This window comes from Ailuropoda melanoleuca, chromosome 11 (assembly GCF_002007445.2).
Source record: "Ailuropoda melanoleuca isolate Jingjing chromosome 11, ASM200744v2, whole genome shotgun sequence".
Lineage (NCBI taxonomy): Eukaryota > Metazoa > Chordata > Mammalia > Carnivora > Ursidae > Ailuropoda > Ailuropoda melanoleuca.
This window is the reverse complement of record NC_048228.1, coordinates 53,135,529-53,408,788: the sequence shown is the minus strand read 5'-3', so window position 1 is coordinate 53,408,788 and position 273,260 is coordinate 53,135,529. Positions and strand designations below refer to the sequence as shown.

At 39.2% G+C, this 273,260-nt stretch overlaps 5 protein-coding genes and 1 long non-coding RNA gene across 15 annotated transcripts; 5 read left to right on the top strand and 1 right to left on the bottom strand.

Moving 5' to 3' along the window:
* The first annotated feature begins 30,303 nt into the window (after positions 1–30,303).
* ALB (albumin) lies at positions 30,304–47,144 on the top strand. Its single transcript, XM_002928492.4, has 15 exons — positions 30,304–30,457; positions 31,358–31,415; positions 32,400–32,532; positions 33,859–34,070; positions 34,652–34,784; positions 35,295–35,392; positions 37,627–37,756; positions 38,870–39,084; positions 40,257–40,389; positions 41,567–41,664; positions 42,769–42,907; positions 43,474–43,697; positions 45,371–45,503; positions 46,112–46,178; positions 46,974–47,144. Exons 1-14 carry the CDS (start codon positions 30,379–30,381, stop codon positions 46,151–46,153), a joined length of 1,827 nt encoding a protein of 608 aa, XP_002928538.1. The 5' UTR covers positions 30,304–30,378; the 3' UTR covers positions 46,154–46,178; positions 46,974–47,144.
* Positions 47,145–61,234: 14,090 nt separating this feature from the next.
* Positions 61,235–81,583, top strand: AFP (alpha fetoprotein). The gene is made up of 15 exons (XM_019809246.2): positions 61,235–61,390; positions 62,250–62,301; positions 63,219–63,351; positions 65,398–65,609; positions 66,741–66,873; positions 67,784–67,881; positions 70,079–70,208; positions 72,148–72,362; positions 73,967–74,099; positions 74,617–74,714; positions 75,297–75,435; positions 77,875–78,098; positions 79,235–79,367; positions 80,833–80,887; positions 81,432–81,583. Exons 1-14 carry the CDS (start codon positions 61,306–61,308, stop codon positions 80,875–80,877), a joined length of 1,830 nt encoding a protein of 609 aa, XP_019664805.2. The 5' UTR covers positions 61,235–61,305; the 3' UTR covers positions 80,878–80,887; positions 81,432–81,583.
* A 7,759-nt stretch (positions 81,584–89,342) lies between these two features.
* On the top strand, positions 89,343–111,648 carry AFM (afamin). Its single transcript, XM_011236370.3, has 15 exons — positions 89,343–89,495; positions 93,242–93,290; positions 93,600–93,732; positions 94,650–94,861; positions 95,677–95,809; positions 96,418–96,515; positions 97,295–97,424; positions 99,942–100,156; positions 103,737–103,869; positions 106,200–106,297; positions 107,310–107,442; positions 108,396–108,619; positions 109,421–109,553; positions 110,771–110,832; positions 111,479–111,648. Exons 1-14 carry the CDS (start codon positions 89,408–89,410, stop codon positions 110,804–110,806), a joined length of 1,815 nt encoding a protein of 604 aa, XP_011234672.1. The 5' UTR covers positions 89,343–89,407; the 3' UTR covers positions 110,807–110,832; positions 111,479–111,648.
* A 7,536-nt stretch (positions 111,649–119,184) lies between these two features.
* LOC100472552 (alpha-fetoprotein) lies at positions 119,185–164,165 on the top strand. 5 transcript variants are annotated; one of them, XR_004628851.1, is made up of 14 exons: positions 119,185–119,293; positions 120,435–120,486; positions 120,627–120,768; positions 122,320–122,531; positions 127,844–127,976; positions 130,811–130,908; positions 131,903–132,032; positions 137,900–138,114; positions 140,227–140,359; positions 141,979–142,076; positions 144,427–144,565; positions 147,279–147,505; positions 160,876–161,018; positions 162,329–164,165. XR_004628851.1 is itself a non-coding variant. In XM_034671733.1 (14 exons), the coding sequence occupies exons 1-14, from the start codon at positions 119,209–119,211 to the stop codon at positions 162,374–162,376; spliced, it is 1,845 nt and encodes a 614-aa protein (XP_034527624.1). In that variant the 5' UTR covers positions 119,185–119,208; the 3' UTR covers positions 162,377–164,165. The 5 variants fall into 5 exon arrangements, 4 of the variants coding, with proteins under 4 accessions (XP_034527624.1, XP_034527626.1, XP_034527625.1 ...); XM_034671733.1 differs by lacking the exon at positions 160,876–161,018 and adding an exon at positions 156,073–156,205; XM_034671735.1 differs by lacking the exon at positions 160,876–161,018 and adding an exon at positions 148,217–148,317.
* A 3,569-nt stretch (positions 164,166–167,734) lies between these two features.
* On the bottom strand, positions 167,735–217,425 carry RASSF6 (Ras association domain family member 6). Of its 6 annotated transcripts, none has more exons than XM_011236368.3 (11): positions 217,292–217,425; positions 204,029–204,127; positions 190,344–190,422; positions 186,093–186,232; positions 180,760–180,857; positions 179,266–179,450; positions 175,927–176,028; positions 175,532–175,583; positions 170,797–170,915; positions 170,595–170,692; positions 167,735–170,492 (listed from the first exon to the last, which is right to left on the bottom strand). In XM_011236368.3, exons 2-11 carry the CDS (start codon positions 204,085–204,087, stop codon positions 170,417–170,419), a joined length of 1,008 nt encoding a protein of 335 aa, XP_011234670.1. In that variant the 5' UTR covers positions 204,088–204,127; positions 217,292–217,425; the 3' UTR covers positions 167,735–170,416. The 6 variants fall into 6 exon arrangements, with proteins under 6 accessions (XP_011234670.1, XP_034527598.1, XP_019664806.1 ...); XM_034671707.1 differs by lacking the exon at positions 217,292–217,425 and adding an exon at positions 216,971–217,023; XM_019809247.2 differs by lacking the exon at positions 217,292–217,425 and adding an exon at positions 212,481–212,604.
* Positions 217,426–256,347: 38,922 nt separating this feature from the next.
* On the top strand, positions 256,348–257,571 carry LOC117804486. The gene is made up of 3 exons (XR_004628976.1): positions 256,348–256,390; positions 256,577–256,654; positions 257,509–257,571. It is a non-coding gene; the product is annotated as an uncharacterized LOC117804486 (long non-coding RNA).
* Positions 257,572–273,260: the final 15,689 nt, after the last annotated feature.

The window sequence follows — 273,260 nt, the reverse complement described above, 5'->3', positions numbered from 1 at the left end:
CATGGAAGTCAGCATAAAAGAGGCAAATCAAATGTCACCAACTGAGTCCTTTCATTGACATGAAACACGTAGCAAAAACTTTCCTACTGGAGGTGAACACTTGGCATGAGATGCAATTTCGGAGCAGTGGTGGAGATGGAAACCACTTGGAATTAAAGAGGAAATGAGTAGTTGTCATACAGCTGTCGATAGCAGGTATTGTGCAGGAGCCATGGCTATGATGTACTTTTCTTTTGGTCGGATCTTACTTCAAGTTGAGCTGAAAATTCCTGTTAAGAACCGAGCACTGTGTGTTGATTCATGTGCCCTGAAGGACTTCCCATTTTGGCACTTGGTCACCTTTAGGGAAGCCTGCCTCTGCTGCTGTACAGGCATCCTGTACTCCCAGGATTCCTTTTCCAGAGCAGGAGTGAGGTTTGCAGAGATCCAGGCTCCCTGAGACTCCCTTTGTTGGTTGTAGCTATATATATATTTTTTTAATTGGGGCAATTAAAAATTATAAATATTTCTAGATTTTTAAACAATCAATTTCTTCTTACTTGTCATGATAAAGGAGAATCTTCCTGAAGTTGTCTTTGCTGTGATGGAATACCAGTCAGTTTAACACAAGAGTTAGAAAATCAACTGTCTACCAAGACCAGGCAGATGTGACGCAAATGTCTGAATTAGGCTAGATGTAAGATTATGGGGATTGGCTATCCAGTAGTAAACTGGATAAGGGGAGCCTCACCCAATGGTGTACAAATTAAAATGCTTTTGAAATACTCTTTATTATAGAGTAAAAAACATGAAAACATATGCATTTAAACAACATGTTTTAATAATGCTTATGTTGGATTGAAGTGTAGAAGGAAGGACTTCCCACTGAATTTCTGCTACTGTGACATTATGGTCTAGTTGTACAATCTGCCCTATACCAAATGACTATACAGATTCGACCTCAGCTTTTTTTGGGGGGAGGGTAAATATTTATTTATTTATTTATTTGAGAGAAAGAGAGAGAGAGCAGGGGGAGAGGGGCAGAGGGAAAGGAAGACAAATACTCAGACTTCCCACTGAGTACCGAAACCAATGTGGGCTGATCCCAGGACCCTGAGATCATGACCTGAGCCAAAATGAAGAGTCTGATGCTTAACTGGCTGAGCCACCCACGTCCCTGGGACTTCAGCTTTTATATTACACCTTTGCTTGTAATTGAGTTACAAGTTTAGGAAACGAAAAAGCAATAAACATAATTCATCGAATTGTCACTATGATTAGCCACAGTGTTACGCTAGGGCTTGGAATAGGTTAATTTTTACATTGTTAATACTTGAATTCATTCTAACCTCTATCTTCTTCCAGCCTAGTCCAAAGCAGTAGAAAAACCTACACAAAAAGTAAAAACAAATGTATTTAAAACTTCAATCAAAGACAAAAATATAAATGAATACCGTTAAAGTTTAACATGGCTGTTTATTTTCTCTTTAGTACTTTTATTCCAAGATGTTGTAATTATAGGCCAATAATGCTATTAATATTCTGAACATTATTGTCAATGGTTATGGGAAATTAATTTCTTTTATTTAATTAAATAATTCAAATTTTATTTGCTATAGAATTAAATGTGGCTTTAGTTTATCAAAGGGTTGTATTTTTCCCTATAAAAATTTGCCTATGATTTTTCATGAAATCCAGTAGAAAAATGGAATTACACTACCAGAAATTTGCTTAGAAACACCTCATATTTGAATAAAGATATTACAAAGCAAAAATAATGAAGTTTTATGATATTTATATCATAGTAAGATATTCTAACATTAATTTTAAATAGGTGTAACTCCAGATCATACAAGATCATTCCCTTGAAGAATAGCAGAAATGTCTTTTCAAATAAAGCGCAGGTGAGAGAAAAGACAGGAAATTTTTTTTTTTTCAGTTTGAGACTATTAGGCTTGGTTTGTACTATTTCATTCAATTTCGTACCAGTGAAATTTTCCATTTGTAGGGGACAACCTCATTAAACAGCATGTGTGTATGTCCAAGGGTTTGTTTAACCTAAAGAGATACAGTATCTACAAGTTTTCCAAACAAAAATGGCCAGTTCAAAGTTCTATGACCAGTGGCATGTAAGCTGAAGCAATCAGTGCAAGACTGGTGATGTTCTGTTAAAATTTCAAAGGTTACCATGCGTGGGCTTTAGAATTTGTTCAGAGAAGCAGTGATAACCTTGACTCTCTTTCAGTGAAAGTACAAATTTATTCATCTGAGACCTATCATCCACAATTTAATCATTAATGTTTACCTCAAGAGGCGGGTAATCATATTCTGCTATGGATTATTTGGTTCTTAGAGCTGGGTGACTATATTTTGTGTTTGCTTTGTCTTGTGCCCTGCCATTTAAAATTTTTTTTTTAGAGTTTAATTTTAATGCAATTTATGCAACTCAATAGAGTCTTTAACAGTCTCTGTGCAAACAATCGGATTAGGCTTGCAACTTAATTGCTGAACTCTTAGTCTTTCTGGTGTTTAGTTTCTTAGTTGCTGAAAGAGAAATAGAACTTGATTTTATTCTATAACCTGGATATCTCACTTTTAAATGAAGAGATCTTTTGCACATTGGTTAACAAAGACTGATCTTTCAATGAAAACATGCCAACAATAATTGGTTTGGGTTAAATTTGCCATCAAAACTCATTTAATAAATGCTTAGTAGCAAGCACATTTAGTTACTCAGTGAGTACCACCTAAAGCTCATTCAGGTTTCCCTTTTCCCAGTTTTAATGTGATAGGTTCTGAATTTTCTTTAAAGTTCCCAAAATGACAAACTTGCCTTTCTACTCTACAATGCATAACCAAACCACAATTATCTTCTGATTTCATCCTTTCACATGACACAAAAATAAATCTTTTTTTTTAAATGTTGCTCTTAAAATATTTCATTTGACGTATATATTTAAAATATGTATTTCTTGGATATTTGGGTAGTAGTTGGTAAATCTTCCTATTGAAGGTATTCAGAATAAGACTCCCAAAACTATTCTGAGGATTTTGAGGCACGTGAACTATTTTGAGCTGAAGGCAATTGAGAGACACTGTGGGTTCAAGAGAAACTTTTTTGTATCTGTTAACTACCTAGAAGACTCTAAACTGGGGATCTTTCTGAGAATAAGAGTTATTACCAGAGAAATTTTATCTGAGAGGCCCATCTCAGAGTTTGGCTGGGCAAACATCTAACTACCAAACATCTCTACTTATTACCCTGTGAATTGCCCTCTTCCCCTTTGAAGGTCCAGGCCCCTATTCCATTCCTTAGTTCAGGATTCATATTTACCTCATTTTATCTCTCTCTCTTTGAACATTTCGTGTATGTGGGGTTCCATACATAGGAAATTAGATTTTATTTTCTCTTGTTAGTCTGTGTCATGGCAGTTTAATTCTGAGATGAGCCAGAAGAATCTTTAATTCTGGAAATTAAATTAAATTAATTCTGGAGGAAAAAATTTTCCTCCCCAACACTATTCTTTTATAGATTATCTATTTTTGGTATTTTAAATGAAAACTAGGATAATGGAAAACTATTAGACCCCAACTAGAAGAACATAGTGTTTTGTCTTGGCTCTATCACCTATTTACATTTTAATTTTAAACAAGTTTGTTCTTCTCTCTGGACTATTCTCATTGTCTCCCAGTGTTTAAAATTTAAAATTATATTTAAAATTATACAAGAAAGTATGTTGCATTGATATATGGCATTATTATAGTCATTATAAGGTACTGGAATAGAAGACTAGTACCTATTTAATTGAACTATGTGGATCATATTTTGAACTAAAAAGAAATACTCATGGTTTAACAATTTCATTTTTATTTGTGAGTATAAAGGCAGTTTTAAAATGTACTGAATTAAATTATATTCAGTTATTCTTTTAAATAAAGACAATATTGAACAGGATAAAATTAAATAAAAATTAATTTGTCTCAGAAAATTCAAAAGTAAAATACTGGAGGTAATATTGATCTCCATTCAATGTATTTATTTTGTCCTAAGAAGAGGGAGCTGAAGAAACTGGTTACTTGTCTAAAAATATTTTTACATGTTTTACATTATTAATTCAACAAACACTTGTTGGGTATCTACCTACTATTTAACAAATATTTATTAAATGTCCAGTATTATACACCCTGGGGTTAGAGTGAAAATCAAGACAGACAAAGTTTCAATTCTCAAGGAGCCTACAGTCAACAGTGAGAGTTGTTTTATAATTAAGAGTGAGGACAGATCCACTGAGGGCCTTTAAAAGGCAGGGTGGAAATTCAGATGAAATTCAGACTGTAATGAGAAGAATGGCCAAGAGCTGAATTCTTCATAAGGACTTTCATTTTCAAAATATAATAGCAAATATCATTATAATGTTGAATGGAATTTCAGGGTTATGATATTTTTATAAGAATAGGATACTTTTAACCACAGTTAGATCAAATTTGTAACATCAGGAGTTTTGAGGTATTTCCTCCCGGAGTTCTGACAACCCACACATAATCAGCCTTGCCCCTTGACCTTGGTTAATATGTAGGGAATCTGGAAGAATTCTCTGCATCTTATATAATCAATTAACCATGTGGATAAAGTCAATGGGCTCTGTAAATTTTAGGCATGTAGCAGAGTGGAGTGGTTGAGAGAACTGATTCCTGAAGCCAAACTGCCTGGATTTGCATCCTGGCCCCTCTACTTACTAGTGTACATGCTTGAACAAGCTAAACTACTTAACCTGATGCTTCAAATTCTTCATCTGTTAAATGGGCATAATAATAGAACCAGTCTCAGTTGTCAGGATTAAATTCATGCATATGTGGAAAGTGCTCAGGACAGAGTCTGGTCTGTCATAGTGCTTCTTAATTATTTCTTCTTAGAAATAATATCTCATTTCCCCCGCTTGATGCTACCCAGCCTTGACTCTTAGGGACCTACTTGTTTTTAGACATGGAAGGAAAAATCTTCACTTTTCAGTAGTTTCAGGGGAATCAAAATTGTGGAAAGAACCTTCTGAATCATCCAGCTCCACCTCTTTGTTTCATAGATGAGGAAATTGTGACTCAAAGAAATGAATTACTTGTCCAACATCGCTTTAAATAAACTCCTGTTAGGCAGGTAAACCCAATATAGCTTTGTTACTGATAGTCATCCTAATCTAGCTGGGATTACAAAATATCCAAATGACTTGAGCCCCTGTGGGTTACAAAAATTCCCAAAGTTGAACTGAGATCTAAGAGCTTCAATTTACCCAAGGCTACAAAAGAGATAAGAAAACATACACAACGCTCAGGTTTCCCCGATATATATTTACCATCCTTCTCTGATTCAAGATGCTTTATTTTGGGCATTTAGATTTTATGTGTGCAGAGAACCTTGTCCATATGCTGTTTCAAAATTTCAGATTTCAAAACCTCCTACTCTGTGGTGCTTCCCCAGGTCAACTCTGACTTTTGCTTTCTGGTAGTCCTAAATTGAGTTACGTGAGCCCTAAATTGAGAACCTTTGTTTAGGGGGAGCAGTGTAAAGCTACGGTTGCTGAAGGCAGATCAGCTAAATGAAATACTTCTACTCTCTTTGATAAAAAAACAGAAAACAAAAACCAAGAGGGATTGGTGAATTATGGAAATCACAGAACACTGAGGATAGAGCAGTAGTGGTCTAAGACATTTTATATAAAGAATTCACTTTGTCAGTGTGTTAATTTATAGCAACATCAAGAAATATCTATGGTAAAAAAAAAAGAGTATCCTCACTGTATTAGATAAAATAGGAAAAGTAACTTTATTGCAATGCTTGTGTCAGCATGAAAACTCTTAAGTGTGAATTAACTAAATTCAATTTGATTCAACTGACCGTATGAGATCTTGCCTGCCATACTGGCTGAGAACCCATGAAGAGAGAGGCAGTAACAGTGGTGTAGTATTAAAGGACAGCTGTTACTCATAAGGAGTATTTCCATAGATGTATTTTTTTCCCTAAAATTTTGATATCTGTTAGTACTTTGTTGGAGTCAGTTGAGTCTCTTGACCCTCAGTCTTACTTTAATGTCATTCTCCGGAGTTCAATACATATCTGTGATGGTAGATCTCTAGAAACTGCAGATTTAACATTCATAGTTTTAACTATTTTCAAGCAACTCCAAATGTCCTTTGTATATACAAGTTTATCATTGCCCCAAGGCATACAATTTAATTAAGGATGTTGGTATGTGGAGTCACTCACTTATTTTCTTATTCACTGAGCAAGGATTTCTTGTGCATTTACTATATCCCAACCAATCACCTAGGAGGTCTAGCCAGCCCCACATATATTTCAATATTGCTTTGTGTGTTTCTAGTTCTCATGGCTTTGTCCAGTGACTCATTAGTGTGATATTAACAAACTCAGAGCTGGGGAGGTAATTTTAAGATCTACTGTACATTATCTCATATATTTCATTCTTTAAAAGGATATTTAATATGGAAGGGTCATTGTGACTAGGTCTGATGAATCCGGTCTGATACACTATTTCTGTTTCTTGATTCTCTAATTATTTGAATGGCATCCCATATCTCTTGGTTTATTTTTTTCCTAGCACCCGTAATAACATCGTTTGTGTTGATTTGAATCAACCTGAATTAAATTGTTAAAATGTCCTAATTCAGCAGCTCTATAATTTCTCTGTTGGTATAGCAAGTTCACTATGAGGCGTGCTTATAAATGTAAAATTTGCTACAATTTATTCTAAAATTTTTTAAAATTATGGGGCTCCTGAGTGACTCAATTGGTTAAGCCTCTGCCTTTTGGTTTGGGCTCTGAACCTGTGTAGGGCTCCACACTGGGTGCAGAGTCGGCTTCAGATTCCCTCTCTTTCCCCTTCTGCTCTTCCTCCTGTGCTCCTCCCTGCTTGCATTCTCTCTCTCTCGCTCGCTCTCAGTCACCCTCAAGTAAATAAATAAATAAAATCTTTAAAATTTTTGAAAATTGAGACCAGAGTGGGGGTAATCAGAAGGGGGAATGAAGCATGAGAGACTATGGACTATGACAAACAAACTGAGGGCTTCAGAGGGGAGGGGGGTGGGGGAATGGGATAGACCGATGATGGGTAGTAAGGAGGGCATGTATTGCATGGTGCACTGGGTGTTATGTGCAACTAATGAATCTTCGAACTTTACATCAGAAACCAGGGATGTACTGTATGGTGACTAACATAATATAATAAAAAAAAAGTTAAAATAAAAAATCGAGACCAGAATATCAGACACTACAATGTTCTATGAATTTGATGTATACTCAAAAATGAGAGGGTATGTGTGATCTCTTGGGTATTAGAATCAGCTGAGCAATTCTGATGACAATGGATAGATTCAAAAAGATTTGTTATTTGAAGCACTGAAGCTTCCCATTTTGCTGGATTTCTCCTAGCAAGTTAAGCCTATTGATTTTAAGCAACAGGGTCATTTAGATTTATATTCTCTGCACTCAACTGAACAGTACAAATAATCCTCTTGGATGGAAGTAAAATGCTAGTTTCAAAAGATGACCTTTAAAATACCATAGTTCTCTAATCTAAGACGTGCATTTGTTTTATTGTTGTAACATTTCTAGAATTTGGAATTCTCAATTGATTTTTGTTTTTAATTTAATTTTTTTTTGACTTGAGTTATTTAGTGCTTTCTTTTTCTCTCCTTTCCTCCCTCCCCAAAGTTACTATTAAATTAAATTATTTTTAAATTATTAAATCTATAACTGGTGTCATATTAAAATGGAAGAATAATGTAAATCAAATGGAATATGAGATGATCAGTTTTTGTTTCATTTTAACTTCATGAAATATATGTAGCTCAAAAGAAAAATTAAGCAGTTGATTTTTATGGATTTTTCAAGTAAGTGGTATTTCATTAGCATTTCCAATTTCCCACAATTTTAACAAATTACAGAATTCTGACAGTTAATCTCATGTCACTATAATCTTTACTTACACACTGGATTTTATGAAAACATGTTAAAAACTTCATGTTGAAAATATTTACTCTTGACCTTATTTATTCAACAATTGTGTGTTGGGAATAAAGCATTTTACTTACATCTTTAGGAATTATGCTAAAGATGTAAGTGCAGGCACTCAGTAAATATTCTGGAAATAATTAACTAAAACAATGAATGCTTACTATATTTCAAATGAGCTAAAGATCTCTCTAAAATCTTAACTAAGAATATATGGTTAAATTCTATAAATATATTTAGTAAAATAAAAACAGAAAGATGTAGCAAATTCAGGCTGTCAGATTGAATCAGAAATCTGACTCTCATTGTTTAAAGATAATAACTAGAAGAAACTTGAAAAATTTTATGTGTAGTCATTGAATATGTGCAAATATATGTAATTTTGTGACTATTCAAAATGTTGATTTGAAGATACTAATGTAATCAAAATGAAGGGGCTTTTGTAAATGGCACTTACATCTGGTTTCTTCTGAAAATGTTTGAATATTATTTATTTTCACCAAATTATATCATTTATAAATAATAGAAAAAATGAATCTGAAGAATTAAGTGATTTTTTCATTATATTCGATATCTTGGTTCTTACATGTGTCATGCATTTGTGAAAACCTTGGAGTTTGCTAAAAATTGGGGGTGATATAGATCAATTTTCAAGGTAAAATTAATTTACTTAAATACATGGGGTGTGTGTGTGTGTCTATGTGTTTGTTTTGTAAATAAAGTAGCTGTGTAAGAATGTAACTTTCCTTAAGTTTTTGTAGGTCAAAGTCATTTCAATTTTGAACCTGCTAAAGTAGAGAAAGTTTCATCTTCATCGATTTAAAATTGCTTAAGACACACCACACAGTTACTTCTGGGTTCTTGCACCCTCCCAAAGCCCTTCCTGGGGTAAAACACAGGGCCACCCCCTCTCAAGACACTAATTTTTTCTTTGCTTTTCCTCTGGTCTTCAAGAAAAAGACTGTCTCTCAGGCAAGCCTTTCTTTCCAACCTCGAGACCATATTCTTGCACTTCCCTCCATGTCTCCTCTCCAGAGCCCGAGAGGTTATTTTTAGTGTCTTCCCACGTCCTTTGCTCCTCCTCACGTATTTCTCCCAATCATTTTGTCTACTTCAGGAATACTTTCAGCTCCTCTAAGAACTTAAATTTTAAAAGGCAACATCAAAAGGAATTCTGTCCATGCTTTAACATCCCTCTTCCAAAGCATTCAGAACAGAGTAGCCTATGTAAGACCCAAAAAAAACCAACAACAAAAAAAAGTCAACATTTTTTGGAAAAAGGAAGAAAATTTACCAGTTCAAATGTTATTCCAATGAATAGGTACTGGTATTTCATTTTGTGGGGACAAGTCATCTCCAGTTTCAATTTCTATTTCTATTTGGCAAATATCCAGTGATTATAGCATCAACCCCAAAGATTTTGGGAGTCCCCATATAAAATAAGGGGAGCCTGAATCATTCTTCATTGTCACATGAGGGCAGAAGGTAAGACTCTTCAGAGAAATGATCTCTCCTGTGATGACTGGGAGAATGATAAAGTAGGACTGTCTAATGGTGACCCATAATTTATTTTAAAAAAATTTAAATAATGCTGAACACCGGAGGAAACTTATGAATAATACACAGTAACTATTATCTCTTGCATTTGTTGCTGCAATGTTGAGTCAGAGAAGTAATTCACTCCAATGTCACAGTCTGTTAGTGGCAGTCATCTTATATCAGGTTTCTGTTAGATGTCTACACTATTCTAAGCACTTAGTGTGTATATAGAAAACAAAACAAAACAAAATAAAATAAAAAGATTTCCTAGTGTTTGTTTTAATTACCCCCCCTTAGGGATTCCAGATTAATTTTGGCTGCTGCTTTTAAATTGAAGTACAGTTGACACACAATGTTATATAAGTTTCAGGTGTACAATACACTAATTCAACAATTCTGTACCTTACTAAATGCTGACCATGATAAGTGTAGTCGTCATGCAATGTTATTACAATATTTTTTACTATATTCCCTATGCAGTGCTTTCATCTCTGTGACATATTTCTTTATAACTGGAAGTTTGTACCTCTTAATCCCCTTTATCTATTTTCCTCATCTCCCTCTCCCAGCTCCCCTCTGGCAACCACCAATTCTCTATATTTAAGAGTCTGGTTTTTGTTTGTTTATCTGGCTGCTTTTAACTGTATCATTCTAACACTTTGAAATGGAAAATGTAAAGGTTCTTTATAAGGAATATGTAGGTTAGCCTTGCAAATATTTCCTAGAGTTACTCTGCACATATCAGTAATGAAGAACAGGAATTATGTGAGTGGACCTGTGTATTTTCTCCTCTTTCTCCCCTTTGCCACCTGAAGTAGATTCTGCTTGCTACACATCTTGGACCCTTCATTCTCATTTGTTTGCTTGGTTTTTTTAGACACCAGAGTATCCACATACACATGTACTTGTGTGCATACAATGTGTAATAATAATAATAGATATAATAATAATAGAATTTATTAGGTTACTTGCTCTGTGCCTGGTACTTTCTAGGCACTTTACATATATTAAATCACTGGATCCTTTCAAACTAATACGTATCCCCAACTTATAGCTGAGGAGACTGAGGCATACAGAAGTTAAGTAACTTGTCCAATGTTAAAAGCTATGGAGTGGCAGAGGCAGGATCATTTCCAGACACTGTGCTTAGTCATTTCCCTATCTGAATATAGAAGTGACAAAGTAAGATCTATGTGTTCTCTTCATAAGACATCATGGGTTGTTTTTTTCTTTTAAAGATTTTATTTATTTATTTGACACAGAGACAGCCAGTGAGAGAGACAGCCAGTGAGAGAGAGACAAGCATGGGGACTGGGAAAGGAAGAAGCAGGCTTCCAGCAGAAGAGCCTGATGTGGGGCTTGATCCCAGAACACCGGGATCACGCCCTGAGCTGAAGGCAGACACTTAACAACTGAGCCACCCAGGCGCACCGACATCATGGGTTTTTGACAGCAGATTAGAGGGAGAAAGAACTTCTACAAGCTAATTTTAATGTCTCTGGAATTGTTTCTCTAATTTGGGTGTACTGTGGCCACCCTTTACAATATTAAAAAAAAAAATTCACTTTGGAAGAGGTAGAGTGGTCTTCCTAGGTAGAGAAAACTAATATTAGAATCCCTGGTTTTACTTACCATATTGTCCCTTACAAACGTCTTTCCACTCATGTTTAAAATGGGCTTAGCAAAACATGTGAGGCATAACGAATATTTCTTAGTGTTTCTGCAAATTAGGTCACTATCATATTTAAGTTAGTGGTTGTTTTATTGCATTTATCATATGTGCTTTTCAGAGCTGTTAGCTGTCACCCATTATAGAATGTTGGGACTCATCTGTTGAATCTCTGCCCATAAGATCTCCCCAACTGTTAATACAAATACTGAACTCAGCATTTCTCCTTCTTCCAAAAGCTAGGCTACCTCCTGAGGGTCATTATTTTGTGTGGACTTTCTGTAATTCATTTGCTCAGAGTATACTTTTCAATGAACATAGTTCACTCTTTGTTGATTAGAGTTGTAAAGTATTTGCTGTCCACCTGAGTTTTGCAAATTATCTGTGGTAAAGGATTAAAGTGTAAACATCAGGTCATTGACCCTCAATGCAACGGATGGTCTGATATTATAGTTTAAAAATCTTTAAATGAATTCATTCTTTAATGCATTGAAGGATTTCTTCAGGATACTTTGTTGTGTGCAAAAAAAATTGGGAAAAAGTTCAGATGTGATTTTAATGCTTAAGGGGTTGACTATTTCTGTATATTAAAATTTTAAGACACCATGAATGAGTAAAAGTGCTTGTATCTCTATTTAGCATTCATTGCCTAATGTTTTGTATTGTAGATTTTGTTTGGCTCATCTTTGTTTTTTAAAATGTAAAATTGTTGGGAGAAATTGCTGTGCATATTCATATTTCTGTGCATTTCATAAAGGCGCCAAATTGATTTTAATACAGTGTATATTCTCAAGAAAGATTTTGAATTAACTATTTGTCCAAATCAAACATAACTATAAATCAATCTCATTTTTTGCATAAGATTATTTTAATCTTAGGAACATAGCATAATAAAAAATAAATAAAAATAAAAAATAAAATAAAATAAATCTTAGGGTCAAGATATACAGGCCTGTTCACCAATTGCATCACTAAATCAGAGAGTGTGATGTGACTAATCAATAATTAATAATTGTTCATGAAGATAACCAAATGAGATGACACAGAGATATCCAGTTGCAATTCAGGAGAACTATAGATAAGTAAACATAGAAATTTATTATCTTTTCTATCAAGGTAAACTTGGTTTTGATCATGTCACATATATGTATAATCAATCAACAATTACTTAGTGAGTTCTCACCGTATGTTTCACCATATATTGAGCTCTGTAGTGCTGTTGGTGATGCAGAAATAAGAGAAGTAGAGTCTTAAGGCCTCTGCTGTCTTCAAGGTTCTTATAAAGTAACAATAGCTCTCCTAACTGCTAGTAACCAGCAACATTACTTTGCATAAGTGTCTGGGTCTTCTTTTCTAGACTGCTACATCACAGACACTCTTGAGTTTTTGTCTTACTCCATAGCCACTAATGAGGGTTCCTCCTCCACCCTGTCAGACAGAACTGAGGGTTCTGTCCTCAGCACCCATCTCTTCTCTGTCCATACTCTTCTCCTGGGTGATCAGATAATCTCACTTAAATCCATGCCTTTGGACACATCTCTGTATTTTTTTTTTCAAAATTTTATCTATAGCTTGGATTTCTCCCTTGAGTTCCAGATTCACATATTGAACAATATGATATTTCTACCCAGATGTCTAACAGATATTTCAAACCTAACAGGGCCAAATGGTGCTATCGATTTCCTTCCTTAAACCTGGTATATCTTCTCCCACCTTCCCATCTCCATCTCTCCCCTAAGCTTTTTCCCTCCCCATAAATGGTTCCAGCATTCTTTCATTTGTTTAGATCAAAATCTAAAATTCATTATCAAGTGCTTCTTTTTCCTCCCACTTCACATCCAACTTGTCAGTAGGAGCTGACAGCTCTATTCCTAAAATATATTAGGAATCTGCCCACTGATCACCATTTCCTCTGCTAGAATCCTTGTCTAAATCACCACCATCTCTCGCCTGGGTTAGTGCCATGGTGTGCTGGTTTCCCCAAGTCCACTATTGCCCACTGTGTTCTAGGACATCCAGACAGAGGTCTCTCTAAAGCTTAAATTAGATTTCACCATGCTGTTGCTTAGAGATTGACCTATGACTTTGTGCAACAGCCAGAATTAAGTTCAGCCTCTTTACTGAGGTCTAGAGTGCCCAACTTCTGCCTCCCTTTGGACCTCATCTCCTACTCTGCTCTTGTTCACTGCACTACAGCCATGCTGGCCTCCTTTCCAGCCCCTCTAGAACCTTCTCTCCTGGTATATGTTTTCCTTTGAACATCCCTTGCCTCCTGCCCTGATCTCACCATGCCTGTGTCTTTTTCATCATTTAGACTCAAGTGAAATGTCACCGCGTAGGCAGGACTTGTCTGATACCCTTTTGTAAAGTTGTAGCCCTTCACTAGCCAGATTCTCTCTCAGTACGTGATTTTATGACCTTCAACTTATCACTGCTTGAAATTAACTTTTTATTCATTTATTTACTTGTTTATCTGTTTTCTTTCCCACTGGAATATAATCTCTTTGAGGTTGAGGAATATGTATGTTTTACTCAATGCTCAGTCTCTAGCACCTAGAATAAAGGCTGCTGGTGGTAGTCCATCAACAAATAGTTGTTGATGGGCTGGCTAACTGGTCTTTATATTCTTACCTTATTTATTTATTTTTTTCAGTGCTGTATTTTTACCTTTAAAACAGAGGGCCTGGAACCAATTATTTCTAAGGACTTCTCCAGTCCCAAGATTTTGCTCTAGTGTCTTAAAATTGGATTGGCCTGAATAATGAGGACAGCAAAATGTCCAGGTTGAACCCATAGTCTTAGACCTGGATCAAGTCACATCTCTGAGTGCGCCGTCCCCAGATCTCTCTCCAGCCCTTGCTATGTGGACTACTGTACAGTCTCTAAACGCCAGACTGCAGTTAGCTGCATGCTGTTTTGTCTTCTTAGTTGAAGTACTCTTGCACATATGTCTATAGGTGTAATTTCATTTGAACAGCTTTTAGTAAGAGACTTTGCTGGTCCCAGCCTATTTTTTCTCATGGTAATAATGAGAATGCTGAAATTCATTGAGTGCCAATATGTGCCGGGCACTGTGTACACTTGACATGCTTTAACTATGTTAATCCTCATAGGAAACCCATGAACTGACATTATCCCCAATATGGAAGAGAGAAAATCAAGGCACAGAGAGTTGAAGTAATTGTGCTCTTAACCAACAGATGACTATACCTATATAGCATCTAGCATAGAGACTAGAAATATATGGGAAATCTAATAGATACTAGATATTCGTTCAAATGATCTGAATGAAAATGAGAAAGAGAGAGAAAAATATGCAGTAGCAGTTCTATGAAGTGCCTGTATATCTCACCCAGAACACTCCTAGATAATTATTGTGAAAAGGATGCTCATTACCATGAGTATCTTGTTTTTTTCTGGTGGCTGCCTTTGCCATGGCTTACATTTGTATTTATCATTCCAGTCCACTCTGCTCTGCTTAATCCAGCATTTTTGTATCTGAGCACCCATCTGTCTTCAAACAAATTCCACAGATGTCTCATCTAACCCAGTCAGCTTGAAAGGCAATCATCAGTACAGCTAAACTGAAAACAAACTCAACCCTAATCTCCTAGAGGACCAGGTCTTTGTGTGGGTTAGAGGACTTTGCTTTTAGAGTTGTGAAAGAGTGTTCTTTCTACGTGTCTTCTGGAAGTGGGAAAGCAGTAACTGAAAAGAATATTGGTTAAGATATTTTTAAAATAAAGGCTTGTATGACTGTTTTAAAAAGAGTAGAATAAAATAATATGAAATAGTGGATTCCAGCTTTAACGTATTGCCAGTTACCTGAAATTTGAAATACTCATGGATATTTTAGTGCTGAAAGCCCAACATGGTAGCCAGCGCCTGTCTTCCTCTCCAGCTTACACTGTCACCTCCACCAACTATCTGTCTTGCTGCTGTAGCCACTGGGATTATAAAAAGGCCTGTGTGACACTTGGAGACCTTACTTTAAAGGAATGAAGAATAAAGCATAAAACAAAATGGATATATCCTCATGCCAGCTTTCTGCTGCTCAGACCCAAGGAAAACATATTTTGGCTGCCAATGCCAAGGGATGTAGCTTTGTGAAAAGAATGAAAGTTTTTAGGGACTATCAGTAGAGAATAACTGCCCTAGTTTTTGAAAGACGTCATAGACTAGCTCTATACCTAGATTAAATCTATATATAGATTAGATCTATACCCTCCTGTCCCAAGACTGCATGAGTTCATAATCTTGCTTTGTTGCTCACTAACTTTTGACCTTGGGCAAGTTACTTAAGCTCAGTTTCTTTACTTTAACCTCAGTTCCCTAATTTGCAAAAGAGAGATAACAGTGCTGCCCTTGTAAGGTTGTTCTGAAGAGTAAACGAGCTAATGCTGAGCACTGCATAGAGACTGGCACACTGTAGGCACTTTATAAATGTGGAATAAATGGCTGTCATTTTCCTTCTTACATATTGAGCAGTGTGCTAGCAGAGTTGATATAGTTTGTTTGTTTAAGTAGGCTCCATGTCCAGCATGGAGCCCAACGTGGGGCTTGAACTCACAATGCTGAGATCAAAACCTGAGCTGAGATCAAGAGTCAGGCTCTTATAACCAACCGAGCCACCCAGGCACCCCAGAGTTGATACAGTTTTAACCTAATATAAAGTAACTTAAGATTTTTTGCTCTTGCATCTTAGCCATGAATAAACACAAAATTTCTATTACTATTATTTACAATATTGACTATAAGCTCATGAATTTTTATTATGCTTTCACGGATATCAAGGAGTTGATGGACACTAAACTGGAAACTGTTCATTCATTCATGCAACAAATAATTGTGGAGCACCTACTACATGCCAGGAGTGTATGTGATTACTTACATCAATCTTAAGTTTGCTAGAGATGGATATTCAATGACCTTCCTTAGTGTTTTACACAATATAACAACTTGGCAAATTTTTACTCATGGGTTTAACAACTATCTACTAAGCGTCTAATACTAAACTGAGATTTTGTTGAGAATACAATGAATTGAAAAACTCCTTCTTCTGATAAAATAATTAACATGTAATAAACCATAAAAATACAAAAGATATGACTAAGAACTTAAAAAAATAGTAGAGATAATCAGAAGAGTGTGAAAAGAATGACTAGCGAGAGAAGGTTCTGAGGTATGTTCTGAAGAGGAGGAGGATTTCTATAAATAGAAAGCAGGGGGTAACCATCATGGTGGGAGACAACCTAGCATGTAGACACTTTGGTCTGGAAGTGAACTTGGTATTCTAGGAAACCATGGGGATGATTTCTTAGTATCTTACACAACCTTCTCACCTATACAGTGTTGTATACTTTGATACTTTGTAGGCTTGCAAAAATGTTATAGTGAATATCACTGACTTAATGGGAAAACAGACATGTGACAGAGAAAGAAAAGATATGCCACAGAGACTGTTTCTTCATTTATTTGTTCATTCATTTCCTCATCCATTCAACAAATATTATTGAACACATATTATTTGCCAGTCATGTGTTATCTACTGGTAATATGCAGTGATGGGGAAAGATAGATCCTCTGCTTTTATGGATATTATAAGCTAGTGGAATTAGATTCTTGAATACTTTGAATACTAGGGAAGGGAGACTGGAATTTATTTAAAATAAACATTATAAGATATTAAGGAGAAGAAAATTTTAGGATTAATCAGAGTCTATGGGCACTTGAGGTATGAACGTTAGTTAAGAGTTTATTATAATAACTCAGGCATGATTTGGTGAGAGCTGGAACCAAAGGTGTCAGTGTCCTGAGATAAGGATAAATGTGAGATTTTGGAGGATGGATCAGAACTATTTAGGGACAAATTGGACATGTGAGGTTATGGAGAAAGAGGTGTTAAAATTATTACAAGGGTATAAAATGAGTGACATGAAGAATTATGGTATAATAAGCCACATGGATAAATCTGGAAAAGAATTAGATTGAGGGTCACGGTGGGAAAATGCCAAATTGATTTTGAATATACTGACATACTGAGCTTATTTGAAGTAGATTTTAAGGGGAGGAAAGGATCTTTACGTGTTTTGACAGTGACCATAGTAAGAAATACATTTTATATGGTGACCTAATATGAATGTATATAGCAAAAATTTCACAGAATTTTTTACTACTACTATATGTAATGCACTCTGATCCATTCTATTCATTTTATTTTACTAAAAAATATTGGCCATGATACTATAAATTTATTTTATGACCTCGTTTGAAAAACTGTTCTAAAGATAGTTGAAAACCAATATCGTATTGTAGTTGATGGATTGCAGAAATTTTTGGCAATAAGGAACAAGCTAATACATATTTTGGATTGTGTATAGGGCATCAGGAAATAAGTGAGAGTTCACAGGGTATAGAAATTCTTCCTAGAGGATCGTGGCTACAAATAGACTCCAACATATGAATAAGTTAGTTAGACATACCACAGTGTGTGGATAACAAATAATATTAGAAATAGTACGCAATATGATCCTTTTTTCCCTATAAAACTATGTTTGAGTTTAAAAAGAAGGGTTTCTGTATTAATGTCTGATTGCACCAGATTTTTCCTGCTAAGTAAAGGAATGATCCTCATCCTCCCCTCCCCATCCTGGTAGACACATTTCATATTTTATATTTCCCAGGAGAATGCTTACAATTTTAAGGTATAGTTAGAATGAACCAAAGAATAACTTATACATGGACTGATTTAAGTTAACGTAGCTGTCAGTTTCGTTTGGCTAATGAAGAAGCAGTAACATCCATGTGGTCAGTGGCCCTGACAGTTTGTCTACAGAGGGGTTGCTTCACAGGGTGGCTGAGTCCTTGGAAAAATTCTGATATTCGAACTCCATATTTGAACTTTGCTTACTCACCTAAACTGAATACAGAAGAATATAAATGTGAATTAGTACTGGCTTTGGACATGGTTGGTATGGATGGAGAGGGCGAAGAAATGTCAGCGTATGGCACATGCTGAGAATTGAGCAACATTCTGGGCAATGGATGTGGCTCCTGGGCCAACAGGATATATCACTGGGCTATTTAAATAGACCTGGTATGCCTACTGGACAGAATGTTTTTAGTTTCTTAAATTGGTCAAGATCCAAGTAAGTCAACTTCTGCTACCCTGTTTACCTTGATTTTCTCTCTCTAACTAAATGAATTCCCAGGTTGAAGTTCAATGAGAATGAAGAGTGTGGGAGGATATACAGTAGGACTATCAGATTACTCAAGTTCTCTTACCATATGGGTGCAGTTGCCTCCTTATTAGTCAAATTAAACGGATGTTCAGTGAAAGTTTTGAACGGCTCCTATAACCAAGGAATGCTTGGATCTAGTGTTAGATATGGTGAGCATAAGACATGGTTTATGCCTTCAAGGACCTTATTATGTTGGGAATGTAGGACATAAATTATAGCATTTCATCTGTATGGAAACATTGATCTAACAACCTTAATGGTTGAATGAGAGAGAGAGAGAGAGAGAAAGAGAGAAGTTTCTGAACAACCAAGTAGAGATTCCAAGGTACAAGCACCAAGTTCAGGCCCCAGTGGTTATTTATAAGGGTAAGTGAACATTCTGTCCTAGTGGGTTAGAACCTACCTGGTAAGATTTGAAGAACCATGGGACCCCTACCTCAGTTTCTTTCCTTCACTTTGTTAGCTCTCTGAGATTCCATCCACTAGGAATTCACTGACAGAACAGCAGTCCCTTCTAAAATGGCTCTATTTCTAGGAAGTTTAGGTGTGGTTTTGTGGAGGAAAGTGTCGAGAATATTGAGAGCATGGGCCTGAGATATGGAGAGGCTCTTAGATTTTGTGGATTTAGTTTCATGTGATTGTTGAACTTTAACACCTACCAGAATTTGCCTGTAAGTTCAGACATGAGAGTTTTGGCATGGAGTGTCCATTAGAGCAGGGACACATGGAACTTGGAGTCAGGGTACCAGTGGGGACTTGGGGTACCTAGAAGAAGAGTAGTGCTGGGGTGAGTCTAAGCCATGTGTTTGAGGTTTGCAGAGGGCTGTGGAATGGGAGAAAGGGATTATCGTGAGCCCCAGTGAGGGGTCAGAAAGGAAGATGAGTGCCATGATGAACTTTTCTTACTTTTCATTTTAGCCTAGGCAATAAGTCTCTGCTCAGTGCCCATCCTCATTTCTTCTGACTACAGACTTCTCCATTTCCCCCAAATATTCAGCTCCAAGTCCTTTATTCTTTTTTTGTTTTGTTTTTGCTTTTTGAGTATAGTTGACACCCAAACCCTTCTTTCTTAACAATCACTCTTTACAGAGAAAATAAACTCACAATCAGTGGAACCCTTCTCACTGGCTTCTAAATGATCACAAGTGATCATTGTCATTGACTCGCAACCCTCTTCCCTTGCACCCCTTCACAACCAAATTTCTTGGAAGAGTTATCTATACTGCAGATTTAATCCTCACCTCCCATTTACTTCTCTAGCCACTCCAATCTGGTTTTTGGTCTCATCATGCTATCAAACACAGCTCTATTTAGGACATTAGTAACCCCCATGCAACAGATTTTTCCCCCCCCAATTCTTGTCTACTGTCCCTGTCAGTAGTATTTGTAACGCTTATTCCACTTTAAACATCCTCTTCCCTTACATTCCCTGGTATAACATTCCTTTGATTTTTTCCCCCTCTTCTTTGGCTACCTGTTCTTTGATCTTTGGTCTTTCTCCATACTCTATAGTGGGCCTCTCCTTGTCTCATATTACCCTCTCCCCAGGCTATCTCAATCCCATACTGCTTGATGACTCACAAATAATATTCCAATCTTAGGCCTCTCCACTGACCTCTAGACTTTACAGGCATCTACTTGACATCTCTTCTTAGATGTCTCAAAGATGTCTGAAATCAAACATGCCTAAATCATACTAATGATCTTTCTACGTAGCTCTCTGGTCTTTGTCCAATGTGCCATAGACCAGTGAGTCATACCATAATCATTGAATTATACAAGGCAGAAAGCTAGAAATCTTTCTGTCGCTTTGATTTTTCTCACAGCTCATTTTCAGTCCATCAAATCCTGCTGATTTTATCTTCTTGGAGTTTTGTTCTGGGAAGAAGGAGCCCCAACCTCTGGCCCATCTCTCCTTTCTACCCACCTCTGGCATCATTCTGTACTATGAAGAGGTCTCAGGTATGTGCATGCGGAAATGCCTTCTCATATGTACCAGCTCTATCCACACCTCCTCCAAACAGTTGTCTCTTGGCCACTTCTTAGGCCTAGGAGTAAATACATCAGTGACATGGTCTGCCCTTGAGAAGGTATAATCATATTAGAGGCCCTCTCAGGCTCTCAGAAAATTTCAGGGCTGTTTAGACAGGAAGCTATAGTGTCTAGGTGCCTGTATCATGGTTCAGGGAAGGAGGAAGACAGGTTTTGGTGGGCACATACCCTTCGTTTTACAGACTCTATGCCCTCTGAGGCAGAGGATAGCCAGAGGAAGTCTTCTAAAACATGGATTTTAGAGAAGAGGATTTCTTGCTTGTGTCCAAGGCCAGTACCATTCCTAAAAATCTCTTCAATCTGTCCACCTGTTTTTGTTTCTACATCATTGATGTAACTCGACATCTCACCATCTTTTGCTAGAACTATTGCATTAGTCCCCTGACTAGTCTTCCTAAATATATGCTTGCCCTCTCTAGTCTCTTCCTTATGCTGCAGCCAAGATAATCTTTCTGAAACATAAATAAAATTATATCATTGAGCTAATAAAATCGTTCAAATTCTTCTCATTGCTTTCAGAATAAAATAAAAATTCTGTAGCTAGGCATCTAATCCCATATCTTATCTCACACAGTGCTTCCCTCCAACTCTGCCTAGTTTCTCAGTTTCTTTCATGTTCTCTCTTGCCTCAAGCATTTGCACATGATGTCCCCTGTGCCTGGAAGGCTATTTTCTTCCCTCATTCTTCATGTCCATTTAAAAAAATTCTCAGTGTAAAGGTTAGATCCCTAGAAAAGCCCTCTCAGACTTCTAGGCGCATAGTATTCTTAAATAAATAGGTCTTGATTCAGGAAAAATTTTTCATCACTAAATATTTTGGTGTTCTACAATTTTGTCAATCATTTTAGATAAACTATTTTTCCCATGGACATTTTGTAACTTTCCATAAGAACAATTTTTTTTGAGTGCTTATAATATTAAAATGGCCAATCTCATCCTTAGCTTTACCTGAAAATCCAAATAATTGCAAATTCTGTTTTCTTTTTCTGCCTGCTAGTCTGCCTTTCTTTTCTTTTTCACTCCTGCAAGAATTTCCATCATCTTCTAAATTGGGGCCTAACTCTTTGCTTTCTGCATTTTGGTCTTTTACATTTAGAAATTGCATGTGTTCATTCCCTCCTTACCTCTCTTAGTCCTATACCTACTCATTCCATTTCCTTGGGAAGACTTACTTCACAAGCAAAAATGAACCCAAAGAATGCACATTTGAAGCTTTACATTCTGTTGAGTTAGAGTTACGTAAGAGGTTAAGAGCCCACACATCTTATTTATGCACGAGATTGCCTTTGTGTGTAGAGCTTCTCTGCTACTGCTTCATCACCCCAGAATAAAGTATCTTGTATCCTACGTGCACAGTGATTTACAGTGTTGCATTATAATTATCTTCCTGTGTCTGTCTCCTTTATTAGACTGTGGGCTCCTTGAAGTCAGCAACTGTCTTATTGATCTTTTGTATCCTCATAACCTAGCAAATACTTGACCTTCAGTGGTCAATACATTTTTAGAATGAATGATAGAGTAGATTGTGCTACTTAAAGTAAGTATAAAACATTATTTTCTGAATTGTGCCCTGTCAGCAAGAACACTAGTGTTCTTAAATAAATAGTGGGTTTGTTGATGCCAGGACAATGTTTGCTTTAGATACCATCTTTCTTGATGTGTCTTTTTTTTGCCAATTTCCCAAGTAATCACAAAGAGAAATTTGGACTCATCAATAACAGTCATTTGCCTTTAAGACATTAAATGGTGTGAGATTACTTTGTATAATTTTAATGAATGAGGGGCGCCTGGGTGGCACAGCGGTTAAGCGTCTGCCTTCGGCTCAGGGCGTGATCCCGGCGTTATGGGATCGAGCCCCACATCGGGCTCCTCTGCTGGGAGCCTGCTTCTTCCTCTCCCACTCCCCCTGCTTGTGTTCCCCCTCTCCCTGGCTGTCTCTATCTCTGATGAATAAATAAATAAAATCTTAAAAAAAAAGTTAATTTTAATGAATGAATACGTATTTAGTGTGAATATACAATTAAAATTAAATTGAAAGAGTAAATGTATGTATTTTGTCTAATAATTTAAGCTATTGATGTTAAATATACTGGATGTCTCATAACTAAATCAGAAGTGTTTTGGAAAGAGAGGGCCATTATCGACATCATATGTCACTGAAATTATTTCTTTATGTTCCTTGAATGTATATGTTTGTTGCAATAAATTATTATTAAATGAACTATATTCATTTAGGCCCCAAATCGCCATGGAACTGTTGAAAAGGAAAAACAAAGCTGGGGGCATCACAATGCTGGATTTCGAGCTGTACTACAAAGCTGTGATCACAAACTTGACCACTCTCACACATCATACACAAAGATAAACTCAATGGAACAGAAGAGAGAACCCAGAAATGGACCCTTGGCTCTTTGGGCAACTAATCTTTGATAAAGCAGGAAAAAAACATCCGGTGGAAAAAACACAGTCTCTTCAATAAATGGTGCTGGGAAATTGGACAGCTACACGCAAAAGAATGAAACTTGACCACTCTCACACATCATACACAAAGATAAACTCCAAATGGATGAAAGACCATTTGATGCGAGACAGGAATCCATCAAAATCCTAGAGGAGAACATAGGCAGCAACCTCTACGACATCGGCCACAGCAAACTTTTTAATGACACATCTCCAAAGGCAAGAGAAACAAAAGATAATGAACTTNAAAGGCAAGAGAAATAAAAGATAAAATGAACTTATGGGACTTTATCAGGATAAAGAGCTTCTGCACAGCCAAGGAAACAGTCAAAAAAACTAAGAGACAGCCCACGGAATGGGAGAATATATTTGCAAAGGACACCACAGATAAAGGACTGGTATCCAAGATCTACAAAGAACTTCTCAAACTCAATACACGAGAAACAAATAAACAAATCATAAAATGGGCAGAAGATATGAACAGACACTTTTCCAATGAAGACATACAAATGGCTAACAGACACATGAAAAAATGTTCAAAATCATTAGCCATCAGGGAAATTCAAATCAAAACCACACTGAGATACCACCTTACGCCAGTTAGAATGGCAAAGATTAAGAAGGCAGGAAACAGCAATTGCTGGAGAGGATGTGGAGAAAGGGGATCCCTCCTACATTGTTGGTGGGAATGCAAGTTGGTACAGCCACTCTGGAAAACAGTGTGGAGGTCCCTTAAAAAGTTAAAAATTGAACTACCCTATGACCCAGCCATTGCACTACTGGGTGTTTACCCCAAAGATACAGACGTAGTAAAGAGAAGGGCCCATATGCACCCCAATGTTCATAGCAGCATTGTCCACAATAGCCAAATCATGGAAGGAGCCGAGATGCCCTTCAACAGATGACTGGATTAAGAAGCTGTGGTCCATATATACAATGGAATATTACTCAGCTATCAGAAAGAACGAGTTCTCAACATTTGCTGCAACATGGACGGCACTGGAGAAGATAATGCTAAGTGAAATAAGTCAAGCAGAGAAAGACAATTATCATATGATTTCTCTCATCTATGGAACATAAGAACTAGGAAGATCGGTAGGGTAAGAAAGGGATAAAGGGAGGGGGGTAATCAGAAGGGGGAATGAAGCGTGACTATGACTCTGGGAAACAAACTGAGGGCCTCAGAGGGGAGGGTGGTGGGGGAATGGAATAGACTGGTGATGGGTAGTAAGGAGGGCACATATTGCATGGTGCACTGGGTGTTATACACAACTAATGAATCATCGAACTTTGCATCAGAAACCAGGGATGTACTGTATGGCGACTACCATAATATAATAAAAAAATTTTTAAAAATAATAAATAAATGAACTATATTTACAGAGAAAAAATTTAGTCCTGTAAATATTGTTCTAATAAAAGAGTTTTGTTATTTTCAGTGTCCATATAATGAAAAACTAATTTTGAAAAATTTAAAATATGCAATAATTATATTTAAAAATCATTTTGAAAACATTTACATTATACAGTTTAATATAATTATGCTACAAATTAATTTTCCTTAAAAAAGAGAACTAGGCCAATTATTTACTTGATATATTTCTTAAGAGTTCCAAGGTTTTTTTTTTTTTGGATCAAATAATACACTTCTTAATGTTAGCCCATACACAGATGCTTGAAAAGTTGATGAGAATTTCAAGACTTAACTTCCAAGGCTCAGCGGGGCAGTGGGCCAGAGAAGTTTTATTAGAGTCTGGCACTTGGAGATTACAAAACATTTAACAAGTTCTAAGCTTTAGAAGATATCAAGAAAAAAAATCATACTTTAATCATACTTTAATGAAAACTTTCTAAGCTTGATCCACTGAAGTTTTTGGTTGTGTTCAGTTTTTGTTAGTTTTTTAAATTAAGTTTCTTATTTTCAGTATAGTTAACATACAGTGTTATGTTAGTTTCAGGTGTACAATACAGTGATTCAACAATTCTATACAATACATAGTGCTTATCAAGATAAGTGTATACTTAATCCCCATCACCTATTTCACCCATCCTCCACCCACCTCCCCTCTGGTACTATCAGTTTGTTCTCTAGAGTCTGTGTCTCAGTTTCTCTCCCTCACTCTCTTTTTTCCCTTTGCTTGTTTGTTTTGTTTCTTAAATCTACATATAAGTCAGACTGTATGGTATTTATGTTTCTCTGATTGGCTTATTTTGCTTAGCGTTATGCTCTCTAGCTCTATCCATGTCATTACAAATGGCAAGATTTCATTCTTTTTTACGGCTGAATAATATTCCATTATACACACACACACATATGTGCACACACACATATATATGTATCACATATTATTTATCCATTCATCTATTGTGTTAGTTTTTTAAATTTGAGTATAGTTGACATGCAATGTTACATTAGTTTCAGGTATGTGATCCACTGAAGTTTTAGCATAGGACTATTTTAGCTACCCAATCTTTGTTGTTTTACAAGAGGTTTTAAAAAGCCCAACTTTGTAACTTTAAATTAACCTCTTTTTAGGTAGTAAGTCTCTTGAATTATGTTTGGAAAAAAATATAAAATATGAGTAGACTAAGCACTTTTAAACTCTCAGTAGTATATTCATTTATTTGATTTCCATCCATAGCTATTATTATGAGAGAAGAATTACTAGGATCAATTTCAATTTATATGTTTATAGATTCTATTGGTTGTTAACTTATATGAAGAATGAATAAGCATGGCTTTCAGACATTACCTATATTTTTCTTGGAATGCAAAAAATGATAAAAAGATATGGGAAAATGTCATTTTACTTGTACAAGGCAAGTTTAAAGGATCTTTTTATTTCTTTTTTTTTTTTTAAAGATTTTATTTATTTATTTGACAGAGATAGAGACAGCCAGCGAGAGAGGGAACACAAGCAGGGGGAGTGGGAGAGGAAGAAGCAGGCTCACAGCAGAGGAGCCTGACGTGGGGCTCGATCCCATAACGCCGGGATCACGCCCTGAGCCGAAGGCAGACGCTTAACCGCTGTGCCACCCAGGCGCCCCTCTTTTTATTTCTTAAAAACGTCAACCTGAACTCGATAGAAAGTAATGCCTGAGGAACCATTGGGCAGGTCAGCAATGAACAAATTCCCAAATCTGGATCCCAATTCCCTAACTTGATATATTCATTCTACCTTCTACCAGTTAGGCCATTTTGTCATTCTGTAAGACCGGGACATTGGAAATATGAAATCAGAGAATGTTCAAGATGAAGAGTTCTTAAAGATAATGTCATCCAACTTGACCCATATGGCATGGAAATCTATATGGATCTGTGTGTGTGAGTTTGGAGCTAGAAATTGACATTGAGCTGAATTAAACTGCGTGGTAAAAAGTTGTGAAGTTTGACGTAAATTCCACAGGCCCATTGTACCATGAGGAAAGGCAGAAAAAGGGATCCTTCTGTCATGGGAGCTTTGGAGAGAGGGACTTAAGAGATGGAGCAAACCAAAGATGGTTATCTAGTGTGGTTTTTAAAATGTAGATATTCTTCCCTTGTCTCCTGTGATATCTCCAGCAAATTCTATACTTTTCATTAATGCAAGCAGGTGTTTTGGGGAACATTGGTTTATGGAGGGAGCTAAGGGTACAATTGATATTTGGATTACATTACAATTTTTTAATTTGCATTAGAAACATCTATGAAAGTCTATACATTTTGGACAACTTATTTTCTTGTTTTTTTTTTAAGATTTTATTTATTTGACAGAGAGAGACAGGCAGCGAGAGAGGAAACACAAGCAGGGGGGGTGGGAGAGGAAGAAGCAGGCTCCCAGCAGAGGAGCCTGATGTGGGGCTCGATCCCCAGAATGCCGGGGTCACACCCTGAGCCGAAGGCAGACGCTTAATGACTGAGCCACCCAGGTGCCCCTGTTTTCTTGTTTTTTAATGGGAAATGTACCTTCACAAGTGAATAAGAAATTAAACTGCTTAAGTGTTTTAACTGGTTAGTTTGATGTTTCATGGTCTTTCACTTGTCTACTCTCCTGTATTCCTTACATAGCAGTACAGGCCCTTCATGATCCAAGGATCTGCATGTGTCCATAGGATAGTAGGAAGAAGGCTAAGAAAAGATTTTCCCGTCTCCAATTTTCTTTCCAAATGGATCCAAATTTCTTGTATTTTGGAGTGACTGTGGGTTAAGCAGTTGTCTCTATAAAGTCTCTGTTAAAATACTGAAGCTGTTATTAGACTTTTTTTTTTTACATTTACATGCATGTTCCACTTTATTTCTAAGAGAAGGTAATTCAGAAGTAGTAATCTATTCCAGAGGGAGACAGCATTAAGGACTGGACTAAGAAGGTGGCCAGCTAGAGGGAAACCTGGTTTGAATGACTTGCTGAGAAGCTTCTGGAATCCAGAAGGTAGTAAAAAGGCATAGGTTTAAGGTTATGATTAAGGTGACAAGGAAGTGAGGGACTAGTCCAAGGAAATTGTTCATATGCTTCAAAACTGTGCCTTTTCTATCCTGTCCAAAAAAAAAGCAAAGCATAGAAGGGAATAAGACTCAGATTTAATTTCCAGTTATATTTATTTTTCAATTGAGCTGTGTTTTCTCTTTTAAATGATCAGTATGTTATTATTCTTTCCATATGAAGTAATTTTCTTAACGACTCTCTCTTTTTAAACTTCTTCCACAAAAATGGGAGAACATTTAAAAGTCATTGGAGCTAGTTTCCTATTTACTTAGAAACTAGATTCTGTAGGCCATATTTATAACTCCTGGTTTAAACATTTACATTTACTCTCATGCCAGAATCCTTTGATGACTAACTAAACATAAGAGTTTAAAAGCTTGAAGAACAGAATATTTAGAAATAACTAACAATTATGTGGTTTTAGTTCTTTCAGTATAGAATGTATGTGCAGAACAAATAGAAGATAAATATAGGAACTCTTACTTTGGGAATCCACAAAATGTAAATGTTCAAGGGTTTCTTATTAATTAAGATGGATTTTAAACATGCAGATAGTGTTAAGAATTAAATATTTTAATTTCTCAACCATCTACTAATCTCTAATAAGGATACAACCATGGAAACATCTTATTGGTGCTGTGAGGAAAAATTCAGGTGTTTTCAATTTTTTCTTTGAAATTATGGGATTGAAAACTATGGGATCTTCATTAAATATAGGAAAATCAATTCTAAGTTTCTAGAACAATGATGAATTTGATTTTTTTTTGGTGTTCTACATTTACCATTGTATTATAATATAGTATTACTGTGCAAAATAGATGGTGAGACTAGTATTATTCTCATTTGTTAAATGAAAGAACTTGCACAAAATATATGTGTGCATGACAAAGGCCTGATTTTGTGAATTAGCAATACAATTATGTCCAATGATAAGAATAGTATGTTTGATCAAGCCTTCCTCAAGATTTGTATAAAGAAAACCTAGTGTTGGACACTGACTTCAAATAAAAGATGCCCACTGTTTCTCAGAAGCCAAAAAATAAAATAAAATAAAATGTAATTTACAAAAGAAGAAATTATTTTTCCTATTTGCAAAGTTAGAAAGTTAGAATAGTATCCTTTTTTCCTCTTCTAACATAGGCTTTCAGACGTAAACAAAATAGTTTTCTCCAACAGGAATAATTCCGCAGACAGACATTCTTATATTTCTGTTCATCTGTAGCATGAAAGACAAGTCGAGCTCCATTATTTAGGATTCCCTTGTGCTACTCAAGAAAACTCCATCTATATCATCTATCTATCATCTATCTATCATCTATCTATCTATCTATCTATCTATCTATCTATCATCTATCTATCATCTATCTATATCACCTATTATCGCCTATCTTCTAGGTACCTATAGTCTCTTCTGTGTTTGATTATTTAATTAACACCCATACCTGAAAGTGACATAAAATAAAGTATGATCATGGAAATTATATTTCTTTTATCATGTGATTGAATAAAAAAGGTAATGCTCTCTTTAGTATTTGTTAGTCTCCGTGCATGCATGTGTCATAGGGCACTTGACAGTTAGTTTTGACTGACTCAGTTATTTAATTAAGTGAAATGACTGGCTTGAAACTAATTATTGTTTTGTAGTATCAGAGAAAGTCAATTTTCCTCCTGGTTGAAATTTGTGGTTCTTTATCTTCAAAGCAAAAGAACAGAGATAGAGTAGCTCTTCATAGGTAGAGATCAGAATCTTGGGTGGAGAGAGTAAGGGAAGCAGTTTGAAAAAAAAATTTTGAAAATAATCTTTGCTTCGCTTTGTTTTCAGACATAATGCTAAATTTATTTTGAAGTAAAAAGTAACATTAAAGAAGAGCATATGGCTTTTTTTAATTTAAAGGGAGAAAGGAAAAAAGTATGAGCAGGGATGGAAAGAATATGATACCTGGTGGAAGTTTAGGATTCTTATAACTTCAAGAGGTATAATCAAGGTTCAACCTGTATATATATATGTGTGTGTGTGTGTGTGTATTTTTTTTAGTAGGCTCCATGCCTAGTGTGGACCCCAGCACGGTGCTTGAACTCACGACCCTGAGATCAAAATCCGAGCTGAGATCAAGGGTTGGACACTTAACCAATTGAGCCACCCAGATGCTCCTATCCTACATATATTTTTATGGCAAAGTTTGGCCTTACTGTCATTGCATCCATTTCCTTCCCCATGTCTCCTTAACTGAAAATTCCACGAGATATGCCCACATTACATCTAAGTACCTACCACAGGACCTGAATCACATGTGGGCCAGAGCTGGGATGGGACCTCTGAACAACCATTTTCGTTGTTTTTATTCCTGTGGCTTTTTCTTAGTTTGCATTTGAGGCAATGTCAGCTTTTTTTAGACGGAACAATTTTAGGAGAGTGAAAAAGACATGGAAGCCCGTGTGTGTGGTGTGTGTGTGCATGCGCATGTGTGAATTTTTCATTACTTATTGACAAAAGTGTACCTGGAATTAACAATAGATACAGTTCAAACCTTAGCTCTTTTAGTAAGTCTTATTTCCAAGCTAAATCATTGGTTTGGTTAGAATTTTGCAAATATTAAAAACTAAAATGTCAAATGGTAAATCACAGATAAAGAACATGGTAATGAATAATAGGGACAAATCAAATCGTTTAAACTCTTATGTAAAATTCGATAAGATGTTTTACATAACTAATGAATTGACAAGGTCTTGTGGAGAAAACAGTTCCAGATGGCAAACATACGCAATGGATTTAGTCAAACAATTTTTTTGGCAAGAATAATATGAATTTTGTAATCAGCCAGGGTCCAATGAAATACAAAGACGAGTCTGGTTAATAATCTACAATTATTGGTTAAAGAAGTATATTAGTGTGAATTTCCCTCTGTTCATCCTACCTTTTCTCTTCTGTCAACCCCACAAGCCTTTGGCAAAATGAAGTGGGTAACTTTCATTTCCCTCCTCTTTCTCTTTAGCTCTGCTTATTCCAGGGGCGTGACTCGTCGAGAAGCACGTAAGAATTCTATTTTCCTATTGTTCAACTTTTACTTTAGTTTCCAAGTAAGAGAAAATTTTAGAAAACCCTGTGTCTTTAAAGAAGTGTTTTCTTTTAGCGTTTATTTCTAGATGGTGATGATATTTTGTATTTGTGATCCCTCAAGAAATTTTTTTTAAAGATTTTATTTATTTGTTTGAAAGAGACAGAGAGAGAGAGACAGAGAGAGAGAGAGCCCCAGCGGGGGGCAGGCAGAGGGAAAAGGAAAAACAGACTCCCCACTGAGCAGCCCAGGACCCTGAGATCATGACTTGAGCTGGTGGCAGAGGCTTAACTGACTGAGCCACCCAGGCGTCCAGGAAGTTATCTTATTAATATATTTCTAACATTCTAGGTGGAAAAAAAAAAGTGAGAATTGTTTAGTAGCTGTAACTTCCTTCTGCACTTGAAGGAACTTAAGCAGAGTGACTTAAACTTCACCGAATATAGTTGATGTTAGAATTCATAGCTCTACATTCCCAAAAGCTATTGCCCCTTGATTTATAAATAAATAAAAACCTATGTTGTTAATCTTATAAATAGAACTTGTATTTATATTTTTTATTTCAGACTGTCCTCTCAGAAGCTGTTAACAGACACCACAAGAGCATTAGATCTTATCCAAGTTAGAATATAAAGCTATAAGTATTTAATGACTTTTCAAATAGTATCATGGTGATTGAATAACTCGTCTGTTTTAATGCAGAAGAAATAGTTCACCATCATCCCAAGATTTTCTGTAGGGATCCAAGGCCAATATTTTGGAGCAAATGAATACCTAAGTCACATGGAGAGAAACATAAAAAGTAACATCATAACTAAGTTGTTTTCTTTAGAATGTAAACAAATCGGTTTTGTTTTTTCTTTTTTCCTCTGCAGAACAGAGTGAGATTGCACATCGGTACAATGATTTGGGAGAAGAACATTTCAGAGGCCTGTAAGTTAAAATCCAGAACAGTCAAATTTAATGTTTCTAATAGTCTTGGTTATTACTCTGAAGTTCTTATATTCCCCTGTCATCAGAGTCTGGTTTCTAGAACCATCCTATCCAACAGAATTTTCTGCATTGATGGAAATATTCTATATCAGTGCGGCTCAATACGGTAGCCACTGGCCACATGTGGTTACTGGCTACCGTATTGAACAGTGTAGTTCTGGAACTCTTCCATAACCTGCATGGTGAGAGAGACTTGAATATATGGTTCCTTTTGCAGCTCACTTACTAAATTCCTTTACCTAGCGAATAGCTCTGTGGTTTCTTGAGAGCATTTTAATACCTTTTAATCTAGTACAAAATGAGAAAACGGTTTACTTTTTAAATGTCAATCTCATGCTACAGCCTGATTAAATGAGAGGTGCGTGTGTGGTTTTTGTTTTTTTGTTATAAATAGTCAGAGGGCCTATATAATGTCCCTAGTCTTAATAATTAGATTTATTCAGAATACATTTCACCTGCCTGCTCTATGTTTGTGCATCTCCTGACACATGCACGCATGTATTTAAAATGTGTTTAAACTCTTTGCCCAAAAAGCCACATATGCCTGGTTAAGCTTCAGATGACAGCGGATGTGAATAGACTTTCTGGCTAATAGTGAGGTGTATAAAATATGGAACATATATAGACATAGTTTGTTGTCCAGCATAGCAAGCTACTTTATGTTAACATTTCACCTTGTTACATTTTTCTTTTTTAAAAAAGATTTTATTTATTTATTTATTTATTTATTTATTTGAGAGAGAGAGAGCACAGTCAGGGGGAGGAGTAGAGGGAGGGAGAAGCAGACTCCCGATGAGCAAGGAGCCCAATGCAGGGCTCGACTCCAGGACCCTGGGATCATGACCTGAGCTGAAGGCAGACGCTTAACCGGCTGAGCCATCCAGATGCCCCAAATCTTACATTTTTCTATGTCCTTTGTTTCAGGGTGCTGGTTGCCTTTTCTCAGTATCTCCAGCAGTGCCCATTTGAAGATCATGCGAAATTAGCAAAGGAAGTGACTGAGTTTGCAAGAGGTTGTGCTGCTGACCAGTCAGGAGCCGACTGTGGCAAATCCCTTGTAAGTACATTCTGATTTTGAGAACTATTTCTTCTTCTTGTAAGTGATCCTAATTATTTCAAAGGAAAAACAATCCCACTTTTGTTTCCTCAATTATTAACTCATAAGCAAGTCTCAAAAGTGGGGATAGCCATTGTTTCTTCTGTGACAGAAATGTTCTAGCTATACCCACATTTTTTAAAAACATTTCTTTATGAAGACTACACACAACAGTTACAGTGTATTTAAATGGAAATTTGTGATTTGGAAAAGTCTCTTTTTAAAATTTGAGGTTTGATTTCTTTTCATGGAAGCTAACAGTGAGAGCACAATTTTCATCTTCCGGAGACACTCATCTGATTTCTGTGTTGATTTTGTTTCTTAGGTAAAATAATAGTACAGTTATATAGGCCTCATTTTAGGGATAGTTACATTTTTACATAGAATAAAAAATCAGGGCATTTATTCATTTTGAAAGATTTTCAACTTTTGGTATTTCTACGTAGGTTTTCAATTCAGGGAGAGGTTTATGTTTCTCTCACCACTCAACCTGTATATGTATACCTTTCCGGGGCAAGGCCAGTCTTTATTTAATACTGAAAACTTTCCCCCTCTTATTTCTTTCTTTCTATGTATCTCTCCATCGAGGTAAAATCAGTACTTTAACTCGATATTTTTAACACAGAATTATGGCTGTAAATATGAATTTTTAAAAATGTATTTTTCAGAAAAAAATATTAATAAATTCTGTCTTCAGCAGTATATTTTCCCTGAAGATCCAATTGCTTTCATAATAAAAATTAATGGGGACAGAAACAATACACTGGAACAAGAGTGTTTTGAGGCAAATGTTTCCAGAATAAAAAAGATCTATATTTTAACATAATAATTAATATACAGTAAATTGTGTTACTCCTCAGTTTTTGGTATCTACTTAAAAGGTGGACCTTTCGGAAAGAAGCAGAGCAAATGAGAAAGTATCTGAATATTTTCTTCCCTAACATGAATTCACCTGCTTGCTACTTAGAGGATTATTTTCCCTTGATTTTTTTTTTTTTTTATCAGCTCTCCTAGCCTGTAGCGTTAGGTAGAAATAGGAGCCCTGTTCATTCCCTCGTGTTGCTCTTCTGTTGTCCTCACCCCAAGTAGTCGGGTGATGGTCAAGTCTTACGAAAATCCCATAGATGGTCAAATCAAGGCAAACGCTCTAAATCTGAGAAAAAAGTGTATGTGTACATGATGTCCTAACCAAGGTTTACCGATGCTTTCAATTTTTTATACTGTTCTTTGGGTACAAAGAAAATAAAATCCCTCCTGGTGACCTGAAGCCTTCTCTCTCCCATCCAGCACACTCTCTTCGGAGACAAACTGTGTACAGTTGCTTCTCTTCGCGAGAAGTACGGCGAGCTGGCTGACTGCTGTGAGAAACAGGAGCCCGAGAGAAATGAGTGCTTCCTGAAGCACAAGGACGATAACCCCGGCTTCCCTCCGCTGGTGACCCCTGAGCCTGATGCCCTGTGCGCCGCCTTTCAGGAAAACGAACAGAGGTTTTTGGGAAAGTAAGTCATCAGATTTTTACACTTAGAAATGAAAAATTATGAAAAAGGTCGAGGCTTATTTTAACCATTACTACAATAAAAAATATTCTCCACATTAAGGCTTAGAAGCTTTTGTTCTAATGACAATTTTCAAAGCAGTAATAATATTTGATACTACAAAATTCTCCATGATGGAAAAAATTGGATCAAAGATCTTTTGGAGTTCATTGAAACAGGACGTGATCCGCATAAACAACAACAAAACAGATTGGCCTGTGTTAAAATATTATGAAGATATGTATTTAGTTATTCTCAGAATTGATTTCATTTTAGTCAAAAACATTGCATCACTGAAGTTTAACTATTTTATACCTATGTGTGTGTATATGTGTATACATATATATATAACTTATACATATGTATGTACATAATTTATATATAGAAGTTCAACCTGTCACTGACTTACAGAATGACAAAGGCAAAGTCCTTGTGTGCAAATTGAGATTGACTGGTAAATTTGATGGGAATGTGGATTACAATTGTTCCCATACCACTGTTTGCTATAGAAAAATGACTACTTATTTTTCTTTTTGAAAATGTAGATACCTGTATGAAGTTGCCAGAAGACATCCTTACTTTTATGGCCCAGAACTGCTTTACTATGCTCAACAATACAAAGGAGTTTTTGCAGAATGCTGCCAAGCTGCTGATAAGGCTGCCTGCCTGACACCCAAGGTATTCCCCAGAGGACTAGCAGGACCAATTCATAGCTAACCACAGACTTGGAGCATCTTAGGCCTAGATTTAGGGAATTCACATCTCTGATACAAACTTCTTTATGTGGTCAAAAAAGCCTTCCTCCCTCTTCTAGGGAGTTCAGTGATGTTTTGAGAGTTGGTGGAGGAGGGGTTGAGATAAATTATATGCAAAATTAAGAAGTCAGCAAAGTTATATTTTCTGGTATACTAATGGACTCTGTTCTACATTTCCTGTCAGCTCCCTTTTCCCTGGCGATGCTGCCATTCTGGTTCTTAATCACCTAGAGTCTTCCGCTAGGACCGGACTGATTTTTGCTCCTCCTGGGCATAGCAAAAATAATTATTTGCCAATAGTGAGCCCTTGGGAATTTAGGTGTAAATTATTTCTTTAAAATTTAATTTGGCACAGTCTCATCTGAACTTAAAAAGGGGTGTTTTGTGTAGAATTTCTTTTTCTAATTTTTCCAAAATCATTTCTTTTTTGCAGATTGATGATCTGAGGGAAAAAGTACTGGTTTCATCTGCCAAAGAAAGGTTCAAGTGTGCCAGCCTCCAGAAATTCGGAGATAGAGCCTTCAAAGCATGGTATTTTAAACTTTGTTTGAATCTTTATAATGATGTAAATGGTTATGGTTCAGTTGACAAAAATGTACATTTCTTTTTATTTTAATTTTTTTTATTATATTATGTTAGTCACCATACAGTACATCCCTGGTTTCTGATGTAAAGTTCGATGATTCATTAGTTGCGTATAACAGCCAGGGCACCATGCAATACGTGCCCTCCTTACTACCCATCATCAGCCTATCCCATTCCCCCATCCTCCTCCCCTCTGAAGCCCTCAGTTTGTTTCTCAGAGTCCATAATCTCTCATGCTTCATTCCCCCTTCTGATTACCCCCCCCTTTCTTTATCCCTTTCTTCCCCTACCGATCTTCCTAGTTCTTATGTTCCATAGATGAGAGAAATCATATGATAATTGTCTTTCTCTGCTTGACTTATTTCACTTAGCATTATCTCCTCCAGTGCCGTCCATGTTGCAGCAAATGNGCAGCAAATGTTGAGAACTTGTTCTTTCTGATAGCTGAGTAATATTCCATTGTATATATGGACCACAATTTCTTAATCCAGTCATCTGTTGAAGGACACCTCGGTTCCTTCCACGATTTGACTATTGTGGACAATGCTGCTAGGAACATTGGGGTGCATATGGCCCTTCTCTTCACTACGTCTGTATCTTTGGGGTAAATACCCAGTAGTGCAATGGCTGGGTCATAGGGTAGCTCAATTTTTAACTTTTTAAGGGACCTCCACACTGTTTTCCAGAGTGTCTGTACCAACTTGCATTCCCACCAACAATGTAGAAGGGATCCCCTTTCTCCACATCCTCTCCAGCAATTGTTGTTTCTTGCCTTGTCAATTTTTACCATTCTAACTGGCGTAAGGTGGTATCTTAGTATGGTTTTGATTTGAATTTCCCTGATGGCTAATGATTTTGAACATTTTTTCATGTGTCTGTTGGCCACAAAAATGTACATTTCTATGGCATTTTATGTGGTGCTTTTGCATGCATTTTCTAGTTGTTTAAAAGGTAGAAATTTAACAGTGGTGAGAATCAGAGCATCAGTGACGATTCCTCATTATTTTTAATCATATTTTTCTAAGCAGTCAAAGAATTTAGAGGGTATCTTTTTTTGTCTAGGACAGGTATTTAAACTCCCACATATTTAGAAAAACTAGGGACCTTATTCTAATGATCCACTCTTTATAGAGCAGTTGTCAGGGCCTTCTACTTAATTTTATCCCCCCAGACAACACCAATTATCTGGAAATGTTTGTCCCTTTATGTTCTGATAATTAAATTTAGCCATCAGGGTTAGTTCTCATTTTCTCATAGCTCTAGCTCTGTTGTTAATCTCTTGGTTTTGTCTGGGTCTCTGTTTTTATATTTCTTAACTGGTTCTAGGAGCATCCTTCAATTTTCTAAGCCAAGAAAAATCCTCTCCCTCATCCCTCACTTGCTAGTCAACAATGAATCAACAGCAACAGGAGATAAAATGAAAATAATACACATCCTGCAAGCTCTCTAGACACCATAGTTAGAGCTATCTTTGCCTGCCATCCCTACCCCCTACACTACCACCAAGATCAACTAGCTAAATCAGTAAACAAAACAACCCCAACATGAAATAATATGCAGTTAAACAGGCTGTTGATTGGTCTGGGGGGAGAAGAAGCTTTAATCCGATTTAGGAGATGCTGATGTGATTTGGAAAAGTATGTGGTTATTAGCCTCTTCCATGTTGTCAGAAAGCTTAGACGTGCTGGATCAATGTCTTGGTTCCAGTTTATAAAATGCTCTCCTATGGATTAACCTAATTTAATCCTCACATCAGTCCTTTAGTTTAGCAAGCTTTTGTGACCGTATAGAGGCCGAGGTTCAGAGAGGCTAAGTAATTTGCCTACTGTCCCACTGCTAATGAGTGATAAAGCCAGATCTAGAAGCCAGGTATGGGCTCCAAACCTGATGATTCTCCACATTTTTTAGAATCTCACTTTGATTTCCACTTTTATGAAGCACTGGACTTCTATCCACCACACACACTCTTACAATGGCTAATTGTGCCCTAAGGAAACATTTTGCCCTCAGGTAACTGTGTGGTTCAGAGCCAGCATTCGAATAAGAACAAATGAATTTCACTGATTATATCTATATGCTATTTTGTCCTGAATTCTCTTGTTTTGAGTAGTATTTTCCTAATGCTTTCACATAAAATACTGCATGTTAATAGTATTTTCATGGGGGAATTTTCTTTTTAGGTCAATAGCTCGCCTGAGCCAGAAATTCCCCAAAGCTGACTTTGCAGAGGTTTCCAAGGTGGTGACAGATCTTACCAAAGTCCACAAGGAATGCTGCCACGGTGACCTGCTTGAATGTGCAGATGACAGGGTAAAGAATCCGCAGTATGCCCTTTAGTAACTTCCACGCTTCAGTTGGTAGGATGAATTTGCTTAGTATTATCCGTGAAGCCAACAGTGAGTTGAGATTGTTTTCTATGCTTAATCTGCTCAAGTCTTTCCCTGCCTTGTGGTATTTTTTTTAACCTGGCTATCCCACTCACTAAATGGTCTGACAAACACATTCATTATTTTGTAACCCTTTCAGTCATGTTGTGAGGACAAAGGCCTACACGGAAGTAGGACAGCTGCTGCAAAGGGAGATTTCTAAGAAGACATTTTTGGGAGGTGGGTGGAGTGGGAGAAGGGCTACTACCTGAAGGGATCTTCGGAAATTATGTAATTTTCCTCCCTTTATATTCTCTCTTAGTTAACCATCTGAGTTAACTATACAAATATTTAGCATGGTATCACTTTTCTCCAAACTTAAAAATATGACCAAATATCGGGGCGCCTGGGTGGCGCAGTCGTTGAGCGTCTGCCTTCGGCTCAGGGCGTGATCTCGGCGTTCCGGGATCGAGTCCCACATCGGGCTCCTCCGCCGGGAGCCTGCTTCTTCCTCTCCCACTCCCCTGCTGTATTCCCTCTCTCGCTGGCTGTCTCTCTGTCACATAAATAAATAAAATCTTAAAAAAAAAATATGACCAAATATCAGCATCTTAGTCTCTCAGAATACTTTCTGGAAAATTTAAGGCAAAGATTTCACGTGTGTAAGTAGGACCCATGACTATGGTCTTGACAAATTTTTCAAAGATCTCTCACATTTTATTTAGTTATTTGGTTTCAAAATGCCTGAGGGGACTCTTTGGAAAAATAGTACTGAGTTTTAATTTAGGAACTTAAATGCCAAAGTCGAAGTATAAAATTAATAGTAACTGAGATGGGCCCCTGTTACTGACCAGTCCTTTGTAATTAAGTGAAAATATTTTAGTAGTTCTGAGGCTTCTATTCTTAGGAACATGGACTGAGGTATTTATCGAAGTCATGATGCTATGTGTATGGTCTTAGAATACAATAAACATATTTTACCAGCATAATAAAGGTCTGGGGAGAAAGTGCAGTGATGTCCATTTACACTGAAAATTTTTTGTCAACTTGCTTATAGGCGGATCTGGCCAAGTATATGTGTGAAAATCAGGATTCAATCTCCAGTAAACTGAAGGAATGCTGTGATAAGCCTGTGTTGGAAAAATCCCAGTGCCTCTCTGAAGTGGAAAAAGATGAGTTGCCTGGTGACCTGCCCCTGTTAGCTGCTGATTTTGTTGAAGATAAGGAGGTTTGCAAAAACTATCAGGAGGCAAAAGATGTGTTCCTTGGCACGTAAGTGGATAAGGAATAATCCTTCTATAGCTTTTATATGGCCTCAGGATTCAAGAAGATAAACTAGGCTTTCCTTTGACATTGTTACAATTTCCATGTTGTCTACAATGTTTCTTTATTCTTCCCTCTCCTAGCTTTTAATTTTGGGGGGAAAATTAATTAGTTTTAAAAAAATTATTATAAGTTAATATATGCTTATGGCAAAAACTCAATCAGTAGAGAAGATAATAGAGAAGAGAAGAAATAAAATTTTCTATCTTCATTACAACCCCATTCATTTTCTCCTTAGGGATATTTCTGGAAATACCTCTAGGAACATTTTGTGTATACATAAATTATATACATATTATTCATTTATTTATTCATTCAAAGAGTATTTCTTGAACTTACTACAATAGATATGTGTGAATATACGTAGTACATTTTATATCTCTGTATTTCTGTGTCTATCTATCTACCTGACATTTATCTATTTACATAAGGAAGTATAAGAGGAAGTATTCAGTCTGCTACCAGGTGCTTTATATTTGGTTGAACAGAGCAGAAGTACAGTAGCATGGCAGGGCAGTATGATTTAGTGACTAAATGATTATATATAGTCAGTAAGTGTGGTGATAAACTTTGCATTTTTATTGTTGGATTATAATAGTGTAATGTGTACTAATACATTTTACACAATTGTGTACCCTTCAAGATTTTGCTCATACAAAGATGAAAAAGAACAATTTATGAATATGTCTCTATTTATCTATCAGAACCCTTTTGAGGTATAGTCCAAATTATAAAAATTATACATAATAATAATAGGTGTCACTCAGCAAACCTTTAATATGTGCCTGACAGTGTGTGCTTTGCATAGATTATGTCATGTATTTCCCACAACCCATTTTATGAGATAAGTACTGTTATTACCCACGTTGGACAGAGAAGGCCACTAAGGCTGTGATGGTTTTAATAAGTTGCTCAAGGTGATATAGTAAACTAAGTGGCTGAGGCAGGATTCGAATGCAAGTAGCTTTAATTCTGGATGGCAACCCCTTAGCCACTAAGCTTCCCTGCATGGGGTCTAGTCAAATTCAGACCTTTGGGATAGGAGTTACTCTTGAGGTGAGGTATGTGATCTTTCTTGCTCATTTGTCCAATGCAATCCATTTTATTTTCATCTGAATTAGGTTTTTGTATGAATACTCAAGAAGGCATCCTGAGTACTCTGTCTCTTTGCTGTTGAGACTTGCCAAGGAATATGAAGCCACTCTAGAGAAGTGCTGTGCCACCGATGACCCTCCCACATGCTATGGCAAAGTGGTAGGTTTCTCAAAGGGCAACAATGTAGTGCTCCGGCTGCGGATCCGTAATAACGAGAAAGGAAAGTAATCCAAGAAGGTGAATTGCTACATAGTGCAATTTAGATTTTTTTTTGACATGGTTTCAATTCAGTGCCCTTAAACATTACAGCTTTAAATGGAATGGTTAATAAGACCTAGAATAGCCTAGAAAAGAAAGATCTGAAGGGAGCACTCTCTAATTTCACAGAATCTTGACCGTGCTTTCTCTCTTTTTTACACTCCTAAGGACAAAACAAGATAAATTGAAATGTTAGTTAAGAGACTTAACTTAGGTATAAAGTTAAGTGGATTCCAAGATTTATCAAATATCAAGAATTAGCATCTTAAGGAAGATTGTGAAATCTATTCATTTAGAATATTTTCCAATATTGGGGAAAAAGTGTAGGAATTGTTTTACAAGACATTAAGTAAGGCGAGGAAACCTTGAGAATTTTTGCCATACTTAACTATGCTTTAAGAGGATTTTTAACATGTTTAAGGTATTTAACACTCCTGGCATATATAGTGGTTTCCAAACTTCAGAATCACAGGAAAGTCATTCTTTCCTCTATCAAGAACCTCCTGTATGCTGGGCACCATACTGGAGCTGATGACCAAGGTAAAATCTCTAATCTCAGGGAGCTCAGAATCCAACTGGAGAAATGGCTTAATAATAATGATACAGTCATAGTCATTATTTATTAAGCTTTTATTATCTGCCAGGCACTGTTTTAATTTCATTAGCTTCAGGTGGTTTGTAGAATAATTCTTGAGGTGAATACCATCTTTATCCCCATTTTCTTTCTTTCTTTTTCTTTTTATCCCTTCTTTTTTGTTAATCCCCATTTTAGTGGTAAGGGTTCTGAAGCTGGGAGATAAGAGGTATAATTACACAATTAGGAAATGGGTCAGATGGTCTGGCTTGAACACTAGCAGTCGCACACTGGAGCCTGAGTAGTCTTAATCTCTTACACTATACACCCTCGCCAAATAAAATAAATAGTTTGGACATATCGCGGTAGCTTTGGCATCAAAGATCTAATTACATGACTTTGGGCAGAAGGGAAGAAGGATCTCATTCTGCCTAGAGCGGTGAAAAAGAACCTGCATGTGGTCCTCAGGTGGAATTCCATCAACACAATTCTTTTATCTTTCAGCTTGATGAATTTAAACCTCTTGTGGAAGAGCCTCAGAATTTAGTGAAAGCAAACTGCGAACTTTTTGAAAAACTTGGAGAGTATGGCTTCCAAAATGCGTAAGTATTTTAGTTTATTAACTGATTTTTTCTTGATCAATTTGTAATTATTTAAGACTTAATATATATACCACCTATCATTGAAATTTTAATCATGAAAATACAGTATATACTTTTAATCTCTCTTCATCAAGAAAGACTAGAGAGGGTGAGATAAGATGGTTAATGGGATGGAGAGTCCTATATTTGAGTGCAGTTTAAAAAAATTGGCCTCTTGAGATTGGAAAGCAAAATAGCAAATCATGGAATGTAGGAACTGAGGATGCCCCTTGAAGCTAAGGAATAGCTTATGGGCAAACAAAATGCAGCAGTGCTTTAAAAGGAGGAAATGGTAGGCTTTGAATAATAGTAGCTCAAGAAATAATATATAAGCTGATGGACTAATGTCCTGATCCACATAGAGCCTTATCTATGGAGGTAAAGACAAGAGACACATCATTCAGTAGATATTTATTGTTTGGTTTACATATGTTAGCACTCTTCTGACTATGGGTGCTAGGGATAACAACAGTGAATCAGATATCTTCTCTTTCCTTGAGTAGATTGCAGTCATACATGACTTTCAGTGGTGATTAGAATTCTTAGTAAGTGGTTATTATGTGCTAGATCCATGCCATGTTGATTGCATACTTTATTTTAATTTAACACTTGCACCATCCCTATGTGTCAGATATGATTTTTCCCACTTTATAGATGAGAAAACTTATACATACCTTTCAAATTTAGCATGGTGCTGATATATATTAAGAGCTCAGTAGGTGACTAACATGCTATAATAAAAATATTATTTAAAAATAATTAAAAAAAGAACTCAGTAGGTTTTATGGAAAGAAAGAAGCAATAAATAAATATATTAATATTACTGAATTATAATAAGTCACTTTTCTAAGATGATACAGCACAGGTGGAAGCAAAGATAAGCTTAACTAGTTACTCAGGACAAGGTCTTCCCCCATACTATTCAATCAACCCGGAAAGAAAGATGATTTTATGGATGGAAAGTCATTTTAACTAATTTTGCCTAAGTGTTCTCTGCTTGACCTACTATGTTAAAGAAAGACAGTTTCTTGCCTGGCTGAAAACACATGACCTATTTTGTTACAGGCTCTTAGTTCGTTACACCAAGAAAGTACCCCAAGTGTCAACTCCAACTCTTGTGGAGGTCTCAAGAAAACTAGGAAAAGTGGGCACCAAGTGTTGTAAGAAACCTGAATCAGAAAGAATGTCCTGTGCTGAAGACTATGTGAGTCTTTTAAGTGTAATAAGTTAATAATGATGACTTTTTGCCTTTAGATATGGACAAAGCTAACTTTCAGAAACGGGGGGAACCAGCATGTATGTGCATGTGTGTGTGTATTCGGTAGTGGCAGCCAGGCCTTGGTCGCCTCTATGATCCTAAATGAGGATTTGTATGATGATAAATGATAAATTCACAAAATTCCATGAGTTTTCAATATTTTATCCTGGCATTTAAAAATTTTCATATTCTTCGGGGTCTTTTAAAAATATGTACCCATACAAGACTGTTTCCTTCCCGCTCCAATACATATCTCAGGACTCATGTCAAATTATTTCAACCAATTATTTTCTCAAGTTAATTATTAAAATGTAGACATAAAGAGAAAATACTTTAAAAAGTCCCTCATTGTCTGGAGTTCTAAGCTGAAGCAAATCTCTTCCTCAAATCAACCTTGGATTCGATATTGCTAGTTAAAAATAGCACTTCTTTTGGTCCACTGGAAAGTAGGAGTTCATGGAAAACTTTTATTATGCTTCTTTTGAGTGTCTGCTCTCCCACCTGTTCTTTAGCTGTCCGTGGTCCTGAACCGGTTGTGCGTGTTGCACGAGAAGACCCCAGTGAGCGAGAGAGTCACCAAATGCTGCACGGAGTCCTTGGTGAACAGACGACCATGCTTTTCTGCTCTGGAAGTCGATGAGACCTATGTTCCCAAAGAATTTAATGCTGAAACATTCACCTTCCATGCAGATTTATGTACACTTCCTGAGGCTGAGAAACAAGTCAAGAAACAATCGTGAGTAGTATTTCATTATTGTAAGTGTTTAGAGTCTTGAGAGTGAGAATTGTAAATTGAAATGTGTCATCTTTTCTGACATAGTGATTATATTCTTTAGAAAATAATATTTAAATATTGGTCTTAGGGAGGCGCCTGGGTGGCACAGCGGTTAAGCCTCTGCATTCGGCTCAGGGCGTGATCCCGACGTTATGGGATCGAGCCCCACATCAGGCTGCTCTGCTATGAGCCTGCTTCTTCCTCTCCCACTCCCCCTGCTTGTGTTCCCTCTCTCGCTGGCTGTCTCTATCTCTGTCAAATAAATAAATAAAAATCTTTTTAAAAAAATAAATAAATATTGGTTTAGGAAGCTGATAAAAATGTCAACAATAAAATGGATAGCTTTTTGTTTTCTTAGCAAAAAAACTCGATATCGGAATCTTGCCTACAAATCATTCAGAATAATCTTGTGGATAAAAGCTACAGTGGAATAATGTCTTAAGACAAGTCCAGTAGAAAAAGATGAACAATTAACTGATGCATTTGTACGAAGAACAAATTAGTTAGTAGAAATCATAGGAGAATTTATTTGTAGGCATGAATGGTTATTTTAAGTTTGTTTTATGGCGAACCACAGGCAAGGCAAATCTTCAACATATAACTTTTGAGAATGCAACTTGGGTAAAAAACATCTAGAAAAATGAGCGCTGAGGCTTTATACCTTATTGCTGTCACAGGGGTTAGAAGTACATGAAATTTAGCACCATAAAGCTATCATCTCGGGGGTTCTAATCATAGCCATAGACTTACGAGTAATATTGCAAAACCCTTCTCTCTCTAGCACTGTTATCTCTGTGGATGTCAATGAAAGAAAACCACCAGCTCCCCTAAGTTTGGGTAGTTTTATTACTTATGGCCTCCCCAGTATTAACTGAAGGGGTAAATTTCACAGACCAAATATAAAGACTCTCAGATTAGAAACTTTTTAAATTATCAGAAAAAATTACTTAAATGGAGTCCAACAAGATAATTACGCTTTTAAGGATCAGGTTTAGTTCTTAAATCACTAGAAAATTCAATTCAATATGGTATAACTCTTTTTTTTTTCTTTTTAATACGGAATAACCTCTAAAATCTGAATAATGTATAAATGCAATGACATATCCTTTCCAGAGACTTACTGAAAAGAGGTCTATTGATTTATTGAGATTTATTGATACTATAGATGTTGAACAATTTACATCAATTATCTCATTCGATCCTTCCACCAACCCTATGAAGGTGGCTTTTATTCTCCTCCTTATGCAAATGAGAATATTAAAGCTTATAGTGGTAAGCCTGGGCCACAGCTCAGAGTTGCCTGGCTCCAAGACTTATAATCTTAAACAATAATACAGCTGCCCTTACCATCTCCATTTTTCCTTTTCCTTTTTTAAAAAAATTGATGTGTAGTTGACACGATGTTACATTAGTTTCAGGTGTACAACAGTGGTTTGACAAGTCTATACGTTACGCTGTGCTCACCACAAGTGTAGCTCCCATCTGTCACCATACAATGCTATTACAGTACCACTGACTATATTCCCTACGCTGTGCCTTTTAATCCCACGGTTTACTCATTCCATTACTTTCTTTATGTAAGTAAACTTATTTCTGATTTTTGTTGTTGTTGTTTCATTTTCATTCAAATGCAGTGCGCTTGTTGAGCTGTTGAAACACAAGCCCAAGGCAACTGAGGAACAACTGAAAACTGTTATGGGGGATTTTGGAGCCTTTGTAGATAAGTGCTGCGCAGCTGAAAACAAAGAGGGCTGCTTTGCCGAGGAGGTACTGGAGTCTCTTCATTGCAATATGGCTAATTTCCTTTCCCGTTGCATTTGATCTGGCCGGGGCTTAGGTGTTTATATATCTGAAGGACACCCTGTACACTCAGGACCAGAATCTTATTCCACATACAATTATCGGACAAAATTATGGCCCTCATTTTTAATCTCCTGCTGCGCGGGAACATATAAGTAAATGTTGGTAGTATTTTTTCTGTTTCCAAAGTTGTGATGTATATGAATATAGATAGAAGTATTTGTAAGGCTCAAGTCTTTGAGCCAAAACATTAATTTATTGACACATGTTCTTGAAAAATGCTGGTTTGTGATTGGGTTGAATCTGAGTTTGATGTTATAGATTAATGGGGGAAGTTTATATTTAATGTCTGAATCATTTAATATTCCCCTATGACTTGAAGGTAATGTTTTTATTCCTTTGGGAACAATGGATGTCAGGAAGCTTCCTTGTAGAGATTCTAGTACTAAACTGGAATTAAAGAATGCGATTCATGTAAAATTAGTTTGTAATCACAAATGGCTGTATAAATGTTAATTTTTATCCCAATAGTGATGCTAATATTTTCTCCAAATCTGTCATTTCTCTGTATTCAGGGCCCAAAACTTGTTGCCACAGCTCAAGCTGCCTTAGTCTAAAAGAATACCATCACAAGCATCTCAGGTAACTATACTTTGAATTTTTATTTTAAAAAAGCAATTTTAATAGGTACTATTAAAATAGCAAAAATTGACCAACCATTTACCAAGAGCCATATAGACCAGTGCCAATCATGTCTAAGATCTTTATATACATTGACTTATATATATACATATATAAAATATGTATGTTATATATAAACATATTTCACCCATTTTGGTTGTAGTATTTTGGGGGAAATTTAAAAAGAGGGTATGGACTCTCTTTTTTAAAACAAATTGTCCAACTATTTTCTAGCATGAATTACCTTCATATTTTCCAAACGACTATGAGGTCTGTCCCCACCAAGAGGTTTTCACTTACTCTTTGCCCACCTGATAATACCTACATATTGTGTGTCCAACTGAGGAAGCAACTTCATATCTCCTGTAAATTTGATCTTTTCAAGATGTGATATGTTTTCATCCTAAATGGCAAGATTTACTTCTGAAAGTTCTAACTTTGAGGAGACACTTGTTTGGCTGGTAATTAATTTAGGTAAGAAGTAGGTGTTAAGCAAGTGACTCTGAGGAGTGATGATGAAAAGCTTGGGACTTTGAAGCCTGAGGAACTGATGACATCAGAGACAAAGAAAGGACTTTACAGTATTATTGGTACCCTACCCAACAGAAGAATTCAGAGTCCAGGACAGGCTGAAGGATTTTCTTTGGTGGAAATTGCAGGAATAACAATCCAAGCAATTCAACATTCATTTGAATAGATTTCAAAAACTCATACCGTTTTATGAACAGTACTTATATTTGTCTTTTTGTCTTTCAGCCTCCCCTGAGAATAAGAGAAAGAAAGAGAAATGAAGACCTAGAGCTTATTCATCTGTTTTTCTTTTCTGTTGGTGTAAAACCAACCCTCTGTCTAAAGAACACAAATTTCTTTAAAACATTTTGCCTCTTTTCTCTGTGCTGTAATTAATAAAAAATGAAAAGAATCTAACATTATTGTCCAGGACTGTTATTTTTCACAGATGTATTGCCATCCTGAAAATTTGTAGGTTTTGTGAATATCCCACTCTTCTCTCTTTTCCCACTTCAGTCTAGTTCTTTAGGGGCTAATTGATTAAAAGAAACATTAATAATCTTCTCAGTTATGGATCATAACCATTCAAAGGAATATTTTAACATTATGATAATTCTGAATAAAAGGATGAAAACTGATATAGGCTTTTCCTTACTACTAGGACTAAGAAATGTGAGGGACAAAGGGGATAGAGAAGATTGTAAGGATGGCTAATTGAACTGGGAAAAAGGAAAAAAAGCCCTGAGCCTTAAAAAAATGTAAGTCAGTTTAGGATGGCCATACATGAACAGTGTAAGAAGTTTAACGAGTTTGGAGAAGCATTGTTGGAGGGGGGAATGAGGAGATCTGGACAAAGGTACAATAGAGAGTGAGCAAGATTATCTAGAACTGAGGGAGTGCAAGAGTTGAAAGGTAAAATGTTCTTGTAAGAACTGAGATGTTACACTCAAAACTGAGCCTTTTGTCCCTGTTTCCAAGGGTAACCACTGATATCAGACAATTATCTATGAATTTACATACCTAAAGTCATTTATAGCCTTATTAATTCATGTACTTTAGAAATTTTTGTAGAATAGGTTTCATATATATCTGCCATCCACAACCTGCTTATATCACTAATGATGATGCTTTAAAGTTTCATTTTAAGTATGATGTTTGCAAAAGATTTTGGTACTAAGTTAAAAAAGCCTCCTTCCATTTCTGGAATGTTGCATCCCACTGCCCCCCAGCCCCTAAACCTACCATTCCCACCCACCACCTACTTTGGCCTCACCAATGACTGTATCAAATACTTTTCCACAGTGGGTGCAATCATCACAAAGTGGGGAGAAGTGGAGATGGTTGGCATTGGCTCGTCAAAGACACTGGAGACAGATCTAGAAAATTTTGGCTAAGATGTTTTCACAGAACTGGGCTCACAGGACCGGGTCTGGGTGCCCTGTCTGGATGGCATTGTCACTCAGCCAGTGAAGGGGGACTCAAAACTTTTGGAGAAAGTTCCAAAACATGGAACTCCCAGAGTTCAGCTTCCCTGCTTCCTTAGGGGTCAGATTCCCCCGGGGAGCTCAGACATTTGAGTCTGAGTGCTCCAGGAGCCCAAGGCCTGCTCTACGGCTGACAGAGTAGCCTGGCAAGCACATTATTCTGGCTGGATGGCTGTTACAGTGTGCTTGTGCTGTACAGTGCAAAAATTTGGGCCACCAGAATGGTGCAGACACACTGGTGTGTGTGTGTGTGTGTGTGTGTGTGTGTGTGTGTGTGTGTGTGAGAAATGCTCTTCTCTTTCTTTCTTATGAGGGAGCACATGATATTCATATGATTTATTGTCTGGGATGTTAGGATTGAGCACTTGGTTAACGTAGTATTTGCCAGGTTTTTCCACTCCAGAGTTACTATTTTTCCCCTTCCATACTCTATTTTTCGAAGCCCGTCACTAAATCTAGCCTTCACTCAACCTGAGGGAGGGAGAGGATGAAGCTCCTGGAAGGGGGGTGTTGACATATATCATTTAGAATTCTTCTGTAGGAAAGATTTGTCACTTCACTCCATTTATTTTTCACTTTATATTAGTATTAATTCATGTATATTCACTTTGTACTTTGGGTTATAATTCAGTGCTACATTATATATTTTGTTGGCCAAATTATTTCAGCTTTGGCCTTTGTGAATTCTTTCAGTCTGGCTTCTGTATCCCTCTGACCCCCATACTTTGTGTTTTGAGCACTTCTTTACTTTCTGGCACATTGAGATGCTCCAAGCTCATCTTGTTATTTTCCCATCCCCAGACCTGGAAACAGCCATTTTTTCAAGGAGCTTTGGTTCTATTGAATAGATAATGGTATTTAAACAATAATCTGAGCACTGGTTGCACTTGTTAATGAGGTCTCACTGCTTCTAGACTTAGGGAAGAGAGCTAAGCAATGTGGGTTTGTGTACTAACCCATGTACACACATACCTGTAATTATTCTGTTCTATCTATCATCTATCTATCTATCTATCTATCTATCTATCTATCTATCTATCTATCATCTATCTATCTATCATCTATCTATCTATCTATCATCTATCATCTACCTATGTACATATGAATTCATACTGATGTCTCTGACTACTCCCAGGACCACAAAGTTTATTCAAGCCTTCCTTTCTTGCATATTTATTACTTCCCTTTTTGATAGTGAGAAATTTGGCTCCCATTACCTACCATACATATACTTATTTGTTCAACCCCAGGATACATACTAAAAAGTTTCAAAATTATTGACCCGTACCTCCATGTGAAACAAATTTACCAACTAGAGTACAGTGTCTATATACTTAATAATTTCCAGTCAAAACCATATTTTTCAAAGTTACTTAGCTCCATTTTTCTCTTACCCTCTTCGGTGAGGTTGTGACTGGTGAGTTTTGAGTGACTCATTCACTTACACCGGACACAAGATGAATTTAGGGTCTGGGAGGTTGACTTACTTTTGGCTTGAGTTGCATGCGTGGGCCCATCCAGCAGCTTTTTCCTGTATGTGTTCCAATAGGATAGCCTCTGTCTACCATATGCAAAGGTGGTAGATGGTGACAGGTGTCCTTTATGTACTCCTTTCCACTGGCACCAAGGGTGGTCACTCCAACCCCTCCACAAACTCCACATCAAGTGTCAGGTAGTCTTCAGGGGTGGATATGTCCATCTGTTCCAAGGGCTTTGGAGACAATTGCTCTGCAATGCCACTGGGCCCTTCCAGTTGATGTCCTCTCTTGCCCCTGTCAATCTGGTTATATTTTGCTCCCCTGCCAAATATCTTACACTCTGCCACACATCCCTTGCAGGAATGGAATCACTCTTCTTGTTTCACCTATCATCCCTGTTGGTGCTGTGTGTGGAAACGAGAAGCGCGGTTAACATTGAAAGAGATTACATTCTAGAGATGCAGTGATTATGATCAAAGAGTTCAATAGGAAATATGGGTGGAAGATGTGCTGATCTACGTTTATGCTAAGAAAGTCATAATGATAAATTTAAGATGACCAGAGACTTGCATTTGTGGTTATCATCAAAGAAGCACAATGGTAGCATTCAAAAGAATCATTGGAAGCCAGGATTCATGGTGACATGATGAATGATGCATCATTGTGAATAATGATGCAACCAGTACTATATTAAATAGATGATAATTGAGAGCTATAGAGGCAAGAAGGGAGATTTATTTGTTTCAATACAAATAGGCTCCAAGGAGCCATCACATCATGAATAATAACAGCATTGCTCCCTTTTTCTTGAGATGGCAGATAGAAAATTAGCCAGGAATGAGATGCATTTGAAAGGAGAAGATAGTACTGACAAAGAGATGGTATCTGGACCCGAATAGGAAGATATCCTGTCCGGACATTAGGAAGAATCTTCATGTGCACTGACTGGACACTAAACAGGCATATAAATATCACTTCTCTCTCTGTTCATTATTGTACATCTTAAGCAATAAATATACATCACAACAGGCTGGTGTTATAAATCCAGAGGACATTGTTAGTATGGACTAAGATGTGAAGAGCGCCACCTGGAGTCGAACATCACGGGCCCAGTTACTTTTATTACTATTGTTAACATTTTAGGGATTTGGCTTCAGAAGGGGTGGCTGACCGTGTGATGAGCACTGTTTTATAAAGGATGTGTGGGCTATGTGGACATTACACGTGGAATCACAGTTTCCATCCTTGCTTCTCACCTGATGACTCTCTTTGCTCCTCTTCCGTCACCTTATAACATGATTATCTTTCCCATTTCTTTTTTCACCTTCTCTTTAAGATTCTAAGCAGTTTGAACTTCATACTATTCCTTAACACACCAGGCTTTTTTATGGATGCTTTTTCCTTCTACCTGGGATGTCTTTCTCTTTCTTCTTTATCTGCTTAATTTAACTCAAAGGTCATCTTCTTTGAGGAAACATCCCTGCATGAAGTTATTCACTTCCTTCCTTGATACCCCTTCACTTTTTGAACTTGAATTATTATAGCATTCACACTTCATTATAATGACGGTAGATTTTATATCCACTTTAAACATACAAAATCTGAGTCCTAGACCTGGAATTTGAACACACATGGTGCTGACTCTTGAGAGCAAGCCCATTTAATGGCATCAGTTAATTAATATATCTCTCTTCAACTAGATAGTGTTTCTCACCTGAAGGGACACGAATTGGAAGTTCATGTGTCTCTCTTGGCACTTAACATAACCTGGTACATAATGTGTATTCAATAAAAATTAGAGGAATAAATTGATTTATGCTAAGGTCTATAAATATGTTAAACTACAGATCACAGAATCTTGGCTTATGATAATTTCTTGAGCTTCCAAAACGGTAAATATAGTAAAATGAATTTTATGCAAATTTGAATCATGCAAGTTTGTGCTTTAAGATATTAATAATATATTTTATTTAAAAATGTGAAATAATGAAGATTACCCCAAATTACAATACCCCAAGAACTGAATGTTTAAAGCTGATCGACCTAGTTATGTTCCATATGATGGTGTCGCTTTTGCATCAGCTTAATTGATCTAAAATTATCCAAAATATCTCTCAGGCGAGTAACTGACCAATAAGTACATGAATACTTGTACGACACCAAAGAAAATGCTTCGGCATTTTGAGATATGACTTTTGGGAAAGGTAGACTCTTTTTTTCTGACTGATAACATTTTATTGTTTATAAAATGTTGCATATGATGGTTTACATATAGATAGATGCATTTTGTCCACTTAATTCATGTGAACCTCATGTCATTTCTTTAGCACTAGACTATTAGCAGTTACCAGGACAACATATGAAAATGAAAGATGCAAATGAACATGCAAATGAAAGATCCTTTTTCCATATTTACTGTTTGTCTTCATGCAGATCTTACTGAGTTCTGTCTATTCAGTTGATACCTGCACCCTAAGGGCTGGTTCCTTAAAGAGCTGGTCTTAAGAATCTCGAGGGAGGAATTGTGTTAAAGACAGTGTCACTGAAAAAGAAGGAGCAGTATCACTGGGGGTGTAGTAAGCCGCAGAGAGAGGAAGTCCCTCCTGTTTGGGTGGGGGAAGGCTCTCACCCACCTCCAGCAAAGTCATTGGTTTGGTGCTGTGAGGAGCCACACAGCCGAGTATCACGAGCATTTCCAGTGATGGAAGGAGACATCAACAAGGCAGAGGAACACGCTGAAGCTTCAGATGTGGCTAGCCCGTGCTTGGCACTTGGGTACAAGGGTAGATAGAGGCCATGAGGGAGCAGCGTGCAGGGTTAGCTCCAGTGGCTATCAAGCAGAATGTGCGCCGAAGTGAAGATGCCTCTGCATTACTGGAAAGACAACCCCTTGATTTCTGTTTTTTAAAATTGTGATAAGAAAAAAAATGTAGATCGCCACCAAAAATATCCAGATATTGGATCCACTGCTTGCTTTTTTCTTTCTTTCTTTCTTTCTTTCTTTCTTTCTTTCTTTCTTTCTTTCTTTCTTTCTCTTTCCTTCTTTCTTTCTTTCTTTCTTTTCTTTCTTTTTTAAAAGATTTTATTTATTTATTTGACAGAGAGAGACAGCCAGCAAGAGAGGTAACACAAGCAGGGGGAGTGGGAGAGGAAGAGGCAGGCTCCCAGCGGGAGTCTGATGTGGGGCCTGATCCCAGAACGCCCGGATCACGCCCTGAGCCTGAGCCAAAGGCAGACGCTTAACGACTGAGCCACCCAGGCGCCCCCACTGCTTTCTTTCAATGCTGAAAGATTGGCTCTTCTATATTCCGAACCGTCTCGGATAAGAGAGCTGGCCTCTCTACCTTTGTGATGGGGTGGACCACAGATTCATTGCTTGAGACAAAAATGACTCAATGCAAGGATGACTGTGAGGTATGGAGGAGGGAATGCAGGTATGCTCTGGCTCATTTTATTACCTTTCTCATGACAGAAATTTCAGGGCCAAGATGCAATTCACTCACAAACTTCTTATCTCCCACATAATACTGGAAGCATACATGTTCTTATTCTTTTTTTTAGAAATGTCAAGAGTAAGCAGCATTGCCCTAAATAAAGAGAAATAAAGAGGACTTGTTTAGAAATACAAAGTCTATGTTCTGGGAAGCAGTGCGATTTGCTTAAGAACAATAGATAATAATTCTAGTTTTTTTATTTCATGTATTTTCCATGAGAAGAATGTATATTTACAGGTGTGTGTGTGTGGGGTGGGGTGTGGGTGTGTTAGCCTGCTCAGGCTGCCACACAAAATACCATAGCGTGGGTGGCTTAAACCAAAATTTATTTTCCTGTAGTTCTGGAAAGTCCAAGATTCAGTTTCCGGTGAGCACTCATTTCCTGGCTTGTGGATGGCTGCCTTTTCGCAATGTCCTCACATGGCAGGAGAGAGGGAGAGAGCAAGCTCTCTTGTGTCTATTCTTTTTTTATTTTTATTTTTTTATTATATTATGTTAGCCACCATACAGTACATCCCCGGTTTCCGATGTAAAGTTCGATGATTCATTAGTTGCGTATAACACCCAGTGCACCATGCAATACGTGCCTTCCTTACTACCCATCACCAGTCTATCCCATTCTCCCACCCCCCTCCCCTCTTGTGTCTATTCTTATAAGCATACTCATCCCGTGATGAATGTCCTACCCTCACGACCTTGTCTAAACCTAATTACCTCCCAAAGGCCCCGTCTCTAAATACCATCACATTGGGGTATAGGGCTTCAACATATGAATTTTGAGAGGGCACATTCAGTCCATAACAGTTACACGAAATTCCTGGATCATGGAGGGGATTCTTCTACATTTCCTATGACAACGAGCCATTTCTCAACCTTGCTAAGGAAAGAGAGTATCCAGCAATTACACTGATGATGATATAAGGCCAAAGACTCCCTTTGCTTATTCTCACAACATGCCATGGCTGCAGCAGCTAGGAAGAGAGGGGTCCTAGTATTTCCTCATCAGAGAAAGTGTATGCCATTGCAAAAAAGTATGTAGAAAGTGCTTTTTCTGTACAAATTATTGTTCTAGGGCTTTTTGGAGCTGGTCTCAAAGTACGATTGTTTCCCTCAAGTAGTTTGTCATCTGTTTGAGTATGTGGCCAGTTCAGCTGTTTCAAGGACCCATGACTAGCCTGGCAGGAGCAGTAGACCCATGTAAGGAGAAATGCTGTTAATGGAACATAGGTTTTTGTGAAATGTATTTCCAATTGACCTTTTACTGACTTTGCTCTATCTCTGCTTGACTCATACTGATGTCTTACTTCACCTTGCTGACCTTGTGACACTGTGACCCTTTCAAGTTGGGCAGGCAGATTGCCAGCATTTTCTGACTGATCCCTCTTACTTTGTTCTTGGTCTAGAAGGGAAGAAAAACATGTTTTCTCCCTGAAAACCAGAGGCAAAATCCCTTAGATGAAGGAATGAAGGAAAATACTTTGATAGCTTCTTGGGGTGTGGGGGCGGTGGGGGAAAGCAAATGTGAAAGGGGGCCTCCTCCTTCGAAAGCATGATTTAGACAGGCTCAAATTAAACAAAGGGAGAGATGATATTCTCTGCCTGAAAACAGTAATAAGAAGGTAAGTAGGAGGCAGAGCTGGATGAGAAAAGATAAGAAAAGAGTGGGGGAGAGAGCACAAGACAAAGAGGAGGCTGGTCAGGGCTCCACAAGAAGTCAGGTTGTGTTGATAGAGTTGAAAAGTCCTTTCATGTTTGATTTCGAGTTCTTTGATACAAACTTGTGTTGGAGGCCCTTTGAAAAAGCGATTGGGGGATCTGCAACATGGGGTTCAGGGCAGAGAAGAGACAGCACGTATAGGAGAGAAGATAAAGCTCAGGGAAAGACAATTGAGCAGCACCAGGGAATAAGAACCAGAGGTGTCAAGGGTAAATGCAAGCAGTCCTCCCCTACTCTTGGATTCTTAGAAAACTGTAGAGGATGATGGCGGTAATTCTGGTTGCTCTCTATAGGTGGGATCAGCATGGGGCTAAATGTAATTAAATCTGAAGGGACAGGAGGACCCAATCGGGTTGGAGGTCTTTGAAGACATTCATCCTATTGGCATGTGGATTATGTCTGCCTCTGCGGAGTTTGTTTTAAGTTACAGGACTTGCAACCAGACTCATCAGCTTTCTCTCAAGACCCTAGGTATTGTTCTCTTCTCAGATCTGTCCCAGGGCCTCTAGACCTTAAACATCAGAGAAAATATAAAGGTCACCATGACAGGGGTATTTGAACCAAATAAATGAGTGAGGGCCGTTAGTGCATAAATCCTGACTGCAACAATCTAATTCAGTGCCATGCATTTCCTACTTACGAAGGTTCTGCTTTTGCCAGACAGTGTGTAGAGAGGAGTCCTTGAATCCAAGAAGTGAACTATCTAGGAAGAATCCCATAAGCTTACAAATATGATATAAGGTCAAAGAAGTCCCATGTGAAAACAATCTAAACGGGATTATAAATTGTCGAAGGTGAGAGGGTTTTTGTGTTTTTTTTAAAGATCTTATTTATTTATTTCAGACAGAGACAGAGTGAGAGAGAGCTCGAGCTACGGGTGGAGGGAGGGGCAGAGGGAGAAGCAGACACCCTGCTGAGCACGGGCTCATCCCAGGGTCCTGGGATCATGACCTGAGCCGAAGGCAGGCACTTAACTGACCACTCAGACACCCCGAGAGGGTTCTTTTCTAGTTAGGGAATAACCAGATATACATTCATGGAAAATTATTCGATACAGACCTTAAAGGATTGAAAAAGTTTTTACAAGCATCAATGAGGAGGGGGAAGTGACATAAAAGACAAAAGATGAAAACCAAACTTTCAAACAACCAGCCACTCAAACCAACAAAGATCAAAATAGATCCCAGAAGAGTAAGTCATCTGGTATTGTCTGAGGGGAAGGCATTTTTCTAGTAGCCACATGTACAGCTTAACAGCTTGAAAGAAGAGTACATCTAATACTTAACACTGATAACAATGGTAATCATGATAATAATCACCATCACTGAAAAAGTGTCTTTAGGTATCAGATACTTTAAACACATTATTTCATCTATATATTAAAAAATTCAGGGGAAATATTATCATTTCATTATAGAGGTAAGAAAATTAAGAATCAGAAATTATCTGCCTAATGTTAATATGACTAATACCTGGCACAGCCAAGATTAGAATTTGTCTGATACCAAAATCCAGTTTACCGTCCTAGGTTGCTTTGGAGCATTTTCATAGATTTATGAAAAAGTAAACAGAATCAGCAATGGAAAAGTGTTTGACCTGAACTGTGTACTTAGGGCTACACTTTGAGCAATGACACATATAGATCAAGGGTTGTTTGCAGTTAGTAGGCAAGCTGCGGTTCAAAGCTCTTTTTTTTTTGTTGCCTCTTAAAATCTGGTGTTCCTCAGGGTACCTCTTTTCACTATGAGCTCTCTTTGTCCTCCAATCACATGGCTACAATGACCCACTACAAGTTGATGATTCCTGAATCTCCATCTCCAGCCTGACCTTGTCCCAAAGGACAAAGACCGCTATTCAACCGCCCATCAACTTCTCCACTTGCAGGTCTTCGAGATACTTCTACATGCAAAACCAAGGTGTTCTGCTTAATAATTACACTAAGTCAACAGGCTAAAACCCTGACTTTTTGAGTAAACTGGCCACTCTGCCTTAAGCTCAATATATCCCAAACTGAACATGTGTTCAGTAAGTAAGTCCCTGTGGTTTTGTCTCACTCATATCACTTGACTCTACCCACAATTGTCATTTTCCATTAGCGCTTCTCTCATCCAAGCTGCTTCCGGACCATTTTATTGCAAAAGCTTCCTAAGTGGTCTTCTTCATAATCATGTTCCCTTTTATAACAACAGGGATGGTTTCAAAACACAAATGTGATTTTTATCAGTTCCCTCTTTAGCCTGCCATTCTCTTAGGGTGTGGTATAAACTTGATTTAAAAGGTCTTTGAGATGCGACCCTGCAAACTGTGCCAGAAATTCCCTTTACAAAGTAAGTTTCCCTATCTTAAAGTTCATGTTTCATTGAAATTACGTTTCTTCCAGTTCCTTAAATATGCCATGCTCCTACCTCTGGGCCTTTGCACTGCTCTCTACATTTGTCGGGGACATTCTTCCCTCTCTTTATTTGCCCCAACTCCACTTTTTTCTACTGGTCTCCACTGAGAGGTTACTTATTCCACGAAGCCTTCCCTAACCCCCCTGAAAAATGTCAGGTGTTCTTCTCACTCCACTTATCACTGTATCCATCACGTCATGTCGTGATTGCTGATATTAACTATCTGTCTGTCCTATTAGATGTAGCTCAGTGAGAGCAGGGATGGCTCCTGTTACTTGTCAAGTAAAATTCCCGTTCATTTGGTGGTTTCTGTTCATCTTCTGCTACGCGTGGCTAGCCTAGCTTTCATCTCCTAAGGAAGAGGCTAACAGAAGGAGTCCGTGCTCTTTACTCCCCATTGAGAGGTTTTGCTGATTATTCCCATCAAAGAACAGTGTCTGGTATGCAGACTTCAACTTCTTGAATGAATACATAAAACTTCCATTTATTAAGTGCTACTCTGTGCAAGACCCTATTCTGAGCCATTTACATTCATTAATTTATTTAATCCTCATTCAGTCATGAAGGAGGTATTATCACTACCCTCATTTTATGGTTGATGAAAATAAAGCTCGGAAGAATGAGATGACCCACTTGAAGGGGTAGGGCAAAACTCCAAACCTGGTGCCTGAGCTCGCTTGTCTATCAGTGATGCCATATTGCCTTTCTGATTCCAGGGCAGGAAATAGCAGAGACCTGCTCTGTCAGGGAGAATATGGAAGGAGACAGATCAAAGGATGGCACAAAACCAGTGCATTACCAGAGAAAAGATTCAAATAGGACCCGGACTGACAGTAAGTTTGTAAGGTCTGGTTTAGTCTTGTCAGCATCCTGATGAGTTGGTGGCTGACAGAATACGTCTCAGCCTGATATGCATGTATGATTTGTAGCTACGTGTCTGTTTATTATATTGAAGTAAGCACGCTTGAGTAAATGCCTCCTACTTGCTAAGCATTTTGCATATGACCCCTCTAATCTTTTGATGAAAGAATGAGATTAGACTGCCCAGACTTACAGTATATATATATATATACATTAGCATAAAGCTTAAAATATGGTCTGTCAAGTCACAAAGATATCAGAGTTTATAGAATCTGAGATTTGCCAAATGCACCCTCTTCCTCTACCTTCGATTCCTGTCTTTGAATAAATACATTCAGCATTCGTTCAGTAAATGTTACTAAGGGTGAACTACGGACCAGGCATTGTGAAAGGCTGTGGGATATTTTGCCCCTGCCTAGCAACACTGTTTATAGTTTGTTCCATAAAATGGTTTCAGTTCTTCATAATTAATGCTGTTGCTTTCATATACTTGAGTAAAGAGCCCTTTTCAGAATAGTAGGAGAGTGGTGACCCACTCATACTCAAGTGCGCAGACAAGGTCAGCCATGCTTCTCACTATGGAGGAAGGAGCAAGGTTTGTTCCTATCAGCGTGTTCCTTAGGAGACAAAAACCTACGGTGGCCACATGTAGCAGAAAATAAACAAAAACTATCAAACAAATGGGAATTTTACTTGACCAGCAATGAAAAAACTTATCCATGTTATGCTAAATCTTTGTATCTCCTGGAAGTGCTAAAAGTTTATGTAAAAAGGCATTGATAAACCTTTGCCTAAATGTTTGCCCTGGTGAGTTGCAGTAAAATGTATTTTTTAAAAGTTTTTTTAAAATTTAAATTCCAGGAAATTAACATAACAGTATAATATTAGTTTCAGGTGTACAATATAGGGATTCAGCACTTTCATACATCACCCCGTGCTCATCACACCAAGTGCGCTCCTTAATCCCCATCACCTATTTCACCCAACCCCCCACCCACCTCTCCTCAGGTGACCATCAGTCTGTTCTCTGTAGTTAAGAGTCAGTTTCTTGGTTTGCCTCTTTCTCTCTTCTTTTCCCTTTGCTTGTTTGTTTTGTTTCTTAAATCCCACATATGAGTAAAATCATATGGTGTTTGTCTTTCTTTGCCTTATGCAATATAATTTATTTCTTAAAGATACATTCAATTTTTTAACTTTATTTTTAAATTATGTAATCAACTTTTCATTGACCAAGTTTTGAAAGAGAGAAAGAGTGAGGAAGAGAAATCCACTTGTAATTCTACCATTTAGAGAAAACCAGTGTTGAAACTTTGTGATCCACTATTCCTGTCTTCTATACTTTTTATTTTTTTCTGGAGCAGGGGGAAGGATAGGCGAATTTAAAAAAAAATGGGATTATTTGATACCTATTCCCCTATTTTTTACTAACTGTCATATATGAGCCTATTTCCATATCATTAAATATTCTTCCATGAAATTACTTTGATGGCTGCATATTACTGTACTCAATGAATGCATCATATTATTTATTTTTGCCTGTAGTTCATTATTATTTTTTTAATTTAACTTTGGAAGAATGAATAATCTGTGAAGTTTTAGAAAATACTACTGCGTAGGTCTCACCTCCAAAGGTTCTGATTTAATTGGTATGGGGTGCAGTGTAGGCAATGGGGATTTTAAAAGTTCCTCCAGACGTAGTGAAGAGAAGGGCCATATGCACCCCAATGTTCGTAGCAGCATTGTCCACAATAGCTAAATTGTAGAAGGAGCCGAGATGCCCTTCAACAGATGACTGGATTAAGAAGTTTTGGTCCATATATACAACGGAATATTACTCAGCTATCAGAAAGAACGAGTTCTCAACATTTGCTGCAACATGGACAGCACTGGAGGAGATAATGTTAAGTGAAATAAGTCAAGCAGAGAAAGACAATTATCATATGGTTTCACTCATTTATGGAACATAAGAAATAGCAGGAAGATCGGTCGGAGAAGGAAGGGAAGAATGAAGGGGGGTAAATAGAAGGGGGAATGAACCATGAGAGACTATGGACTCTGGGAAACAAACTGAGGGCTTCAGAGGGGAGGGAGATGGGGGACTGGGATAGGCTGGGATGGGTATTAAGGAGGGCACATATTGCATGGAGCACTGGGTGTTATACGCAAACAATGAACCATGGAACACTATATCAAAAACTAATGATGTACTGTATGGTGACTAACATAACATAATAAAAAATTATTTAAAAAATAAAAAAAAATAAATTAAAATAAAATAAAATAAAATAAAATAAAATAAAATAAAATAAAATAAAAAAGTTCCTCCAGTGATTTCAATGTGCAGCTAGGATGGAGAGCCCCGACAGACAGGGCAGATAAGAAGGGAACAGCTTCTAGAATCAGGTGGCTTTTGTAAGTGCTCCTTAGTATTAACATAATCATTTTGAGCTGCTGAATGAACAGTGCAACTGATCCACTTCAGTTTGACATACATGCAAAATTATTTTGTAACAAATAAAATTATTATAGGGCTTGATTCATTGGAGTGTGTGCTCAAAGTCTTCTGTTAAGCCATACACAGTATACTAAATACTTAAAAATGGACCTTATTGACCTAAAATCAGGTGAAAGGATTTTTGAGCTAAACAGCGTAATAATCAAGCAATGTATTCTTCAATGAATTCTGAGTTAGTCAAATATGGTGTCCAGTGCCTGGTGTATGATAGGCATTCAATTAATATTTTTTAAATGAATGAATGCATTTAGTTGAATTTCATAGGAAGTCTGGAGTCTTTATCTTTATGGCTCCATTAACATTTTAATTTGAAGGGAATTAATTATTGTGCAATTCAGGAAGAAATATTTCTTCAAGCAGGCTGTAGATTGAGAAGAGTATTTGTTATATTTGCAAAATGGGATGAATTTGCAGGTTTTTCCCCTGCGTCCTTGAACATAAAATGCAAATAATCCCTCTGCTGTTAATTATCGACAAGTTGTCCCATTTGCAACCTAAGGAAATAAAGTAACGGATATCCCCATACACTAACAAAAGATTACTAATTAACAGGCATTGCTTGAGAAGGGTATAAAAGAATTTCAGCATGATTTTCAATATTCTTCCCCCATCATTGCCAACAACAAAATAGCAACCATGAAGTGGGTGGTATCAATTTCTTTAATTTACCTACTAAATTTTTCTGAATCCAGAACAATGCATAGAAATGCATATGGAATAGGTAAGATATTTGGTGTTTTCTTTTTTGTCTTTCTCTATATCAAAGTTCTTAAATTTGCATTTATTCATTTGTCCTGATTTATTTATACTTACTGTTCCACACGGAGGAAAAATATTTAATGGTGAATATCTTTAAATGAATGATAAACTTGTGGCTTTACAAGAGGTTTACAAAATCAAGGCGGTGCTTAACATTATCTATGAATGGCTTATACAGTCCACATTGAATTAATGTTTTGTACATTATTTATTTAATTGGTATATACATATTAACTTTGAAATATATATATCTATATTATATGTCTATCTATCTCTATATATGAGGCTATAATCCTAGTTCCTTCACATATAAAACCCCCTCAGACTGGTAAAATAAGTAACGTCTTTATTCTTCACTTCAGAAAAATGGACCATTATTTGACTAAAGAAGAAACGGTGTGACTGGGATATAAATAGGCAAGCGAACTGTGGTGTAATCATGTTCAAAGGAGGACTGAAATAGTATTTTTAATCCATTGATTTCCAAGCCAATTAGAACACCACAGTAGAGGAGGAAAGCAAACAGTTGGCTTTTAGGGCTAGTTCTGCCATAAATCATTCTCGTTAACTTAGCTATTCCTTAGTCTCCGTGTTTTCGCAAGTACAAAATTAAGGTGTTTGGATAGATGCTCCCTAATGTTTTCTCAGTTGTATGGTTCTAAAATTGAATAGTTCTAACTTAAAAACAAAATTGTATAGTTCTAAATTGTTCTAAAACTGCATAGTTCTAACTCCAACACAAACATTTCTGTGTGACGACAATCATTTTCCTGGTTGTGGTTGAAAACGCCATTTCTCATAGAGTTTATTCTGCTTTTCAGCTTCCATCTTGGATTCTTCCCAATGTTCTGCAGAGATGAATTTGGCTGACCTGTAAGTTTTTCTCATATAAATGTACTTCAAATATGAAGTAATGATAATTTTAGTGAGGTAATTAAATGAAGGCAGATAGCCCTATGAGTTCTGAAAAATACAAAAGCAAATTGAAGACATTCCTTATATTGAATATCAAATTGATATGGAAGAGGTTGAACCGTTGGCCCATGCCTTAGATATTAACCTCTAGATTTCTTGAAATTCCATGGGAAAAACCAAATCAGGTTTTAGAAACTCAAGATTTGTATCAGATCAGTGGTAACCACCACATAAATGTAGGAATTTCCCACATCAATACCAATAGGATATTACAATATTATCTATTCTGAATACTATGTAAATCCTAGTAGCAGATAATAGGAGGTGAAATATTCTAATTTCTGTTATTTGTAGAGAGTGTGTCCTTCTTTTGAGTGCTGACCATCCCACACTCCTGAAGTTTCTAATAAGGAATTTAAAGTAGTATGTTATTGCTACTACTTGCACCCAGAAACCTGTTAAGACAATTTTGGGGTCAATCCATGAGCTTTGTCTTGGATCAGATCTTGTTCACACTGGGAGTAGATACAGGCAGAGGTCTAATGACCAATTCTTCGCTTAAATTTAAAAGGAACTATAGAATACAGATGCCCTCAGTTATGGGTGCACTGCACTGGGTAGGTGACCACAAAAGCAGGAACCACTCTTATGGGAAATCCACTTTGATTTTTTAATAGATATATGTATATTTTGGGGGGAAGGGGGCAAGAAGATTGACATTTCTTTCCAGTTGGCTAAAATCAAATTTAACATAAATTTTTAGCAAAAGTTACCCCCTAAACACAACAGAAAACCAAAACAAACAAAAACCGCACTTGAGAAAAAGCAGCTTGACATGTCTGTTCCTTACGCATTCATCCGTATTTTTGTTTCAGAGCTACCATATTTTTTGCTCAGTTTGTTCAAGAAGCCACTTACAAAGAAGTAAGCAAAATGGTGAAAGATATACTGACTGTAATTGAGAAATCCACTGGCAGTGAGCAGCCTGTAGGGTGTTTAGAAAACCAGGTGAGTGAATAATAATAATTAATAATAATAATAATAAAATCCCACTGTGATATTTGACCAAAGTTAAGCAGGCAGAAGAGCAGACATGGTGGTGGCATGAGAAATACATTTAAATATTTGAAGAGCTGTTGCATGAAAATCAGATTAGCTCTGAATTGCTGAAGAGGGCAGAAGAGAGTGGGTGCCTGTTGTAAAGAGACAATATAAGCCTGGTGACTAAGACCTAAGGTTCTGAAATTCAAGTATCTGGGTGACCATGAACATGTTACTTAACTTCTCTGAGATTTAGATGCCTTATCCATATAAAATAAGGAACAATAGTAGCTTCCATTCCAGGGTTGTCAAAAAAATAGATATAATAATAGTAATAGAAGTTACTTTTTGTTAATCACACAATGTGACAGGCATTATTCTAGGGAGTGTTACATACCTATTCATAATAAAAATATTTTATGACCTAGAACATAGCACTGATGAATCTGTTGGAAGTCCAGCGAGCCAAGAGACCCCAGCTGGGCCCACTGGTACAATATCCGCTTTGCCCTCAAATATCAATTTATTAAATCTTTACAATAATCCTAAAAGATAAATGGTATTCTTCCAGTTGAGGAAGCTGAGGCACAGAGAGGTTAAGTAAGTTTTTTAAGGGAGCCCAGAACAAGGATTTAAACTAGGCCATCAGGCTCCAAAAGTACCCCCCCCAGTGCCTTCATTACCCTCTACACTATAGTGAACGTGAGGAGTAGAGAACACGGGGGCTTGCCAGAATTAGCAAACAAGCAATAACAAAATATGAAGCTAACTTAAATTTGAATTTCAGTCAAACAATGAATAGTTTCTTTTAGTATATCTTAATGAAGAAGATCAATAAATCATAGTTATTATTGTTTAGTTTATCTCAATGGAAAAAAACCCCGAGGAACTTGGTAATGATTAGAGCTATCCAATTATGGAGCAAAAGGCCCAAAGAATCTTCTGTGATGGTGGGATTGATAAACGGCCAAAAGTCGATATATCTCGAATATTGCAGAGGAGATGTCCTTTTAAAGATATAAAATACTTTCCAACTCTGAAATTGATGATTTAATAAAACTCCCTTTTTTGCATCTTTATTTTTGGCTTGTTTGCTAACCTAAAAACATGTATAAATGAAGCAAAAATACATTCCATCTTGCAAATTTATGTCCAGTGAGAGGTTCATGGTAATGTTTAAGTTGATGAGTTATCATTGTAAACTTAAAGGTATGATTTTTATGTGGATTAGAAATTGAAAATCTTACTTAAAATTCTAGGGCTCCCTAAATTTTAGCAGTTATAAAAGCTAAATAAAAATTTCCTGAGAAGAATGAGACATGTATTTCTCAGAGGCATTTTTTAGACTATTGGTATCATTATTTGATTTTGGTAAAATTAAGGCAACAAACCAAAAAAGTGGTTTACATATTTTTTTTTAAAAAAAGCTTATAGACATCATGGAGCCAAACTGCTGATAATATAAAAGGGAAAAATAAAATATTTCAAATATTTTTTGGGGGAAATAATATATTGCTTGGTGTTCTAACTTTTAGGATAAAGTAATTTTGTCTAATAGTCTTGTGTATTTCTCAACATCGGAAACTAAAATTCCATTTCCCAAAAGGCTTGAAAGAAAGGTCTCATCAGGCTGAAATTAAATATATTGGGATTTGTATAGGCAATTGTTTTTTAATCTGTAGTTCTGATTTTGGATATTAGAAAACTTCTCATGTGTTTTACAGAATTTCAAAGTAAACTAAGTTGTCTTTCATTAAAAACAAATCTTTCTTTGGGCACCTGGGTGGCTCAGTCAGCTAAGCATCTGGCTTGGGGTTAGGTCATGATCCCAGAGTCCCAGGATCGAGCCCTATATTGGGCTCCCTGTTCAGTGGGGAGTCGGCTTCTCCCTCTCCCTTGGATCCTTCCCCCAGTCGTGCTCTCTCTCTTTGGTTCACTCTCTCTCTCAAATACATAAATCTAAAAAAACAAAAAACAAACAACAAAGAAAAAACCCCCAAATCTTTCTTATAGCTATCTGCCTTTCTGGAAGAAATTTGCGAGGAGAAGGAAATTTTGGAAAAGTATGGACTTTCTGATTGCTGCAGCCAAAGTGAAGAGGAAAGACACAACTGTTTACTAGGACACAAGAAGGCTGCTCCAGCAACCATCCCACCCTTCCAAGTTCCAGAACCTGTGACCAGTTGTAAAGCATATGAGGAAAACAGGGATATGTTCATGAACAGGTAAAGATCCAATTTAAACGTAGATTAAAACTCCTGGAGGAGAGCAGTATCCAGCAGAATCTAGTATTCCTGCAATTTTAGGAGGTTCTCTAAAACATGGAGAAGTGGCAATCATGTTGCACCTGCTGAGGTCCTGCCCTGGGAAATTAGGTGAGCCATTTTAAGGGAATTTTGTTTCCACAGCATGCTTGATAGATGTGGTACAGGCCACACACCAGACCCACCACGTGTTCCCTTAGTCTCTTGAGATAGACCTTCCCCCCAACCCCCTTGAACCTCTCCATTTTAGCTGGCCCAAGAATATTTTAGTACCACACAAAGCGATTCCTTCTGGAGCCAAATATTTGGTGTTTCATGTTCACCAAATTGTCTGGAAATAAAAAATTTTAGAGCTCCAGGAATGCTTAAGGTACATAAGCATGACTAGCAATTACCAAGCACTTAAGATGTCGTAGGACCCTGTGCTCTTGGCACGTCTGATCGGGTTAATGCTTGTGACCTCCCTTTGAAGTCTCCTGTCCTTTTCCCCTTCATTCTTCTTCTTCCCATTTTGCAGATGAGGAAACTGAAATTTAAAAGATTAAGATAATTCACACTGAGGGCTGAGGGCACAGTGCTAGTATATTCCCAAGCAGGGCCTGAACTCAGGTTCTCTGTAGGGGAATACAATATCTAACTCTCCATCACGTCTGTCTTGCACGCTGCTGTCTTGCACCCCTGAACCAGAGAAATACAGAGCCTGCCCTTAGACCATCTCTGCTATGGAGACTGTCAAGGAGGATGATTCCATGCTATACTAATGAGGAAAAAAGGACTCCACCTTTCTGTCTGACTTAGGGGAGGTCTGGATTTACTGACCCCCCCAAACATGTCTGAGTGTGCTTATTGAAAAGGACACCTTGATAAGAATCATATTCAGCATTTCTGCCTATTTGGTTCTCATGATAAAACATGGTATTGGTGGTCAGATTGTTTCTCGCCCTGGGGATCTGTAGTAAGTAAAATTTTTCTCAGCACGTGGAAAACAATATGACTGTTTCCTGATTCTTTAAACAAATTCCAGAGTCCAGTTCTAGTAGCAGTCTTGTTTTTATATGTTTGCAAATCTTACGGCATCTTTTCATTTCATAGGTACATCTATGAGATAGCAAGAAGGCACCCCTTTCTGTATGCACCCACGATTCTTTCTTTGGCTGCCCACTATGGCAAAATAATTCCACCTTGCTGCAAAGCTGAAAATGCAGTCGAATGCTTCCAAACAAAGGTATTCTATTTGTACAGATATCTGAACCAATACTTTAATCTGGCTGAGACTCATTAAAACCAAAGTTAAAAATGGAAACTTGCTTTGCATGCAGAATACCATGTTCAGAACTGAGCATATTTCAGCAGTCTGATAGTCTTTGGGCTAAAACAGCTGGACTTGCTGTTTTGTATTCATTCCTTGGGCCGATAATTATTATAAGACTAAGGATGTGAGCTTGGGGGGGGATAAAAGAAGACAGGGGTATGGGTGATAAGATATATGAAAGAGAGGAATAGGAGGTGAAAGAAGATGGGGGTAGAAGGGGCAGGAGGAGAAAAGGAGGCACAGAAGGAGAGAGAGAGAAAAAAGAAAACTATGACAAATACATTATGCTTGTTATTTCTTTTGATACTTAGAACAAATTTGAGGTATAAACATCATTATCTAACAAGAGGAAGCTTAGGTTTAGAGAAGTGAGTAGCTTTCTTAGGTTTGGAGAACTAGAGTACATCCACAATTAACCACTTGCCACCAGAAGTCCTACAAGAAAAACTTCCTAAGAACTGTGACTATTCCCAGAATGTCAGGCTGTGACTTTTATTTTTTTTTGTGACAGAGCAAACGTTTAAGAAATTGTCAGGTTTCATTTTGTTTAAAGGTACAGTTGTTTATTCACTATCCCAAGTAAGGAAGTTATAATGGTCTTGTTTTAAGGTATTTTAAATAAATCTGTCTGGCTTCGATGTATACAAACCAACCTAAAAGAAACAAAGAATGAATAAATTTCCATAAAAGTGTATCGCATTTATAATAGTAGTAAAATTTTTTATGGTTTGCTGTTTTACCCGTATGGGTTGTTTTTCTAATTATTAGCACTTGTAAAGGAAAAATACATCCTTTCCTGACACCTTGTTTCTTCTGTATCTAGACAGCATTGATTACAAAAGAATTAAGAGACAGCAGTTTAGTAAATCAACATATATGTGCAGTAATGAAAAATTTTGGACCCCGAACCTTCCGAGCCATGTAAGTTTAAGCTGTATCTAGAGAAGAAGGTGAGATCTGCGCAACTGCCATTTTGCCATTTGAGCTCATTTTTCTCTTGTCACTGTTGTAGAGAACGAAGGGTGCTTGATGAGAGCTAATGCAATTAGGATCATGAAATCTCAGAATTGGAAGGAAGCGAACTGATAGTCTGCTGTTTCACACTCTTTAAAGCCTACTTCATTTACCTCTGTCTCATATTCTATCTTTGTTGCTGGGATAAAGAAGAATACAAAAAAACCCCAAACATTTAATCATTTAGTTCAACCTCTTCATTTTTACATGTGAATACACTGAGACCTGGAGGGATGAAAGCCACACTGCGAGTGAGCAGAGCCCAGTTTTCTAGGTCCTGATAAGGATTTATTTTCCTTACACCTATTTGTCTGCAAGGTCAGTGAATTAACTGTATCCTGACAGTTGAGGCTTTGACATCAAATGTCAGAATCAGAATGACTGAGGGTTGCGGCTGTGCTGCAGGGCCGGGCTGCTGCTAGCCATACAGTGCTCCTGAGCATTTGAGGTCTGGCTGATGTGAATGAGGAACTGTGCTCCAGGTGGAAAAGACATACCAGATTTTATAGACGTCGTATGAAAAAGAGAACGTATGATATCTTCTTAATAGGGTTTTATGTTAATTGCATCTTGAAATAATTTTTTAAAGAATTTTCTAATTCATGTAGAGTTGACACACAATGTTATATTAGTTTCAGGTGCACAATGTAGTGACTCAACTTCTCTGTACCTTATGCTGTGCTCACCCCCAATGTTGCTACCATCCGTCAGCACCACGCTGTTGCGGTATCATTGACTATACTCCCCATGCCGTGCTCTTTACGCCCGTGACTTATTCATTCCCTAAGTGGAAGCCTGTATCTCCCACTCCCCTTCACCCATGTTGCTCACGCTCCTACCCCTTTTCTCTGGCAACCATCAGTTTGCTCTCCGTATTTATAGGCCTGATTCTGTTTTCTGTTTGTCTATTCATTTATTTTTTGGATTTCACATAGGAATGAAATCATATGTTGAAATGGTATTATATTTGATACGTTGGGGTCAAAAATATTAAGATGGATCTTTTTCCTTTTTACCTTTTAATGTGGCTACTAGAACATTTTAAACTACGTAACTGGCTTAAAGTGCTCTTCAACTTTCATGATGAGACATTTCTAGAAGAGGAAAATATCTGAGATGTTATTGAAGAGTATTAAGTACTTGCATTCACAGCTTATTTGTTTGCTTGTTAAATTACACACTGAAACATATTGTACAGAGTGGAGATCTAGGTTAAGGTTTGTAGTCATGGAGTTATTTACAAGACTGAGTGACATTTTTTTCTTGGAATAGGTCAGATGTTGCTTTCACTACCTTCCAACTCTATTAGAAACTTAGATTGATTCATGAATTGCTTTCAGTTTGTCTTACTAACAAAATATAAATTAAAATATTATTATAATGACTATATTTATCATTTGCTATCCATAAGTGATTACACTTAAATGTTATAAATTCATAAAGAAAATCTACCCTTATCAGAAGCAGCGACAACACCAGTTGCTGTAGGGAATAGAGGCTTCATCTAGACATCTCTTAAAATTTAAGGAAACATGTAGAAGTTACAAGACTTTTTCCTTCTTATGTCTCTTTTTTGGCCACACTACGTGGCTTGGCGTGCTGACACATATGGATGTTTACTCTGCTCTACTCTCTGGTCTCACTTCATTGATTTGCACGTATACACCCCTTCCTGTATTCCCACACGTGGTTTTTTTTTCCTCCCAAGTAAAAAATGATTACTATTCTCGTGAAATTTTCTATTTCTTAATTATGTGTCCTTTTAATCTTTTTCCGCCCAGTGCTATGGTGATTCCAAACACCCAGCATCATGGATGAGCAGCGAAAAGATAGATTTCATGCCAATTCACACAATTCACAGGAAAGGTTTTGAAGACAAATAAATCATGTGCAAGTTACTTGTGGGGACAGGTCAATTTAGAGATCCGTTGCCTTGAAAGATTGGGCTGGAATTGACAATACTTAGAATGCTTTCCCTTTTCTTTTGAGACAGCAAGAGCACTTCAGTTCTCTCTCTTGGGAGCAACAACTACACGAATATTCCAAGTATTATTTAATGTTGGTAGATAACCAGGATTGACTTCTATTTCCCCCCTTCCTTTAGAACGGTTACAAAACTGAGTCAAAAGTTTTCCAAAGCTAATTTTACTGAAATTCAGAAACTGGTCCTGGATGTGGCCCATGTCCATGAGGAATGTTGCAGAGGAGACGTGCTGGAGTGTCTGCAAGATGGGGTAAAGAGCCTTGCCTCCTGAGATAAGTCCATTTCCTTTTCTTTCCTTCGCTCTCATTCTAAATGGCAGAAGGCTGTCTGAGTTGGTCACAGGGTAGGGTAACTAGCTGGCTGAGGAGAGGCCCAGACTTCTTGATAGTGAAACTGAAACCATCGTCTGTTGGTCCTGCCTTTCACTTAAGGGATGCTCTCCTCTGGTGAGACCAGTACCCGTTCTTTCTTTCTTCTGAAGGAGATTGTAAACTCCACTTAGGATCTGGGGGGGCGGGTGGGGGGACAGGCTCTTTACTTTGAACAAATTTGTTTTTCCATCCATTTATGATTTCATTTGACAACTATATATTGAATACATTCTGTGTGCTAGATATTGTGAAGGGTACTTGCTATGAAGGCACAAGCTAAGCTCAGGGAATTTAGAGTCTGATAGAGATGAGATGTGTAGGGACTGTCTCCTGTTGACTGTTGTCTCCACAAGCTGACAGCGAGATGCCTGGCACAAGGAAGGGGCTCTATTATAGCTAGCATATAGATATATCTATTATAGGAATACAACAAAATAGCCCAAGACAGAACAAAAATAACACAAGAAACTGTTCTACAAGGTACAAAGCTAACCATGCCAAAGAGAGGTGTGGAGAGATGGCTCTAGGAGAATTAAAAAACAAAACCCAAAACCCCCCAACACAGAATCCTCAAGCATGCCATAGTCACCATTTAAGCAGCGTGGCATTCGTCTATTTTGGGCCAACCTTAGGCTTCTTAGATACCGTACAAGAGGCCTGTCTATCCCCAAATCACTCCCTCCCAGGTCCCTGGTGAGACACCTTCTTTTCCAGGAAGGGTTAAAATCGTTGCTCTTAGATATTCAAATGGCTCAAAAATCTGGACTTGAACATGGTTTCCAAAAGGTGGAATGTGAGGATAAAATGCTTATTTCAGCCAGTCCCTCCACAGTTTGGCTGAAAGAGTCCTGGAAAGCAGCCAGAAGCTGGGGCTGTAGAGGCCTGAGGGGGATGGTCTCTGAGCGCAGAGATCCTGGCGTGAGGAGTAGGGGAAGATTCCCAAACACAGATTTCTGCTTTCATTTATTTTTCCCTTTTAGAAGTTTTTACTTGCATAGTAGGGACCATAATAAGAACTATTTTGTTTTTCTTTGAAGTTAGTTTTCTTTGTTTTAATTGACAGTTTTACTAATTTCTATAGGAACTTAAAAAGTTATTTTTCCATTTTTGGAGCTCATAACCACCCTTTTCCTTTAAAACGGAAAAATTAATTTCAGTATGGTATGTAGATTGATTTTAATGGCAATGCTTTCTAATTGTCCCTATTGAGAATGCATAGAATTTTTAGTCCCCTGACAGCGATGTGTAAACTCGGCTTCGTTCTGCGCATTTAGATGAGTTGCCATTTCATTATCTAGAGCCTGCCCTCTGGAGGTCATAGTGGGTCACTGCAGATCGTTCTGTTAAAACGGAGCAGAAAGTCGGCTCTCCATATTAGGACATCAACAGCAAACGTTGTCCAGTAGCAAATTGCAAAAGTAATAGAAAGATATATGCCAATGTGCATGTCATTTAGTTTGAAGAGTATATTTCTTTCTTGTTTTAAAAATCTTCCTAATACAATAAAACAGGTTTTAGCTGACAACTATGAAAAGAAGAATTGAAAAAACAGGGGTAGGTGAAAAGGAGTGAGGAAAGGCAAACTAGGGAGAAAGCACAAAAATGGGAGACAAGGTAAAATGCCTTCTTTCTAGTCCTCCCTTATTTCTTTGCTTTCCCTCTCACCTCTCCCTTCCTTCCTCCCTTCTCTTCCCTGCTTTCCCTTCTATCCCCCCTCCCATCCTTTTATTCTCCCTCCCTCCTTTCCTAGAACTGGCCCTGAGGTCCTGCATTAAAGAATAAACCTTTAAAACTTATACCTCATTTTTCCTATTACAGGAAAAAATTATGTCCCACATATGTTCTCAACAAGATATTCTGTCAAGCAAAATAGCAGAATGCTGCAAATTGCCCATACTTGAACTTGGTCAATGCATAATTCATGCCGAAAATGATGACAGACCTGAAGGCTTATCTCCAAATCTAAATAGGTTTTTAGGAGAGAGAGATTTCAACCAATTTTCTTCAAGGGAAAAGGATCTTTTCATGGCAAGGTAACATACTCTCTAAATGTATGTTCACATAAGTAAAGATTAGGATGTAGCTGCCAGCTTTGTGTGGCTGAAATGGGGAATGATGGCTATGCTTTTTGAGCTCAGTATGCGAGGGTGATGTTAGAATGTTCTGAGCCAAAATATATTTAAGCAGGTAAGTAGGGAATAAGGAAATGGGATCTATCTTATACTGATGAGACTTTCACTGTGCTGTTATTAGCTGAAGTTATATTTTATTTTGTATCAAGGTCCCTGGAATCAGAAGCCTTGTCATGTCATCTTTGCATGGATTACTCATAGGAAGACCACCACTCAGCTTCCAAATAAGATATAGATATTTTGTGATAAGAAGGGCTCATGGTTAAGAACATGCTTTTCATTGTGCCTGTTTTAAGAACTTTCCCTCAAAGTGTAACACACTGGTAGATAGAAGGGCTTTTATTAGAACAGTTTATTTGCTATTTATTTAATGTATGTTTTATTTTTGCGAGAAAATCGTATGTTGAGACACTTGCAGTATAGTAGTTAATTATATCAATATAATTGATAGGACATGTTCTCATTCTATTTGCCTTTAAGGGAAGCAAGCAGTAAGTTTAATACATTGTCCTTTATTGTACAGTGTGTATCTATGGACAGGATCAGAAGAGGGATTTGTGCAACTCTTAGGATATTATGCCTAATGATCTCCAAAGGTCTTTATAAATTTCATAGTCTGCTTCTAATGTAAGAATGAAAATAATGGCCCAATTTTCTTTTTAATAGTCCCTAAGGATATCACTCTATCGTTGCTTTCAGACTGGACATCCACACATTGTTTGCACTGCTAAATAAAATTCCGCACATAAGAACAAAGTCCAGGTTGAAGAAATCTGCGTTGACAATTTATTGGTGGCAGAACTAAATACGACTTGCTTCTATAACTTGGAAATGCAATTAGTAAATCCTAGAATTATCTTTACACCGACCACCCACACGTCCAACACTAATTGTTTAACGGAAACAGTTCTTCACTCAGGCTCTTCACAGTAGAAATTTTCTCAGCTGAGAATGAACTTCCCCCAGGTCCTTATGTAGCTTCCTTCACCCCGGTTCTGTTCCAAAAGAATGGCCCAAAGAGACATTTCTTAACCAATGCTGTCAATCAGGAGTCACTTTTCCCCTTCTATTGTATCTTCCTTCATTTCTCTTCCCTGATTTATCACCACCTGAATTACGATGACCTATTTCTTGTTTATTCAATCCTGTCTCCCTATAAAGTATGCTTTTGAGAGGTCAGGCATTTTATCTTATACATTATTGAATCCTTACTGCTTAGAGAAATGCTTGCATAGAGTAGACACTGGAAAAACATTTGTTGAATGAATGACTGTAAAGCTTGTAATTGAAAAACCCAGGTGAAGAGTTCAGAAGAAAACAAAATGCCATTTTAGGACAATTGCAGGGATTGTTATTTGTACTAATGGTTTTACCATGCATATAGTTTAAGTCATAATTTGATTTCCAGGTTTATGTATTTGAATTTTAACTTCTGCGTGCCATATAACATGGGAATAAATTGTCTCTTAATTCCAATAACATGATATTTTTCACACATATTTCAGATTTACTTATGAATATTCAAGAAGACATACGAAACTTGCTGTCCCAGTTGTTCTAAGAGTCGCTAAAGGATACCAGGAATTGTTGGAGAAGTGCTCCCAGTCTGAAAACCCTCTTGAATGCCAGGATAAAGGGGTAAATTGCTCTAGCTTTAGGGAGAGTCTGAAAAATTGTATAGAGATTACCCATTAAAAATTCTGTTTGTTTAAAAGCATCTAGCTATTAACTAGTAGCTAGCTAGTTATATCTATTGAGTAGTCATCCAGATATTAAGTATTAATTAACTAGTAGTCAACAACTAGTGGCCTACTTTAGAAGTAAAAATGTTAACCAAAAGCTCCTTGACACACAGAATGTACAGAGTATTCACTGTTGAACAGTTCCAGAGAAGCAGGAATTTGTACGGAAAGAACTGTAATCCTTTATCCAAAGATTGAATTCTGTGTGATTCACAAAGTTTTAATTTCCCCAAAGTCCATTTGCTTTAATTCTCACAATTCATACTTTACTATCTTTAGTATTAAAAAAAACCTCTAAACTGTTTTTGCTAAGATTCATGTCATAATAGAATAATATATTATTGATCAATTTACATACAAAGTTTTGTGTCCAGGAAGAGGAAAAAAGTATGTAATAAGGCTTATATTTTCAGGAAGAAGAATTAGAGCAATACATCCAAGAAAGCCAAGCATTGGCAAAGCGAAGCTGCGGCCTCTTCCAGAAACTAGGAGAATATTACTTACAAAACGCGTATGTTTTTTTTAACAGTATTTTTAGTGGTTAAAAATGATGAACTGGTGAGGGAAATATCAACCTAAATTAGTCACCCAAAACTACTCTACTTTCAGCCCGTATTTCAGATTGGAAATCAGTGTAATTGGATCACCCAGTTTCCCTTGGGAGAATGTGGGCATCCCCATTTCCCTCTTGTAGGGAGGAAAAAGAATGACTTGTAAAAGTCTGATCTTTGGTGCTGGCTTTGGCTTCCCCAAATCGTGCAGATTTTCGCAGAAAAGATACTTACTCTGCTGCAGTCTGTTATCACTGAAACACGGAATAGATCAAAATTAAAATCAGTGAAGCTTTGAGGTTGGGAATAGAAGTCAGCCTACCATCCGGGGCTTGTTTTCCCATTGTAGTATGTCGGTAGGATGGAAGTACAGGGGGTGGGTGTTAGAGTAAGTACCTCTCAAATGGCGGCCCCAGTACCATGTGGATAAAACAATGAGCTGACCTCATGGCCTCTCATACCAAAAGAGAGTCTTTGAGAAGGAGTGAGGAGTCCAAAACCTCACAAATGACTCAGGATTTGGTGAAAAATGCTTCTTCCAGGTTTCTTGTTGCGTACACAAAGAAGGCCCCCCAGCTGACCCCCCCTGAGCTGATGGCCTTCACCAGGAAAATGGCAACCGCAGCAGCCACTTGTTGCCAACTCAGCGAGGACAAACAATTGGCCTGTGGCGAGGGCGCGGTGAGTGTTTTGTTTCGGCCCCGTTTGGCTTGAAATAGCCTCATGATTCCCACTTAGGGGAAATGGTAAAAACCACTGTGGAGATAGCTTGACTAGGCTTGTTCAACTCCTCACGGTTGGAGAGGGCATGAACTCAGCTCTGAGAAGTTGGCTTGTGGCCAGGCTTCCTGTCCTCCTAGAATGGCCGGTGGGAGTGCAGCCGGTGGGGTGTACGCACCACTGTCTGAGCAAGCTTTATGGACGGGAAAGATAGGATAACCAACACGTCATTCAGTTCATGATTTCTTCTTTTGCTCACCAAATACTTTTCTGTTAAAAAAAAAGAAGAAGAAAAAGAAAACCAAGGAGTGATCCTTGCCCTTTACAAACTCCCCTACACCTTGAGGCCCTACATCTCACCAGCCACCTTTCCTAAACCAACATAGAGACCATCACTTCATGCTAATAACAACATAGCAATTCTCCAGGGTCATGCTAAAGACCCACACTGCACTTTTTAAAAAAATGTATGATCTCATTTGACAATTATAATACTCCCTTTTGAAATGCCCCATTACCGTCTTCATTTTATAGAGAGAGGAAATGAGGCTCAAAAAAGTTATGTTAGGACCATGTCTCCCAGGAAGGAAATGGTGGGGCTGATATTTGAACGCATATGCACCGCTTTCCAGAGCCCAAGCTCCAGCACCCAAGGCCATACCTTCTTCAGAATTTCCCTGCTGGTGGCACACAGCTCCGCTGCTGCTGTGCTATTATCCCCCTGCATCTAGTTCACCCACGTGTCTCAGTTACTCTGCTGTGCACCCATGAGCATTGACTTCAGTCTAATGGACACAGTGAAAAAAATATGAATTGAGTTAAAAAAAATGAAAGCTTCACTTCTGAGAGATGAAAATTAGTCATTTTATTTTCAGCCATCCTTATATGTTTGCCTTTTGTAGTATAATCTTTTTATTTTACTAGGGACCTTTTCCCCCCTTTGACAAGGTAAAGACAATAGAACAGGGTAAGTCCTTCTGACTAATAACATGACTTTCTAGTTAGTAATGCTAGTCATCTTTACTTTCTAATGTCACTAGTGTCATACATAAGATTACACGCTGACTTTTCTTTCATTATTTTTTCCCTTAAAATGACAACTGTGAACAAAATTGCACATTTATTTTTGCCCTTTTCCTCTTTTTCCTCTTTCTGATGCTGAGAACTTGTTTGCTAGCTAGTCTTCATGCCTTGGAATTTTCCACCAAAAGTTAAGAGCAAAAGGATTCCTGTGATTCAGCATCGTCTTTGTCATTTATTGAATTCCACACGTTGAGAGGCTGCAGGGAGCCAGGATGTGGTAACAGAAGTGTATGCTCTGGAAGCCTCCTGCCCACGTCGCCATCCCACTTTCAGCACTTGTTAGTAGTGTCACTCTGGAAAGCAAGTTCTATCTCTAGGCTTGAGCTTTTTCATCTGACATTTGGGAATAAGAACTGTGCCACCCACACAGGATGACTGTCTTAAATGAGGTAATCCTGGTAACTCGTTCAGCACTGGCCTGGTCACAGTAGGCACACAAAACATGTTGGCCCTTATTATAAGTTATTGCTGGGTTTTTAAGAAATATCTCTCAAGTGTGGAAGGTAGGAGGATTCTACATTAGGAAAGCCCTAGAAGACACACACACACACACACACACACACACACACATGCACGCACATGCGCACTTTGGCTTTATTCCTTTCCTTTTTTATTTTTAAGATTTATTTATTTAAGGGAGAGAGAGAAAGAGGAAGTGCAGAGGGAGACGGAGAGAGAAATCTCCAGCAGACTCCCCTCTGAGCACAGAGGCTAGGTGGGGTGATCCCGTGACCTGAGATCATGACCTGAGCCAAAATCAGGAGTCAGCTTCTTAACCAATGGAGCCCCCCAGGCCCCCCAGCCTTACCTCTCTTTAGTTAAGGTTATATATTAGCCATATGCATGCATGTGTGCACTTATATACGTATATGAACAGGTAAGGCTTGTGCTATTCTTACCTGCAGAAAGTAATTCCCTGGATCCCAAAAATAAAATGGAAAATTCAGCTAGATATCCATGAAACATTTAAGCCATGAATTGATTTCCCAGGTCAGGGCAGATAATTTCTCCCCCTTTGGAAGTAGGTATGTAAGTGGAAGTGTATTTCCAATAGCTGACACAACTAGCTGAAAGGACTCTCTCCAACATCACCTGTGGAATCCCTGCCACTAAATGGGGAGGTTTATCCCAAGCGAATGGGGAAAAAAGAATCCACAATGTGGCAGCACATGACCCTACACAGGCAGCACATTTTTCTGTAATATTGATTATAAATTACTGAGCATTAAACATTGCAACAATTCTCTGGAAACCCGAATCAGTTTAGTGGCTAATGCTGAATTGCCTTGCTGTCTTTTTCCGCATTCTCCTAACCAGGCTGATCTCATTATTGGACAATTATGCATCAGGCACGAGGAGACTCCTGTCAACCCTGGTGTTGGCCAGTGCTGCACTTCTTCATACGCCAACCGGAGGCCGTGCTTCAGCAGCTTAGTGGTGGATGAAACATACATCCCCTCACCCTTCTCTGCTGACAAGTTCATCTTCCATAAGGATCTGTGCCAAGCTCAGGGTGTCGCACTGCAAACGATGAAGCAACAGTAAGAAAGGGTCATTTGCTAGCACGGAGAAGCCCAACAGCACTAAATAGTAGTTGAGATTTCTACCTTACACACCCAGCAATCTTGGGCTCATTAGGAGAACATTATTGCCCCAAAGCACGGAAAGTGGCTTTTAAAATAGTTTTGTCTCAGCGTCTTCACAGCCTCCTTGGAACATAGGTCTGGAAAAATTCTCAAGGGCAGACAATTTTTTATTTGTAAAAATAGTCTCCATCGTAACTGTTGTCGTGATACGTGTTGGGACTGAGGGAAAGTGAGCAATCTATTTTGGTAGAATTAGGATATGTCTTTGCAGTAAGTTTGGGTACTTCCATTCCAAAACACTGGAAAAACACCATTGAATCTTTTTTCACACTGTTTACTTTTTGAAGAGAATAACCACAATATTTGATTCAACCATGAAGTATGGGTGTTATGAGATGGAAGGCACATTTCAGTTCATTGTGGGAGGCATTCTGTAACGGTGATGGTAATCCAAGTCAATGGAACTTATGTTCTCCAAATTCCCATGCATTTTCATACTCACTTGTTTTGGAAATAGTCTTCCTTCATTTCAGAAAAACTTCTTCCCTTTTCCACTGTCACAATCTGTGTCATGTTCCAAGATACAGTAAGAATGCTGCCTCCTCTGACAAGTCTTCCCTATTCCCCAGTCGACATTAATTCCCACATGAAAGTGTTGCTAAATGAGTAGTGCAGGTGACTGGGGGATCCAATGCTCAGGTAAGTGTGTGATATTTATGGACGACAGGAGTTTGGAAATCTGGGCCTTTGAGAATGGGTAGGATGTAATTTAGAGTAGAGAATTGGAAAGGATTTTCTAGGCAAGTAAGAAAAAGGCTATGTCTTACTACATGTAAGTATGGTGGAATTATAAAATCATATTTTATCTATAATCTGCACAAATCCAGACCAGTGGAACACCTGCTGATTTCTAGACTCAGTCTTTCTGGTGAAGGCATTGGACACAGTATATGTTGTAAGTCTGGTGATGGGTTGATGGAGTTAGGTTTGGGGGCAGAAGATTTTGAGGACTCTAAAATTTCTCCACTAGGAAAGCTTTAGAAAAGTAACTTTGCATAACAGAGTTCTCTTTTATTTTGTTTAATTTATAGATTTCTCATTAACCTTGTGAAGCAAAAGCCACAAATAACAGAAGAACAACTTGAGGCTGTCATTGCAGATTTCTCTGGCCTACTGGAAAAGTGCTGCCAAGGCCAAGAGCAGGAAGCCTGCTTTGAGGAAGAGGTATTTGCAGCTCATTTTCATATTCAAAATCCTTAGGAGAGCATTTTCTATAATGCATAATGAAAATAATATTCCACTAATCTATAACTTGAAAATAATGCCAGAGAGATTTAAATTTATTTAGAAATAGATTGAAGGATTTTATGGTATTTAAGAAATAATCCCAATTTTCTAAGTATTAGGAAGAAGCATAATTTTCAAATATGTTAAGAGAATTAGTAAGTTTGATTTATTTCCTGGTAGAGAAAACTATAAAGTGAATATATAATTAATTGATGATAATTTAGACAGTTTCTGGTCTAAAACTGATCAATTCACCTGAATGGATTGAAAGGATTTAATAGCAAATTAATTATGCAAACAAGATATTGGGGGAATATTTATAAAAAATATTTTTGAACTCCCTTAGGCGCATGCCTTGTTATTCTACCAGAGTAGTAACTAGGAATTATCTTAATCTTATTATTTAGCAATTTTAACTGGATTTGTAATTGGCTACATTTAGTAAGTCCTTAGTTTATGTTACTAAATATATTTGAACATAGCTTCATTATAATTTTATTTATTTATTTATTTTTTAGGTTTTTATTTATTTATTTGAGAGAGAGAGAGGGAGAGAGTGTGTGCGCGCGAGCACACAAGTGGGGGGAGGGGCAGAGGAAGAGGGAGAAGCAGACTGCCTGCTGAGCAGGGAGCCTGATGCAGGACTTGATCCCAGGATGGGATCGTGACTTGAGCCGAAAGCAGACATTTAACCAACTGAGCCACCCGGGGGCCCTGTATCATTATCATTTTAAAAGATATCTTATAATTCTGCCTTTTTGCCAAGTGTACACTTACCAGTATGTGTCTGTGTTTTTAGTAGAAAAGGATGGAACACAGATAACCAATTCAGATAAAACTGATAAAATAGATTCAGAGGGGAGGAGGGTAGGGGAGTGGGATGGCCGGTGATGTGTATTAAGGAGGGCACATATTGCATGGTGCACTGGGTGTTATACGCAAGTAATGAATCATGGAACTTTACATCAAAAACTAGGGATGTACTGTATGGTGACTAACATAACATAATAAAAAATATTATTATATATAAAAAATAGATTTGATGTAAACCATTTCTGATAAATATGATACAAAAGGATAAATGTCCCTTGATGAGAGCAGACATTCATTTAGATGTGAGACATAGTGACTGTACTTTCTCTGCAAACCTTCCAATTCTATGACTGACTTGTGGAGGAAGGTGAGGGGTGTGGTGACGTTTGGCAACAATTTGGAGATTGGCATAAGAACAAACTATCTCTACTGTAGGTATGAGTGATTTTTTTGTTCTTTGACTTCCACTGTCCCAGCTCGTTGGCGTCAGAGATGTACTTGAATTCACCCCTAGATAGTGGAGAGCTAACTGTATAACTGACACAGTCATTCATCTCTTCATCTGACGACTATTGTTTTTAATTTTCAGGGTCCAAAACTGATTGCAAATACTCGTGCTGCTTTGGGAGTTTAAATGACTTCAGGTAACAAAAAATTCAGACAAGAATAAATATAATGATCATTCTCCCAAAATATTGATCCATAGTGAAATATGCCCTAAGACCATTAAACTTTTTTTTAAGATTTTTTTATTTATTAGACATAGAGAGAGAGAGAGCACAAGCAGGGGGAGTGGCAGGCAGAGGGAGAGGGAGAAGCAGGCTTCCAGCTGAGCAGGGAGCTCAATGTGGGACTCGATCCCAGGACCCTGGGATCATGACCGGAGCAGAAGGCAGATGCTTAACCGACTAGCACCCAGGTGCCCCCATTAAATTCTTTTCTTAAAAACTAAATGCAACTCAGCAAAAAGTTTATTTTAAAAACACCGGAACAAAGTTGTGTCCATCATGGCAAATCAGTGACTCAACAACTTCAAAATTCTCTCGGGTTATTTCTACGGTTTCAGAGAATGCCATCAGAAGACCTTCCCTTCTATTTAGTATTTCCCTGATGTAAAATAATAGAACCAGTTACCTTCTGCACCCATTCATTGAATTACTACTTAATATATTTTTGTTCTTATTGCAGGGGGAAGAAAAGAAGACAAAAAAAGTCTTTATGGTTTGGTGTGAATCTTTTCTTTAATTGTAACTGAGATAGCGCTTTCTGTGAATTAATGAAATGATAAAGACTTGAATGTGAGATTTCTCCATCATATAAATAAAGTATTTCCAAATGTTTCCTTTTTCCTAGTCTGCTTATTTATGAAAGTTTATAAATGACCTTTAAAAATAGTTATGTATACCATTGTCTGAAGCAGATTCTGATAAAAAAACATCGGGTCTTGGTTGTTGTAGGAGATTAAAGCCACTCTCAAGGATGGACTTACAACCCTAAAGTCTAGATGCCTTGATGCACTAAAAAGATGTTCAAGTTAAGCACTGTGATGCCAGGGCACTCTGTTCATTAAATGGCCACTTATGTATTCGAACAGATACCCTGGAGATGAAAACATAAATTATTATGCTTTTATGGGATCCATCAAGAATGATACTTCTCAAAATTTAACATCTACTTTTTTCCTCAATCTTGTTCAGTTCTCTATTCACAGAAATTTAAAAATATAAGTGTTTATTGTAGTTGTTCTGATTAAATATTATTAATATATTTAGCAGTTGATTTTTCTTAGTTCACAAGTATTTACCGAGCCCTCACTGGGTATCAGGTCCCATTCTGGGTGCGGTCACTGTCCTCCAGGTGCTCCAGTAGAAAAGGAAGCAACTAATAGCAATGCAACAAGATTGTGGTCACTATAGAGCTGGCAACAAACTGTGGAGCAAATCAATGGGTAGATGAAACCAATTCTTCCTGTGGAAAGCTTCACACTGAAAGAGACAGACTTTTAAGAAGAGCCTTAGAAGATGAGTGGACATTCATCAGTTCACATAACAGAGAAGTCCAATTCATTAAAGAGGAGAACATAGTCTGTGACAAAACATGATGAATGGTTTTAGGGCAGTACTGGGTGGGTAGGAAGGATTTAGGTACAGAAGATGAAGCCAGGGGCGCCTGGGTGGCACAGCGGTTAAGCGCCTGCCTTCGGCTCAGGGCGTGATCCCGGCGTGATGGGATCGAGCCCCACATCAGGCTCCTCTGCTATGAGCCTGCTTCTTCCTCTCACACTCCCCCTGCTTGTGTTCCCTCTCTCACTGGCTGTCTCTATCTCTGTCGAATAAATAAATAAAATCTTTAAAAAAAAAAAAAGAAGATGAAGCCATATATACAATGGAATATTACTCAGCTGTCAGAAAGAACGATTTCTCAACATTTGCAGCAACATGGATGGGACTGGAGGAGATTATGCTAAGTGAAATAAGTCAAGCAGAGAAAGACAATTATCATATGGTTTCACTCATATATGGAACATGAGAGATAGGAGGATCGGTGGGAGAGGGAGGGGAGGAATGAAGGGGGGGTAAACAGAAGGGGGGAATGAACCACGAGAGACTGTGGACTCTGGGAAACAAACTGAGGGCTTCAGAGGGGAGGGGGGTGGGAGATTGGGATAGGCCGGTGATGGGTATTAAGGAGGGCACATATTGCATGGTGCATTGGATGTTATACGCAAGTAATGAATCATGGAACATTGCATCAAGAACTGGGGATGTACTGTATGGTGACTAATATAACAAAATAAATATTATTAAAAAAATAAAAATAAAAATAAATTAAAAAAAAAGAAGATGAAGCAAGATACATAAACTGTAGGATTGAGAAGATTCTCATGAGTTTTATTCCAAAGGGTTTGGACAATATCTTATAAGTAACAGGGGACAAAAGTGATATCCAAGCAGAGAAGAGTCACCATGGTTAGTTTTTAGGAAGATAACTCATGAGACATGGAGGATGGGGAGTATGTGTGGTGGGAAAGCAGGGGGGCAAGGTCAGCAAGTAGTGCAAAAAAGACTAGCCTATCAGTAGGGAGGCTGTTTATCGTATTAGCTCTGAATAGAAATCTAAAAAATTACATTCATGCTTTGGCCTCTGCTCCAGGAGAAAACAATTGCTCCAGAGCTCAACAAAACGAGCTTTCAGTCCTTTACATTCTTTCTTTCAATTCTGTTGTAACATCTGTGGACCTTGTCTGATTTCGGTGTAGTTCTAAAAGGTATTAACTCAGAGATCACAATAAGACAAAGTTGAACTCAACATAAAAGTTTTAAAGAGGAAAAATATTTTTTTATTATTAAGGAGAAAGTTCAATGAAGATAAAATTGCTAGGAAAATTTATGAGCCAAATGACATTTCACTGACATATATAAAGAAAAAAAATGATTGGAAACACAAGGACAAAGTGTCACAAATACAAGAGGAAATTGGAAATTTTAGAGCATTTCTACTTCTTTGGAAAAACAAGTTGGGCAAACCATAAAGTAGAAATGTGCATAGTCAAGGTTACGATGACTTCCATGCTGCAAAACGCAGTGGTCAGTTCTCAGTCCTTAGCTTACCTGGTTTCTCTCAGCACAATGTGACACATTTGATCACTCCTTTCTCCTTAAAACATTTACCTATTTGTCATCTGCATTTTCTTCTGATCTGATTGGCTGTGTCTCCTTGGTCTTCACTGCATTTTCTGCAACTCTTTCACCTCTAAATGTTGGGGTGTCCCAGAGAAACTCTCCTGAATCTAAACTCGCTCCCTAGGCGACCTCATCTAGGCTTAGTGCATTAGTACCATCTAGATGTTGACAACACATATTAATATCTCCACCCTGGATTTCTTCCTTTCTTTCCAGGCTCATGTGTCACTTTCTCCCTGACTTCTTCATGTTGATAATGCGGAGACAACTCAAGCATAACACATTCCAAACTGGACTCCAAAGTTGTGTCTCCCTCTGTCTTGTCCATCCTTTTTTTTGCTCAAGCCAGAAACCTTAGAGTCATTGAGGGTTTCTTTTTCCATACCGCCCCTACATTCAACCTAGGAGCAAAGCCTGTTGGCTCTACCTTCAGAGTATATCCAGAATTTCACTCTTTCTCCATACCCTTAGTACAAGCCACAATAATATCACACATGGATTCTTGCAATATTTTCCTAATCTGTATTCTCTCAAGTACCCTTGACCCACCCCCAGCTCTGGTCTCAACATAGTAATTGACATGATCCTTTATACCTAAGTACATTATATCACTTTTCCACTTAAAACCTCTAATGGCTTCCCATCTCGCTCAGAGTGAAATGTGAAGTCTGTGCACTGACCCTACGTGATGATACCTTTCTGTCCTCTTCTCTTTCCCCTTTTCCACTGGGTCTTTTTGCTCAGGCAAAATGGCCTGCTTCTTTGCTGTTCTTCAAGTTAACAATTTATTTCCTGCCCAGAGTTTTGTTCTTGTGATTCTTCTCGCTTGGAAAACTGTCCTCAGATATGTGGGGCTCACTCCATCACCTCTTCAGGCTTCATCTCATTATCATCTGCTGGATGATGTCTTCCTTGACTGACCTATTTTGTACCCCTGTAGCTACCTTCCACACCATTTATCACCATCTGACATACACTAGATTTTACTTGTTTATTTTCTGTCTATCCTCACTAGTGTAAGCCCCTGAGGAGAGGGACTTTTGTCTGTTTTGTTCACTTCTGTTATCCTTGGCATACAGAAGAGTGTTTGGAACATAATAAACATTCTATAAATATTTGTTGGATATGTGGGTGAATCTCAGATGCCATGTGCTGTATTTTTTTAAATAATATGGTAAACTAGAGGGGTTGCTAGGTCCATCTTCTAAAGGTCACACCAGGAAGAAGGAGAAACATAGAACTGAGACAGTATTATAAAAACATGAGAAACCACCGAGGAAGTTAAAGACTCTTAAGAGCTGGTGTGTGTAGCCTCTAGGGCAGTTGGCTTTAGAGAGGGTGGATAGGTGAGGGCAGGAGGGGGGATAGATTTTATTTATTTGTTTATTTATTTATTTATTCTTCACTTTTTATTTACATTCCAGTTAGTTAACATACAGTGTAATATTAGTTTCAAGTGTAGAATTTAGTGATTGAACACTTCCATACAACACTCTCACACAACACATCTCATCACAACAAGTGTGCTCCTAATCCCTTCACCTATTTCACCCATCCCCCACCCACCTCCCCCACCCACCACCGGTTTGTTCTCTAGAGTTAAGACTCTTTCTCGGGGTGCCTGGGTGGCTCAGTCGTTAAGCATCTGCCTTCAGCTCAGGGTGTGATCCCAGAATCCTGGGATTGAGCCCCACGTTGTGCTCCTCCGCTGGGAGCCTGCTTCTTCCTCTCCCACTCCCCCTGCTTGTGTTGCCTCTCTCGCTGGCTGTCTTTCTGTCAAATAAATAAATAAATAAAATCTTAAAAAAAATAGACTCTTTCTCTCTTTTTCCCCTCCATGTTTATTTGTTTCTTAAATTCCACATATGAGTGAAACTATATGGTATTTGTCTTTCTCTGACTGACTTATTTCACTTAGTATTATACTCTTTAGTTCTATCCACATCATGGCAGATGGCAAGATTTCATTCTTTTTTATGGTTGAGTAATATTTCATTATATACATACTATATATATATATATATACATATATATATATATATATATACAAGATAGGACTAAACTGTTGGGATGACAGTTGAAAACTGTCATTAAAAAAAAAGGAGCAAATTTTTAAAAAGTAAGTTGAAGAAAGGAAATGATAAAGATCAAAACAGAGATCAACAAAATAGAAAACACACAAAATAGATAAAAATAAATGAAACCTCATGCTGGTTCTTTGAGAAGATCAATAATATTGATAAACTTCTCACCAGATTTATCAGGGGAGGAAAAAGAGAACAGACAAATTATCAATATCAGGAATGAGAGAGGAGACATCGTCTTAGAAATTAAAATGATAAGGGCTAGTTTGAAAAATATTTTGCCAACAAATTCAACAACTCAGAAGAAATGCACAAATGCCATTAACTACCAAACTATCAAAGCTCAGTCAAGAAAAACTAGATAATCTGATCATTGCAGTATCTGTTAAAGCAGTGGAAACGTAGTTAAGGTCATTCCCACAAAGAAAACTTCAGGCTTCGCTGGTGAATTCTACTAAACATCTCAGGAAGAAATAATACTAATTCTACACAGACACTTCCAGAAAATTAAGAGAAGAGAATACCTTCCAATTCGGTCCATGAGGCCAGCATTACCCTGACACCCTTTTTCTGCCATATGAGGATACCAGCAGAAGTCAGCAGTGTGCAGCCTGCAAGAGGCTCTCTCTCCTCAGAACCCCACCCCACTGGTGCCCTGTTGCAGACCCCAGACTCCAAAACTGTGAGAAATAAAACTCCGTTGTTCATAAGCCACCCAGTTTATGGTATTTCGTTATAATAGTCCGAACTGACATAGACTAAATTCCTTCTCCCCTAGTCTCCCTTTTCCCCTTTCTCATACAGACAACAGCTTTTCTTAACTTTTAATCGTTCTGTTCTTTATTTTTAATATCTAAGCAAGTATGTATATAAATATATTCCTATGACACCATTTTATCTTTATTACATGAGACATTACATAGTCCTTAAATTGTTCTATACCTTGCCTTTTTCACTTAAAAACATAATCTCGGTGATCACTCCATATGATCCATAAGTTTTTTTCTTCAGTGCTTTTAAACAATTTCATAGAACTTCTTTGTCTGGAGTAGTTTATTAACTGACCTTCTATTGATGGGCATTTGAATTATTTCCAATCTTCTGCTATTACAAACAGTGCCACGATGAATGACCTAGTGCTTTGGTCATTTAGAAATACTGGCAGTGTATTTTTAGGATAGGTACCGACTAGAAAATTCACTGGCTCAGGGGACAAATGCTAGCATTTTTAGATACCGCCGCATTCTCCTCCATAGATCTTTGCCACCATTTTGCATTCCCACCAGAAATGGATGACAGGAACTATTTCCCCACAGTTTTATCCTCACAGAATGTTGTCAAATTTTTGGAGTTTTGCCAATCATATGGGTAAGCCATGCTGCTGTGGTGTTGTTTAGATGTGCATTTCTCTTATTAGGAGAATCTTTTTTTATGTTTGGAACCCATTAGTTTTTTTCTTCTTGTGTACTATTTGCTCAGATCATTTTACTATTTTCCTATCAGGTTGTTAGTCTACTTTTGCCCCTCAAATTTCCAGAGCTCTTTGTATGGTACAGATCACAGCTATCTTTTGTTGGGTTTTCCTCTGTTTTTGACTTTGCCGACAGTATTTTTCCAAGTAAAGTCTTTAAATTTCTTTTTATGGAGTTGCACTGATTCCTGTTTGTGGATTTTGCATCATAGTTAGAAAAAATGTTCCCACTTTACTTGTGTTTCTTCTAGTACTTTGATATTTGCTTGTTATTCCTTTTTACACTTGGATGTCTGATCTGTTTGGAATTATCCTAGTGTATGGGTAGCTATTTAAAACTGTTGTATCTTTCTCTTGCTTGATTGCCCATAACAGACTTTGCCTTCTCGCTCTGTCTCTCTCTCCAGTCTCTTCTCTCTCTCTCTCTTACTTTTGGTATAATAGGTCTGTTCACATTACCGCTTTCTACACATAACATAAACAATTTTAGATTCTACTCTTTCTCCAAATATTATGGAGCAAATATTTGCCCTGTTGCTAATATTCTTTATATTCATTGGTTATAAAGACCAATAGTAACCCACAGAGAGACTATACCACTGTCGAGTGTATGCTATGCTGTTACGAGCTGTGATGTTCATTACTAATCACATTTATTAGCTGGCATTCTTCTGTAGAGAAGAGCTTTTCCTTTCCCTACTTTTGTTTTAATTTTGGATGGGTATAGATCCAAAGACTCGTTTTCAAAAACATAACGGGTTATAATGCATTCCTGTCATTATTTATAATGTCAAATCGTCCCGTTGGCTTTTACCTTTTTTGCATACGACCCCACCAAGTTTTGAGTACTTCCTTAGTTTCTGACACCGTGTTCTCAGCTCATCTTCTATTTTTCATGTCTCAGCTCTGGAATTATTCATTTCTTTAAGAAGCTCAGGATCCAGGGGCGCCTGGGTGGCTCAGTCGTTAAGCGTCTGCCTTCGGCTCAGGGCGTGATCCCAGAATGCTGGGATCGAGCCCCACATCAGGCTCCTCTGCTGCGAGCCTGCTTCTTCCTCTCCCACTCCCCCTGCTTGTGTTCCCTCTCTCGCTGGCTGTCTCTCTCTGTGTCAAATAAATAAAATCTAAAAAAAAAAAAAGAAGCTCAGGATCCTATTAGTAGAGAAGAGTGTTTAGAACCCAAAATGTGAACACAAAATATTCTCCTCACTGCTTGGTTGCTATTGTTTTCAGGCCCTTTTAGTGGGCATAACTAAAAATAGACTTCCAGCTTATCGTGTACTTACAAATATTTCCATATTTAAGATCATGTTCTTACTGTAGATTCCCAGAGTTTGAGTGATTGGCTCAAATAATATGAATATTTTCAAGATTATTGATCCTTATTATAAACTGGTTTTCTAAAAGCTTTGATTATATGAGACTTGTTTTACTATACGTTTTCCAGAATTGGACATCTTAATTATTTTCTTTTTTCTAATTCTGTCAGGTATATAAAAAATTCAAATTTTATACTTTTAAAAATTTAACTTCCTTTGATTTGACTTCTAATGAAACTTAGCATCTTTCTAGTGTTTCCTTTTTGGTGAGTTATTTATTCTAGTCCCTTTTCCTTTAGCATTTGCAATGTTTTAAGATTTTTTTTTTTTCGGTTGTCTATTTGATTAGGTATTGTGCATACTTAACCTGTGGACTTTTTTTTCTAACTCAATAGATTTTTCCAGTAAAACACAGAGATAATTTTTTTCCTAGTTAATAATTAGCAAAAAAATCTGCAACGTGATCAAATAAAAATCAAACGTGAGGTATATGAGAAATAGGTTAAACAGGTTACTTTTTTACTAATAGTGTCAAAGAATAATATAAAAACTTGATCTTGCTCAGTTACATTACTTTCTTTTGTGAATGTGATTTCTTAAAAAAAAAATGAAACAGTTAAAACTTACAGGTTTTGTTATTTTCCTGTTCTTTGTGCCTGAATCCCTAACCCTGCCCACACAGCCTCAAGATGTAGGTAAGAAATTTACTTGTATATTAGCTAAGGAATGACTAGGTTGGGATAATTTCTCATTTTTTAGCCTTGTTTTATTTTCATCTAATTTTTCACTTTTCCCCCCCTCTCATGAGTTGATGTATACTGGTCACATATCCAGAACTAACCTTTCCAGATTTTGTATTCAATGGTCATGTTACCCAATCTATAGACAGAGATAATAGTTATCACACCCAGCAAATGCTCGCCAGCTTTATGGCAGTATAGAAAGTGTTGCTGGGATATATAATTCGGATTTGAAAATATCAATATTTCTTGCAAATGTATATAGTGTATGGTAACAGTGGAACGTGAGATATGGGTTGGGATTTTTCTATAATCTTTGGTTGTCCAAAGTATGTCCCAGCGAGGTGGTAAACACCTTTAGGGTATGTAGGACCCTGCTTCTTCCAACTGCACAGTCTATAAATATCCTTACATTTGTACATACTAATAAATCTGGCCAAGGCAGTGTCAGCCTGGGGGAAGAGGTGACTTATATATATTTTCTTCCCAAAGGGGAACATTTTGAACTTCGTTTGTTTAGAGGAGTTGTTTTTTTGTAATCGTTCTAGCATGGATGAAGCACTTCTTTGTAACTTGCACAAAAGTCCTGTAAGCATTGCAGTGGCTCTGAAGATGTGGATTGACTCCAACTTAATTCCATACTCCCCACAGTGCCTGCTAGTGAGACCTGTCACAGGGTTTGAAGAATGGCCATTTTTGAATTCTTCTTTGCCCCTTGTAACGACTTCTTCAAAAATCCTGTTGATTTTTGTCTCTTCAATATATTTTGCATCTGTGCTTTCCTTTAATTTTCCATTACTCCTAACAAAATTCATGTCTTGCTGATCTCTCAATAGAACAATTGCAAAAGTCACCTAATGGGCTTCTTGCTTTTTTTCTATCCATCCATTCATTCTCCCACCCAGCAATTTGACAAATAGTTCTTTTCACCTTCCCTTTGCCAGGCACTGTGTCTATTTCTAATTCCCTGCGTATTAGATATACCCCTACCTGCCCAGTGTTTCTTAGCATATAGAAATAATCATATTAGGTGATACCTCATTGTGGTTTTGATTTGTTTCCATGATGATTAATGATGTTGAGCATCTTTTCATGAGTCTATTGGCCATTTGTATGCCTTCTTTGGAAAAATGTCTATTCAGATTTTCTGCCCATTTTTTTTACTTGGATTGCTTGGGGGGTTTTTGGTACTGAGTTGTATAAGCTCTTTACATATTTTGGATATTAACTCCTTACCGAATATATCATTTGCAAATATCTTCTCCCATTCAGTAGGTTGCCTTTTAATCTTGTTGATGGTTTACTTCTCTTTGTAAAAGCTTTTTATTTTGACATAGTCTCAATAGTTTATTTTTGCTTTTGCTTCCCTTGCCTTAGGAGACATAGCTAGAAAAATGTTGCTAAGCCTGATGTCAAAGAGATTACTGCCTGTGTTTTCTTTTAGGGATTTTATAGTTTCAGGTCTCACATTTAGGTCTTTAACCCATTTGAGTTTATTTTTGTGTATGGTGTCAGAAAGTGGTCCAGTTTCATTCTTTTGCATGTAGCCGTCTGGTTTTCGCAACACTGTTTATTGAAGAGACTGTCTTTTCCTTATCGCATATTATTGCCTTCTCTGTCACATTATATGTGACCATATAAACGTGGGTTTATTTTTGGGCTTTCAATTCTGTTCCATTGATCTATATGTCTATTTTTGTCCCAGTACCATACTATTTTGATTGCCACAACTTTGTAGCATATCTTAAAATCTGGGATCGTGGTAAGTCCAGTTGTTCTTCTTTCTCAAGATTGTTTTGGCTATTCAAGGTTTTTCGTGGTTGCATATAAATTAGACAAGAAATAATAAGTGTTGGAGACAATGTGGGAAAAAATGAACACTAGTACACTATCAGTGGGAATGTAAATTGGTGCAGACACTGTGGAAAACAGTATGGAGTTTCCTCAAAAAATTAAAAATACCACATGATCCAGCAATTCCACTACTGGGTATTTATCCAAAGAAAATGAAAACACTAATTTGAAGAGATATATGTACCCCTATGTTTTTATTGCAGCATTATTTGCAATAATCAAAATATAAAAGAAACCCAAGTGTCCATCAATAGATGAATGGATAAAGAAGATGTGGTATATATACACAATGGAGTATTACTCAGCCATAAAAAAATGAGATCTTTGCCATTCATTATAACATGGATGGACCTTGAGGTTATTATGCTATGTGAAATTAGTCAGACTGAGAAAGACAAATACCGTATGATTTCACTTTTATATAGAATCTAAAATACAAAACAAACAAACAAAAACCCTGACTCTTAAATACAGAGAACAAACTGGTGATTGCCAAAGGGAAGGTGGGTGAAGGAATGGGTGAAATAAATAAATGGGATTAAGAGGTACAAACTTCCAGTCATAAAATAAATAAATAAGTCGTGGAGATGAAAAGCACGACTTAGGAATATAGTCAATGATATTGTAATAATGTTGTATGGGTGACAGACAGTGACTCTATTGTGATGAGCATTGAGTAATATATAGAATTGTCAAATCAATATGTTGTACACCAAAAACTAACATAACACTGTATGTCAATTATATTTCAATTTAAAAAAGAAAAAATCATATTGTTATTCTATATAAACATTTTCAATGGCTTTTCATAACTTCTGTTTGAAACCCAAGCCCCTATGCAAGACCCCCAAAATGTGGATCCAAGTCCTTTCTATCCTAGTTTCCATTCTTCGTTATGACCCACTCTCTCATGAAAGTGGATTAATTGACTTTCTCCAGATACTTCCCAAGATTTCTTACCTTTGTGATTTCACTCACATTATTCTCTCCACACAGAGAGATGAGCCTCCTAATTTCTCTGCTAGCTGAAATCTTGTACATTTTTCAGACTCAACTCATATGCCACTCTTGCTATAATCTTTTCCTGGTTTCTCACCCAGGGATCATAAAGCATTCCTGTCATAGACTTGCCCATATTACTTTAGCATGTCAGGTACATTCTCAGTTGGATTATAGTCATGTTCATAAGTCACTTGAACTATGAGAGTGCTTAGAAACCTGAGGTCCAGGGGAGATGTCTTAATTATCATTGATTGCCTCATATTGTCCAGCACAATAACTTGCAAAAGTAAGGACTCCATGAAAGTAGTCTATGCAGACAAATGTAAGTGTGTTCTGATTAATATAAGCTCCTTGGGAGAGAATCAATGATTTGATCTCTAGACTCGTACAGAGATCAACTAAATATCTGTTTCTGCTAGCATTAAAAATTATACTGACTACAAGCACACCGTGGCATCTCTTGTTGGGCCCTGTAGTAGCATTACATCTTATATCAGTTAATCTTCATTCCTAGTCATACATGATAAATACTTGGCATGAAAATGGTGCTTGGATTTGACATTTGTGTCTGGGGAACCATCAATGCCAATCTGAAGTCTGGTCAGTTTGATATTAATTCAAGTCAATTCAATTTAATGAATATCTCTTGAGTACATAGTAAGCTGTGATTAAAATCTCAAATTTGGTTTATAAGGCTTTTCTCCTCTTGTTAAGTATACCAAATTACTTTCTACAATTAGTTTTCTATTTTATACTTTGTAAATGTAGATGTCATGTGTGGTTATTTAGTGGTAAAACGTTAAAATACCAGGACACATAGTAACCTATATATCTTTGCTTTTCAGATGATGTCAATATCACCCAGAAATTTATAGAGGAGAATGTTGGATATATGTGAGTTTTCTCTAAACTATTTTTGACGATGATGGTGTTTACATGATCTTCTCTGATATATTCGAGAAATGTTAATGTTTCTCAAAAGTAATTCAGTTAAATAGAAGCTGTATTTAAAAAGCAAATACAATATTATTCATAAAATTCAGATGAGGCAATTGAATTGTCAAGAAATTGTAAAATTTATAGCCCTCACACTTTGATAATTTCCTGGGAGTAGTCAGCAAGTGAATGTTTCTCTGAGTTTTTGTTGGACAGAAGTGGAAATTCTACAGGTGATCATTGTGTACTCTGTGTGGACTGTTGCAGCACCATCATCGTATTTGCTCAATATATTCAGGAGGCCTCCTTTGAAGAAGTGGAGGTGTTGGTAAAAGCCATGACAGAATACAGAGATAAATGCTTGGGTGACGTGACACTCCCAGTGTGCTCCAAATTAGCTGTAAGTAAATTGTTTGCATTTCTTAAACAAATAAGCTTATTTGTTAAACAGAGAATTTTTGGCTTGAAATATAAAAAAAGAGATGCTCTATGCCCCCTCGTTTTTTATTTCGCCTGACTTTGGAATTTAGGATAAGGTACTTTCCTTGGAGAGATGCAATTCTGTATTACAGCGCACAGGAGGAATTGGCTAGGAGATTGCAGTCCATGCCATATGTATACAGGCAGGGAGGCAGCCAATAGTCTGACAACGTGCACAGAAGTAAAGAAGTACCCTCTGTAGCTGCCTCTCTCAATATATGCTCTAATGTCACACCCCTTTTTCTGGGCCTCTGCCAAATAGAGTCACCATTTGTATTTTATTTATTTATTTTTTAAAAAGATTTTATTTATTTATTTATTTGAGAGAGGGAGAGAGAGAAGGAGAGCAAGAGGAAGTAGAGAGAGAAGCAGACGCTCTGCTGAGCAGGGAACCCAACACAGGGCTGGATCCCGGGACTCCCAGATCATGATCTGATCCGAAGGCAGATGCTTAATGGACTGAGTCACCCAGGCGCCCCACCATCTGCATTTCTAGAAGACTATTACTAAACACTATGCTAGTACTTTACCAACACATTCACTCTCTGACCCTATCACCTTGAGAGAAAAGGAAAAAAAGCTGTTATATAAGGGAAGTGTAAGTAGAAAAGAAGGTGTAAGAGGTTAAAGGGCCCCAGGATAGGGTAGAAAAAGTTCCCCAAATTGTGGGATGGTTGTCACAGGTGTGGGTAACAATGGTTTGTTGGTAATACTGGAAAAACTGGAATATCTTTCCTGAAGGGTGACACTCATCACTCATCGTATTCATTGTGTCATCTCAGAAGACTGAAAAATTTACAATGAATAAAAGGTGTCTTTTACTTTTCTGTTGTCCAGACTGATGTTTTATTGGAAAATATATGTGCTCTGGAGGGACTGCCACAAAAGCATAATTTTTCACACTGCTGCAGTAAGGTCGACTTGGAGAGAAAACTTTGTTTCTTGCATAATAAGAAAACTGATGTAGGATTTCTGCCTCCTCTTCCTACCCTGGATCCTGAAGAGAAATGCCAGACTTATAAAAATAACAGAGAATCTTTTCTAAACAAGTAAGTTTTCTTTTAGTAGAAGAATTACCTAGTTGAAGAATTATTCTTAGGCTGAGTCCAATATCTATTCCGAAGGAACATAGCTAGTATCATTGATGGATTAATTCATTCGTCATGTATTGTGGGTCACGTCCTGTGTTCAGCATTGAGGATATAAGTATGAATAAGATATGAAATCTACTTTCAAGATCATTTCAATAAAGATACATATTTTCTAATGTGGTAAGCCCTAGAATGGAGGGTTTGCATGGGGCCAAACTGCTACTGGAGGGAATAATCTAGTTTTCCCAAAGGGAAGGTGTAGGTTTTACTGAGGGTAAACATTAAATCAAGGGATATTTACCAAAAATCTGTTTGCAATAGTGCAGTAACTGCAGAAGCAGAGACTTTTTCTGGAAAGCTGGTGTGCTCATTGAAACTTAAATTACAGGTGGATTTGAACATAAGTAAATAAAATTCCTGGGTCTCAGATGGAGTGTGCACAGGTAGCTGTTCTTCGGATATGGAAGAGAGAGCTGCTGACCACCTGGCCACAGCCATAGTTCAGTGTTCAGGATGAAAACCGTAATCATTACTCTGATTTGGGAGTTGGCAAATTAATTGATAAAACTTTTATTAGAGAGTGGATAATGCTGCCTTGTATTGAAGGCTTCCATGATGGGAAGTCCTTCCTCTTTCAGTTTTACAACTCGATCTTGCCTTTTCCTATCTTTCCTTTCCCTTCCCCTTTCTTCCCATCCCTTGTCTACCATTTCTTAAAATTTCTTTCCTGTTTTTAACCCCTTTCCCTCCTTCTCTCTTTTTTTCTTTTATAGTTATATCTATGAAATTTCCAGAAGGAACCCCTTTGTTTTTGCCCCTACACTTCTAACTGTTGCTGCTCGTTTTGAAGAGATGACTAAAACATGTTGTGAGGAACAAGACAAAGCTAACTGCTTTCGGACAAAGGTGAGTATTACATTTATTACATTGAAATGATAGGGAGTCACCCTAAATGGCAGATCCTTGCCTAAAGTTAAATTATAGCAAAGGGTTGTTTACCATTTATCAGCCATTTTCTTGCCACTTTCACTGTTTTTTTTTTTTCAACGCTTTGACAAACCTGCTGCTGATCTAAATTTCTTACTACTTGAGACTCTTGAAAAACAGTTGCCTATTTCCAGGGTCTTTCTTCTAGTATTGTCTTCCTGGTAAATTGGAAGAAAGCCTTAGTGAGTGAATATCTAGGGTAAAGATGGCATTTATCTTTTATTCTGGACAAACCCTCTTTTGGCTGCCCATAAAATTTAATCATCCCATTAGAGATGGACAAGCTCATAGCACACTGTACCATTTACCTTCCCACCAAGCATAATTCAGTGATCAGGAAGACTGGCCTAACTTTTATAATGTGCCACAAATACATGTTTCTTTTGACATATAAACTTATTAGGATAAAAATCCCATAGATTTTCTGTTTCCGAGCAAATTTTGGAGAATTTGGTTGAGATGTAGTTAAGAAATGGGAGAATAGTGGGATTTTGCTCTTGCTTCAATAATTTTTTTTTCTCCTTCAGGCAGAACCTGTCATACAATATTTAAAAGCATCATCTTCTTTTCAAAAAAATGTCTGTGGGGCACTTATGAAATTTGGACTGCAAGTCTTAGAATCAATGTGAGTTTTAATATAAATCTTGTCTTTGCTGATATTTTCACCTCTGTGTCCCATCTTTGTTAAATTGTTGATGACTTTTTATTTCTATTTTTCTCCAGGGGTGTTGAGGTGGTTCTCAGTCCACATGGATAGCTCAGAACCAGGACATTAGGGCAGAACAAGAGAAGAAACCTGGGAGGTGGGGAGACCCTAGAGAGAAAGAGGGTTACTTCTGAGATATTCTTTGGTTAGTTGGGAATCTGAATTGGTCTGGGAGTTCCCAACAAGGGTTTTAAAATTCCAATGCTTTAGATGGGATGTAGTCATTCATCTTTGACTTTAATGACTAGGAGACAACTTTATAAGGATAAATTTTATCTCCAGTGCTCATCCTGACCAATTAGTAATGGTGCTATTGCAACATCTTGAGAAAAATTCCGAGATCTCAAATAGATCAGCAGGGAAGAGTTCTGGGATGGATTATCTATCCCTGCCATGGGTTCACAGCAGGAAGCTGTGGTCCTGACAAAATATGTTTTGCTATAAAAATTATGGAAGCAAGCATGTATCTCAGGCCTTTTTATCCTGCTCCTGGTCCAGGACTCAGAATGTCAGCCTAAGAGTTGCTGAGTGACCGTGTGAGCTGTGCCACATATACACAGCTCCTTGGTAAAGATATCTGTGAATAAAACAAGGGTTCCAATTCTTATTGCAGCTATTTACACTGATTCAGCAAAGAAGTCCCCCTTGTCTTACCTGCCGTTCAAGTTGTTTTAATGGTTTATCAATTCTTTTTCCAGAAATGTGGCTATACTTAGTCAAAAATTTCCCAAGATTGAATTTAAGGAACTTACCTCGCTCCTAAAAGATGTTTCTTCCAAGTACGATGGATGCTGTGAAGGGGATGCTGTGCAGTGCATCCGTGACAGGGTAAATATTCTCTAAAACCAAGTAAAAATAATGATTTGGGGAAGCCATTTTTTTTTATTCTGAAGTTGCCCTGATAATGTGGCTATTTTGCCACATGAAATAAAAATGTTAATAAGGGGCGCCTAGGTACTGAATCAATTAAGCAGCTGATTCTTGGTTTTGGCTCAGGTCATGATCTCAGGGCCCTGGGATGGAGCCCCGCATCAGGCTCTGCACTCGTCCAAAAGTCAGCTTGAGGATTCTCTTTCCCTCTCCCTTTGCCCCTCCCCCCCATCGCACGTGCACACGTGCTCTCTTTCAGATAAACAAATACATCTTAAAAAAAAGAACGTTAATAAATTATTAAATAATAACATAAAATAAATAAAAGAAAAAAATAAAATGTTAACAAATAAGTTCAAATAAAACTTTCAGATTTTTTTACACATGGGATTGCTGTTAGATTACTCAACAGATTCTATTTTACACAGCTAAAGTCCTTGACATGAAACTTTAAGAATTTAGAATCATTTAAGGCAGATTGAAGTTTTCTTTAATATTGCACATCTTCTTTTAGAGATATTAGAAATTAAAGAGTAAAGCTCAGAGAATGATTTTTACCATTACATTTTTAAGAACTGCTTTCTCTGAGTTTCCTCCAGCTATTTAGGAGAAGTCTTGTCAAACAAGTGGAGATGTTAATTTAAAGTAACTCTTATGTTATTCTTTAAAGTGATTTTCTAAGGGCATATACTGGTAAATAAATTATTGACTTAGTTTAAGTTGTTCATGCACACAAAAGTAACACAATTTTATTAAAAATATCTCACCTTCTGGGGAGCTTGGGTGGCTCAGTCAGTTAAGTAAACAACTCTTGATTTCGGCTCAGGCCGTGATCTCAGGGTCCTGGGATCCAGCCCTGCCCCAGGCTCCCCACTCAGCAGGGAGTCTGCTTGTCTCCCTCTCCCTCTGACTCTCCCTTGCTCTCTACCTCCCTCTCTTTTTCTGTCTCTGCTAAATAAATAAATAAATAAATAAATCTTTAAACAAAAAGAAAAAAAAATCCTGCCTTCTTAGTTGAAATGAGGCTTTTTCTTAGTGACTTTTAATTAGTTTTACTGTTTTAAATTCACAGTGAAACTGTATGTTAATTAACTTGAATTTTAGAATATGAAGATATATACATTTTATTTCAAGCAGTGTACAACAGATGTCCCCAAGAATTATTTTGTCCCTAGTCGGACTCCAATTAAAAGCAATCTTACTATTTTTCTATTGTTTGGTTATGGATATGTGGGTTTTTATTATATTACATATTATATACTGAATTAGAATGTAATTGAGGATTTTTGTGTGAAGTTTGGAGCTGAAACTAAGATATTATGTTACGTCCTTAGTATCTCTTTTTTTAATGTCTTCATGGAGAAATAAGAGAAATTAAATTGTAGATTATTCAAAACATAAGTGAATTCCAGACATTAAAGAGATGTGTTGCCCAGAACAGTGATGGCCTTCAGTGAAATGAGTATCTGTTCGCAAGGATTGGCTTCCTGGTTCTATCTGGTTGGTTGCGAACACGGTGCTAACAACCCCTATCCCATTTGTCACTTCAATCCAGAGTTTTATTCCATTCTTCACCTTCAGTGTTCACCAGAAGAGGAGGAACAGCTTGGGCAAAGTCAGAGAGGCCTGGAATAGCTTGGTATTTTCTGAAACTCATGTACACATGAAAGTGGAAGAGAAAGGAGGAAGAACATGCAGGTTCATACTGGGGAGTCTGGAAAAGAGACTAGGGGGCAGATCAGCTTTTAAAAAATTATCCAACTAATGCGTAAATAAGAGAACTTCACCTTCTCCCTTATTCCCACCATTTCACATGGAGGTCAGAACTGGGATGAAGAATAGAGAGAGGGGATACAGGAAGGGTTTTGTTTTGTATATTATTTGACAATTTGAACATCTTCAAATTAATGACCATAGGAAATGATAACAGTGAGTAGGATAGCTTCTTATGTTTGAGAAGTAGTTATCTGGTAGTTGCTCTAGTAGTTCATCTGGTTATCATTTTGTCATTCACTTATCAAATACTTATTGACTTTCTACTGTGTGCTTGGCCATATAGTTTCAGGGCACAAGAGAAGACATCTAGGATTATAGATATTCTAGTCACATGTCTTTGGTGGCCTTCATTGAAGGGGAAAGAAACAGCACTTAGAATTTAAAATGCCAATATATCAAGAGAATAGGAGTGAAGTATTTAAAAGATTAATATTTGACAATAAAATGGGAACTTATAAGAGAGTTTGTTTTCATAATCATATCATTTAAAATCCTGAGAAATAAAATTTACTTCATGTGAAAACCTCAAGTGTTTTACATTAAGACAAAATTTAAATATTATGATCAAGTTATCTGACGAAGCAATTCCAGATGTGAGGCTCATGTTTGGCTTTGTACGCAACCATTTCGTTATGAAGGAAAATCCAGCCCTGAAGAAATGACGAAAATAAAGTAATTTTTCATTCTTCTGTCATACAGAGCAAAGTTATGAGCCATATTTGTTCCAAACAAGATTCCATCTCCAGCAAAATCAAAGAGTGCTGTGAAAAGAAAATGCCAGAGCGTGGCGAGTGCATCGTTTCCTCAACTAAAGATGATAGACCAAAGGAGTTAGCTCTAAGAGAAGTGAAATTTACTGAAAGCGAAAATGTGTGTGAAGAACGAGATGCTAATCAAACGATCTTCATGGCTGAGTAACATAAGTCTATACTGAAATTTATAAGGCAAACAGAAACTTAAGATTTGACCTATTTTGGCTAATTTGGGTGGAAGGAATGGGAACGATTTAAATCATTGGGTATCACATAATTTTAAAAAAATCATGGTATTTTCGCCTGATTTTAAGAAGATGCAATTGTGTGATTATAGGGATGGCTAACATTTATTGAGTACTTGATATGTGCCAGACAATGGGCTCAATACTTCATGTAGATTATCTGTTTTAGTTCTCACAACAGTCATGTAAAACCAATACGATTTCCCGATTTTTTCAGATAAGTAAATGGAACTACAGAGCAGCTAAATCACTTGTCAAAGGTTCACAGCTAAAAGCTGGCAGAGTAAGGATTTGACCAGAGGAGGTCTGGTCTGGGAAGCTGTGGGTTGAACTGCCATGCTATGCCACTCCACAGCTATTCAAGGGAATCTAGTGAACTTGGAGCCAAAGGGACTAGATTTGAGTCCTGGTTGGGTCAATAGAACAAGTTAACCTCTCTGGGTTTCACATCATCATATATAAAATTCATATAAGAATATTCATTCATTCCAAGTTTACTGGTAATGAAACATAATCTAGGCACTATCCTAGGTTAGACAGAGCTTTTATCCACAGTAAGCTTTCATCAACACGGAATGCCATGTGGGAAGAGACAGACTTATAAATAAATGAGTTCACAACATATTCTTTTATTTCTGAGAGCACTATATAATCCATAACGTAAAGACAGAGGAGGAAGTGGCCAATTGTACCTGGGAAACCTGGAAAGGCTTGATAGGGAAGAGGTACTTAAAGACATTTTGGTAATCTAGACAGAAGGGGTAGATCATGGATAGAAGTATAAAACCACCTGGTGTATTTGTGGCTTTGTGTAGGGTATTTGCAGTGAGAGAGGAGGGTAGTAAGAAGTATATCCGGTCAGATCACACAGGCAAGTTAAGCAACGAGATGCCACTAAAGGGCTTTCACTGAAGAATAAGGAAGGACAAAATCACTTTTGTTTTTTAGAAACTTCATCTGGAATGAATCCCAGTTTGGGGCTTAGGTGGTTGGGTAAGTAGTTTTCAGATTCAATGAGACGGGAAGTATGGGTTGAAGGTTCTGTGGGAAAGAGAATATGTTTGGATCTGATCACACTGACTTTGAGGCACACGTGAAGCAATCATTGGGAAGGTCAAGAGACTTTTTTTTTTTTTAACTTGAGTATGGTTGACATGCAATGTTACATTAGTTTCAGGTGTACAACACAGCGATTTGACAAGTTTATACATTATTCTCTATGCTGTGCCTTTTATTCTTGTGACTTATTCTTTCCATAACTGGGAGCCTGTAGCTCCCACTCCCCTTCACTTATTTTGCCCATCCTCCCACTCTGGCAGCCATCAGTTTGTTCTATGTATTTACAGGTTTAATTCTGCTTTTTGTTTATTCATTTGTTTGTAGTCTTTTTTTTTTAAGATTCCACTTATGAGTGGAATTGTACGGTATTTGTCTTTGCCAGTCTGGCTTATTTCATTTGGCGTAATACCCTCCAGGTCCATCCATGTGGTCTCGAGTACCATGAGACAATTTTGTATGTGAACTTGGAGCTCTGGAAGACACAGAGTATTGAAAACTTACCATATTTTAAGTGCTTCTCATCTACTAACCAATTTATTTTTCAAAACAACCCTCTAAGGTTAGGATACTTTACTATCCTCACTTTACAGGTAAGGAGACTGAAGCACAGAAGTTAAGTAACTTGCTCTCAAGTCACACACGTGGTAGAGCCAGGATTCAAACGTGAGCTGTCTGGCTCCTGACTCTTGCTCTTAGAACCAAACCACTGTGTTCTATTGCTTTTCATGGGTTGTGGGTATTAACTCAATCTGAACAAAATGTTAGAGGTAATGTGATTCACTTCTACCTGACACATGTGCTCACCAAATGGAAGCAATTCTTATCATCATCAGCATCATCATATTACAACATAGTGTTTGAGGAGAAATCACAGAGCAACAGTGAGCACGCTGAGCCAGAAACAGAGTTTTACGGTGCAGTGTTTCTGGATGTAAACATTTGACACAAGACCTCAATGGCTCTTCCAGGCTAGGGTAGGCTTCTAAGAATTTTTGTTTGCAGCCTTTTGGTAGGGTGTTTTTTTAGCTGTGATTTTATTCTTGTAGAAAGATCCGTGATTTACATCAGATATTAAGAAGAGCCCTTGAGTCTCTGAAGGGTAAATGCTGCTGCGTTAGGGCCTGGGAATATATCCTACAAACAAGACTGAGAAGGCAGGTGGAGAAGCAGAAGAGACGATGTCAGAAAAACCAAGATTAATCAGGAGAATCAAAGGCTGCAAACCAAAAAGGGGTGCAGAGTTCCCTGGAATTGAGAAACTTTTGTGAGGTGTTGCTTTTGCCAAACATGGAAGGCCATTTTAACTTATTTTAAATGGATAAAGTTGTTAAGAAAGATTTTATTTATTTATTTGAGAGAGAGAGAGAGCACAAGGGGGGAGAGGCAGAGGGAGAGAAAGAAGCAGACTCCCCGCTGAGCAGGGAGCCCGACATGGGGCTCCATCCCAGGACCCTGGGACCATGACCTGAGCCAAAGGCAATTGCTCAACAGACTGAGCTACCCAGGCACCCTGATAAGATTTTTTTATGAAGAAGATTGTAAAGAGCGCAGCCGGGGTGCTTAGAACAGACACGCCTCTCCTGCGAAGAGAGTCAACTTGGTTTAGAAAAGAATGAAGTAGGCATTCTACCAGACCTGGGTTTATGTTACACTTCCATTAATAGTGAGGTGCATCCCCGGTCTGAGACTTCTTTTCTTCAGCTGTAAAATAGTACTGACCTTGAGGACTAAGGGAAGTTAAACGGGAAAAGTGTTTCCGGAGCTAGGAAGCACTTCTTTATTTCTTTTGCCCAGAGCTCAAGCCAGTGCTAGCACCTACTAAGGGCTTAATAAGTGTTAGCCTTTTTCTTCTCGCTTTCCCATTTCTTCCCAAATCACACTGCCTGCACCCCTGGCGCTTCTCACTGAGGCCATGGAAACCACTGCCAATGACTTAGAGCTCCAGGGGTGGTGACTCCCATGTTTGACAAGTGACGGGATAAAGTCACGGGCAGAACTGCTTCCCAGTCTCTCACCAAGGCGGCCCTGGAGTGGGGAGTAGCCACATCTCCACCATCTCAAGTTGGAGGTTTGAATGCAGTTTCCAACAGAATTAGACTCAATATGTATCTTCTGAAGTATCGCTAGCACGAGACACTATTTCTGAGGTTTTATGCATCAAATCATCCTAATAATTAACTTGGGATAACTCTAATCATTCTATCCTCTCCAGTAAAAGCACTGTTGATTTAAAGCATACTACCAAAGAGAACCTTTGTAAAATGATGCCCTGTAGTCGAAATATCCTCGGAAATCAGTCCCTGAGCAAACCGGAGGAGGACGTTAGCATTTGAAAGCAGACTCAGTGTCACAAGATCTGACTAGCTTAAGAGATAGCAGGATTTGATATTTTGTTCTTTCTGTAAGGTCTAATATATGAAACATTTTACACATCACAGGTTTCTTTATGAACACTCAAGGAGACATCCAGAACTGTCTATACCAGAGCTTTTAAGAATTGCTGGAGTGTATGAAGATCTTCTGAAAGAGTGTTGCCACACAGAAAATCCTCCAGACTGTTACCGCCGCGCGGTAGGTCCCACTGTTCTGGGCTCACAGAACTAGACAAAACAAAGCCTAACAACAAATCCTTCATACCTGACCTCAAAATTTTACTCTGGACTAGGGGGTAAGAAATGTGATTGACCCATCTGATTGTACTTAAATTCCGTGTGGGCAGAACTGATCACTGGGAAGACTGATACCATGTTAGGTTTCTGCACAATGTTTGAACTACTAATTCTGTGTGTTGATGCAAAAAAATCTTCCCATTCAATATTTCACATTTAGATCTTTATTTATGTACTCTGCATTTTATTGAGCCATATAGGATTTTTTATGATTATAAAAATAATCAATGATTATCAAAGATGATAAGGAAAGTACCAAAAGTTACAAAGATAAAATAAAAACTTCGATAATGTCACTGAGAAATAGCTATAATTAACATTTTCTTTCATCTTTTCTATGCATATATGCATATGAGTGTTTAAAAATAAGATTGGAATAATACTTTCTTAAATTTTTGGATCTATTTTTTTTAAGATTTTATTTATTCATTTTAGAGAGAGACACACACACAAAGAGCAGGGGGAGGGGCAGAGGCAGAGGGAGAGAAAGGATCCTCAAGCAGACCCCCCACTGAGCTGGGAACCTGACGTGGGGCTCCATTCCACGAGCCGAGATCGTGACCTAAGCTGAAATTCAGAGTCAGCTGCTTAACTGATTGAGCTACTCAGGTGCCCCTGGATCTATTTTTAAGTTACTATCATAGAAAACTTTTTATGTCATTAAACAGATTTCCAAATGTACTTTATTTTAAATGATGGAATCTCATCATCATGATGTATTTAACTGTTCTACTGTGTGTCGGACATTGTGAACATTTAGTTAGGTTTTTAATTTTATAAGTGACTCTGAAGTGAGTATCTCATTCCATTCATCTCTATTAATATTTATGACTATTTTCCTAAGATGGGTTATCTGTAGGGAAATTATTAGGCAAAGTATATAGACTTTAAAAAAAACCAAAAACACTCGATCCAAAATGCCCAAGTTACTTTCTAGAAAGCTTTATCAGCATACAGTCTTACAACAGTGATTGAAAATATTCACTTCACCCCACCTTCACCATGATTGCACAAGGAAATTAACTGCTAGATTTATATGTAAAAAAAAGTGGCTGTGTTTTAAGCACTTATTTGATTTTTAGGTGAAGGTAGCTTTTTCCCATGTGATTTTAACTATTGTAGTTATAAATTTCTTGTGAATAAGTTGTTCATGACCATTATCCATTTTCCTGTTGAAATTAATGTGTTTTAGTGTCAATTCATGTGCATTCCTTATGTATTAGAGAAATTAATTATTTGACATTTCTGATTTGTTTCTCCTTCATTTGATATGTGCTTCTTTTACTTTATTTATTTATGGATTGGAATATTTAATAATGTTAAAAATATCCATAGCACCTAAGGCAATCTACAATCAATGCAATCCCTATCAAAGTCCCAATAGCATTTTTTACAGAAATAGTAACAATCCTAACATTCATATGGAAAGACAAAGACCTTGAATACCAATTCTTTCGCTTTATTGAAAACATTGCTTGCACTTGCCATAAAAATCAGTTTACACCCATTCATATTTGAGCAATGGAGTAAGAGGACTTGACTTTCAGTCTAGTTCTGCCACTGTCCCTAAAAGGAGTCTGTTCCTGACCCTTAAATGAATCATAGTGCTAGAAAATTCTTTTTCATATGGAGCCACAGTGTGCCCCACAGCACCCATTCACTGGTATGTAGTTTTCTCTCTGGTGGCCACTCAGTAGATATCCAATTTCATGCTGAGGAGATAGAGCTTGTCAAATATTTGAAGACAATTATTGGAGTTTTAAAGTTCCAAATCTAAATGATGAAAAAGAAGACACAAAATAAGGACAAATATGATTAAAAAGTTCTGTGGCAATTCTGACTAGCTGGGTCATTCTAGGCAAGTCACTTTACTTCATAAGGCTGATTTCCTTTATGTAAAAATGAAAGACTACTCTGGCCACTTGAAAGTGATAATCAAATATGATCATTGTCAACAGAAGATTTGAATTATACTTTGTAAAGCTGGAGAGCTCTAAAAAATATACAAGATGATGAAAAATTAGGAATTTCAAACTTTGGTAAAAGCCATATCTAGATTTATAGCTGAAAAGATTTAACTTCTTACACACTCATATAAAAAACCTACTCTCAATATGGGGTAATGATTGTTTGAAAATACTATACAAATAAAAGCTATTTAACAAGTTGACATGAAGCTTATAATTAAATTTTAGATAAAATGTTCATAAATATGATTGTTCTTATTTTTAGGAAAACAAATTCAATGAAACAACTGAGAAAAGCCTCAAGACAGTTCAACGAGAATGTGAACATTTCCAGAACTTGGGGAAAGATGACTTGAAACACTAGTAAGTTACTTACACAAGTTGGTTAACACTTGTGACCAGGATAAGATAAAAAGTGCCACAAAGTGTCAACAATTCAGCTCAGTCTTTCAGTTATGGCAAATCCATGAACTGGGAAAGAATAAAAACACAAAGGTCAAGAATGTGCATTAAGCTATCATATTAAGCCTTTATTAGGAATGAGGCTAGAAATGAAAGAAATACTGGATTATAGAAAATTGATTCTCTAATGCTTTAAGTTTTCACTTGGTTTTGTCAATCCCAAGCCAGAATCTCTGGATTCTGTCCCATTTGCGAAGGCAGGGGATAGAGCAAACTTCAGGTTGTTGGAATTTCCCAAGGAAAAGATGGTTTGCCCAGATTTTGAACCCATCTTACTGAGTTTATAGAAGTAATTCTGGATTTGTTTAACATTTTAATATTTATTTTTTAGTACTTTTGTGAGCATTCATGAGTAATAGACAGTTTATTCTGGATTCTCTTAATTAATTACCAGGCTAATATAGTGTGTGTTTAAACCAGACATCTTTAAATCAAAACACAGTTTAAAAGATATGATTTCACTGTTTCTGCAATCGGCTGTTAACTGAGAACCCAAAATCAGCCTGTTAAAGATATTAGTTTATTTCATCTCAGATTATTCTTTTCCAATGTAGCTATTAATTAAATTCTCCCTTTAAGATATTTATTAATTATGCAAGGGATTTCAAGCAGGATTTTATGTACTAGCCAAGGTATTTGCTGCTGTGGAGCTCCTATATTCCCAGGCAAATCTGAGAATTTCTGAGATTACCATGAAATTAGGAGGAAGCCAAAAATGCAGAATCTAGGAGGCAGGGTGTGGGAAAATAGGGCGTGAAGAGACAGTTCTCTACCATTTTATGAGAAAGCCGAGGTTCACGTTGTCTTTTCCTTGGTTGTCCCTAGCCTTGAAGAGTTAGGGTTTCAAGTAGCTAGACAAGGTAAAATGGGTATCTGTTTTTGTTTAGAACCAAACAGACAAATGTTCTTTCAGCTACCTTATCAAACTCACAAAGATAGCCCCCCAGCTCTCCACCGAAGAACTGACCTTTCTTGGCAAGGAAATGGTGACAGCCTTGACCACGTGCTGCACACTGAGTGAAGAGTTCGCCTGCGTTGATAATTTGGTGAGCATGGCCCACGTGCCTAACTATTCCTTAAAAAAAAAAAAAGGCATCTGCTGTACTCATTGAGCTGTAGCAGTTAGGCAGTTATATACCTTTCGTCATTGTTTTCAACATTGTTAAGCAAGGAACGTCAAAGTTTTGAGGGGGGGCTCACTGCATCACAATCCTAAGAAGCAAAGGAGAATGTCTTAAATATTTTCTTGGGGTTCTCCAAATCATCTTTCTTACTTCTTTTTTTTTTTGAGAGTGAGAGAAAGAGAGCGAGCTGCGGGAGGAGCAGAAGGAGAGGGAGAAGCAGACTGCGTGTGGAGTCTGATCCAGGGCTTGATCTCACACCCCCGAGCTCATCACCTGAGCCGAAATCAAGAGTCGGACACTCGACCGACTGAGCCACCTCTTACTTCTTATTAAGAGCCCCTCTTACTTCTTATTCCTAATTTGTTATTTGAAAATTGTTGGGGCAAATGGCAGGAATAATGATACTGTTTCAGAATGATATAAGAAACTTTGTAATTTTAAGTAATGTTACAAATTCAGTCTTGTCCCCCAGGCCAGTAAGAGAATTGATGCTTCAGGCGGAATCACAACTTGGATGTATCTCTTGAGGGCTGGGGTGGAGATTATCCTGGAGGACACTCTAGGAAGGGAATAAATCAAAGGGCCACAGTGTTTGGCTGCCACTTTGAGTTGCCTGTTTTGCAGGTCTCTGCTTACAATTACAGATTTGTATATATGCTAACAAGAAATTAACCTATAGGCATTTGAATTGCAATGGATGAAATTTTGTTATAAGGCAAGCTTCTGCTTTGCCTCGTATGAAGGATCATGTTTACAAGTGCATGGGTTTTTCTGAGTACAGTTAGCAGTCATTTTAGAACAATCTGTTTCTCTAACCATATTTCAAAACCCTGAGTTTTAAAGTCATATCTGAATTCCAACTTTCATTGGGACAGATGGATTTAGTTCTTGGAGAGTTATGTGGAATAAATGAAAATCGGAACATCAACCCTGATGTGGACCACTGTTGTAAAACCAACTTTGCCTTCAGAAGGCCCTGCTTTGAGGGCTTGGAAGCTGATAAAACATATGTGCCTCCATCTACATCTCAAGATTTATTCACTTTTCACACAGACTTATGTCAGGCTCATAATGAGGAGCTCCAAAGAAAGAAAGACAGGTATAAACATTCTCTTCCATTCATCTTTTTTCTTCAGCCTGAAGGCACATAATTAATGAGAAGGTGTGTTGTAATGCATATGTGATCTTGGTGTTCTAATCCTGTTCCTTCCATCAAATTGTCCAGTCTCTCCAATCCAGAAAAACAGCGGGACCTACTTATTGCTGTTGCTTATAAGTCAAAACCTAGCTAGTCTTTTCCTTTGCTAGGCATGGAGGGTCCAGTACACTGATTTGGAAAGGGGACTTAGGGCAGCCAGCAAAAACTCTCACGGGCAGGTTCATAATGAACTGGACTTTCTTGAGGGAATGTCATAGATATTTGTCCTGAGAATCTTGCTTAATGTTTGAAAAAATGAGAGGTCTAAAAGGGACAAGAATTTTATCTTCTCAGGCAACATATAAATATTAAAGAATAACACTTTTTGTGGGGATTGAGGTACTGTCTGTATCAAGTGGAGTGGAAACAGCATTCAGCTACTGAGAAAAAGGGAATAGAGGTTGTTTTGAAAATGAATTTTCTAGAAAGACCAAAAGGAATCACATAATCTACAATTCTGTGCATAAGGAAGACCTAATATATGTTCACATTTTTTATATCATTTTTGTTTATGATTACATAACCCTCTGAAGAATGTTACCATGAAATCCATCCCACAAGTTGAACACGAATATTTTAACTTTTTGTACTTCCCCCAATCAAGTGCCCCCAAGGTATGTGATATTGTGCCAAGTGTTTTGGAGAAGAGAAGTTTAAGAAAGAAGTCTTTAATTAATTCTATTTGGCACCTCTGAGTCACAGGTTTCTTGTCAATCTGGTGAAGAGAAAGCCTGAACTTACAGACGAGGCCCTGCGGTCACTGCTTACGGACTTCACGAACGTGGTGGTGAAGTGTTGCAAAGCCGAGGGGCCTGAAGCCTGCTTTAATGAAGAGGTAGCTCTATTTCTTCTCCACTGAAACTCAGCTGGTGTTCCTGGTCACATACAAGACAACAGAACTCCCAATAGGACCCTGCTTCCTCCCTGCAATATCTCTGAGGCCTCTGAGAACACCGTGAGCCTGAGGTCTCAAGTTGAAGGACCCCGGCACTATCTCCTTGGTAACAACAGGGTGTAAGAAAAAGGTGTCAGGAGAACCCAGGTTCTAATTCCTGTCATCTTGGTCATTCAACTTCAACTGAACATTACTTCACCATCTGTAAATGAGAATGGCGATAATTATCCTTGAATTATACCATTGGTCCATACTGTCCTGTTTTGAATCCCTCATTAGTTTAATAAAACGAGTAGCCAGACTGATTTGCAAAGGAAATCATAATCAGCTCCAAAGGGAGGGGAGCAGGAAGGGTATTAGTCTGTGAAGTCTCTCAGGGGGTGGCTGTCTCACCTTCATGGGTCTTGTCACAGCATCCTTCAGGTGTGCATGCATGTGTGTGAAGGGAGGAGTTGTCTGGGGGTGTGTGTAGTGAGGGGGGAGGAAGAGGAGATGTGCTCCCTGAGTGTTCTCACTCCAGTGACTGGAGTCTCTCGCCAGCTTGTGGTGGTCCAGGATTCCCAGGTACGTGTGAAGGCCAGCCCCAATGGATGGCTGCTTGGAAGTAGCTCTTCACTGATTTCCAATTCCTTTCTCACCATTTCTTTCCCAGCAACTCCCACTCTACCCCAGACTCACAATTCACGTGCACACACAAACTAGTGCCGCTCATATCCTTCCCACCTGGTCACAGACACGCACGCTCACACATAGTCTTCATTCTGGTTGACAGCCCTCTGCTTTTTCTAAGGGAGGGCTTAGTCTGTGGGAATTTGTGTGTGTGTGTGTGGTTCAAATTATTAGCTTTTACGACATATGTTTAATGTAATTCGAGGTTATTAATCAATATCTAGCATTTGTTTGATACATGTTTAATGTAATTCGAGGTTATTAATCAGTATCTAGCATTTACCTGAGTGAGGCCATGGAAAGGGAGGGATGAGGTCACTGGCAGTTCATAAAAAGCACTTGAAGAAAGGGTGTTCATTGTCTCCCTGTACAAGATGGGACTGCTTTAATTTTTCTTCCCCAAATTCAAGGCAACATGCATCTCCAAATTTAAATAATCATGTCTTAAATTTTTCTATGTGTTTTTCTTTCTTTTTCTTCCCTCTCAGGGTCCCAAATTGGCAGCCAAAAGCCAGGCTGCTTAAGAAATACAAAGTAAAACCCACCAAAGGTAATCCCTGCTCTCTGCGCCGAATGCCAAATGTCCATGTAGCTTATGTGGCCACCCAGGATTTTCCCTTCTGGTGCTTCGGTGTCTGCTTCTGGTTCATCCCACATGCCTCGTACCCCACAGGCCCATCTTGGTCCTCTCACGTCTCTCGGTCTGTACCACGCTGGGCGGCAGTATTTGTGGTAGCGCTTCTCTCACAGCTTTCTGGGGAGCCAAAAGGTACCCAGTCCTTCTTCTCCGCTACTGCACTCAACTGTCTGGACCCGAATGGAGAGGCAATTGAAATCTGTGAATATTGACAGGGAGAGGGGGGTGGAGGATGGGCAGACAGGCCTCAGTAAACCTGCCCTAAGAGTCTGGACACAACAGCATGTTCATAAATGAAAAACAGTTTGTTTGTGATTTCACAAAGCTCTGTAAAGGATGCTCTGTCCTCTGCAGTTTAGGTAAGACTCATACACAAACTCTAGGAACAAACTGATGTTCAGCGTTGGGGAAGAGAGGCCTGACCGCCACAGGGAGTGGGTTTGCATCTATAAGAAACACAACATCCTTACCACAGTTTTCTATATACATGACTTCCCATCACCCAAGTTACACGATTTCACATTCTTGTGTTGCATAAGATCCTATTTTTTCTTCCCAGGTTGTGGGGGGAAGAGAGGAACACCGACTTACCCACTTCCTATCTGTCCTGTGGTGGATTTTGTTTTCTGAGAAGGCGGCAGTGAAAAGATTCTTCTGTAACCTTTCCCTGAAATCATGTTATTGTAGCGAGCAATAAACAAGATCATAAAGTTATTTCTCAAAGACTGATGTCATGTGTCAACTTGATGACCAAATTAACCAATCAGGATGCATTCATTCCATTGGCATCGTCAGGTCCTTGGCAAATGCACGCTGTTCCAGGGAAGGCGGGGCTCTGAGGCAGCAATGGTGTGGGCAGAATCCTCACAGATGCTTGTCCTTGCTGCTACTGGAAAGGACATGCCGAGCTGAGGGAAGACAGCCCTCCAGTTGCTGCTGCTCCTAACATTACTCGCGGCCCCTGAATGTTTTCAACGTGTGAAACATCGTCCGAAGTACTTTTCGTGCATTATCTCATGGAACCCTACCCTATGAAGTAGATGCCTTCTCTTTAAAAGATTTATTTATTTATTTGTATTTGAGAGAGACAGAGTGTGTGTGAGCACAAGTGGGAGGAGTAGGGAGAGGGGGAGAAAGAGAATCTTCAAGCAGCCTCCACCCCGAGCACAGAGCCCAGAGCCCAGTGTGGGGCTTGATTCCATGACCCTGAGATCAGGGCCTGAGTCAAAACCAAGAGTCAGGTGCTTAACTGACTGCACCACCCAGGCGCCTTGAAGTGGATATCATTTTAATTCCCATTTTACAAACAGGGAACTTGAGTCTTGGGGAGATAAACCGATCTGTTCATTGTAATCGGCAGAACCAAGGTTAGCTTTTGAGTCCTCTAATCCCAGAACAATATTCTTGACCTCTGTACACCCTGTCTCCTAGGTGTGGCCATGTTGGATGACTTATAAAATCTGTCATTCATAGAGAGGGAGGAGCACCCAAGGCATCAGGGACAATGGCTCTTGTCTCTTACTATTCCAAGCTGTAACTGTTAATGTTGAAGATGTAAGTGCTTGTCGGGCATGTCTAAGCAGGGGGTTGGGGGATGGCTGGGAAGCCAGGAAATGAAGATTGGTCATGTGCTCATGGCCTGATTATCCTGTTTTTTAAACTTTTAAAGTTTTTGGTGTTTTAGTGTCTGAAATGGAAGATGATGACCATTTAAGAGGCAATACTTGAGAATAGTCACAGAGTTCTTTTGACATAGCATTTACTGTGTAGTCTTTGGGATTTTCATTTATTTCATCAACAAATATTTTAGACTCCTACTGCGTGTCAGACATTATGCATACAAACATGAGCCAGTTAGAGATGGCTCCCCATGGCAAGGGAGAAGGATAGTAAGCAAGCAATCACATATGATGTCAGGGATAGAAAAAGTCCCCTGCTGTGGGAGCACATTGAACAGGCACTCAATCTAAGCTAAGGTGTAGGCGGAGTAGTAGGGAGAAGCATCCAATTCCTACTGCCATTAACTTGCTGTACGGCCTCAAACAAGTTCCCTACAGTCCAAGACCTCCATTTCTTTGTATAACGTGGGAGAATGATCTCCATATCACAAAGGCTTTAGAGAAATGTATTAAATTACTATATAAAGTAGCCAATACCATGGCCAGCAGATAATAGATGTTTATTTTATGAAGTTATTTTGTCCTTTTGTTATTTTTCAAACACTTCCATTTACTAATGAGAAGAAGAGGAAGAAAGTTTTACTTAGATAATGGATTCTAAGTTTAGCAAACAGAAGTGAATCAGAGCCCAGTTAGCTAATTCAATTTGGTACCTAGTAGTGGATTCTGCTACGTGTCCAAAACTGTGCTAAACACAGCAGATATGAAACCAGAGACCCAGGAACCCGCTGGGTTAAAATTAAAGCAGTCCCATATTGTACAGGGAGGCAATGAACACGTTTTTTAAAAAAAGATTTTATTTATTTACTTGAGATAGAGCAAGAGACAGAGAGAGAGAACACAGAGGGAAAGGGAGAAGTAGACTCCCCGCTGAGCAGGGAGCCTAATGCAGGGCTCGATCCCAATACCCTGGGATCGCGACCTGAGCTGAAGGCAGACGCTTAACCGACTGAGCCACCCAGGCACCCAACACCCTTTCTTCAAGTGCATTTTGTGAACTGCCAGTGACTTCATCTTTCCCATTCCATGGCCTCAATGTTCACACTCACTCAGGGAAATGCTAGATATTGATTAACAGCCTCTAATCACTAGACTCTATAATCACAGAGGAACTTGCCATACAACCCTCTACTGATGTGCCAGAGAACATACTAATAAAAAACGTAACCAGTGTGGTGGAGGGAGAGGAGGGAGAGGAATAGTTTCTTCGAAAGATATATTTTGCCTAGAGAAGAGAGGATTTGGAATGAGGGCACATCATGCATACTCTGTATTGCTCAGACAGAACTCAAACCAATGACTAGAACATGCCAGAATTCAGGGCATGAAAAATTCTCTAGTACTAGCAATGATTCTAAGTGGGGTAGGCTTCATGGTACAATAATCAGTGCCAAGACTGCATGTGCATAAGCAATCCCCAGCCAGGTTTTCTGTGGGATCCACGGATCCAGTCCTGGTCTTTCTAAGGTTCCTTCAACCTCTGTTTCTATGACTCAGATAAGAATTAGGTTTGTGGTGAAATAATATTTATTAAAAATCATCACTGCATCTTGTACACCTTCCATTTTTTATCTTAAAAGTCAGTGTAAAGATCTCACTCTCTTAGGGAAAAAATTCTGTGCTCTTTTGAGTCTTACCAGAAAACTCATCCCCTTGCCTTTGTTTAACTAATCCTCACTACTTGTTTTTCCTCTGGTCTGAAATTCCACCTTTAGTCACTGATGAAGGACTTAACATCATTTTATATTTTCAAGAATCTCTTACTCTGAGATGAGAGTTCCAACAGGATGAAAGTTTTGTCCATTCTTTTTTTACAAAAAAGGGGAATTAGTTTAGCACATGTGCAATGATTGCTTTTTTTTTTTTAAGTGTCAGCTCCAATCAATTAATAGTGGCTGCCTTGTGGCATTGAGCGGTGAATGATTCTAAGGCTGAGTCAAGGTTCATAGAGAAAGAGGGCAATGATTACTCAGTAGTGTCTGCAGTGGGTGACAGTCTGGCAGCTCTCAACCAAAGTCTTAGCCATCCCTAGAGTAATAGGTCCAATTCTAATTGTTCCGGGAGTCTCAGAGTAAGATCTCAAGAGCACAGCTCTAAGAACACACAACAGAAGAGGGGCCAAGCATTATCACTGCTTAGAGTACCCTGCAAAGGATGATGAAAACCTGCCAAAGATAATTTTTCCTTTGCTGACCCTCATTTTCCATCACACATCATCCATATTCTTTATCATTAGCTGATGTGTCCCAAACCTAAATAAGAACAGAATTGTCATTATTTTTCAGGCAGCTATATCTTTCATATGTGTGTGTATGTGTGTATGTACATTTTTTTTTTGCCTAGGAAACCAGAAATAAGAATATATGGGTAGCACAACCAAGCGATGGGCTGACAATCTTAGATATTATCTGGTCCAAATCCTCCATATATAAATAAGGAAACTCAGGACGGGAATTATTAAAGTAGTAACCAGTGATCTCCCATTTCCAAAACTTTTGGATTTCACATTTCTCTTAAACTTTTTATTTAATCAGTAAATACCTGTTTCCTCCCCTAGCCCCCCAAACTGGGTGTTAGGCAAAGGTGACAATAGCTCAGGAATGTTGACACCTCAGTTTTCATTACTAGCTCTTGGGTGGTGTGGGCTCCAAAGTCAGACAGACCTGAATTTCTACCTGTGAGTCCCTGAGCAAATCCTATGGTCCTGAGTCTGTTGTTATCGATCATTTTTTTACATTAAGTTTTTTATTTTAATTCCAGTATTATTAACATAGAGTGTCACATTAGTTTCAGTTATGCAATATAGCGATTCAGCAATTCTATACATTACTCTGTGCTCATAATGATAACTGTACTCTGAATCCCCATCACCTATTTCACCCATCCCCCCACACACCTCCCCTCTGGTAACTATCTGTTCTCTAGAGTCTGTTTCTTGATTTGTCTCTCTCTCTCTCTTTTTTCCTTTGCTTGTTTGTTTTGTTTCTTAAATTCCATATGAGTGAAATTATACAGTATTTGTATTTCTCTGACTTATTTTGCTCAGGATTGTACTCTCTAACTCCATCCATGTGGCAAAATTTCATTCTTTTTTATGGCTGAATAATATTCTATTGTACATTTATGCCATTTCTTCTTTATCCATTCATCTGTTGATCGACGTTCAGGCTGCTTCCAAAATTGGCTATTGTAAACAATGCTGCAATAGACAGAGGGATGCATTTATCCCTTTGAATTAGTATTTTTGTATTTTTGGGTAAATATACAGTTGTGTGACTACTGGATCATGGTGTAGTTCTATTTTTAATTTTTTGAGGAGCCTCCATACTGTTGTCTACAGTGGTTGTACCAGTTTGCATTCTCACCAACAAGGTATGAGAGTTTGCTTTTTTTCATATCCTTGCCAATACCTGTTGTTTTCTGTGTTTTTATTTTAGCCATTCTGACAGGTGCAAAGTGAAATCTCATTGTAGTTTTGATTTGCATTTCCCTGATGATGTGTGATATTGAGCATTTTCATGTGTCTGTTGGCCATTGGGATGTCTTCTTTAGAGAAATGTCTGTTTCTGTCTTCTGCCCATTTTTTAATTGGACTATTTGGTTTTTTGGCTGTTGAGTTGTATCAATTCTTCATATATTTTGGACACTAACCCTTTATCAGATACGTCACTTGAAAATATCTTCTCCCATTCACTAGGTTTCCTTTTAGTTCTGATTACTTCCTTCACTGTGCAGAAGCTTTTTATTTTGATGTAGTCCCAATAGTTTATTTTTGCTTTTATTTCCCTCGCTTCAGGAGACATATCTAGAAAAACGTTGCTATGGTCAATGTCAGAGAAATTACTGCCTGTGCTCTCTTCTAGGATTTTTTATGGTTTCAGGTCTCACGATTAGGTCTTTAATACATTTTGAGTTTATTTTTGTGTATGGCGTAAGAAAATGGTCTAGTTTCATTCTTCTGCATGTGGCTGTCCAGTTTTCCCAACACCATTTATTGAAGAGATTGTCTTTTCCCATTGCATATTCTTTCCTCCTTTGTAGAAGATTAATTGACCACGTAATTGTGGATTTATTTCTGGGTTTTATTATGTTCCATTGATCTATGGGTCTATTTTTGTGCCAGTATCATTCTGTTTTGATTCTTACAGCTTCATAATATAACTTGAAGTCTGGAATTCTGATACCTCCAGTTTTGTTTTTCTTTTTCAAGATTGCTTTGGCTATTTGGGGTCTTTTGTGTCTCCATACAAATTTTAGGATTGTTTGCTCTACTTCTGTGAAAAATGCTGTTTAGTAGGAATTGCATTTAATGTGTAGATTGCTTTGGGTAGTATAGACATTTTAACAATATTTGCTCTTCCAATCCATGAGCATGGAATGTCTTTCCATTTCTTTGTGTCATCTTCAATTTGTTTCATCAATGTCTCATAGTTCTCAGAGTATGGGTCTTTCACCTCTTTGGTTAAATTTACTCTAGGTATTTTATTATTTTTGGTGCAATTATAAGTGGGGTTGTTTTCTTAATTTCTCTTTCTGCTGCTTCATTATTAGTGTATAGAAATGCAATAGATTTCTGTACATTGATTTTGTATCCTGTGACTTTACTGAATTCATTTGTTAGTTCTATAGTTTTTTGGTGGAGTCTTCAGGGTATTCTATATACTGTGGCATGTCATCTAGAAATAGTGAAAATTTAACTTCTTCCTTACCAATTTGGATGCTTTTATTTCTTTTTGTTGTGGCATCAGAGGTGGGGTCTTTTTATGGCAGTCACGTTGTAACCAACATGAATCACCAGATCCCAAAGTAGAAGTAAGCCTTTAAAGATGTTATCACCAGTCCTTACTCAAACCAAGATATCACAAGAATGTTAAGGCCACAAGCTCCCTGGTCAATTTTAGATAAAAGACTGTCAGTGGAGGTCCATGTTGGCAACCCTGTGGGGACCCCTCCCACTCCTGAGAGCTTTTCCTGTATTTTTGTTTAATAAAACTCTATTGCTTTCTCACTCTCCTTTGTCAATGAGATTCATTCTTCAATTCTGTGAGACAAGAACCTAGCTCTCCTGCTTCAAATAGCTATTAACTCTTCTTTAAATGTCTGGTAGAATTTGCCTGTAAAGCCATCTGGCTCTGGACTTCTGTTTGTTGGGAGTTTTTGGTTACTGATTTCATTGCTGGTAATAGGTCTGCTCAGATGTTCCCTTTCTTCCCATTTCCAACATGGCAGGGCAATCCAAGTACTTCAGGTAGGCATATTTTCTGAAGTCCCAGACTTCTGCAACAAACAAGACTCCCAAGTGTCTCTTATTGAGGATGCCATGGTCAGCATACTGGAATCAGCCTTTGCAAGGCTTCCGGATACCTCTGTTCTGCCAGTAATCAAGGCTCTCAGGTGCCTCTTAGTGAAGGATATTCCTGCAGCCCAACAAGTCATGTACTTGCAAAGCAGTCCAGCCTCCTCCACCTGTACCCTATAGACTGTCTACGTGGTGTGTTCCCAAGCTTCCCCAGAACTTGAGGCTCCCAGGTGCTGTTTTTGGTTGGCTTCTCAGTCCTCTGGGCAGGCTCTGATCTGGCAGGGCAAATGCAATTCCTCTGGATCTGCCTCAGATCTAAGCCTCAAGGGCTGCATGTACTCAGAAGTGATTTCTGGTTGTCTGTCCTGGGTCATTGAAAAAGTTCGTTCCTTCAATTGCTAGAAAAAAAGGCCCAATTTCATTGCCAACTCCCATTTCTCGTAGAGCAACTTCAGCACTGGATGCACTTCATCTGCACACTTGCATCCTGATGTCTTCACTGGTCTAGCAACTCCTCGTCCTTCTCGTGTCTGCCTTCGAGTTTCATGATGCTCTCAATCTCATACAGCTCCTGGGCCAAGAGGCTGCCCATGCACTTCTCTTGGTTCGCCTCGCCAGTGCTGTCAGCAGCCTTATGGCCTTTAGACAGACTGCATGATGTGTTCCTGGCCTTTTCCAGAACTCAAGTCTTCCAGGTGTTGTTTTTAGGTGGCTGCCTCGTATGTTGGGCAGGCCTATATGATCCTGAGTCTGACTATCTTATTCAAGAAATAAGAGTATTGTTGTCTAAATATAGTCATATGAAGTCACAATAAACACTCAATAAATTAGGTCCCATTTCCTTGGGTTTGGTCCCAAGGCCTATGCTCCCCCATTCTCCAGGGACTTGAAAATGTGCCCAGCACTGGAACCAGGCCTTTAACCATTTATCTGAATCTGTGGTAGTACATGTTTACCTTCCCTCCTGCCCCCTTCAGAACTTTGTCCGTGTCAACAGGTATTCCCAGGAAATTAGATATTTACCAAAGGTGCTTATTGATTACTGCAAGGTCTACATGGTATAACCTTGAAAAAACAAGTAGGTTGACATGACTCACTTTAAAATCCAGTATTCATTAATGAATGCCATCCATTAACAATATTTCTCCATTGTCATGAATTTCTTCAATATTATCAGGGTCTTACTGGCTTAGAAAAAATATTCACCAGGAAAAGGTTAATTATTAATAGTAATTACTGGAAAAGAATATAAAAGGATTCTTCAGTTCTTTCAGACGATAGAGCACCTTCTTTTAAGGTTCATCTGGAACAATGAAGACTCTTAGACCCATATGTTTTCTTGTTTTCTTCAGCTACGTTCAATGTCAAACTCTTCAGAGAAGTTTACTAGCTGCAGGTAGGGATCCTATTTACAATCTATACATCCCATGTGCCAGGAGATAAGGCATAATGACTACTAAAAATATACTAAAATATAAGGAAAGGTTTATCTTCCTCAGTGCTCATCACTGTCAACAGAGTCATTGGAAATTGCTAGAAATTAATTTGTGGAAGGGATGCAGAGAGAGAGCTAATATATAGAGGCAACACACACAGGAAGATCTTGTTTTAGCCTTACTTCCACTCTAGGTGAGGGAACAATACTTTTCAAACTTGTGTTTGATAATGGCTGAATGATTTTGGATAAAGCAACTGTGTTTATAATAGCAGGAATAATATTATGAGCTACATTCTTCGGTACCTATTCTATGCAACGTGCTGTGCTCGGCACCACACACGGATGTTTCCATTTAATCCTAACAACTATCGAATGTGGTCGAGTTTATTTATGTTTTCTAGGTAGAGAAACAGAAACTTTGAGAGCTTAAGCTATTTTTCCAAGGCCACACTCAGTATCAGAGCTAGAAATTGAACTCAGACTAAGTGACTCCAAAGCCTTTCCCCGTAATAGAGACGATAATGGTTTCTTTATCTGCCCAGCTCTTTAGAAGCTGTTAGTATAAGAAGATATTGTTTTCAATAGAGAATGTGTGTGTGTGTGTGTGTGTGTGTGTGTGTGTGTGTGTGGTGAGTGGTGGTGATAAGAAAGATAAAGTTGATGAGTAAATCCAGAATGGGTGAGATATTGCCTTTGCCAAATGAAGTCTGGCAAAGTGCTAATGTTTATACGTTTGCTCCCAATGTTAAACTTTAATTTTCTTAGTATTCCTTGGATATACTAGTAACTTCTAATATAAAGAGTTAAATAACCAAATCATGTTAATTAATTCAGCTGTGTCAACACAAGTACATGCAACTTTAGCATGGGCTAATGACAGATTTCAAGTACACAATATATTTGAAGAGAAATAAGTCATTCACAGAATGCAGTTTAAACTCAAGTGAAGACGTAGTCTGGTAATTCATTTTAATTTTGATGGTAACTAAAATAGATCTGGTAATTTATAAGTGAATAAACATGGATTTCAGGATTATAAAGGGAGATTTCAATTTTGAAAATATCCTCTTATGCAAACAAAATCTTATTTTTTTTTCAGCCTTGCGCCACATTAATAGCCCGAATTATCTGCAGGAGAACTTAAGGGACATGTGAGTTTTGTTACCACTATTCTCTTCTCTGAAATATGAAATCACAATCATTTTGGAAGGGGGACAGGAGTAGTGATCTAACAATGATGGAGGAAGAGTTTGATTTTATCTTTAACACTCTTATAAGTGTTATGTTTCAGCACCAGCATTATGGTTGCTCAGTTTCTTCAGAAACTAACTTATGAAGAAGTACAAACCATAGTTGAAGAGTTGGTAGATCTCGCAGAGAAGTGCAAGATCCTCAAGGCACATGAGTCACCGTCAGAATGCTCTCACCAATTGGTAGGTGGATCATGTTTTGCCCTTCTCTCTCTTTTTTTAAACTAAAATTCCAATCAGAGGTGTTGTTATGAAGTGGAATGTTGAAGAAGTAGATGGGGGATTTTAAGGCAGCAATATGTATATCAATCAATACTCAAAATATAATCTTTGTAGGTTTATATGCCTACAGTTCTTCATTGCATCTCTGGGAGATCAGACTCAGGGAACCAAATGCTCAAGACAATGAATTATAACCTAGAATGACAATTTGTTCATTTCAGTTGGTTGCTCTGCCTCTCCCACTGGAAAACTATTATCTGACATCCTTGTATAAAGGTTCCTGGGAAATCAAAGTACTAATTTAAAGAAGTTTCTATGAGTATATGAAAAAGAAGAAAAAAGTGAATATTATCATGGGCTTTTTTCCTAGTTAGTAGAAAATCTTGGGGATCACTACTCTCTTATGAAGTGTGTCTATCTTATTATGAGCAAATTCTTGATGAACACTAACATATTTGTACAATCCACATATTTTTTGGATAATGTATCTCATCCCAAACATTTTAAACTACAGATCAATAGTTTTCTTCTTTATTGGTAAGTTGTTCTTTTTGTTCCATCTTCTCGGGGCTAAAACCTACCTATCTCTTAATAGACTCTTAGTAGACATAGAAAAACCATCAGTCTAATTAGAAACACTTTTATTTTATTTTATTTTTTTAAGGATCTATTTTTTTGAGAGAGAGAGATGTGGGGAAGGGGCAAAGGTAGAGAGAGACAGAGAATCCTCTAGCAGATTCCCTGCTCAGCATGGAGTCCCATGTGGGGCTTGATCCCAGGACCCTGAGATCATGACCTGAGCCAAAATCCAGTCAGCTGCTTAACTGACTGAGCCACCCAGGCATCCCTAGAAACACATTTGGAATGAAGTGCTTCTTCTGCTAGTGACTTGTCTTACTTATTTAATAGTGATTCCTTCTTATCTCTACTTCAAAAGACGGCCTTTTTTCTGCCTTTATTCCCTAAATCTAGACATGTATGTTTGAGGTTTACAGCATCCCACTCATTTACTGCCACTCAAAGGTATTTGAAAACTAGCTGTATTATTACATTTTCATTTGAACATTTGACACTGAATACACACTGCCTTGGAGTTCAATTCTTAAAATAACTTTCCATGGAAACCAAACTAATAACAATTAGGAAGCAAGGAAAGCAAACTCCATTTATTTCTTGGTGGATAGTTATAAAAAAAAATACCTTGATTTCGTTAGGCTCTGGAATTTGGCTTATGTTTAATACCTCTTAATGACTGTATGAAAATAAATTTGAAATCACAATTATTTTGGAAAGAAGAGAATGGTAAATTCCATTTGGTCCATGTCCAGCATGTGGGAATTTAGACTTAAAAACCTAAAAAAACTTTAGCTCAAAGGAGCTATGTCCAAGGATTATTAAATACAGAGTGTAAGATCATATGCTCAGTGGCCTTTTTCTTGATAATAATTCTTCAACTTTCCTAAGAATGTAGATCACACATGCTTCCCCTTTAAATTATTATTCCTCCTACAGATGACTACCTTCCTAGAGCACATTTGTGATAACCAAGGAAAGGCTGGCAAACAGGAGTTTTCTGACTGTTGCAATATAAATAACAAAGCAAGACTCAAGTGCTTCCTATTACACAAAAAAGGTGATGCAGATTACAGTGATGTATTCCAAATTCCGAATCCTGAGCGGATCTGTGAGATGGACAAAGAGAATCAAGTGCCAGCGAAGGAGAGGTAAGACATTTCTCCTTGCCATACTCTCTGAAGAAGAGTGTTTTCCAATTTTGAAGACAGATCTTTTTTATATGTATGGGACTCTGAGAACACAATTTTATTACATGAATTAAGGTAAAAATTTGAGCTGCAATATATATTTTTCTCCCTCAGAATGACAATTACAGTCTCAGTGAACCTGACAGGGCATGGAAATGTCTGTGTGTAGAAACATTAAAAATGACTAGGACAAAATTTTTTTAAAAAAAATATTTACAAAATGACTAAGACAATGTAAAGGACCCATCTCCTTAATGGTTAGATTAGTCAGACCAATAGCAAATGATGTGGAAAGGTACAGCAAGTAGGCAGAGCATAATAGACAGAGTATTGGGGACAGAAAGCAGGTAATAGCTCCGATAAGGGCCTGGCATTTGGAAGATTCATCAAGGGATAACATAAAGGGTATCTGATAGGCATGGAGAGAGCCTGTCATTGGGAACCTTGGAATAAGTGACAATTGCAGATTAGACAGAGACGAATTTTCTGCTCATTAACTTTGATTCTATAATTCCCATCTGGAGTAGATAGCATTATAGAAAATGAGTAGACAAGCTTCTATTTTGCTTTCCTAGTGAGCATAGAGGTCTATCTGTAAAGGAGTGCGAGCAAGTGGCTTGGGTTTAAGGCAGGAAACCATGTCTAGAGAGGTAGAAATGGTAAGAGAAACAAAACGCTTCAATTCTCAAGGAATGCAATTCTAGCCATCTTATCAAGACAGGCTTAGACATGGGAATCAGGTAAAGAGATCTGTTGCTGGTTCTAGAGGGCAAGGAGCATGGCAGTGATTTGATTTCAGATTTTACACATGAAATTTTAAACCAGAGGTGAATAAACAGGGTGACTTGATGTTGAATAATGTAAACTCTTTTAATTCACCCATGTGGAGGCAGAATTGCCCCCAGACATTATTGAACCTTCATGAAGAAATTAATTGGCCCTAGCCACTTAGGTATAAAGGACTGGGGTACCTGGTGGCTCAGTCAGTTAAGTGTCCAACTCTTGGTTTCAACTCATGATCTCAGGGTCTCAATATCCAGCCCTGCAGGGCTCTGCAGTCAGGGTGGGGTCTGCTTAAGACTCTCTGCCCCTCCCCTTTGTGCGTGTGTGCATGTGTGTGTGCGTGCGTGTGCGTATGCATGTATGCACGTGCATGCATGCTCCCCCCCTCAAATATATAAATAAATCTTTAGAAAAAAAAAAGGAAAAGAAAGGACAAAGGACGGGATTGGACAGGTTCCAACTTGTCTGACATTAGGGGCAACCAAATGGGAACCAAAGTAGGACTCAGATACTCTTTACTATAGTGCTTCCACTCTAAGGGAGAATTATAAAATCAGGTTTTGGTTGAACCCTCTGAGATTACAAAAATCTAACCAATACTCAGGCAGCGAATCTAATCTCTTCTTGAATATTAACAATGAAGTCCATATTAAGGAGTTATTTTAAATGCTAATCTTAACTGATATGCAGACACCTATAGATATTCAAGGAAAAATAATTTTCTAATTACTTGTCTCATAATTATAAGGCAACAACTTCATTTAATTCTCAACCAAGGAAACAATAGCACATTTAGAGCTGGGGTAAGAAATCAGCTCTTTAAGACTTTTCGGAAGATAGCATAGGCTACAAATACACAAAACCATAATTACTGTACCTTTGGATTATCTGAGGAATTTTCAATAGCAATTTTAATTATTGTAAGCTTCTATTGTATGTCTGACTGTAGAACCCAACTTCCAATCAAACGTGACCCTGTGTTACCTTACAGTTGAGACATTCCATTTTTTAAATGGTTCTAATTATTAGAAAGCTTTTCCTTATACTAAGTTAAACTTTGTCTTTGGAGATTTGAAATTAGATTTGCTCATATTGAATATCTTCTAAGGGAACTGTTACTGTAGCACAAAAATAAACTCTTAATGCAGCACACACAATAAAGAGCAAGGTATTGAATGGCTTTGGTGAAATTTCATATTGGCCAAGAATTTTGCCTTATGTTGGGAGGCAGGTTGTTGAAAATATCAGTTCTGCTGTTCTGTTCTGTTTCTACAAGTTGGGCTTAAGAAACTCTGCTGATAGGGGCACCTGGGTAGCACAGCGGTTAAGCATCTGCCTTCGGCTCAGGGCGTGATCCCGGCGTTCTGGGATCAAGCCCCACATCAGGCTCCTGCTATGAGCCTGCTTCTTCCTCTCCCACTCCCCCTGCTTTGTGTTCCCTCTCTCGCTGGCTGTCTCTATCTCTGTCGAATAAATAAATAAAATCTTTAAAAAAAAAAAAAAGGAAAGAAACTCTGCTGATAGAAGCCTATTGATGAAAATTCCAGGGGTTTGGGACCTCTTGGTGAGAATGAAGAGGGGTTTTTCTGGGGAGCACAGACCTACTTTTCTAAGTCTTGCTAATGAATATTGTTTAGTTCTATTATTTGGCCTATTTTTCTCTTTCCATGGTTTATGGATGATTTTTTCCTTTATAGGTTTTTAAAAAGCAAAAGTAACAACCCCAGGATAAGCCAACTTTAGTGTGGTAGCAAATAATCTCTAATTTTCAGCAGCTCAATATAACAAAAGGTTTGTTTGTTTGTTTGTTTCACTCATGCTATCTGTCCAATGTAGATTGGAAGGAGGTCTGCTTATCACGGTCACTTAGGGACCTAGGTTGACAAAGACACCATCTCAACACTTGCTTCTTTGATTACCATGGCAGGGAAGGGGATGATAGTAAATCGTGTATTGCTTCTTAACCTGGTTTAGAAGCAGCACTCATTATTTCTTCTCACACATCATTAACCAGCAAGTCACATTGTCATACCTCACCTCAGAGGGGGTGGGAATGTGCAATCCTACCATTTCCCTGAAAGGAGGGGAGCTGGAAATCTTTGGTAAACAACTCTAATGGCCACCACCTCTGTCATCCACCCACAAGAAAAGATTTTGTACTTTTAACCGAAAGGAAACGTTACCACGGGATTGCTACACACCAGTTGCTAGATAAGGCCTCTGTTGATGTTTGGTTAGTGCTTCAGGGCTCCTGCAAATCTCCAGTCTTTCGTTATGGCACCATTATTCCCTATTGGGTCACAGAGCAGCAAGAAATACTCTTCTGATGAAGTCACATATGGATATAGTCCCTGACCCCAGAAACTCTAGCCACCTTCTTGGGTGGGATTTTGTCTTTTAGGCTCTGTAGTACTCAGGGATTTCTATTGAAATATTTTAAGCATTTCCTTGGCTATTTGTCATGAGATATAATTGCTTTTTCAATTGTTCCAGGGAAGGCAGGGGTAGCAATTTTTCTTTGGACTTCAGTGTTTTCTGCAGCTGTATCTTTCTCTGGGATCCCAAAAGGACTAGGAGTTAGATCCCAAAGGAGCAGGCATATAGATTTACGTATTATCCAAGGAACTGGGGGTGGGAACAAGTTAAAACATGAACCGAGTCCCTATTCTATCTATTGCTTCCTCCATTATCCTTTCAATGTTGAAAACCCGGTTTTCTGGTATCACCATTTTTCTGGTGATTTCAGCCTGCTTTACAGATATTACAACTTAAACTTGTATTAGGGATAGTAGTATAATAATCAGGATGCACTAAGCTATGCTGTGGTCACAAGGAAATCCTAAATTTATAAATAAATCCTAAAGTACTAAATATTGGCTGAATTCAGTAAAGATTATTTTTTCATATCACAGTCTAAATTGGGTAGTTCTCTTTGGTGACTCTCGAAGAGTCTGGCTCCTGGTTGAATCTTGGGCAGATTTTTTTTTCAGGCCTGACAATAGGTAATTACAGGTGACAGGCCTCAGGGGGGCAAGCTGCCCTTCCCACACCAGACTGGGGCAGAACACATTTCAATCTCTGAGGGAGCTGTAGTCAAGGGCTCCCCCCTCCCCACCCCCAGACTGGCCGTGCTTTTGTGCACAGCTTCATTCCTGGCCCTGGGACCTCTGTGATGACTTCCTCGTTGGGGTGATGGAGGGAGAAACTTGGACAGACCTCTGTGCACTTTGGCTCAGCACTCAGGGCTTTCCCACTCCCGGCCCTTTCCCCTCCCCGTCCCCCTGCCCTAGGGTCCTTCAAACCGAAAGGGCCTTTTGTTTGGGAATCCCACAGGAGAAAGCCCTTCCCAAGTCTGTGGTGTTCTACCAGATCCTCAACTGGTGCAGGACCTTGGGGGGAAGTGGACAGGGGGAGAGGAGGAGGAGTCGACACTTCTGCAGTTTAACCTCTTGCTCATACTTTCCCAGTTGGTGATTAAAGTCTTGAGTGTTACTTTCATTTGGTTTTAGTTGGCTACTCTGACACTTGGCAGTTCATCTCTCTCTAAGTCAGCTCTGGTCCTGACAATTCTCCTCCAAGGGGTAACTCGGGAATGCAAGATGTTTCCATCTCTATATTATCTGAAGCGTGTGCTTCCAAGGTCACTGTGAAACAGAAAGAGAGAGAGCAGGGAACTGTGCTGAGACATTAACAGCCACGCCTCAGAGCGTTGTGGAAGCACATTCATTCACATTTCATCATCTGTAACTCAGTTACATGTTCTCAGCCTAACTGCAAGGGAGTCTGGAAAAGGAGTCTCCCTACGCACACGGGGAAAGAAAATGGATTTGTGTGAGCATTGAGCCAGTTTTTGCCTGTAACGTCATCTTGTTGAGTATTTTTGCATGTGTGTCTGTGGGGTCTTTTGAGCAAGCTTTGCAAAAATACGAGGAGATATGTATTAAAAGTGAAAGGCAGACCTAATGTCCAGGCTTTACTAGTGTGAGGAATGAATGAACTAGAGAGAGAAATAAAGACAGGAGACTTAGTAACAGACCAAAATATTGAAGGGCACGTCTTGGAGGACAATGGCATTAACCTTCCTAGTCTAGAAAGAACTTCTGGATGATCTTGAGAGTCTCCTCCGCCCTCACTCATAGATTCTTAATTTAATCCTCCTGCACCTGTTGTGCAAGCCTGCATTTACAACTCAGTTTGGACTACTGGACTTTCTTTCTTACATAAAAATAAAAGTTTTAGTAACTTTTTCTTTCCCCACCAGCCTGGAAGTTACAGTTGGTCACTTCACGGGCATTCAGTGAATGTCTGACTAATTTCACAGTGATCCGTCCAGAGTGACATGAGCATGTGATGTGTTTACGTACTGTGCTACCGCATCTCTTTCACCATGAAATTCTAGAAGCTCAGGTCAACAAAACTAGATGAAGAAACAGTGTTGGCACATGTCCTTGAATTCTGAATTACACAACTTCGTATTTGCCCAATTACAGGTACATTTATGAAACATCTCGAAAGTATCCATTCTTGTATGGACCCACTATTCTGACCATGTCTGCTTGTTATGAAACCACTATTCGGTCATGTTGCCAAGAAGAAAATAAAACTGAATGCTTCCAGATAAAGGTAAACTCTTCGTACGTCAACTGTTATTTAGAACCTTGCTCTGCAAAGTGTGGACTGTGGATCAGCTCATATGCATAGGCTGGCAGCTCACTGGAAATGCAGAATCTGAAGCCCTTCTCCAGACCTACTAAATAAGACTTCATGGTGATGAGAGACTGGGGCGATTCACATTGTTATCACAATGTGAAAAGTGTGATTTAGCCTAGACATTACTTCATCATAAATATTTAATATGCAAGTTACTATTGTTGAGTATCAAAACACCCCAAAATTTATTGACTTAAGACAACAACAATTATTTTGTTATCTCTCATGATTTCTGTGGGTCAGGAGTTCAGGAAAGGCTCATGATCTTTCTTGTGGTTGCTGTCAGACAATGGCTGGATCTAGGACTCTGGGGGGCTGAAGTACCTGGGGGCTAGTTCAACACCGCTTTCTTCTCACAGAATCTCAGGGCCTTTCCACGTGGTCTCTCTGCCTTGGCTAGTTTGGGAGTCCTCACAGCCTGGTAGCCTCAGGGCAGCTGGATTGCTTCCATATGGCCCAAGTCTTCAAGAATGCGTATTCTAGTGGATAGGGCAGAAGTTGTATGGCCTTTTTATGAGCTAGCCTCAGAAGTTACTTCTGTCTTACACTATTGGTTGAAACACCATGAAACCTCACCGGTTTGAAGGGGATAGTATATATACTGTACCTCTTGATGGGGAGATTGTCAAAGTCTCATCGTAAGAAGAGCACAGAATAGAAGCTATCGCTGCAGCCATCTTTGGAAATACAAACTACCACCTTAACTGTAACCATGTGGCCTTTTCTCTTTCTTTGAATAGATGTAAATCAGTGATTAGTTCTATGATAAAAGTACTTTCCATGCATGCTCACTACAGGTTTTAAATATCAACATAAAATGACCATCTTTGCTAGAGAGAGCACCAGATGGATTTTTCAAAGATTGTACTGAAATGAGTAGTAGTTTGATAATCATGCTGATGAATTCCTCAAGACTAAATGCAGTGCCACTTTATTCTTACTGTTTTCTTTGATCTTCTCAGTGCAAATCTATCTCATATTCTTCAAAACCCCTATTTTCCTATTCCTCTAAGCCTATTTTTCCTTCGAGCTCATCATCTACCTTGTGTAGGAAATTAAATAATGTATGTAAAGAATTTCTGACATATGCTCAAGTACTCAATAATTATAGCTATCATCATTAAAGATATTATCATTATCATATATAACTTAAATATATATATATATGTATATATATATCTATTACCCCCCTCTTCATTTGTCCCCTAGTGACTCCTTCAGAAGTCAATTCTGAATTCCTAAGCAGGACAGTCTTTTTTTTTTTTTTCCTTTTAGGCTTATATTAATTAAAAATGGAAAAACAAATGATCATGCAGACTTATATCTCATTACTTCACATTTCTAAAGAATGAACTTTTTTGTGGGGGTTAAGCTTTTTTTTTAAAGCAACTTGTGCTTACTCTTTTAAGTTACAACGTTTTCTTAATTTTGACCCTTCTCAGTGGAGAATTTTCTTAATGTATAACATGCCCCTATAAAGTTAGCCAAGAGTTCTTCCCTCTTCTATTCCACTTTATGATCTTTACAGTATTGCTGCCTCTAGGATGTCTATTCCTAATAGTTCTTCATCCTTCCTCAGAGAAAAGGACATGACCAAGTGTGTAAAAATTGTGTCTCTGATCAGAGAATGTGGTTTATGAGTTAAGTCTTAAGAGACTCTTGAAGAAGTAGACAAGCTTGTTTGTACTAGATTTTTAATGAGTGTACTACAACAAAATAAGGATTAAAGTAATAATCATATTTACAATTAATTATAAAATATAGCTATATTTAACAATAATTACTAAATTAAGTTATAAATATTGTGCTAGTTTTGTGGTTTGACTGTTGCCTTTGTATATATTTTTTGACTTGTTCTTAAAAATAGCACTGTATGGTACAGTTAGCCAAAATAAAAATAATCTATGGTCACTATAATGTTTTAAGTGAAAAAATAGAGTTGTTCTGAAATTTTAAAATATTACTAATACTCCCAGTACACAGAGATACCAATTTTAGTATATTTCCTTTTATTCATTTTTCCATTCACAGATTTTATTTTTACATTGTTGTGATCACACTGCATATCTAGTTTTGATTTGAGATTTAAACATACCTGCTTTTTATTAGAAGTATACATTTTGTCAAAAATAATGTGCCATTATTTACTTTACCATCACTCTGCTGTTGAGACATTTTGTTTGTCTCCAAAATGTTGCCATCGTAACAAAACATGCATGTTCTTCTTTTTGCATAATTATGTTTTTTTTTATGTAGAAGAATTTATTTGCAATTGTTTCCAAAGTAAAAATCCTGGGTTAAAAACTATGAACATATTGGGGGTGGGAGACTTCTTTAATGTATACTGCAAAACTGGAGCATGTATTTTAGATAAGCAGTAGGAGACATATGCAAGATGACAGAGCTAGTAACTTGAATAAAAACAAAATACAACTGTAAGACATTATTGAAACTTATTCTTGTGGCTCTCTGGACTTTTGTTTGCTCACTTTCATGTCTTCTTTTTATTCCCTATGTTTGAGGTTCTAGAACAGGTGATCTCTGGGAAGTGAGATGCTATTTTATAAAACCAACCAACCAACCAACCACATTGTGCTTTTGCATTTGGTCTCTTTTAAATGACAATAAGGACTTCCTAATTTTGAGGAGATAAACAACTTTTGCTTTTCTTTCTTGTTTACTAATGACAAGAATGACTTTTTCTGTTATGACCACATTTCTTTGATGAGTTGTTTTTCTAATTACAGCTAGAACCCATCAGAAAATACATTAGAGAAATATCTTTGAGGCATCACCATTTATGTGAAATTGGGATTAAATTCAACCACAAAGTAGCAAAAGCAGTGTAAGTTACTGAATGAGATATATGAACTCTGTTGCTGTTGGATTGCCGCATTTGATCAAACTCATTTGAAAAATCATTTTTCTTTCACTTAATAACGTCTCTCAGTGCAAACCTGGATCCTTTCTCTACACGTATGCTACTTGCCTGTTCAATAGGGCACATGGAGCTGGGCTTGAAACCACACAATCCACTGTCTCCTGCCTCAGTTTCTTCCATCTGCTCAGATCCCTTGGTCTCTGCCTTTGCGCACAAAAGATTCTGTACATGATCTTAATTGTTCTGCATAATAAAAGCTGGCAGACAAAATGTATTCTTTTCTCTGGGAAAACAGGAAAGATTTTGGTTCCAGTGTCATGCAGAACAGAAAAATCTAGTGTTGTTTTCTGGGTGGGGATGGAAGAGTGTGGGGTGAGGAGAATTGGATGTTACTCATTGTGCCTTTTTCCCGGCCCAGATTGTAATTCTGTCCAAGTTTACCTGTGAAGTGATGTGTCCTTCTTTATATCACTTTCTTCCCCAATTTGCAACAACACTGGGCTGCATGGAAGCTTAGTTCTCCTTATAAGGAGGCCCATTTTCCCTACTGCCAGAGAAATTTGGGGGATGTTGCTCAGTTGTCAATGGGGAGAGGCAAGGGAGACCCAAGACTCTTAGAATTGTTGCCTTTATGATGAAGAATTTTACTTGGAAAGTCAGGTCAGATAAATTTCCAAATTACCCATCTAAGCAACTCAGCTTCTTTAAGTGATCATTTCAATGATGAAAATGACTATATTTTGCATGATTATGAATTGAATGGTATTTGTTTTGTGATTTAGATCTTTGTGTGACTCTGAGTGCTATGATTGAAGAAATAGAAGGCATTTAAAATATGCTGTCTTCCTCCTACTTTTGCAAATGTGTTTATTATTTTGGTTACTCAATGAACTAGAACTAATTTTAGAAAGGATTGAATTCAAAATATGGTTTAAAATGTACTTATTTTTCTTTTCAGGGAATTGGTTCTGCTGACTAAAAAACAACCGAAAGCTAACTTTTCTGAAATTGCCAGGCTGGCCGTGGATATTAAAAATCTGCATCAGACGTGTTGTGAAGGAGATGTAGTCGCATGCGTACTTGGCAGGGTGAGAGCCTCTCCTTTCTTAAAACTCACTTCAGCCTTGAAAAAAACTTGCAATTCTTTTTTTTTATGATTTTATTTATTTGACAGAGAGAGAGAGAGAGAGAGAGAGGGAAGCACAAGCAGGGGGAGGGGAGGAGGAAGAAGCAGACTCCCACTGAGCAGGGAGACCCACATGGGGCTCAATCCCGGGACCCTGGGATCATGACCTGAGGCAAAGGCAGATGCTTAACCAACTGAGCCACCCAAAGCGCCCCAAAAGTTTCAATTCTTAAAGAAAGGTGACCATGGTACGTAATGAATCTAAAATAAAGTTATGAGCATTTCTCAATCTTACCAGAATTACCAGAATGTCTCCCCTCTTGTCTTGTCCCAGCTCAGGCAATGATTTGATTTGTTTCTTTCTCCCTCCCACACTTCTTTCCTCCCTCCTCTCCTCCTTCCCTTCCTTTCTTCCTTACTTATCCTTTCTTCACTTTATTCTGTTTTTCTTTAATTTTTAGAGATGACCTCTAATTGCCTTCCAAATAGGGTTTATATTTCACTCACCTTTGAATCCCAAGCAAGTCCCAGAATTGCAACCTAGAGCTCCAGGCCACATCAGCCTGGAGGAAAAGAGAGACATCAAGACAAAGAGGTGGGCTTGCGGTTTGGGGACATGGACACCATGGAATTCACCTGCCCCTCATCCAAGTGTAAAGTCTCTAAATCCCAGAGAAGGAAAAATTGTAACTGTCAAAAACCCAACGAGGCCTTAGTAAATCACAGGTTACAAGTCATGTTCCTACTCATTCTGCAAGTTAGAAAATTAAAGAATTTTCATCATGATAAATAAAACCCAGGAACAAAGAAGGACTAGTATCATCATTTCATAGGGATGTCCATGACTCCTATGGACAGGTGTCTCCACCTTCAACTATTTCAGTCCTATTCCATGAAAGATTAACGGATATAAGTAACTACGGTGTTAAAATAGAAAGTCATCGCATAGACACTCAATAGCACCCCTCGGATTCTACGTCCTCAACTATTTACTTTGCTAGAACAGAGTTGGGGTCTGACCACAGCTTTTCTTTGGTACCTATTGTGGTTGTGAAGTCAGCGCCATATTCAGCCCGACTGCTGGGAAGGGTGACCACAGGCACTGCCCCTTTCATCCTGGAGATACACAGTATAATGTCATTCTTGAGCTTCTGTCTGTATGGCAGGAATCCCAACGAGTGCTAGAAGAAAGACTCCCCTGCTTACTTAGAAGGAGTCCTGGATTTTCAGGACAGACTATTAGAATGTATTTGTGTGAAGATTAGGTGAACTTGGGGGAAGAGTAAAGAGAAAGTGGGGACCAGACAGACTCAATCGTAATTAAAACAAAACAAAATCTCCAATATCCTTTAACACATAAACAATACCCATGCCAAAATAACAACTCCATTTATAGTTCTACACCATGTCAGGAATGCCAGAACAATTGTTAATGATTTCATCATATTGGCTAGTATTCACAAACAATATAAAATAACTATAAATGGTTCTAGCATTCCTGTCTTGGTCCAGACTTTCATGGAAACAGGTTTAAAGTTATTCACTTGAGAAAGGTATTGTCTGTGTTTTAAGAGATTTTTCATTCTTATTTTAGAGGTTAGTTTTTTTAAAAAAGAATTTATTTATTTATTTGAGAGAGAGCGTGCACATGAACAGGGTGGAGGGGGGCCGGAATCTCAAGCAAACTGTGCTGAGCACAGAACCCGACAAGGGGTTTTATCTCAGGACCCTGAGATCATGAACTAAGCCCAAATCAAGAGTCTGACACTAAACCGACTGAGCCACCCAGGCGCCCCGAGGTTGTTTTGCTTTTAATTGGGATGGATTCTTAACATTAGTAAATGTTCTTTTGTTTTCTTAGGATCATCCTTTGATTTCCATTTAACTTATTCATTGGTGAATCATATTAAAAGATTTCTTAATTTTTAATCATCTTTACATTGCTACATTCATCTCATTTTGCTTTATTTCTGGATTTTATATATGCATAATTTTCAAATTTTTGCATTTGTGTTTACATGAAATTGATCTGGAACTTTCAGGTTTTGGTATTCAGTTATGCTACCTCCCCAAAATTGCACTGTTCTTCCTTTCAAAATCTCTGAAATAATGTAACAGTATTGAGCATGACCCGTTTTGCGAAGATTAGAAAGAGCTTGTCCGTGAAACTGGAGCAGAGATTGAGACAGAAACCCATGAGACAGCTTTTCTATTTCTTTTGCTATAGATTTATTTTGACAAATTTCAGTCTATCCTCGCTATTTATTAATTCAGTGTTTGTGAATTCACCTATTTGCCAACAGTTATCTGTCACCCCCAAGTCAATACTCACAGCACTTTGGTGGTAGTCCGCAGGCTTGTTGGGCACGCTCAGAGCAGTGGAGAATTTGAGTTGCCTGATGCCCGTAGTCCTGCTGGGAGGAAATACATCAAGGTTCTGCCTTCTTACTGTAAATAAATGTCCTTTCTGCAGTCTAGTGCCACATTTTCCACATTTTTGTGTTTTTTTGTTGGGGAGTTAGCTGTTTGAAATGGCCCCCAAGCATAGTGTTGAAGTGCTGTCTGCCTTCCCCCAGGGCTGATGCATCAGTATTCGCAAATTCGGTGAATTTATAACTATTGTGACCATTCAGCATCACCTGCACCATTTTTGGGTCAGGTTTTAGAACACACATTTTTTATTTATTTATTTATTTATTTATTTATTTATTTATTTTTAAAGATTTTATTTATTTATTCGACAGAGATAGAGACAGCCAGAGAGAGAGGGAACACAAGCAGGGGGAGTGGGAGAGGAAGAAGCAGGCTCATCGCAGAGAAGCCTGATGTGGGGCTCGATCCCATAACGCCGGGATCACGCCCTGAGCCGAAGGCAGACGCTTTAACCGCTGTGCCACCCAGGCGCCCCTAGAACACACATTTTTAAAAAATAAAGTCTCCTTTATCAGCATTTTCTCATTTAGTATTGAGTTCTACATAATAATGTTATTTGGTAATTAAAAACATCAAGTATGTATAGTTCCTTTTCTCCATGTATTTGCGTTTTCTCCTTTATTTAATTAGCTTTGCAAAGGTCCTGTTTAATGCATTGGTCTTCTCCAAGGCAAAGGTCTCGGGCTTATTTATTAACTCTACTAAGTTTCTGCTTTTAATTTTATTAGTTCCCTCAGATTTGTTTAGCTGTTGTTTTAATGTTATAAACATAATTATTTAGTGGACATCCATGAATTTGATACTGAACGCAAGAACTACAACACTCCCAGTCATTTGTGTTGTAATTGTAAATTTCCATAATTGTTAGTGCTTTTTGTTTAGCTGTTTTTATTTCAGTTGTTTGGGTTGGCTTCTTAATTTTTTTGTACTTTTTCTTTTTCAATAACATTGTTAACAAGAATGATTTCAGTTGAACTATCATGTCTCTGATACACTGTATTCCACTGTTAATTTATTCATTAACACTTTTTTTTAATTCCAGTATTGTTAACATAGTGTTATGTTAGATTCAGGTGTTCAGTGTAGCGCTTCAACAATTCTATGCATTACTCAGTGCTCATCACGATAAGTGCACCTTTTCTACTGTTTATTTTTTATATTGATTTAATTCTCTCTTTGTTAGAGTATTTCTCCTAATGCTTTTAGGAATTGTGTATGGATTATATACCTTTGAATTGTATGTCCTAAAAGTTTTTTACACGTATCAGTGCTTATATCATTCCATGATGCTTTACAACATCACACCAACTCAAAAAACACATAATCTTTATAATAGATGTTAATTTTTAGTATTAAGATACAAATTAATAGGGCTTATCAGTCTATTATATCACTCAATCAACATAACTCAATTTTACGTTGTAGGGTTCTCTCTCTTTCTTTGACTTCAAGGCACTATTAGACCAACATTCTGGGGTTTGTGTAATAATTGGTATGGTATAAACTCTTAAAAAATGATTTCTTTGTGCCAGCCACTAATTCCAAACATTTTATTTTTATTCAACAAACACTTTTACAGTACTTAACCTGGGCCAGGCTCCTTTCTTTGTTCCTAATAATTATTAATCCGTTTAGTTCCTACAACCTTAGGAAGTATTACTTCAACCCCATGTTATAGATGAGGAAAATTGAGGCATCAAGAGGCAAAGTAGCTTGCCTAGGTCACGAAGTTGGGAAGTAGCAAAGTCCAGATTAGAACTCAGGAAGTTTGACTTCAGAGCCAAAGCTGTCAATCATTGCACTGATTTATTTTTCCAGGGGTGACTGCAAAGGTGTGTCTAGAAGATGATAGGTGGTGGGAGAAGTTTTTCATCTACTTGGAATGTCTGTATTCTCACAATTTCTTTCATCAATTTTCTTCCCCTCTTCTGCTACCCTTTAAAAATTGGTATTCCCAATAGATCTGTTCTTTTTAAATTTTTTTTTATTTTATACATATAGTCCAAGATGGCTGTCCCCCGGTTTCAGGAGAAGAATTCAGTGGTTCATCACTTACGTACAACACCCAGTGCTCATCACAAGTGCCGTCCTTAGTCCCCATCACCCTTCTAGCCTATCCTCCACCTACCACCCCTCCAGCAGCCCTCAGTTTGTTCTCTATCACAAAGAGTTTGTTTTATGGTTTGCCTTTCTTATTTTTCCCCTATGTTCATCTGTTTCATTTCTTAAATTCCACGTGAGTGAAATCATATGGTACTTATATTTCTCTGACTGACTTATTTCACTTAGCATCATACACTCTAGCTCCATCCACGTCATTGCAAATGGCAAGATTTCATTCTTTTGATGGCTGAGTAATATTCCATTGTATATGTATCTACCACCTCTTCTTCATCCATTCATCAGTCAGTGGACACTGGGCTCTTCCACTGCTTGATGCTGGTAAATATTACTGCTGTGAGCATGCGTCCCTTTGAATTACTATTTTTGTATTTGGGCCAATACCTAGTGGTGCACTTGCTGGATTGTAGGGTAGTTCTATTTTTAACTTTTTGAGGAACTTCCACACTGTTTTCCAGAGTAAGCCCCATCATTTCTCAACTACATTTTCTCAATAACTCCTAAAGATCCTACATATCATTTCCCCAAATATGTCATATTCTTTCACTTCCAGGATTTTTTATATATAAAGATGAATAATTTTGGAATGTTCTTCCTCTTTGTTAGTTTCCAAGTAACTTTTATTTGTCCTTCAGGACTCAAATTGTTTAAGATCTTCCCTCTGCTCTCCACCCAATCTGTATTGCCAATCTTTTTTCTTCCAAAGCATCACATATGCACGTCTCCTACAACTTCTGTTACACTGCATTAAGCTTGTTGCTCAATTATTTGACTTTCTAATTAGATTGTGAGTTTCTTAAGTGTAGAGATTAACTTACTCATACACACACATGCATAATTATTTGTGTATGTGTGTGTAAGTAAATACATTAAATATGTAAGCATAATAGTAATATAACAATATACGTGGTAAATGACAGAGACAAAATGTTTCCTAAATTGGAATCCTAAAACAATAACAACAATAGCAAGACAATAAAACTCTTCTTTGTATCTTGTGGGGCCAACCGTGGAAACAGTACTATAGTCTATCTCCCCTTAAGTTCCTTAAGAGATGTTAAAAGAGCTTGTGACATTTGAATGAGGTCAAATAGAGAAGCCTTCTTTATTAGAACAAGTCACTATACATGATCTTTTTGGTCTCTCACTCAGTTTGCCAAGGATAAAGCAATGGAAGATACCAACTTTTTCTCTGGTTTTCTAGTAACAACAATAAAAATAAATAAGTTCAGAATAAAGTCATCAAAAATAACTGCTCCTTTTGATGTTTTATAGAGCCAGATTATGAACTACACCTGTTCCAAACATTCGATCCTCTCCAGCAAAATCAGTCCGTGCTGTGCACTGCCGGTACCGTTCCGAGGGGAATGCATTATCATCTCAGAAAATGACGATAAGCCTGATCTTTCATTCATGCCACTCGGCAGGTTTACAGAAGACCGATCTGTATGCAAACAATTCTCCAATGAGCCAGATGATCTCCTGCAAGAGTAATACAGATTTTTGTAAAATCTTCATAACGGAATATTGTATTTATGGATTTGGGGGGAAGGTTGTAGGTTTGGATGATGACAGAGGCTAGCCCATGATGTAGATGAGTGACTTAAATTGTTCAAGAGGAGATGCTTGGTGGAGTCTGAAGTGGCAGCTACTTATACAACTCCAGTCACTTGTTAGCATATGAGAATGCAGGCTTTGGGTGATTGGGTCTACAGCATTTTTATTTTATTTTGTTTTATTTTACTTTATTTTTCATTTAAGTTCAATTAATTCACATATAGTGTATTATTAATTTCAGAGTTAGAGTTCAATGATTTATCAGTCTTATATAATACTCAGTGCTCATCATGTCATGTTGCCCTCCTTAACGTCCATCACCCAGTTACCCCATCCCTCCCACCCTTCTCCCCTCCAGCAATCCCCAGTTTATTTCCTACGATTAAGAGTCTCTTATGGTTTGTGTCTCTCTCTGATTTTGTCTTGTTTTATTTTTTCCCTCCCTGTCTCTATGATCCTCTGTTTTGTTTCTTAAATTCAACATATGAGTGAGATCATATGATAATTGTCTTTCTCTGATTGACTTATTTCGCTTAGCATAATACCCTCTTGTTCCATCCACATCGTTGCAAATGGCAAGTAATATTCCAGTGTGTGTGTATGTATGTGTGTGTGTGTATGCACACCCCCTCTTCTTTATCTATTCATCTGTCGATGGACACCTGGGCTCTTTCCACAGTTTGGCTACTGTGGACATTGCTGCTATAAACATTGGGGTGCAGGTGCCCCTTTGGATCACTACATTTATATCTTTGGGATAAATACCTAGTAGTGCAATTGCTGGTTTGTAAGGTCTACTGCATTTTGAAAGAAGCTGAAAGTCACTTGATTTTTAAGTGTTGACAACTAATACAGAATTTTTAAAAACACAGTGAAGGTCAAGTGTTTGCAAACTTTGCTCTAAAGTACTCATTCCTAAGTAAGGGCTTCAGATTGGTATACCTGGTAAACTCTTCCATTCTAATTAATTAAATACCTACTACCAAAGCCATGGTGTGGCATTTAAAGATTAGAGAGATGGAATATTAACATCTCTAGTGTCCATTTAGAAATGCATATTAATTTGTGCAAGACAAACTGATTTCAATATGTAATATTACAGCAATACCGCTGTGTGATTGAAGTATTTCCAAAGTCACTTTGTGAAGCATTATTTGGAGCAATTAAACCAACAAAGCATAAGAATTTGAGTTTTCTTCAAAGCACTCTGTAGGAGGATTTGAGCTATATTTCCAAAATTACATTTGATATGGCTTATAAAAGTAAATGTCACTGCTTGAGCCCACTCATTCCTAAACTTGCATTTGGTACTAGAACAGTCGATAGGCACAACTTCGTAGTGGATATCACATTAAGCTGTGAGTTGGGAGACCAGAGTTCCAACACTAGCTTTGTCATGCATAAACTTTGGAATGTAGGTCAAGCCACTTAATTTCCTTAGGCTCTTGCATTCGAGCTACTAACTCAGGTGGTTGGATAAGATCACTTCAAAGGTGCCTCCTGCGACTCTGTGATTCCTTTGTAAACATTCTAGGGTCCAAATTTCTCTTTCTTGTGACCCAGAAGAATGTGTAGATTATGGTCAGACTACTCAAACTTGAAAGCTTATCTGGAAAAGAGGGGAAGATGATGATTTTAATACCTAGCTAGCACTTCCTATCACAAAAATTCTAATACTTATAAAATTGATCCTCAAAGATGTTTGAGAAAAATGTGCTCTCATCCAATCACTGGAAATTAATTTCTCATAAAAGTAAGTTAGTGACCCTGAACCAGAAACTCTCAGCTAATCAGATTGTTTTAGTTTCAAGTTCTGAATCTGACGCCACTCCTGTGTGACTTTGGAAAAATCTCGTCATTTTATTGATTGTTTCCTTATCTCAAAATGTAGTCAATTAAACCTCCCTGCCATCCACCCAAGGTTTCCAAATGCCTAGAATCAGTGAAAATATTGAAAAAATTTCATAATCATAATTAGGTTTTGAAAGAAAACATGTCTTCTGAATTTTACTGTTTACTTTCTAATACATTTCATATGGATACAGGTTTCTTTATGAATATTCAAGAAGACATTCAGAATTGGCAGTTCCTGTGATTTTAAGAGTGGATACTGTATATCAAAATTTATTGGCAAAATGCTGTAAATTAGAAAATCCTCTGGAATGCTATAGCAATGGGGTAAATGCCTTTTTATTTTCTAACTTGTTACTCATAAGTAATTACCAACCTAGGAAAAATTCTGGTGCTGTTGGTGGTGCCGTATTTTATAAAAGGATTGTGCATCTTCTTACTAATTCCCAACACTGCACAACAAATATAATTTTCATCTAAACCAAAGGCCACATCATCATACAGTAGTGGCTCTCTGTGTGAGTCGCTGTCTTATAGATTCTGTGCTTCATGAAACCTTCTCTGTGCAATCTACTCTTTTGATGAGTGTCTACTGGGCTCCGTAGCAGATGGCATGAAAGCACAGCATATTAAGGTTTGAGAACGTTGGCTACTTCCTTTAAGCAGTCCTGGAAGCTGTCCCTGTTTCAGGCCAGAAATCATCTCTGTTTGCAGGCAGCAGCTCTGTTTGTGCACCTGACATGAAAAAAGCAGGTGACCTTACATATGTGACCAGATGATCACTTATCCATGCATTGCCAGGAGCCAGGTGGTTCTGGCTTCTGTTATTCTAAGCAATTGCTTCCATATTGACAGAGGGCGGGGTACTGGTAGAGGATTGACGGATCTCTTGCCCTGTCTGGGCTCAAGCAAGTACATCTACCACCTTTCAGTTCCCAGAGAGAAGGATCAATGAAGGTAATTTATTCCCCTGAGGGTGAGCACCCTTTCGAAGCATCCCCAGTAGACCTCCACAATAATCACTGTGACAACAGCACCTTACAGGAGCATGGATGGTTAGAGTTCACAAAGCAATTCTACAACCAGTGTCCTATTGGATCCTCACACCAGCCCAGTAACATAGGTAATGCCAGAATTAGTAATTGCATTTTATAGATGAGAGTTTTGAGTTGTAGAAGGTTTAAAAGACTTGCCCAACATCACACAGGCAGTACGGGCAAGGCTAAGGGTTCAATCCAGGCAAACAGTTTGCAAATCTGGTAAAATTTTCACTCTAACAAACACTGCTCAGTAAGACCAGTACGCTGGGTCGGATTAGTTGAGATGATAACCTGTCCTTCTACTGAAGAACTAAGCCTGCAAGGTCACTTGTATTTTCCTGCTGGAATTTTATGTACACAGTTGAAGAACTCTTTGAACTAGCAGCTAGTTCTGAGAATTCCATTTGATTCTCTTCAATGTGTATTTGTGGAGTGCTTTACTATATTAAAGGCTGCTACATGTTTTTATTAAACTGTGACTTCTTAATACATATCTATATTTCATGCCTATATCTGTATATCTGTATTTGTGCTGTTTATGTAAAAAGACTGTATTATTAAATACAACCAGCACACTCTGACCAATCAAACTGAGATCTGTAAACTACCTTTAAAGAGCTCTTAGGCTTCATGAATGACTTGCCTTATGCTTGTAAAATACACCGGATCCACAAGCGAGTTTATATCGCCAGAAACTAAATATCAATCTTGTTAGACCACTTCTTTTCTCCATAAAGTACGTGGCCCTTCCTGTTTTACCAGAACGTGTTTTTCGAGATTTGCAAGCTCACTAAGTAAATAAAGTCCTGGGTTTAGGAAAACAGTTACATTAAACTGTCAGGGTTTTGCAATCTTACCTCAAGATATTTTGTTACAGTGATAACACTGATTATCTCTATTTTCCAGCAAGAGATGTTCCGAAGAGTGATTCGTGAAAGCCATGAGCGTGTAAAACATCACTGTGATTTACATGAGAAATTAGGAAATGCTAACTTCCATGACAGGTAAGCTTCCACGATATTGTCCAGATTTATGCTTGTTAGTGAGTTTGTGTTAACTCCTGACACTGAGAGCCACTAAAAGTCTACACCCAACCTTGAAATCTCAAAGGCCAAGGAAAAAATGAGTTCAAAATTAACCTTGCTCTCTTTGTCTTGATAATGCAGATGTCCACATAGCCTTAGATGTTTCCACGTGGCTTTCCAGGCCAGTTTCCAGATTCCAGCCAATGTCCAGAGGTTAGGGAAACAAGCAGGCCCTGGCTGCTTTCCTGCAGTCTCTTTGGGGTCTTCTCCCTTCCACCTGGGCATTTAGTTTGGGGCTTTGCCTGCAGCTGTAGGGTCCCTTTGTCAGTTTCAAGTCTGGTCATATAGTAAATTTAGTATTTTCACCATGGAAGGTAGAGATGAATAGATACCTTAGCTATTTGCCAGAGAGAATACATAAATCTCTGTGTGCAGAGACTGATATGTCAAAGACCACTCTATCAAAAACCAAAGGCCAATTTTTAGTCATCTTTAGGGTTTTACTGTAATAGTCTATTTAGAAGTAGAGTATTGAGGAAAAAAATCAGTTTGATATAGTGTTCCATAAATTCAGCTTGAAATTGACGTCCAGTTTTAAGACCCTACTTATATCACATTTGCTACTATCTGATTAGTCAAAGTAAGTCATATGGCCAAGCTGAGTCAAGGGGTAGAGAAATAGATTCAACCTCTTGATTGGAGCATCTGCAAAATATTGTGTCCATTTAGAAATATATATATATCATACCACGTGACTTGATTTGGCTAATAAAATATGAAAACTTTGGGGGCAGAAGTTTAACAACAAATGTGTGCTTTCCTATTTTCTCCTTTCCTTCTTACACAATAGCCAGATACATTTGAGAAGGTAGCTGATTTATCTGCCTTGGTTCCAGAATGATCAAGGTAAGCAGAACCACCATGCCAAATTGTACTGGACATATGGCTTGAATAAGAAATAAGCCTTTGTGGTTTGAAGCCATGCAACAAAGTTGCATTTTTTGTTATTGTTACAAACCTAGTCTATCCAAACAAATACAAAAATTGTGCAGGAATTAAAGTGATATTTTAAGGGAATAAATAAACAAATTAATTAATTGATGTCCAGAATAATGGATCCAGAAAAAATTATTCTTTCAGAAGGAATATTTGGCTTATTACTTCTACATTGTGTTCATTTGCTAATGTCTAGTTTAAGGATTAGATCTGTGGTTCTCAAAATTTAGAGTACATCAAAATTACCTGAAGGACTTGTTAAAACACAGCCCCATCCCCATTTCTCAATCCATACGTCTGAGATGAGGCCTGATAATTTGCATTTCCAACAAGTCCCCAGCGCTGGGGATACTACTGGTCCACTAGTCATACACTGAGAACCACTGGATTAGGTTGCCTGCTCTTTGGATGTTACAGCTAAATTCTTTCCCCAACTCCATTGTAATATAAATGCAATGATTGATTCTGACTTTTTGTTGTCTTCAAATCCAGGTCAGTAGAATCTTTCTCCTTAAAACCTTCCTCATATCCCCCTATTCCCACTACCACTCTCCTACTTCAGGCTGTCACTGTCTCTCTTCTTGAATGGCCTTCAACTTCTTCCTTCACAATGCTTCTTGACCACCTTCATTCATTCTTTATATGGCAACTGTAATTATCCTAAAAACAATGCAAATCTGATCCTGTAACTAAGCTTTGTTCCTCTCTCTCTCTCCAATCCCCAATTACCCCCCTGCAAAACCCCACGAAACAAAGCCACAATCACATTCAATGGCTCCTCTCCCACTTTCACTCCCTTCACCTGGCTCATTTTTTGTTATTGTTAGATCTCAGCCCACATGCCACTACCTCCGGGAGGTATGCCTGACCTCGCTGGGATGGGATTAGCTGCCATTCTCTGTGCACCCACAGCACTCTGAATTCCTGTCACTACATCAAGTGTACCTGCTATCTCACCCATTAGGGTGTGAGCCCCGTGAAAATAGGGCCTGTTTGCTGATTGTTGCTGTGCCCCTATTCCTACACACTGTAGACAGCCAACACAAGCTTTAATGGCCTATGTATGCATTTATTTCAGAAGCTGATTTTACTAAGACTGATTTTGCAACCATCCCCATTAGCTCTCATAGTATCCTTTGTAAGTACTACCCCCCCTNAATTCCAGGAAATTGAGTAAGTTATTGGGCCTTTGGAACAAGGACTAAAAAGAATTAAACCCTATTTAATGCTTTGTTCAATCTAAGCTAGAGATTGTGAAATATTGAGGAAACTCCAGAATTCTTCCTTTTAGCACATGGTCATTGCCAGGAGTAAGAGGAAATTATTCTTTCAGGCTCATAATCCTTTATACTAAGAAAGCTCCCCAACTATCTGCTCAAGAGTTGGTTACGTTCACGAAGAACATGGCAGCCGCTGCCACCAAATGCTGCCCACTGAGAGATGAGCAACAGTTTGCCTGCATGGAGGACTCAGTAAGTACATCTGTGACTTTATGTTTGCGTGTTCTTGAAGTCCTAATCTCCAGCCTCCAGCAATCGATCTCATGTTTGTGGACACATCATGAACTGTCCATGGAGCTTAATATTTCTGTCTCCAGGAGAACTTCTTCTAGGTCAGCTCATGCCAATTGTCTTGATTAATGGCAGAGATAAGATTGTTACTTCCCTAACGGTGGCGGCGATGTCAGATTCAACAAGTCTTTACTTGGATCATACCCCAGGGTCTAATTCTTGGATTTTCAAGCCAACAAAAATGACTTTGTCAACAACTTCAAAGATAATGCTGATTTTAGATTAAGTCATCCTAATCAAATGTATAGGAAAAAAAAAAACCCAAAAACAGTCTTCCTCCCATGTTTCTCCTTTATTCTTACAATGACTACCACACTCACAACACCTCTGACACCAGATGTTTTTCTGCGCAACAAGAAATTCTGTGACACCAGCTGGGTGTCCTACAGTTTAACTCATGCTGACACTATCTATCTGGAGATAGTGTCAGATCCCCCAGGTTAAGGGCTCAGTCCTACAAGACTGCCCCCTTCCCACTTCAGATAACAATTGCAAGTCCAGGTTGTCTCCTATGATTCTGACTGACCAGCTATAAATCTAAGGTTCCCATGATCTCCTCCTCAGTTTGATTAATTCATTAGAGCAGCTCATAGAACTCAGAAGAGCACTTACTTAAGTTTACCAGAGAAGTAAAACATTTGATAAAGGAGCTAGGTGAATGAAGAGATACATAGGGTGAGGTCTGGGAGCATCCTGAGTGTAGAAGCTTCTATTCCTGTGGAATTGGATGTGTCAGCCTCTTAGTATGTGGATGGGTTCACCCACCTGGGAGCTCTCCAACCCCCATACTATTGGGATTTTAAAAAGCTTCCTTATGTACATATGATCAATTATTAACTCATTTCCAGCCCATCTCCTCTCTCTGGAGAATGGGAGGCAGGTGGGGCTGAAAATTCCAAGCTTCCAATCATGGCTTGGTCTTCAGCCCCCACTCAGGAGCCCACCCGGAGTCACCTCATTAGAACAAAAGATGCTCCTAGCTCTTTTATCAGTTAGGAATTTACAAGGGTTTCCAAAGACCTTTTGTCAGGAGCTGGGGTCAAAATCAACTTCATTTTCTATTATCTCACATCAAACTCACAAGTGTTAATTTTATTAGACAGAATACCACCAGTGTGTTCATTTGCAATGAGAAATGTTTTTCCAGTGGCAGCAGTAATTGGGCCTAATAACTAGACTACACTTTTTCCTGAATCAAAATATTTAGGGATGGTCTTAAGGGATATTTCTTCCACGCTATCCCGAAGAATGAGAGATTATGTCTTCCTCACAATGGAGAGGGAGAAGTCCCTCGGGGGACTTGTATGCTCATGTCTCCAAGATGTAGTCTCCAGGTCTCTCTCAAGTGGTATTTTTTTTAACACTACTGAATTCTTATTTGGTGACAGCTTTCTCTGCCCAATGTTCTTGATAGAACATCTCCTTTATGCTAAATTGGTCTTTCTTCTGATAAAACAGAATTTTTTTCATAGCAGATATAAAAATTTTATTATCTAGCCCTGTCTAACTTTTATTTTATTACAAATTTTTATTATCTAGTCATGTCTTCCTTGGGGAACTCTTTCAATTAGACATATGTGTTTCTAAAGCCTTATTTTTAGGTGATCTCTTTGGTTACATTTAAAATGGATAAACTCACACATCAGGGCGCCTGGGTGGCTCAGTCAGTTAATTGGCTGCTTTTGGCTCAGGTCATGATCCCAGCGTCCTGGGATCGAGCGCCACGTCGGCTCCCCGCTCAGCAGAGAGTCTGCGTCTCCCTCTCCCTCTGCCTGCTGCTCTGCCTACTTGTGCTCTCTCTCTAACTCTCTGTCCAATAAATAAATAAAATCTTTAAAAAGATAAAATTAAAATGGATTAACTCATACATGAAATGTTGATGCTTACTGACTTCAAGTACTTCATTCCCAAATACATATATGATTGGGAATTTGAAGAGTCATGCTTGGAAAGGCATACAGACAGACTTGTAGACAGCATCAGGCTAAGAATCAGACATACAAGGAGCAAGGCAAGGTGACAGTTCTAGAAGAAGACAAGGAAATGAAGGAGATAACTGAAATAGGATCCAAGGATTTCTTTCATCATTCATTCATTCATTCATTCATTCATTCATTCAATATTCATAGAGCATCTACCATATGCCAAGTTCTGTGGTGGTTACAGTTGTCCAGTTATAAAAAAAAAATAAAGAAACAAATTGGATTTGAGCTTCTTAAGTAAGAACTCCACTCACCAATTATACATCTGAGTGAAATTAGCAGTGCTGTTGACTTGAGGCTTGATTTTAATTTAAAAGAGCATAAGAAACTCCTATCTTAAGTCAACACTGGTCTACAAACTGGACTGAGAAGGAACCTGGAGGTGGAGTCCAAGTGAACTCAACTTGAGGATGAGGGGAAGAGGAAGGACAAGTCTGGGAACCAGGCTGCATCTGACACACCTGCTTTTTCCCCAATGGTGAAATCCAGGCCGAGCTAGCAGAAACCAGAATTTGAGATATTTATGAGTCTTATTTTCTATGAAGTTAAAAAATACACACACACACACACACACACACACACACACACGACCAAAACCTTATCGCTCTTATTTTAATTCTCTTCTGGGAAAGGCAAAACTAATTCTTGGAGCTTTATGCAGAAGACATGAGGCAGAGCCTATCAATGCTGGTGTGGGCCACTGCTGTGATGACTCATATGCCTTCAGGAAGCCATGCTTTGATGATCTGCAAGTGGATGGAACTTACATTTCTCCGCCTTTATCCTGTGACCAAGTCATCAACCTTAAAGAGAACTTGTGCAAAGCACAGGAGGAGGAATTCCAAACTGAAAAACAAAAGTAAGAATCTTTGTTTAATTTGTTCTTTAATTTGTTCTGCCCTCAAGGGAGCAGGTATAGAGAACTGTAAAGTGGGCTCAGATGTAAATATTGCATAACGAATGGATCAGCTGAATGTTATGTTAGAGGTCAAGTAGAATTGAGAATATTCTGCAGTTTTGCAATGCAGCTATCATGGTTGCTACCCCAATTAGATCAGTTAATGAGATTGAAGTCTATTGATCAGAAAATATTGACAGAGAAGTACATTAATGTATTTTTCCCAAAATGGGAAGTTTGGAACATTTGTACGTGTGTGTGTGTGTGTGTGTGTGATATATATGTATGTAACGCATATGACAATGTTTATTAATTAGAAAATTTTATAAATATGAGTTATTACTTTGCAAAGTGCTGTTCTGATTTGGTTGCTGTTTCCAATACTAAAGCCTATTGGTCAGAAATGTTGCCAGTAGAGTACCATGTCTATACATTCGAGCAGAGCTTCCCAACATGTGTTCTGTGTAAAAAGGGCTTCTGGCTGAAGTCAGCAGTGGAGTCTGTGGGTTGACTGGATGAGTCTGTTGACCTGGACCAGCCTCAGCCATTCGCAGCTGGGCTTACTCAAGAGCGTATGGTCAGCTGCTAAGTCAGCTGGAAGCTGGGTGGCCAAGGCTGGCCTTGGCTAGGACGGCTTGTCTCCACTGCATGTGGTCTTCCATCCTCCGGCAGGTTAACCTTGGCTTCTTCACATAGTAGCTGGGAGAAGGTGGACGTGTGGAGGCCTCTCGAGGCCCAGATTTGGAACCATGCAATGCCACTGCTGCTATAAGGTAGGTCATAGGGCCAGCCCGGATTAAAGTAGGGTAAGGAAATAGACTTCATTTCTTGATAGGAAGAGTTGGAACATCACATTGTAAAGGACATGAGTACAGAGAAAGACGGACAATTGGTCCGTTTTTGTAATCAATCTACCACCTGTGGATCATTAATGCAGTTGTTGAAACTACAGAAAATGATAAATGTCAAGATAATGGTGGAAAGAGAGGTGATACACTGGGTCTGAAGTCATCAAAAATGAGGGGGCATGACCAGAGTTTCTATATGGGGCAGGAATAAGTAGGGGTGAGGGGTGTTAGAGCTTGATAATGTGTTACTTCAAAGGAGCTATGGCTTTTCCAAGAGCATGAAGAAGAGCTATGTTGGAAGTAAAAGAGACCTAGATACTAAGTTAGGTGGAGTTCAAGCAAAAACAGCCAGCCTCCTCTTGCAAGGTCCCGGGGGAAGCTGTGTCCTCTGGGGAGCCTCCTGTTTCTGTACAGAGCCAGACAGAGAAGTTCAGAAGAGAAGCTGTGGCTAGAGGGATGTTTTCTTGAGAAAGCCTCAAGTTACAAAGACAGAGGACCAGGAGAGCAGGAGATGGGTCAGATTAGGGGTGTAGAAGGCTCAGCATGATGACAGGTGACCTGGGAGACTCGGATTTCTGACTGTGACGGAGGCTGAGGTGACCGAGACATCACGGCTTGGCTTTGGAAGTAGTGCATCAGCACCCCGAACTTCAGAGCAGCCGATTTGCCCTCTGCCCCTGAGAGCACAAGGTGATTGAGATCTCACAGGTGGTTGGCAATTCTCCCACTCCTGCACAGACGGGTTGTCATGTCTTAGAAAAGAGCCTGCTTGTTTGCTGTAGACAAAGAATTGCCTTTCTTAGCGACCGGCATCAGTCATCCATCGCTTCACCCCCATCCCGCTCCTGAGCCTGCAGCCAAGATATCCCATGGTCTAGGCATTTTCCCGCAGAATGAATTCTGCTTCTGGTGAGTGTGCTGTTAGCGGTCCCATTTGGAGATGACCAAAGGCGACTGTTCTAGGAAAAGCCAAAGGGTGAAATTGTGGTTTCCTTGAATCGGCAGCACACATTGAAAGCACTCCAAGCCCCCGACGGTGGGGCAGTTCCCTTCTAGCGCCCCTGCTCCTGTCCTCGGGAGAAAGCAAGGAAGCCCAGTGCTCATTGTTCCTTCTCCCCCCAGATCATTAGAAGCGGTAGTTTACTGCATTTCTAATTCATGTATTTACTCTAAGACGTGCACTTGCAGGGTCTAAATATTCCGAGTCCAGCACTATCATCTTGCCAAGTGAGGCAGAGTCCAGAATGACACATCCTCGGGCAGCAAGCACAGGCTGTTGCTTGCTCGGTTTTATCCCCCCTTGCAATTCTTGAGCCCGCTGACCCTTGGAATCCTTTCTGCAGTTCCCAAGGCGAGCCGATCCCAAACTAGACTTTAACACTGCCCAGTAAACAGCCGAAGACCATTGGAACATTGAGTTAGCCAGTCTGTTCGCTCAGGCTGGATGGGAGAATGTGGGAGAACGTGGGAGAACTGGGGCTCTCTCTCCTAGCGTGCGGTTTGCCTTCCCTCGAGGAAGTTCTCTGGGCACAGACAGGCGCTGCGTTATGTGGGGCTTCTCTCCAAATCCTTACCACAAATTGATGAGGCAGATAACATTACATGCCATCCTAATTGTACGGAGACTGACCCTCAGAAGGCAAGAAGCCTTGGTATGCGATTATGCAATGGGGAAATAGGTCGTTGAGCTGGAAAATTCACCCGAGCTATCTGGCTCAAAGCACATATGCTTTAACTACCAACATATAGCTTTTAGTGTGCCCTAATCAAAGGGTTATAATACCGGTTATAATTTTTAAAACACTGAGCTCTTGGGGTGCCTGGGTAGCTCTGTTGGTTTAGCGTCCCACTCTTGACTTCAGCTCAGGTCACGATTTCAGGGTTGTGAGTTTGAGCCCCTGGTCGGCCTCTGCACTGGGCATGGAGCCAGCTTAAGATTCTCTCTCTCCCTCTTTCTCTGCCCCTCCCCTCCTACCCACACACACACTCTCTCTCTCCCTCTCGAAATAAAATTAAAATAAATAAAATAAAATAAAATAAAATAAAATAAATAAAATAAAACAAAACACTCAGCACTTAGATAAGGGCTAGATAATAAAAAGTATGAAGTATTAGGAATCATCCCTGTTCTAGTGAATTCACTGTGTTCTCTGTATGGAGAGAACAATAGCATAGAAACAGTTAATGTAGAGATTTCTGGAATATTCTGGAAGAATCTATATTGGGAGTCAAGGGTCAAATTGGAAAAAATCCCCTCTTACTTCCTGGGATATTGGCAAGTGCTTGCTACGGCTTTTATCCGTTTATAATTCGGGCTGACTATCACAGCATAAATGCAAAAACAAGCAAACACAAAAGCCAGTGAAGGGGCTTCTGGAAGGGAAGGAAAAATTGAGCAAGTAGAAGAGAAGGTAGAAGTTGAGATCGTGTAGTAAAATAGAGACAATTAAAGGGAAACAGAAGTTCAAAGTAAAAAAAAAACTTTAAAGTCCAATTAAAAATATTGAGTTGAAATGTGAAGATTTAAGATAGTATATAAAGACTAGAATGTACTGTAAATGAAATGGTGGGTAAATTTAACGGAAATAAAAGATTAATATCATAGAAGTGAAAAACCGAAAACAAGTTGATGGCACTGAATTAAAAAGAGGATTTAAGATTTAAAAAGGTAAATTAAAAATTTTAAGCTAAAAATGAGAATTAAGGGAACTATTTTTAAATAACAGCAGTCAGGTGGGAGGGGAGGGAGATCAGGTGGGAGAGGGAGAAAGTGGGCAGGGAAGGTAAATCACCTGCAAGCAGATCACAAGTATTTGACAGTTGGGGGGTGGGGGGAGTCAAGCTTCTAAGTGGCACAGAGTCCCCAGCTGTAGAAATGACCGCCTTTATGTCTGGAGTTCCAAGAAAGAATAACATGACCTCCTGATATCCCTGCTCTGAATCTCATTCCCAGACCTTCTGTCTTCTCCTAATGAGAGACTTTTTTCCTCTTGCCTATTCTAGTACAATTTGGATGTTTCTCCTGGTTTATTTATTTTTTTAAAATGATTTTTTATTATATTATGTTAGTCACCATACAGTACATCCCCGGATTCCGATGTAAAGTTCGATGCTTCATTAGTTGCGTATAACACCCAGTGCACCATGCAATACGTGCCCTCCTTACTACCCATCACCGGTCTAATAAACAGCTGGCTGATGTTCTGGAAACCCAGCAGTCATGCTCGTCTTCCCCCTACTGGTCCCTCTGGGGAAGTGCATTTGGAAACCAGCCCACCGGGCAGGGGAGAGGAAAGCCCAGTGGTTCAGTGTGACTGAGGCCTAAGTGAGAGAAGGGAGAGAAGCTTTTGGGTTGATAACTACAGGGTTTGGGAGGGGCCAAGCCATGAAGGCACTTGGATCCCACAGCTTGTAAGTGAGAGAAGAGGAGGGTATAGACAAAGGAGCTTTCCTGCCTCTCACATTAGGATTCTCTATTACTGTGGAATCTACGGCTCAGATCGTCAGGGAAATTGTAAAAAGGCTCATCAATCATTTGCTGAATGAATAAATGAATACGTAGGAGAAGAGTTATGACGATGTACTATTTATTGTGAAAATCAGTGAAGAAAGAGACCATGGTTGGAAGCAACCGATAATTTGAAATGGAAGCAAAATGTGCTATTATTATTATTATAATTATTCATCATTATTATTATCTTTGCCGTTATTTATTGCCTGAAGTATGCCAGTTACTGTACTCAGCCCTTTAATATGTTATTTTTGGTCCTTACAAAAGCCTTTCAATGTAGGTCTTCAAATTTTCTTTTTATAGATAAAGGTCAGGAGGTTAAGTATCTCGCTCACCATCACACTACCTAGTTGAACCAAAGTAAGTTTGACTTCGAAGTCTGTGCCCTTTTTATGACATTAGAAGGAAACAGAAGTCCAGATTTTACATGAACTAGTAGTAAACTCTGTCCCCTTCCTATGCCAGCTCCTGCCCTTTCAGCGCTGAATCCCCTAAGCCAGACCAGAGAAGCCCCAACTGCATGTTTGGAGATGGGGTATTTCCACAGTGTGGGTATCCATGACAAGTAGTTTCTATTACTTGGGACTTCAGCAAGCCTATGCTTTCATGGATTGGTGAGTGAATTTCACCATCGTGAATTTCACCAGTGAATTTCAGCATCATGAGCAATATTGTTTTTGTAGGAAAATACATTCTTATACAAATTCTACCAAATTCCAATAGGAAATGGCCTGTATTTCTCACTTTAACTAATTAATTTCTTAAAAACTGATAATTATTCAAAGGTAGTGGAAACTGGTTTGATGATATATCTAACCATACAGACTTAAATTATATAGAGACACTTAAAAACAACTACAGCATTTTCTTTCAAGCAGGATCAAGTTTAGGTCTAATTAGAAGATTGACTCTGTACAGAACCATCAGAGAGAAAAAAATAATGTTTATACTATTCTATTTCTTTATAAAATATTGATTTCTGTTACTATTAAAGTAATGCATAATCAGTGCAGAAAACTTAGGAAATACAGAAGAGAGAAGAAAATCATAACACTTTTATTCCAACACGGCAGACGTGCCCAGTATAAAGACATGAATACGATAAGAATATATAATGTCACATATGCATATAAGCACACGCCCCCACAATTGCCCTTTGTCCATCAATCTATGGTTCTAATATTTAATAATACAAGTTTTGCACAATCTTGCGACTAGCTGCTTATACAAAATTTCGGTTCCTGCAATTATCCCTAGAGTCCTCAGGGGAGAGCTTAGGAAGCTCCCTTTACCCTCAGGAATTCTCCAAGCATGCTCTCCCTGGCACCGCTCCTGGGCCCCTGGGAACAGTCACGCCTTCCAGGTGCTGCTGTCTCCTGCTCAGCTGCAAACCGGATCCCTTGAAATGACAAAGCTACTTTCTGTTTTGTCATGAAAAGAAAATCACCCCTTCCCTCTGACCCTTAGGATTATATACTTACGGCGGGTACCAGGGCAGTGCTGTGTGAAGTCGGCAGGACTTCAGTGGAAGTTCCCTTACGGCACTTTTTCAAAGAGGAATCCTGATGCCATGTAACTCAGAAATGAGTCTAATGAAAGCTCAGTTGGGGAACCACAAAATCATTTCCACCTTCCATGGCCCAAGCCTTTCTTACTGGGTGGAAGTCTGTGAGGCTGACTTCCGGTCTCACGAGGAGTTCTCCCAAGTGGTTCTCAATCCTCTTACCTTCGGGGAGGGAGGCTGACCTCCCTGGTTTGCTGTATATGACCAGAACTGTAATATTCCCAGGGGGTCTGAAATCACGGTTATTAATGCAAAATGGAGCTGACATAGAGCCTTATTAAAAAGGTAACGGACAGTATTACATGGGATAATATTTGTAAATTCTCAGCACATTGCCTGGATCATAGTAAATGTCAGTACACTCAAAAGATGTTGGCTGTTGCCATTATTTTTTGATATAGCTTTAAAAAATTATAATGTATGCATTTTGGTCACTAATTAGTTTTCAAAAGCACATTTTAATAGTACTGTAATATTCCACCATCTGGGTACCATAAGGAATTTAACCATTTCTTATTGCTGGACGTGAAAATTGTTTTCAATTTCTAACCAGTATACATTGTGACAATGAGCATTTTTGTACATAATTCTTTGTTCCCATATCTGATTTTCCCCCTAGATTCCTAGGACTTAGAATTAGAGGCAAACATGGAGGCAGTTAAAATCTCTTAGTCTCTCTCAGCTCTGTCTGGCAGCCTAGGGGCAACAATTATGTGTTCCTCAAACCAGCCTCCTTTTTGAGGTAGTTTCTGGAAAGAAATCATTAGTGGGATGCCTGGGTGGCTCAGTTGGTTAAGTGTCTGCCTTCAGATTTGGTCATGATCCAAGGGTACTGGATCAAGTCCCAGATGAGGGTCCTTACTCAGCGGGGAATCTGCTTCTCCCTCTGCCTGCTGCTCCCCCTGTTTGTGTGCTCTCTCTTTCTGACAAATAAATAAAATCTTAAAAAAAAAAAGTCATTAGCTCGTGCTTTGCTAATACTTTTGGTCACGCTGTCGTTTTAAGTTTGTCTATCCTCAAGGCGGAGTGTGGGTGTGAGGGTTGGGGGCTGTGGGTGAGGGTGGAGTTGAAATGGCAAGTTCAAGGAAGCATGTCCCTTGGGCTACCATGTTAAGCTGGATGTATTGTCCTATTATTTAATGGGATTGGTATGCGATGGACATCTGGGTGTGGCTATTTTTGTAGGTCCTGAGGGCACTGCTTGATTGAGCTAGGCCTGAGAGCTGCAGAGGGCCAAGTTTGCTTTAGCCATGTCCCCCACTTTGCTCCTGGTGCCTGCCTTCCCTGCGGGTGACCGTGCTCACTGCTGCACACTGCTTGAGCTGGTGCCCCCTATACCCTGGGGACGTTGCTGTTGGTCACTGCTGGGCAGCAAAAGGTAGAGGCATCTTAGTCCAGGAGTCAAATGAGTCAGCGTGTGGCTTGGGCCAGCCGCCCACAGTGAGACAGCTGGGAGAAGAGGAGGGCGTGTCTGGGGCAGAGCGTGAAACTGACCCCAGTACATACCTCCTCCCTCACTGGCTGGTCCCTCTTTTCCACCTTCTCCAGCTGATGGCCACTGGACACAAATTGTGCCTGCCACCTGCCATGTGGACAGCCCACCCCAGGCAAACGGGGGTTTGGAGTTTTCTATCTTGTGATAGGATATATTTATAACATCATACTCCTATGATATCCTCCATTTTGTCTCTCTGTGGGCAATGCCTAAAATATTTACTATCTGGAATCGTTTACTGGACGTGTGGTTTAAATTGTCATAGAAATAGCTACTCAGTGCTTTGAGATATTTTCTTTTATACCCATTCAAGGCACAAATAATGTCACTGGCTATTATCAGTGTGAACTTGAAAATGAAGAATAAGCAAAGGTTTTTGGTTAAATAGTAAAATACCGATTAATGTGCATTTTCCCTACCCCTCATGCCTTATTTTCTCTGTGGTTAAATCTGTCTTGGTCTAAAACAGTAAAAAAGAGGGAGAGAGGGAAAAGATAACACTGGAAGATTTGGAATACTATTTTATTAAGTAGAGAGATAGAAACCAGGTTACACTTTTGAAGATTCGAAGAGGTTGAAACTACAGATGTGGGGGAAACTCTTTGGTGAAGGAAATTGGGGATGATTATCAAGCCATGTTAGAAATTAGTTTATTGGTTTATCATTAATAACATATGAAAGACCCTCAACTTACAAGGTTGTTACACTTGCAATATTTATTTGAAAGTTGTTCAGAATAAATGTTCCTCACAAAATATTATAGGAAAAACTATTTAATTTACTATCATCTATTTACCATCCAATGCAGTGAAAAGAGAAAACAAAAATCTTTACCCTAGTAATAATTATATAAAATAATTAAATTTAATGTATGAATTTTGTAAAATAGATGTCCTGGAAGAAAAGTCTGTTGGATAAAACATGAAGATGGAGATCAGCAATGTGAAATCTGTGAACACATCACAGCATTTTCAGGGCTTCTAAGCGTCAAAGTGGGGGTGACAAAGAGGTGTGGATGGTGTCCGACTTTAAAACAGTAAGACAGGTGTGCAAGCTGGTCTTCTAGAACTCAGGGTGTACTGGTATTTTTGCCACTCCTGTCTGATTCAGGGTCCTCAGCAACCTTGTGAAGCAGAAACCACAGGCAACAGAGATGCAGTTCCAATCAGTGATGGCGGAGTTCGCCCACCTGGTGAAGAAGTGCTGCCAAGCAGAGACAAGTGACATGTGTTTCCGGGAAGAGGTATCCCTGTTTCCTTGTCTGTGCTCTCAGTGCGCTTAGGATGTACTGAAGTTAAACAAAAAATACTTTCTCCATTCCAATTGTGAGTGAATGAGGAGAAAGTCACAGTCTATGAATTGGTGTAATCGATTGCATTCAGGTTTAGGATATGTTAATATTTACGTTTATTTGAGGAAACTAGCAGGATGAGACATGGATAGAGATGAATACCAGAGTCATGACACCGGATGGAGTAGAGATGTTTAGGAATTGGGGGTGCAAGGAGGAAGGGGGGACTGAAGACTTTGGTAACTGTAGAGAAATGGTGTCCTTGGAATGTTGTGAAATTTTAAAGAAATAACAATTTAAAAACCTGTGTGGGCAAACTGTAGTTTTGTTCTAGAAATTTCTACGCGCACAGTCAGAAATAGTCACCAATTGTAGTTGGGGGCTTAACTAAGGAGCCAATGCAAAGGATTTCATTTTCTCAGTGGTCAGAAGATCGTTAGAAGAGGGGTTGAAGAATGGAGAGGAAAGAACGATGACAGAAAAGAGTATCTGTGCACACCCACCAAACTGACTCCCAGCAGACTGTTTTCTATAATTCATCTAATCGCATGTAGTTAACAAGTAAATGATTTTCATTTTAAGTCGTGGGACTTAAATTTCTAAGAATATCATGGTAGGATGTGGCACAGAAAATTCACATAAATTCATGGAGGGGACCCAGGACAAACGGTTGTCCCAGGGACATGACTTGAGGAGCAGAAACTCAGATATAGTAGATTATAGTATCTGAGTAGAGGGATGCAAAAATGCAGGTAAAATAAATACATAAGTAAAGCAGCCTTTATAGTGCAAACAGGCTGGGAATGGTTTGGACCAGGATTCAGTTTAGCAGTGACCCAGGGAAATGCTTTCATAGGTAACAATTTTCATGAATTCTTAATTACCTTCAGTGGCTCTTTCCTACCTATTCAGCTAAACTGTGCATGTGTTTATGTTAAAAATCATATATCTATGGTCTAGTCAAGGGCAGGCAAACTACAGCCCTTGAGCTAATGGACTCCGCTTCCTGTTTCTAGAAATAGGGTTGTATTGACACACAGTCGTGCCCATCTATTTACATATTGTCTAAGGCTGCTTTCTGTCTACAACGGCTGAATTAAGAAATTGCAGACTGAGTAGTTGTGACAGAGACTGTATGAACTGCAACTCCCTAAATATTGACTATCAGGCTGTTCACAGAAAAATTTTACTGACTCCCAGACTCGCTGATACACAAAATCAAAGTAATCACCTATGTTAGAGTCTATTTATTTATTTATTTTAAGGCCTTTTTGCTTTTTGTAAAGCATTCAGAAAACATGTTTCCACCTGACTAACAACCCCATAGCCACACAGATCAACACTTTGAAGAAGGAGGGCCTTGCCTGTGAACTCCCAAGGGAATTTTCTTGAAGTATTCTCGCTCCTGCGTAAAAATACCACTTGCTTAAACTATTATTGGTGAATAGCACGACAGGAAGATTTCTGCGTGCTTTTCCCCACACTTTTTGCCTAACAGCAATCTTTAACTCAATGGTTGGAAAGCCCAATTTTTTTCCCTTCTCTCCTCTCCCCTCTCTACTTTCTTTTAGGATTTCTCCCCCAAATTAAGGGAGAAAAAAGAAGCTATCTGAAGAATATATCATGTTAATTAAAATTTGCCAGAATTACTTCTTCGGATAAAAATGCTTGTTATCTGTAATTATGCATTATCTCTAAAGTTTGGTCAAATTTACCCTTGTCTGATTATTCTCGGGCTGTGATTCTGAAATATTAGGGTGCATCAGAATCAATTCCAGAGCTTACTAAAGCAAAATCAGCCTTTTATACCCACTGGGCATCTGATTGAGTAGTTCTGGGGTGGGGTCTGATAAATTGCATTTCTAACAAGTTCCCAGGTGCTGCTGACGCAGCTGATTTGGGGACCGCTTTAAGAATCACTTTGCTAGGGTGCAAGTGACTAATTATACACTGTTCCCCATCCCCTACCCATATTTCCTATGCCCAACTCTCAGTGAGAAGCTGGAACCAAGGACAATAGCAGAAATAATGAAACAATTGGAAAGTAACATATTTGTGAAGAAAAGTGAAAGAATTTAGGGATATTAAATATAACGATAAGACTGGAATATTTTAAAAAATAACCTTATAGTTTATGAACAGCCTTAGCAAAAAATGTGGGAATAGATGAGCGAACTATTTTAGAATCTTATCATCAAGAAATCGTGTCTTTGTACTTCTATGTTTATCAAAGGAGTCTAGGTTTGACTATTAGTGCAAAGGAATAATCCCTAGATACTCCAGGAACCCCCATGAACCAAGACCCCAGAACTGAAGAGACTCAGCCAACTGGCAGTTCGTGCATGTTCCAAGTTAGCTAGAAAAGACGAACCGCTCCAAGGACCTACAGGCATTTTCTTTGTTTTCTTTTCTGAGATTTTAATAGTTGATTATGTGAGCCTGTTTTGCCTGTTAAAAGAGGAAGTGGGCAGGTTTGAAGACTGCCTTTCTAACTATGGCTATTGGGAGGATAAAGCATTTTAAACAAGATGGAAGACATATTTTAAGAAGAGAAATTCTAAGGAGAAAAAGGGTGGACCAAAGTCAATGTTGGAATGTTGGCAAGAGTACAACTGAAATATATAAAAGGAAAGAAAATAAGACACTCAGCTATACAGTGTGAATTTGGATCACCCAAAGAAAAGGCGTCTCACATTTCATGAAATCATAACATGAATTGTAGACATCAGCAGGTTCAAGGAGAAAATTCGACTCACAGAAATTCTCTCTGCCAGGTCAGTGGGGAAGGATAATTATAGCCTGAGAGATTTCTCTATCAACCAACAGAATATACTATAGGAGAAAGTAAACATGAATTAGTGGAAAGGTGGGCAGGTTGAAACAATGCTTTGAAAATAATACATGAAATTTAACAATGGAAGTAAAACAAGGTTCTACTGTTAGACGTGACTTAACACAGGTTCATGTGGAAAGATCTGCCAGTTAAGTAGTCTGTACTTAACAACTTGATGGGTCTACTATCAGAGCTCCCGCAATCTTGGATGTGTTTCCGAAGGAGAAACAAAGCCAGGTAAAGCAACGTGATCATCCCAACCTATGTGCATCAGGTCATTCCCGGTTACTACGTTCAGTTTCTTATAATACATTACACACGTTTTGAAAATTATGTAGGTGATACATGAACACAGTAAAAGTTCAAGCAGAAGAGCCGGGTGCATTTCCCATTCCCAAAGGGTAACCAATTTTAAGTTTCACTTTTAGCTCCAGTGATTACCATCATCGCTTTAACAGTTTCTTAAAATATTAACATCACATGATGATTATAGTGTACTTATGCTAACTTCAAGAACCCTATCCATAGACACTTTCTTAATTTATTTAAAAGTATTTTTAATTCTTTTATTGGTTATATTTTATTTCTTGGCCCTTTAACACCACTTGGCATCTAATGATTCTCCAGAGCATAGTTAACGCGTCTGAACTTCCTTTGACTTGCTTGCCAGCTCTTCTTTTTTAAGCTATAAAAACCATTACTTCTACAGTGTTTGGGTTTATTTATCTGCATAGTAAATATAAGATTCATATGCTTTGTTCATAAGTGGATGCTAAAACCTGGAAACCATTAAATGGTATATTTAATTGTGTGTTTACTTGGAACATTATTCATATCAGTACCACGAATGGATTGACCAACGGAATGACTTACCCTGTTAAAAGGTGTAGAGATTAAACGAAATCTCTTTTCTTACCTACTAAGCTGCAGAAAATCATGCCACTTGTATTTAGTTTTGCATGTTTGGACTATGATTCCCCAGTATATCCTCCTGTTCTGGGGAGTTACTAATTGTCTTTCTTTTTCTATGTTGGCAAATAAAGCACTTACTTTCATCATACCACTAAAATGTTTCAGGTTCTTAATAATACAGTTTTTTTAAGCGAATAGTCTGTTTTCTTAAAAGTATATATCAAAAAGTGGTCTGACTTAATCTTTCAATTGGATCTAGTTATTTCTAGGAGATTTGTGGCTGTCCACATGGGGTTTCATTTTACTATAATCCTGGGTAAATTAGACTATTTCTAAAATCTAAAATACTATTTTATGTTTTTTTTTCTTGGATTATTTTATGCTTTGATGGGCTACCCTCCTAACATAGATGTGCATATGTATGTATGTATGTATGTATGTATGTATTATTTCAGAATGAGCACCTGGGAGATAACCTTTCTAGGTCCTTGCATTTTAAAATACTATTTTGTCTATGTATTTGCACAGTATTTTTGCTGATATGTCAATGGGGGTTCTTTAGGTGTAAATAATAGGATCAAACTCTTGCTAAGATTAGTTTATTGAAAGGATAGTGGTGGCTATAGGAATCTTCAGGAAGTTTGAAAACAGGCTGGGCAGCAGACAAGAACCAAAAGCAACTCAGAAATCAGTGACTTTCTGGTCTTTTACTGCTGTGACATATCATTTAATTATTCTGAGATCCTATTTTGTACTTCGAAATATTGGTCAATATCATACTGATGACTTCCTTCTTTTTTCTCAGCAGTTCATCAATATCTCTTATGTTGATTTTTTTCTTTTGAGCATTGATAAGGCTTTCTTCTTTTTTAAATAGTATTTTTACCACGATTGCACTGGGATTTTGAGATGAGAGACGATACATTTTAAAAAGACACTGGCGAATTGTTATGTCCAGAGAGTATTTAGAGCGAAAAAAGGATTGAGAAGCATGTCACAGGGATATGGAGAAATTGACTGGTAATGTTTATTCTAAAGTCTCAGGTTGGGTGACATGATAGCGGTCTACCAACATGTCTAGGATTATAGGAAATCAGAGTGACTCATTTGGTGTCAGTGTAAGGAAAATGTTTCCTCTTTCATTTCTCTGCTCTCTGCATTCCATCATATGAGTCCATAGTTTATAAAGTCTTCCTTGGACTTGGCCTCAAGATGTCGAGTTATCACCCCTTATTTCATGAAGGACATTTCTCATGATTATGGTAGTTTCTCTGATGCCTTTCTTCTACCTTACTTTTCCCAGAAACGTCCCCCCTGCCTCCACATTTGTTATCATTACAAATTAGAAATTTACTGAACAACTGTGAAATAAAGTCGGGAAGGACAGATATGGAGAAATATGACTTTCCCCACTCTTGTTAGGTTCAGAGCCAATGAAGAAGATTAAATATGAGGGTCTTGAGGTTAAGCTTATGGGAAAATTTCCCATGAAGATGGATTTAAAAAGTCATGGGTTACCAAAGAAACAAGGATCCCTTAAACTGGGGAGCTCTTTTTAAAAACAAACTTAAATAGATTCCAGTCTCTAGATGATTTTGGTGTGGTCTGTTTGAGGGTCAGAAGAAGGACTAAATTAATAAACTTCTAACCATGTCCCACAGGCTGCTAGGAGCTCTTAGGAGTGCAAGTCATCTATCAGCTAGGGGGTGTGTGTGTGTGTATGTGAGTGCTAAGCTTAGCAATGGAGTGCTAGGGGTCCCATTCCCACTTCGCTAAAAACAAGTTAACTTTTATCAATCTCTCTGGGCTTCCACAAATGACTTTTATTTGAATAAAGCCTGTACAGGTAAAAATTTGGTAAAACTGCTGAACTTAGCATAGAGGTCAATACCAGTATATATGAAAGCAGTAGAGACACTGATCAGTGTTAGTGATTTTGTTCGTCTTGAGTTCTTATACCTGATTATATAATGATTTAACATGGGATTAGCCTAGAGCAATTTTAAAATGCAATGAGACACTGATGTTCATTGTCTATCTTTACCCTATAGCAAGAGTGCCATATTTTTGTGAGGAAAAAGCAAGTTTCTGTTTATTCCAAAACTGGGGTCCTGAGAGTGAGAGAGGCATTGTAGTTAGCTCAGTCCTTAAGCTCAGACACTAGGCCGTGAGAAATTCTAAGACCTTGAGCCAGGGGCACATTAGAGCCCCTCTCGAGCATATAACAGGTAAGTCTTAAAGATTTTCTATTTGGGGATCATAGACTTCCAGATGTTTTGTTTTGTTTCTCTTTTTCTTACAGATGTACTAATTTGCTTTTTTTTTTCTAGGGGTCCAAACTGATTGAAAAGTGCCAGTCTCTCTTGGGAAGCAAATGATTCCAGAAAATGTCAACATAGAGTCTTTGCTGAGATCTGCCTTTTATTTTTCATGACTAATGAAACCCATGTCTAATGTTCAAAATACAAATCAACAACATCATTTTACAGCCACTTTATGAGTGGCTCAAGGGTCCTCGCCAGGCTATACTAAATCTCCCCTTTTCTACTTAGCAGAGAAATCTACTTATCGTAACCCCAATACAACAAGTTTACATTCTTCCTTTCTCCCAGAAGCTTTCAGCTTCTCAGAAGCAGGACCAGAAATATGAAATCAAGGGGCCTTTCAACACTTCAGGTAGATGCAATGAGCTGCCACATCTCGCTGGGAACAGGCTGCTGGGTTTCCAGAGTGAAAAAGACCCAAGTGTAGCTTTGAAGTTTCTGTCTATCCCACTGCTGAAAATGATTATTGATGCACTGAATGGAATGTGCTTTATATTGAGTTACCTTTATAACTGCCTTGACTTTTTTTTTTTTTTTGGAAGAAGTGTGGAACTGGGAAGGTGCTTGGAACCACTATTCATTCATCCAATAGATTTTTAGTGGGTGTCTGCCGTGTACGAGGCATGGTTCTAGGAGCTTGTGACACATCAGAGGCCAAACAGAACAGAACAAAATCCTTATCTTCATAAAGTTAACCTTCCAGTGGAGCTTGGTGAAAACATGTCTTTCCTTCTTTTTGTCTCTTTCTCTCACCATCAGTTAGACTTGAACTAATCAGGACTTTGCCTCGTGCCTATGGCATTGAACACATTATGAAATCAAGAAAATATTTAACATCCTGTTTGCCAAGAGTCTTTGAGTTACTAGCAAAGCTCCAAAAGGTCAGGACTGAGGTGAGCAGTAGGTCCCGTGGGCCGTACATTGTCTCCTACGTGCCAGATAAGTCTGCTTTTGCAATAGCCGGTGTCCTAAGACACATAGTTAGACTTAACTTCCGGCTTGTAGTTGTCGCTGGCATGAGAAGTAACAGCTGGCATGTGCTATGTGCCAGATATTCTTGTAAGTTTTTACCTGGAAAAACTCAATCGATCCTCATCATGATCTAATGATGATCTAATTATTAACCTTCCCAGTCTACAGACCAAGACATTGTGCACAGAGAGGTTAAGTAACTTGCTCAAGTATTCTCAGGTGGCTTGGAACCAGGATTTGAATCTAGATCATTCATCTCCAGAAACTGGGCTCTTCACTAGTGCATTAGTGCTCCTTTGTCATGTCAAGGAACATCATTATCTGAAAACTCAACGCCAGAGAAATCTTCCTGAAGCACTCATTGCAAATGGTGGCAGTTTTCTCTTCACAGTATTGAGAAGACAATGGCTAATTCCTTCTGTGAACAGTTAACTAAATATCTAGTGCTGTCTCTGTTAACCATTGTCTCTGCAACTTAAAGCCTTAGCCTTGGAAGAATTCCTCACATGTTCATTCAATTTCTCATTCTCTCCTATCCATCTCATTCTCTCTCTCATCTCTCTTTTCCCTGATATAGATTTGTGAATTCCTTTTTGTATGTGTGCTCTCTTCTTTAAATTTTTTAATTGACCTCTAACCCCCTTTACCCATTTTTCCCATCCCTCCACCTTTAACCTTTACCCTATATATGTGATGCTGACATTGGAACCCAATGGGGGCCCTAATGTTTATTAACTCAAGCTTTCAGTGATGATTTGTAATAGTAGTCTTCTCCCCAGAAATCTTGGCATATATGACATAATGAACTTATCATTTGGACTTACTATTATTTTTCCAGATAATTTAGTGTATAATAAAAACTAAGCAGTAATATTTTAGTGCTTATGAAATAAATAAGCTTACTTTGATTATAGAAAAAATTTTTTAAAGATTTTATTTATTTATGTGACAAAGAGACAGCCAACGAGAGGGAACACAGCAGGGGAGTGGGAGAGAAGAAGCAGGCTCCCAGCGGAGGAGCCCAATGTGGGACTCGATCCCGGAACGCCAGGATCACTCCCTGAGCCAAAGGCAGACACTTAACGACTGCGCTACCCAGGCACCCCTGATTATAGAAAAAATTTAATCCTCATTATAGTGTACTTTATTTTATTTATTTATTTTATTTGAGAGAGAGAGAGAGCATGTGCACACACAAGTGGGAAGAGGGACAGGGAGAGAGGGAATGGGACAAGCTGATTCCCTGCTGAGGGTGAATCTTGACACAGAGCTTGATCCCAGGACTCTGAGATCATGACCTGAGCCAAAGTCAGACACTTAACTGACTGAGGAGGCCCAGGTTCCCCCATTTCACTTGACTTTAAATAGTTTTTCCTCATTCCAGTGATTTCAACATGTTCATATACATTAGCAAACTAGATCCAAAGAAACGTTTAAGTTATTACGTGTTCCATACACTACTAGGTGCAATAGAGCATAATATGAATATACTAAAACCAGATAACTAATGAATTTATACAAGAGACAAACCAATAAAGAATTATAACAAAGGGCAGATTTCAAACTTTCCAGATTTCAAGCTTCCAGGAGCAGGGCTAACTGATAATGTGATGCACCGGAGTCCAAGATCACACATTGTCACGGAGACCAGGAAAAGTCGTGGAAGGAGTGACTCTGGCCAAGGACTAGAAACGCCAGGGTTTGAAAAGAGATGTGGTGGGCTGTGAGGTGTTTCGGGGAGTAGTGAGTGATTCAGTTTGGCTGGTTTTAAGACAAAAATTAAGTAGTTGTGGGCAGTAAGGCCTAGTGGAGGATAAGGATACATGGTGGGCGGGGGCATACTGTAGTTTAATTACAACAACAGCTAAGATTTATCACACTTGTTACATGTGAAGTGCCAGCCTTTGCATGAGTTATTCCTGTAACTCCCACAACTGTCCACAGAAGTAGATTGTCAACTGTCCACTGCCAGATCCAGGGAGTGTAGTTGAGAGTGAGCTCATAGATTAGAGTGGTTAAGACGGCGGATTCTGGAGCATGATTCCAATCCTACCTCCATGGGTGGCTTTCTTCTTCTTCTATAAATCTGGGTTGAAAGGGTCATATCTTTGTGGGACTATAATAAACACTAAATCAGTTAGCATATGTAAGCTGAAAACACTGCCTGGCAAATGGCAAGTGCTCCTAGTGTGAGTAATCTGAAATTGCTGCTTTTGTAGGTTTAAACTTGACAATTTCAAATGGCTCCATCTAATAAGTATTAGCTATTCTTATTTAGAAGACAGACTGGTGATGGGTAGTAAGGAGGGCACATATTGCATGGTGCACTGGGTGTTATACGCAACTAATGAATCATGGAACTTTACATCAAAAACCAGGGATGTACTGTATGGTGACTAACGTAATATAATAAAAAAAATTATTATTAAGAAAAATAGAAGACAAACAGATGCCATTGAGGGTTTTGTCCTGATTGCATCCCATTCCTTCCCTTTCACATGTAGATATAGCGACATAACAGTTACACCTGCCATCTTTTCCACCTCATCAACTGCCTTGAAAATGGACTTCTTTCTCCTTCAGTTCCGGAAACCGACATTAATGGCCCTAAACAAAATTCCATAGCAACACTGCCTAACTATTTCATATAGCCAAGAGATAATAAAATATACCATCAAATTAGGGGAAACCATTCTGAAAAGATTCTATATTTCTTTTACTACTGGGTCAGATTTGTGAAAAGGAGGCATACATACAGAAGATTTTTAGAAAAAAATATTTCCTAGAACTCATTCACTCATTCTTTTACTCACTGATTCACTAAGTCATTAAGTCTTTTATTCAATTGATTTTTATCAAGCACTTCCTATACACCAGATGCAGCATTAAGTACAGTGAAGTATACAAAGATGAATATAACAGGTCCTCTACCATCGGTAAGTATAACATTACCTGGGATTGAATCTGAACTAATACGTAACTAGTAGTGAAATATGTGACCCACCTAGAACAAGGATAAAGAGTTTTATGACAAAAATTTATATCCCATATTATGCAAAAATGCTTCCGAACAAATTTTTGTCTCAGGAATTATATTGGTTATCTATTGCTGTGTAACAAATTACCTTAAAATTTAGCAGCAACAGACATTTCTTTTCTCATAGGTTTTCTGAGGATCAAGAATCCAGCAGTGGGCTAGCTGGGTTTTCTGGCTCACGGTCTCTCATGAGGTTGTAGTCATTCGGTTAGCCAGGGCTATGTCATCTGAAGGCTTGACTGGAGCCAGCACAAGGCCCACTCATCTGGCTGGGGATGGGAGGCCTCAGTTGTTGCTGACTTTGGCAAAGTTCTCCATTCCCATCATGCAGGCCTTTCTCTAGGGCTGCTCCCAACATGGCAGTTGGCTTTCCCCAGGGCCTATGATCCACGAGAATGAGCAAGGAGGACTCCGCATGTTATATGACCTAGCCCCAGAGTCACAAACTGTCACATCTGCTTTCCTCTATTCATTAGGATTGAGTCACTAGGCCCAGTCCATTTGCAAGGTGGGGAGTATTAGGTCCTACTCTTGAAAGGAGGAATATCAAAGGCTTTATGAATTTATTTAAAACTACCAAAGAAGTGAAGTTAATATCTTATTAAATAGATGTTTTTGCATCTAGAACTCCGTGCTTTCTTGTACTTGCTACTTTTTGTTAGTAACTTTCCTTTTTTTTTAAAAAAAAGGTTTTACTTATTTATTTTAGAGAGAGAGATCGTGAAAGGGGGAGGAGTGGAGGAGGATGAAGGAGGGGGAAAGAATCTCAAGTGGACTCTGCACTGAGTGCAGAGCCCGATGTGGGGCTCCATCTCACAACGTTGAGATCATGACCTGAGCAGAAACCAAGAGTTGGACACTTAAGTGACTGAGCCACCCAGGCATCCCTGTTGATAACTTTCTAATCGTAACTTTTCTATTCCTAATTTAAAAAGTAGCACATGTTTATTATAGAATATTTAATAATCATGAAAAAATAAGAAATAATTCACCCATAATTCTATAACCCAGATATAACCACATTTAATGTGTTTTTGGTTTGTGTGTAGGGACAAATATTAGTGTAAACACACACACACATAAACATATTTTATGAATAAGAGATATCTTGAATATTTGTATGTATAGTCTTACTTAGATATGTAAGAAGAATTTTCTTCTTTAATAAAAGTTTATTTGGAATCATAATTCTAATATTTGCATACCACTCTATGGGTAATTTTTTTCCCCTTCTTTAATCATTTTCTTTCTATTTTTGATCCTTTAGGCTATTTACTTCCTTTTATGACAATAGCAATATAATAAGCAATAATCCTTGAATAATGTCTCTGTATGCCTGGTTATTTCACGATAAGATCCTATAAGTTGAATTATAGGATGAACTGACTACCAAACTGCTTTCAAGAAGTTATAGCCATTTGTATTTCTACCACTAGTTGGAGTGGTTATCTCATTGTCATTTTTTGAGTATTTAATATCATTTCTTAATCTTTGCTAATAGACCCAAAAGTGCATTTTGCTTTTCTTTACCTTGTGTTTTGTTGACATGTCAGTTATTTTATTGACTCTGGGCTCCACATTCATTCATAGCTGTTGGTTCTGTGAAAATGGACGTGGACCCTTTAAATGTGTTTCTTTTGCATTTTGCGTGATGACGGGCTTCGTCAATAGAGGGCGCTGAAGAAACACTGAAGGAGGAAGTTTGGGCTTTCCTGATTCTAGGGGCCGACTGGCAAGGCTTCTGGGAGGTGGAACTTTGTCCTCCACTGCTTTGCCCGGAGTGCTTTCTCCAGGATAGTTGCCTGTAGGGTGCAGCTTTCTTTCCCATTTGTGTCCCCGGCCCCTTCTCCAGCTTTTGATTTGGTGTGTGGTGGCATAACCTGAAGCTGAGCCCAGGTCAATGACCTAGCACGAATCACAGCTCTCTGCTCCACCTCCTCCATTCAGGGCTTGCTCACAGAGAGATTCCCCCCCACCCCGGGGGTGGCCATCTAGGAAGCCCCTGGCCCAGCCTCTGTCCCACACAGCTTCGGAGATGCTGCAGCCCAAATCATGCACGGAATTGCCCTGGGTTCCTGCAAAGGAAGCCCTTTTAGCTCCTAGTCCAGGCACACCTGCAGGAGTACCCCTGATTCTTTGTGCCCCCTAACTTCCCACAGACCTCCAGACACGACACTATGAGACCTGGGCCTTGGGCCTGCAGAGAATCCCCCAAGGCCCTCTGCACACTTGCCCACTTACCCCAGCTGCTCCGCACCCCAAAGGGCTGTTCTCCTTTGTCCTACGACTGTGGTGCTAGCAAGCAGCAAACTTCTCCTCTACCATAGGCTGCAACCACAGCCTTTCTGGTGAGTTCCGAACCCCTGATTCCAAACCTTCCCTTTTTGGGGTCCTCTTCCTCAGTCTTAGGGTACCCTTTGGAGCTCTCTTTCTTTCTATTCTCCTATCACCACAGCTTAATTCTTTATATTAAACTTCTCCTGCTTAAATTACTGTGTTTCTATCTCCTTACTGGCCACAAACTAATACAGTTGATCTCCATTAAGATACAAGTCCCTCCTCACACACACTTAGTAGCTATTTGTATTTCCTTCCCTGTGATTTTATTTTTTATGTGGTTCCTTTTTTTTTTTCTTTCCACGTCTTGGTATTTTTCTTACACATCTTGTAGACTTTCAATATATTAATGCTTAATCTTCTGTCATTTATGGCAGGCACTTGACACTATTTCAAATTTTTTTATAAGTATACTGAATTTTAACTATTTCATTTGCCCCATTTTGGCAAGATGAGACCATTTTCTTATTAACTGATAGCTGGAAAGATAATGAATCAAGCCTCTGCTTTCCTCAAGAAAAGATTTCTTAAGACTTAAAGGTCATAGTACATTTTTGCTTTCATCCAGTTTAGGTTTCGATTTTGGTGACACTAAGAAGTAACACCTTTGTCTTGACAATGGTTTCGCATTTTATTTTGATAATGAATCTTCCACCTTGGGCGTATTACACACAACCTTTCTCCCTTAGTACATGTAATGTACCCAAACAATTTAATACAATGCTTATGAGGAATGCAAATGGACGTAGTTTAGAGAATGGAATAGTGTTGCATAGAACTCCATTCTAATACAGAGTTCATAAATAAAATCATAGATGATACTTGTGGCATTCTCAGTGTTTGTTTTCAAATTGGTTCTAGCAGACTGTTAAGTACCTTGAGGGCTGTCTCGTGGAATGGGTTGTCTTGGGGAAAAAGGGCAGAACTCCAGATTCCTTGCCTACCTTCAGCTGCAAGTTTTGCATTATCCATTGTTTTCATTCGGCAATGAATGGTTACTGTGGGCCAAATCTTATCCAGCTGATTAAATATATTGAGCCTCTGTGGTATACTTGTTTAGAAAAACAAAGAAAACTAGTTCAACTGACTTTAAAAATGCTTAAGAATATTTTTGAAAGTCATGAGTAGAACAGAGGGGGGAATAAACGGCTGAGGTTGAGAAAATTGCAATTTGGATTTCTTAACAGAGCCCATAATCTTTTCCATCCCAAAGGACAGATAGCTCTGATGTTACAAATAGCCAAAAGCCCCCGACCATCTAGAGACCATCCTGGATTTCGTAAAGCTGTTAGAGTTTTCAAGGAGCTGTGAAACACTGTCCCCCTCCGATTCCTCGATAGGGTGCTTCTTCTTTATTTCAAGAGCTGGAAACTTTTACTTCTGAGAATCAGTTGATGTTACTCTAGTTCTCTTGACAGTTTGAGCTAAAAAAAGTTCAAGTTACACAACGTCTGAAGACACCGTTTAGATTCGAGTTCATTGAGTGTTTTACTATTAAAGTATTTGGAATACACAGTATCCAAGCTTGTTTCAGTTACTGAAACTAAATTGAAGCCGCTTTCAGTGCAACTGTGAACCCTAGTTAACCTCATCACTTCAAAGAGAGACAAGCTTTTTCAACATTCAATTTCCTACAGATTCAAGTTCATATATATTTGTATGAATGCAAGGGTCGAAGGCATGCATTCATCAAATGGTAATATCCCTCTGATTCTGTTGAAGTGTTTCAGCAATTGCAGCCCGTACTGCTAAACCGTTGTCTCCGTTTTTACTACGCGTTTACTTTGAAGGCATTTCAGTATAATAGCCTTTTCTGTACGGAATCTGAAAATGAGAAGGAGAAAAAGAGCCATTCAAAATTGAACACATTTTGTGCACTGGGCCTATTAAAGGAATAGGCACCCGGCATGCATGCTCCTGACTTACTTGGCTATTGTTCTTTGGATCTCTCTCTTCTCTTCTTCATTTAATCTTTGAAGGATGGATTCCAGGAGAGAAAAATGAAAGTTAATGTACTGAGCCACCTAGAAAGGGAAAAAACAAAATGAAACAAAAAAGAAAGCAGATTCTGTGAGAGGTGCTGAGTCAGGAGGAAGCAAAGACAGAGTCGGGGTGACAGTATCCATACATCACTGCTAATTTCTTCCGCATCTTTATCCATGAGGAAAATGCGAGCATTCTCTTTGGAGGGTCCCTGCAGGAGCCTATGCAGCAGCGGGACATCTGTCTTCTTCAGCCGTCTCTGCTCTGCAAATGAAAACAAGAATCAATGATAGGCAGGAGTCCGTCCTAGAGAGAGAGAAGAAAGATACGCCGTCCATTCATTTTCTTTCTTTAGCTCACACTGGAAGAAGACCTAAAAAGAACATACAACAGGAAGCACTCATTCAAATGAGTAAATTAAAATTAAAACCTTCAAAGAAAAAGACTACAAAAGGACTCCTTTCTCTTGCTATCTCTTCAACTTGACTCGTATCTCAGATAATTCAGCCTTGCCTCTGGTTCGGATGTTCGGACAAATCTCCAGTTCTGTATATGCTTTTATCAAGCCACACACCCACAAAATTCTTTATAAGTTTTCACTCATTCATTCATTCATTCATTCACTCATTCATTCATTCAACAAATGTTTACTGATTCCTTCCTAGTTCAGTTACTGCATTTCCATCTTCCCAGTTGTTCAGGTCCAAAATTTTGTAATCATCTTCCATGATCCCCTTGTTTCTCATCCCAATCCAACCCTTGGATCATCCTTAAAAATATATTCATAATGTTTTTTACATCACAGGTATTTTTATTATTTCATTCATCTGAAGGTTTCATCCATTCAGCCATAATAATGAGATGCAAAAGAAAATAACTTCCAAAATGTTATATTCCCAGAACTTCAAATTTCCAAAAGTTATAAATACTCCCACCCACCAAAGCACTTCCAGCTTTCTGTCAAAATAGTTTCACATCCGTGGTTTCATTTTTATCAAAGTGAAACATGAACAGAACACAGTGCCCTTACATTCATCTCTTTTCCTCCTTCCTCAAATATTTTTTGAGCTCCTACTATGTTTCAGGCATTGTTTTCTGTGCGGGGCACTTTATAAAACAAAGCAGAGTAAAATCATTTCCATCATGGACCTTACATCCTAGTGGAGGACACAGAGGTTAAGGGAGATAAACCAACAAAACACATCATGTATTAGTGATACATATGCAGAAGAAAAATAAAGCAAGGAAAGGGGTAGAAAGAATATGTATGTGCAGATAGGTGTGTACAGGGGACACTTATGTAATTATTGATAGGGTGGCTGAGAAAGGCCTCACTGAAGACATAACATTTGAATAAAGACAGAAGGAGATGAGGTATGGAACCATGGAGCTATTTGGAGGGAGTGTGTCCCAAACAGAGTAAGTAAGTAAGTCAGGCACCCTGCAGGTCAGTGCATGCTGAATACTATCAAAGAGCAGCAAGGGACCAGGGTGCCAAATATGAAGATGAGGGAAGCGTTATTCAAAGTTGAAGAGAACGTGTAGTGGGACCAGCATAAAACTCTGGCTTTATTATGGGAAGAGAGACCACTGGAGGATTTGAGAAGTGATGTGACATGGTCTGACTTACATTGTTAAAGGACAGTCTGTCTGCTATGTTGAAATAGACTGAAAGGGGAAAAGGGTAGACCAGTCAGTCCTTTCTACATTGCCATTTATGAAATCAATTACCTTGGGCTCTTAACAGTCCTAAGAATCAGAACTGTTCTCATCCCCTGGGTGGGACTTGGAGAGAATCTAGAGCACAATTAAAGTAATATTATTCATTCTTGTTTCCACAGAGTCAGAGTTCGTTGCTTTAATTCTGCCACATTTCTGAAGTGAGGGAGAAGCCTGATAATTTAGCTCATCTTATTAACCCACTAGAATCCTCTTCTGACTGCTACATCTTATAATAACTTGGTTTTGCATCGTCAGTTTGTTGTGTTCTTAATATTACAGAGCAAAGTTTCTTGCTTCATGAATTTGTTTCTGGGATAATCATTAGAAATACATATTCCCAGACTGTTCCTGAATCTGGATGGCTTGTATTTTTAGTGAACTTCGCAGGTAATTCTGAAATGCACTAGAATTTGAAAAACACTGTTTTGGATCATGGGCTTAGCTGATACAAGGTGTTAAAATGCACCTGTCTGTATTTTCCAGATTAATACCTAAGCAGTGCTAAAAGTTCCATTCTTGGGGCGCCTGGGTGGCTCAGTCGTTAAGTGTCTGCCTTCGGCTCAGCGCGTGATCCCGGCATTCTGGGATCGAGCCCCACATCAGGCTCCTCCTCTGGGAGCCTGCTTCTCCCTCGCCCACTCCCCCTGCTTGTGTTCCCTCTCTCGCTGGCTGTCTCTCTGTCAAATAAATAAATAAAATCTTAAAAAAAAAATAAAGTTTCCATTCTTTTCTCTGTTTCGGATCCCTAAACAGTGCTAGTTAGGATTATCTTCTGTTCTGGATTTTGTGTACAAGAATTTTTGACACCAAAAATAAAATAAAACAAGATCTTTACAGATAAAATTTTAAAGAACTACATTTTTGCAGTGAAAATAGACATTTTTTTTTTCTGATTATAAAAATAACTCCTGCTGCCAGGGAGGGAAAAGAGGGTGAGAGAGGTACAAATTTTCAGTTATTAGAAGAATAAATTTTGAGGATCTAATATCCACTCTGGTGACTAGAGTTAATAATATGGTATTGTATGTTTGAAAGTTGTTGAGAGTAGTATTCTCACACTCACACACACACATGCACACACACGCACGCACACACGAAAAGCTTTAACTATGTGATGTGATGGATGTGTTAATTATCTCAATCTTGGTAATCATCCCATAATATAAATGTATATCAAATCATCACATTATACACTTTAAATGTATACAATTACATGTGTCAATTATTCCCAATTATTCCTCAATAAAGTCTTAAAAAACACACATGCTATTGTAAATTGAAACTACGGAGACAAGTGTCAGGCAGAAAGTAAAAATCACCTGGAATCCCAGAACTCTGAGACAAACAGCCTCACCTTCCATGTGGACATCCTTTAGTATACATCTTTACGCACACACACAAACACACAATACATAAAGGTGGTCATGTGAAACTTGTTATTTTTATGATAGCCATGTTTTAAAAAATGTTTTACTTTTTTTTTTTTTTTTTTTTTTTTTTTGCTTCTGTGTTCCTCCTTCTTCCATCCTCTTCTCTGCATCACCCTAAGCCCCTAGCTGGGTAATCAATGTTCATGATTTGATATTTATCATTTCATACCTTTCTCCCTGATCATATGAACTTATGCACCACATATTTAAATGAGATTTGTAATTCTTTTACAGAAATGGGATCATATTATACACATTTTTGGGAATGTTGCATTTTTCATGTAATCGATATTATGGAGTTCCCTCCATTTAACTGGTATACTTCTAACACTCTCCGTTTAATGGCTGCTTAATAACCATTTATTCAATCATTTTCCCATGATAGGTGACTTGTCTTTAATTTTTTGTCATTATAAATAGCCTTGCACATGAATCTATAGGTACTAGTCCTTTTACTTTTGTGGAGTGGATTCTCACCAGTGGCATTGCCGGGTTAAAGGATATGTACCCTGTAAATGTTAATAATGTTAGAATGAGTTCCAAAAAAGTAAAGACGGTCTTATTTTCACCAGAATTGCATGAAAATATCCTTTTACCCTTCAATACACCAGACATAGGTAGAATCCTTCTGAAACACTTTGCCAATCTGCTAAAAGTTGAGATATTATTGCATTGCGGGTTCTATTCTCATTGAATCGTCTTTTTTGTTATGGTTTTGCAAGAATTCTGATATCATAGGTATTAATCTTTTATGTGATAGTTTTCATAATCTACTAGTTGTATCTTTTGCATTTTTATATAGTCTGTTTCTGCTTTTTATTTTATACCTTTTAGTTTTTCCCTAAACGAGTAGAATACAAACAGATACGTACACACACCTTTAGAATTTTTAAAATTTATATTTTATTTCTTATATTTTAAGCTTTCCATTTGTAAGGGCTTTAATTTTGTTATTTTTAAAGACCCAACTTTCATTTTCTTACAGTTGTTCTGGCATCAAAACATATTATTTTATTCTGTTCAATTTCCAGCTCAAACATTCTGACACTTAAACTGTAACTGGAGATATTTCTACAATTTTACATACAAGATTTTCAGTTTCAGGGTTTTCAAAAATTGCATTTCAGTATTGCCTTAGCTTTTTCTCTAATGTCTCTTTCATCCCTGCTCTCAGCACTCCATGTGTAGCCTCTTCCCAATGTCCTGCTGCCAACCTTTTTCTCCCAACCACCGAGTTGTGCATAACTTCCTCTACTGAGAGAGAGAAACACTCCTACAGAGTGGCAGGAACTGTGCTAAGAGAGTGGTAATAACAAGAGAAATGGCATGCATTATGACTCCAGTAAGAGCCGGAATGAGAAAGGAAAGCCAAAAAGTAAGAGGTATAGAAATCAAGGACTTCAAAGCATAACAATTCTTGGGAACTTTCCAAAGACTACCCCCCTCCCTGCCAACTCCGGGCTCTGACTTCCATTCAGGTAATTTAATATCTGGCCAACAAGCAAACTCTTTTATATTATAAGCTCTTCTAAAATACCTTATTCTTAAGTCATCTTCTTCTAAAATTGTGAAATACGAATAACCTTGTAAAACACCCTCCCTCTTATCCTCCTTTCTCCCTTCCTTCTTTTTCTTCCACAGAATGAGGTTTAACTGCTCCTCTGCCTTCCCAAGGGACAGAAAACGACAACATCCCGGAATCCTATAAAGAAGAGAGATCAAGCTTACCTCCTGTTGCAAAAATAATGTAGAGTGCAAAATCTTGGGCACTATTTTCAATCTGTCAAAGGAAAACAAAAAAAATGAACATGAATTCTTTCATATTTGATCAATTGTTCATTGTCAGATGGTTTCTAAGCCAACCAGATCCAAATTATCTACCTGTTTCCTCACTTTCATTTTGCACTTTTAGACATGAAAAGTTCTCTGCTCCCTAGGAATAACGTAATTTCTCAAGGCTCAATTATGAAAAGGTGTGAGATACACAAGAAAGAATTCTTCAGAACTGAACAGCTTAATTCAGATTTAGATGTTCATAGATCTTTTCCAGAAGAGTGCATTTAGGTATCTACAGTTAAATCACATACAAGAGAGTTATAGCTCAGCTTCACGACAAAGATCACCTTAAATTTTTGGAGAAGTTGCTCTATTACATCTTCAGTCCTCATATTACTGTTTATTCTGACCTTAGTTTCTGATCCAAAGGCTGGAGTGAAAATCGATGTCTGGGAAGAGAACAAAGTTCTTAAAATTATATGAGATTAACAAGAATCAATATGTTGAACCTGGCCTTATTATGCACAAAGAAAAAAATTCCAGATCACCAGTTTAAAAACTTTATTGTCTTGTAGTGAAGAGAAGGGCCATATGCACCCCAATGTTCATAGAAGCAATGTCCACAATAGCTAAATCGTGGAAGGAGCTGAGATGCCCTTCAACAGATGACTGGATTAAGAAGCTGTGGTCCATATATACAATGGAATATTACTCAGCCATCAGAAAGAACGAATTCTCAACATTTGCTGCAACATGGACGGCACTGGAGGAGATAATGCTAAGTGAAATAAGTCAAGCAGAGAAAGACAATTATCATATGATTTCTCTCATCTATGGAACATAAGAACTAGGATGATCGGTAGGGGAAGAAAGGGATAAAGAAAAGGGGGGTAATCAGAAGGGGGAATGAAACATGAGAGACTATGGACTATGAGAAACAAACTGAAGACTTCANATTGTCTTGTGCTTGCTTTCTTCATTGTTGTTGGGATATTATGTTCCCTTTTAAGCAGCTTTACATCGTTTCTGGAGTAAGTTAGGTAAAACATCATTTGAGGATGTTCGAAACATTTTCACTGGAGAATCATACCATTCTTCCATGTGCCTCAAGTTTTCAAAATAAATTAAGTACAGCTAAATACAAATAAAAAGCAATATGAATAGTGTCCCAAGACTCTAGAAATGAGGTGGGTTCAGCAGACATGGTGCATCTGTGTGAATCGAAATATGGATATAGAAATAAGTTTTCAAAGTAGGTATATAGAGGATGCCTGGCTTAAACTCTTGCTAAGCACGAGAAAATTCCATGTTTGTGCACATTGGGAGGGATGGATGAGTCCCTCTGTGACACATATGACCAGGGCTGATAAGTTCTATGACTGGAGACCCAAATGCTCATCTGGCACTAAGGGAAGGGTTAGTAACATATGTGATTTGATTTTGTTTATATGAAGAATCTTTATGGAATTTGGCAACAGCAATAGACATAGTGTCTTCTAACTCCAACTTCATCAATCCACTTAATATTAAGGCCTAGAGAGGCCTCCTTACGGTTTCATCTATGAAATAAGAGAGCAGGACTAGATGATCTCCAAGAGCCCTTCCAAAGTGCCAACATACAATGAATTTGGAATCATGTTTTTCAGAGGTTTAGATTAATTTTGTTGGCCAACACACACAATAGAAGAAAATCATTTATTCTTATTGCAAGGATAGAAATATATCACAGGTCGGGGCGCCTGGGTGGCACAGCGGTTAAGCGTCTGCCTTCGGCTCAGGGCGTGATCCCGACGTTATTGGATCGAGCCCCACATCAGGCTCCTCTGCTATGAGCCTGCTTCTTCCTCTCCTACTCCCCCTGCTTGTGTTCCCTCTCTCACTGGCTGTCTCTATTTCTGTCAAATAAATAAATAAAATCTTTTTAAAAAAAAAAGAAATATATCACAGGTCAAGTCAGTAGTCTTAACTTACGTACAAATATCATAATCTAAGCCTCGGATATAGGTGTTGTTCACGTCCTGACAATACTGGTGTTCTCATGGGGTTTCGTGGCATAAAAACACGTCTTACGACTATATCAACTTAAACTCCTAGCTGCGTCTCACAGCACATCCGTTGATAGAGGGCTTGGGGTTTGTGGGTTTGTTTTGTTTTCTGGTAGCTATTAAGTTGCAGTGAATGGCATCTGTAGGACATATGTGTAGATCCAGCTTGATCTCTTTTAGCCAACAACAATAAGGCTAATGTAAATTGGGTTCTTCCTTTGTGCCAGACACCGTGCTGAGTGCTCGGCTCCCCTCATTCCGCGTAGTCCCTTCAACCTTGCAAAGTAGGAAGGATGAAGGAATGACAGCTAAGAGATGGAGGTCTTTTTGAACTTTGCTCAGCAAGAATTGGAAATCAGGCTGTCAAGCTGCAGCACCCAAACGTTCAGCCACTATACGGTGCTGCCGCTCAGTGTCAATGTCATTCTCAGCATGGTGGCCCATCTGGAAGCCGCTCAATTGGAACAGGGTGGTTTTCACAGCCTTCTTAACACAAATCACCCCCACAAGATGATGACGCAGCCTAATCATGAGGCACAGAAACCAGGGCAGTTGGTAGTTGCACGTCTGTGGGGACTGTCAATATTACTTTATGGCTAAGAGGCAATTCTGGAGCCAAGAAAATGTCTAATTTGAACAAAGAATTCACAAGGGATGTTTCTCCCCCCAAGCCTCCAAAGGCATGCTGGGGCTGTGTTCCCGAGGGGAGGAGAAGGGATTAGGCAGAAAGCCCTCCAGGAGAAAAGCTTCAGATGAATGACTTAACATTTTGTATGAAAGGGCTTAGAATGGTACCTGGCACAGAGTAAGTGCTTTTAAGTCTTTATTAAATGAATGAGTGAATAATTGCTCAAGTACATGACATGAAAAATTTGAGTTCTAGGGAAAAAATGATGTATTTCCTACCTTCAGCAAAGTGAAATGTCTTACAAAAGCTGTGGAAAGGAACACATAAATTTAACACATTAAGTGAAAAATCAGAATACAAATTATGTAAAGTACAACTATGCTTGCATTTAAAAAACTATGTATATATGTACAAGGCCTGGAAGGGAACATGGAGAAATAAGAAATTTGATTTATTGGAAAAATAGGTCTGTGGCTGGTTTTATTTCTTTATTTAAATGTTAGTGTTCAGATGTACTTTGAACCAATCTCTACTGTAGCACTTACAGTATTCTAATGCCATTTGTTGATGTATTGGCTTCTTTGCCTGAGACCTGAGCTCCATCATGGCAGAGCCATCAACTGAGTCACCTCAGATTCCCGGTGCTTGGCACAGAGCCAGCCCCTCAGATAGGGTTCACCCATCACGTTGGTTAATACTTGGGTTCTGGACTGGATTCAAGTTCAGAGCTGCTACTTACAAGCAGTGTGACCTAAGACAAATTACTCAACCTCTGTGAACCTCAATGAAATACATGTAAGGGAAGGAAAATAATGGTACCTATTCCATAGGATTGTTTTAGTGATTAATGAGATAATTCATCAAAATCCAATTTCAAACAGAGAGAGGACCTGATAAATATTAGAAACACTACTACTAGTTTATTATGACTATTTTAATGGTAAGTTGAATTGAGTGGCATTGTTAGAAAAACAGACATTATTTTCAATGACATGAATGGAATTATAACTCACTTCATGGTTATAGAAGTGCCCGTTAATGGAGGCCCTGTGCTTCTGTCTCTCTTTTCTGTCCATCAAAGGAAGATTCATTCTTTTTCTCACCAGCGTTGCTTCACTCATGGTTCGATAGAGCAATGGGGATTTTGGCTCTTCTTCTGCATAAGGCTTCAGAGTGCTACTATGATAAGATAAATAATCTGGGAAGAATAAAGATTATAAGGCCATATCATTTAGTCGGCTACCTCTTTGGGTGGATTTGTATATGCAGTTGATAAGAAAATGTGTAGCTAAGCAGTGAACTATAGTGTTCTCAAACAGTAGGAAAGAGTGTTCCATTTTACCTTGGGATTTAAAAAAATTTCCTACCGTAAATAGCATATCATCCAATAGACAAGAGATAGTTCCTCTTCCTCTAACACTGGTCCTTAGATACTGATAGATTTTTATGGTATCTTTGATGCCAAGAAATTGGGATTCCCCTCGGTTTAGAGGAGTGCTTTCAAAGGGCTAACAGGAAGGACCCTTATATAAAAGATGCCAAGAGCCAGTAGACAGATAAGGGAATCTTAGAAGGAGCATCATGTTTCTTATTAAATATGGGCTGTTATGGAGACGGCAGAAAGGACTGCATTGAGAAATGCCTGGAAAATATAAAAAACATTGGAAGTTGTTGGTAGATTCATGAAGATCATGTCGGCAGGATACTCTTTTCAGTCTGAAGTCAGCTTCATAATAGGACCACCCCAGAAATGTGAACCCTGCTCCCAGCCTCAGTCATCAGCTCCTCCCTCCTTGGATCTCCATATATTATATGAAAACCAAATCTAGGTAAGATACACGATATCAGGTGACACTTAGCAGAGTCTCGGTGAGTGAAAGCTCCTAATATTACTACTATCACATCATCATTATGGCTCCTCAGGTCACATGTCATAAGAGCTGCCATTGACCACTGGTTTGTCAAGTTCGATATGAACTCACCTGACGTTCAAGTTGATTTCTCTTTTTAAAATAAATGCTTGAAATGACTCTATCAAATATAGTGAGGCCAGTATATCTGCCTCATCCTGGGAAGTGGTGTTATGTTAAATATCTATTAACTACCTATGACGTTCAACTTCTAAATAGATATAGAAGCCAGTCTGAGGGGATTGGTCTAACATAAAAAGCTACTGAGTATTATGAATGATCCTAATTCTTGGGGGAAAATACTGAAGAATTTTATGTATACAAATTTATTCAAACCGTTAGCTTTCCCTAATCTAGTAAATCTAAGTGACTTGATGTAATTTTAAAAATCATTATAGTTTTATGTAGTAAAGTAAGGTTCTTAAGCATTTATGAGCACTGTAGGGACTTAAGCTAGTATGATCCTAAGAGATTTTTTTTAATATGAGAGCTTTATTAAATAGTGGTGTGTAAAACGTTAAATTTCAGAGAAACATTTAGGATTCATGCTTTACATTAAAAAAGAAGTCTCGCCATTAGTAAGAGTTTGATACTTACCTTTTTGGGAATTTGTTACTTCCGAAGCTGGAATCTGGCTCCTGTCCAGATCGCTAATATGGTAAAGATCATCAAACTCCCCCCAACGTGTCATTCCCCTGAAAAGTAATAAATCTTGTAAATGACATCAATTCTGTTCATAATAAGGCTCATGATGGTTTTCAGATTTATAGTATTAATATGGTGCTGAGGGCCTCCTTGGGTAGGCATATCCTAAACTAGAACAGTTTTATGATATTATTAAAATTATATTTATACCAGAATGGTCAGCATGTGCTTTAAATACTTTCTGTACTGATTTTAAGCAAATCTGATACAATAATTCAGTTATACCCTGAAAGGCAAGGTTGTATAGATTCTATAAATTGTGTATGCAAATGGAATTAATAGAAACCAACATAATCCATTGTTCCACAGATATCTCACAATGCTCTTAGGAAAGTCTAGATGTAAAAGTGTTCTTTCTGCCAATATGCTTTGAGTTCCTATAGTATTCAGAGCATTTTTAGGTAAAGTGGCTGTCAGTAAGATGGGGTGCCCATCTTTAAGGCTCTTTACTACTATGAATGCAATTTACAAAGGAGGAAAGTGTATGAGAAACTTCTCTTCTAAAACATTATGACTTATATCTAGGATACTAACAATTTTCGGTGCATTCTAGTGATTAGAAAACATAAAACTGGGCAACTACTTATTTTTACCAGCAGGGCCGAGAGTCACCTTTACTTTATTTCTCTGGTCTTAGACAAGTTACTCATCTTCCCTGTGCCTTCGTGTCCTTACCTATAAAATGATGATAATAGGAGGAGGTAGGATAGGGTTAATTTAGGTCAAATTCTTCAAACAGTGCCCGGTATACATAGTAAGCACACAGAATGGGTTAAAAGTTATCAAAACCCTCATCTTCATTATCAGCCTCCTCCTCATCACTTGTACCCATTTCGTGGGAGTCCAGGAACCATTAGGGGTCCAAGAAATTCCTGGGTCTCTCTAGGTTAGTGGATACTATCATTGCTGGGACTGGTCCTATTCTTACTAACAATCTCTTCTGTAATGTCTGTTTTCCTTATGACCAAAACCCGTAAGTGGTGGCATATACTCTTTTCAAATGTGACATTTGTAGCACTAATTCTATCCAAGTGTCACTGGCGGCAACAATAACAAAAAATGCTTTTTCAGACTAGTGGTGGTGAACATGACAAACACGATTTTTTCCCCTTAATCTTTGCATCCGTTTGATGTATTTTACAACCTTTATATCATTTGAGCCTCATTCTAGTCTTATGATGTCAATAAGGTAATCCTAATGTATTTGTTAGTTAATTTTTCCGTAAGGTCTACTATCCAGAATATAGCCAGTTAAATGTCAGAATAGTTCAAGAACTATGGGTAATAACGAACTCAAAGGAGACCTATTCGGGTCCTGACTCAGAATCAAGTTATTCTTAAACTAGATAAAATTACCCGTCTTCCCCAATCTATCAGGGATTCATTATCATGAGGAGGCAGATGTTATTATCACAGGAGTGTTAGCCATGGGGAAGGCCCAATACCAATGAAAAGCAGAAACGAAAGTGAGAAGGCAACCATCATGATGCTATTTCATGTGGGGGAAGACGAGAATGCCACGAGGGCCCCACCGGTGGTATTCTACAAATCCTTGGTAATCTTGGCAGACTTGACACTTGTCCTCACTTTCTTACTGTTAATGGGGTCACACAAATACAGGGGGCAAACATGGCCCTTTTTCCTCCCTGCCCATTTTGTAGAAAGCACCAGGGGTTTTTGTTTGTTTGTTTTAAAGATTTTATTTATTTATTTATTTGACAGAAAGAGAGAGGGAGAGAAAGAAACAGAACAGGAGCAGGGGGAGGAGGCAGAGGGGGAGGGAGAAGCAGACCCCCCGCTGAGCAGGGAGCCCAACGTGAGACTCAATCCCAGGATGCTGGGATCGTGACCTGAGCTGGAGGCAGACCCTTAAGGCATTGAGCCACTGAGGCGCCGAGACGCCCCACTTCTGAAAGCATCAGTTTTGAGCTTTGGATTGTGTCATTCGAAGAGTCACCCACATACAGTTGTTGCACATGACTACACTGAGCGCAGTTACCCAGAGTAGCTGAAAGGAAACTGGATAGAACTGTATGCAATGTCAAATTGTCGAACGTGCCCAAGCATGGGACTGTTGGCACGGCTCTGACCTCGCTTCAGGATGTGTACCGTTGGTAAATTTAAACTGTGGGGAAGGTTTCTGGTGAGTTGCAAAATAAAAAGGAGGTAGTAATTTGATAGACAAATGGAATGTGGTCATTTTTCTACCTGTGCTGTAAGGACAAAACCGCACTATTAATGTTATTCAAACGTACACCTGTCCAGCTTCTGTTCTTCATGTCATTCTGTCATGATTCGTAAAAACGTGCCAAAGCTGATTTTACAAAGATTAAAAACAGAACTGAAAACTGGTGCAAGCAAACGTAGCCTCAGTAAGGCTGGGGGCGGTTTTCGAAAAAAATTTTGAAAGATTTTCGAAACACAATACTTGGACCAGATAGGAAAGGTCAAAGTACTGCCCATAGGATTGTTTCCGTAAAGGACCACAAGTGGTCACAGTTCAAACAAACTGATTAGTATTTAAGCTTCTACCACTCCCTTCGAGCTGACTCAGTGTGACTCACTTCGAAGATAATTAAAACAAATTAGCATGACAAACTGATGATGCTCTCCACGGGCGAACCGGAAGACCAGACTGCGGCCCGTCCTGCTGCTGAGGACACTGCTTTCCCGTCCTTTACTCCATGTCCAGCCACAGCAGATCCCACGCCTGGGACCCGGTGGGAGCAGAGGGAGAAGTTCTGCACACAGGAACCCAGGACGAGAAAGGGGACTTGAGAACTGAGAGTGAGGGAATCATCCCTTTCTTCATATGGTTTCCTTCAAGGCTCAGAATTTAAGCAAACGCCACCTGAAGGCCGGCAGCCAGAGTGACCGTGTCTAGGACTGGCCTGAAACGAATAATAGGATGTCAGGTGGCCATGTGCCCCGCTAGGGAACCAGAGGCCAAGGAACGGCCATCCCAAATCATGCTGCTGAGGGTCCAGCTGGTTCCCACAAAGATTCGTGGCTAACTGACCACAACTGAATCTAATCTTGGTCTTGAGTGTGAGAGGGGTGGCATCTCTTCCTGGTCATACTAACCTCCAGAAGGATTGGATACACCACAAGTGGGCCCTTCACTTTGAATGTTCTCATAAGCTTCATTGGTGTGGTAAATTAAAGGGCAAGCCAAGTTCTCTAGGGAATTCTTTCTCAGCTCGAAACTAAAGGAGGTCGTTCGTGCTTAGTTCACAGCACTGTTCTTTCTGATAACACTGAAAAATGCAGTTAGTGTCGACGGAAGGCACATCAGGAGAATAATAATTTTTAACCTGCTACCGTGTATGGAGAGGTGTCAGTATTACTTTGTCCACCTGGTCTCTTGAAACTTATGCCCAAATTGAGGATTTTTAGGAACAAGTGTTTTGAATTTTAATTTGAAAATTTAAAAATACCTTGGGGTAGCTATTTAAAAAAAGGCTTCATGTGATAATACAAGTACCTCACTGAATCTCCTTGACATCTTCCCTTAATGTTCCATACTTATTAAGTTTTCATGACTCAAATAATGAAAATGCATCAAAAGCAGCCAGCTGCTCGGAGAATTTTGCAATGAGTTTTTAGGCAATATGAATAATGATAGCTAATTTTGCCAAATTCATATCTTGCACGGTTATTTCTAAAAGCAGAGCCCAGGGGTAATTTCTCCTACAGGATCCTCCTAGTCGTTTAGAATCATCAGCCCTGTCAGTCACCTGGTCTCTGAAGGTGAGGGATGCAAAGCTTCATCAGGCTGCCTAAGTCTGTGGTCTCCCTTCTGCTCTTCTGCAAACACTGAACCTTTCGCCCATTGGCAACCCTTAGCCTGGGTGGGAGACCAATCAGAAGTGGTAGATGGAGACAGTTTTCACAACAGAGCAGAGGTTGATTTCACTACCGGGCTTGTGGGCTTTATTCAAAGACTCTATTTTGAGTCTCTTCCTCGTGCCAGGCACACTGGCGAGCACCACGATAACAGATGAATAAGACATGCTCCATACCCAGAAGAAGCTCGCAGGCCAGAGCGAGAGCTGGTGCATAAAAATACAATTAATGATAGATTTTGAAAGTGACCTAGAAAAATTGTCAGTGCACCTCGTACAGACGGAAGGGTCAGAAAAGGCTTTCTGGTGAATGTGTTACCTTGTTACCTGACCAGACTCTGAAAAGACTGAGAGAAGGGAGTTGGGCAAATAGATGTTGAAAAGCAGGGAGACTTTCCAGGAGGCAGGAAAGTAAGCAGCTGCTGCATGGTACGTGTAGGGGATGACAAACTGTTCAGACCCCCTGGAGCATCATGTTTGAGCAAACTGGCCTGTTGTACATCAGAGCGGGGTGTCTGTGTTTTTTCCAAAGCAAAAGTGAGGCTTCCCTCAAGGTGATACTTGGGTTCTCCTTGCTTATGGCTGAAGACCAGATTGAGGACAAGGTCCTGGCTCTCTCATCATCCTCTCTTCCTAAAACTCCAGCCCATCCAGTTACAGATGTTAATAGATGGCAGGATGGGTAAGGAGAAGGCTTGGTACCTCCACATATACACACTAGGAAGATGAGTGGGAAAGTTCAGGATTAGAAAGGACGGAAAGTAGGGAAGAAGGAAGAAAAAAGAAAAAAAATTACATGTATGATTCCTTCTGGGAATATTTATTTTTCTAAAAACTGCAAAGGATAACGAAAAAAAGCAGCCCAACTTTTGTATTCAGGGTACGGTTGCATAAACCCACACAGAGAACAGTCTTGTGCGGTTACCAAGCTTCAAGGGCACTTTACTGTGCCCTGTTGAACAGGATCAGGACAATCAGGTGGCACATAATTAAAGTTCCCTTCCAGAAAGCACCAAGAGCCCTCTGTTCCAAGGAGAGGAGAAATTTACATTTTATCCCCCGTTTCCATGACCAGGCCAAGGCTAATGGAATCTTGCCTTTATATTTTCTCCTCCTAACAAAGGAATTCAGTCTTCCAGGAGAGAAGCAACACAGCAGAGAGGTAGACCTGAGGTCTACTACATGGTATTTGGAGATTTTGCACAAATTACCCAACCTCTCAGAACCCCAGGTTCTGAATACCTACTTCACAGAGTTGCTGGGGATCAGATGAGATCCTGTTATGGGCATTCGAGCTCCCATCTTTCAGAGTCCACACAATAAAAATAAGTAAATATGAGGTTGATTTTTTAAGGAGGTAACACATGAAAGACAGCTTACCTTTTGGAAAAGACATCTGGTGACTTCACCTTAGTAAAAGAAGGGATTTGCTTCTCATCTTGGATTTTCAGTTGGATAGGCCTTTTTACTCCCCAGGAAATGTCCAACATTCCTTCAACAATTAGTTCTCCATCTTCTGTCTGGGGAAGAAACCAATCATCTCAAACATGGTTTTTGTAATATTTACAGAAGGCAAATCTTTTAACTGAAAATACAGAACTCAAGTCTGTAAGACATCTTAATAGATAAAAATAAATTCCCCAGTGAGGTTGTTTGGCTTTTCAATTTATCCTCAAAATACTTCATTTTCAGAAACAGCTGTAACTAGTCAAGTAAGTCGTAATGGTAATGACATGCCCACAAGAGGGCATAGTATGTTAAAATGCTTTCTGAACTCCACAATTCTTCAATGAACTGGAAGTTTAATTAATTTTGTTGTCTTCAAAATAAAGCAGAACTAAACACTATACTAAACTAGAAATCAGAAGAGCAGCTCTTCAGAGACTTAGTGGCTGCTTCCTCATTTCTGAACAGGAAATTTTAACTCACAAAATTATTATGCAGAATGAATGAAAGAGGTAAGAAAGCAGTGTTAAATGTATAACAGAAATTATTTATTTGAAAAAAGTCAAGAGCATTTGACTAATTTTTAAGTTGGAAATATAACAAAAGGAGGAAATTCCATGCCAACACGGACCGTGAACACTGAATTATTCTGTGCATGTAGATATTAATACCAAAGTATATTTCCATAGAACTTATTTTGTAATCAATTTTTTTCTCTTGTCTATATAAAAGCCTTTCTGTTATTAAAGTAACGTGTTGTCATTATAGAAATTTCAAAAAAAATATAGAAAATAGGAAGAGTCCTATTCCAACCCTCTAATAACAACTATAACATCCAGTAACTACTATTCTTATGAAAAATCAATTATTAGAAAATGTAAGCAACTCAATTTTTATTTGAGAGGGTAATGAAAACTCCGGACTCTGGAATCAGACAGACCTGTGTTTGAACCCTGGCTCTGCCACCTCCCCGCTGTGTGACCTTGGATGAGAGCTGAGCCCATTTAAACCTGCTGCTTCTGAAGAATGGACGTCATAATAACCCCTAATTCATAAGACCCGACATTTAATAAGTGCTCAATAAATAGTATTGCTTATTATTTCTTTGGCTGATAAACTTACTTTTGAGTCACTCCTGAAACAAAGTCATGCTCTTTCTCCCACTTTTGAGTTCAGGGGTTTGGAGTACTGAGAGATCAGGTTACCAATCATTTTTTTTTTTAACACCCAACCAAGCATAATTTGACCTCTGAAGTGGCACTACGTGATGCAGGTCCTACATTTTACTTATTGATGTATAGCATCCTTCTTCGTTTAATTATACTCCAATTAATCCCTGACAGAAAAATCAATCAATCAATCAATCACAGAATAACTACTCTTCTGAGATTATTAAATTCTTTTTTTAAAAAAGATTTTATTTATTTATTTGACAGAGATAGAGACAGCCAGCGAGAGAGAGAACACAAGCAGGGGGAGTGGGAGAGGAAGAAGCAGGCTCACAGCGGAGGAGCCTGATGTGGGGCTTGATCCCAGAACTCTGGGATCACGCCCTGAGCAGAAGGCAGACGCTTAACTGCTGTGCCACCCAGGTGTCCCGAGATTATTAAACTCTTGCTTTCAAAAAGAAACACCCCAAACTACTATCAGACAATGCTAGGTTTTCTCATGTAAGGAATATCAGAATATTTTTTTAATTTCACAAAGCATTTCTTTCGAGATTAACTAAATAAGTTATCACAGAGGGCTTGGGTACACTTATTTAATCTCGTCTGAATCCGTAGGCCTCTTCTAGATCTACCCCCTATTTTTGGTGAGCTCAAGGATCCCCATATGCCATCTCTAAACTAAACACTTCCGACTTTATATTTCCAGCCCAAACCTTCCCCCTGAACTCCAGCCTTCCAGTTGCCTACCTGACATCCAATTTAATATCTTCCTAATTAACTCAGGATCTTTCTCCCATGAATGTTTTTTTCTCCAAGTTGTTCCCCTTTTGGCAAATAGCACCCTTAGCCTTCCAGTTGCTCAGGCCAGGAATTTTAATCTTTCTTTTGAACTCAACATCCAATGCATCAGCAAATCCTATTAGCTCCACCTTAAACATATATCCCTAATGTGACCACACTCACTGTGTCCACTACCATGATCCCGGCCCACCCCACCGTCATTGTTTGCCTGGAATATTGCAAGAGTTTTCTTTCCCATTCTTTTCTTGCCCTTTGCTATACTCCCCATTGCTAGAGAGATCCTTTTAAAATGAATCCTTTTAGATAATGTCCCCGTTTACACAAAACTCCCTTTGGCTTTCCATCTCCTTCCAAGCACGTACGAAGGTTTTCACAATGCTCTACAAGACCCACACTCGCTGGTGCTGTCCTTTCACAGTTACGTCTCTAGCTGCGTTGTCTGCTCATGCCCCATTCTCTTCAGGTCCCCGCTCTACCCGCTCCCCTGATCTACTTCAATTACCCTAGCCGGGCTCTGGCCTCTTACTCTGGCTGCCGCCTCTGTCCGGAATGTGTGTCCCACGGACTTCTGCAAAGTTGGCTTCTTCACATCCTTTAGAGTCTTCGGTCAAATGCTCCTCTTCCCCCACCCCACTTAGATCCCTAAGCCCTCTTCCCTGCCTCGCTGCTGTCCACAGCCTTTATTACCATTTGGATATATTGTATATTTTGTTTCTTATCTGTCTACTGTAATGTAAGCAGCATAAAGGCAGGACATTCTGTCCAGTTTCTTCACTGCTCTATCTGCAGCTTCTAGACCATGGCACGTGGTAGACAATCAATATTTGCTTAATTAACCAGAGATTAAGAAAGCTACATATTTGTAGCTTTGAACAGTGTCTATTATGGTAACCAAGGATATTTAGAAAATTCTGAATTCTAACTTTATTGACCAGTGAATAAAGATGAAAGATTAAGTTACTTCATGTAATTTTTGAAAATTAAATGACTTTTGTATTATAAATTGAACACTGTTCATAGAACTGCAAAGAACATGTCTCAAATTATATGTTCATAATGTCAAAATTCAAACATTTTCCTAAAGGAAATAAATATCAGCATCATGAATTTTGTAGAAACTTAGAGTAAAATATAAACAATCATTTTTTTAAGTTTTGACCTGTTCTTACATTTTCTTTAATTATCTTTACAATTACATATAGTGGAGATCAAAGACATAAGACATTATTGAAATAATTTAAAATTATGCCATTTCTGTGTAAAGAGATTAGTTATCTCCTTCTTCTATCTATTATATTTGGGAAGGTAACTGAAATATTCAATCGAACTAAATCATTTAACTTCTCTAGTAAAGGCCAGAGTGGTTTGTAAGTTTCCTTCTGTCCCAATGGCAGTTTTAAGCCAAATCACAGTGGCCTGAAGTCAATGCTCGACCATCGAATTTGAAGATTTAAATCAGAGGTAGAAAAGTCTAAGGTTTCCTGGGACCAGGAAGATATTGAAAAGAGGTGAAGTGAGCTCCATTAGAATATAAGACTGAGTAGAGAGACATGCAGAGAATGAAGCATTCAAAGGAGAAGAAGAAGAAAAGAAAAATCTAAGGCCAGTTTGTACAACAGCTTACCATTTGCACTCCTAAAAATGCTTTCTAGCTTCAGGACTTTTCTGAATTGTTTCTTTCACATTTTAAAATTTGTTATTATAACATAGTACACATCCATTGGAATCTAACTGATTCATTTTAACAACCAAATCAAACTATGTTACAGCCTATGTCTTATTTATTTGAGCAAACCCCCATCAGTATAGACTTAAGATAGCTTCAAATTTTCTCCATTACAAATGATGTCACCATGGGATGACACCACTTTCTCTATACATTCTGGTACATTTGTCACAAAGTATTATGATAGATTTTTGCTATGCAAAAGATATTTATTTATACACTGTTTTAAAATAGAAAGTAAATAGGTCATTATAATTATTTTTAAATGTTTTCCTATCTCCAAAATTGCTTAAAAAGTCACATGTTCCAGGACTGGAATCTTGTGATATAGTCTAAAAATAAAAATCATGATCGCGTCAAAGATTCACCTGTTCTTCCAGACCACTTGTGCTGCTAGACTAGGGACTCCAACTCATCCTGATTCCTCTATACTTTTATGGAATTTCTTTCTGTGAATCAAACTGTGTTGTATTTCTTTGATGGGCTTACCTGTCCGTATAAAATATGCAGATTTTTCTGGTTCCCATAAAAAATGTTATAGGTCTTCAATAAAGAATTAAGTTGTTCCCTAAAAAAAAGTTACATTTGGTTACAATCAGGCTCTTTAACAGTAAGAGGCAATAATAGTGCATTCAGTTCATACAGGTATGAGATAGAAATGGTGACAGGAGACAGCCACAAAATAGAGACCTGGTTTCACATTTCTTTTTGGTTTTGCAACATTTACTCAGCCTAAATTAAGTGCCTAGTATGTGCCTGACATCGTGATTCCTACCCAGGGTATAGTAACAGTTCGGAAATGGTCACTGCTCCCGAGTTACTTATCCTTTGTGGCAGGTGGGCTCTGGCAGTGGGAATATTGGTTCCTGCCCTTCCTCTCTCCTTCCCCTGCATCCCCCAGCCTAAGATCCTTACCCTCCCTAATTAACCTACTGGTCCAGGCCATCTTCTCTCACCTGGATTACTGGGACAGTCTCCTAAAAGCCTCCTGCATCTGCAGTCTGTTGTAACAGAAGGTATTATTTTAATGCAAATTTGATCATCTCTCTCTTTGGCTCAGAACTTTATTCAGGATAAAAGCCAACATCCTTCCAATGACTTAAAAGGCCAGATATGATCTGGTCTTCTGTTTCCCTTTGATCTCATTTCCTATTATTCTTTCTTTCACTCACTACAGTCTAGCCACTGGCCTCCTTACTGTTCCTTGAATATGTCAGGAACATTCTCACCTCAGAGCCTCTGCACTTGCTGATCCCCCTATTCAGAATGACCTCCCCTCTTACCCCTCACCCAGTGTCACACTGTTTACACATTTTCTTTAACTCTTTACTCAGAATTCACCTTGTCAAGGAGCCCTTCCTGACCACTCAATCTAAAGGTTTGCCTTCTTCCAACATTCATACCCTGCTTTCTTACCTCTGCCCCTTCGTCACCTCTAACCTTGCGTATATTTTACTTACTTGTCTTATATTCGGTCTCTCTCACCAGACCATAGCTCCACGAGAATAGAAGAGCTTGTATGTTCTGTTTGCGCTATATTCCATGTGCCTGGAACAGTGTTTGGCACATAGTAAGAACTTTATGAACACCCATTGAATAAAACTATCAAAGAAATTCTTATTCCTAAAAAATGAAACATACCAAATAAAGGGGGGAAAACTTTTTTATATAAGCAGTTTAATGGGGGGAAATCTCATATTAAATCTCCAAGTCTATCATTTGTTTAAATTCTTTTGATCCTCAATATCTGTCTCCCTCCCATAAGAATACTGGCTCTACGAGGGCAGGAATTTTGCTCTGTTTTATTCATTATTGTCTTCCCAGTGCTAGAGCAGACACTTGTTCATAGTAAGCTCTTAATCAATAAATACTTATTGAATACTGAATGACAGAATTCATGCATATTGATTTCTATGTGTGAGATCATGGAAATGTACTCCTTCTATCTGGCATTGTAATTTTATTTATTTATTTATTTATTTTTTAAAGATTTTATTTATTTATTTGACAGAGATAGAGACAGCCAGCGAGAGAGGGAACACAAGCAGGGGGAGTGGGAGAGGAAGAAGCAGGCTCATAGCGGAGGAGCCTGATGTGGGGCTCGATCCCATAACGCCGGGATCACGCCCTGAGCTGAAGGCAGACGCTTAACCGCTGTGCCACCCAGGCGCCCCTGGCATTGTAATTTTAATGTGCACTCTTCCAAGGTTCTATACACTTCACACAAGCACCACATTAAAAAATTTTTCAGAATGCCTCCATGTTATGGTTCCATTTCCAACTGAGTTACTTCAGAATTTCAGGGTTAATGAATATTTCTGTTCTAAATATCATTGCACACACAAGGGACTTGCTCCCTTAGAGTCATTACTGTGGGATATTTCCTAAAAATGATTGTACTGGTAAGGAGCATGAACACTTTTATAGCTCTCATTATTGAGTACCAAGGCAGCATATAGAAATTTCTGGTTCACTTGGGATGCAACTCCTGAAATGCTGAGCTGTGAGAGTTGTTATTAAGGCAAATGAATTTTTATATAATCTTATTCCCTCAGCTTCCTTTTCTGATAAAACTGCACAATAAGATATGGTACAAGTATCCTTCAAAGTATTTACTTCAGGACCATGTATAATTAGAAGATATTCTCTGGGATCAAGCCATTTAGAAAATGTTTCTGTACCTGAACAGAACCTGACTAAATCTTCTTCCACAGAAATAAGTCCCCACATGACCCAGGGAGTCAGCAGACTGTGGTCCTGGGCTGTGTGTGTTTATTAATGAAGTTTTATTATAATGTAGCCACACAAATTTGTTTGCTTATTGTCTGTGGCTGCGTTCCTGCTGTAAGTGCAGAGCTGAGTAGTTGTGACAGAGACCACATGACCCACAAAGCCTAAAATATGTATTATCTGGCCCTTTACAGAGAAAGTCAGCCAACCCCTTCCAATTATAATGCGCGGTAGTGAATACCACAGAAGCTGTTCATATTTTTCTTACCACAGGCAGGATCGCTCTGCCTGAATATTAATGGCACTTTGAAGGATTCCAGAGTGTGGAAGAGTAGCAGAGCTCAGTAAGATGAAGTGTTGGGATAAAGTGAGGAATTAGGGGGAAAAAGATCACAAATTACATAAGCAACTATAGCAAAGGTGAATACGTTGCAAATATGAAAACATGATTACGTTTTAATTGTATATACCTTACCAGAGGAACTTCTGGAGATGATTTTTTTGTGTATCGGATGAAACAACGGGTCTGCTATAACACTGCTAATAAAACCTAGCCTGCAACATGTTAGTCTGACTTGTTGGCACTGGAGGCACAAGGACGTGAAGAGTGATTGTCAAGTTGATCATCCGTGTCTGCCTGTGTCCTCTAATAGCAAATGGCTGTTCACTCATGTATTCATCAGCCACCGTGCGAGCCCAGTCAAGAAGTTTCAGTCATACTCTGAGGTTGGGTTAGAGCTTCAAGCATAGACGCTGCCTACAGTGAACTCTGGATGGGGGGAATTAGACACGAAGAGTGTGAGGAGCTTACCAGGCAAAGAGAACGTTCACAAGGACATGGAGCTGTTTCTATAGTTTTTGTGGAGAAAGCTCAGCATGTCGGGATCTAAAAGTGGAACATGCAAATGGGGACTGGTGAGCAATGAGCCGGGAAACGAGTAGGAACCTCGTGAGCCATTTTAAGAAGCTTAAAATTCTACCCTGCAGGCAGGGTGCAGCTACTGAACGTTCTAGGCAAAAGAAAGACTTGATGATCAAGGCTACTAGGGAGCGAACAGGGGACAGATTTCAGAACAAGATGGAAGCAGAGAGACGGGTGTGGCTATGGCAACAGTACCAGGGTGCAGAAGTGGAGCCAGGCTGTGTTCCATGGAAGGAGCTCAAGTGTCCAACACGTACGGAAGGGAATGAGGTCTAGATGGGCCCCAAAATAAGTATGGGGATTCCATGATTTAGGACATCCGAAGGTAATCACAAAAGCCTTGTCTAGGCGGTCCCTAGTCAGGAAAGGGGGCGGCGATTTAATATACACGCTTCCCTGTCGATGGTGATTGTAACAGATTTTTTGGATCCCCTTAAATGTTACATATGGACCTTCTTCCCCTCATGAAAGGAAACAAGCATCTGTGCACCTTTCCTTCTCAGCCACCAAAAAGTTCCCCACCTAGCCTCAGTCAGACTGCTAAGTAACGCTTCAGCCGCCCAAACAGAGCTATAAAATGGGTGATAAGAAATGGATTTCACATCCAATCTTCTCAGTTTACAAATGTGTGATGTCTAGAAGCCACAGGGATGCCCAAGAAATAGACATAAGGTTCAAACAGCTTATACATTTCATGTTTGATACATAAGGAATTGATTTTCTGATAGCTTGGTTTTTTGGAACATGAAATACTGCATCGTAATATATAACAAGGTTTTAAAAAAAGCATCAAACTGTATATAATATGGATAGTGTTTTAAAGATTTATTTATTTAGTTAGTTGAGAGAGAGAGCAAGTGCACGCACAAGCAGGGCAGAGGGGCAGAGGGAAAGGGAGAAACAGACTCCCCGCTGAGTAGGGAGCCCAATGTGGGACTTAATCCCAGGACCCTGAGATCATGACCGGAGCCAAAAGCAGCCGATTAACTGACTGAGCCACCCAGGTACCCTGATACGGGAAGCGTTGTAAGAAAACTGAAGAATGGCAAACTTCCATATAAACTGGACTTCTAACTAAACAAAGGGATAGAAGAATAAGCTTCTCAAGACCGAAGCTGGCACTGCACACTGGAACTGCAGAGATCGGATCCTGATAGAGGCTGATGGACACCCAGAATTATTCACAGCAGCTCATGAAGAATGCTAACCACAAGAGACTTCCCATGGGAAAGACAGGTACAGGGCAGGGATGCGGGAGAGGGCTGGGGCTCCTGTTCCTTTAAGGCTCCCAGCTTGGTTTTATGAGCAATAGTGGATCCAGAATTCGCTGTAAAATGCTTAGGTGTACTTTGTACTTTGTGGCCTGAATTGCAGCTGCTCGGCAGATGGGAATTACCCACACGCTGACGTCTGCCATGAATAATGGACTTAGCAAGAAATGAGTTCCTCAATCTTATCATGCTATTTAGCTGGCCGGAAGAAACAATTTTTATTTGATCTTATAAGACTGTAATATTCATGGCCATGGGACAGCATGATGGATGGGACCGAGTTATGCCTTGCATCCATTGATAGAATGGATGTCAAATATTAGTTGTAAGAAGAGTTCCCACTCTTGTTTTAGTAACGATATACAGTGTAATGAAGTGGATATCCGATCCCTTTCCTGGAAACCAGACCCCCTGTCCCACTCTTGGCTTAGTGATTCTTACTATTTGGAACCAATAAAGGCAAATCAGAAATACTGTTGAGGCTGCCACGTGACACGAAAGAAACCAGAGAAAAATACAACCCAGCTTAGCCACGGAGGGCATATCTGGCCACGGCTGTGCTTCCTGAGTTTATGTGACTTCCGCCTTGTGGAGACTTGCTGAAACATGCCCGGGCTCAGATGAGGCAGCCGCTGAACCGCACTGGGACAGTGGCATGACAAACAACCCCCTGCCATGCATATTGCCCGTGTTTCCGAGCAGGAGCCTGAAACCTCTGAAAGAGTATCTTCAAAGAGATGAAAAAATTGAGGCAGAATAAAAATGTTAATTTGCTGTCTTATACGTTTAGTTCCCCCTCCCCCCAACACACATGGATTTTGTTCCTCATGTTTAATTTTAGCTATGAGATCAACAATTTCGTGTGAGGTTAAAAAAACTGAATGTAAAGCTGACTATGTTTTTAATAAAATAACTATGAATGAAGCATGTCAAGGTGGCCCAGCTGGGACCACGTGCTGGGAATCAAGACGGTGATCTATTTTATGGGTTGTAGTTCTGTCTACTTCCCAAACTTTATATGATACGTGCAGAAAGCCATTATAATGTTGTCATAGTTTTACTTTCATAAACACATAATAGAAACTCCTGTGTGTCTTTGGAAAGGTGGAACCGGGAACTAAGACAACAGAAAAGAGTAAGTAGAGCTTTATCACAGAGCCATTTGCCAAGACTAAGCATCATTTCATGTTACTGACGTCTGCGTGATGTCTGCAAACAATAGCAGAATTCTCTTAACTGACTTTATCCTTCATTACTGTCAACTTGAATCCTGGAATTAAAATGGCAAACTTCTGCAGCTGCTCTCCTACCAGCCGCTCCAGCTCTGGGTCTTTTTGCCTTTGGCCTCTCCTCCTGGCTCACAGGAAGAAAGAAGACTGCCTTTCAACCTTTGCGTAGAGACCTTCCTCAGCGGGCAAAGTAGGTTATTCACATTTCCATTGCAAATGAAGGGGTTGGGCTCCACAGTCTGAAAACAGGGAAGTCTGGAAGAGGAGGGCTATCGGATGGCTGCAAAAACGCACACCCTCAATGATCCGGAAGCCCCAAATATGTCTACCTCTCCCGACTTCCTTTGAAGGGGCTGCCCTTTTCAAAAAGGAAGGGTTTCTACCATTTCTAGTAATTCTGCTGAAGTATCAGTAATTATTGCTGGTGGTCGGGATGAGGGTGCCTGTGATTCGTTTGCTTTGTTCTTCCAAACAGTCTGTCCTGAGATCCAACTCCCTCTTCAGCGCTGCCAGCCCATAATAAAAAGGGCCTGGGAGTTGCACGAACCGCACTATAAATCCACTCAATAAGGGAGTATAACCAGATTGCCTCTCCTCCATCATAAGCACCTCTCAGCTGCTTTCGGCCGTTTCGGACTTCTGTGTTTTCTGCGTATAAATCTTTTCCTGGTGACCCCTGTCAAAACTGACCCAGAGCCCTAAGTGGATTGAAGTGTCAGCTTCTCTCAGGTCCTCAACCCCAAGAACTCAGGTAAGAGCAAAAGGATGAAAGACTCAGGAATAATTCTGTAGTATTACAAAGAAAGTTGAAGTGATGGCTAGCTGGTGGATACAAAACAGAGAAAAACACCCGAAGTGGCTTCTTGATGATGAACTCTACCATTGAAGAGAGGGACGTTAGCCACACAGAATAATGTCAGTAGATGCGGATAAGACCTAAAAGAGGGGGCGGAAAGGGAGAGGCAAAGGAGTGTATCATTCATCAAAACGCCAGCGCTTCTAAACAAAACTGGCCTGCGCTCTAGATCTGACATTGGATTTTTTTTTTTAAGATTTTATGTGTTCTTTTGAGAGAGAGACAGAGAAAGTACAGGCAGGGGGAGAGGCAGAGGGAGAAGGGGGAGCACCCCGCTGAGCAGGGAGCTTGATGCGGTGCTCATCCCAGGACCCTGGGATCATGACCTGAGCGGAAGGCAGACGCTTAACCGACTGAGCCACCCAGGCACCCCTGACACGGTGATTTTTAAGAGAATCCCTTTCTAAGGGTAAATCTCAGTATTTGATATTTTAACAGACAGCGTGTTTTCCTCAGATAAGGGAAGATACTTATCTATTCTCTTTTCCTTTAGGGTTGGGCTTTAAAAGATTTTTATGAAAAAGCTTTAAAAAAAATTCACAACCTATAGTTCCAGTTGGCGGCTACAATGAGCTGCTCCCAGATCAGACCCTGCTTCTGTTATATAAGCAGCTGAATTCCTAGGGGCGGCCCGAGCAATTGGTGGACAGGAAAGAAAGAAGGAAGGAAGTCTGTGCTCTGTAACCGTCTTCTCTGGCCTGACACACAGGGACATACGGTCTCTGGTTCACGGCCCTCATATTATTCACAAATCAGCACCGGTTTTTATATTTCTATTCCAATTCAAAGTAAGGACTTGAAACCACAAACACTTGATGAAATAGTCCCTTTTCTTGTTGCAGCTGAGTGTTTTGGAGAGAACAGTTACCCATGTGTGAATAGTGTTAGGGCTGTGAACAGGAGACCCTATTTACCTGTTTCCTTGCTTTTTCATTTCCAGAGCCTGCCCACATTCCTTGGCTCTGGCCCCCTTTCCATCTCAAAGCCCGCAATGACCATTCTCAGCAGCCTTGCTCTGACACAGGCTCTCCTCACAGAGCTCTCCTCCTCTCCCGTATTTTAACACCCTTGGGATTACATCAGGCCTCTCTAGATAATCTCTCTGTTTTAAGGTCAGTTGATTAGTAATCTTAATTCCCCTTTGCCACGCAATATAAAATATTCGCAGGTTCGGAGGTTTGGGATGTAACCATTTCTGGGAAGCTGTTATTATGTCTGTCACAAGATTTCAGAGTGACTCCTACCCCAGTATTGTCTGAACACCTGGGAGGCATCTTGTTAGAAATTAAAATCTGCATTTTAACCAAGATAACCACGAAATCTGCCATGTACATTAAAGAGGAGCCCTGGTGTCATCACTTTGCCCCTCGATATGGAACAGTATTTAAGAGTAGCTCATGGCAAAACACTAAGGTCCCGATTTAGTGCTCCGAGGTTGGCTATTTCCATACTCAGGCATGATCAGGGAAATTTGAGGGGTTACTATGTAACAGACAATGTAACAGAGGCTGGGGGTCCTGCAGGGTATCCAGCCAATGAGGCCCCTGCAGTGATGGGACCTCCTTTCTGTAGGAGGAAGACAGAAGAAAACAAAAGAGCAAAATCAGAAATAGGCTAATTCAACGTGGGGATAAGTGCTCAGAGAACACAATCATGTGACACAGTGCGTGGTGGAGGACATGTCAGAAGGGGCCTTCAGGAGGACTGACATATTCAGCTGAAAGCACAAGCATGGGAGGGAGCCAGCCATGTGAAGAGTCAAGGAGAGGGTCCCAAGCAAGAGATGCATTGCCCTGAATACAAGACTAAGCTTGGCATGTTTGGAGGAGACAAAGAAGGGAAGAGTGGTTAAAGATGAGGTTCTAAGGGACCTCCAGGCCAGATCCCGTTGGACCTTAGAGCCCTCTCATGGTAAGGAACCCTGGAGGTGTCAAGCAGGAGGATGCCTCACACTGTGAAGGGCCCTCCTGGCTGTGCTGGCTGCCAGGGGGCAGTGGCTATGGGGACAGGGCATGGAAGCAGGCCTCCCCATGAGGAGGCCGCCGCAGCTCCCCAGGCAAAAGATAATGGTGGCTTGGCCTGGAAGGGGCGGCGGGCTTGGCCTCTGGAGGGGGAGCCAGCTGGACTTGCTGCGGGGCTGGGTGTGGAGAAGAGGGAGTGGAGCGCCTGGCTTGGTACCTAGCTTATACGGCGATCTTGCTTCTCATTCTCCCATGTGTTAAACTTTCATTTCAGGTTTTTCGAATCCAAGCCTCATATACTTTTCAAACCAGTTGACGAGTAAACACAAGTGTGCCACGTGACTCTGGTCTTTATTGCAGCGGATGCAGGCTGCCTGTAAAATAACACCCTTTGTGTACGACCAGCTGGAGGCTTCTGTGGTTGTTGAGGGTGGCTACCTGTCTCCTCAGGCCGAGGCCTGTTCCCTCGGGATGGGGGAATGAGCTGTCTATGCTGTTAATTCATCAGCAGCCTCCTGGACCCCTGGGGTTGTTACCAGAGTGTCTGAAATGCAGCAGGTGGTCAGCGGTCCTCGGGGCCATGTCCCTGAGCAGAAGCTAAAGACCAGAGCTCTCCTGGTACACGGGCTCTCGCCTCACTCTTCTGTGACGCTGCCATGACTCTCACCACTGAGTCTCCTTACATTTGAAACAATATCTATTAAGTGACCCCCTTGATGCTCTTCCGGGCATCCACCATACGCTCCACGCTCTGCACAGCATGGAGAACACACCATAGCATCTGCTTTCCTGCCGTACTTTCAAGAGGTGCCTTCCCCTGTGTCCTGTCCCTCACCCACACTAGGGACCTTTCACTGGCCGGAACGCTGAGCTCCCTCTGGCTGTAAGGATTTCAGGCACTCTCCCCACGTCAGGAATGCTCTCCCGCTCACTCCCGTAAACTTGTGATCCCCCTCCTCATTCAGATCTCAGGGAACGCGCCCCGCTTAGGCTAGGTCTGTATTCCCTAAAGGGTCCCCCTTTCCTTCTGCACACTTAGCTCAGTTTGTTATCAGGCCTTTAGACCTGTGGTTCTCAAAGAGTGATTCCCAGACCAGTAGCTCCTACTACACCAGCTGGGAACTTAGACACGGGAATGCTCACTCCAACCCAGATCTACTGAGTCACAATCTGGGAATGGGGCCCTGCAATCTTTCGTGTAACCAGCCCTCCCGGTGATTCTGGTGAAGGCTCAAATTGGAGATCCATCGGTAGCCTCAGGCGGCTCTTGTCTGTTTTTGCTCAAAATTCCATACTCGTCTCTAGCACAACTTCTGGCTCATGGAATGTTCTCAGTAATTGTTTCAGGAAGAAAACATAGAAAATTAAAGCCTGACATATTTTTAGAGAAGAAAAAAAATCTTCCACCAGTGTCACCAGTTGACATAGCCAGAAATTCAAGTAAATTCCATGGGTTAATATATTTCTTATCTCTGAGTTTTGATTTTGTCAAATATTTTTGTGTATCTTTGATGGATAGATTATTTTTTTTAGCTGATCAAAGTGATAAAATAGATAGATGTGGAATAAGTAAATTTTATTGGGAATAACAGTCATATTGGTGTGCTTCATAACTGTCAATGCTCCTTGAAAAATATCTGATATAAAGAAAGTTAATAAATGACCTTTTTCTCAAGAAGTATCTGGGGGGACATTATTGACCATTTTTTGACATAGTAACTAACATGATAGCCAATTTTCATAATGAAAATTCCTGTTGTTTTCATTATGTCTTCAAACCTAATAATGGAAATGTTAAAATAAATGTTTAAAAACAATCCTCACATAGAAAAAAAGTTCTCATGTTTAAAGGAGATGGTCCCAAACATGTCTTGAACTTTTTATCCCTGATTTATTTTAATATCCTGACTCCTTAAAAAAAAAATTGGTCAGGGAGGGCTCCCTTATCCTTTGTTAAAGACAGTCCAGCGGCCTTCAGGAGAGCGGTGCCCTCTTCCTGAGCCTACCTGCAGAGCACACTGGGGCACGCAACGTTTGCTCCGTTCCTCTGAGAGGGAGGAGACCCTGGCCATGGAAACTGGGCAAACATTGCCCTCTGGCTCCACTGGCCAGGTAGGAGCAGCCTCTGGAACACTGGCTCTTTGTGCTGAATTTGTGCTCAGAGGTGCAGGTGGCTGATTCTTTTGTTTCAGCAAACGGTGGCTGGCCAACATGCTTGGAAAAAGACACTGTTTGGAATAATGCACTTTCGGCTAAACTTTATTACATCATGCTAATTAAAGTTATTTACTGAGGACGGGAATGGTCACATGCCTCATGGGTTGCTGCTGGAAGAGCTGCAGGCTGGGAGGGTCGGTATTAGGTTCCCAAGTAGGAGAAAAAGTTAGCATTCTGAGAAAGAAATCCGATCTGCATTCTCAACCGGATTTGAAGTACCCGGTTGGCATTTACTCTCTTTTAAAGTGCCCTGATTTCAGCCTAGGACCTGAAATGAGAGTACTTTGAAAGCAACCGGATGGAACCATGTTTTTAAACCCAGCTCACTTAGAATATTTACCATGTGTCACACTAGAGCAGTGATGACTCCAGGCAATGAAAAAGCAACTGGAAACTTAGTCATCTGAGCGTGAAGCTTACTTCTGCCAACACCCTTTACCCAGGGAAATTTCTAAACTCTGGAAATTCTCATTCAGCAGTAAGACATAAATGTTACATTGCTGCTGTGCTATTAATATTATGACCGCTTATTTTATTGATCATATGTAGCTCTCATGAAATTTGCTGAAGCCAAAATTTTCATTCAGCATATTCTATTTTCCTACTAATTTCCATTATTTTCATGTATTTCTGTGCAAAGAAATAAAAATCCCTTTATAAGTTTGTGATTTCTTTCTTTTTTTTTTTTAAAAAAAAGATGTTATTTATTTGACAGAGAGAGAGAGAAACAGCCAGCGAGAGAGGGAACACAGTCAGGGGGAGTGGGAGAGGGAGAGGCAGGCTCACAGTGGAGGAGTCTGATGTGGGGCTCGATCCCAGGACCCTGGGATCACGCCCTGAGCTGAAGGCAGACGTTTAACGACTGAGCCACCCAGGCACCCCAAGTTTGTGATTTCTGTCTTGCTCACCTAGTGTGGAGTGGGAGCTAAATGACCGACTCCTTGTCCAGCGAGTGAATGAGTGGAGGTGTTCGGCAGATTTGTGACATGTTGGATGTCACAGGGGGTCAGTGGTATTCTTATCATTTCTACAACTGTTGTTTTTACAGATTTCCCAGGGGTTTTGTTTTAATCTCAGGTGGTCAGAAGTTCTCAAACGTTAATCCTTTCCTCTTCTGAGCAGCAGTTCTTAGACTTGAGTGTGCATCAGCATGACCTGATTAACCTTCTCGTGGAGCCTGGGACCGGCATTGTTAACAAATTGTCTGATTGAGGGGTGGCGGCAGCCCATGGACCACATTTGGAGAAATGCTATCCTCAAGTCTGGTGTTTGTATAAATGTTACAGTATTTTATTTTACTACCTGGAGCTCCAATTAATATGTGGATACTGAAAGGAGCTGAAAGGGGCTCTGGGTTACAGAAGGTAAATGATCAGTCCTCAATTTGGTCAATTCAAAATATGACACAAAATAAGGGTCCCTAGAATCTCAGACCACCCCCCCCAAATGTGGTTTCATTGTCTCTTCTGTCAAAATATATGAAGAATCCGACCTTTTTCTTTAATCTCCATTACTGCCCCCTTGGCCTAAGGCACCATCATCTCAACCCTGAAGTATCAGCTCCTTCATAATTTCTCTGCTTCCAATCCTGTCCCCTCTTCAGCCTGCTCCTAACATGACAGCCAGACTGACCCGGTCACTCTTGTGCTCAGTATCCCTCAATGGCTTCTCCTGTCATAAGTGGGCAAGCTGGAATCTCACAATGGCCTGTGAGATCCTGCACGCTCTGGCCCATGATGTCAAGAACGTCAGCTTCTGCTGTCCTTCCTGCTTCGTTTCCCCACACTGGCTTCCTCCATTCTTAGAGGCATGCACCTGCCTCAGGGCTGTGTCCCCATTGTCCCCTTTGCTCCCAGCCAGCTACCTGCACATCCTACTGGCTCACCTCCTCCAGGCTCTTCTTCTAATGCTACCTCCCCGCTGAGGCCTTCCTTGGCCACCCAGGAGGACATCATGACTCCCTGCGGTCCACTCCTAGCACCCATGACTCCTTTTCTGCTTTATTTTTATCCTTCATACCTTTCGGCATTGAATTATATATATTCTTACTCATTTATTTACACAATCACTGTATCCCCCTTGTAGGAGGCAACTCCATGAGGCTAAGGGTTTTGTTGGGCTCATTGCTGAATGCTCAGGGTCCAGAAGAACCTGCGTGCACAGGGAGCAGTTAATAAGTCCTTGAGGAATGAATAGATGAATCCACTGTTTTCTACTTCACATCTTCCTCCCACCTCTTATATGTCATGTGTACCCTTTTTGGACCCTAGTTGGTCTCTCTGCTTAACTATGGCCCAATCCAGCATCACTTACATCCATTTCCCTCTACCGTTTGTTTGGCTTTGTTCCTTTTCTCGGTGAAACGTGGGTCCTGTTCCAGGACCCCTTGGTTTCTTTTTTCTTACTATGTTGTCTTTCTCCTCATCTGCTTCAGCTCCAGCTCAGCCAATTCGGTCCTCAGCTTTACTCTTAGAGCTTTCAAGTCCCTGCTCTGTTGTTCCCCAACCAATATAAGATGCTATTTGCTGTGTGCAAGAAAACAACTGTGAATGTCTGTATGTTGTGTAAGCTAACATCAAGGGGACACAGAGAAAATGAAGTGTGTCCTGAGGATTAAGGCAGGGAGAGAAGAGGACAGGAAAACCTGTTTGGGGCCCCCGGACTAATTCTTTGGATATATCATTTATGAGGAGCCTTAGGTCCTTTACTTGTGGCTTTTCCTGAGAATTCTGCGAACTACAAAAATAGAAATTTAGCATTTACTGAAATTAGGCCACTATTTAGGACATATGAGTGATTGTTCCATGAGAGGTTATGGGTTAGCAGTCTTCAGGACCATATTTATTCAAATTCCTATTAAATGTCTCCACTGTTGATTCTTAATATTGATCTTTGGGTCATACGTCACATTCAGAATGACACGGTGCTGGGGCAGAATCCACAAATGACTGCAGAGCAGCAGTGCACGTAATACAGGCATGTAATTACCTGGTAATGAACATCCTCTCATTGACGAAGATCCACGAAGAGAGCTGGTGAGCCATCATAGTCCTTGTTTCCCCTTTTTTGAGGTCATCTGAAGATACCCTAAGACATCAGAATAGTATTAATGGTCTATTCCTGTGATGCATTCAGAAATGAGTTTCTGACTTCAATTAAATGCTTTGTCATGTCCCTAGTGTGTAAAAGTATTTCAGGCAAATTTTTAAGTAGTGTTTCATACACGGCCATGAGGGTTGGGTTGGGGAGGGAAGAAAACAGAAAGATTTTTTTTTCCATGTGCCATGGATCTTATACTCTGTATGCCACTTTACAAATGTTACCTTATTTAATCCTCAGACCATCCTAGTAAAGTGTGGGTATTCTTACCTGTATTTCAGACTAGTAGTGGGACAGATTATTTGAAGCGAAGTCTGAACGTCTTCAAGACCTCAACTCTTTTTCTTTTCACCAACATTGTTTTTACATTTCAGAAAGGTTACACAGATTAAAATCTTTGATTTCCTATCAGTTGGTCTGTTCTAAGATTCTTTTCAAAGACTTTTTCTATATCTAAGGGAATCAACATTGAGGATAAGTGAGATGCCCTCCAAAATGTTCAATGGTAAGAAACTAAGCTCAGAGTTCAGAGTTGTAACTACAACTTGCTTTGAGTGAGTTTCCAAATGGCAGCCTCTAAACCTCCTTTTCATAATTGTTCACAAAGTGACTTGTTTGAGAACAAGTAATAATGTGTTCTTTTCTCTGCTCTTGCCCCCGCTGCCCCCATATAAGTTTTCAGATGTTTAGGTGTTTTCCTCTGTTTTTCTTATTCAATATGTGCTTTTGAGAAAAATCCATTTTATCTCTCATATTTCCCGTTAAAAATTGAAAATTATATTCTTCATGTAATTTAAGGAAAATAAGTAGTAAAAGAAGAGGAACATATAATTTAATTAAAACAATCTCTAAAGAAAAATGGGCAGAAAGAGGGCATATGAAAAAATACTAGATGAACCAGAAATATATAACTTGACATACGGTCTTCCCCTTGGTAATGAATTTGAGAGGCTGACAGCTATGCAATGGAGAGATACGGAGAGAGAAAGGCAGACAGGATACAGTGATATTTCTAAGAAAGTACGATACAAACCACAATGCTGGCCCATGATAAATGCAAATGATTTGCAAATGTGTGAGTGAAACCCTGGATCAAAATTGTGCCGAAAATCACTTTCCAGTTGGTGGCCGTATTACTTCTGGTAATGAATGTACCCAATATGGCTAAAGTTGGCATAACTCCTGTTAGAAATCCTATTTCTGAATTTTTAGTATTTGATTTGTGATACACTCTAAGGATTTTTTTTTTTCATTTTTCAATTTATCCACAGCTCTGATACCCCTGGGTTTTAGTGATGCAGAGTTATCTTCTTGTCCTGTCTTTCTATAAATGCACAGATGTGCTAGGGATGTTTGAAAGTGCTGTTGCTTGGTGAGTAGCTTTCTTTTTATTTAGAAGTATAAAAAGGGGGGGGAAAAAAAGAAACTGCGTGAGGAACTTTGCCTGGCTGGAATAATATTTCTGAAGTTGGTTTTATAGTTTACAGTAAAATTTCCAGAAATTTATGAAAAAAATTTTAGACGTCTTGCTGCTATCATATCTTTAAAGAAAATTTCCAGGGACGTGTGAAAAAATTTTTCAGTCAGTTTTAAACTTCTGCTTCCTTAGCAGCTCAGTGTTACTTTCTTTAAGAAGCTATTAAATTCCCAAAGGCTTCTGGAATCCCAAACAAAAAGACATTTTATAATCATGGGAATGTGTTTGGCAACGTGGGAATACAAGATAGCTAAAGCAGAGAAGAAATCCTGGGGCAATGTTTGGAGATGTGCAGAAAAGAGGAAAATGTACTATGTAAACTGAAAAACTCTAGAATCACTGTCTCAAGGCAAGGAAGGATTGGCCAATTTGCTCAGTCTGTTTTTGCAGTATTTCTAGAACGAGTTCTCCTATAGGATTCTGTGCAAGGGAAGACATTTCTTCTACTACAGCCACTCAACCCAAATTGGCTGAACCCTGCCCCAGTCCTGCAAACACAATTTTAAGTTTCCAGGCGGCTAAAATCAAGCTCTGACTCGCAAGTGTTGATTAAGCGTGACGTAACATCCTTCAAGTCTCCTTCAGGCTCTGGAAACCGTGGTCAGACATGAATAATATCCTCCTTTATGTCTTCATCTAAATGGTATTAGGGTGTGACCAGAGATTTTAAGTATAATATTTTCTAGTCATTCCATTTTGCTGAAATTGAATATTTAATTATTATTGCTTCAAGCCTATAGAATCACAGGGGATATAGCCAGGATAAAAAGTTAGGCTAGAGGGAAAAATTCAATTTTATATTTAAAAAAAGAGAGAGAGGGACTTCCTCCTTTTACTTCCAAATCAGCTTGGTTTGATTGGAGTAAGGTGTTTAGAAGGCATTTCAAGTCCTCTTTCTCCAGGAGAATAGCAATCCCCCCACCCGATGCCCAAAGGAAGGAAAAAGGAAGAAGACATGGAAGCTATTTTCACAAAATCACTGATATTTGCAATTATAAAATCTACTTGAAAGCTGTGAGCACATCTGACCCGGCAGATTGTAATAGTCTCTAAGCTGAGTGCTTGACTAATTTCCCTTTATGCTTTTAGCATTCCGACCATCACATCATCTTCTCATACCTTCCTAGAATCTCATTCTTAGCAAATACAGTCAAAGTCTCCCAGCCTACATTCAGGTTTTCTGCAACTCCACCAACACCTACTTTTCCAACCTGAAAATTGCAGCTTTTCTCAAATACCAGGCCTACTAGTCTAATGGATCTCAAACCACTGAGTCTCTTCTCACCAGTTAGTTACCTCACATGAGAGGGCCCTTGTCAACAGAGGCTGAGCTCTAGATTTCTGCTTCTTCCTCACCTCTGCTCAAGTGGGACCTTATCAAGTCCGCCCATAGCCTTATCTGCACCTGGTGTGCAGCTATTTTCTGCTTTCCACCTTGTATTGCTCTTGATGCATATCTCACTTCTTTTTCTACTCCTATCTTCTTGCTCGAAGACGGGTACTCCTCTAGTTGGGCAGATATCCCCTTTGATAGCTCATCATTGGAAGGGGTCTCACCGAGAACGCACGCTGGAAGGGACAGAAGCTTAGCCAACCAGGCAGATTAACTCTGTGTAGGTCGGAAGTTACATGGGTATTTTAGGCTGCCTCGGGACAAAAATGTAGCATGTTCCACAAGTCCAACCAATGCCAGTTACTCATTCATAGGATTGGGTCTGGGCTGTTTGGTTCTACAGCCTTTGCTCTTCCTTCTGAAACCTGAGTTTTGCCCCTAGACATTGTCATTCTAATCACCCACAAAAAAAGGTTATTGTTGCCCCCTCCTGAGAATCTCCCAGTGGTGACCTCATTGTCCTTCTCCCGGATCCCAATTATTTACCATCTATCTTTTTAATTTGTCCCTCCCTGCAACTCCCCTCCTACATTCCAGTGGCCTATATCTTGCCAAATGGTTCATTTTCTCTCCTCATTTTCCTGGCCTCTTAGCAGCATTTGACAAGATTGTTTCCTGCTTTTGAAACCCTTCCTTTCTTAAGGCTTTTGAGACAAAGCAGTAACCACAACAACCTTGCCTTGTTTTTTTGTTTTGTTTTGTTTTTACTGTTTCACAGGTCTCAACATTTTAGTTTCCTCTGGAATCTTCTGTATAATCATAGAATGCTGGCTCGTTCTACTAGTCCGTCCTCAGCCATGTCCACTTCTGTGTTTGCACTTTCTGCCAGGTGATTGAATCTGTCTCTAAGCCAACCACTCAGCTGAGCTCCAGCCGTGTGTCACTGTCTACACAGTCTCTACTTGGACGTCTAGCAGGCATCTCCCTATCAATCAACATGGTCAAGACAGGGCCACAGACTTTCTTCTGTCTCCAGAATTCCCTCCTCCACAATTCTTTCCCATCTACTCAATTAGACACCATAACTAAGACTCAGTTTTATTTTTTCTTCTTTCATTATAACCAGATTCCAATCCAAAAGTAAATTCTACTGATTGTACCTCCAATATATACCTGAACCTCAAAAGCTTCTATTTCCAATGTTCCTGCCCTGAGTCAAACCATCGTCTTCCTCCTGGCTTTCTGCATTAGCCTCATGACTAGTTTCCCAGCATCCACACTGCGACTAGTACTCTACTGTCCACACAGCATCTACGGTGATGATTTTAAAGACTGACAGACATCATCATCCCATGATTAAAAACTTGCTACGATTTCCAAGAATGAACTAGAATAAAATATAGCCTCCTTATGATGACCCACAAAATCCTATCAATCTCTTGAGTATTCATTCCCTTATTTTCCCCATTGATTACATTTCATCTATGTTGGACTTTTTGCTGGTTTTCAGTCACTCCTTAAGCTCATTCCCATTTTAGGGATTTATACTTGTTGCTCCTTTTACTTGGATCACCCTGCCCTTAGCCTTTCACATCTGTTTCCCATCATGCTGCTCTCAGGCCAAGTATCTCTTCTCTCAGAGGCTTTCCTTTAGCAAGTCTGTTAGCCACATGATTTCCATTGAGGTACATAACAGCGTCTGAAAGGATCTTATCTATTCACATGTCTGTCCTCCCCAAGCACAAAATGAACTTCTTTGGATCAGGGATTTTTATTTACCTGTGTTCATCCAGCTCTTAGAATTTTGCCTGGAACATGGAAGGAATTAATATTTTTTGAGTGGTTGACTAAATGTAAAGTTGCAGATGTGGCCCGAAGGATTTATTGTTAGTCATAAAATTTTCTTGACTTCATAGTTAACATGATAGTTTTGCTGAGACTTGAAGTTGGGTATATATGGAACTGAAGAATCACCAATGGAAAGTTCTCACAATCACAAAGTGACACTGGCAGTGACGGGCTGAAGAACCATTGCAGGAGCTTCCTTGTTAGTTCCCTATTTGTATTTATAAGAAAATAGCTCAGGTATCATTAAAGATCCTAAGCCATTGCTGTGGAATTATATTGTCAAACCTGTGAGCTATGCCGAAGCAAGTCAGCATCCTTTCCTGATTAAAACCCTTCAGAGTGTAGGAATAGAGGGTACATTTCTCAATCTCATAAACCATCTATGAAAAGCCTACTGCAAATATTATTCTCAATGGGGAAAAGCTGGAAGCCTTTCCCTTAAGATCAGGAACACGACAAGGATGCCCACTCTCGCCACTATTATTCAACATAGTACTAGAAGTCCTTGCAACAGCAATCAGAAGACAAAAAGGGATCAAAGGTATCCAAATCGGCAAAGAAGAAGTCAAACTGTCTCTCTTTGCAGATGACATGATACTCTATATGGAAAACCCAAAGGAATCCACTCCCAAACTATTAGAAGTTATAGAACAATTCAGTAAGGTGGCAGGATACAAAATCAATGCCCAGAAATCAGTTGCATTTCTATACACGAATAACGAGACTGAAGAAAGAGAAATTAGGGAATCCATCCCATTTACAATAACACCAAAAACCATACGTTACCTTGGAATTAACTTAACCAGAGACGTAAAGGACCTATATCCTAGAAACTATAGATCACTTTTGAAAGATATTGAGGAAGACATAAAAAGATGGAAAAATATTCCATGCTCATGGATTGGAAGAATTAACATAGTTAAAATGTCCATACTACCCAGAGCAATCTACACTTTCAATGCTATCCCGATCAAAATACCGAGGACATTTTTCAAAGAACTGGAACAAATAGTCCTTAAATTTGTATGGAACCAGAAAAGGCCCCGAATCTCCAAGGAACTGTTGAAAAGGAAAAACAAAGCTGGGGGCATCACAATGCCGGATTTCGAGCTGTACTACAAAGCTGTGATCACAAAGACAGCATGGTACTGGCACAAAAACAGACACATCGACCAATGGAACAGAATAGAGAACCCAGAAATGGACCCTCGGCTCTTTGGGCAACTAATCTTTGATAAAGCAGGAAAAAACATCCGGTGGAAAAAAGACAGTCTCTTCAATAAATGGTGCTGGGAAAATTGGACAGCTACATGCAAAAGAATGAAACTTGACCACTCTCTCACACCATACACAAAAATAAACTCCAAATGGATGAAAGACCTCAATGTGAGACAGGAATCCATCAAAATTCTAGAGGAGAACATAGGCAACAACTTCTATGACATCGGCCAGAGCAACCTTTTTCACGACACATCTCCAAAGGCAAGAGAAATAAAAGATAAAATGAACTTATGGGACTTTATCAGGATAAAGAGCTTCTGCACAGCCAAGGAAACAGTCAAAAAAACTAAGAGACAGCCCACGGAATGGGAGAATATATTTGCAAAGGACACCACAGATAAAGGACTGGTATCCAAGATCTACAAAGAACTTCTCAAACTCAATACACGAGAAACAAATAAACAAATCATAAAATGGGCAGAAGATATGAACAGACACTTTTCCAATGAAGACATACAAATGGCTAACAGACACATGAAAAAATGTTCAAAATCATTAGCCATCAGGGAAATTCAAATCAAAACCACACTGAGATACCACCTTACGCCAGTTAGAATGGCAAAGATAGACAAGGCAAGAAACAACAATTGTTGGAGAGGATGTGGAGAAAGGGGATCCCTCCTACATTGTTGGTGGGAATGCAAGTTGGTACAGCCACTCTGGAAAACAGTGTGGAGGTCCCTTAAAAAGTTAAAAATTGAGCTACCCTATGACCCAGCCATTGCACTACTGGGTGTTTACCCCAAAGATACAGACGTAGTGAAGAGAAGGGCCATATGCACCCCAATGTTCATAGCAGCATTGTCCACAATAGCTAAATCGTGGAAGGAGCCGAGATGCCCTTCAACAGATGACTGGATTAAGAAGCTGTGGTCCATATATACAATGGAATATTACTCAGCTATCAGAAAGAACAAATTCTCAACATTTGCTGCAACATGGACGGCACTGGAAGAGATAATGCTAAGTGAAATAAGTCAAGCAGAGAAAGACAATTATCATATGGCTTCTCTCATCTATGGAACATAAGAGCTAGGAAGATTAGTAGGGGAAGAAAGGGATAAAGAAAGGGGGGTAATCAGAAGGGGGAATGAAACACGAGAGACTATGGACTATGAGAAGCAAACTGAAGACTTCAGAGGGGAGGGGGTGGGGGTGGGGGAATGGGATAGACCGGTGATGGGTAGTAAGGAGGGCACGTATTGCATGGTGCACTGGTGTTATACGTAACTAATGAAGCATCGAACTTTGCATCGGAATCCGGGGATGTACTGTATGGTGACTAACATAATATAATAATAAAATAAAATAAAAAAGAAACCAAAAAAAAAAAAGAAGATTTCAGGTGTGATTAAAGGATTTCAGAAGCCCTTACATTATTCTCTGACCTTAGGAAGGAAGACAGTTAAATGGAATTTATGGAAGAAAATAAAAAAGGGATAAAATTCTTGTTCATCGGCATTATATGCTAATTGAATAGGAAATAATATTGACCATACAAACAGTCCAAATATCTGAAAGATAAAAATGTAATTTGGTCAAGGTCTCATTTTATTATTGATTGCCAAGGTGAGAAATAGATCTGTGAATTCAAACAGTTTCTCCTCTCGCATTAACCATGATTCATAGCAATTTAAAACCTGGTAGGACCTTTTGAATATCTTCTAAATTATAGAGATCTGGTAGATCAAAGGGTCAGAGCTAGTTTCCTCAAAAGGCTTAAGAGAAGGACAACAGAGGTCATGATTAGCAGAAATGTGGATTTATGAAAAAAGGAAAAATGATAATTCTAGAAGCCTAGAGGTCTTATGTTGGACATTCACAATTCGTTTGGTAGAACATAATAAACTGTGGCTTGAGGAGGAAGGTAGTTGTTACAAATCCATGTATTTAACTGGAAGGGTGAATCATACAAGCTCTCTGGTCCTGAGGCCAGAATTTATTGGCTTAGACTGTGTATGAAATAAGATTATTACTCAATAAGTTCGGTTATTTACTTTTTCATTTTGTCCAGATAGAATGGAGCCCATGAGATAGGAAATTAGACAGGTCAGCAATCAAGTCCTGGAGAAATAAACAGTCCTGGAAGTACTACGTAGGCCTCGGTGGTTCAATAGGGAAGGGCAGAGACTAGGGAAGTAGACTGGGTCTAAGCAGGCAAACGAGATCGGGAGCCTGAGAAGGCAGGATCAGACAGCACCAGCTCGCAGGCCACACTGAGACCTGAATGCAGCAGAGAACATCGGGTTTGGCCTCCCCCTGCTCTGTATCTGGCCTAGACGAGGGCTTGCCTGGGCTGGCCAGTTACCAGAGAATTGGAGGTGAATCCCAGACCCAATGGACTTAAATGGGCCAGTCACTTACAGTACCTTCCTGTGCCCTCTCATGGATTAAATAGTTACCTGTTTAAGAGAGAAAACTTGGTTCAAGAGAGGAAATTGGTGGGGCTCCTGGGTGGCACAGCGGTTAAGCGTCTGCCTTCGGCTCAGGGCGTGATCCTGGCGTTATCGGATCGAGCCCCACATCGGGCTCCTCTGTTGTGAGCCTGCTTCTTCCTCTCCCACTCTCCCTGTTCCCTCTCTTGCTGGCTGTCTCTATCTCTGTCAAATAAAAAAATAAAATCTTAAAAAAAAAAAAAGAGAGGAAACTTGGTTCACTCCTTTCTGCAATCAACAAAGATTTCATGAGCTCCTTCTCTGGACCTGCTCCTGGGCTAGCCCCAGAAATGTAACTTCTCTCTGTACTTGCAGCCCCTTATTCCTGGGGCCACTGGGTACATGAGGTGTCAAACAGTCATAATTTTACCACAAACTGGAAGAATACAGGTGCTAACGTCTCAAGATTCCCCGGCCAAAGAGAATGTCTCCTGCTTTGGAAGTTTCACAGTGAAATATCTGCAGCTTTCTCATGACTGGCTGATTTCTCTCTCTGACTATATTCTACTTTACTTAATTTAACTGTTCCTTTAAAACAGGATTATTGCTTATTTCATTTTTGTCCCTCCTAGAGTGAGCATATATATATATATATATATATGCAAGTATATAGGTAAAAACATATATAAAAGAATGAATATATTTGATATATAAGGAGGTATACTAAAATATTAACCATAAAATTGTGAGCCATGAAATTATGAGTGATAATTATTTTCTTTTTGGTTTCATATGTTCTTTCTAAATCATACACAATGAGCATATCTTACCTAACACACGCCATAAAGGTTACTAAAAAAATAAAGACTGGAAAGTAACACATTGGAATAGCAAATGTGTATTTAAATTATGAAGTAAGATTATATTCAGGGCTGTACACATGGAGGGTTTTTTTAAATATTGTTTTGGCCTAAAGAAGCAATGGAAAGTTACAAATATGTATTCAACTCCAAAATAAGGATGTTTCCTCTAAGCTCTGACCAGGATCCTTGAAGCTGAGAAGAGCAGATCTATATACAATTATATGACTTCAAGGAAATGAGAAAAAAAATCTATAATTCTATCCATTATCCAATTCTTAGTAAAACAGGAAAAGAATCCGGAGAAGGTGGTTTCTGGGAAACCCCTGGCTCCACGTTTTTCTAAAGAATTTGCCTCTTTCGCAAAGATGGTAAAAGTGGGAAGCTGGCATATAAAATCTACCACTTTATTAAGTGATATGTGTTGCAATTAGGAAACGCTTGTTTTGAGATGCAAATAAAAATGTCTTACAGTGCTTGACTTTAAGACAGAACTGAACAGGATATGGCTCAAACACCCAGACTTCTGTGTGAACATGTCATTTCCATTAGTCCCAGTGGAACCCCATGTGAAATGTCACCATTTACTATTCTAGCGCGTACTGACAGGGCACTAATAACGTGGCTGGATTCTCCCCAGAACGTCCTCAGGGGATGGGGCTGTAGCAGAAGCACGGGAGCTTTAAGCTACCTCAGGACTCAAGGCATCTTGCCACCACTCAGTGTGGGAGGGAGCTGCTCAGTCCACCAAAGGCATCTTCTGGAACTGCTGGTGTGGTGCAACGCAAGGAGTCTCTGCTTCCTCTAGCTTCCAAGAGGAAATTCTCAGCTTGGCTTCCCAGGGACTGTGAATCATTCTTCTTGTTCATGTGTTGGCTGCAGAGTGAGCACTTTCTGCTCTTGAGCCCCATTTACTAGGCTCTGGGATGATGACGGAGGATTGGTCCTTCGGTCATCTCAGCGACTAAGATTACACAATGGTCATCACTTAAAAAGGAGACACCCTCACGTTCAACTACTGAAAGCAGTAGCATTAGTCCGCTACTTGAAATGAGGTTATGAAGTGATGAAATCACTGTATCTGGTAGCTTTGAAAGACACAGATGGATTTCTGCAACGAAACCTAACCCTCTCTAACACTAGACTTCAGGGAAAATAGAGAATATTCAGATGTTCTTTCTCAGAGGTTGTATTTTTGATTGACCCACATTTGAAAATTTTTTTAAAAATCTAAACTTTAAAAAAAATTTTAATTCCAGTATAGTTAATATATGGTATAATATTGGTTTCAGGTATACGATATAGTGATTGAACATTTCCATACAACACCCCACGCTCATCACAGCAAGTGCGCTCCTTAATCCCTATCACCTAGTTAACCCATCCCCCACCCACTTCCCCTCTGGTAACCATCAGTTTGTTCTCTATAGGTAAGAGTCTGTTTCTTGGCTTGCCTCTCTCTTTCTCTCTTTTTATCCCTCCTTTGTTTGTTTTGTTGCTTAAATTCCACACATGAGTGAAATCATATGATATTTGTCTTTCTCTGATTTATTTTACTTAGCATAATACTTTCTAGCTCCATCCGTGTCATTGCAAATGGCAAGATAAAAATCAAACTTTTATAGGAAGTCCGTGTATCTCTAATAACCCTAAAATCCCTGTCTTCAATGAAACTGTACAAGTAAATTGATGGTTAGCATTAGATTTCTACTTCAATGAAAAATATAGGATGCTTCTTATTTTAGGAAGTTAAAAGTTAAAACAAGTATCAAATATAAAACTTTGAATTACATGTTAAAAAAACGTTACATATGTGTTACACTATTTCCAATATAATTTGGAAAGTTAATTTTTTCTTAATCATTGCTGGTTCTCTCTCTCTCTCTCTCCATGGACCAAAATGTTTAATAGTTTATTGTAAAATGTTATGCATATTACAAAGAGTAGAGAAATATACGTATGCTAAAATAGAGCATTTATTTAACCACATTTGTGGTTAGATAAATTAATCTCAAATTAATCTCAAATATGGTCAAGTAGATTTATCTCAATTGGGGCTACTGTCTGTTGTGTAGACATACACCATTAAGAAATATTAAATAACTTGATTTAAGAAGTTCCAACCATATCTAGTCAGAATAAACGAAAATTTTCTCTTTGAAAAACAATTAGTGACTACTGATACTATAATTTATTCTAATGGATTAGATTATTTTATAAGTTTTTAGCTATAAAGACTAAACACAATCAAACCCCATAGGATAATAACATAGTAAAGTTCAGTTTGGTTGGCTTTAGAATTCTATCCACAATTCTCTAGTCAATATCCAATTATAGATACATTGGAGAATTTCACGTCTGTAGTTTGAAACAAGAATCAATTAAAACAATGATGATATTAAGCTAGGATCAACTGCAAACCATTTAAATATATATTAATGAAATGAAAAGATAAAATGTTGTCAATAAAAATACTTTGCTGGTCACAACTTCTAAGTTTATCCTCTTCAAAGTTATCAACATTAATAGAACTAACAGCAACAATAACGAAAGTACCCTTTAAATAAAGTTTCATAAAGTAAGGTCACTTTCCTATAATTTAAGTTCGGAGGTAAAGACCAACAAAACACAGGTATGGTTCTTGTATGTTTCTTGTCCATAAACAGAAATGAGAGTCTGTAACACTTCAACACAACCAAAACAATATAAGATCATGGACTACCTGGTCTATTTTATCAAAGTTGTTCAAGGGCAATCTGTCTTATAAAACTATATGTCATGTGTTTCACAATATGGGGTTGTGTGTCACTCTCTTACTACAAAATTATATTTTCTGGTTAGAAATAACAGGTTAATATGAATGTGACTTTTCCAAAGTAAAAGTGATTGAGTAACAATTTTGCATTTGTCACTTTATGTACTCTGTTCGAAAAGTTGCAAGAAGCCAGATAATTTCACTGCCATTCATAGAGGTAATGTTTTGCCCACTTGCCATCTGCTCACATCCTAGACCCGCTTTCCGGAAAGCAGTCTACCTTTACCACCTTCACACGGTCTGATCTCCGAAGCTTAGCTCACCCTCCTTGATCTGGCCCTTTTGGCGGAGCTGCTTATTTCTTAATGCTAACTGGAGGTACCACTTATAGAATGCTTGCTAAGTGTTTAATTCCCATCAAAGCCCCATTGGCATATCTTATTATGCCAACTGAGGCTTGCTTAGGTCAAGTAACTTGCTAAAGGACACACTAGTAAGTGGCAAAGCCGGATTTAAACTTAACGACACTCCTGCTTCAAGACTGGTATCCTTAACTCACGGACTCCCATTTAATTATTCATAGTCATTCATTGTTTGGTGAAGTCTTAAATTATATCAGAAATCCTTTCAATTTTTAGGGGGATATGTCTCTGTAGCTTTGTGGAAATAAATAAAAGTTTAGCATAACCGTCGCTTAAAAGAACTTTCAAGTCTGCTGATCCAAGAGAAAGGAGGGTGTCAGGCCAAGAGAAAGGAGGGTGTCAGGCAGGAGCTAGCATCTTGGTGAGGGTCAGTGCAATTTCAGATAAAGTGGTTATTGAGCCACTTCCTTTGAGGAAAGGGAGAAGGGCTTCGGTGGCCACACTTACCTCCACGCCCCACCCCCCACCCCACAGGTTTACCTTGGTCGGGAATGGGTATTCTGAAAACCATCAAAAGGCAAAGCGATGTCCCGGTTTCTGGCTGTTCTGATGCACGCACACATTCAGCTTGGCCGCCCATGAATTCTGCTTTCTAATAACTTGTCCTCAACCTGACCTCAGGGGGTGGGTTAATGGGGTTCTTTTTCCTACCCCCATTTTTCACCTGTTATTCACACTGTGGCCAGGAGAGAAGCCTTTGTACCTGAGTTGCTGGGCTGAACTTGCTCCGGAGAGTCTGTTCCCCCCTCTCAGTCATAGATTCACAAATTCCTACTGTCAGGAATGGCAGGGCTCACTCACCTGTCGCGGAGGTCGGAGCCAAGTGCGGAGGAGGGGCGGCTCGAGGCGCGCAGCCGGCTGGGGCTCTGCGCCCGGCAGTGCCCCTCAGCGCGATCATCCAGCCCAAGGAGCTGTTAATTATTACCCCTATTCGCCAGAGCAGGGAAGTGTTAGAAACCTGAGCCACTCCCTGTGCCTCAGTGCATGTTGGGAGTGTTTACTTTCTTTCTTAGGAGCAGCTGATAGGAACACTCCTTTGCTCTCTGACACACATCTTGAGATGTGAATTGACATTACCCGCTGAATTGGACGGACTCTAAAACTGACCTCGACACTCTATCCAGAGGACGGATGAGTAGTCCATAAGAAATGACACCACCTAGGAATGAATGCCACTATTCACCTTTCTTGTAAAATGAGCTCTTTGAATTAGAAATGTCTTACTTTCTTTTCTTTGTCCTGATGCAGCCTCCTTTCCCAGCCAGCGCCTTTCCCCCCAGACCACTGGTTCTCACACCTCAGGGCACCCCAGACCCCCTGTGTAACTTGCTAAACCTACATGCCTCTGGGTCTCAGCATCCGAAACACTCTGATCCAGTAGGTGTGGGGTAGGCTGCAGGCACCTGTAATTTTTTATAAGCTCCAAAGAAGAATCCGGTAGACATCAAAGTTTGAAAACTATTGTAATGAAGTACAAAAGAGGCATTAGATAACAATTCAGTCGTTAAGCCAGTCGTTAAGCAACTGAGTTGAATTTGAGGACTTTGCTTTTCCTCAATACCTCCAGTTTCAAAAAGAGCCCCAAAGATTTAAAGACCCTCAAATGACAGATGCTGTGAGAATACAAAGTGCTTTGGTTTGCATGCGCACACACACACACACACACACACACACACATACACACACACTTTTTAGTATCATTGTTAATTTATCTGTTTCCCATGTAAAGCAACTACTGGTAATTTTTAAAAAGTAAGTTATTTTTACAAGCGTAAACCTTGGAGCCCTCAAAAGAAATTCAATATAATTTCAACAATGCGTACAGTAGGCAGAATTGATCTCTGGTGTCTTTTGAGTTCAAATGTCAAAGTCAATAGACTGATCATTATTATAAATTGGCAGGTTACCTGTTTGATAAATATGGTGTTTTAAGGATTCCGTATGTTCACGAGGTCAGACAGTTTATTTAACTTGTGTGTGAAGGTCAGGAGTGACCGGCTTTATCATGTTGGAAGGTTATTTTAATGAGCTGGGCATAATCAAGCCACTGGCTTATTAGACTGCCGTCAAAGTTTCTACCACCTCATACATGAGCATACACTGTAACTGGGGATTCCTTGTGGGTGTTCACTTGATTAGTTGGCGCCAGGACCCCCTGCTGTGTGGACTGACCTTTGAATGATGACTAACAGGACCTGCAGTGTCTGTGGCCTCCAGGTTCCAGAACTTCTTTGTCTAAGTTTAGCTTTGCCTCCACTGTCTCCACTCTGTGGGGATCATTTGCTTGTTATCAGTATCAGGGCAATTTTGTTTTGCATTTTTTATCACAAGCATCCTTGAAGTCTTTATTCTGACTTCTGCTGCCCAGTTAGTTACCTTTAGTAAAAAGCTCAGTGACTCCTTTTATTTTTGAGTACTAACCCTTTTATAAATATATGATTTTTTGTTTTGTAATATGAAAAAAAAACATAATTATGCCTGTGCAATGTGGAAAGTTTGAAAAACACAGACATGCAGAAGAAAAATTCACCTACAATCCCAACCCTCAAATCAAGTTACTATAAACAATTTGGGGAATGCCTTCATTGACATAGTTTCTCTATGGGTATTTACCATAATGCTCTTACCTTTGCCTTGATGTTTTATAACTTGCTTTTAGCACATAAAACATATTATGAACACTTGACCATATGTCAATTTTTTTCCCTGTAACGTGATTTTAACTAGCCACACTGTATTATATCATATAAAGTATTATTTAATCAGTTTCCTATTGTGAGAAATTTGTATTTGTAAATGAGACTTCAGAAAATGTTTATATATAGCTGCACACAACCATGAGAATGTCTTTTAGATACAGTTCAAAAAATGAAATTGCCAACGGAAGGGCTATGTGCATTTGTAAAGAATTTCTCTTGAAAAGATGTCAATTTTATACTCCTCAGATAACTCCTGGATTCTTCTTCTTTTTTTATTTACCAGCTTGAAAGGTAAAAAAAAAAAATCATATCCGATTTTAAGTGTGGATATTATTGACTACCATGTCTCACTATGTCCATTCTCCACCTGTAACCAGCATAATCTAGACAAAAATCAGGTCATAATACCACCTCTGATTTCCTTTGCTGGTTGCCCCCAAATCTGGGATAAAGTCTAAACCTGAACTCCTTGCCATGGCCTCAGAGGGCCCCATAGCCCAGTTCTTCCCTATCTCTTGGGCTTGATTGATTCTCGTCTTCCGTGCTCCTGACTCTATACCTTTTGCTCTGGCTTGATTTTTTTTTTTTTTTAAGAGAGAGACAAATTGGGGGTGGGGGGGCAGGCAGAGGGAGAGAGAAAAAATCTCAAGAAGACTCCAAGCTGAGTGCAGAACCCAATGCAGGGCTTGATCCCAGGACCTGGAGATCGTGACCTGAGCTGAAATCAAGAGTCCATTGATCATCTGACTAACCCACTCAGGTGCCCCTCTGGTTGGATTTTTTTGTTCCTGGAACAGACCAAGCTGCTTCCTGCCTCATTTCCTTTGTTCTTGTTATTGTCCTGCCAAGAAAGCTCTGCTGACATCACAGCTGGTTTCTTTTCATTTTTCTGGTTTTTCTTAAATATAAACACCTCAGAGAGGCCTTCCATGGCCATCCTATCCAAATAAGGCCTCCAATCTTTCTCTAACACAGTCCCCTTTTCTATTGTCTTCACGGCAATTATCGCTATCTGAATGCATTTCACCATCTCATGTATTATTGAATGTGCATTTATTGTTTTGGGTGACTTTATTTTACATCTCCTCTCATTAAACCATTAGCACTAAGGAAACAGGAACCTTAATTTCTAGGTTCACCGATCTGTCTTCTGTGCCTAGGATAGTGCTAGGCCCACGTCAGAGGTTTAAGAAACATTGGTTCAAGAATAAATAATGGTGGCTTCATACATATGTGATGAGTAAATAAATACAAATCTACTTTTGTCCTGCCTTGAAGTGACACTTTTATCAAGGACAAAGGGCATATATATTTTTTAACATGATTCTAGAATTTATATTTTGTTCCATTGACCTATGTAGCTATACAGGCATCAGTTTCCTAGTATTAGTAGGTTTATAGTACAGCTTGATGTCTGGCAGTACAATTTGATCAACATTTTTTTCCAAAATTTTCTTGATTATTCTAGCCTTATAATATTATAAATAGCTTCTCACTGTAGAATGATAATGATTTAGTTTATATTTAGTAATTTCACCATTAGCCATTGTCGTTGAGAATTTCTCCTAGGCCAGAAGGCTTAGCACATATTAGCAACTAACTTCAGGTCTAGGGGAGAAAGACTCCTAAAAGGAGATAGTTTTCTTGGTTAATGCCTTCCGTTAGGGTATTCTAGTGAGTGCTATGTTGACTGCAGGAATGGCTCTGTTTTGTTCATGCCTCCCTGTATTGTTTGGAAGGACTTTCCGTACACTGGTGCTGGGTTTGGACATCTGACTTGTTTTAGTCAATGGGTCAGTTCCAAGTGACAAGAGCAGAGGCTTGAAAATCAACTGGGCCCCGAGGCTTCCCCTTTGCTGCTCTTCAAGCCCAGAACCACCATATGAACAAGGCTGGGCTAGCCTGTGGGATGATGAGAGACCCTTGGCCCAGTTGCTCCATTACCTTAGCTGACTGCCTAAAGGCAGAGGCACTAAAAGCATCTGCAGTTGACTGAAGACCCACAAATGAGTCCAGCTGAGAACAGCAGAAACACTGTCTCGCTGAGCCCAGCCCACATTGCCAACCCACAGAACTATGAGCTCTATCCATGGTGGTTGTGTTAAGCCACTAAGTTTTGAGGTGGCGTGTTTCAGAGCACAAGCTAAAGAATACATCTAGCTTTTGTAAGACACACACAAACGTGCATGCACACCAATATCTCATTAATTGGAAATCGAAAGAAATATTGGATTACAGTGTGTTTCTACCATAATTCTGCTGCAGGGATATGGTGACCCATAGCAATAGAACAGAAAAGAAGGAGACAAAAAGGGATGCCTGGGTGGCTCAGTCACTTAAGCATCTGCCTTGGGCTTAGGTCATGATCGGGGAGTCCCAGGATCGAGCTCCACATGGAATCAAGGCCCACATCAGGCTCCCTGCTGCCAGGGAGTCTGCTTCTCTATCTCCTTCTGCCCCTCCCTCTGCTTGTGCTCTGTCTCTCTCTCAAATAAATAAATAAAATCTTTAAAAAAAAAAAAAGGAAACAAAAAGAGAAAAGAGGTATGGGTTATCATTATATTAGGTCATTTCCACAGACCACTAAATCACCCCTGAAAAATATTTAGAGATGATTGTAACTTGAGGAAAATACATGGAGAACAAGAAATTGCCTGATTCTAACACTGTGACCCAAATTGCTATCAGTCTGTTGCGTGGGCGTACACCTCATTTTGTATCTGACGCTGTACTTGAGCTTGGCACTAAGTGAAGTAAAAGCGGAAGTAGGGTAACTCTAAACATTGAGGGGACTCCCAACAAAAACCTAACTGGATTGCCTTATTAAGGAAGCCAGCCATTCATAATGATGCAACACGATAAGTTACTTTTCCAACATGTGAAGGTTAAAATAAATATACTTTACAATTGGGAATTTTTACTTTCAAGATCTTAGTAAATTACAAGAAGTATAACATTAATTCTCTGAGAAAAATCCTGACATTGATCTGGAATTTGAAGTGTAGACCATCATTTCCTGTTTAGATTTAGAAACGTAATTTATTTCCTATGAAAACAAAGCCTTTAGGACTTCTTCTTAAAAAGCTAAAATTTTCCTCTGTTGAGAAAAATAAGATAAGGGAGGAGAAATTCCCTTTTAAAATTCCTCCAGGGCTCCTGGGTGGCTCAGTCGGTTAAGCATCTGCCCAGGTCATGAACCCTGAATCGGGGTCCCTACTCAGCAGGGAGTCTGCTTCTCCCTCTGCCTGACGCCCCCCCTGCTTGTGCTCTCTCGCTCTGTCAAATAAATAAATAAGTAAATAAAATCTTGAAAAAAATAAATAAAAGTCCTCCAAAACTTTCATTAAAGCAATGCTTGTATTGATGCATAGGTCATTTAAAAACTTTGACATAGTTGACGAGTTTGGAAAAGGTTCACCTTCTGTCGTTACATTGTAGGGCTGAAGGCTAACGATTTGTCCTAATGATGGGACAAAAGCCACGCAACTCCTTTTACAACTTGAACAATGAAAAACAATACTGAGAAGTGATAAAAATAATTTTTATTTCTAAACATGTTTCCTCTCTAGGAGAAAGTTTCTTATCTTAAATATAGACTGTTTTTCAACACTGTAACGGCCAATGGAGAGAATTCAACTTACTCGGTCATTGAAAAATTTCCGTGTTCCAGGCAGAGGTAGGCATGGCCACATAAAGGTGCATGAGACAGTCTCTGCCCTCAAGGAGCTAAATATTCAACATGGGCATGGACTCCAGCCAGTCTTCTCCGTCACAGGACAGAGGAGACTTAAAAGCACACATGCTTTCAAACTTTAGCGACAGAAGGAATCCCAGGGTATAATGGTGTTTTGATAGATTTCAAGAGGTGGGAGCCTCAACATGTTTATTTGCTTTTTAACAAATAAATATACTCTTCAAATGAATGGAGAATCCTTTTATGAAGGATATGGATGTGAATGAAATAAGTAATAATCGTTCTCCCACCCCAAATATTACCACCTTTTAATACTGTAATTACGTACCAAACATAAAGAAATCCAACAGAATGTGACAATGATTACTTTTTTCTAAATATGGCCAATTTGCCATATTAGCCAATTTGTTGGCCAAATTAGCTAGCAGCATGTTAGCCAATTTGATTTTTATACCATTCTATTTCTTCATTCGTTCTCCTCCAACATATACACACACCCACTTCACACTCCACAAGTTTTGGAAAAAGATGGCTAAAATAATAGCAATAGTAATAATAACAATAACAACAACATGCAAAAAATTTTGTTCTAAGTGAAAATAGCTTATAAGCAATTAACGTCCAATATTCTTAAATCTCAATACAAGCAGTTGAATAATGCTGAAAGTGAAGTCATGGGGCGCCTGGCTGGTCAGTCAGTGGAGCGTCGGACTTTTGATTTCAGCTCAGGTCATGATCCCAGGGTCCTGAGATCAAGCCCCGCACTAGGCTCAATGCTTCGCAGGATTCTCCTTCTCCCTCTCTCCCTGCCCCTCCCTCCACTCACTCTATCTCCCCCCTTCCCTCTCTTCCTCCCTCCCTCTCTCGCTCTCAAATAAATAAATAAATAAATAACTTTAAAAAAAAAAGAAATTCAAGTCATAGCCTGGACATTCTTAATGGAGTATTGTGATAGTGACCATATTTCTCAAGAAAACTGGGATATTTGGTCTGATTTCTGAACAGAACACATGAATTTAGGAATTTTCTAGGAAATCATGGACATATAAATATTAAACAAATAACAGAATTCTCATTAATGCAGACTGTAAGTGATGTGTTCTTGACCCTTGTCTGTATTATTGCTAATGGACCACAGTTTTGACAGCTCCCATCATTTCACATTTATTCAAACCATCCTGTTGCTTACATCACACATTTGGGTCAGTAGTCATCTGTGGGTGTAACTAAGCATGTGTGAATGGTTTGTTGGGTTTTTTTTTTTTCAAGTTTCTCATTCAAAATTTCTCATACTTAATGGCAGACTTAAAATGTTATAAGCTGTTAACTGTTGTTTTTCTTAGAAGTATCACGATTGTTTTCTATCCCACCGTTAAGAACTCCAGCTACATACAAGTCATATACTCTAGGCATAGGTGCTTGTGTAGTTTCAGAAAACAGGAGATAATTGGGATTGTGTTGGTTACACCCACAACATGCAGCTCCTGGTGTACATCCTGTTTGCACTAAGGGATCCCTCCTGGGCAAACTCTTGTGACATTAAGTAGATCACAACATATTTGCTGAGCAAAGTTAAACACTTGAGTAATGTAATTATGTATCTTCTGGGTAGTGTCCGTTTTAGAATAAGAAGGAGGAAATATTAAAATACTCCTCTTTCTAACTATATATATGTACGATGTCAGTTTTTGTCAATATCATATCAGATTAAAGGCAGAAACAGATATGAGAACAGGTGATTTCTATTGAGCTGGATATTAAAGAGATTTGCAAACCGCAAAACAATGACATTCTCTTCAGCACATTTTTTGCTTTGGAAAATATAACTATTTTTCATAAAATGTAATTAACATATAGTGAATTTATATTTTTAATAAATTAATAGGTAAATTAAAATTTTTTGTTTTAATTTCTAACATTCATGCATATAATCTCCATAAGCAAATTAATTTCTAACATTGATACATATAATCTACATAAGCAAAATTCTTTGCGATTATCAATACTTTTGAAAAATGTAAAGAGGGTCTAGTAACTGAAAAAACTGAGAATTGCTGGTTGAGAGCAAAGAGACAGTGGGACCTAGAATATTAAATTTTGGGAGTAATCAGCATTTAGCTGGTGAATTATACATGCATGTGGATGAAACTGGCCAGAAGAAGTTTCTAAAGGGAAAAGATATGCCTCACAGTGGAATGCTGAGATTTAGTTTTGTAACCTGTCCAGTGTACCTCATCTACAAACGTGATTTCATGATTGGTTTGTAAAGCACTTGGCATAAAGAAGGCACTCAATAACTGATACTTAATTTTTATTTTTCTATCTTTTTAAATCGTTTATCTTTCTTAATTCTAATATAGAATTAATTTTTTTGACATATCCAGATGACTAGTCAAGTACTCTTAGTTTCCTTTATGTAGGAACAAGTGGAGAGGGGAAGCAAGTAGGGAGAGAAAGTTTGAGACAATGAAGGGACAGGAAAGTGTAGCTTGTCACCTGCCCTTTCAGTATTCATATGTAGCCCCTGCCATTGAGGGGACTAGCTTTATTACTTCTTTTAACTTGGGTTCAAATGTTCTAGCCATTTTTCAGGGTGGCAGAAAGAACACAAAGACATTGGGATCAGGGGTGATTTGAATTCTGGTTCTGCTCCATGCTGGAAGTATGACCTTGGGAAGTTACTCTGCCTTTTGGAGGCCTACTTTCCTACTCTATGCAGTGAGAACCTTGATAGAGACCTTAGATGGGAAACCTATTGCACAAGGGCATGTAAGCGAAGAGTGGTGTGCCTGGCGCATAATAGTTGCTTAATAATGGCAACCATATTGCTCTTTGCTGAGGTATGAACAGGAGAGGGCAATAATCTCTAAAGCAAGAAACTGACACTTCTGAGACTGAAGTTATAAGTTATAACTCACTGGTGGAACTAATGGAAAGATGAAAGTAGATTGTGAATAGTGAAAAAAAAATTCAGAAAAAAAACACATAGTTTGAAGTTTTGTTTTTCCATTGCAACTCCAGTATCCATTTTAATCCTTTCCTGAAGGATGGACATGCATACATATCTACATCCGTATTGTCTAAATCATCCGTATCTCTATCGCATTTATCTGTCTACCCATCTGAGTGACAAACACGGACTGATTAGCACTGAAATTCAGTGTGGGATGGAAGAGTGGTGGAGACTGAAACCACAGATGTCTAGATATACGGATGGACAGATAACTACGTTGGAAGACAGGTCGATAGGTCTCCACAAAGTCAAAGCTTGAAAGATTTTGCCATGTCATTTATACGAAGGCTTACCTTTTGCAATTGTGATTGTCTTGTTGTCTGCCAGGAGGCTCCATTTTCTTGGTATCTCTATGCAGGTTATTAATTTAAGGCTTATTTATTTTCCTAAAGTGCCATGAATATGTGGGAGGCGGCACGGCGCAATACAGTTCAGGCTTTGGAGCCAGGCAGAGCTTGGTTTGACTCTTAGCCCTGCTAATGTGGGCAAATTAATGAATGCAACCTGTATTATTGAGTGCCTGCCATGTCCCTGGTATTGCACTAATTTCTTATGATATGATAATGAGCAAAGACACTACCATCCCCGCTTTTATGGACCTCAGAGGATCAGGTGGGAACAGACATTATTTTAAAATGATGCTAATGAATATAGATGATTGGGCACTAAGATAAATTCTAAACTGCATACAAGTTAGAGGGTGGGGGAAATAGCATATAATCAGAAGTAACAGCGTCTGCAAAAGACTTTTGGCAAAAAGGAGCAAGGAAAATTAAGAGAAAAATTCAGTGTAGCTGGAGTGAAGAGAGCCAGAGGAGGAATCAGAAGCTCTAGTTGCTTTGTCTGTAAACTGGGGATAATAAGGTTATCTTATGGATTAGTGAGCATATGACACTGCCCAACCAATAGTGGCTATTCTATTAAGTGGTGACTACAGTTATAATTACATAATTGCTGTGGAGATGAAGACATTTCTTCAATCATGTAACGTTAGATCAAACCTTCTCCAACATTTTAGTTGTGCTCACCCTTTACAACTGACCACTGGCAGACAAATGTATCCCTGTCCTTACAATGCCCAGAAGACTTCCAGTTTAGGGAGGAAGTGTGGTGTTTTCTTTTGGTCTTGGACTATGTAGATGCCTGTCAATAAAAGAAGGAATGTCAGAAAGCCATTGTGGAAAGGAAGGAGGAAGGAGTCAAAGAAACTCAGTGTTCTAAATCTTTTTTTTCCTAGACATGCCTTGAAATGTGACATTCCATTCTCCTAATCTGTCATTTTCCTATCCTACAGGCAAAGGTTCCAACCTCCCAACGTGTTCCTGCAAGCAAAGATCTGAACAAGGAAGCTACTGCAGAGAAAGCTCTTTTAGTGGTATCAGGGGAATTGAATTGAATTGCAAAATTAGGTAGTCTCAAGGATACAGAGCCTTTTAAAATTCTTTTTAAGTTTTTATTCAAATTTCAGTTAGTTAACATACAGTATTAGTTTCAGGTGTACAATATAGTGATTTAACACTTCCATACAACACCCAGTGCTCATCACAAGTGCTCTCCTTAATCCCCATCACCTATTTCACCCATCCCTCCACCCACCCCTTCTCTGGCAACCATCAGTTTGTTCTCTAGAGTTAAGAGTCTGTTTCTTGGTTTACCTCTCTTTCTCTTTTTTCCCCTATGATCATCTGTTTTATTTCTTAAATTCCACATATGAGTGAAGTCATATGGTATTTGTCTTTCTCTGACTGACTTATCTTGCTTAGCATAATACTCTCTAGCTCCATCCACATCATTGAAAATGGCAAGCTTTTATTCTTTATGATGGCTAATATTCCACTGTGTATATACCACATCTTCTTTATCCATTCATCAGTTGGTGGACACTTGGGCTGTTTCCATAATTTGGGTATTGTAGATAATGCTGCTATAAACATTGGAATGCATGTATCCCTTTGAATTCGTATTTTTGTATTCTTTGGGTGAATACCTAATAGTGCAATTGCTGGATCAAAGAGTAGAAATGGATAAATTCCTAGAAACATGTACTACCAAAACTGAAACAGGAAGAAACAGAAAACTTGAACAGGCTGATAACCAGCAAAGAAATTGAATTGGTAATCAAACAACTCCCAATAGAGGCACCTGGGTGGCTCAGTTGATTAAACGTCTAACTTTTGGTTGGTTTTGGCTCAGGTCATGATCTCAGGGTCGTGAGATCGAGACCTAAGTGGGGCCCCATGCTCAGCACAGAGTTGGTTTGAGATTCTCTGCCTCTCCTTCTGCTCCTTCCCCACCCTGGCTAATGCTCTTTGTCTCTCTCTAAAATAAATAAATAAATAAATAAATAAATAAATAAATAAAGTCTTAAAGCAAAAACAGAAACAAAAACCTCCTAACAAACAAAGTCCAGGGCCAGATGGCTTCACAGGCAAATTTTACCAAGCATTTAAAGAGTTAATATCTATTCTCCTCACACTATTCCCAAAAGTGGAAAAGGAAAGAAAACTTCCAAGTTCATTCTATGAGGCCAACATTACCGTAACACCAAAAATAGATAAAGACACCACTAAATAAGAGAACTGCAGGCCAATATCCCGGACGAACATGGGTGCAAAAATTCTCAATACAATCCTAGAAGGCCAAATCCAACTACGCATTTTAAAAAATCATTCACCACAATCAAGTGGGATTTATTCCTGGGTTGTAAGGGTGGTTCAATATTTGTGAATCAATCAACATGATACATCACATCAATAAAAGAAAGGATAAGAACCATATGATCATTTCAATAGATGCAAAAAAAAAGCATTTGACAAAGTACAACATCCATTCATGATAAAAACCCTCAACAGAATAGGTTTAGAGGGAACACACCTCAACATAATAAGGGTCATATATGAAAAACCCACAGCAAATATCAACCTCAATGGGGAAACCTGAGAGCTTCTTCCCTAAGGTCAGGAACATGACAGGGATGTCCACTCTCACCACTGTTGTTCAACACGGTACTGGAAGTCTTAACCTCAGCAACCAGACAACAATAAGAAATAAAAAGATCCAAATTGGCAAGGAAGAAGTCAAACTTCCACTCTTTGCAGACGACATGGTACTTTACATAGAAAAACCCGGAAGACATCACCCCAAAATTGCTAGAGGTGAGGTGCCTTCTAAATGGACCCCAGGGAGTGAGCCCCTGCAGTCCAGGGATTGTAGCACTAACGGCCTGGATCCAAACCCCTCTCCACTCCTGATGCCTCCGTGTCTTAGCCTCCCCATCCCTAGAAAAGGACTAATGATGAAAATAGTAGTACGTGTCTCAGGGGATTGTTGTGAGGATAAAATGAGTAAACAGTGAGAATGTGCAAACACCTCAGCACCTCCTTTCAGAACTCCACATCAGCTGTCATCAGAAGCAGTCGGTTGGCTTTTTAAGCTTCGGGCTCCCATTGGTACAGTTCCTAGAACCTGAAACTAAAGGCTCACATTTCCATTGTGGTTTTCTAGCCAGAGGGTTCCCTGGTTCCTGTCTATCTTTCACTTTGAATGAAGTTTTGTTGCCATTATTTTATAAAGTTGGGGAACTTGAGGCCGCAGGAACCCATGACATTGAGCTCCTGATGTTGAAACTATAGTTCCCAGACACAAATCACCAGTTTCTTCTTTGTCCACATTAGTACAGTTGACCCTTGAACAGCATGGGTTTGAACTGCGTGGGTCCATTTACACGTGGGTCTCTTCCAATAAATACGGTGTAGTACTAGAAATGTATTTTCTCAACTCTGGACTCCAGGAAACAAACTGAGGGTTACAGAAGGGAGGGGGTGGGGGGATTGGGTAACCGGGTGATGGGTATTGAGGAGGGCATGTGTTGCCACGAGCACTGGGTGTTATATTGTGACTAATGAATCGTTGAACTCTACATCAAAAACTAATGATGTACTATATGTTGGCTAACAGAACATAAAAAAAAAAAAAGCATAGATCTGGAAAAAAAGGAATGTATTTTCTCTTCCTTATGATTTTCTTGATAACATTTTCTTTTCTCTAGCTTACTTTACTATAAGAATACAGTGTGTAATACATATAACTTAAGCAATGTGTAAGCTGACTGTTTACTTTATTGGTAATTAAGTTTTGGGGAGTTAAAAGTGACAGGAGGATTCTCAAACAAGCGGGGGTTGGTGTCTCTAACCCCCACATTGTTCAAAGGTCAACTGTATCTGACCTATTTGTGGCTCATTACATTGCAAATTTGGACACATTTTCTTTGCTGCGACTAAAGAGTTGCCATAGCCCTGTCTTTGGTCCAACAATGTGACTTAACCCAGAAACACTGTAAAAGGAGATGTGGATGCTCACAAGGGGGTGAAATGCAGCTCAACATGGGGTAAATGGTAAGCCCCATATTTCGCTGCCATTTGTTCTCTAACTAAATGACACCAGAACTTAGCCCCAGCAAAATCCCTTCTCTGTAGGGCTTCTAGATCACCCCCAGGGATTTTAGCCCCACTGTCCTATATTCTTGTCCTTGATGCCCACCTGCAACCATTCTAAGCCACACCACTTTCCCTGCTGCTGGGTTCTGCTGGGACCGAGGCTGATGTCCAAGCCTGAGTGTTTGGTCTTGAGTCTTCCAAAACTGTCACTTCTGCAGGGGTCACCGTGCTGCGTGCATCTATGGGGAGAGGATTCCTGCTCCCCTCAGTCACCCTGACACTGGCCAAATCGTTCTGTTCAGGTCCAGGCCTCCGAGGATCCTTCCTGTGAAGGCAGGCCCCCTCAGCTTCCACGAGCAGCCTTTTCACAGGCTCAGTTGTGAATCTAAGGAACAAAGAAGAGACTTCTGGTTTCTTGTCTGGCATGTAAAGAGCTTGGAAGTCACCACTCTGCTAAACAAAAAATAAAAACCTGAAAGGACCAAAAATTCCTAAATCCATAAGGGAGGGAGATCTCAGGCCAACAGCTCCCCCCAAAACGGGAGAAACCTACAGAGAATCACAACTTATCGGAAGAGAAACCCAAGGGCAGAAACCTCTGGGGGAACCAGTGCAGGGCTAAGAAAAACCTGAAGGAAGTTGCTGAATTGCTGGAGGCTCGTGTGGACGAGACTGAGAGTTAAAAACTCTAGGGGGACCCAGTCATTTTTGGTGGTGGTGGGGGCACTTTGGTGAGTTTTCCCTCTAGGAACTCTACCAGGTCCTCAAAGTGAACACCAGAGAACAATCCTCTCACACTTCTGGTGTGGGGGTGGGGAGTAGGGGTGGGAGGTGGGAAGTGGTTCCATTCTGGAATATCCCGAGGCACTCTGTTCTGCTTAACTAGGCCTGCCCTCAGGAGAACTAGTCCACTAGAACCTAACTGACCTAAAGGAAGGGAAAACCCAACTTCAGCCTTCTGTAGCTTTCCAGGAGGGGAAGGAGAATAGCCCACTACAGACCCCTCTAGTCATCCTGTCCCTCCCGAGGGGGAGGGAAACCTGAGAAGCTTGTGTAAAATTCACTGTCCAGAGGCACAAGCTCCCTGAAAGACTGAGAGAGAACACTTCCCCCTCCTCCCCACCTCACCACCACATTTACCAAAGTCTTATTCACCTCAGTTCCTTTTAGTCAGCACACAATGCTCGGTTACCAAGAAAAAACTAAGACATACTAGGAGGAAAAACAAAGAATTTGAAGAGACTGCACAAGCATCAGAACCACAGTTGGAAATGGCAGGAATACTGGAATTATCAGCCCAGGAATTCTGCAAATATCAGACCAGAAATGATCAGACCAGTGATTCGTACGCTCCCTGATATGTACTATGAGGACCTGGTACAGTCCCCGGAGGTAAAACTCACATACCCAATATGCCAAGTAGACAACACGCTGGAACAGGTGGCCCAGGTAAGCAGAGAGATGGGAACTGTGAGAAAGAATAAAAAAGAAATGCTAGAGATCAAACACACTGTCAGAAAAATGAACAAAGCCTTTGACGGGCTCATAGGTAAACTGTACATGGCTGAGGAAAGAACCTCTGAGCTTGTGGATATGTTAGCAGAAATATCTAAACCTGAAAAGCAAACAGAGGGGCGCCGGGGTGGCTCAGTCGGTTAAGCGTCTGCCTTCAGCTCAGGTCATGATTCCAGAGTCCTGGGATCGAGCCCCTCATCAGGCTCCCTGCTCAGCAGGAGCCTGCTTCTCCCTTTGCCTCTGCTTGTCTCTCTCCCTGATTGTTCTCTCTCTGCGTGTCAAATAAATAAAATCTTTAAAAAAAATTGCAGATTAATGTATTCATCCATCCATCCATTCTTCATTAGCATCTTTTCAGATGTATTTCAAAGTAAATTATAGAAATCAGTTTGTTTTGCCTCTAAACACCTTTGTATGCATGTCGTTAATGTTATTAGCTAGAGTTCAAGTATGTATATGAGCAAACAATGTTTCTTTTCTTTTCTTTTCTTTTGACGTAATTTACATACAGTGAAATGCACAAATCTTACATATTCCATGAGATGAGTTGGGATGAATGCATATACCAATGCAACCCCACCCTTTATCAGGAAACAGAAGTTAGCATCACACCAGAAAGTTGCCTTCCCCATTGATTCCTGCAGGGGTCACTCTTCAGAGGCAACTACTCTTGATTTTTCCCCATACACATTAGTTTTGCCTGTTCATGTAGATGGAATCATACAGTGTGTATTTTTTGTGTTCAACTTCTTTTATCTATTATCATTTCTATGAGCTTCATTCAGATGGTTGCTATTGTCAGAAGTATATTCCTTTTTATGACTAATATTCCACTACTTATACCACAGCTTGTTTATCTAGTTGCCTATTGCTGGACATCTGAACTTTTTCCAGTTTTTAACTCTCATGAATAAAGTGGCCCTGAACAACCTTGTATAAGTTATAAGCTGGTTTTATAAAACTGTTCTTTTCTGCCTCAGGACAACTATTGTCTATATATATGGCTGACTTCTAAAGTTATACGTCCAGCCTAAATCTGCCCCCCACTCCAGACTCTTAAATCCAACTGCCAACTCAACCTCTCCTCTTGGATTTCCAATAGACATCTCAAACCTAATGTCTGAAAGCAAACCCCAGCTGAGCATCCACCCCAACTGCAATTTTTCCGTCCCAGTAAGTGGTAAAATCTCTCCTTCCAGTTATTCAGACCAGAAAACACAGACAGCCCCAACCCCTCTCCCTTTCCCATCATCCAACTCATAGGCAAATCCTATTGCTACCCTCAGAATATATCTAGAATGCTCCAATTATTAGCACCTCTCCTTACCATCTGGTCGGAGGCATCATGGTTTCACACATGAATTTTGGAAAACCCAGTAAGGGGTCTCTTGCTTCCGTTTTGCTACTCCCACACAGCCTATTCTTAGCATCATGCCCAAAGTGGTCCTTTTGGGGCACGTCTTTTCGATCCCGCCATTCGCGATGCTTTAAAAAGCTCAAACGGCTCCTTGTTTCACTCAGAGGAAAAGTCCTGCCAATGGCTCCCAAGGCTCTGTGCAGTCTGGCTCTTTATTTCACAACTGGCCACTCTCCTGTCCTCTCTCTACACCACCCAGTTTTTTCTAGTGACATTGGCTTCCTGGTGGTCACTCAGTGTGTTTGCAATTGCTCTTCTCTCTACCTGTCATACATCTCCCCAGATGCAACAGCGCAGCGTATCTCGAGCTTATGCTGAATTGTCACTGTCCGTGGATTTGAACATTTCAGGTCAATACCATATCTGGGGGGAAACTTTGAGCCTAATAGACAATATTCTCTGGTAGAGAATTTTTGAAGGACTATTTCCCCTGAATCTTAACAAAGCCAAGTCCTTTTCACATTGTTTAGTTGCGTGGAAGCCATTGACAAAATGGTGACAACGTCTTTCTTTTTTTGCTGCTTCAAGGTGACATCAGAATAAACACGCACTGACGTGTGTACAGGTGTTTTTAATAATTATTTAAGGGTCTGCGAGATTTTCCAGGAGGGAAAATCTTTTTACTAAAGAGCCTGTTTGATTCATGAAGGAGAGGCCCAACCTTGCAGCCACCGCACACCCAAAGCCATGGACCCTAGGGCATCAGGACAGTGACTCCAGTTGTCCAGGTTCCGCAGCCCCTGGGACACTGGTTCTCAGACTTCACTGAGCCTCAGAATCACCCAGGGACCACCGTGCCCCAGACCCAGAGCTTCCCACTGGGTAAGTCCTTGGTGAAATCCGAGAACTTGAATTTCTAACAAGTTCCCCAGGGGGTGCTGTGTGGCTGGCTCAGGGATCAGACTTTGAAATAGAGCTTCAAGGGCTGTTTGCTGCTTGTCCTTTCCCTGGCTGGGTGTCAACGCCTCCTCTGTCCTTGCTGCCGGACCCTGTGCCCAGGTCCGGGCTGCCCGGCCTTCATATTGAGGGCCGCTGCTGTGGCTGAGGGACCAGAAGTGATGGATGGAAATTAGCTCAGTCTCACTCTTGCCCGCTGAGCTTTGCTTCTCCAACTATGAGGACTGACATTTCCTAGCCCTTGCAAGTGGTGATGACTCCATAGGCATACCAGTACCGAAGAATTGATTAAGTTTATTAGTTCCTCAGATGAAGAAAGGGAGAAAACCAAGACTAGGAGTAGATTCAACCAGTGGTTCTGAAACTTTAATATACACGCAGGATGCTTACTAAAAGATTCCCTACTAATGCCACCTCACAGATGTGCTGGTGTATTGGGTCGAAGGTAGTTTAAGAAATAACATTTAAATGCACATCTAGGTGATTCAGTGATGGGTAATCAGGGGACCCCCTTTCAGACATATGTAATTAAATAATTTCCCCAAGTTCACCCAGATTATAGTATACATGGAGTAGAGCCATGTCTGGTTCATTGCAATATGCTCTTGAATGCCTGCTCTCACAAGCAGTGTTCTAGGCTCTGAGGCGGTAAGGGTTCACAAGATTGACTGAATCACCCATGCACTTTCAACTACAACACGCCATCTCTTCCTCACTGAGTCTGATTAAGAATTCTTGAGATGAATTATGCTTTGTTGTGTTTCAATTTCAGCCACTGATACTAAGGAAAATGACAATTAGGGGAATCAGTTATAGGCATCAATTAAAAAATATAATAGCAAATCGCATTTTGTTTATGGCAATCCAATTAAATGCCGTGCAAATCCACACCGTATGACACAACTTCGCTTAACGCAATTCAGTGTAATACCATACAGTGCAATACGACAAAAACCAACGCGATGTCTCAGCCTGCAGTGCGGTGAGGTTAGCCGCAACCTCACTCTGGGCTTGGGCTGCGCTGCCCTCTAGTGGCAGAAATGGAAATGCTTTCTCTTGGAGGCTACAGCAGCACTTCTCCATTGAGTAACTGTCAAAGAACATCCCTTTAGAAAGGAAATCAGCTGAGGTCCAGCTGACTGCTTTATTCCACAGCAGAGGTCATGCATGGATTCAGAAACTACCTGAGTTGCCATCTGAGCTAACTAATCATGCTGTTTATGCAACAGGCTGTTTTCAACACATTCTGTTGATTCGCAATGAATAAAGGAAAAACAATCATGAGCCTTTTCTCCAGCCGGCAGAGAGTAGACCAGAGTGGCAAATACAGGAGGGTGAGAAACCTTAAGAAGAAGAAACATAAGAGAAATATAAAAATAGAATATGTAATAGAATATAATAGATAGAGAAAAATCTGTATTCTCTAACATAAAGCCATCTTTTCTCCATGGTTGGAGGGGCCCTGTCCTATGCTTGGAGACAGCAAGGAGAATGTTAGTGATTAAAATTCCTTATTTCACAAAATGTACATGCATAATTACAGTTCATTCAGTTCATATTTATTGAGCCACCGCCATGCTTTAGGCTCAGATGAAACACACACATGCACACACACACACACAAAGTCATTTCAACTGCATAGTAAAGTCCTTTTCCTCCTTTGCATGTTTGCTGAGAATAATGGCAGGTTTCCTGGTGCTGGGCCCTGGGTTAAGCTAGTTTCATGACACATCTCCAAAGGCAAGAGAAACAAAAGATAAAATGAACTTGTGGGACTTCATCAAAATAAAAAGCTTCCACACAGCCAAGGAAACAGTCAAAAAAACTAAGAGGCAGCCCACGGAATGGGAGAATATATTTGCAAATAACACTACAGATAAGACTGGTATCCAAGATCTACAAAGAACTTCTCAAACTCAATACACAAGAAACAAATAAATCAAAAAATGGGCAGAAGATATGAACAGACACTTTTCCAATGAAGACATACAAATGGCTAACAGACACATGAAGAAATGTTCAACATCATTAGCCATCAGGGAAATTCAAATCAAAACCACACTGAGATACCACCTTATACCAGTTAGAATGGCAAAAATTGACAAGGCAAGAAACAACAAATGTTGGAGAGGATGTGGAGAAAGGGGAACTCTCTTACACTGTTGGCAGGAATGTAAGTTGTTGGTACAGCCACTTTGGAAAACATTGTGGAGGTCCCTCAAAAAGTTAAAAATAGAGCTACCCTATGACCCATTGCACTACTGGGTGTTTACCCCAAAGATACAGACATAGTGAAGAGAAGGGCCATTTGCACCCCAATGTTCATAGCAGCATTGTCCACAATAGCCAAATCATGGAAGGAGCCGAGATGCCCTTCAACAGATGACTGGATTAAGAAGCTGTGGTCCATATATACAATGGAATATTACTCAGCTATCAGAAAGAACGAATTCTCAACATTTGCTGCAACATGGACGGCACTGGAGGAGATAATGCTAAGTGAAATAAATCAAGCAGAGAAAGACAATTATCATATGATTTCTCTCATCTATGGAACATAAGAACTCGGAAGATCGGTAGGGGAAGAAAGGGATAAAGAAGAGGGGGTAATCAGAAGGGGGAATGAAGCATAAGAGACTACGGACTATGAGAAACAAACTGAGGGCCTCAGAGGGGAGGGGGGTGGGGGAATGGGATAGACTTGATGGGTAGTAAGGAGGGCACGTATTGCATGGTGCACTGGGTGTTATACGCAACTAATGAATCATCGAACTTTACATCGGAAACCGGGGATGTACTGTATGGTGACTAACAAAATAAAAAAACATTAAAAAAAAAAAAGTATTAACTTCCAACCAAAAAAAAAAAAAAAAAAAAGCTAGTGGAGCTCGCAGTCATGGGCTGACTCATTCTTCTCCTTTGAGGGAAGGGTGTCCTCTGATTGGACATGAAATTATGTGCGACCCCATACCCATGGATCAAGCTCAGATGACGCACTTAGGTGACTCTTGGCACTCTTTTGCCCTGTTTTGATGGTAGACAAGTGTAGCAATCCTGGCTTGAGAAGGTCACAGGGATCAGGGTTTTAGGCTCTTCACGGACGAGTTTCGGGATCGTGTCACCCGAAGCCTCAAGGTCAAGCAGAGTTGCTAGCTGAAGAGAAGGGAAATCTACAAGGGGTAATGGACAAGGGAGACAATATCAGTTGCAATTCCAAGATCATTTGCAGTGCAGGAAATACAGTTCTTCCCACTTAATTTCCTCTCCCACATTTCTCCCAGGAAGAGAGTTCCTGGAAGAGCCTCTTCTTGTGGGTACGTGAAGTCGATCTTGGTAGACGGCAGCGGGCATGAGCTACGCCCCCAGATTCTCCTTCATTGCCCCGGCTACTAGAGCACCTCGAGCGAAGTGAAGCTTCTTCACCATTTGCCTCAGCTGTGGATTCACCTCACCCAAGGTCACCCCTTTCTGGGCCCTGCCCACATCCAATGACTGCTAACGTGGAAGTATAAAAACCCGTGTGACTCAAAGCTGGACCGCTCTGATGCACCATGGCAGCTCTGGGGGTGATCATTTAAGTTACAGCTTAATAGACAATCTAAAAGATTTAAATGCAAATTTATTTAGAGTTTCTGTTATTGTTTGAAATTAGGATAGGATGCTATTAAATTTTAATTACTACAAATAATTTGATGATAATGTCTTAAGTTAGTAATTCTTTTAAAAAATATGTTTCTGAAAAGCAAAAATGAACTTTTGGGTCTTCATCAAGATAAAAGGCTTCTGCACAGCAAAGGAAACAGTCAACAAAACAAAGAGGCAACCCAAGGAATGACAGAAGATATTTGCAAATGACATTACAGTTAAAAGGCTGGTATCCAAGATCTATAAAGGACTTCTCAACCTCAATACCCAAGAAACAGATAATCAAATAAAAAAATGGGCAGAAGATACGAACACTTTTCCAATGAAGACATACAAATGGCTAACAGACACATGAAAAAATGTTCAACATCATTAGCCATCAGGGAAATTCAAATCAAAACCACACTGAGATACCACCTTACACCAGTTAGAATGGATAAAATTGACAAGGCAAGAAACAACAATTGTTGGAGAGGATGTGGAGAAAGGGGAACTCTCTTACACTGTTGGTGAGAATGTAAGTTGTTGGTACAGCCACTTTGGAAAACATTGTGGGGGTCCCTCAAAAAGTTAAAAATAGAGCTACCCTATGACCCAGCCATTGCACTACTGGGTGTTTACCCCAAAGATACAGACATAGTGAAGAGAAGGGCCATTGGGGCCAACATTGCACCCCAATGTTCATAGCAGCATTGTCCACAATAGCCAAAGCGTGGAAGGAACCAGGGATGTACTGTATGGTGACTAACATAATATAATAAAAAAAATTAAACATTTTATTTTTATTTATTTTTTATTTTTAATTATGATATGTTAGTTATCATTCAATACATCATTAGTTTTTGATGTAATGTTCCATGATTCATTGTTTGCATATAATACCCAGTGCTCCATGCAGTACGTGCCCTCCTTAATACCCATCACCGGGCTAGCCCATCCCTCCACCCCCCTCCCTTCTAAAACCCTCAGTTTGTTTCCCAGAGTCCATAGTCTCTCATGGTTCATTTTCCCCTCTGTTTACCCCCCCTTCATTTTTCCCTTCCTTCTACCGATCTCCCTGCTATTCCTTATGTTTCACAAATGAGTGAAACCATATGATAATTGTCTTTCTCTGCTTGACTTATTTCACTTAGTATTATCTCCTCCAGTCCCATTCATGTTAATGCAAATGTTGGGTAATCGTTCTTTCTGATGGCTGAGTAATATTCCATTGTATATATGGACCACATCTTCTTTATCCATTCATCTGTTGAAGGGCATCTTGGCTCCTTCCACAATTTAGCTATTGTGGACAATGCTGCTATGAACATTGGGGTGGGCAAAGGTTGATGTACCTTAATCTAGGCGTCCAGGTTAACTTCTTTAATTTACATAATATTTTCTTTCCTGATTGCCTTAACTTTCAGTACACTTTTCTTCAGACAAGTAATATGTTAACAGCAGTTTTGTTAAACGTTTGGCAGTCTGCTTTCTCCCCAAATATTTTAATATATATGTGTGTGTGTGCATATAAATGCACATATATATTATTTATATATTTCTCCCTTTAAACAATTTTATCATAGAACAGCTTATGGAGAGATGACAATCAGGTCTGTGTCTGGCTGGCGTACTTCTTGTCATTTGCTTGTAGGGCATGTTGAAATTTTGAGGTTTCCTCCTAACTTGAGCAGAACGGATCCAACTACAAGCAGGTCTGGACTTAGACCAGTGAGGCACAGACAGGAAACATGCAGAGAGGTAAATAGGACAGAGGTTGGAGAGGGGTCTGTTTTGCATGTAAGGGCTGTGGTCGGGTATTAGATCCAAAGTAGGGAAGTCAAATTTTGCAGCTGTCAGTAAGTGAGGTAGGTGGAGAGGTGGAGAGACTGAGTCATGCTCCATGCATGTAATTCTTTGAATTCCTAAGGAAAAACTTCATGGCGGAAATGGTTTTGAATAAAGTGAGAAACAATCAGCTTGGTCATGTTTTATTTCTCAACAGCATTTCCTGTTCTTCGACTAAAAGCCACTTATGACTGGTAACATGTCCTCCAAATTCTCAGAAAACGAGGCTTGTTTTCCTTGAGTTTGACATAAATTGTGTTTCACACAGTTACACAAGTCGGTGAATAGTGATATGATTGGCTCGGTATGAATGCCTTTATTCTTACGAACCTATCATGATGAAGTTCAAGTTACAAAATCGAGATGAGCTGCATAACAATGTTCTGATCACTGCTTTGGTCTGGAGACAATTCTAGATCTTGTATCTTCAGGGAGATGTCTACAGTGAAGCCCTTCCTAAAACTATAGTGTGTAGAAAGTAAATCCCTCACTTAAAGTTATCCGATGCACCAAAGTATACAGTATCGGTATTTATATATCAGTTAAAAGCTTTCAGTGGCAGAACACCTGACTCAGGGCGGGGGAATGGGATAGGCTGGTGATGGGTAGTAAGGAGGGCACGTATTGCATGGTGCACTGGGTGTTATATGCAACTAATGAATCATCGAACTTTACATCAAAAAAAATAAAAATAAAAATAAAAAATTTAAAAAAAATTTAAACTGCATATAAAAAAAAAAGAACACCTGAGTCAGTGAGACTTAATAATGCGGATTTAGTAGCTCATGTAACTGAAAACCAAAGGATGATGCAGCATCAGATATGTTTTAATCAAGATCTTGGCACTCTCTCTTCATTCTGGCTCTGTTATTAGCCAGCATGTGACCCCACTGTCACAAAGATGCCGACCAGCAGCAACTGCTTCCTTGCCCATTTCCAGGGTAGAAGGTGGCACTTCTCCCAATATGACATGCTATTTCCAGTTCTTCATGCAGCTCGAACCAAGGTACATTGACCATTGTTGTAAGGGATATGAGAATATGCCAACAGACCATTAGCGGGAGCTAGAAGTGAATAGTCCACTTAAACATCATAGTTAATGCATGATTACTATATGGTTGCAACACGTATTTCCTTAGAGGAAATAAGAGATCTGTTGGGTAGGGGGAGGAAAGAGAACAGATGCTGGTCTGTCCGGTCTATCCAGGACTTTCCATTTTAAACCTTACCCAGTAGGAAGCGATATCCCATTTTACCTATAGGTGGCAGTGTTGGGCTAAAAAAACATGGGCTCTGGACTTCGGTTGCAACTGTTCAATTCTTAGGCCCACCAATCACAAGCAGCAGGGTTTTATGCAAGTCATCTAAACTCGGCTCGCCTCAGCACCTTCATTTGCAAGATGTAATCGGTAGAATCGTTCTTGTAGAGCTGGTATGAGAATTCAGTGCGATGATGGCCATACAGCACTTAGCATAGTGCTTGTCGATTTCTCAGTACAGGGGACAATATATTTGCATGTAAAATAGCCATTTGATGGACTTTTTAAGACAGCACTTCTATCTGCTTAGACATCCCCGTGCTGCCCAATGTATTTTGGAAGTGTCTCTTCCCATCCCAGGTCATTTTTGTCTGTTACTGAATTCATTTTAGGCAGACTCAGTTCTTTGACCCTGACACCAGAGAGTGCCCTGATACTGAAGTGGTACAATGGGCATGAATGTCCAAAAAGAAGCCCCACCAGGTGTTCCTGATGGGGGAGTTTCCTTCACAGGCTAAATAGCATTCTTGTGTGGTTGAGAACAGGGTACTGGTATCATCTTACTGGGCCTCTATAGTTTCTTGTTAGGGAAATGATCGCACCAGGGCCCGCTAAACCCATCCAGGGCAATAATGTTCTGATTAGTCCTTCCTTCCTTCCTTTAGCTCAAATAATTAGAAAGCTCAATATCCTCACATGGCAGTAATGAAGTGATTTTCTTTTGGCCTGCAACTCTTATTCCATTTTGATTGAAGCTAAGAGGTAAGGTGGGGGACGGTGGAGAGCAGGAAGAAACAGGTGAAGTAACCCTAGTTATTTGTTTTAAAACTCACCCAAGTGAGGGACGAAATCAGAGCTTGAACTATACTCCTTTGGGAAATCTGTGTAAACTTTGTAATGTATAAAGTAGGTGAATTAGGAATGATTGCATCGAATAACTCTGCTTTTCAAAATGGTTTATCTTGTGTATTTTCAGAAGTGGTAAACTTGGTGAATCTGAAATACGGTTTGTGTTCATACGAAAGCAATTGGATCGAGGGAAAGAATATCAGCTTTGGAGACAGAAGGATCTGTCCTCATGTCCTGACAGCACTGTTTATCAGATGCCTGACCTTGGAAAGTGCCTTAATATCTCTGAGCCTCAGTTTTCAAATCTGTGAGAGAGGGACAATAATACCTTCTTTGTAGAGTTTATGGGATGACTAGGGGAATAGACATCATTGTCCAGAACAGTGTACGACAGATAAGAACACCAAAAGTATTCTTCTCAATAAAGATTCATTGAACGGGTACAGCTGTAGGGAAGGTCTATTCCATGACGTAGCGCAGCACGGCACTCAGAGCTCCCTGATTCCTTGTTGCTGTCCTACATCTGATCACAAAACATTCTCCTGTCACAGGATCTCATGCCTTTCGGACTAATGTGGAGAAACGAACACACTCCCTAGCATCACCGAGGAGGACAAATAAGCTGGAAATGCCACCAAAAGCTCACTGAATCACTGGAGAACTTTAAGAAGTCTCAGAGCACCAACTGTGCCCAGAACAACTAAATCAGAAGTTCTGAGGGTTGGACCTAGCCGGCAGTGTTTTCTAAAGCTCTGCGGAAAATTCCAAGTGCAGCCAAGGTGGAGAATCATTGCTCTAAGCCATCACTGTCCACCTGTAAGGTGCGTACAAATCACCTGGACAGCTTATTAGCTCCCAGGTTCTGATCTTCTAGGTCTGGATGGGGCCTGAGCACCTGCATTTCCAACATGCTCTTGGGTGTTGCCAATGCTAGTCATTCCTGGACCACACTTTGGGTGGAAGGCTCTAAGATCCTTATTTCCCTCTCTCTCCCTGCCACTGCCCAGTTCTGGGGCGGGGGGGTTAATTTAAAAAAAATTTTTTTTCTAAGGTTTTATTTTATTTATGAGAGAGTGCCTGTGTGCATGAGCGGGGGTGGGGGCAGAGGGAGAAGCAGACTCCCTGCTGAGTCAGGACCCTGGGATCATGAGCTGAGCCAAAGGCACACCTTAACCCATTGAGCCGCCCAGGCGCTCTGATAAAAAGCCTTTTATAAAAGATACTTTCTCTGTCCCAGGAATTGCTTCTTTCTCTTTCAGTTTTATGGAGATACAATTGACATGCAGCACTCCGTAAACTTCAGGTGTTCAGCATAGCGACTTCACACACATACATTGCAAATTGATTACCACAATGTTTAGCTAATGGCACCTCATATAATTATAAATTCTTTTTTCTTGGAGGAGAACTTTTAGGATTTGCTCTCCTAGCACTTTCAAATATATCACACAGCAGTGTTAACTATAATCATCATATTGTGCATTACATCCCAGGTCATATTTATCTTATAACTGGAAGTTTGTACCTTTTGACCACCTTTACTCAATTCTTCTATCCTCTGCCCCCTGCCTCTGGTAACCACAGAGCTATTCTCTTTTTCTATGAGTTTGATTTTTGGGGGTTCCCCATAATAAATGATATTATGCAGTATTTGTCTTTCTCTGTCTGGCTTATTTCACTCAGCATAATGCCCTCAAAGTCCATCCATGTCATTGCAGATGGCAGTATTTCATTCTTTTTTATGGCTGAATAATATTCCATTATATATATATACATATATATGTATTCATAATCATATACACACACTTTATTCATTTGCATAAATAACTGTCTATTACACACACACGTATACACACACCTCCCACGTTTTCTTTAGCCATTCATCCATTGGTAGACACTTAGGTTGTTTCCATATCTTGGCTATTGTAAATCATGCCGCAGTGAGCATGGGGGTGCAAATCTCTTTTCGAATTAGTGTTTTTGTTTCCTTCAAATAAAGAAGTAGAATTGATGGATCCTATGGTAGTTCTATTTTAAATTTTAACTCTGTGGTTTTTGCCACAGTGGCTGTACCAAATTACTTTCCCACCAGCAGTGCAGGAGGGTTCCCTCTTCTCCACATCCTCACCAACACTTGTTATCTCCAGCCTTTTTGATATAGCCATTCTGATGGGCATGAGGTGATGTCTCACTGCGGTTTTGATTTGCACTTCTCCCAGGAATTGTTTCTTCTCCTGAGGTCACGGTCGTCTTTATCATGACAGTAGAATGTTATTCTTTCTCCAGGAGTGTTTGAAATTGCTCTTGCCTTCTTAAGTCAATGTTGACTTGCGAGAGACATATGCCTCTGTTTTCAGTACAAGATGACTCATAATTTTATTGGAAAAAAAAGAAGTTGTTAAAGTATTTGACCTAATGTGGACATCTTCAGAAATTTATTTGATTGTTCTGGGAAGTTTTTAAAGAAGATAATTTGTACACAACTAAAAATCAAGAAGGCTGATTCAGGCAATGTTTGTTTAGATTGAAAACTATCAAAAGTTGTTGATACTTCTGAAATTGGATTTGAATTACTAAAGCAGTTTTAAACCAAACTGTCTTGTTCTGAATCATTTAGCTAAACTTCATCCTCAGAATGCTATGATCTGCTCTACAGCTGACCTTGACTTAGGGCAAAGGAAGAAGAAACTCCTCAACAAATCTGGCGCTTGCCCAGTATATGCTACTGGGCATATGCTGGTGGGATATCCACAATGAGATGGCCATTGCGTACCAGGGAAAGAAGCAGGATAGTTAATATTCACTTCTTCCTTTCTTAGTTTTTTACTTCTTTAGCCTGACAAAGAGGACCAAGCCAATGGCTTTTGAACCAGATATATCTGTGTTTGAAATCACGTCCTTCCTCTTTGTTATCTTTGAGCCTGGGCAATGTACTTTGTTCATTTGCATAATTGTTTGTTATGATTTCACATAACAGAAAGTCATGAAATGGTTGGTTTTAAGAATGGCTCAGCAGATTGACCATGTTATCTTGTGATCCTATCACACTGATGATGTCTTTTATCATGGCTACAGGATGGGGGTGGTATCTCCAAGCATCATCCTTGCACAGGACAATGTCCTTAGTAGAAAGAGAGCATATCTATCATATGCTTCTATTTTATTAGAGAAGAAAGTCCTTTCCAGGAGACTTTCTAGTATATTGTTCTATCATCCAACTGGCCAGAAATAGGTCACAGGTCAACCCCTAAACCAATCACTAGTAAAGGAAAATGCAATTGTCCTGATGGATTTAGGTCAGTTGTAATTCATCCCTGGGGATGGCGGTGGTGGGGGGAGCAGAATTCACATTGTCACATTGTGGAGAGCACATAGTCAAATCAGGATTTTCTCAGCGGGAGAGAAGGGACTAGGCTATTGGATTGACAACTTTTAGTCTCTATCACACTACTGATAAATGCTCTTCCCTGTTTAAACTATCTCTAAATTAGGCACTTAGACATTGGCCCATGGGGGAATGTCAACAGGCTCGTTACCCCTAAATTGGTTTATTTCTTTGTAAGAGAATGTCTTACATAATGTTTGCATTATGTAAATTCTGTTTCTAGTAAGAAGAGTGATTCTTATTTTGTTACCTTTTAAAAAAGATTTATTTTTTTTGACAGAGAGAGAGCGCGCGCGCGCATGTGCGCGCGCACAAGCAGGGGGGAGGGGCAGAGGGAGAAGCAGGCTCCCCGCTGAGCAGAGAGCCCAACGTGGAGCTAGATCACAGGACCCTGAGATCAAGACCTGAGCCAAAGGCAGATTCTTCACCGACTGAGCCACTCAGGCGCCCCTCCACCGTCAAAAACTCTAAAAAAGGTTTTACCTAGCAGTTGGAAACAGGTTGACCTTTGCTCCCCTGCTCAAAATCTAAGAGTAAGAAGATAAACTATTTATTTATAACTAACACACTATGATAGCATCAAATTAAGTCTCCCTCGAAGAGGAAAGAAGACAAATTTTGTTCCCCTTTTATTAATACATCATGGGCATTACTGCTTCCACTGATACTGCATTACATGCTTGGCACCGAATGTGGCCATGTCTTATTTATCTTTGTGTTCCAAAAAACTGACACATTTCCTGGCTCATGGGAGATTTTAAATAAATGTTGTGCTGAAAATAATCTCAAAATACATGATTTCACGCAAGTTATTTGGCAAAGCTATAACACAAGTTTCTTGTCTTGGCATTAACTAATACTTTTAATTTTCCTATTACAGTACTTGAGGCAGCTTGGCAAATCACCAAAAGATGTTAGCATTGTCAGCTAGCTCGTGAATTGTCGCTGCTTGCTGGATACGCAGGAGATATGGGGCTAAGTTGTTTTGCAGCACATTGTCCTCCGTCCCAGAGTCTATAGCTGACGGATATCAGTAGTGGGGGCAGTTGGCTCTTTGCAACCTCCACCTCCTGAACGCTGAGGTCTGAATCAGGGCAAGGGCATGAGGGTGCGGGATTCAGCCTAACTTGTTTGACTGGTTTTTATGAGTCGATGGATTAACTTTGACAGCCGATTCATTTCTCAGTTTGATAAAGACGGAACCTATGTGTAATATGAAAAATTTCTTAGGGTTCCTGGCTGGTTCGGTCAGTAGAGCATGCGATCCTTGATCTCAGGGTTGTGAGTTTGAGCCCCATACTGGGTATAGAGATTACTTAAAAAAATAAAAATCTTTCTTGAAAATTAAGTACAGATATCTGAGGAAAGTCTGAGGGAAATGCGAACCAAGAGCAGCTGCCAATAAAGACCTTAGAACATGATTTTCTGGAGGACGTAGACTATGACTTCTCTATCCTCAGTTCCTTCCGTCACTTGTGTGACACTTCACATTCTGTAGGGGAAATCTTCAGGGGAATTCATACATGACACAAACCCTTCTTCTGTCCGGAAACATAAGCCCAGCAGGCCAGAGGGGCACGTGTGTCCATTGGCACCTCTAGGCGGTCAACCTGACCTAGCGTCTCTCGGTAGGAGGCAGTCCTGTGAATCTGGCCTTTGCGGCAGGCCCTGGCTCAACCAATCAGTTTGTGCTTTTCCAGTCGCTTTCACTCTGGGTAGTTCTTGCAGTCTTTTCTGAATGGAAGGCTGGAGCGTGACCTTCCTCACTTAAGGCTCCTATGACTAGGAGTTGTCTTGCGCTTGAAGCTGACACCTGGGAATCACATTGAGTCAGAGTATGCGGGTGAAGAGCCCAGACTCTGAAGCCATATTTTCTGAGTTTCAATCCTAGGGGCGCCTGGGTGGCACAGCGGTTAAGCGTCTGCCTTCGGCTCAGGGCGTGATCCCGGCGTGATGGGATCGAGCCCCACATCAGGCTCCTCCGCTGGAAGACTGCTTCTTCCTCTCCCACTACCCCTGCTTGTGTTCCCTCTCTCGCTGGCTGTCTCTATCTCTGTCAAATAAATAAATAAAATCTTAAAAAAAAAATCTAAAAAAAATAAAATAAAAATAAATCCTGGCTCTGCCACTTGCAAGCTATGTGACCTCAGGTGAATTGCTGAACTCTCTTGGCCTCTTTGGCTTTCTTTCCTCACTTTTATTACAGGGCGCTCATGAAGATTAAATGAGAACATTGTTCTGCTACAGAGAAAACATTATGTAAGTAAGTAAGATTATCATCATTTCTGTCCATTCCCAACTCAGACACACATACAGCAGCATGAGCGATTTGCATGGGGCCCGTACACTGGTGGCATCAATTTAGAAAGTTGCTTGGCTGCAGAAAATTGGTGCCAAAAGAATCTGTATAGTGACTAGATTATAATCACCATTTTGTATCCGTATTTTTTTTTAATTTTCTTAAATATCTTTCTTCTAATTTCTTTATTTTCAAGTTGAAACTTAAAATTTTCAAGGGCTAGGGCTTTCTTTGTTAATTTCTTTATATGCCAATGTAGAAATGCTACATACATGTCAAACGAACAAAAAATGTACTATTTTCAATATTAAAAAAAAAAATCTGTTGAAAAGCGAGCCCTTCACAATACCAAAGCAAATAACTAGTTCAGTCACAAGGCTCTTAGGCTCAGAGGAGTTAAATTCTAGGGTTGATTTCATTTTTTGTGCAATAATCTGACGACATAATCTTTCTCACATAATCTCTCCACTCAACATCCGTAAGGCTTTCGGATGCCTAGACCTCATCATTGCCCTTCATCTTGAGGAGAATTGAACACTAGGATTGCTAATGCTTTAACTGAAGACAGAGGTTGTGGTATTGAAGACCAATCCCTATTTAGAGATTAGGAAGACTCAGGAACAGGTCATGTGCAGTTAGGACATTTTTGAACCAGAGAAATATCCCGTTGGCATTCTTCAAGTAACACAAGAGTTTCTGATGATTGGAAACCATCCCGTGGTGGGCAAAATATTGTGAAACATGGCAGTGCATCCTGGTCTAAAAGATAACATTTTGTTCAATTCTGTGAACAAGGAAAAACTGCATCTACATTACAGCTTCCTGTATGACTTCTAATGACTTAGAACAGATTATCTCAGCAGGGCAATGGGTTTGGCCCAGGTGGCCACACCCTGCAGCAGGCCATTAAATGGACTGGCGCTGGAAATGGACTCCTTGGGATCAGATCAAAGCACTTACCTTGTGTGTGACCTCGGGCTAGTTCCTTGGCCACTCCCAGGATCTATTTTCTTATCCAGAGAATTGATATAAAAATTAAGCCGGAATCATTAGTTTACTGTGAGCATCAAATTTAAGAAAGTTTACAAAGTGCTTAGCCCAGAAAATGTATGTAAGAGCTCAGTACATTTTAGTTACTTTTTAGTATCCTTTGAAGATACTTCCCACCTTAACCCTGCATTAGTGAACAACATAAGGACGAAAAGAAGTTCTTCCTGTTCAGTACCAAGTCCTGCTCTCTTCAGGGAACTCTAATTTGTGTTTCATTAAATCATTAAATGATTTTAGGGGCGCCTGGGTGGCACAGCGGTTAAGCGTCTGCCTTCGGCTCAGGGCGTGATCCCGGCGTTATGGGATCGAGCCCCACATCAGGCTCCTCCGCTATGAGCCTGCTTCTTCCTCTCCCACTCCCCCCGCTTGTGTTCCCTCTCTCGCTGGCTGTCTCTATCTCTATCGAATAAATAAATAAAATCTTTAAAAAAAATCATTAAATAATTTTAATATTAGTAAGACCAGAGGTCCTGGAATTGGATACTCATCCTGTTTCTGTCAGAATCTGTCAGATTGAGACCAGGTGCACCTGTTTCCATCCAGCGAGGCTGCCTTCTTCCACTGCTTTTTTGGTTAGGCCAAGGAGCTATTGAGAAAACTGTCAACACAGGAAAGCAGGTTCTTGGAAGGAGGAAGTGACTTGCCTGAGGCCAAGTTTCTGAAGAACCCCTCCTACTGTCTTCATAATAGCCAACTCGAAGGAGCCTCTGCTATGCGCTGGCTCTGAGTGAAGCACTTCACATGAATTATCTTGCTTAATCTTCGTCATGACTTTTTGGAATGGTACTTTCATTGCCTCACTTCATATAGGAAACTGAAGTAAAGAGAGGTATGCCATCTGTTCAAAGCCAGGCTGTGCTCTGAACACTCTACAATGTCAGATATAGGGACTTCGTGTCTGAACATTGTTGTCCCTATGAGTCTTGTAGACAGTATATATTTTCTGGAAGGGGAGAGATTAGCTTCTGTTGAACATTTCCCTTTTCCTTATTTCTGGATGATCATTTCCTTTTATGAACTCACCAGGTGAACTTTTCAGAGTCACCTACCTACAGAAACTCTGGCTGACCCCAGCGGGCAGCCAGCCGGGCTTAGTCCACTGTAAGTTTATTTTTTCATTTTTGGAAACCACGGAGAAGTTACAACTCATGCCCTGCACTTTAATTAGTGATCTTATGTCCTGGATTTTGATAGGCCTATCCTGGAAGATCATCCACCAGGCAAAGCTAAAGACCACACACACACACGTACGCACGCACGCACACACACGCACGCGCACACACGCACGCGCACGTGCACACACATGCGCGCACACGCACACACACGCACACACACGCACACCTGTCATAAAGTTGAGATTCATGTGAAAGAATTTCTATTTTTGGGAAATATGGAACAAACCTTGGGAAATATGGAACAAACCTCTTTGTGATTTGTTGTATCCCGATAGAGAAAGGATGTGAAGAGAGCCGGGGATTCTATCCTCTACCATCCTCTGATGTTTCTTCGTGTTTGCTGGGGTGTTAGTGGTAGTTAGGCACAAAAGTGTGCTGTACTTTAGTAAGTTTGTGAAAGTTAGTATAATACTAAATTAAACAGTTCTTTTCAGAGACTTTATTTGATGATGTTTGCAGTAAATTGCCATGAATTAAGGTACCAAATGACTCTATTACCATTTTTATGGAGAATCTTCTTGGATTGCTTTCCTGTGGAACACGTTTTGAGGATCCCTGGTAAAAATGGTGAAGTGCGTAGGCTCAAGTCAAATCCAAGCCCCACCACTGAGGGGCTGTGTGACTGAATCAGTGATTTAGATTCTCTGCGCCTACTCTGTTCTTCATCAGGAAAATTAATCTAATAATGGTACCTACCTCACAAGGTTTTATAACTATGGTTTTGCTGAGCATTCAATAAACGTAAACTGTTATCTTTGAAAAAAGTCAGTTCAGTTTTGAATTTTTGTGTTAGTTTCCTTACCTTCTTATTTCCTCTTTCATGGTCATCTGCTGACCTGGGGGTGGAGGGGTGGGGGCCAAAAACCAAAAGCGAAAACCCAAAACTTGATCATTGCCTGTGGTAGGCCATGCCCAAGTGCATTGCTGACCTCTTGATGCAGCTAAAAATAACCCTGAGCCATGTAAACTTTAAGGGCAGTAGGAAGTTCCTTATATCGTAACTGGGGTCCATGCATGACTTTCCAGCACACAAAAAGCTTGTGTTATAAGTCTATAATTCTGAGTTCTCATGACTTGGGGTTTGGTTCCTTAGGGCTGACATTTTCTTCCATGTGAAGGTCCTGTGGCAGGGCTGTCCCTGCAGGTAAACAACCGAAGACCTCCTTCTCAGTTGCTCTGAGAACCCTGTAAGCCAAAACCCAGACGCTTCAGTTTTGGGCCATCCACTTGGCACCTGGCCAGTTTGGGAAACAAAAGACAATCAAATGATGTCAAAGTGTTGGTAAAAAAAAAAAAAGGCGTTAAAATCTGAGGCCCATGGGATGATGAGGTGAACAGGGAATTGTAAATTGATAATACCATCTCTTTTTCATTCCTGTGGTCACCACTGTGGAATTTGTGGGGTGGGTGAGAACCTGCTCCTTTCTCTGAAGGAATGTCGGACTCTGGACAGACAAAAGGATTCCCCTTCAAAATTACCTGCCTTCCAAATCATCTTCACAGCTTCAAACTCATTTTTTCCAGGTTAGTCCAAGCAACATCCCCTGTGTTACAACCAAGTTAACAAGCAACAGTAACAGTAACCATGGGAGTGAAGTGAGGGCAAGGCGGTGTTTCTACTGTATAAGAAAGGGGATCTTTTGTTAGGTAGCAAAGAGAGCCTGACCATTCTCGCTTCCTGATCTTTGAGGAGAGGTGAAGGGGTGGGAAGGCCCCCAAGCCCCCTCTCTGGGAGATGTGAATCTTAGTGTTGGTGGGATTTAAGCAACGTACATGATGCCAGACTTCAACCAAAATTAAGGACTTTGGAATTGATTATTTATTGGGGGTGAGGGAAAGTAGTTAAAGATAACTGTTTCTAACTGACATGTTGGGTGGATTCTAATGTCATCAAAGGAGAAACGGTGTTTTTGGGGAGGAAATAATGAAGTCAGATTCAGACAATTGTACTTAGGTTTTTGGCTGTCAATTCCCCAAAAGGCTACAGAAAAACTTGTTGATCAAGCAGTGCTACATTTTTAGAATGTTACACAGATTTGTGATATCTCAAAATGTTAAGGTAGGGACCTTATAACATTTCAGGGCCTTGGCTAGGGAATTTTAAGATGGGTCTTGCAAGGAGGAGGGTGGTAGGGATCAGTGGGCACACTGAGGCAAAAGTCTTGAAGCAAGTCTTGATAAATAAGCTGTCTAAAGGGCACACAGTCTTAGCTTTCAGGAAAGAGTATTTCCTGGATCGAGAAGCTAAGTCGTTTGCTTGACACCAGCATTATTTAACATGGGGTTGCAGTAAGTACGTGCAATCCCACCATCATTTAATTCAGGGACAGGGAATTCTCAAATTCTTCTTGGGACATTCAAACAGACAAGTCCAACAGGCTGTCTAGAAACTGGGGGTGGACTGGGGGTGGAAATGGAAATAATGAATGGCTTTGAGTCATCCGAATCAAACATACCTTTTCCTTTTCAAAATTTTATTTATTTATTTATCAGAGAGAGAGAGTGCGTGCGTTGGAGTGAGCACGCAAGCAGGGGGAGTGGCAGGCAGAGGGAAAAGCAGGCTCCCTGCTCAGGGAGCCCGATGCGGGGCTCCGTCCCAGGACCCTGGGATCATGACTTGAGCCGAAGGCAGACGCTTAACTGACTGAACCACCCAGGGGTCCCATCAAACATACTTTTTTTTCCTTCTTTTTATAGATTTTATTTATTTATTTGTCAGAAAGAAAGAGGGACAGAGAGCACAAGCAGGGGGAGCAGCAGGCAGAAGGAGAAGCAAACTCCCCGCTGAGCAAGGAGCCCCATGTGGGACTCGATCCCAGGACTCCGGGATCATGACCCAAACCGAAGGCAGGTGCTTAACCAACTGAGCCACCCAGGTGTCCCTTGAACATACTTTCTGATACAAAGCAGGAACTCAATAAAATATCACATAAAACCTCCTTCAAGGATGTTCTCTACCCAGTTTCAGTCAAGGTGCTAAAACTTTTTTTTTTAAACAAAATTCACATTTTATTTAGGTTGAAATAAACTATACAAAATTGATTTTCTTCACCAAAAATAACAGCAATATTTTCTGTATTATTCCTAGATAAACCACAAAACACTTATTTTTGTCGGTTTTCCAGGTTTTGTTTATAAATCAAGACAAGGCAGTAGATATAGTCATGGAAAAAGACAGAGGAAAACAGACAAATCAGTTGTCAGTATCCATGGCCTCTGATCCTGTCTTGACCATGAACAGAGGTGTTCAACATATACCTGCTGAAAAGCTTATGAAGATGAAGGCTCAGCAAAGGAATGTAAACAGCAACAACCCAATGTGGAACAGCAATGGCAGGCTCTCCCACTCAAACTTACACTGTAACTTGTTCCTTTAAGTTCATTGGATAAAGACAAAATCTCTACTGCAATCCTTGCTAGCAAGCTCACTGTTTCTCTGTCTGGTAACTCCCTTAACTGTCTGTTACAGATGTTTAACATACTAACACTCCTACCATTCAAAGGTCACGCTTGAGCTTCATTGTAACATTTTATAAAATGTATTCCTTCCTCCCACACCTCTTCAAAATCTTTATCATCTAAGAACTAATAACTCAATACCCGACAATTGGACCCAGTGATAATAAATGTTATGTCTAAAATGACTTAACTAGAACAACAAGTGCCATTAGCAGAGATTCCATAGAAGTGTAATATGGCACTTTCAATGCTATCTTCTGGAAGAACAGGTATGTCTCCAAAGCATGAGAATTTTTTTTTTAAAGATTTTATTTATTTATTCGATAGAGATAGAGACAGCCAGCGAGAGAGGGAACACAAGCGGGGGGAGTGGGAGAGGAAGAAGCAGGCTCATAGCAGAAGAGCCTGACGTGGGGCTCGATCCCATAACGCCGGGACCACGCCCCGAGCCGTAGGCAGACGCTTAACCACTGTGCCACCCAGGCGCCCCCAAAGCATGAGAATTTAAAAGGGGCCATTGCTAAAACTTTTAAATGCTCTCAAAACGTTAGTGACTTGCCATCCAAAACCAAATGGTAAAGAGAAAGTAAACATCTCCTTCTTCCTCTTTCTTTATTCTCTTTAGGATCTGTCAAGCTAAGAAATAACACTGCACTTTTTTTTTTTTTTTTTTTTTTTTTTTTTTTTTGTCCCCCCNGGCCTCCAGCAAAAACTGAGAAAGAGAAGATTGCCTAAGTGATTGCTAGAGGGGAGCCTGGGTGGCTCAGTCGGTTAAGCGGCTGCCTTTGGCTCAGGTCATGATCCCAGAGTCCTGGGGATGGAGCCCCACATTGGGCTCCCTGCTCAGCAGGGAGTCTGTTCCTACCTCTGCCCCCCTGCTCATGCTCTCTCTCACTCTCTATCTCAAATAAATAAAATCCCTTAAAAAATAAAAATGAATAAATCATTGCTAGGTTTTTGTTTTTGTTTTAGTGTTTTTAAAGTTCAAAGAATTCCTGAGTCTGACCACTTAAGCCAAATCAACCAAACCAAGGCTGGGAATATTTTTTAAAAGGTGTGGGGGAGATGCAGGTTACCTTAGGTAGCACCTACATCCCATCAGGGTCCTGTCTTTAAACTCCAGTCACTGCTTTGCTATGAGAACAAGTGAGTGTGTAAATATTTCCTCTAGGAAAATTACAGCTTTATGTTCATATCTAGAACATAAGCAACAAATGAGCTTTCACATTGCCCCCGATCTGTTAATTCCTCTCCTGAGAGGAAGCCATCATCAAGCCTTTGGAAGAGCTAAAACAGGGAAAACCAGATGATAGAAAATGGCCTTGACAATTACTTTCTCCACCTGCTCAGTGGTCTGACTTGTTCTGAAGGATGATCAAATGTATTGAGTGCATTTAATTAATGCAATCCACAAATGTCTGTTAGGCACCTACACTAACCAGGCATTGTTACAGGTGCCAGGATTTAGCAATGGGTACATGGAAGTCTCCAGTCTCATGGAGCTTAACAATCTAGTCATGGACACAAGTAAAGCATAGAAACAAATGAATATATTTACATGAAAACATATGCCAGGGGGTTATCAGGGCTATGAAAAAAATATAATATGTGAGTGGATAGAGATTGATAGGGGAATGGCATTTCAAATGAGGAGAAGGGAGGCCTTCTGGATAGTGGCACACTTAAGCTGACACTTGAAGGAGGTGAGAGAGTGAGTTAGGCATATATGTGTGGGAAGAGCAGCAAGTGCAGGCCCTTCAGCCATTCTGTGTGTATGAATAACCTGGTAACACAACTTGCTCTCATTTCCACCTATGCGGTAGAATCTGGTAGCAGTACTGTTGGACTAGCCATGATTGGTAGAGAGGGCAGCAACACAGATTAATCCCACCCAGGTACTAGATGGAAACCTGCGTGGGATTAAAAAGGAAAAAGGCAAGAGATTTTGAATTGATATAAGTATGTATATCAAAGCATGCTCATGTGCAAACATCGTGTACACTGAGAAACTGGTGTTTCTCCCACTCACCTCATGGCTGGGAACTTTCTGTGCCAGCCCAGATTTCAGACTCTCAGACTGGAACATGCTCTCTGGGCTCTGACCATGTCACTGGCTGCAGCGTCCCCATAGGTGCATGTTCTCCATTTTTTTTTTTCTTTCAGTTGCTCCCACCTTGGTGCAAAGAATCTCCCTCTATGGACCAGCTCTGTGGCTCCAAGCTTCCTTCACATCCAAACATTTAAGGATAGTGAGGATTTGATTAATGTAAATCTCTTCACTCCAAGATCACCACTGGGAAAGTTTAGGTTATTGCCAGACAGTGTCCTTTCTCACCATTCCCCCTACCCGCCCCCCCCCCAAAAGAGCTCAATGTATCTTCTCCAACAATGAGGGAAACCAGTTCCTACTTGTGGAGAAAAAAAAAACCCTACGAAGTACAAGTCCTCAGTAATGAGAAACATAACTGCCATGGTGTTGTCCAAGGTCAAGCTAAAGCTTTTTATTCAAATTAGAAATTAGAAAATTAGGGGCGCCTGGGTGGCACAGCGGTTAAGCGTCTGCCTTCGGCTCAGGGCGTGATCCCGGTGTTATGGGATCGAGCCCCACATCAGGCTCCTCCGCTATGAGCCTGCTTCTTCCTCTCCCACTCCCCCTGCTGTGTTCCCTCTCTCGCTGGCTGTCTCTATCTCTGTTGAATAAATAAATAAAATCTTAAAAAAAAAAAAAAGAAATTAGAAAATTAGAACCTCAGTAAATATTGATTGAATTGAACTGGAAACACCTTATTTGGAAAACTTGTGACAGATTTGCTGTTCTTTGTGTTGAAATCATCCTTGGCAGGTGACATTTTTAATAAGTATTCCCAATAAAAACAGTTTCTTTAGGGATGATTTTGTTAATGGAGATTCTCTTTAATAATACAACATCTTCATTCTCTCCTGATAGCTCAGTGCGGATATAAACTTAATCATTGATTACCTAAGGAAAGCTTTACTGCAATGACTTTTTAACTTATTTTTATTTTTTGTAGAGTTTAATGAAACCTACAAGATCTTCATGTTTATTTTACATTCTGGAATATGGGGTCCTGAGAAATCATATAGGGGTAGAAATGAGGTTCCTGATTCTGAGGTTGGGATTTTTTTTTTCCATGACAACATTCTGTTTTTCACTGTTTCCCATTATTGGTTCATATTGCGGAAGCATCTTCCCTTTTCTCAAGCAGCAAGAATAGAGAGAAAATACACTGCAAGAAAACCTGGAATCCTGTAAGTAACAGGTAAGTTCTTACTGGGCCTGTGGGTCATAATTTAGCAAAAGTGACAGATCGCCCAGCACTTAGGTGTGTCTTGGTCACAGATATATATATAAAATGTATTCACTGTTTTATATGCAAAATTCAATGGATAATTATCTAAATATTCACCTCTCCTCCTCTCCCACTCTCTTTTAAAATAAAAACAAGTTTTTTGGAAACTTCAGGAGGATGGAATGAGACTTATGGCAACTGAGGGACGTTGAGCAATGTGGCAGTCATTACAGAGTAAGTAATGTTTTGATTTCATTTTTTTCTTAATCAAGGGTAGTATACTAATATCTTTAAAGCACAGTGATTACTCCACCCAAAATCTATGGTGGAAAATAATGTTTGCTAAAATAAAAGCAAACAAAAGTATTTCTTAGTAGTCACACTAACCAAAATCAAGAGACAACTCCATTGAACTCTGCCAGTATGCAGTTTGCATAAGTCTCCTTTGGCAATATACTCGTCTCTTCCTTTTTTTTCATTTTGTGTTGAACAATCTGGAGGAACTGCTCTATGCCCCTTGATGTTGTTATTTCTTGATCTTAAAGAGGAGGAAGAAATTTTCCTTTGGCCAAAGATCTTCTAGCTAGACTAAGAATTAGATTTACATGAGACAGAGTAACAGGAGAAAACAACAGTCCTATTACGTGCTCGCAGAGGCCCAATGATGAAATTGACACCTAAAGAAATGACCATGTTTTTAGACTTTTTATACAGTGATAGTAAATCTGTGAGGAATTGATCTATCCAAAGAAAACTTAATTTTGGGAGCTCCAATTCGTAAGCACTTCTAAGCAGAATTTAGGCTAAGTAACATAGTTTGCTAAAATAGCATTCTTAGCTCTAAATTTCCTGTCTCTGGTGATAAGTATATCTCTCTCCCCCTTGGTACAGGCAGGGTACGTTACATGGCAGATTTATTTCCTACTTTCAGGGAGACAGGTTCTGAGTACCTTTCTTGCATATACCATCTCTTAAGTAGCTTTCATTTAAAATGATCCTTTTGCCTAAGTGGCACATTTTGGGTGGCCTGCCCTTTGCCCCTACAATCTCTTTCTTCTTGTTATTCTTTTTTTCCCCTCATATTTTAGTCAACCTGATGAGAGACAATGGAGGAAAAAATGGACCAAAAAATCACCAACACATTCTTTTATGTATGTATGTATGTATTTATTTATTTATTTTAAACATTTTATTTATTTGTGAGAGAGAGAGAGCACAAGCAAGGGGAACAGCAGGCAGAGGAGAAGCAGGCTCCCTGCTGAGCGGGGAACCTGCTGTGGGACTTGATCCCAGGACCCTGAGATCATGACCTGAGCCAAAGGGCAATGCTCTACCAACTGAGCCACCCAGGTGCCCACAACACATTCTTTTAAAAAAGGTACCATGTGTCAGATTACTCTAGGCTCCCCCAAGTATCAGTGATCTCTGCTCACCTAGAATTTACATGGGATTGGGAAGGGGCAGAGCAATAAACAATGAATAGATGAGTGCAATAATTATTTCACATTGAGAGGGTTAATTTAGTTTGAGTGTTCAGAATAAGCTTCAGTTAAGTGGCAATGATATTTGAGCTCTGACTTGAGAGCTGTGGGGACAGAGTTTTCCAGGCAGAGTGCAAAACCCTAAGATAGTACTGAACTTGGCCTGTTTGAGGATCGGAAAAAGACACGGGCACCTGGGCAGAGTGAATACCTCCTGAGAGGCAGAGATGGGCCTCTGAGGAGCCACAATAAAGAGTCAGTATTTTATTCTAGTTACAGTGGGAAGTCATTGGAAATTTTTAAGCAGAGCGGTAATTTGATTGGATTTGTTTTTTAAATGATCACCCCAACTGTTGTATCCAGGTAAGAGATGTTTGGACCCAGGTAGTAGCTGTGAAGATGGAGAAATGCAGACAGGTTTGAGATGCATTTTGAATACAGAAGATGTCTTATTGATGGGTTAAGTAGCAATGTGGCAGGAAAAGAAAGAAATCAAGGATAAGTTCTTGGCTTTTGACCTGAACAACTAAGTGGGTAATAGTGTCATTTATCAAATTGAGGAAGCCTTATGAATGAGCTAGTAGGTGGAGGGAGTATCAGGTGCTCTGTTCTGACCATAGGATCCTGGGGGAAATTTAACTTGTTTATTTGCATGACTGATCAATTGATCAGATGGGAAGATCTGGACAAGAAGGAGACATGTGTGAAGACAGGAGGTGGTCACAGAAGCATGGACGAGAGGGTGCTTCCTGTCGTGGTGGGTGTTGTTGATGGCCACACTAGGCAATCCAGCCTTGGCTCTGCCATCTGCCTTTGAGAAGAAGTTCACTCCCTCCTCCTCTCCCATGCCTTCTCCAGACCATCTTTCTGGGGGGCTGATATGAAACACTTCCCAGAAAAAAAGAAAACAACAATCGACTATACATTCTTTGTTTTGCAATCCTCATTTGTCACTGAAACTCTATCACACTTTTCTTCATTTGTTTTTCATTCTAGTTTTCACATTAAGGCTCCCTAATCTGTGAACTTTTGGATTCACTGAGTTCTAGGAATAAGGAAAATAAAATACATAGTCTTATTGAACAATGGTTCAACATTTAGCTCTTTGATATTTATATTTTGATAAATATAAGTAATTCAAATGATTTATTTAAAGGAATGTTTTTAAACCATAAAGGAACACTGAGAACAGATCTTATCAATGATTCATTGTGTTTCACACATTCAGTTGCCAACTGAATTGTAGTTTTCAAAGGAATGTCATTTAGAGATACTATATAATATTTACGTCAAGGAATATTATATTTTTTAACTTTTTACTTTGAATAGATTAATAAGAATTGCAAAGATAGTACAGAGGGGTTCACTGCACCTTTCACCTAGTACCAACTGTCATTTAAAAAATTCTAATGTATTTGCCTTTAATTAATTTGAAAAGGCAAAAATTCTGTCACAAGTAATCATATCTTTGGTGAAAAAAATATGTATATATTTGCCTTTTTGTTGCATATATATACAGATGGAATTAGTGGGTCTCAAGTATGCATACATTAATTGTTGAGTTTTTAGTTATAAAGCTAATACATGTTCATTGTATAACATTTTAAGAATAAAATAGCAAAAAAAGAAAAGAAAAGAAAAAGCATTAAACTACCTATGATGCAAAACTGAGACATAAGTAACATTAACAAATTTTTATACATGAACATTTATGTATAAAGTCTTCCTGTGTGGGCGAAGAAAGAGTGCTCCCAGAAGAGGGACAAGCCTGTATAGAAGTCAAATGTACAGAGAACATGTCACTTTTAAGAGCTGAGGGAAGTTCAGTGTGGCTGGGTCTTAGAGTGTAAGCAGGCAGTGTAGAGAAGACTATGGAGAATGCAGTACAGGCCCAATAATGAAGGGCCTTATAACTGCCACATTAAATTTGATCTTTATCCTAACAGCAATCGAAAAGCCGTCCTAGAATTTTTAAGGTTAGAAATAGCATGATTAGTTTTGTGCTTTAGAAAGATCATTTCTGCCTGCAGTAGGAAGAGAGGATTAAATGGAGCAGGACATAGGCAAGAAACAAGATTTTCTAGTAATCCAGGCCAGGGAGTCCAGATAAGCCTGTGGACTGGTGAGATATCAGTGGAGAAGAAGTCTTAGGTACTGATAGGATGTGGAGGGGTAAGAGATTCAGCTGGGATAAGCCTGCTGGATCCTGCTATGAACAGCATGTTTGATTTCATTCCTAACTTGTTATTCTCTTTCGCTCAACTTTATAAACATATGCTGTGCAAAGCATCTTACTGAGCCATCATATGGATGAACACAGATGAAAGACATGGCTTTCTCTTCTTTAGGAGCAGATAGTTCCATGATGGTGGGGTCAAAGACCATCATACTCACCTCCGTATTCCTGGCACCTAGTACATAGAAGTTGCTCAAAACATATTTGCTTAATAAACATGAGTGTTGCAATGAAGCCAGGCACATATCCAAGTAACTTTAATGCAGGGCACTGTGACTCAATGCCATGGCAGAAACATGAATATTGTTGACAATATTTATGGGAAACCCTCATATCCAAATACAGACATAGCACACAGTTAATCCACTTGCTAATAAATAAACAAAATTATAGATTTACATGGAGTAAAACTCCAAGATAACTTTGAGGTCATCTAAGCAAATTCTGGTTTCAAAGCTGACTACCATGTATTGCACATTATTAGGGACTTAATCGATATCATTTTTATAAGCAAAATATATTTTAATCCACCACCTGGGGCTTGTTTGTTAATTTCTGTCTGCTAGACATTTCATATTTTCATGTTAAATTTGAAAAGTTGCTATTTGGTAGACCTCTCTGTGAAATGTTTGATTTCATGTCTAAATATTGATTGATTCCATGAGAATTAAAGACATTTCTACAATATAAGCATTTTGTGTGTATTTGGTACTGAAATACAAGAGTGTCTGTGGGGTGACTTCACTGAACAATCAACAGAAAGTTAACACTTAAAACCAACAGTACAATAATATGATTGTGTGTTATGGCTCCTTGAAAGGTTCTATTTATGAGCTGGTATACCTCATTTTTATAAAAGGCCACGTCTCTTGAATTATGGACTTCTGTAAAAAAAAAGGGGGGGGTTGAAGTGATTTCAGATAATCCAATTAGGGTTAAAATTTCATTGACATAATTTCAGAGAATCCAATTAGGAATAAAATTTCCCTTTAAAAGAAAAATTCTTGGGCAAGATGGGTAATTTAACAGGCATTTCTTTAGAATCAGAACCATATTGAGGCAATGTTTTGTAAGAAAAGAATGAATGAAAGTCGTTGTACACTTGCCCCGTGCCAACCAGCATCATGGTCTTTGGATGTCTCTGCTTCTGTTTTCTCATCTGTTAAATGAGGGAGTGGGGTTAGATTGAGTGTCTACAACCATACATATCCAAACTTTTCATTATTATAATAAATATTTTATACTATTCCCCACTATCGAAAAATGCAGAAGGAATATAATCTCTTTGCACACCTAATTTAGTGGAACTCAATATAATATCCTATCCATACTGTAGGGCAGAAATAAAAAGAAATCAATTTATAATTAAAAAGTATGTTTTATATGATGTTCTGGCATAGATACACTAGAAGATATAATGAAGCAGACAGAAGCTTGTACTTACTTAAAATGAATAAGTTCACATTTGAGAGGAGTAGTTCAGAAGCCACTCCATACAAGAAGTACCTAGAGATGAAAGCCCAAGAGTCTGGGTGTGGACACTGGAATAAAAAAATAATGTTAGGATAAGTAATAACAGAACAGGCTGATTTGTAGGAAATAAAAGAAGAAAGGCAATGGAGAAAATAAGACAGTAGGACACTTCTTTGACAACTTTATTTGCTGTGGCTTTGTAAAATGTTTATTTAACTTGATGGCTTCACTGCTTAATTCGTAAACAGAAAAGTGTTAGCAGACTGAGCAAATTGGTAATTCAAATACCATGGGGAGGTAAAGGGAGTAGAGTGTGTTAAGGGCCTGCTGTTTTTTAGGGCAGTCAGGAGACTTCTCTCAAGTGTTTGCATTTGCAAAGAGAACAGAAGGACCAAGGAAAATCACGTAAGGCAGAGCGGGATCCTGAGGAAGTGTGCTTACCATGTGGACGTATCTGTAAGAAGCCCAGCCCGAGAAGTTTCCAGCAGAACATGTAGGGCCAAGTGCAGAAGTGGTGGAGGGTGAGGTCAGAGAGGCGCCACAGGAAGAGGTCATATAGGGGCTTGAAATCCACTGCAAGAACTCCTGACTCTTTATCTTACAGGTGGAACCACTGGAGCTATTGTGCTGAGAAGTAACATGATAAGACTTGTATTTTAACAAAAGCCTTTCTTTCTTTCATTCAGAATAGATACGTTCCAACTGAAAATAGAGTGTAGAGTTATAAGTGAAGTAGGTAGACCGATTAGACTGAGTAGGAGGCTTTGGTAATACCTCAGGCAAGAGATGACGGTGGCCTGGATATTAGTGGTAGCCGAAGAGGAGCTACGAAGTGGCTGAATTACAGAGGTATGCTTGAGCAGTTTGAAGAATGGACTAGCTATTTGCTGAAATGGGAAGACTTAAGGAGCAGCAGGCTGTGTGTAGGAGGGAAAATAGGAGTTTAATTTTGGGAATGCCACATTGGATATACTTTTTAGGCATCGAATGGTGAGTGCAAAGAAGCAAATAGATAAAGGAGTTTGGAGTTGAGAAAGAAGTCTGGTCTGGGAGATAAATTTTGGATTTATCAGTGTAAAGATGGTATCTAAAACAATGAAACCACATGCGATTATTAAGGCAATGAATGCAGAGAGAAAAAAGAAGTCAGAAGATGGAGTCCTGAAGTTAATGAAGTGGTCCATTCATGGACGTTGAGAAGGGTAGCACAGAAGTAGAAAGGGAATCAAGAGAGAGTGGCATCTTGGAAATCAAATGAAGAAGCATGCTTTCAGATCACTTGTGTTCAGGGTTTCTGGTAGATTAAGGCAAGGACTGACGGGCCATTGGGATTAGTGACAGGTCTTTGGTGTCTTTGGCAAAAAATTTTGTATAGAATAGTGAAGACGAAAGTCTTAATTGAGCTCAAAAGAGAAACAAAAGTTGAGACAGCCAAGTGTAGGTCCTCTTTCAAAGAATTGTCCTGTTAGGTGGTACTAAAATAGTAGAGTAGTACCCAGAGGAGGAAGAGAGGACAGGTGAGTTTTTGTTTGATACGTAATTTTTAAGATTCGAGATTACAGAATTTACAGATAGGAGTAATCTCCTAGAACAGTGCTGCTCAATAAAACTCTCCCGAGGTAGAAATATGTTATCATCTGACTCTGTGCTGTCCTGTTTGGTAACCACTCATCACAAGTGGCTATTGAGCACTTGAAATGTGGCTAGTATGACTGAGGAATTGAATTTCAAATTTGATCTCCTTGTAGCTAGTTTAAATTTTGATAGTCACAAGTGCTGGTGCTGAATTGGACGCAGAGCTCTAGAGAGGAAAGCCGGCGAATAGAAGACAGGTCCGTTGCTGGCAGTGATGCCTTTCAAGAGCTGAAAGTGAGAGGGATCTCGAACATTGTTAGCGCAGTTGGCCTTGACAGGGGCATGGGCAGTTGATTCATTGTAACGGAAGGTATGGTGTGTGAATTCAGATACAGGCATGTGGGTAGATGTGGTGGTGGTGGCTTATGGAATTGTTTTTCTGATCGCTTACATGCGTTCAGTGAAATAAGAAGCGAGGTCACTAGGCTGCATAAGAAGGTGTGGAAGCGATGTTGGAATAATAAAGAGAGAAGTAAGGCCTGGAATAGTGACACCTAGCTTACCTGAGGGCCTCTTGAGATTAGCGGTCATGGATTTAAAGACACACCCGTGGGCATGGTTTTGCGTTTTTCTCCATCCATATTCAGGGGGCCCTGCAGGGTGCGGTTGTTGACTACCTGGAGTTAACACTTCGCCAGAAAATTTAATCAAGGGAAAAGGGGCAAGAGAGAGATTGAAATGATACACTTTGGAGTGCAAGCTAGGTTAGGAGCAAAGTGAGAGCGTGACGTAGTCGAAGACGGTGAAAAGGTGGAAGACCAAGGAATTGCGTAATATTTTAAGCATGTTAAAGATATCACCCAACATGGAGCTACTGAAGATGAAATCCTAGGTATTTCATCCTGTCATCAAAGGTCCAATAATTTTTTTTTTTTTACAGTTTATCTTATCAACAGTTTTGGGAAATTCTTTTATCCTTTTCCATGCGGTTGTTTCAGGATTCAAAATTTGAAGCATCATCTGGGAAAATATTGTCCAATGTTTGAAATGCTAAAAAGAAAATGGCAGATTTCCAGTTTCCACCGAGTTTGTGACACTTCAACGTCCTGCGTCATGCTTAGCCTTTTGAAAGTTTTGTACCCTCTACTCAGAATCCTATAGGTCAAATTTAAATTATTAATTAATTAATTTCACATATTACCAACTAGTATCCACATCTTTTGATGATAAGACCTTGTTTAAATCAACATTATTTTACATAAATGAGTTATTTGTTAAGCCTTGAAAATCTCTGGATTGTACAGAGCTCTCCTCTGTTTTCTCATGTGTATCTGGAGTGTAACCCTTTCCTGACATACGTACAGACAGCTTTCTTTATCTTGCATTGCTTGAGTCTAAAAACACACGTAAATTGATAGATAAAGCTCTGTGAGATAAGAAGTACTTCTTAGCTGTGTTGTATACCTTTTGCATTTAAAATTAGGACTCAGAGAAAAATCAGTAGCATAAATTTAAATTCTGGGTTTCTAACCTGCCCTTCTAAGAGTCGTCTTTTATCTATTATCTCTCAAACACTTGTTGCTATTAACCCAGGGCCCTTTTGTTATTGTCAAGCCTCGTGTAGCAAGTATGAATCTTATACTATAAACTTAAGAATGTGGGAAAATTCATATTCCTTTTTTTTTAAGCAAAGAATATAAATCTGACTGTATTCACTATTCTCCCAGAGTTTAATCAGATTTAATTTCAGCCATTAATGAGCCTTCTCAATTTCCACCACCCATCTCCCAGATACTTCTACGATCCTAGGAGACACATGCAAAAGAAAATTTTTGAAGAATGTTCCTCTGGTCTTGCAATCCCTGAAAGACCCATTTTCCAAGGCCGCATGGTCTGTTTAAGTGCAGAGCTGCGTGCTTGAGAACAGAAAGCTCTAGGTTTGGAGCACAGATCAAGAAACCATGCTTAGAGCACAGAAATCTTTCCAAGTTGGAAACTCCAGATCTTGTGTCTAACTTTCCTAGATGTAAAAATACAACCATTGTCCGGAGTCCGGCCACCTTTCTGGGGATCTGAGAAAAGTTCAGGATTGTCATTCCTAGTGGCAACTCAGATCATAGTGCCTTTCCTACTCTTGGATAATGTACCTTCTCTTCCCTTCTCAGGTCTCTTTCTTTTTAAAGACACTCTCCTCTTTCTTCTCCTCCATCAGGATTGCTAGGATAATTTCAATTACTTTAGGCTTTTATAAAAAAAAAAAAGAAGTCTTTAGACATCTCCTTTAGATCCAATAAATCTAGAGCTCCCCTGAGGCAAGAGACTACAAAGGGCACAGGGAGTTAAAACATATAACGATAGGGGCGCCTGGGTGGCTCAGTTGTTAGGCGTCTGCCTTCAGCTCAGGGCGTGATCCCGGCGTGCTGGGATCGAGCCCCACATCAGGTTCCTCTGCTGGGAGCCTGCTTCTTCCTCTCCCACTCCCCCTGCTTGTGTTCCCTCTCTCGCTGGCTGTCTCTCTCTCTCTGTCGAATAAATAAATAAAATCTTAAAAAAAAAGAAAACATATAACAATAATCACATAAAGCATCCCACCACACTTGAGAAGGCCATCATCATGCTGACCAGCCTTGGCCCTGACCTACTCACTACTCAGTTATTTGTGTGCTGAGGGACAGCAACAAATACAGTACACTTTGGAATCCTCAGATACTCTCAGCCCTCACAGTTATTTACTTCATTAGTGCAATATCTTATCTAGTTAGAACTTTGCCACCAAAATTCACTGTGGCATCCAGTTGCATGTGGCAGAACTAACAACGTACTCTTTCACTTGTTCCTGGAAGAAACTAAAGCAAACTCCTGAGACCTGTTCTTGCATGCCTGCGGCCCATATGGCCTACTTTCCTAATGCCCTACTGACCTACTAACATTCCTGAGGTTCTCAGCCTTGTCATACAATCACCTAAGAAACAGCTACCCGAAAATTACACCCCAAAGAAGGAGAGATGTTTCTGCTTCACTGAGTTTGTGTGTGATCTCAGTGCAATGGTACTTGGAATGAAGACAAAAGCAGTTCTGGGAAAGAAAAACCTTCTAATTCACGGGTCTCACAACACAAACCTTATAACAAAGGAAAAAATCATTTGCACTTTGTGAAGAGGCACAAACAGCTCCTTGGCTCTTAAGTTTCTTTGACACTACACATCTTTGAGCCTCATGACCTGCCTTGAAGACAATCTTGTCACTTGCCCTCTGGGTCCTCTTCCTATGGTCTAGGCAAGAAAGAAGGCTCTGGAATCCAAATTTATTGGTTTAATTTCACATCCACTTTCCCAAAGAAATTTCCAGAAATAAGAAGAAACTTCACTGGTTCCATTTTACTCTAGTAAATTCGTTTTCTACTGAGCCCATTCTGTGTGGCTCACTAAAAAACGTATTTCCTGAGCTTCTAGGGTAAAAGCAGAGTTTTTTGCTTTTGGCATACACATTCATTGTCCTAAGCGGTGTACCCTCTAGGATAGTTTATATGATCTCTGGGACTTACTTATTCTTTCTCATTGGGGTTGCTCAGACATTTAGAAAGTAGTTCAAATATATCAAACTAGAATATTAAGTGACATCCTATTTAGCATCTTAATAAAGTTGCTTTATGGGGAAGGGTTTATAGACATATTGCCATATTTTGTATTTTCTTCCTATTTCCCCTCCCCCTGTTGTTTTTTGTTCTTATTCCTCTTTTTCTCTTCCTCCTCTTCTTCCTCCTCCTTCCCCTCCCCCTCCTCCTGCTGCTGTTTCTGCTTCTTCTTCCTTTTTTTCTTCTCTTCCCCCTCCTCTTTTCTTCTCACTCCCCTTCTTTTTCCTTCTCTTCCCCTTTCTCGTTTTCTTCTTCTCCATCTTCCCTCCCTCTCTCCCTCATTCTCCTTCTTACTCTCCAATTTATCAGTTTCCCCTAGCCTACATGGAAATCTACAGTTCTGTGTAGGGCAGTGATAATGGTGAGTGGGGCATCCTTTACTAGGGGAAAAGGGTAGGTAGGATATGGAGTTTAGAATTAAGGAAAGCATTACTGGTTTCACAGTTTTAAACTAAATTCTCCAGTCTTGGAGTTTTATTGCCAGAAACAAGTGACTTGTGTATGAATATCCTCGACCATTCTTTCTGGTGAGCCAACGTGCCCATTGGATTCTAGATTATGAACTGTCTGGAATTTCTTTTGTGTCCATATAATGAAACTCAGTGCCAGGAGACAAGGGTACAAAGATGAATGGTTCAGGACACCTACAAGTGTATTAACTCATCATGTAGAATGGAAAATAAAAACAATCTGGGGGTGCCTGGGTGGCTCAGTTCGTTAAGCATCTGTCTTCAGCTCAGGTCATGATCTCAGGGTCCTGGGATCAAGCCCCACATTGGGCTCCCTGCTCAGCAGGGAGTCTGTTTCTCCCTCTCCCACTCTCCCTGCCCTCCCCACCCCCTCATGCTCAATCTCTCTGAACTCAAATAAATAAATAAAATCTTAAAAAAATAATTCAAGCAATATTATAAAAGTTAAATGGTGATATAAGAAACACTTCAAATTGAATGCTCACAAAAAGTCATGAGGAAATGGAGGCATGTGGAGATTAAGCTATGTCTAAGATCATACAGAAATAGGACTTAATTCAGGACTTGAACTTTACACAGTTTTTGAGACAGCTCTTGAGGTTCCGAAGAATCACAAAGAAAGAAGGACCTGAGGCTAGTGAAAGATTCTGTGTGGAAATCATATTTCACCTTATTCTTGAAGGATGAGTAGTAAACTATGCATCCCAGATAAAGATATGTGTGAATATTTCATGTACAGCAAAGAGGGGGAGAGAGATGGTCCAACATCTAAGAACAACATAGAAACTCTTAATACCTTATAGTTCAAATCTCTTTTTATTCCAGTTCCATTGGTCAATATATGTGTTGATATCACTCTATCATAATTAGATAATTGACCAAGGAAACAGAATTAAAAAAAAGAAACTCCTGTGTGAACACTTAATATGAAAGAAGCAGTATTGTATACCCATGGCACACAGTGGAGAAAGGTGCTGGGACAATTGAGTATTTGTATGGAAAAAGATTAGATTGACTCTGTATTGGATACTGGTATGCCTGCTCAGATCTCCTTTTCAGGGTAGTAGTACTAATTCTCCAGCTGCCAGGAGTATTGCTAGCTGACAGCTCATAGCAGAATCCCTCCTCAGGAATTTCCCTTGGCCTAAGAAAGCTGCCTTGCTCAAGACTGTATCCCCCTTGCTAAGAGAAGCCCATTTTCAAAGACTGGTGGGTGTGGGGGTACAAATCTATAAATTTGAGGCAATTTGGGAAGGTTATCCCAGCTCCATAGCTCCCCATGGGATCTGCTGAGGCCTCTGCTGCATCTGTTTCCCATTCAAATTCATATTCAAGTTCTCCCTCTGTCCAATTCTGTTTCCTTCCCTTTCTTTTGGGTGTTGTTCCTAAGAACATTCTCCAATAACCCACAAGTGTGCAAATCACCAGCTCGAAGACCGTTTCCCAGGGAGGTCCACCCATGATGGACTCCTAACCCATGCCATACCCCAAAAATCAATTCCAGGTAAGTTGAAATGAAGGTACAGAGAGAAGAAATCATCTACACAAGGTTACACATCTGAGAAGTGATAGAACTGGGATTTAAACCTGGGTAGTTTGCTTCTAGAGTCCTCAACCACTCTTGGCTCTTAACCACTAACAGCAAAGAAAATAAACCAACTATAGCCGCATGGAATGTCTTTGCTAAATCACACAAGCTGTGCAGCAAACGAATCAGGCACCAAAAGTGTAAACAGTATGATTCCATCTATACAAACTATAAAATGGAACAAAATAAGTTGTATTATTTAGGAATGCAGGCATAAAGAAAGGTAAGAGAATAATGCTGAGAAAACCAGAAAGTGGTTAAGTGAGGTGAGGGGACAGAGGAAGAGGCTGGGATTGGGAAGAATGTTCTGGGGGTGATAGTAATGTATTATTTCTTGATCTGGGTGGTGGTTACACATATGTTTACAATAATGTTTTAAACTATAGGTATATATTCTTACTCACTTATTCTATGAATATGACAATTCTCACAATTTTTTTTTTAAGTAAGAGGGAATACAGAAAGCCATGGTGGCTGAGGAATTGACCGCAGGGGAGAGGCCTGTGAAAGAGCTGTCAAGGGTCAGGGTCACAGAATGCTGTGTATAACTGTTAATGTGCTTTTCAGTCATTAACCATGAAATTTTGAAGAAGCCTTTCTAAGTTGTCTGGTTTTAAGCAAGGGACTCTGGAGTCCTGGTGGTCTAGACAGAGAGGTGTTGTTTCTGATCTCTCCTGTTATGGAACCATAGAGAGCTCAACTACCCACCTCCCTCTGGAGCTTTGAGGCCCATGTTTTAATCTGCCTGGACACCTTTCTCTCCTGCATGCCTTTAGCACCTCAGAATCAACTTGTCTGAAACAGAACTCATCAGTAGCTTGAGCTTTTAATGAGTAGGATGAGCTTTTAAAATCCTTTTCTCCCCCCTCCTGGGATTGAGTTCACATTGGTTGAGATGACAAAGGAAAACAGACTAGAAGACTGTTAGTTTGGGTAGTCTGAAGGATTTGATGATCTTGCTGGTACCACTTCCCTCCGGCATAGCTCTTGCTCTCCCTTTACTCCACTGTGATTCGGCAGGGAGAATTTGGAGTTGTAGGGCTGATAGCGAGGCCAACAGGAAGGGAACCACTATAAGTTCGGAGAAAGGAGTATACAAGGACAAAGGAGCTTTGGGATACTAGAAAACAGTAGGAGGAAGGCGTGTAATGTCCCTCACCCAACTCTAAGGGGATGACCAACTGGGTGAACCAAAGGTCAACAACTGTAACATTGCAACAATAAGAAAAATGCATGACCAATGCGGTGGAATAGGGCCCAGAAGTCACTTTGGACTCCAAAGCTATTCCTAACTTATGTTTTCTTTGTAATTTTTTTTAGCTATATGTAGACCAACATTTAAGCCATGTGGGGTAGGGACTGCTCTGTGCCTGCCTGTCTTCAATTGCGACAGTTCTGGAGGCCCACATATATTCAGTTTACTAACTCTATAAGCATATGTTAAACATCAAACTTTTTTTTTTTTGACAGGGTAGAGACAACCAGCGAGAGAGGGAACACAAGCAGGGGGAGTGGGAGAGGAAGAAGCAGGCTCCTAGCAGAGGAGCCCGATGTGGGGCTCGATCCCGTAACGCCGGGATCACGCCCTGAGCCGAAGGCAGACGCTTAACCGCTGTGCCACCCAGGCGCCCCTAAACATCAAATTTTTGAGCAGGACTCTGAAAGCCATGATAAAACAGTTTTTTCTTTCTTTTTTTTTTTTTTTAAAGATTTTATTTATTTATTTGAGAGAGAGAGAACGTGAGTAGGGGGGAGGGGCAGAGGGAGACACAGACTCCCCGCTGAGCAGACAGCCCAACACAGGGCTTGATCCCAGGACCCTGAGATCATGACCTGAGCCAAAGGTGGATGCTTAACACACTGAACCACCCAGTTGCCCCTAAAACAGTTTAATCTATCAAGGAGCTCACACCATGAATGAGGAGACAGATAGATCAGTAGGTGAGGAATGGTGCCAGGCCCTATTCAAGCTCTGGGTTAGACCCTGGGGATAAAAGAAAGAAGTACACATGGCCCCGTCTTTAAAGAATATACCTAGAAGTTAAAATAAGTAATCAAGGCAGAGAAAGAATGTCGTATATATGTACAACTCTCTACAGAGAGTGTTGAACTTGGGGGAAGAGTTTTAGGAAGGAATTCTAGAAGAAATGATTGAAAAGCTAAGTTTCCAAAATAAGTAGTTATTAAGATTATTTTATGTTTTGTGATCTTTTTGAAAAATTTTTTATTTATATTTTTTTCCTCTCACACCTTTCATAGTATGTTATTTTGAACCCAGTAAGTGCATAAGGAATTGGGGGTAAACCTTTCAGGGAAGGCACTGGGGTACAGCTTCAGCACTTAAGGCTTCCAGATGAGATATTTATACCCAGGGTACAAACATCTATTCCTTTCAAGTAAAATTTCTTGGGCAGTTAATGAAAGAACATTTTAAGTATGTCGTGTTATAACAACAGAGAACAATGGACCATATTTAGGAAAAATGGAGAATCATGGTTTTGCCTTTCGTGAATCCTCAATGGATCTTTAAAAGAAGTGCAAACATGAAGTATACCCACTGTTTGATGGTTTATGAACCGAACTCAGCACACGGATGTTTGTTAAGTCACTTAACTTGTTTGGTTTTAAGAAAAAAAAAATTATTACTCTTAATGTAGAGAACAAAATTATATTTTTTCATTGAAGAGTTTCTAAAGCATAGGAATTTCAACAGTGGGAAATTGATTTCCCAACTGGCACTTATCACTTAAGAGACATCAAATAGCTCGTAGATGAGTACGCTGACAGCTACTGTCGTTTCCTGGTGGGGAACTTTCACCGTTAGGGCAAGAGGAGACTGAATACCCAATGCTGTTCATCCTGTGTCTTGGGATATGTCTCCAAAGGTCTGACGTTTATATTAATTTTATAGGCGCGAATGTCATTGAATTGAGTGGAGAGGAATCTACGTGGTAGAGTAAGGAGTCAGATGGTGGTCCCAAGAGTGTCTGCTATGCGTGACGGTCATCGCTAACTTCTCTCTCGCATACGCTGACTCAGGAAATGCTGCTTCATGTTGTGTAGCTGCCTGTCAGGCTATGACTCAAGAAGCTGAAATATTCGCTGAAAGAAATATTGTGCAATTCGGCCTGCTCACTCACAGTGCATAAGATTTTAAAAATGATCATCTGCCAGCTTTGAGACCCTGAAGAGGAGCAGAAATGAAGTAAGGGGTGAAAGAGTCTGACCTTGGCTGCAAAGGGCAACAGGATGCCAGCAGACTCAACGCCAGGCCGTCTTCACTCTGCTATTGAAATGGCAGGCCCATGACAAATTTATGCAAATACAACATGGAAAATAATTTCTTGAAGGCAATTTCTTTTTGCCAAGTGTTTCCTTTTTTTTTTTTTTCCACCCAGACTGTGGTTTATATTATTTATTTTAGAGTTTGGCTCTTCCAATTTTCCTACAAGCTAGGGCCAAGAGGGTGTTTATTTCACAGAAAGGCCAAGGCCCTATGAGCAGGGCTGGGAGTGAGAGGCTCTGGGGCAGGGAGACAGCACCAGGCAGTTTCACTGATGTTCTAGTCCTTTTTCTCTCACCCCCTCCCATCTCAGAGTGGTTAGGGTTCACTAAAGGAATAGTAATTACCATCTAACCCTGGGAGCAGAGGTGCCTGGCACTTGAGGATGAAGCCACATCTTTGTTCCAACTCCCACTCAAAAAAAAACTATCTGCTCTTGACTAATAGGATATGAACACTGATTCCCTAAAGTGAAAAGGCAGTGGTCAGTAATATATCAGAAAGAAGTTTCATTAAAATAAAATAAATACCCAGAAAATGAATGTATTCTGCAATAGAAGAATTATAGTCTCTTAGTCCTATAGGAGCTCATTGTTGGTCTGCAAGTGTTCCCAGGTGTCATTTAGAGCCCCTGAGTTCTACCTGCCATACTATATGAGAGTCCTTAGGGACTCTGCCTTCCACCTGCACTGTTCTCTACTGGGTGGCTCTATTTTTTCCCGCAGTTTTCAATTGTCTAGTTTTATCCATTCAGGCAGCTCTTGTGGTGGACGATGTTTGTCCTAAGAGTTTGTCCTCATTGGACCAAGTGGGGAAGGTGTGCTTTGACACCAACCAAAGGCCTAGAAATGAAGTGTTAAAAGATCAAGAACTTATTTCTCATGGACTAGACATCCACTCCTAAATGTCCTGAACTGGTGAAGCGTTCTGTGCCTCCAAATTACTATGTGTAGATTCCAAGTACAAATTCTCAGTTACCAACTCTGGGTCCGCTTTTCTTGTTCCCACCGCCATTCTACTAGAACACTATTCCAAGCAACGACCACAGAAAGTCTGCTTTTCTGGGTGTAAGGTGCTAAACTGTTCAAAGTAAAGATGGA

Coding starts and splice junctions, on each gene's coding strand:
- ALB (XM_002928492.4), top strand. CDS start 30,379: ATGAAGTGGGTAACTTTCATTTCCCTCCTCTTTCTCTTTAGCTCTGCT. Junction 34,071..34,651: donor GAACAGAGGTTTTTGGGAAA/GTAAGTCATCAG, acceptor TTGAAAATGTAG/ATACCTGTATGAAGTTGCCA. Junction 45,504..46,111: donor AGGGCTGCTTTGCCGAGGAG/GTACTGGAGTCT, acceptor CTCTGTATTCAG/GGCCCAAAACTTGTTGCCAC.
- AFP (XM_019809246.2), top strand. CDS start 61,306: ATGAAGTGGGTGGTATCAATTTCTTTAATTTACCTACTAAATTTTTCT. Junction 75,436..77,874: donor TGGCCTGTGGCGAGGGCGCG/GTGAGTGTTTTG, acceptor TCTCCTAACCAG/GCTGATCTCATTATTGGACA. Junction 78,099..79,234: donor CTGCAAACGATGAAGCAACA/GTAAGAAAGGGT, acceptor TTTAATTTATAG/ATTTCTCATTAACCTTGTGA.
- AFM (XM_011236370.3), top strand. CDS start 89,408: ATGAAACAGTTAAAACTTACAGGTTTTGTTATTTTCCTGTTCTTTGTG. Junction 93,291..93,599: donor GAGGAGAATGTTGGATATAT/GTGAGTTTTCTC, acceptor GGACTGTTGCAG/CACCATCATCGTATTTGCTC. Junction 93,733..94,649: donor CAGTGTGCTCCAAATTAGCT/GTAAGTAAATTG, acceptor TCTGTTGTCCAG/ACTGATGTTTTATTGGAAAA.
- LOC100472552 (XM_034671733.1), top strand. CDS start 119,209: ATGAAGACTCTTAGACCCATATGTTTTCTTGTTTTCTTCAGCTACGTT. Junction 130,909..131,902: donor CACAAAGTAGCAAAAGCAGT/GTAAGTTACTGA, acceptor TTTTCTTTTCAG/GGAATTGGTTCTGCTGACTA. Junction 142,077..144,426: donor AATGCTAACTTCCATGACAG/GTAAGCTTCCAC, acceptor TTATTCTTTCAG/GCTCATAATCCTTTATACTA.
- RASSF6 (XM_011236368.3), bottom strand. CDS start 204,087: ATGATGGCTCACCAGCTCTCTTCGTGGATCTTCGTCAATGAGAGGATG. Junction 176,029..179,265: donor GGCACTTCTATAACCATGAA/GTGAGTTATAAT, acceptor TTCTCTTCCCAG/ACATCGATTTTCACTCCAGC. Junction 170,693..170,796: donor CGGAAGAAATTAGCAGTGAT/GTATGGATACTG, acceptor TTCCCTTTCTAG/GTGGCTCAGTACATTAACTT.